The sequence below is a fragment of the Dermacentor albipictus genome, chromosome 7 (assembly GCF_038994185.2).
Source record: "Dermacentor albipictus isolate Rhodes 1998 colony chromosome 7, USDA_Dalb.pri_finalv2, whole genome shotgun sequence".
Lineage (NCBI taxonomy): Eukaryota > Metazoa > Arthropoda > Arachnida > Ixodida > Ixodidae > Dermacentor > Dermacentor albipictus.
The window spans coordinates 59157992-59387025 of record NC_091827.1 but is presented as its reverse complement, the minus strand read 5'-3'; the positions used below and the strand labels follow the sequence as shown (position 1 = coordinate 59387025).

At 46.3% G+C, this 229034-nt stretch overlaps 3 protein-coding genes and 4 long non-coding RNA genes across 12 annotated transcripts; 2 read left to right on the top strand and 5 right to left on the bottom strand.

Moving 5' to 3' along the window:
• The first annotated feature begins 2172 nt into the window (after positions 1–2172).
• Positions 2173–171847, top strand: LOC135912682 (uncharacterized). 2 transcript variants are annotated; one of them, XM_070522279.1, is made up of 16 exons: positions 2173–2192; positions 118799–118889; positions 121131–121237; positions 127077–127154; positions 130769–130786; positions 132786–132801; positions 138238–138335; positions 139067–139302; positions 140479–140725; positions 145661–145880; positions 148758–148917; positions 158590–158711; positions 159662–159779; positions 163506–163679; positions 167308–167418; positions 171637–171847. In XM_070522279.1, the coding sequence occupies exons 3-16, from the start codon at positions 121204–121206 to the stop codon at positions 171778–171780; spliced, it is 1776 nt and encodes a 591-aa protein (XP_070378380.1). In that variant the 5' UTR covers positions 2173–2192; positions 118799–118889; positions 121131–121203; the 3' UTR covers positions 171781–171847. The 2 variants fall into 2 exon arrangements, with proteins under 2 accessions (XP_070378380.1, XP_065301267.2); XM_065445195.2 differs by lacking the exon at positions 2173–2192 and having other exon boundaries at positions 118740–118889.
• Positions 6360–38569, bottom strand: LOC135912685 (uncharacterized). The gene is made up of 9 exons (XM_065445199.2): positions 37656–38569; positions 35354–35536; positions 28598–28811; positions 24198–24345; positions 20312–20430; positions 14766–14913; positions 9853–10023; positions 8451–8567; positions 6360–6646 (listed from the first exon to the last, which is right to left on the bottom strand). Exons 1-9 carry the CDS (start codon positions 37732–37734, stop codon positions 6497–6499), a joined length of 1329 nt encoding a protein of 442 aa, XP_065301271.1. The 5' UTR covers positions 37735–38569; the 3' UTR covers positions 6360–6496.
• Positions 42973–47879, bottom strand: LOC135912684 (uncharacterized). Of its 2 annotated transcripts, none has more exons than XR_010567749.2 (6): positions 47706–47879; positions 47526–47592; positions 45330–45430; positions 45199–45222; positions 44293–44331; positions 42973–42988 (listed from the first exon to the last, which is right to left on the bottom strand). It is a non-coding gene; the product is annotated as an uncharacterized lncRNA (long non-coding RNA). The 2 variants fall into 2 exon arrangements; XR_010567748.2 differs by having other exon boundaries at positions 45330–45427.
• On the bottom strand, positions 60860–114076 carry LOC135912683 (uncharacterized). Of its 2 annotated transcripts, XM_065445197.2 has the most exons (15): positions 113922–114076; positions 113737–113808; positions 111552–111660; positions 111416–111442; positions 109113–109136; positions 107482–107529; positions 101770–101867; positions 98655–99095; positions 87141–87354; positions 79286–79439; positions 75593–75708; positions 73509–73656; positions 64386–64556; positions 62977–63093; positions 60860–61146 (listed from the first exon to the last, which is right to left on the bottom strand). In XM_065445197.2, exons 7-15 carry the CDS (start codon positions 101837–101839, stop codon positions 60997–60999), a joined length of 1581 nt encoding a protein of 526 aa, XP_065301269.2. In that variant the 5' UTR covers positions 101840–101867; positions 107482–107529; positions 109113–109136; positions 111416–111442; positions 111552–111660; positions 113737–113808; positions 113922–114076; the 3' UTR covers positions 60860–60996. The 2 variants fall into 2 exon arrangements, with proteins under 2 accessions (XP_065301269.2, XP_065301270.2); XM_065445198.2 differs by lacking the exon at positions 109113–109136.
• LOC139048000 (uncharacterized) lies at positions 127052–155497 on the bottom strand. The gene is made up of 3 exons (XR_011507423.1): positions 155245–155497; positions 128672–128817; positions 127052–127178 (listed from the first exon to the last, which is right to left on the bottom strand). It is a non-coding gene; the product is annotated as an uncharacterized lncRNA (long non-coding RNA).
• A 10053-nt stretch (positions 171848–181900) lies between the features above and the next one.
• On the bottom strand, positions 181901–197872 carry LOC135912623 (uncharacterized). Of its 2 annotated transcripts, XR_011507166.1 has the most exons (7): positions 197722–197872; positions 195761–195879; positions 193522–193675; positions 192773–192961; positions 183748–183927; positions 182599–182795; positions 181901–182046 (listed from the first exon to the last, which is right to left on the bottom strand). It is a non-coding gene; the product is annotated as an uncharacterized lncRNA (long non-coding RNA). The 2 variants fall into 2 exon arrangements; XR_011507165.1 differs by lacking the exon at positions 182599–182795.
• A 309-nt stretch (positions 197873–198181) lies between these two features.
• Positions 198182–203465, top strand: LOC139047468 (uncharacterized). 2 transcript variants are annotated; one of them, XR_011507163.1, is made up of 4 exons: positions 198182–198294; positions 199318–199500; positions 201621–201800; positions 203276–203465. It is a non-coding gene; the product is annotated as an uncharacterized lncRNA (long non-coding RNA). The 2 variants fall into 2 exon arrangements; XR_011507164.1 differs by lacking the exon at positions 198182–198294 and adding an exon at positions 198321–198384.
• The last annotated feature ends 25569 nt before the right edge of the window (positions 203466–229034 follow it).

Sequence of the window (229034 nt, the reverse complement as noted above, 5' to 3'; positions counted from 1 at the left end):
TTTGAGCCACAGGCTCTAGAAATGCCTGTTTGTTGGCATTTTATGATATGGTGGAAGGTACGTTTCAGTCATTTGGCTTTAATGCGACCAATCTATTTGGCTGAAGCCGGACACTACTAATCATCACGCTGGAAGGTGACTGACATCATTACAGTGGGAAATTCAACTTTGTAAAGCCACCTGAAGAGTGTGAAGTGTGTGTGTCCAACTCACCAGCTGCTTAGCTGCAAGAAATTGCACTTAGATATTTCTTTTCCCGTGAATGTGCACGATTAAGGCTTGTTCCCACTTCTTGGAATATTGTTTGTTGCATGCTTGGAAACCTTTTAATTGTCCTTGAATTTTGGGTCGATGGTTCTGCATGAACCTTGCAGTCCTTTGGTAATCATTTCTGTTTTGTCTGTTCTGGAGAGCATGTGCAGACATGTTCTGTATAAAGCAAGCAGCGTGTGTAATTTCAAATGGAGAATATTTGTTATCAGCTATAAGCCTTCAGATATGACAGCAAAGACAAAATTGACACCTGTTCTATGCTAGCTTCTCTGCATAAATATCAATGTCCTGACTGCTATTGTAACCTCTGGTTTTGCTTTGAAAGCCGAACGTCGTAACGATTTTCATGATGGCTTTCAATGTCAAGCAAGTACAGAGTTTCAGAGGTAGTGGCACTCTGTGTACACTCGGGGAGGTGAGCAAAAGGGACCTGTAATGCATAAAAGCACCGGTAGCAGAACCGCTTGAGGGGTGGGCATCTTATAACAAGGAAGGGAAGGGGTACATATTTTATGATAATTTTTTACAGCAAAGCTGTATACCTCTACTGTCCAAGGAAATCTTTTTGTCGTAATTATCCTATGAAACTATGGCCGGGACGACGAAACGAGCAGCTTGCCATCAAATGTACACTAAACACGGGCCAATGATTCAAATCTCAGTCAACAGTAGCACTTCCTGCACATAAGTGGCAGCAGTTACAAATTGTGATGCTAGTCTTCCCGCTTCTAACTTGCTTCTTTTGCTTTTACTTTTGCACAGCGAAATGTGGTGGTGTGGCTATCTGAAACTGTAATCTCCTTTTTAAGACTGTACAAAAAGGGCGTCATTGCTTTAACGGAAAGCCGTGCAATTCATGTTGCGATGGCACCTCCCAAATCGGGATTTGCTACCAAATTTTTGCCCACAGCACACTAAAAAGTACGATTTGCTCATCTGCTATTATTATTTAGAAAGAAATGTAGTAAAGTACTTTACATTTCTTTCTAAATAATACAGAGCTGGTTTTTACGTATGCTCACTACACGACTGTAGCTACTGTGGGAAGTCGCTATTTTGAATACCAGAGAAGTGTAACATAAAAAGGTGTTCGACGATTACAATACTCCCTAATGCGAAATTTCAACGCAGCTCGATCCACGTTTTAAATAATTTTAATCCGAAATCACTGAACCAACTGGCAGTGTGCCAGTGCTGTCAGTGCCTCTAGCATGATGAGCGTCAGTGCCTCTAGCATGGGAACTCTAGCATGATGAGCGGCATCGGAGCCAGCTGTGAAAGAACAACGTACGAGCAGTGGCACAAGCGTGTTCGCGCAGTTGCGCCAAGGGATGACGACGTTCAACCCAGGAACAGGTGCCTAAAAGATCTGCGGTTCAAAGCTGCACTTTATACACCACAGTTTCTACTGGGTCTCTTCGATTTTTAGAGTCAGCAGCCACATTCTTTACTTTGTTATTGTGCTGTCGTAGCCTATTATCTATACATATCCCAGTTTGACCGACGTAGGACATTCCACACGTGAGAGAAGTGCGGTATACAGCACATGCGTTACATTCAGTGAATTTGTTTTAGAGCGCAGCTCTTGGCGCCGATATCTGCTTTGGGCGTTTGCGTAAACAAGGTAACGAGCAGAGCGAAGGATGAGATAGGGAATGTGAAGCGCTGCGGGGGGTAAAAAAAGTAACTTCTTGCGATAGCGAAGACGACGGGAGGAGGAAAGCAAAGGAGGAGGCTACAGTGAAAGCATGTGACAGGAAGTGGAGGAGGAGTGGAGGGGAGACTGCCCTGCACATGCGCCGAGTTACCTGCGGTAACAGCATCTGCAGCTGCGTGGGCGATCTCGTCTGCACTTCCGAGGGGAGCAGGGTGGCGTGAAGTGGGGACGGCTGCGCTCGTTCACGGCGTCAGCTGCTGAGGTCAGTCCGTTGTACCAGAGTGTGTGATAGGATCACTGCTCCTGCAAGGGGCAATGGCGAGTGGCTACGAGTAAGGCTTGACGTGATGCTCCCTTGAGTGTTGTTGCCTCTGGCTCTGGTGGCACGACTTGCCCATGACAAAGGGCCGCTAGCTCTCTTCTTTGGTGGAACGAAAACATGAAAAGTGTAGTGCCGTGCAAGATGGGCTGTGCGGAGATGATGGTTACAATGGGTGCCAGATAGCACGCATCCTCTGTATGGAAACGAAGCGCTGCATGAGTGGAGGTCTGTCCGCAGCGGCTGCTGTGAATCGTGCCCACGCATCACCCACGCGTTGCCTCTCGCGACCCCCTGATTAGCAAGGCAGTGACCGCACTTAGCTCCATTTGCAATGTGCCACACAAGACATTGCGATATGCCGCATGCCAACTATGTTACTCGTAGCGTTCTCTTTCTAATATAAACCGTGTACCTATATAATCATAACACAAAATATTGACATGCGAAATGAAAACGCATATAGAGCCGTGCTAAATTTTGCATAAGGAAGTATTGTAATCGCCAATGAATTTTTTTATGATTCTTTTCACAGGTACAACCAGTGATTCCTGTGATACCAAAGATACAACTGCAAAGCCACGTTTAAAGAAACTGTTATCACGAGTAGAAGCAAGTGAGAAATGGCGCACCTGATAATGGAAGCTAGAAACATATCAACATTTGTTGGTACATGCGTCATTAAGAACATCAATTTATTTACAAAAGAACTCGATTATCTTTATACGCGTTGAACGTACACCGGCTGTCTATCAATCGGTGTGTCCAAAAAAGATGTTTGCATGTGGTTTCCTGTTTTTGTGCATGTTCACTGAGCTATCAACACGTGTCCTATGACGTTTTGAGGGTAAAGCAGCAAAGAGAACTGGGAATAACTCTGTTGTTGAAAGTTAGCATTGTGTGTTTGTCAAATGTGCCCTTCTGCGTCTCTGTCATTCAGCCTAATCTGTCGTGAAACCATGGCGCTACATGTAGTTGTACAGTCGCCCAAATCTTTAACTGGTGTGCGGGAGCGGCGACTTTTCCGTGCGTCAGCGCCGTTTGACGCGGCTAAGCTGGAAACAGCCTAGTAGACGATGGGCCCAGCTGAGCGCGCTTTGTCCGCATGCGCTTAGCCTCAGACTGTTTCCAGCCTCGCCCCGTCAAACGGCGCTGACGCACGGAAAAGTCGCCGCTCCCGCACACCAGTTAAAGATTTGGGCGACTGTACCTGCAAATGTTACTGGCAAAAAACATTCAAAACGTCAAATTCCAGTAGATATTACAATACTTTATGATAAGGAGCCCTGGTTGCACAGAACACTAGAAAATTTGCACATTTGTAAACGCCACTGTGCTGAAAGTTTAACTATAATCAGGGCCGCCATGTGAGGGCGCTGCCTTCATCCTCCCTCAAACATTCATTCCCTGTGTTTCAAAACGTCCCTCCACTCGACGCTTGACCAATGATGCTATGTAAAGCATGTAACCTAAAGTCGCTAGATATTTTTGCTGAAACAGAAAATCTAGGCACTTTAGTATAACCAATCTCCTTGACATCGACTCAAGGAACTGGGTGGTAGCGCCACCCCTCAACAGAAGTGGTCACTGCATTTCCTTCATCATGGCCTCCGAGATTGCGTGCGCTGACAGGTTTTACTCCGGCCCTCCCATTCGCGCCCGGCCGTCCCCTGGAAGGTGCTGTTAGCCAAGGGCCCTGGCGCACTCTGAGACGGCCGTGAAAGGCAAACCGCCGAGATATCTACGTGTGCATCGCTTTTCTTGTCAAGGGTTGCGGAAAATTTCCGCAGTATACATCCCAGGCAATTTTTCGGCTCTGCCTCGTGCGTGTTGCCGTGCCAACCATCTAGTTCTCTAGTGCCTTTGCTTTAAATAGTGAAGCTTTGCAAAACTCGCCAGGTTTCGTGACCGTGTGTGTTGCGGCCTGACTGTTGCAAGGAACCCACGTGCGCCGCTGGGTTCTTTGAACCACCGCCATATGGCGCTCGCTTACGCACACGATAGTGTGCGTAAGCGAGCCATTCACGGCGACGTCAACGGTATAGTAGGGAACGCTTATCCCTGGCTCTGTGCGCAATATGTGCTGCATTGCGGAACCGAACAAAATCTCACCATGGTAAATGAAGCATTTTCTGCGGGCACGGAGCAGAGAATCGCGAAATGAAAACAGTAGCCCCGTAACACTTCCACACATCGCACGGGCGACGCATCCACACTTACGGGGCGATGGTGCTGCCACCTACAGGCCGACCTCGCGGCCAATAACCTCTGCCTTACGGGGGTAGGAGCCATTGCATTTGCGGGTACGAACAATTGATGATGATAGTTTTTTGTCAACGTTAAGCCATGACATTTCTGGATCCAGGCTTCGCTGTAAACGATAGCGTGTCGAGGTACGGTCATAGTTCCGATTCATACCCGCCATAGTTGCTTAGCGACTTTGGTGCTGCGCTGCTATGCACGAGGTCGCGAGATCAAATCACGAACACGCCGGCCGCATTTCCATGGGGGCTAAATGCAAAAATACGCGTGGTACTTGGATTTAGGTGCACGTTAATGAACCCCAGGTGGTCAAAATTGATCCGGAGTCCCCCACTGCGACGTGCCTCATAATCAAATTGTGTTTTTGCACGTAAAAAACCCCTAATTCAATTCAATTGCCGACCCATTCCGTACAGCTTCAACATTTTCCGTGCATGGCTTAATTCCACTGGCGCTAATACGACCTACACATGTGACTGAGTCTTTGAAGAACTTACATTTTTCTTGCTTAAGGTGAACGCCGTGCTCCCAAACCGAGTAAGTACGGCTTCAACACGTTCGAAATATTCCCTTTCCGAAATGATGAGGACATCATCAAGATCGCAGGCAACACCCTTCACGCCTTTTAATACTTGATCCATCACCGACTGGAATATGGCTGGAGGTGAAAGTATGCGAGGGGAGCCGACGATCGGAGCTCATCTCGCGCTTGCACGGGAGGAAAGCGGAGGGGGAAGCGCGTCGTCTTTCGTCGCGCGCAAGCCACGGCTGGGAGGGAGGGGCGGCGGCGTTGTACTCCGACAGCAATTGTGTGTTGCGCGGCGGCACGCGCCCTATGTTGAAAGTGATGTGTGTTGGGGGTAGAGTCTAGGCAATCTAGGTGCGCCTACGTCTTTGTGTGTGCTGCGTTCTAGCCGCTCAGTATAAGTTGAAGCTACAGACAGGGCGTAGTAGTAGTATTAGTAGTAGTAGTAGTAGTAGTAGTAGTAGTAGTAGTAGTAGTAGTTGTTGTAGTAGCAGTTGTAAACTACTTAGAGAACGAAGGTTCGCTCGCTGCTGCTGCCACGATTCCTCACGTCAGCGTTTCGACAGCGAGTGTCCGCGGCTATAGAGCCTGATGTGTTCATATTTGCTTGTGCGCGCTGATACCATGCTTGTTAATTTAGTAAGCGAATGGTTGCAAGTTCACACGGCCTATAAAACTACTATTTTTACTTCGTGTAGCTGTCTACTAATTTGTTATCGCAACCGATGCTTCACCTTTCGGGCGAAACTGCGACTTTTTTTACTGTTTCAGGAAACAAAACCAACTTGAACATGTCATAGTATACTTGACCCGAACAGCTAAGTGGCGTCAATATGGTATTAGAAATTTGCATTACCAACGTTTTTCCATCCACGCGTCCGCGACCAACAACGTTCACGATTTCTCGTCTTGTGTGTCTTACCACTCGACAACGGAAGAAGCGTTCGCCGGCCTCGTCACATCAAGATAGCATAGGGACTCGCGCCAGCAGCTATTGGGAAAAGTAAAATGCTTGACTCTATTTGTCGGCCATGTTAGACAGGCAAGAATAAGGCTTGAACCGTGAGCTGTCTGACGAAGTCGGACGGCCGCAGATGCGGCTACATATCGTGATAAACACGTGGGCGACCAGACGACATGGGGAACAGGGGAAGCAAGCGAACAGGTGCTCGCTTGCTTCCTGTATAGGTCTGATACATCGCTGCCACCCTGAGCGCCGAGGATAACAGCGTCACGAATTCGGCGACATTTTGCTGTCCTCTGCCGGGTGAGCGGGTGGCTATTTTCGCTTACAAAGCAAGTAAAAAAAAAAGTGCGCTTCGTTTCAGTAACAACATGTATCTAGCACATCACAGACGACTCAAAGCTTCTTTCGCCGGCACGGTCTGTATTGTTCCACAAGCGAACAGATGGAAACCGTCCACGCCAAAAACAAGTCCAACCATCACGCTCCGAAGACTCAGCCAGACGCATTCAGACGTTGCTTGAAGAACCGGACCCGCTCGAAAGGGTCCGCCGTGCAGTTCCCGGTGAAGTCCCCGAGGTGAACGTTGTAAAGAAGCCACGACCAGCCTGCGCGAAGCTTGCCGGACTTCCTGAGGGCGTCCAACTGCACAGAAGGTGAACACAGTGCGCGGCCTTTGTTAACGATAAGTTGATGGGTCCACGCGTTTTTTTTTCTCTTACGATTATTCTAAGCATTGCTATGCCTAAAATACGGCAACAGTCGGTCACTGTGTTGAGCAGAAGTATTGCGATTGGGCTATGTAACATACGTCATGGTAGTTTAGAGGCCATGGTTTAGCGCTTCTGTGCTTCGATGTCACAGGTGCGATCCCGGGGGGGGGGGGGGGGGGTTTCGAAATGCAAACGAATAAAGGGGAAACGCACGTGTACTTGGACTTGGGAACAAGTTAAGGCGGATTCTAGGAACGATTAAGGCGGATTCTTGCACTACAGCGCAAATAATAATCACATCGCAGTTTAGGAACTAAAACAGCCGCATCCACTTTTTGTGGTAATAGAATGACGTCAGTGCTCAAGGCGTCTTAGGAACGCCGAGACTCCCAACCACATTTGAGACATTCTAATTCAAAATTAGAAAGTTAGATTAATGCTGGTACATGATAATACCAGTAGTTTTCCACGTAGTGTCGCCCCACGCTGTATGAGAAAGGCTTTGTGCAAGTCTGCGAGTATGTTTCTAGTCTGGGATTCAATCGAAATGCGCATACCTTCAGCGCTGAGTGATACTAATTCTGCAACCTCGACTTGAGCGTTAACGTATTTGCAGAAACAATAACGAATTAAGGAACCTATTGGCTATCACAGAGCCTTTGATGGTGTCCCATCGCATCTATAGTTTTTGTCCAGAAAAACAAACAAACGAATACCCTATTTTCTGGAGCGTGCGCGCATGCCTCGTTCAGTCACATATGTCCAAAGTGCTCATATGTGCAAACGCAGATATACACAGTAGGCACAGCCTGGTATTTGGATTTCCAGTCTGCCCCAGTGTATGCGAATACCGCCTACTGCTCTATGCTTTCATCAACTATGCTGCAACAAACTGCGGAGAAGGTCCACGTTTTTTCATATACCGTGCCTCGTAAAGTTCTGGCGCTGGTTACACCTCCGACAGAACCAGACCGCTCGTGTAAAAAAAAAAAAGCCATACCTTATTGTTTTGCAACTGAAGAGCTTCGTTTACTGCAATACACTTTGGCACAGTTGTCGGCGACGTGATAAAGTTGCGCGTTTGCAGTGGACAATAAGGAGCGCCTGGAACTGCTCCAACGCTGCTCTCTTGAGGGTTTGTGGAGGATTGGGGAATTCATTCGGGGTGTGCAGCGAGCGAACATTCCTGCGGTGCTCGTGCAGTGAACGAACACGAGGAGCACAGAAAGCTACGTGCAAAGCGTTTTGACGGTGGCCAGTGCCTGTAACGGCAGTTTACGAGCAGTTCTAGGTGTGTCTGTTTTCTCGCTAAAAACACTTTGTTAGAGCAGTACTGAGTGCTTTCTCACGGCTACACAGACACGGCAGAGCAGTTAAGAGGCGCGGTGGCTGCCCAATGGCAAGCCCTTTCCTTACGTTCCCCGAAACATTGTCAACAGGATTCTAACCACCGCATTCTAGAACGTCCATCAACACTGCTGATGCTCGACTCAAGAAAGTTGGTGGCAACGCCGCCCCTCGACATTAAGTGTCACTGGGCTTCAGTGAAACTCCACGTCATTCTTCAGAAGCGCAGAGTCTTCTTCAGTTGAGGGATGACGCAGTGCTCAACTCGGTATATTGGAGGAAGAACTTCGGAGTCGAGGACGGTTTGAGAATGCGGGGGTTAACATTCGGGTGGGCAGTCTGTTGCACGGGATTATGCAAGTGAAATTCCTAAATGTAGCAGGGCTTACCTTATCTTTGAAAGACTCATCGTCCTCCCAGCTAAACAGTATTTTCTCGTCAGTAAATGGGGAGGCTATTTTTATGCCACCTGGCAGCAAGGTGCTGGTTGTCGAATGTCGACAGCCCTGCGGTGAAGCACATGGAAAAGATTCATCGTTGCAGTGCCACTCACAGCTTTAAGAAGGAGAACATTTTGAAACAATTCTTTTCACATTTTTTTTTCTATTCCTTCTGGTTCTGTTAATTTGCCTGCATGGCGTGGCTTCCCGCTTCTGGGCGGACGGATGATCAGAATTAATCGGAATTGGAGGAACACAACCTTTCCAACATAGAAGCCCTTGGTGATCTTAAATCGTGCTGGCAGAGCACACGCTGACAAAGACCCAGTAATTGACGAATCCACTCAAAGGAGCGCACCTAATTTCCGCAAGAATAAGTTAGGTTTATTTGACGGAACACGGCGGCTTCGCCCAGAATGCAAATTTTCTATGTGGTGTCCTGCCGCTTGTTCGAAGGCAGTCATCACCGTCATTGACATTTACACTACGCAGATGGGTCTTCACAAATCTTGCTGGCACGACAACTTTTTAAGGTTTATTGGATCGAGAGAATGAACCGAACATTTTGCCAGGCTGCCCCAAGCCACGCCGACGCTCCTTCGGCCTGATCCACTAGGGTTCACTGAGCAGTAAACCTGTTCTGCGCTGAGTGGACGCCACAAATGGAAAGACGGACAACAATTTTGTGCCGCCGATTTCGCGCACCACATGGTTATTTCTGAAGATCGCCAAATAACCCCATGCCACGTCGTCTACACTAACCCGACGAGCCCGAGAAGCCAACCGGCTCCGATTTATGGTCGGGCTCATCAAAACGTACCCTGTAGTCTGGCACACCTGAAGAAGGGCAAGCGATGGTGATTAAAAGGTCACCGTTGCCTTAGTAAAAAAAAAAATGCAATGCATGGCGGTCTGTCCGTTGAGCGCATCACCCAATTATGATACGTGCCATTGAATGACATGGCAACTGGTTGTTGCAGGGTATCAGGATCGTGCGTTGAACAGGAGTCAGCCTGCCGTGCAATGTAAGACCTGCCCGGGCAGTACGCTAAACGTGTGTACTAGCTACTAGCTTCAAGCATGCCGCCAAGCGTGTCACGCGTGAACGGAAAGTCTCGTCCCTGAGGTTTCGCAGTTTAAAGCATGTTTGTATTGGCAGTGATCCACCCGTTCCAAGACCATAACTCCTGTTTGCAATAGGTTACGCACACGTACACGTGCACGCACGCATGCATGCATACACACAGAGGCGATCAATTTGTACATCATATCCCGTGTCGTTAGCATTACTATGGCCGAACTTCGGGCGAAAAACATTGAATGCAACTAAAAAAGAAAGGTAAGTACTCACCATTACGTCTGATTGTGCGAGGTAGAAGTTTTTGCACGGTTGGTACGCCCTGTTGTCGAGATCTGTCTCGTATGCATTCAGCACGTACACCAGCGTGCCCATCTCGAGAGAGAGACCCAGCTTAGTGGTTCTCTTGGAGTACCTGGAGTCGACCAGGTCTGCGTGGGTGTTCTGCAAGTGTTTTTTAAAGCGAATATCATTATTGGCATTCTCACACCAATTTTCTTTCCGGTTATCTGTCGATTGCACCAAAAATGTTGCCAGATTCCGGAGGCAGCGCAGCATAAAAATGCAGACCATTTGCTTGGCTATGTGCCACCGGGTATTGTTACGTCTCAAGACGGCAGCGGGTATTTTTTGGGTACTCCCCACGAAGCTACTCCGTCATCAGCTCTCAACTAGATGACAGAGGCCGGCGCTGATAACTGACTTGCAAATAAGGAAACTCTCTTTGAAGTACCATCAACCAACGCATTCTGTGGAAGCTAAAACAATCGACAAGGCCAGGCTTGTGAAATCGCTGCAAGCTGACCGTCATGGAGAGTGCACAAACAAATTGATGCAAGGGGCCCACGTCGACGACCTCCGTGAGAACAGTTGCGTTGTGGTTGCGCCGTATGCGGGAGCGATTGAAAATCACCAAAGGGGGAGCCCAGAATGTTGGTGCGACATGAAGGGCGGAGAGCTGCGGCCATTTCGACCCTTCTGGTTGGTCTGGACAGAGTAATGGAATTCTCTCGTCTAATGACCTAGGAGAAGCGATGGCTTAAGAAAATGCGTCAGACCCCAATTCACGATTGCTGTCTGTGGTAATGCGTTAGCACTGAATCAATATAGCACCAGAATGTATTAACGCGACCGCTTAAAGGAGCTCTTGTCGCAGAAAAGGCGGTGTCGTCAGCGTTGGCGTCGGCGGCGTTGGCCGTGAGCGAGAAATCCCCGAAGCCAATTCATACATAAAAACTTGCAAAATGGGCTGGGTGGGAATCGAACCAGGGTTTCCGGAGTGCCGAACGGAGACGCTACAACCCAGCCATGAGTTCGATTGTTCAAAGCGGCACATAAGCGCCTGTAGTGAATGCGGTGTTACCTTATAAACGTGCCGTAGCAAGTTATACTGTGGTGTATATCGGTGATTATGAGCATGTAAATTACAGATGTCGCAGTTAAACGAGTAGCGAATTACGTTTCCGCAACATTTCTTCTGCGCTTCACGCACACGCAGAGCCACCTTGCCGCAAACACAGAAAACCACCTCCTCGCAATGTACGGCGCTGCCCCGACAGATGGCGCACCACTCGCCCGCTTCTCTGTCTCGTTTGAGGGCATTGGGGCCGTGCGGGGACCGGTGCGAGGATGCATGCCCCAATATCCTTGCGTTCGATAAGTTTTCTCGCTCTCTCCCCTTCCAACTTCCAGCGCGCGTCACACGAACTGTCGTGTTTAGGCGACGCGGCTCCTCTTTCCGCTCACAGAGCGATTCCTAGGTGCAGCGTCCGATGCGGGACGCCTCTGACGTGATCGATGTGCCGTAGCGCGTCTGGTGGAAAAGCGTCCCCTGCCATGTGTGCCGTGCTGCTGGCGAGGAGTCATGCGTCTGCGTGGTGCTCCCAAGCGACACAGAGGACAATCCCATCGAGGCGTCAAACCCATGATCGCCTCCGCCTTCATAGCGCGTCACGGCCTGGCTGTCCGTGCCGATCACGACGTTTGGCTCGCGTAGATCGTTTCTCCCTCCGAAACACCGAGTTCTTTGGTTCGTTCCGCTTGCTCAGGCGCACGTGTCGTCTTTGTGCGACTCAAAAGCATGCCGGGTGAATAAGTGGGCGGTGCGAACGGGGTGCGATAACGCTATCGCGTTCCACTCTTGAAGGTGAAGCTTAGGCGTCCTCCAATGTTCTGACACTGTCGAAACAAATTACGCATGAGGTATCTACTGCAGCGGGACTCTTCTTTAGCGTTTCCCTGAGAACACTTTATTTATTTGATATTTATTTTATAAACACTGCCAGCCTTCGGAGAAGGCCGTGGGCAGGAGTGGGCACTACATATGAAGAAATGATAAAAATAAGAAGACACACATTACAAAAGGCTCGCACCACGCACTGAAAAGCAGCGAAAGACCGATAGCTTGCACGTTACTTGCATACAAACCCGTGTTACAGATATAAAACTGTGCACTGATATATTGACACAGTGCTTGACAAGGAAACATTAGATAAAAGCACGGACCATTCAAGGTGCCCATGCGCGTCGCACGATATGACAAACTGCTGTAATTCATCACCTAACGAAGCATCTTGCGAGAGAACCATAGCATATGTCCCGAGATGATAAGTGTTGCTGAAAATTGAAGGCTGATGGAAGAATTGTAAAGCACTTAAGAAGGTCTGTATGGTGGGTTTCTCGACAATGTGTGCACTGAGCCGGTTCTATTCTCGAATAGTTAGCGGAAAAAAATAATTACTGAAGCAATCGGTTCTGCAGGCGAATTCTTTAACTTTTTTTCGAGTGAATTCCTCGTGTGGAACGACGAGTCACCTGTTGAATTTGCAATTCCTTATTGATACGCAGATTATCATGATATATTAAATACATACATTTCAACCTATCACGAGGACGTCTTAGTTGAAGTGTTTCTAAATTAGCTTCTTCTAGCAGCTGAGTCGGAGATGTGTGCCAGCTGTAGGAATTAAAGACGAACCTTATGGATTTTCTTTGAACACTTTCGAGCTTTCTTATATTAACTTCAGTAAATGGGTCCACCTAGCGCCGCCACTGCGATTCTTGGGCGTGGCCTTCGAAATCCATGGCGCGCCGGTGCATGCCAACGCTGAGAAACGTGCCATGCTGCAACTGGGCTCCTCTCGTGCGCTTCTTTCTCCACGCGCTGTGCCATTCAGTGCCACTTGTGAGATGTGCACACGCGGCCTCCGAGACTACAAGCTTGGCGTGCCGATGCCTTCGAACGCTGATAATTGTTCCCTCTCTTTCCGCGCTCGCTCAGTGGCACATTCTCGGAGAGCAGAGTTGGCAGAAGGTACGTTGAAGAGTGCTACACACCCAATGCGTTCATGGCGCAGCTTGCTAAAGCGTTGGCGTGAAAGGCGTTCATAGAAAAAATTGGAGGACGCTTAAGCTTCGCCTTCAAGAGTGGAACGCGACAGCGTTCCCGTCGACCCGCCTAGCGGTGTAAGACAATGGGCTACGGCGCAGCGACTACGCACCCCGCATCGGACGCGGTGAGCGTCGAGCAACGCAGCGTTCGGCGCGGCAAAGAAATGTGCGCCTGAGCAAGCGACGCACGCCTGAGCCATAGAAACAGCTCGTTTCTAAGGCAACACCGCATTCACTAGAGACGCTTTGTACCGCTTTGAAGCATCCAACTCGTGGCTCAGTGGTAGAGTCTCCATCTCACACTCCGGAGACCCTGGTTCGATTCCCACCCAGCCCATCTTGCAAGTTGTTTTTTATTCATGAAGTGCCTGCTGGGATTTATCGCTCACGGCCAACGCTGCCGACACCGACGCCGACACCGACGACACCGGCTTTTCTGCGACACGAGCTCCTTAACGCTGTCGTGTTAAAACGGCACCTGCCCAGTGGGGAAGCCTGTTCATGCGTCGGGTCACTTTCCTTGATGAACCCCTGTGACGTGGGTTTTGATTCTGCTCAGCATCGCGGAAACCAAAGGAATCTTTGTACTCCATTGGAACGCGGCACTTTCACAGTAGCACATTTTGAGTTACACAAGTTGGCGCCGAAGAGGTTCATTGGAGACAAGCACATGCCGAGTTACCCAAGTTGGCGTCAAAGACTTTCATTCAAGAGCAGTACGCACCTACTGGCACAAAGCTAATGGCCCGAGTTGGCATCAGATGTGTTCATTGGGGATAAGTATAGAGCGAGTAGGCCGTACCCGGTACTCCAAGTCGGCGTCGAAGAGTTCCTTCGAAGAACGGTACCTACTCTGTCCCGCGTCTAGAGTGACACATGTCGGCGTGAAGGAGGATCGTTGAAGATCGGCACGTATGTACACATTACCACGTACTCGGGGTTGGTTGGCCCGATGGTTGGTTTCGCACCCTGTTACATCAGTACGGCAGCCTTATGCGCTACCCAATAGACTACTGACTGCCTAGTGAGACTGCGAAACTGCGACTTTTTATATTGGATTTTCTACAGTCATTCTCACTGTCGCTTCTGTGTCGTGACGTAATGACTCAGGAGGTCGTCTGATGGGAGCAAAACATTGCGGCGTTTTGACACTCACTCCAGCATGCTCGGTCGTTCGCCATGCTGCTACATCGGCTCTCGAGACGAGCAGCAGCATAGGAGCCGACCGAGCGAGCGGGATCACAACCTCGCAATGATCTGCTCCCACGTGACCACGTTGGTTGAGGCGCTCCGAGTGTGGCCAGTATAGCTTCTAATCTTAAGAGGTCTACGACTCTCACTTGACGAAGAAAAACTGTACAGTCAGAAATACAATGTCAGTACTCCATTAATTGGCCAGCGCACGCTACGCGCGATCCCCCCGGCCCTGCGCAACTGCGCCTGGGCGTCGTCGTGTTGCAACACTAAACAAACAAGGGTGTGGTGATATCTGCTTATGGCCGTATCGCACGGAGCGAATCCGGAGCTCATAAATAAATAAATAAATAAATAAATAAATAAATAAATAAATAAATAAATAAATAAATAAATAAATAAATAGATAAATAAATAAGTTCATCCGCATGCGTGTGGCATCCGCACTCGGATTTCACGTGGAGTCGACCGCCTCGACTTCTGTTTTCATATTTACGACATATCACAGCTGATGCTTGAGTTACCGTTGGCTTGAGGTTTTTAAGCATGCTTCTTGGGCACTACAAACACTCAAGCAAGCTAGGGCCTGTTGCAGTGCTCACGAGGTCGGGGTAGGACTTTGCAGCTGTTCTCTGGGGATCGGTGAGTCTCTTGCTGTCGAACACCGAGGTTGGAGCGGAGAGGCACGTCTGTAGGTTCTCTATCCAGCCAGTGGAACTGATCGCGATGACCGTGTCAGCCTCCGTCTTTCTGCGTCCAGATAAGCGCAACGTGATTGATTTCAATTAATTTCAGTTTTATTTGACAAAGAGCGGACAACGCCATCAGAACATCTGCAACAATACCTCTTGGTTTGGGCGAGTTCGTTCATGTTCGCAGTTTTCATAAAAACGCTCTAAAGACGAGGACAAAAGGAACACATACGACAGGACTGGCGCTACTTCTTGCTTCCGACTTCCAAGTTGAAAGGCTCCCCTTAGAGTAGAAAGGGAAGCGGTGCCATTTCTGCAATGCTTTTGAAGGTAAGGGTTCACGGATAATTACAGCTGGCAAGAGAGTATTGTGGCGACGCCTAGGGAGCTCCAGATGGCATTGTCCACGTGCGACGGGTTTAGCGACGCGATGGAAAGATCCAGGCGAGTTTCTCTTGTCTCCTCTCCTTTCTGCGACGCTCCTGCCATGTATATGCACGCTGTGAACAGCCTCCAGACGTGGCGCTCAAGACAGCGATAGGAGCTGCAGCAGCAGTGGAAAAGTCCAATGAAGAGAGAAGGAAAGCCTGGCATTTATAGGCCCCTCACCAGGCCGCATAGCAAAGTTTGGTGATACGCTGAAACTTATGTGCCCTCCAGGGAACGTTCTACCGCAAGGATATGTCAAATTGACCCGCCGTCATTGCGCAGTGGCTATGGTGTTGGGCTGCTGAGCACGAGGTCGCGGGATCTGATCCAGGCCATGGCGGCCGCATTTCGATGGAGGCGAAATGCGAAAACACTCATGTGCTACGTGTGTTTCGATTTAGGTGCACGTTAAAGAACCTCAGGTGGTCGAAATTCCCGGAGTCTTCCACCACGGCGTACCTCATAATCAGAAAGTGGTTTTGGCACGTAAAACCCCATAATTTATTTTTTTAATATGTCAAATTGGTTCAATAATAGGTAATATAATGATAGCGCTGTTTTCTTCTGTGATAACGAACCAACGAGCCTGTGAGTCAATCCGTGCTAGCCGAGATGGAAATATTTCAAGTGCGCGCGAACTCACGATTTCAGGACGCCAGCGTCATAGACATTCTTTCCACTTGGCCCCGTCTAGCCTCTGTAATGCTATGTTCAGACTACGTTCGTAAGGCGCCGATTTTTCGTAACATACGTAAGCGGAAGCGCAACACGCGTATGCGTCTAGTTCAGACTGCGAACGTAAAGGTACCAACGTGCGCAATTCTCGCAAAAATCGTGGGTGAGAGTGTTAAAGGGTCGGCAACATTTACGACTGTTATGTTACGACCGTTGCGACACAGCCAATGACCGATAAGCTTTCGGCTTTCAACAACCGGTGACGACACTTCCATCCTCCCGTCTGCAGACAGCTCCGGGCGCGGGAAGTGCCATTCCGCCAATCCGTGCGCACGATTGGCTGTGTTCGTGAACATTTTTGCAGTGCGCCTTGCGAGACTGTTTTCAGTTCATCTGGTTTATCCGCCGAGGAAATCGATGGCCGCAGATGCGTGCTCCGAACTTCGATGGGTGGTCTCACTAGGTTTTCAAAGAAGCGGAACTGCTGACATGCGCATGATGTTATGAAACATCGCAGCGTCACCAACTCGGAGCTTGGCGAAAAGGTTGTGAAAATCGCCGTCCACGGCCCTGTCGAGAAATACTTGCCGCACTCAAACCCTTCTGCGTCGCCTTCGTCGTCTTTGGGCGATTGAATACATGACTATAAGTTTGTTTTGAGCGTGAATTTCTTCGATCTCGGCCAGCGCTCGCATGTTGGCAGGAGCCATATTGGACCGCTGGTGACGTCGATTCTGCAGTACCAAATTTGATTAGCCTGTTGTAAAAGCCGTAATTTAAGCAGCAGTAAATGTGAACAAAGGTGCCGGCTTAACCGCCGTAACGTTTTTTACAGCCGTTACGTTCGATACGCCAAAAGAGCCGTTACGCGCGTTACGACCGTAGTGTGAACATAGCATAAGCGAAATTCGTTCTCCAATATACCGGAGCTTGAGGATCGCGTTACGTTTACGTCTCAGGCGCCGCCTTCTTTTTTCCCCTCGTATATTTTGTTTCTTGCTGCGTAGAGCACTTTTGATTACGGTTTTGGGCGCGAGCTGTTGCGTTTGTCTCGTTTCACGCAGCGCACAATTTGGCGCGCTTTGCAGGGGAACACCTGACTAGCTATACTAGTCAATGTCACACGAACGCCGAAGCAGACGCAAGCGCATCACAGAGCAGGATCGTGGGCTGTAACACGGCAGAAAACGAGACTTTTGTTCTATGCGTGCGCGACTGCCTAGCACGGGAACCGTACTTGGACCTTTATTTTTTTTACTCTATATAAATGACCTGCCTTCGCAGCTTGTGTGTGCTACCCCTGTACTCTATGCAGACGATACTAACCTTATTATAGCAGATTATGAAGAATGCAACCTAATTAATAAACTTAACTCTGAATTACAAATTTTGCACCGTTGGTGTACAATGAATGCCCTTCACCTTAACCCAACTAAGACAGTTTTTATCTTATTTCACTCTGAAAAAAGGAAAACGGCTATTCATTCAGATGTCGTTTACAATAACCATCCGATAAAACAATCTAATGAGACAAAATTTCTTGGTGTTATTATTGATAACCATTTAAAATTCCGCCTTCATGTGCGTTCCGTAGTTCAAAAGGCTTCATATGGCTTGCATGTGCTGTCGAAATGTCGAAACTATTTCCCTCCCCACATACTTATCAATCTTTACTATGCATTTGTTCACTCTCACATTAATTACTGCTTAGCGAGCTGGGGTTGCACATACAAAACTCATCTGTCACCAGTGTTTACACTTCAAAAGAGAGCTCTTCGCATTATAGCACCCAACAGTATGCATATTAAGAGTGAAGATTTATTTAAAACCCTTAACATTCTCAACATTTACGATTTGACAACATACAACATCGCCTCCGTCATGCATCAAATAGTTCATGAAAAACTGGCCTTGACAACAGTCTCGCTCCATCCCTCACTTCGCAATGTTGAAAACACACCTCGCTGTCGTTTTTTTATTGCCTAAGGTAAATACTAATTACGGTCGCTCTACACTACAGTTTACAGGTACCTCAGTTTGGAATAAGCTTGATAGTGAGCTAAGCACTCTAAGAACATTGCATACATTTCTTAAACGATTAAAACTCTCACTTATTAACAATGCGTAACACTGCGGATGCTTGCACATGTCCTCACTTTTCTTCTTTTTATTTTCCTGTGCCGATGTTTTCGATGACGTAACAAAGAAAATTGTTAGAAAAATGTATCTCATTTGTGAAATGTTCCCTACTACTGTATTTTCTTGTTTTACTTATTCAGCTATTTAGGTTTTGTGTGATTTTGCAGTATAAAAAAAAACAGCTGCCATAGAAGTGTTTTTTCCCTGATAACAATCGGTAGGGACCCTTTAACAAATTTGTTGGGTCCCAAAAGTGTGTACTTTGCAATTGTATACATTCATTATGTTAAATAAACTTTCAACTTTCAACTTTCAAACGGAGAGAGAGAGAGAGAGAGAGAGAAACATTTATTGGCTTAAACGATTTACGTGCAGTGGTCGGAGACCCTTTAGTCCAAGACCCCGCTGGCCTCGGCCGCCAGCTTCACCTGTCTTATGAAGGACTGTTGTCCCGCCAGGTCTGAGCTCGTTAGCTGTGCCTCCCATTGCTCCATTGTGTGGTGTGTTTTATCAAACGGGTGTGATTCACAATCCCAATTAGGGTGTTGTAATGTTGGTATGCCTCCGCACCACGGGCAGTCGGGCCTGTAGCGAGTGGGGAACATGGTATTCTGTAATTTAAGGTGGGGGAATACCCCACTCTGAATTTTGCGCCAGCTGGCGGCTTCTTCTCCACTGATTTGTGGGGGAGGGGTAGGGTATTTTTTCCTGGTCGCACGCTGATGAGCGAGAATCGCCCGGGCATCCGTTGGATTGGGGTCATTACAGTGGCTACTTGGGACAGTCCCAGTCGAGTCTGCCCGGTTAATAATACCTCGGGCTAGCGAATCGGCCAGTTCGTTCCCCTCAAGGCCTGTATGACCTGGACGCCATAGGATCCGGTGATGATGGGCGAATTTCGTCGGTATTATTGAGTGACATGTTTTGGTCCGCAAAAGAGTACGCATTTGGGCTGGTTGGTTCATGATTACGAGCAATAAAAACAGCGCTAAACGACGGGACGAGTGAAGGGACACAAACAACGGCGCTGCAGCGCCGTTGTCTGTGTCCCTTCACTCGTCCCGTCGTTTAGCGCTGTTTTTATTGCTCGTAATGTTTTGGTCACGTGGCCCCTGAGAAAAAGGCGACATGCTTCTTGTGAGTCTGTTATTATGGTGACGCTCTTGTGCGTGCGTTCCGCGTGAGCGAGGGCCATTGCCACGGCGAAAGTTTCGGCAGCCGCCGGAGTACCTGCCTTGCTTGACGGATGCCGTAAATTGTTGCTGTGCTTTCGTGTCGACGATTGCCACTGCGAACCTCCTGATGTTCTTTTGGGCATCACTGGCGTTCGACTGTACGTTCGAATACGCGGCTGCATCCGTGTATATTGTGTTGTACGTGGGATTATTTTCATACAATGCCCTAATATGTTGTGCGTGTGCGTTTCGCCTTGCTTTATTGTATTCAGGGTGCATAATAAAACAAAGACGCACAGCAATTCGGTTTGTAGGTTTTGTTGTTTCTTTATGGTTTATTTCGTCTATTGAAACAAGAGATCAAACAAATAACTGTTGCTGTTGCCTCAACTAATTCTCAGTCACGTGTCAGTGCCAGTGACGTCACAGTGCTGCGAACTACGTAAGCGCAGTTGTGCTATTGACGTCGGCTCTCCCGGTGGAAGCGCGGTGCCCGCGAGGAGGACGCCGCATGACGTTTGGTTTGAAATGACAGCTTTTTTTTTTTCATGGGGCGTAGCAGTGTAATACTCTGTAGGCACCGTCGCTAGCGCGCGTTGGGTGCATTGCACGTGCCAGTTCAAAATGGCCAGACCTGGTGAGGGGCCCTTTAAGGGGATCGATCGAGTGACCTGCCCGACGGTGGGATGGAACCTCGGTACCCGGAACCCAATGCTCGAACCACGCATTGGACCACAATAACACGTACACTACGCTATCGTACAGACGCTACCTAGCTCCGAGGTGATCGTCACGTGTATCGTACTGCGTAGCGCTGGATCGCGAGAGCCGAGGCGTGACGCAGCAGCTTCCTTGGGGCCAAAGACGCACGAATGAAATGGGCCAAACTTATAGCATTTGAACAGCCGCTTCGCGAAGGCTCCGCTTCCCCATGGATACCAACACGTGCGCTTGATTTGCATAACTTCCTTGCGACACGAACGAGCGTGAACCACACGGGGAATACTGGCTGCGGCGTCAGCGACGCGGGATACTTACTCGACGGCTTCTTTGATCGCGGAGCCGTAGCGCTCCCAGGCGTTCGGCTCGTTGTAATCGTAAAAACCGATTGCCAGCACAAGCCTTCTGCTGGCGTCGGAGGCTTGAGTCTTCAATTTCTGTAAGCACGTGGTGAAAAATAGCAAAACAATAAATCGCAAGAACTATGGGTGCGGAAATGAGGGCAATCAACAAACATGTTTTTTCGTCCACTTCTATACTTATGCGTTTCAATAAGCCGTAACAGTTCAGTTTCCCAACTGCTTTCCTGGGTTCATTTCTTGCTTCATGCGGTTGCTGCTATATTACTTGGTGCAAAGTAGCAATGACGAGGCCAACAAATTTCGAGACGATAAAAGTTAATAAAACCGGTACTGCGTAAGCGTAATTCCGGCTAATGGCAGAAAAGACGACGGATGACTCGAGAACGCAGCAAAATAGCCGAGTTGTGTTAATCTTTTTTTTTTATGTTTGGCTCTCTGCCACAGCACGGAGCTCTTTCATTTGGTTAACGGTTCCATTTGGTGTTCTCTCTCTCTGGTCTGATACTAAGTCATCGTCCTTTTTTTGCCAGAACCATCGATTTGCAAGTAACAGCATTCGGAAAGGGGATACTAACTACAACAGGTATTCTGTGAAAAAGGAGATATGCGCGGGAAAACTCAAACCAACAACGGAGAAAATTTAGGTTCCACGAAAGTGTAATTTGCTAAATGGCCTAGCGTCGAGTTGAGAAGGGGAAGAACAAAAAGTGGCTACTCGTTATTCCACTGCGGGGTCTATATAGCAGATGATCGGTAAACGGTTAAGGACAGCACTCCACGATGCTTCTGCAAGTTGTCTTTGTTGACGCCAGAATCGTTTGCGCCGTGAGTGCATACTGCGCGACCGAACAAACGATTGGCGCCTCGCAGGTTTAAAGCATTCGCCTTGTCAGCTGAATCTGCTGCCGCCTCTCATTCTGGTGTGGCTATGGCGCGTAACACGCAAGTGCGTATATTTGGTGGCCCGAGAGGAGGTAGCCTTCAAGTTCTGCCCCATGGTCCAGATCTACGTTGGTGGCGCTCTGAGCCAATCACAGAGGTCGGGGCAGCCCCGCTGGCCAATCAGAGCTGACGGGATGGCGAGTGAGTTCGACGCTATTGTCACGGTGCAGTGACGGCGTCGGTGTATTGTGGAACTTCATATTATCCCCGGCAGAAAAGGGCTATTACCGCACATTAGGGGGGCGTCAAAGTAAAAAAAAAAACTACCTTCAGTTTGAAGAAATTAGGCTCAACCCCTTCACTGGCAGTACAAGTAGGATTACTTAGAGGGGAAAAAACTCCGTGAGAAAGAAAGAAACGTTTCACTGGAATACGCCATGTCGAAACGAAACATTGATAGCCAATGTACAAAGGAAGGTTTCCGTTTACATAACAATTTCACAGCTTTTTCAGACTGTGCAAGCTACAATACAATTTACAAAAAATATGTGACCGATCCTCTTCCCTGAAATACAGGCCACTATGGATTAAGAGCACTTGCACAAATATTACGTAGCATATTGCATACTCTCATATTACAACCTTTCTATACTTTTCTAAATCGCAACGAACATGGCGCCAGGAAAGAGATATCTCGTCACACTCAGCTTGCTCTTATCCTTCGTGACTTACACCAGCCTTTGGTTTTAGTTCTCCACTGATGCTATCTTTCTTGTCTGCTTTTGACCAAATGCCCCTCCTTTCGTCTAATACTTAAGCTTTCACGCCTTAATCTCCACCGGACGGTCCCACACTGCATTCATGGGTCCCTAACCCATGAATGCAACAATCCGTTTATCATACCTCTCACTCTTCCGGTTTTGCTTACGTTTGTTCTCGTGAACCTCAAGGTAAAGTCCAAGGTCCCTTTCTCTTTGTAATATATAGTAATGTCCTGCCCCGCAATTTATCCTTTTAAACACGCCTCTTTGTCGATGGCTGTGTAATTTACTGCCCCATCACCACATCAAACGGTGCCGCTATTCTTCAGTATGACGTTAAACTAATCCAAGAAGGGTGCACTAAATGGTTAATGTCACCTAACGTAAACAAAGTGATGCTAATATCGCTTAACCGTGGACGTAACTATACACCAAATACTCACGTTCTTAACGATACGGCAGTTTTCATGGCTACTGCTGTTAATTATTTAGGTCTGCACATTTCTCCAGATGTGACTTCAAATTACCAACGTCCTTAATTCCGCTAATCGGGTTCCTGCCTTTTTTTTCTGACGACCTACACAGCCTTAGCACCACGTGATCCAAGATTTCTCGCCTGCGAAACCCTGGTTGCAATACTCGTGTTTCTGCGTTCGACCTTCCCCAGTATCGTTTAACGTACGCCCTCGAAATCAGTCCACAGCCGAGCCGCACGATTCGTAGTCTGTGGTTACTTTTTTCCCCGCCAGCGTTTCTGCTTTCAAATCCTAGTTTGATTTACCCCCGCTAACTCGTCGCCGCAAAAGAACCCGCCCATACTTTTACCACAGGCTTTTTTTACATCAATCGCGTTTTCTCCTGAGAACACGTTCATCACACCTGCCCACCGAATTCCCGCAACCAGCCACATGAACACGGCCTACCCACCATGGGCCCGTACGACTACGTATACGAGCAATCTTTCTTTCTTTGGCACACTGCGTGAAACTGGAATGCTCTTCGCAGTTCCATTGCTACTATAAAAAACTTTGCCTTCTTGAAATCTATTTTTGACGACCTGCAGAAATCGTCACAATCATAATTCACCGTCAAATCGCCCAGCCTTTATGTAATGTCCCACATTGCCTTACCCCCCTCCCCTCCCTCCCGCCGCCCCTTTGAGGTAACAATAAATAAATATGAAATATATGAAAGTACATAAACTACTTCGCCGTCAACTTTAGGTACGAAAATTCACGAAAAGTGCTGAAGGACGTTTGGAAACAATTTGCGGATTTTTTGTACTCGGGTAACGGTGCAGTCACATTTAAGACTCCATTGCACGACTGCTCATATGGCTCCTAAATAGAGACAGCATTAGAAGAAATGTATTTTGCGCAAATATATTCAGTAAAAAATAAATGAAGGCGCTGAACTAAATCGAAATATGTAAGCACTAGTGCGGGAAATGGTTGACACCAAAGAAAACGTATCATCATGAATGTCTTATGCGTAGCGACCTTAAACGTGTCGCGAGTGCAATGCGTCGTTGTTATACTTCTGTACCACTTCTGCTCGCCGTGAGTTCTGCATACGCTACTGACATATTGAGCGTACAGAAGAGTTGCACGAAATACGTACTTGTAACATGTAGCTCACGTATCGGTGTTAGGTGGCTGTCATTCTGACAGCACGTAATATGTTAAGGGTAAAAGCATGCTATAAGACGTTAACGACGCGGATAACAGGTCGCAGCGACAATGAAGCGCACACGCACGATTAGCGACTCTCTTTTCTCTGTGCGTCCGTTTTCCGTCGCAGTTGCACGTTGCCGACCTGACTATAAACTGGTTCACGCGGGACCGGCTGGTGCAGCTTACTTTAAGCAAGCTGCTCATGGAGGCATCAAGTCCCGTGCCAAACAAAGATTGCTGCTCTTTAAACTCTTCATAGTTAAGATCTGAAGCAATATATATTTCCACGCCAACTATTCTGTTCGCGCAACTCTGCGAAACATAAGTGCACAGTTGGAGACCAACGTGACCTGAACATGACCGGTACACTGTAAAATAATTTGCAGCCTTAAAAGCGAAAAAGCGTGTCAATCGGGCTATAACCCACGCCCCTATGCCCAAAACCGGGCGTAAGGATGCGTGTTATTGGCCGATTTACACCCTTAAGTAAATTATTTAGCAGTGCATATGGAAGGAGTGTACTCACTTTAAGCGCAAGTATGGCGGTAAGCAGGTACACATCGATCCTGTTAAGTCGTCCTAATACTTTGAGAAAGCCGTAGTGTTTGATGTTGTCCGCTGCGAGATTGGCGAGTTCCTGTTGCACGTGCTGCAGCATGTGCGGGTCCAAGTAGCTGCATAGAAACAAAAAGGGTATGCTTCACCCATCGTTTTTATGCGAAGCATATTACGAGGGCTCAACCCAGCTCCTCAGGCGCGGCGGTGACCATGAAATCACGTGACACCGTGACGTCACGACAGAGGAGAAGTGGCTTTGGCTCAACTCTTGCAAGACGGGCTGGGTGGGAATCGAACCAGGGTCTCCGGAGTGTGGGACGGAGACGCTACCACTGAGCCACGAGTACAACGCTTCAAAGCGGTACAAAAGCGCCTCTAGTGAATGCGTTGTTGCCTTAGAAACGCGCTGTTTCTAAGGCGTGCGTCTCTTGCTCAGGCGCACATTTCGTTGCCGCGCCGAACGCTGCTTTGCTCGACGCTCACCGCGTCCAATGCGGGGCGCGTAGTCGCTGCCCTGTAGCCCATTGTCTTACACCCCTTGGCGGGTCGACGGGAACGCTGTCGCGTTCCACTCTTGAAGGCGAAGAAGTAATGCATGAGTTGTTTCTTCGTCTAGCCGAACCAAATATAGCCAAGCAACAGCAGTTCACCAGGCTAAACAGTGGTTCAACAACTAAAATAAAGGCTAGTATGCTTCGCATCCTGGGCTTAACCTTACCTAAGCCACAGCCATTTTTTCCAAACAAATTGGTGTCAACTTGAGTGGGGAGTTCAATATACGTTCATTACACCGGAGAAAAAAAAAGAGCTCGACAGATCTTTCTTTTCATAAGAATGAAAGATTCATATCACGATCTAGATAATAAAAATGGTAGGCGACCCTAATCTTTGACTTAGGCGTTTCTTAGTGGCACTCGCACCTCGAAGTTGGTGTTCGTTAGGTTAAGCGTGCGAACGCCTGTCCCCCGGCACGACATGCGGACGAGGAGCGAGAGAGGGTGAGGAGGAAGCGCAGCGCCTGCCAACTGTCGGGGTGTAGCCCCCTAGCGAGTGGCGCACGAAGCGCATCTTACCCTCTCCGCACCTCTGACGTCAGCACCTCTCCGGTGCTGACGTCAGAGCGTGTCGCTAGCGCGCAGGTGCGCGCCGGAAAAGGAGAAGCGAGAGAGGAGGAAAAGGCGTCACATCCGCTCAGCTGGCCAGATGTTCAGTCTATGCCCGGCAACTGATTTCTATTAACTAGCCGGCTAAATATCATGCCACCTTGTGCGTGACGTCATTAGGGATGTCATTAATTCCGCTTTCTACTTCCGGGTTTCCAGGAATTTCCCCAATGTCGCGCTAACGTAGTGAGTCTCTGAAGTCTACGATTCTGTGCTTTGGTGTTTGGTAGTCAGTGATATCTAATTCTAGTTATTGTATAGACCAGTATCTCAACTTGATACTAAACTTATGCTCCGACATCATGTCTATTGCAACGGGGGTGTTCGCCTAGCAGCACTAGTTATAGGTTGTAGCGGCAGGCTTAAACAGGTCGGCGCTATATCGTAACGGGGAAGCCAGCACTTCTCGTTGTCTTCTCTTTCCCCAGCACACCAGCACCATGCCCACTGACCAGTGCCTTCAGTAAAGTATAATCAAACCCATCAATTTTGTACTGCATGCACTATTTCTTTTTCGATTTACTTTTCTGATTTATTTTGCATTTCGTCCCCGGTCGTCTCAGAAGGTGAACCGCAAGTGCTGCGCAAGAAAAAAGTGCAACTCGATGCTCGTGCCACTATGAAAATCGCGATCTACACATTACTTTTTGACGTAATGTGCTTTCCAAAGACTACGAATGGAATAGTCAATGCACTAATCATTTCATTCGCGAATCGAACATGTGCTATCCAGTTTCTTTAAATATATATAAGTGCAGTGTGCGCATGACCCATGTCACCTTGGCTATGCGCGGAGCATGGACGCTGAGTCAGGTGAGGTGTATTGCGTGTTTCATTTGTAAAACTTTTCTAAAGGACCAAAGCGGGGCTAAGTGTATTACGCCAGCGAATACGGCAAGTTACAGGTGACAGCGAGTAGTCCGCCTGAGTTTGACGGGGCTTTTGGTTGCTCGGAACAGACGCTGAATCGATGCAGCTTCCACATGCCACGGTTTCGCGTTTCCTCAGACATCATCATCATCATCAGCCTGGTTACGCCCACTGCAGGGCAAAGGCCTCTCCCATACTTCTCCAACAACCCCGGTAATGTACTAATTGTGGCGATGTCGTCCCTGCAAACTTCTTAAACTCATCCGCCCACCTAACCTTCGGCCGTCACCTGCTACGCTTCTCTTCCCTTGGAATCCAGTCCGTAACCTTTAATGACCATCGGTTATCTTCCCTTCCCATTACATGTCCGGCCCATGCCCATTTCTTGTTGTTGATTTCAACTAAGATGTCATTAACTCGCGTTTGTTCCCTCACCCAATCTGCTCTTTTCTTATCCCTTAACGTTACACCCATCATTCTTCTTTCCATAACTCGTTGCGTCGTCCTCAATTTAAATAGAACCCTTTTCGTAAGCCTCCATGTTTCTGCCCCGTAGGTCAGTACTGGTAAGACACAGCTATTATACACTTTTCTCTTGAGGGATAATGGCAACCTGCTGTTCATGATCTGAGAATGCCTCCCAAACGCACCCCAGCCGATTCTTATTCTGATTATTTCCGTCTCATGATCCGGATCCGCCGTCACTACCTGCCCTAAGTAGATGTATTCCCTTGCCACCTCCAGTGCCTCACTACCTATTGTGAATTGCTGTTCTCTTCCGAGACTGTTAAGCATTACTTTAGTTTTCTGCAGATTAATTTTCAGACCCACTTTTCTGTTTTGCCTCTCCAGGTCAGTGAGCATGCATTGCAATTGGTCCCCTGAGTTACTAAGCAAGGCAATATCATCAGCGAATCTCAAGTTACTAAGGTATTCTCCATTAACTTTTATCCCCAATTCTTCCCAATCCTCGTCTCTGAATACCTCCTGTAAACACGCTGTGAATAGCATTGGAGAGATCGTATCTCCCTGCCTGACGCCTTTCTTTATTGGGATTTTGTTACTTTCTTTATGGAGGACTACGGTGGCTCTGGAGCCGCTATAGATATCTTTCAGTATTTTTACATACGGCTCGTCTACACCCTGATTCCGTAATGCCTCCATGACTGCTGAGGTTTCGGCAGAACCAAACGCTTTCTCGTAATCAATGAAAGCTATATATAAGGGTTGGTTATATTCCGCACATTTCTCTATCACTTGATTGATAGTGTGAATATGGTCTATTGTTGAGTAGCCTTTACGGAATCCTGCCTGGTCCTTTGCTTGACAGAAGTCTAAGGTGTTCCTGATTCTATTTGCGATTACCTTAGTAAATAGTTTGTAGGCAACTGACAGTAAGCTGATTGGTGTATAATTTTTCAAGTCTTTGGCGTCCTCTTTCTTATGGGTTAGGATTATGTTAGCGTTCTTCCAAGGTTCCGGTACGCTCGAGGTCATGAGGCATTGCGTATACGGGGTGGCCAGTTTCTCTAGAACATTCTGCCCACCATCCTTCAACAAATCTGCTGTTACCTGATCCTCCCCAGCTGCCTTCCCCCTTTGTATATCTCCCAAGGGGTTCTTTACTTCTTCCGGCATTACCTGTGGGATTTCGAATTCCTCTAGACTATTTTCTCTTCCATTATCGTCCTGGGTGGCACTGGTACTGTATAAATCTCTATAGAACTCTTCAGCCACTTGAACTATTTCATCCATATTAGTAATGATATTGCCGGCTTTGTCTCTTAACGCATACATCTGATTCTTTCCAATTCCTAGTTTTTTCTTCACTGATTTTAGGCTTCCTCCGCTCCTGAGAGCATGTTCAATTCTATCCATATTATACTTCCTTATGTCAGCTGTCTCACACTTGTTGATTAACTTCGAAAGTTCTGCCAGTTCTATTCTAGTTCCAGTTCTATACCGAAGGGAAAAGCCGAAAAATAAGCAAAGCTTTACACTCCGTGGTCTGTTCTATGTTATTTAACTGCTGCTTATTAGGTGTTTATGTTTTCTCTTCCCCAGCCTAAACTAACGTGGATTAAACAGCGGGAAATCATTTCATAGGCGCTCCCACTTCTGCGCGCTCTGCCTGCGTAGCTCTCTTCCTTCATAGCCACAGAAAGTTGTCCGCAAGTATAGGTAACGCGCAGCTATTCAACGTCTTCGTTGAACCCAAATATGGCAGCCGTTATGACGTCGGCGCCTACTCCCTTTGTACACGGAGAATTAGTCACCGATAAGCCTAGATGAATCGGGAGTATAGCTCGGGACACGCGGTTCAATGTTCACTGACCGGGCGTCGAAGCTAATCCCGCCTTCCGTCATGGTGTAGGTCTTCATGTGCGCCTTGAACTGCTTCCAGCTGGCGTCTCCCTCGACGCCGTGCAGCGAGCCATTGACCACGGTGGCGTCGGTGTAGAACAGGTAGTTGCAGAGCTTGTCCGGCGGGTACATGTAGTCGAAGAGCGCGAAGCTGCCCACCGTGCAGATCACCTCGGCGCCTGATGCTGCAGCGTGGCGGCCAATTATTATTATTATTATTATTATTATTATTATTATTATTATTATTATTATTATTATTATTATTATTTCTTTCGAACACGCATATACAATTAACAGGAAAGGGAAAGCGCGGAGCAGGCTGGCAATTGCCACCGTGGCGGCAAATTAAATGCAGGAAACACGCGCTGCAGGCTCAGCTTGCCGGTCGTTATTTGCAAGTGAGCCGAGAACACCACAACACCCGAAACGCCATTGCGCGTCAACGAAACAAGTTGTTGACATTTATTGCCGGCCATGGAGAGTATATTCTTGCGATGAAGACAGTGAAATGATAACTGACTAAAAGTAGAGTAAGTACATTAATAAATTGAGTAGTAAATGATATGCTAAACTATCCACATCCGGGAACTCCCTCCATCATATAAAAACAAAACGCTAATATAAGCTTTACATTGTGTTTCCAGCGCCTAAATCACTTTCTAGGCGTCAGATTAGGCGTATCCAAACAGAAACGTGGACCTGTGTGGAATTAAGGACCTTTCCTTCACAATTCCCTTAAGTTCCTCTTTAAGATCGCGCGCACCAACGCGTGTGCGTTGCAAGTGTGCGTGCGTTTTCCAAGAACTGAAAGCCGGGTTGGTATTCACGTAGAGACGATGTTGTGCGCAACAGATCAGTTGTCTAACAAAACACAGGAGGCGCTACACTTCGCACAAAACTGCAGTAGTGCACTAGGCGACCTAAACCTGCGGCAAGTCGCACGTTGACCAAAGCGGCAGGTGTGTGATCAATGGGCCCAGCGAACAAGATTTGTCCCAGTCTAGCGAGGAACGCTCCCAATACGTAGGTCATTGGCGTAAGTGTGCTTGCAGACCGACATTCACGGCCAACCACATTTCATGAAGAGACAAAGACAACATTAATAGAGAGATCGTGGAGGCGTTGTACATAAAAAAAATAAAACAGATCGTGTATGTGCTGTATCTGAGACTCAGCCGCAGTGGGGTGCATGAAACGTCTGTTGCGTGCAGCAGGTGGTCTATGAGAACTAAAAGCGGTAGGAGCTTGATGTGGGCGAGTTGGTGCAACATACCTGAGGAAAGACAGCGCACGAGAGACGAGGACGAAATTAAGACAGCTACTTCAACGGACGCACGCAGGCATCCAACGAAATCTTTGTTTGAAGAAACAACATTTATATACTATAAAAAAAGGAATTGCATTACCGTGATGTCGTGAACTCTCTGTCGCACCAGAAACGCAATCTCTTTCTAGGCAAATGCTACTGGCGGGCAGCTAATGCACGAGACCTCGGCCCTCGCAATGTAAAAGCCTTCCAGTCTCTCCCTTTCTAGTCTTTCTCCGGAACGTGCCAGAAACTTGGTGCGATTGAGGTTTGGAGGGCACTTTCAACGCTTGCAATGCTCAGCCAAATGCCCGCCCGCATTGTTATTTGCGGCGCCGTTTTGCCCAATATGTACATGGTTGCAGCTTATGGGGATTTCATTGACGACATTTCTTGTGCAGTGCGTGTAGTGCACTGCATGTTTCATACAGCAAGGGCCTCGTTTTGCTTTCTCCATAGGGCATGTCTTGGACAATTTACACTGCGAACTTAACATTAACATTGTACCTTTGCGCAACCTTCTTGATGTTGTGAAACACATTGTGCCAATGTGGGACCACCTGTACCTTCCTCCTATCACCTTTGCTTGTTTGATCTATCGAAGAAGATACAAACTCTATAAGCTAAATATGACGGAAAGCAGGCTTGGCTCAGCCGTGTGACCTGTTTACTAAAGCTGCTATCTACTTTGTGAACGCAACATTTATTTAGTGCTTCATTTGGACTCGTCATATATCCACTCCTCCGTTACTAATTTGGAGTGGGCACTGCCATAAGAAATCAGCTGCTTGGTCAACCGTGTCTGGTACACCCGACACACATGCGTGTTCAACAACGGAAGCTCCAAATCAAAGGAACGAATGTAATTGTCGCACGTGAAGTTTATAGATAGCCTTCGACCTGTTTGTAAAGGTGTTAATTACAGTTTCTGTGGTGTCTCCTAGCCTCGACTGCGGTACTTCGTTAGCGATCACTACGCAGTCGTCGACGTACCTCAGTACGGCAGGAGCACACGACTTATCCAGAATTGTATTTACACGCTTGTCAAAGGTGCTAAGAAATATATTCCATCGAATGGCGGTGAGTGACGACCCAGTGCGAATGCCTTTGCGTTGCACATAATGCTGGTTTTCGAAAATAACAAAGGCGGACCGAAGGTAAAAGTTCAATAGTTCTAGAAACTGGTCGCCATTTATGCCAGTCGCACAAATGAACTTAAATTCATTTAAGTCTTCGATCTTGTCCCTAATGACAGGGATGAATCCTTCATGAGGAGTCGCATAAGTCTTCCACGTCTGGTTAAAACGGACGAAAAGAGCCGGTCCGTTGCAGCTGACTTCTTTCTTGTGGTGGCCTGTTTTGCACTGTTTTGCTTCGAGCACTGTAATGTGCATGAATTACGGAACCGAATGCGCAAGTCACATTTATTCACGCATTAGAAAGCTTACGTGCCTGACTTGCAGTCGAATTTTGCAATCATGCTTGCTCCCAATTCGTTGTCGGCCCGTTTGTTTTGCCAAGTTTGTTTGAACACTAGGGTAATGTAATCAGCTCCCGGCTGGTGGCGCCCGGAATGGCTCGGCGCCGCGCAAGCCCACCGCTCTCGTAAATGGTTGGGCTTCCAGCGCTTGCCTCAGTTCTCGTGCGCTTGCTCTCCCTATGGAGACGGGACACGTTCCGCCGTGGCCAATGGCGTTACATATCCATCTCGCCTGGCGCGCGAGTCTCTCCACGCTATTTCTGGACCGTGCGTGTCGAACGAAGGGTTGCCAAAGCCGAACAAGCGTTAATTTGCTTTATTACTCCGGATGGGTGCCAGTTTGAGTTTAAATAAATTATACCTTTCATGGCATAGCAAGCTCTCTCAATCGCGACAATTCCTGCTCATATGGGCAAACGTACTCGCCAGTTCGCCATAGTTTAAGATGATTCTTTGCTGGTTGCACGTTGCTATCGCCACCCTGTGGCCCTTGGAAGAGTTATTTTCTTGTGTAAATTTGCTGTTCCTTCAAAATAAAAAGAGTCGTTGCCATGTTGTGGTCATGTCGGCCGTTCCTTCCCCTCTCCCCATGTGTTTTGCGCACAATGTGTGCTTGCTTAGTTTAAGCCAAATAAACAAGGAAATTTAAAGGGAGCCAATAGGGCGATTCGGACTTTCGGGAAATTTTCCAGAAGGGGCAAAACATTAGAGCTCAAAATTGTCCTATTGCGCGTCGCAGAATGGCGAGCCATCGTCGAAGATGACCTGAACAGCAGCGCTGGTGGCGGACTCTCATGGCGCATAGTTTACCCAGAATGGGCACAAAGCTGTTATTACAGCGACGAACCATATTGTCTACGGAACCCTTTCAATCTAAGGTTTTCTGGGAGCGAACGCAGTCCGATTCTCGGGTTGCTGTCTCAGATATCATAAAACGAACACAGCGGTTTGTTTTCGGTTATTCATAAGGAAACAAGATGACACAGATGACGGCAAATGCAGTTTAGTATTGTTGCCCTCAACAGAACGTCGAGAACGTACGAGTACGCCAGGGACATGGTGTGACCGAAATGGCGGAAATGTACGTGTACGTCAGTGACACGGAAAGTTATATATGCTAGCGTAAAGTATCGACAGTGACATAATCATGAGCATTGCCTTTTCTTTCCTTCAGAAGGAAGACCTGCGCAGCGCAAGACCTTTTCTTGCGTGTTGTGGTTGAACAAGGCATCATGAGGCGTCTCTACCACCGTCGGTTTTACATACAGGGTGTCCCAACTACCATGCGCCAAGATTTAAAAGTTTGCAGGTACCACGTAGCTGGACAGAACCAAGGTAATATCGTTTCCCGTCGCTTGGAGATACTCAGGTAATTTATTTCATTCGCTTAAGTAGATAATTAGTCTTAATTATTCATCTTTTCAAACATTATAATTGGATCAAAAGGGTCAGTTAGAAAATTGTAGGGCAAAACGAACCACTCCCGATACAGCTTTCTGTTGCTCAATATTTGCTATAGAAAAGTGTACTTCCGAGCGCGAAAGAAGCCCGCGAATACACGCAAAGTGCCTCGAGCGGCCAGTCGCGCCGCAATTTTTCGGACATTGCGTGGCATCACATGGACATGGCATTCCGTGTTACTTGCAGTTTGAGTGAATTTCGTGAGCCAGCAACACCAGCGCTGCCGTGCACGATAGCGAAAACTACTGAAACGTGAAAGCAGTAATGCCAACCTCCGAAACCTGCTTTCCCTTAACTCGTATGAAAAGGTTCCCTAAGATTTCCCTAACTCGTATGAGAAGGTTCCCTAAGATTTCCCTAGTAGTTCGCTAGAAATGGGTTTGTTCACATTTCGTGAATTTGATTTCTGTAATGATAAGTGTTTTTTTGTGTTATGGAAATTACTGCAAATTTTGTAGTTTGACTTTATTTCTATGATCGTTTTAAAAGCTTCGAATAATGAAGTGCACTGAAGTCAAGCTGTAAGGATGTCGCAGTGCAAGTAGTGCTGACAACACGGCCTCTTATTGGAAGCCATATTAACAGAAGAAGACGTCAGCACATGTATACTTTGTTGTCGCTCAAAAGTGCATTGCGCCTAGAGTGACGTGCCATAATTACACGGAACCTTGTTTGAAATTGTGATATTTGCTCTGGACCTCCCTTACGAATGTAAGAGCGTAGAAACAGTGCGCCACTGCACGAAAGCAATGCAATAGATATGAATATTTGTTTTGCATGCTGTGTACGACCTGGCACAACCCCATTTGCGCACTTGCACGTCATTTTCAGCGAGGGAACAAATACACAAATAATTTCTATTTCTTCTATAAAACAACATTAGCCCGATCACATGAACAAGGGGACTCTATCGACAGTTGCCCTGCCTATGGGTGGTTCCAGGTCAAATTTTAATATACGCGTGAATATATAGTTGGCTGTACAGTGCCATGACCAAATTTTCGTGCTAAGTATGTGTTCGGTTAAGCCTAGAGGCGTCCGTCATGCCTTTTCTAATGTTCTCGCATATGCATGTATCGCCGTTTACAGATAAATATTTAATTCAGAGTGAACAGACAGTACGAACACTGCTAAAGGTAAGAACTGCGCAAATGTACTTGCAGAACTTCGTTAAAGGACCCAGGACATCCACACCTTTTCGTTTGCTTGGCGAAATTTGTTCACTGCACTGCTGTACGATGAAGTAGTACTGCACATGCTAATGGGAAGGTAACCTGAGGTATTCGAAATAAAAACATTGCCATCACGTCAGCAGTTTAGCCGCTTCAATGTCCTAGCGAGAAATTTACCTTTATCAGAAAAAATTTCCTTATTTGCCTAAGCAAGGCTTGAAATCAGTAGATCCAGGGAATTGTTTTCCAGAGTTGGTAGCACTGCGGGAAAGGGAGCTGTAGGAGTTGGGGTCTCATCCACGCTGAGGACGTTGTTGAAGAGAGGGACTTGTTCTCATCGAGAACGAGGAATATGGGATTTATTTTCAATATCTACATGAAGGGTGAAGAACGCTAAATTTCACCAGTCTAGCGTGACTGAAAACGAAAGCACACCAACAAGGCGCTAACGGCTGCTGAAAATCCCCCTGTCCTCCCTACATCCATCGGTGAGGGAAAACTGCCGTTCAACCTTCGTCCAATGGGAGCGTCCAAAGTCATCGTAGTCAACCCGTCATTGAGGGGGAGGGTTTACACACTCACTTCCGCACTTTGGTATCACTGAACACACCGTGTGGAGTCGGTCGTCGTAGACAGGCTTTGATACGCTTGAGCCGAGCAGGCGCCTCTTGATTCCGGAGCTGACCCCGCAGCTAGTCGCCTCGTCTGTCAATTGCCTGTGACAACTTCTGGGGCCCGTGAGAAAGCACCGCAGAACCCCCTTTTCCCGGAGTTCCCTTGCTCCAAGTAGACCGTGAAGGCGAGAGCGAATCAACCAACAATACACGGTACATACTTTCTAGTACCGTAGAGTAGAAAGTATAGTAGAATATACTTTCTAGTACCGTAGAAAGTATAGTAGAATATACTTTCTAGTACCGGCGTTCGTGTTGTCTTTCTCTCCTCGTCCTTGTTCAATTGTGCGCTGGAACTCTGTTTCATAAGACAGGGTCCACCGGACTTCTTCCGATTCCTCTACAAGGTCACAGAACCACCATGGTGGCTGAGGGACGCGTTCAACATTGAACTTTCCGGCGCATCTCTTGTCGTGATGCGCCATTTTGCCTTGCTGGCTCAGTTAAGTTTCACGCAGACCAACACCCACAGCGCATTTAATCTCAGTATTACGTTCCCCTCAATATCAATAGTTACGGTCGAGCTAGTTCCACAGCGCAGTAGCCTCGCGTATTCTCACAATAGCGTGTAAAAAAAAAAAGAAAAAACTACGTGTTCGACAGTAACCAGCACAAGCGCGATAGCCCGACTTACGCCTTGGTCTCGGCGTCACCAGCACGACGGAGACTGGAGGAGGATCGAGAACGCCTCCAGGCTGGCGGTTGCCACCGGTTCCGCCTACTCTACTCGGTACTTGTACGCTTGCTCCACTTCCGCTTGTGCTGCCACCTGCTTCACCTCCGAAATCGACCTCCGTGTCTTGACTGGAATCCGACACTACGTACGGAAAGTCATAATAGGTTAATAAAACGGCACTAGGATCACAAAGACGATGAAAATATTGCATTGCATGAACCATATTAAGTAAGAATTCCTTTAATTTCTAAGATATTTTTTCCTTCGTCACTGGTTCTACAGTGGTATATATATATATATATATATATATATATATATATATATATGTTCTATATATGGTATACATATGGTATATATTCTACAGTCGGTATATTTGAGCTTTCTCATCTTTGTGCAACAAAATTAAATTCAGTTCGCTTGCAGGGAATGCCAAGAAAAAATAAACAACTTTTTTCTGTTCCCACGTATTTACAGAAACTATAGCCGTAAAGCTTGTCCTCAAGATCGAGTGGCCCGTTTTCTTCACAGCGGTGAAACTTTACACTGAGAGAATGATAATTGCGACAAAGTGATCTATACCGCGAAGCGGTTGTTGCTCTCATGGTTTTTGTCCGCAACGCGCCATTGACGTCGCTGCCTCCGAGTGACCACAACATGTTTTAAACACACCAGCAATCATTGTTTTAATTACATAGAGCATTTCAAATATATTAAGCATAAAATGTTGTGGGTCCCCGTTGCTCGTGCAGAGGCTGTTAAGAAAAGGGGACGTGGTAGCTGAGAGATGCACGCACGCACGCACGCACGCACGCACGCACGCACACACACACACACACACACACACACACACACACACACGCGCACGCACACACACACACACACACGCACGCACACACACAGACACACACACACACACACACACACACACACGCTCACACACACGCACACGCACACACACACACACACACACACACACACACACACACACACACACACACACACACACACACACACACACACACACACACACACACACACACACACACACACACACACACACACACACACACACACACACACACATGTTAAGAGCCTGTAGTTGGAAACGTGTGGCGAAATCTATAACGGAAGCGTTCATGCCTCTCTCCGCCATAGAAATGGGGGTCGCCGTGGCCTGAATTGAACCCGCGACCTTGTGCTGTACCTCCGAATGGTCTAACCATTGAGCTACTGCAGCGAATATCTAAAGGGACAGTTAAGAGAAACGAGGCGCAAAAAGAAAGACGTTTACAGTCGCAGACTACCAATGTTTAAGAAACATTCGGGAATGTGTAGCCTCAGAGAGTGGCGCTTACTCGCCGTGCTCGCTCACGCTGTCACAGCGTAAAGCACAATGTCGCTGTCATCGCAATTACCCGCCGTGGTTGCTCAGTGGCTATGGTGTTGGGCTGCTGAGCACGAGGTCGCGGGATCGAATCGCGGCCACGGCGGCCGTATTTCGATGGGGGCGAAATGCGAAAACACCCGTGTACTTAGATTTAGGTGCACGTTGAAGAACCCCAGGTGGTCAAAATTTCTGGAGTCCCCCACTACGGCGTGCCTCATAATCAGAAAGTTGTTTTGGCACGTAAAACCCATATATTAATTAATAATCGCAATTAGCTTCAAGGAAGACAAAAAAACAAGTATGGCAGCTTCTTTCGCAAAGGTGACCACGGGTTGCACTCTACACCGGGTGTTCCACGAAATTGGTATGCAATGCCTAGGAAAGCTGATACAATTAAACGATTTCCTCTAGATCGCTTTTACCATAGAGTGGCATCTTTGAAAATCACTCACTCAAGTAAATAAACAGAAATCTATGCAAACTACACTGAGTAACCTATTAAGCAAAAGAAACCACGCGATTGATCTCAACGTAAGTGCGTCATCCGAAGAGCTTGGAACCGTTTCCAGAAATGCAAAAAAAAATGTAACACTGCTTAATATCGACAGCCTACTGAACTGCGGCGAATTTAACATGGGAAAGCGAAACTATCCACGTGAGTAGTGCAACGCCCTTTGTAGACACTCTTGAGTGACGTGACTTTTTGCGTCTCATCGTCGGGCGAGCAGGAAGCAGCCGAGACAGCAGCGTGATAAGAACGCTCGACTGTTGTTGTTCGCCCCACCTGTGAGGCACAATCAACAGCGTCACTCACTCTTGGTCCATGCGTGTGTTGTGGCCCTTCTCAGAGTATGGGGACATCCGCATACTCACCGTCCTCAACGAGGAGTAGGAGGGTGACTACTGCAATAATTCCGAAGAGTAGGATGACCCCGATGATCATGATCACCATCGTGTTCGAAGTCGCGTCCCTGCGTGCACAAACACGCGCAGTGAGAATAGGGCAACTGAGCAAAGAGGGCTACTCGGAAGCATTTACCACTTAGGCCTGGCCTTCACTGCTAACCTTCGTCCACGAGGTTTACAGGGACGAGGATTTTGTAGCTCTGGTTTCTTCGCGGAGCTGTGACTCAACGTAAGTCCAGCGTGCTTTAAAGAAAAGAAGCTAAAGGCTGCCTGTGTCGATCGGTATCAGTGATTTCTGCTGAATATTTTCTTTTGTTCCACCAAAAAACAAAACAAAAAAAAGAACAGTTCGCATTCACCACAGCTTAGCAATCGCTCCATTTCACAGCAAGATCGCGTTTCATGGCCCGAACCTTTCAATATAACCCTCGGCGCTGTCATGCTCCTCCTTTGCGAAGATAAAAAAAAAAGAGAAGCGAAGTTGGTCTTCATTTTCGCTCGTCGCTACAAGTTATCGCGGCCATGACATTACGGTCTTGCTTCTGGCGCTTGTAGTACGTAAGGTAAAACGGGACTTTGGAAACTGGCTTTAATTACTCTGCGAAAGTTGTTGCTCAGCTGCTTTGCTGGGTGGCCCGATGTAGCAACCACAAGGAAGCGCAGATGAAGGTAGGGAAGTAAAAATTCCAAGCATTATACTAGACTATGCTGTCCATAAAATATGTCCTTGATGTGAAATTAGAGTGAAAGGAAAGCGTTTGCAAAATCTTATTTGTAAGTTTTTGATGATAAACAATATGCCATAAACAACAACAGTTGTGACAGAATACGAAAAATTTCAAGGTTTACGATTCAGTCATCGGTTGGGCATAATTCTGACAAAGAGGGAAATATGATTAGGTCGTGTGGCAGTAAAATGATAGGTACTTCCTTTTTCAACTGTCCACTATAGATTTCACCTACCCAAATTTAAAGGACAGTTGTGCTTCAAACAGTTCCTAAAAACCAACCAATTCTCTCAATTGCGACAAATTTATCTCAAATCAGTTCAGTGCTCAGTGGCTATGGTGTTGGGCTGCTGAGCACGAGGTCGCGGGATCGAATCCCGGCCACGGCGGCCGCATTTCGATGGGGGCGAAATGCGAAAACACCCGTGTGCTTAGATTTAGGTGCACGTTAAAGAACCCCAGGTGGTCAAAATTTCCGGAGTCCTCCACTACGACGTGCCTCATAATCAGAAAGTGGTTTTGGCACGTAAAACCCCAAATATTATTATTATTAAATCAGTTCAGGGCTATGTCTGATAGGACATATCTTAATCTCGGTGTGAATGGGAGTTAGCGCCGAGACAGTGCGGCTTATGACTGGAAACACTGTTCTCACATGATTTGAAGCTTCCTTAAATATATTTTACGTGAAGGGTATCTTAAAGTAAACTATCTTTTGTTTGTTTCTATATATGTTTATCAAGCCTTTAAAGCTATAGTGGTTGGCTATATTGTATGATTTCCCGCACCGTGCAACATGCTTCCTTAAAATTTGGTGGAGTAGATGCTACGCTTTCGACAGCCTTCATTTACAGAAAAGCGAACTAACGCCAAAACATGAAACACGACCCAAATTACAAGGAAGTTTTGCGTAGTGAGGCGTCTTTCTACTAAAACACGTAGGAACGCTGAAGTAGTTTTACTCGATAGGCACTGCACCGATTTTATGCTGTAGCGTCACGATTTCTCGCTAAGGCCATTGTGCTTATTATGATTTCTCTTGATTGTCTCAAATTTGAGAAAGAAGCGTTTAAAACCCTCCAGCACAGCAATAAGGGGTACGTCCACTAAGTAGACGCCATTTGCCGAGACTTATAAAATGAATAACATCGATATAATGCATAGCTCTAAAACGTACAATTAATTTTTTAGTCTGGTTTTCCCAAAACATCTGTCAAAACTTGAACAGTATTATACAAGCTGTAAACCAAAAATATTGAATTTCACTTCTTTAGATGCCATTGACTTTAACAGATGCAATTTACGGGACTGTGATGTATGTTTAAGTGGCGAATTACAGACTTGTAAAATTCATGCCTCCATAGCATAAAACCTTGGTGCTTGACACCTTATTAATATAAGAAAGCCCAAACAATTCTGCGTCGTGCAGTCTGTGATATTAGAGTTTTATTAAATGTAACAAAGTTCATTCCAATCGTTTCAGCAGTTGTCCGAAGAGAGCATTTCTACATTTATAAGTATTTGAATTGTAAAATAAGGGTAGGCCACGAGGGAGAGCTTCCTCTTACCGTTCCCCGCGAGCTTTAATTGTAAGCACAGGTCTCAGAAGAGTACTGTTACCTTCCTGTCAATTAAGTATCAACTAATCACATACTGAGCATCTACTTACTTTTCATCAGCTGGATCGAGTGAAAAAAAAAGAAACGTGATTAAGAATTGTGGAACAGAATAATTTCGGTAGGCAGTCCAACAACGCTCTCAATGCAATGTTCCGTTCTTTCGCAATCTGAACAAGACAGTTCGGGTTCTACAAAAGTAGTTCGGCACCATTTCCCACTAAAGGCGTAAAATAACGTAACACTAAAAACAATGTAAATTCCATATGCAGCGCGAAAAATTCTCATACACATAAAGAAGACACGAAAAACACGGACAAGCGCTTGTCCGCGTCTTTCGTATCTTCTTTAGGTGTATGTGTATTTTTTAGCTATATTTGGAATTTAGAATGTTAGACAAACTAGCCCAACAGAACTGAAATAAAGAGAAACATGCCGAAAAGCAGGGATAAAAATTACTTGCCCGTGGCAAGCCAAGGTTCAGACATTGAAACACAAACGCCAGCGCATATAAGTATTGATGAAAATTATAGCAGCAGTCGTAATCTGCTTTGTCCACAAAGCTCTGCCAACTTACTGAAAAGTAATTTTTGTAGCCACCATTTTTACTCGCTAGAAGAAATGCAGCACACTACTCGTTTCTAGTATTCTTATTATAAAAGTTACATCACTGTATGTTTAGTTCTTAAGGAGATATGCGTTTGTACTTTAATGCCACCGTAATCACCCAACAGTTGTTCATTATTCTGATACGCAATCTCGAATGTGATTTTTCAACAGACTGCGTTCCCTCCGCAGCGTCTTTTCGACAGTCAAACTTTAATATTGTGAATTCCTTTTTTCCAAGACGTTCGGTTTAACAAATTGCGTCGGATTCCTTAGTGCAGTCATAGAATTTAGAGCGTTGGAAAGCCCGAAGTCCGCAAAATCGACTCGACATCTCGCACGATTGAACGAAGTGGTGATTTGGAAAAAAAAAATACGGTGGAAATATTTACGAGTGGGATTTCAGTTCAGAAAATACCCGAACAAGAAAGAGAACAAGAACAAGGTCCGTGATGTCCACAAGGAGTGTGGAGGCTCGTAATAATTAGCTCTATGTCGTTGGATTTTAAAATTATTTTTCATTTAACGAAGTTCCCGATTTAATAACAAAACTCTCTGCCTCGTCCAATTCAAGATTACGTTTCAATAATATTATGATGAAGTTCTTTACGTTGTCCATGGAAAGTTCTGCCGCAGGCCGGCCGAGCCGCATCCAGATATTTACTTAATTATGTAATCTTACTGTTTGTGCTCGCGCTTGTAAGGGCGATTCTTTGCCAGCTGCCCAAAAACATTGCCTAACTCAGAGCCTCAACTCCACTTGCTTAGGGCCTTCTTTTTGTCTTCTTTGAAGCAGTGCGTTAGCTGTCCCATTAGAACGGTTCGAATGAATTTCTGTCTTCTGGTCTTTGGTCCCAAGTGCTTAAGGTCAACTGCAACAACGTTTTACTTAGGGTAAAGAAATATTCGAGTAATACATGTACTGTTCAAGGAATCTTGGCAAAGCTATGTAGCGGCCGATTATCTAATGGTCTCATTGTTATCCTTCGAGTACACAGACTTTTGGGATATGTTTACAAGCGGGAACTCCGGCACTGCAATCGTTCAGCCACCATGGGAACTATGGTTAGTGCACGAATTTTGTCTTAACTTCGTGCTTGTGGCTTCAGACGTTCTTGTGACTTTGTTTATTACGCCTTACTTGCTTTCATTGGCGTAAATTTCAAAGCAGCTTATATGCAGGAGGAAATAAAACTGAACACGCATAACCTCTGGTAATTGCAGCGGCTTCGCTTGTTCACGTGTTCGTGGCGTAGTGCTTTGAAATACTGGGCTTCGGTGCTCAAGAGATCCTGTGTTAAAATTTTTCCGTAGGACAACTTTAATGATATTTATTAAGCTAATTACAACGCAGCCGCCTCTTGAAAATGGTTAGTTTGAAAAGTTAAGAAACTGCTTAAAGGATGAAGAAGGACGAAGTTTAGCCAAACCTGTGTATTAACCATCACTCCTCATGCTGGCCGAACCTGCCGTGGTTGCTCAGTGGCTATGGTGTTGGGCTGCTGAGCACGAGGTCGCGGGATCGAATCCCGGCCACGGCGGCCGCATTTCGATAGCGGCGAAATGCGAAAACACCCATGTGCTTAGATTTAGGTGCAGGTTGAAGAACCCCAGGTGGTCGAAATTTCCGGAGTCCTCCACTACGGCGTGCCTCATTATCAGACAGTGGTTTTGGCATGTAAAACCCCAGATATTATTATTATTATTATCATGCTGGCCGAACCACCCTGCTTGCAGCTCCCGCGGACACTGACGCCACGATTCCCTCTAGTAATTGTTTGAAAGTATGTTGAAATTGGATCAAGCAGGCAATACCGGTTCCCGATGGCCTCCGAGATGTTCAGGGCGCAGCGGGCGTCGCCGGATCTCGGAGGTCTTGCCGGGTCATATAAGTCGGGCGACAACGGCGGATATTTATATTTGGCTGTGTTCCGGTACGAAAAACGCCAAATTTGGCATGTTTTCCGTGGCACACTCAGTAGTATTCAAGCGCTGAACATTTCAGAGAGGCTGGGTTACGTGTTCCCCATCTGAAACTATGGCCGTCCAAGTTCTCTTGAAGTTATGTTAGTTTATAGCTGTCATAAATGTCTACATGGCCGCGAGGCGCTGGAGCGATTCAGTATTAGCGAATCGTTTTTATTGCAATACGGACATACGCTAATAAATCTGCCCGATGAAACAGTTCGATTGTCAGCAACGGTGACGCCTATGACTGCATTTTAAATCATTGAATGTTATAGACCAGGGAGCTAGAGCTCCGGGTAACTTTACGTGGGCGCTTTGATAAAAAAAGTGCAACTGTGGACACTTCGCAGATACTTATCTGAGATACCTGATTCGAAGCCACCTGAAAGTCAAGAGAAAAGACATCGTAACTGCTGCATACTTCGGCAGTTTAAGTGACTAGTTGTTCCGTCGAGATTTCAAATGGTACACTGACGTGCAATTTTTTCACTGTTTATGTTTTTTAGTGAGTGACATTGAATCGAAACACTATAAAGAGCTAGTACGCCTCAGAACGCCCCAACTGATTTACTATAGCTACGTTCTAAGTTTAATTTCATTAGAACTAGCTCGACCTTTACCAGGCGTTTAAGCTCCTGCTCAGACAGTTCCACTGCGCGCTCAGCTTAGTTACCGAGGCAGCGAAACAGAGGGCAACGTCGCGTAGACTGGCCTTTGATGTTAAAGACCTGGGCCAGTATTCACCAATGTTCTTACTTTAGAACTGTTCGTAAAAGCAAATGCGAGCCATTCCTGATTAGCGAAGACCACCAGCTAGTGGCAAAGAGAACTTACGATAAGCTTCGCCAATTTGGTCCAAGGAGCTGAAGCGACAAACCTTTTAATTCGAAAGTGCTCTTTGCGATTGGGCAGTCTTCATCGATAGTAATATGTGCAGCGTAAGGCCTTGCTCAAGATTTTCTCTTTCGAAGAAATCTAGCATAAGGAGCTTTCGGGAATGTGGGCCGCGCTTTCTATATTTTTTTTCTAGTGTTTTATTCATAGATGATGTATAACGTAACCATGATGTATTAGCGGACTGTGGCATGTTTATTATATTTAGCAGAATCTCCGTGTGAGTGAAAGACAGCTTCGGGCTGAAGCGAAATAGATCAAGATGACAATCGTTGATGTCTGAAAAGATCAAATCTGTGTCTTTTAACGGTGACCTCACGACGAAGCACTCTGTTGTAATAATAATATAGTGACGTTCGCCGCAGAAATCACTGTGGTGGCGGGAGAGATTAATTTGTTGTGGCCTGAACAGGTCTGTCACCTTTAGCTCTGCAAATATTTGTGCCTGTGACAGGCTTCTTGCTGCGACGTTTGCTCGAGGCGTGACACCGATGGCCAATTTAGAAAGGGTCTGTCCCACATTACGACTAAACGACACGAGTGAGATATTGTAAGGGCGCAGCGCAGTGCCCATTGATGTTGAGATTCATAATGGAAATTTTACAATAGGTGCATTGGCACAGAAAAAAAAGTTATCGTGGGCTTTACTCAAATGAAAAAGGAAAATAACGACGAATACTTAATAACTACACCAACTTTATAAACAAAAATGACCTCAAATCGTTTCCTTCCTTCTGATATGTGGAAGCAAAAAAAAAAAGAATGTGATGGGCAATAACCAGAAACACTTACTTGATTGCATCTGAGACATCCCAGACATCAGTGAAGTGGCTGCAAAAAAAATTAATACAACAACAAAAAAGAGACGAAATACGCGTAAGGAATGGATTATTACACACAAGGAACTTATCGAAATGCGAACAATAACATTTATTTCACTGTGGTTACAGTTCTTTTTGTTTTTGTCGAGTCTCCTTCTGTTTTCATTTTTAAATATTACATCAATGAATCCCACAATTCATTTGATTACTCAAAGCGCTTAAAAATAATTAGGCTCCAGAACGAAGTCGAATTAAAACGTTCAAGAGGGGGGAACTTTGGGCCAATTGGTCCGACATGTTTAAAGAGGAAAAGAGCCACGACTTCAGACGGGAGGTGACGAAGGAGTGGACAGGACGAGTGGACCAGCGGACGAGCGGCCCCATCTTTTGAATGAAAACCTGCGCCACATATCATACTAGCACTGTGCTTTTCTCTTTTACTTGTTTCAGGTTATGATATATATATATATATATATATATATATATATCATAACCGTCTGCTGCGTCTGTTGTCTGTTGGCGAGCAAGCGAAGATCTTGAAGATCTTGAACAACTTGATCGGTCCCGGTGTTGTAATATATATATATATATATATATATATATATATATATATATATATATATATATATATATATATATATAATATCATATGTTATTCATGGTCACAGAAGTAGCCGTTAATAAATCAAAAGGAAATACAGCTAAGATAGTCAGGTATTAATCGAGCTCGCTACTGCGCATTTTCGGTAGGTTTTGTAGTCGACGTATGTTAGGGAGAAATTAGGGAAGACTTATGGAGAAAATGGGCAAGCAACGACTACAAATTCTTCTGCTATAGTTGCAAGGGAAGCATGAATATAATGCCATCGGCGCTTACCACTGCTGAACTGCGATGGGTCCCCTGAAAAAAAAATAACAGCGCATTTTGTGTGAACTGCTGCTCCAGCTGATATCCTATATGTATAACAAAAACGAGTCGGCGAGTCGAAAAGTTCTATCTCAACTCACCCATGATTGCTACTGGGACGCGGCTTGCCTTTCGAGACTCGCTTAGGAACTCGGGGTCACGTGGTGGCCGGTGCCTAGGGTGCGCCCTTCAGAGAAGTCTGCTGGCGAACAAGAAACAGAAATCAGAAAAACAAACAAAGTCAGGTGGCGCGTGATTTGCACGTGTCTGCAGAAGTAGTAAGCGCGACAGAAGGTCACCCCGAGTTAATCGATGCGACTGGTGACTATTGACGCATGCCACATCAATCACAGTGGTGTCGCCGCGACAGTGACGACGTTCTTCTGCCGGGGCACAAGGGACGCGTTGCGATTCCGGAAAAAATGAGAAACGCCCGCCTACATAGACGCAGGTGGACGTTGAAGAATTCCAGAGGATCCAAAATAATCCGGAGCTCCCCCCAGCAGGGCCTCTCATGGCCTCAACAGTTTATTGACACCTCGAACTCCGTCAGTCCACCGCACTTAGAGCACGCAACGCGACGGCAACGAGACCTGCTTTCAGTTGACGTGGCTACGTTCAATGCTTGCATGTTTTTGGATGCAAGTCAACCCCTTTCGGAGCCAAAAAAGGCAAGCGAAAAACAGGATGCGACGGCGGAGGAGACACTGGACGAAGAGGAACATGACAATCCTACGTCGCAGTGTTCTTTACTCGGTATTTTCTGAGCTGTTGCGTCATGCTTTCGTAACCAATTAGCTTAGGTTTCGATGTCGCGAGAAGACATCGGGATTTAAGCAGCAGCCCATACACGGCTAATGCGGAGAATGTTGGAGGAGGCTTGGCGATTGATAGGCAAGCGAACAACCATCTAGGGCGAGAATAGAATGTACGGGGCACGAGCATTCTAACCTGAAAAACACTTATACGTTATTTCATTTTCTTTTCACAAAGGACTAGATGGGCATTACATACGTGAGGCTTGCACAGGACACGAAAAAGAAAAGAACTGACGCACAATTGAAGCATCTAAATATACGAGTGCCCAAATGTAACAAGCATATTAAACACACGGAACGTAGAACGTGTTCCTCACAACATGCGTTATGTGGATATCTATTAATGCGACGTTAGCTTGCAGGATTTCATGCCCAACGTAAGATGCTACGATCGCTTTTTGTCACTCTCGTGCTAAGCGTAAATCCTCTATCATGGAAAATCGATGGGAGCGGTTATAGAAGGATTGATGTCAAACCTTCGGAATTGATCGGTGAAGATAGAAAAATACGCCGCCATTGAGTGCACCGCACCGTGCACAAAATAAACCGAACTGAAAAAAAAATTCTGAACTTGGTGTTTCAATGACACCAAACGAAGCGACCGATGGCAAAAGGCGAGACATCGGAAAACACGACGCCGGTCCGCCGAGCGACGCGAGTATAAAAGGCAAGCGACTGCACGTACGACAAGACTATAGTAACGAGAGTGAACTTTTCTACGTGCGCCAAATATAGTAAGCTTGCTGACATCATAGTAGCACGCGCTAATGTTAGATGTACAATTTGCAGAATTCAGTAACATGAATTCGGGACCGAAGCCGGCCATAGAGCAGCCTAGATTCTCTAGAAACTTCAACAAAGTGTTTGCACGTCGCAATACTGCTACTTCCCAAACGTATCCAAATAGGCACCGGCGCGACCTTTCTACTCCCGACTGGGACGGAGAGCCGCAGAGTAGGCGTAGTTTTATCTAGGGTTCAATAGTACCCACAGAGGTTATCTTCGCAACAGGCTCCATGCTATGTTTTATGCTACGCTATAGGCTACAGAACGAAAGATGAAATTGGTGGTGTGATAATTGCATACAGGAAAGCATTAAAGCACACACGCACGAAAATGCACCAGCACGAAAGTTCCTTACCATGTCTCAATGAAGTGTGCATACCGCAAGAATGCTATGAGCGTCTTGGTGGGGCACATTTCAGAGCCCGACCGGTGTCGCAGTTCGCCCCACCCCTCCGCCCCCCACTTAGACACACGCCTTGCAACTGAAGTCGTGTATTTAGCGGATTGCCAAAGGTAGCATTATGTAACCTGAATAAGTTCTCACGTGGATATTTCCTTAACCGCGACGGAAGAGCGTCGCAATGTTAGACCGCAGAAAATAATGACGTTTCATTCGTTTGGGAACCATCCACGCTTTCGCGTGCCCATCGTTGGAGCGTGCATTAAGTGCGTAGCGTTTGAAGTTGTGCTTACCTGGTGTCGAAATCGCCGACGTGAATCGAAGCGCAGTCTCGGAACTCGACCGTCGAGCAAGGGCGTCCTGGAAGTACACATAAAAGGAAGAGTCGGATGGAGCCCGAATCGCGCAGTTGTGAGCCGGAACAGCAGCAGATTTGTCGCGACGAGGCCAACGACGGTTCACTAGCCCCCTACCTGCACGGACGAGTCACAGAAGACAGGCTGCGCAAGAGAGGGGCTCGAAGCACGGGGCTCGGGACTAAGCTCGGGGTTGCTGCTCGCCACAGCAAGACTACCCTTCAGCGATCAGGGCATGGAATGTCCGTTGCCGGGGTCAAGCGCGAGAGCTGCGAGAGCTGTAACCGTGAGTCACGCTGATGAGGATAATGATTCCTTCAACAACGGGACGAACCCACTGCGAGGGTAGGCCAAGAAGAGGGGGGTATTATAGCAAGAAAAATATAGTAAAAATATGAAATAGACCGATGATATGAATAGACCGATGAATATACCGATAAATAGACCGATAAATAGACCGATGAATATGAATAGGCGGCTGAGTCAAGCTGTTTACGACATCTTTTTCTGCAGCTCCCCCTGTCTGCATTTTTTGAGGCAGAAATAATAATAATAATATTATTATTATTATAAAGGAAACGAAGTACCCTATGTTACGGTGTAGTACGCTTTGAATAAACAACAAGCGTTGTGCCTGTCCTTCTTTTTTTTTTTTGGGGGGGGGGGGGGTGAGATAAGATCTGTTGCGTACCCACTACGTAAACTGGGTGAAGAAGGGGCGACATAAATAACCTTAATAATCACATAAGTAGAAAAGAGTTTCAATGAAAAACGAACACTGGAATTTCAATATTTAGAAGTATGTAGTGCCACAATGCGATCTCCTTAGTATGCCAATTTGGGACACTAGTGCAGCCCAAGCAAGACGAGGACACGGATGAGAAGATAAACACAGACAGAAAGGTAGTATAATTTCATACCCTTGCACCACACAGTTCACGGCCGATCCCCCACAGCGGGTTGCGTCACGACCACGAGGAAAAACAACGACAACAGCAAGAACAACAACAAATTGAGGTGAAGCACAGTGTCCGTGTTTTCAAGTTCCCTTTGTCGTCATCTTGATAGCGGTGCACTAGTACCCCAAATTGAAGGGAATGTTGTATGAGATTCATTCGTCAGAAAGGGTGAACTGCACCAGTAATTAAACGAAGTAAAAACAGAAGTTTCCCAGAATGGTTCGGAGCAGAAATTATTTGGTAGTGGCATAATTCAGACCGTTTTGTTTTAACGTACGTATCAGGCCTGCGTCCGCAAGCCATTTGACGTAGCAACACTGCAAAGGCATAGAACGTAACCGCAAAGTCTGCTGCTACGTACACACGCACCCATCTGTTCTTTGCACGAGGACCTTGCTGCTGCTTGCGGTGGGCTCTTTCGAGATCCTGTTGCTGGAGACAGTACTAAGAACTGCGTACTCCCCACTTCAAATGCGATCGTCGCCCTCTTGCCAACCATGCGTCCATTAAATTGTGACCATCGTTGTCTTCCGCAAACAGGAACGTAAGTGTAAACTAATGCCATCTTCGGCTGGTCGTTTCTGAGCACTCTGGAGCGCTCTGGCGAGCGGCGTTGTCTTCGGCTGGTTGAAAGAGGTTGCGCGCCCTGCGTTCGGCTAGTTCTTCTCGATTGCTCTCCTCTATCTTGGAGCACTCTAAGGCGCTCCGAGCCCTGTCGTCGGAGCAGTCATCGAGATTGAAACGTCATCGCAGCGCCGCGTCGCTGCTGTTGGCGACGGCCCACCGTAACCTTGGCAACCTAGGCTACTGCATGCTGGCGCTTCGACGAACGTTCGGCCCGCCGGCACGTCCGCCGGTTTTAACGCGATAGCGTTAAGGAGCTCGTGTCGCAGAAAAGCCGGTGTCGTCGGCGTCGGCGTCCGCGGCGTTGACCGTGAGCGATAAATCACGGCAGGCACTTCATAAATAAAAAGCAACTTCCAAGATGGGCTAGGTGGGAATCGAACCAGGGTCTCCGGAGTGTGAGACGGAGACGCTACCACTCAGCCACGAGTTCGATGCTTGAAAGCGGTACAAACGCGCTTCTAGTGAACGCGGTGTTGCCTTAAAAACGTGCCGTAGAAAGTTATACTGCGGTGTATATTGGTAATTATGAGCATGTAACTTACAGAAGTCGCATTTACACGAGTAGCGAAGTACGTTTCTGCTACATTTCTTCTGCGCTTACCGCACACGCAGAGCCATCTTGCGGCAAACACAGAAGACCCCCTCCTCTCAATGTACGGCGCTGCCCCGACAGGGGGCGCACTGTGTGCGGACCGGTGCCAGGCGCGTTGTTGCCCCGACTCCCTCTCCCCTGACGACGCTTCGCCATGCTCCCACGCGGGTTGCACAATCAAGCGCCGTTCCTTTCTTTAGATTATTATCTATCTATCTCTCTGCCCGTGCCGATCACGACGTTTGGCTGGCGTAGATCGTTTCCCCCTCCGAGACACCGAGTTCTTTGGTTCGTACCGTTTGCTCAGGCGCACGTTTCGTTGCCGCGCCGAACGCTGCGTTGCTCGACGCTCTCCGTGTGATAGGTGGCCGCAAAGTCCGATGCGGGTCGCCTCTAAGTGATCCCTGCGCCGTAGCGCATTGTCTTACACCCCTTGGCGGGTCGATGGGAACGCTGTCGCGTTCCACTCTTGAAGGCGAAGCTTAAGCGTCCTCCAATTTTTTTCCGGCAGCGCCGGGAGCTTTGGATAGGCGAAACATCGGACGTTGGCAGTAGTCACGTGGTTTCGCAACAGCAATTTCCTCCTCCGAGAGCGAGTCGCACGTTCGGCTTGCGCGCTTGTCCTCTACCTTTGAGCTCGGGAAACGACCGATCTACCCGACTCTGCTTCGGGGCATACAGGCGACCAGTCGAAGATACCATAAGTGTAGCGTGTAACTGGCAAGCGAGCGCGTGGAAACGTTCGACCGCGGTGGTGCGTTTTGATATGGCCTAACTGAAGCGCAGAACGCAGGCAAGAGCTTGCGCGGACGAGGAGTGGGCGTATAATACAGGCTTCTGAGAGGGAAGGAGACGTGCTGTCACTGGGATGCTCTCTGTCCTCACGCAACACCTGGTGCGCCAGCGCGAAGGCAGGCTTGCCTTTTCACCCGCTATGCTCCGTCGAGGCGCACTCGTAACGTGACGTCACAGCTAGTGAAAATGAAATGTTTGCAGTTGGCAGTTGTGCGGTGCGGACGCTTGTTTCGGTGCTCTTCGGATTGAGCGTGGTGACCGGGACCGGACGGGCGAACGACTGCGAGAGCGCCGTGACTACGACAAATAGATGAGTTCTTTCCTATAATACTGTGAGAATTTAGATTATGCCAGTTAGGTGAAGAGCTCGCGAAAGAGCAGGTCAGTTACCTAACGGCCGGGTCTTTTACGGCCGGCAGTTATAGATTTGTAGGGCTCATTTGTGAGTTAACTAGTTTAGACATGTAGCTAGCTAGTATTTCTTTTCTAGTTGATGGGCGTTTTGCGGTAGGCAGAATTTTATTTGAGCACGTGGTTGCAAGTGTTCTTTTTCTAGCTTTCATGGTAGCGGTAATAAAGTGCAGATAAGATGGTCAAGCAACAGAAGGTTAAATGCAAGGAGTGTGGGGCGTCGGTGAATTGGAAGGAAACACGGTTCGAATATGTAGAAGGAGGCCGAAGGCGCGGATTTTATGTGCAAATGCTGCGTATTAAGTGCACGCCTGGACAGGGCTGACGAAACGAACACAAGCCGAGCGTTATGTATGGATGCTCTGGGAAAGAAGCTAGAGGTAGAGAGGGCAGAGAAGCGCAAACTCCAAGAACAGCTTAGTGAATTGTTGGACGAAAAAAAAAATGGCTGACACGACCGTGCGAAGTCACATTGGCGGACTTTCCAGCGCCAGCCCCGTGGATGGGGCCTGCATGGACAGCGATAGGAAAGACGGTCAGGCAGGTTCAGACAGGAATAGTTACGCACACGAGGCCACTAGGAAGTCAGGAGTCAGGATGGAGAGGAGGGGAACAAGCTAACCCCAAGGAATGAAGTCACAGTCAATGATAAGAGGCAGCATAATCTGGAAGTTAGGAGGGAGGAAAGGAATACCCTAGTGCTTATCGGTGGTGCCTCAAATATGAGTAGGTGCAAAAGAACTATAATGGAGCGTGTAAAGAGTGATAAGCGGGTAGCAGTCGGGGCGTTCCCAGGTAGGGTAATAGACGCAGTAATGAGAGAGACAAAAAACGAACTTTCTAAGAATGTTGCAGAGCGCAATATGGTAGGGGTAGCGGCGGGGCTAAATGATGTCGTGAATGGTGAAGCCGCAAAAATTGTGAGAAGATTAGCGGAAAGAGTTGACGATTTAAGGACGATAGCACAGCAACTCCAGATCGTGGTGTGCACGATGCCGGAGCTGTAAGGACGGAACGGAAAAATTACCAAGGACGTTGTGGCAGTTAATCGGGAGATAAGAAAGCTAAATCAGGAGAAAGGCCTTGAAGTGGTAAACATAAACAGAGAAGTGCATAGAGCAGGCTTTGGCGGAAATGGCATCCACTTTAATGGAATGTTAGGAGCCGAGATTGGTTGGCGCCTGGCAGGCCGGGCAGTAGCTTTTTTGGGGTTCCACTGTGGTTTAGGACGTAATGGTAAGTAGAAACACTGTAGAAAGTGCAACAATAGAGGCTGAGGCCAATAAAATGGCCACTCTGAGGTCCAGGAAGAAAACTTCAAAAAAAAATTAACACTAGGATGAGGTGCATAAACATGCAGGGTGGTAGAAAGAGTGCGAAGCGGTTAGAAATAGAACAGCAGTGAAAGGGCGAAGAAGTATGTGTATACGCGCTATGCGAAACACATCTCAGGGATCTAGAAGACCCACCGTTTATCTACGTCTACGTCTGGAAAGGGAGCAATAGAACAACAATGGAGAGGAAAGGAGGAGCAAAAGAGGAAAGGAGGTATGCTGATACATCTGGGAACAATATGGTAAATAATAAAGTCAACTTTCAAAGAACATGTCTGGGTATCAGGTACAACTGCCGGTAAAAAGGCATGGCTAGGAGTAGTTTATTTAGGGACAGGGGACAAATGCACGCAAGAGAACAAGGATCTAGAGAAGTGTCTCAATGACGATGTAAAGCAGTTTGGAGAAGGTGCCGATATTATTCTGCTGGGTGACATGAATGGCCGAATCAAGGATCTGGATGGATACACAGATTGTAACAGGAAGTTGATGCTAGACTTCTGTGAGCGGCACAACCTAGTTACAGTAAACGGAGAAACTAAGTGTGAGGGACAAATCACGTGGGAATCCCGTAACAGGCAAACGACCATTGACTTCTGCTTAATGTCGCAGGGGATGTATAGCAAGCTCGCAATAATGGAAATAGACGAAGAGGGGAAGTACAGCCTCGGAAGTAGTCATAAGCGTATTAACGCGATAGCGTTAAGGAGCTCGTGTCGCAGAAAAGCCGGTGTCGTCGGTGTCAGCGTGTGCGGCGTTGACCGTGAGCGATAAATCACGGCAGGCACTCCATAAATAAAAAGCAACTTCCAAGATGGGCTGGGTGGGAATCGAACCAGGGTCTCCGGAGTGTGAGACGGAGACGCTACCACTCAGCCACGAGTTCGATGCTTCCAAGAGGTACAAACGCGCCTCTAGTGAATGCCGTGTTGCCTTCGAAACGAGCCGTGGAATGTTATACTGCGGTGTATATCGGTAATTATGAACATGTAACTTACAGAAGTCGCAATTACACGAGTAGCGAAGTGCGTTTCGCTGCATTTCTTCTGCGCTTTCCGCACACGCAGAGCCATCTTGCGGCAAACACAGAAGACCCTCTCCTCTCCATGTACGGCGCTGCCCCGACAGATAGCGCCACGCGCGCATTGGAGCTGTCGCGGCTCGGACTCTCTCCCCTGACAACGCTTCGCCTTGCTCCTTCTGCAGAATCAAGCGTCCTTCCTTTCTTTAGATCACTATCTGTCTATCTCTCTGCCCGTGCCGATCACGACGTTTGGCTGGCGTTCATCATTTCCCCCTCCGGGATACCGAGTTCTTTGGTTCGCTCCGCTTGCTCAGGCGCACGTTTCGTTGCTGCGCCGAACGCCGCGTTGCTTGACCATATGGCTCGACGCTCACCGCGTCCGATGCGGGGCGCCTCGTAAGTGATGGCTGCCCTGTAGCCCATTGTCTTACACCCCTTGGCGGGTCGACGGGAACGCTGTCGCGTTCCACTCTTGAAGGCGAAGCTTAAGCGTCCTCCAATTTTTTGGTCTACAGCTGGGAGCCCTGCTCAAAAGAGAAATGCAGGGAAGTCAAAAAGAGTAAGCAAAATTAAATGACGAACATATAGCGCAAATAGCAGCCGGCATAGAGGAAGCAATAGAGAAACATCCCATGAAAAAGTGGCATTAAAATCATTTGGAACTACTAAACAGTAGAGAAATAAAAGAAGTAAAAGGAGTAAGCCACTGGAGAGGAAACAGGAGGCCACAAAGTTGGTGGAATAAGGAAATTAGTGAGGCCATCGAACAACGACGGTTGGCGTCACTGGAACACAAAGAAGCAAAGAGGACGCAGTTATCTGAAGAAGAAATAGGCCGAAAATGGGAATCTTATCGACAAAGAAACAAAAAGTGCAGATCCTCGTCCAGGCTAAAATAAAGCAGTCCTCTGATCGTTGGCTGGCTAAAGTTTGCGATGCCACTAAAGAGGGGTGAAGAAAATCCTGGAACCATGCAAGCTGGCTGGGTAAAGCGAAACATAGAAAGAAGGAACAGATTCACGATTCATGAATTCATGGCCATGGTGCTGGCATTACGCAAATTAGGACCATCAATTACGTCAGCCATGATAGTCACTGATTCGTTATCATTGTGCTCATCCCTTACTGCTTCTAGTGATGCTCGCGTGATGAAGACATTTTATTCATTGCTACCTGGGTACTTGAGAACCGTGCGTTTGATTTGGATGCCTGGCCATAAAGGACTAATCATAAATGAAATTGCAGACTCTCTGGCCAAGGCATCGATAAGTGGCCCGATTCTCCCTTGCAGCCCTTTGACTGCTTATGTTATTGCTGCTAGATTTCGTAGGAGTGTCATTATGCAGGCAGTTTCAGGCTTCGCAATTACAAACTCTGTGGATTACGGACATCTCCTACACACTTACACACTTGGCACAGAGATCTTTGCCGAACACGGAAAATTGAAGTGTCCATCACGAGGCTGCGCTGCCGTATACCTGCATTGAACTTCTACCCTCCACAGGTCTGGTCTGATGTCCTCATCATTATGCTCATTCTGTGGCGAAGCGGAGACAATAGACCATTTCTTGTTGTCTTGCAGACGTTTTTCTACTATAAGAAAACGAATACTCGAAATCCCGCTCCGCTCTATTGGTCTAACTTTATCAGTGCCTGTGATCCTATCTTTTGGAGCCTCCATTATTGGGTTCAGCCACAGAAATGTTTGCTTGGCAATCCAACATTACCTCATTGAAACCAATCGATTTCCATGTTAGACTGATCGTTCTCCCTCCCAACCATAGCTTTCTTTTATTTCTTATCTATTACTAATTCTTGTTCTTCTTCTTATTTATATTTTATACCTGGTTTTCGCCTGATTATTTCCTTTTTCTCCAAACACAAAACGTCTACTTTTAAAATGCAACGCTCAAGTTGTTTACTCCCTTGTTATTGTTATTATTTTTATGCGCCTAATTGAACAACCCGATTCTTGGCCAATCCCCCACAGTGGGTATGTGCCATGGCCACTCAGGACAACAACAACAACAACGACTGCCAGGTATTTCTTCACGACCGCAGTGACATTTACTTGTCACTGTGGGCACACGTTCGCCCTTAATAAATATCGTAGTTTTATTAACGCCGTTACATTTCTGGTGGAGGTGCTGGGTATCAGTCGAAGCCCCATGAACGAAAGTTATCGTAGTCCCGACAACCAGCGAGTGCATTCCGTGGAACTGACAACTGTACACCAGTGGACCAGCCGCCGTCTTCGAGGTGACTCGCCCGAATTCGGCCCTTCTCTTTCCATGCCAAGAGAAACTCAGGCAACGGACGCCGCCACAATGGTTAGCCATGTAACACCGGCATAGCTAGTCGTAAGCCAACCTCGCAAGCCGCCAACATTCCATGGGGACTCGTTCGAAGACTGGTTGGAACTGTTCGAGAGAGTGGCGAGCTTCAATGAATGGAATGACAGACAGAAGCTCCGTAACGTATATTTCGCTTTGGAGGACTTCGCAAAAACGTGGTATGAAAACCACGAACCCTCTTTGTCCTCTTGGCAGGAATTTCGACGACAACTGCTAGCAACGTACGCCAGCACGGATCGTAAAGAAAAGGCGGAAATTGCACTTCAAGCCAGGAACCAGCTCACAAAAGAGAATGTGGTGATGTACATCGGGGACATGTGCCGCCTGTTCAAGCGTGCTGATCCAACAATGAGGGAAGAAGCTGCGCGATCTGATGCGTAGAGTGAAGCCGGAACTCTTCGCAGTTTTCGTCCTCAACCCAGCGCGCACGGTCACCGAGTTCAGATACGAAACAAGGACCATCGAAAAGACCCTGGAACAGCGAGCTCGGCAATACAGCCGTGAGGCAAGCTGTGCACCTGCCCTTGTCTTGCCTGGAGGCGTGCCAAACGACCTTTGGAGCCCTGCGGGAGCTCGTCCGGTCAGTGATCAGGGAAGAGCTCAACAAGTGGCAGACACCTCAGGCTCCAACTGCACTATCTATCGTCGACGTTGTCCGGGACGAACTGAGGAACGTCATACGGTATCCAGAGCGTGAGCCACAGCCTATGCGGCGCACCCCAACGTACGCCCACGTACTCAGGCAACCCGCGGTACACGTAGTGGAGAAGTTGCGATGACTGTTCCCTACCCGCCGACAGTATGCAGTGCACCTCGTCTGCTGGAACCACCGGCTGCCTATCCGCCTTCAGCACGTCGTGCACCTCGTTTTGTGGAACAAAGGCCCCGAAAAAGTGACGTCTGGCGTGACCACGAGCGCAGGCCTCTGTGTTTTTACAGCGGAGAAGCGGCTCACCTGCGTAAGTTCTGCCCGTACCGTCAAGCTGGATTAAGGGGTTTTCCCTTAAGTGCACCGTGCCTTCGAAATGGTAAACGACCAGCAGAGATCGAAGAATATTTGTCCACGCGCCAAAGCCCCACTACTACTCACCAACGTCATCCATGGTCACCGTTGCCCATGCGCTACCGATCGCCTAGTCCACACTCGTCTTCAAGATTGCCTAGGCATCGTTCACCAATCCCACACCACGAAAACTGAAGCAAGCGACTTGTGGAGGTTGACCGATGATAAACAGAATTACGAAGATTCTCAAAGCGGTTCCAGTGTGATGACGAGTTAATTCCAGTAAGCAGGTGCAGGAACGAAACGATTACATGAGATTTACGGTTGACAAGTCGTTAGTTGTAAGTCGCTAGCCATATTACCAATCTTGTGGAGCAATACTCAGCATTGCCATATTTACAGCACAGTTTCTCGAAGAGTAATTCGGAAAGCTCGCAGTTTGTAACAGTCGTTGAAAATTGCTAAGCCGCCAAGCCACAATGGCCAGACTGACACCGTATTCAGGACCTTCAGCAAGACATTTGATCGAGTTAGTCACCAAAAGCCTATGCTCAAGCTTACACATAATAATATTCCGGATATAACTTTTTTATCAAGAACTACCTCCATAAGCAGGCTTAGTGTGTGTGAGTAGGAACAACTCCATTTCTCTTCCTGTGACGACGGGGGTACCTCAGGGTAGTGTTATTGGGCAGCAACGCTTCTTGTACGTCAACAACTCCGTTAGAGTAGTTACCTCCTTCCCCCTATACGCAGTAATAAAAAAAGGTTTTAGATTGTTTTTTTGATATTTCGCAAAATGAAGCATCTGCATGATCAAGACAAACTGTATCCTGATATAGGTAACGTCCTCCGCTGGTTCAATGAACGCGCCACGTATATTAACGCTGAAAAACTGGTCGTTTTGAATAACACGCAAAAAAGAGTCTTATGGAGCTTGAGTACAGATTTGGAATATTGCCACTGAAGGAGGTCAGTAGCTGCAAGTACGCAGGTGTAAGAATCACCGTCAATCGCTCCTAGAATCTACACATAAATAACTTTGTCTCCTCCACATTCCACTCATCTTATTTTTTGAAGGCTAGGCTTAGAGATTATCCCCTAAACGTGAAACGGCTACCATATTTTACAAGATACATCAGGGTAAAACTTGAATATTTTTCTTTAAAGTGGAACCTTTATACTAAACAGAACATTAGAAAACCGCAATGTGTTCAACGGAATGTAGCAAGGCTGATTTACTATATATTTTAGACAACTGATTCCCCTGCAAAGCACTAAAACTAATAGCATTCAAATAGTTAAATTCTGACAGGAAAATTGTAGCCTCGAGCTTCAATTAGTCCTAAATTAGCACTCAACCGGACTTCATACTTAACCCTTTTATCTTCAAGGTGCACACAGCCCCATCACAGGGCTCACTGTATAAAACGTTGCTTTGCGCGTATGATACCTACATGTATTATTTGTTTTTGCGTAAAATAATTGTAAGGACTCATGCCAAATAATCCTATTTGAAGCACACACAGTAGTATTTCTGTGTACATTCTTTGAGTAGATCTCAAAGTTTCTGCTCTCTTTTGTATTTTTGTTGCTAATTGCATCATTTTGTTATTGTTAATTGTATTTTTCTAGAACATGACGCTATGTGCATTGAATTGATGATTGCGATATTTCACATCATCATGTTTTGTATTTTTTATGTCTCTATTGCTTGTTTGATAAGTTCACTGTTGTTACGGTACTATTTCAATTAGTACTGTAATTCTTTCTATCCTTGTATCTTCTGCATTTACGTTGTTAATAGCACCACTCTAATGCAACATTAATCGTATCTTTTGCTATGAGGTGTATCTCAAAAAACTGTGTTGATTAGCGTAATACATTTAATACGATGAGCCTGTATTGCCTTCAATATGCGGTGGTCTGCAGTCAGCTCGAAGTAAATTACTAAAATTCTAACAACTGTCCGCGAAATTCTGACGATTTATGAACTCTACTCGCCGTGAGTCTAAATCTCACGACAAAGAGAATGAACCGCATTGAGTATGCTGAAATTATTCTACAGCCGTGACGAGTACCTCTGACCTTTCAAAGATTTATTCACAAAGTGAAGCGTGGGCTCGTGAAGCTGCTCTCCTGCTATTTCTCGCGCCTCCTCTGCATGGATATGTGGAATAAAATGGTCTAAATAGAAGTATCCGAATTTGTTTGACCTTTCAAAGATTAATCCAGAACCTAGGGGTAAATCTAAAAACTGCCTTCAAGACAATGTTGTCAGCAACGTTCACGAGCTTTGTCTGAAAAGAATTAGGTCAGACTATGCTGCGACTAGGCCAACAGGTCTTGACCATGTCAGTCCCCGTTTTCGTGGAAAAAATGCAGGGAGTTTTCCAGTAGGTCAAAGTGATCATGAGCAAGGAAAATAAATTGCGGTATCTCTCGGTCCAAGACGAGCAGGACTAACTTTTCACCAGCCTTAAAGATGAACCCACCGTTGACAGTCGTATACGTGGTAAACAGAGCAGATACATCTGCGCAGAACGTTTGACTTACGAGCAAGGCTATTACTGCCGCTAGCTGCAAGCACTTCATACTAGTTATTTTGACTACGTCGAAAGTTACCGCTAGTTACTATGTGCCGGGTTTTGACGCATGTTTGCGGAGCCATCTGGAGCCTAGCCTACAGAATTCTGTGTGTCCAAACAGGTACTGCGACTGTCGGGGAGAAAACGTTTGGGCAGAACCCATCTAACGATGACTGTCGGCGTTAATGCAATTCGCAGTTAACGGGCCCCTGAAACGGTTTGTACAAATTTTGTAGACGCGTAAGGTACAACTAAAGTTAATCATTCGCACCACAATTTGTGTGTAACGTCTCATATTAAAAGAGCTGCGGACGATTACAAGTTACCCACCTCCATATTCATGAATTTTCTCCTCAACTCGTTCGCCGAGTGATCGGGGCTAAGCTCCGCCTTCACTGGCTCTGCGTCATGATGGCACGTCGTGTCGTCGACTTCCGGTTCTCTAGGAGCGAGTGTGCGAAGCCTCTACAATCGCTTCGCCAGCTGCTTGGAACTCGACCCCAAACGAGAGCTATCGAAGTAGCGTGCGTTGCGAGCATTCTGTTGCAGCGCGGAACGTGTCTAGTATTCCGGTAACCACAGGCGAGCTGTGCGTTTCGACGGAACGGTCGAGACAAATTCAAGCTGATGAAGGAACTTTACCGTAGACGTACGTGAGCTGGCTGATCGCTCTCCAGTTTCCAGCTACCAATTGGCGCAAAGCTTAACGAGCCAAACAAAGAGCTAATATTACTCCAACCAAGTGGAAAACATTTTTAAACATTTACAAAAACAACGCGTTAACGATTACGCTCCTGCGAAAAATTTGCGCCAGCGGCAAAGAAGAATACACTTCGTTGATGCTACTGTGTGTGGTTGAGCTCTGTGCCACCAGGTGGCTGCACCGTGCAGACCATTCACATTTGAGCTTCTGCCCATCCCGTGAAACCCCCCGACGCCATAACGGTTTCTCGTGTTGTGTGTCTTTCTGGTCGACGAAGGAAGAAGCATTCGCCGGCCTCGTCACATCAAGACTCGAGTCCCTATGCTCTTAAGCAAAATTACACCTTTTGCCGCACAACAATAAACATCGTTTGTCTTGTCCGCATTTCCTTTCTTTAACGCGGCGAGCCCGGTACTTGCCAGTAACGAACGGCATTCGCGTTACCAGCATGACGTAGCATTCCCGACAGGAAAGTAGCAAGCGCGGCGTTTTCAAGAAAGCAAGCGCAAGCAAGGCAGATGACGATTATTGTTGTGTGGCAGAGATACACCCCAAAGGGTGTAACTTTGCACAAGAGTGTATTTATCGAGCATGTAGGAAAGGCAAGTATAAGGCTTGAACCGTGAGCTGTCTGACGAAATCGGACGACCCCAGATGCGGCTACATATCGTGATAAACACGTGGGCGACTAGAGGGCATGGGAAACAGGGGAAGCAAGCGAACAGGTGTTCCCTTGCTTCCTGTATGGGTCTGATACTTCGCTGTCACCATGAGCGCCGAGGCTAACAGCGTCACGAATTCGGCGACATTTCGCCATTGCCTCCCGGGGTAGCGGGTGGCTATTTTCTCTTACAAAACAAGTAAAAAGAAAATGCGCTTCGTTTCAGTAACAACATGTATCTAGCACATCACAGACGACTCAAAGCTTCTTTCGCTGGCACGGTCTGTATTGTTCTACAAGCGATCAGGTGGAAACCGTCCACCCCGAAAACAACTCCAACCATCACGCTCCGAAGACTCAGCCAGACGCAATCAGACGACCTTTGAGGAACTTGACCCGCTGGAAAGGGTCCTCGGTGCAGTGCTTGTAGATGTCCTCGAGGTGAACGTTGTAAAGAAGCCACGACCAGCCTGTGCGAAGCTTGTTGGACTTCTTGAGGGCGTCCAGCTGCACAGAAGGTGAATACAGTGCGCGGTCTTTGTTAACGATAAGGTGATGGGTCCACGCGTTTTTTTTTTTTCGCTTACGAATATTCGAAGCATTGCTATGCCTAAAACACGGTGACAGTCGGTCCCTGTGTTTAACACAATTATTGCGATTGTGCAATGTAATATCCGTCATGGTAGTTTAGAGGCCATGATTTAGCGCTTCTGTGCTTCGAGGTCACAGGTTCGATTCCAGGGGGGGGGGGTCGAAATGCAAACGAATAAAGGGGAAACGCACGTGTACTTGGACTTGGGAACAAGTTAAGGCGGATTCTAGGAACGATTAAGGCGGATTCTTGCACTACAGCGCGAATAATAATCACATCGTAGTTTAGGTACTAAAACAGCCGAATTCACTTTCTTTGTGATAATAGAATGGCGTCAGTGCTCAAGACATGACCTGTTAGGACCCCCTAGACTACGAACTACATTTGAGACATTCTAACCCAAAAAACAGGGTTAGAACACTACTCGTACAAGATAATACGAGTAGTGTTCCACGTAGTGTCGCCCCACGCCGTATGAGAAAGGCTTTGTGGGAAATTGGTACGTCGAATACAGGTGTGCTTTCCCGGAAGTCTGCGAGTATATTTCTAGTCTCGGCATTCGTACAAAATGCGCATGCCTTCAGCAATGAGTGATACTAATTTTCAACCTTGAACTGAGCGTTAACATATTTGAAGACAGAATCACTTCAAAGAATTAACGAACCTATCGGCTATCATAGAGCCTTTGACGGTGTTCCATCGCATCTATAGTTTTTGTCCAGAAAAACAAAGAAACGAATACCCTATTTTCTGGAGCGTGCGCGCATGCCTCGTTCAGCCACATATGTCCAAAGTGCTCATATGTGCAAACGCAGATATACACAGTAGGCACAGCCTGGTATTTGGATTTCCAGTCTGCACCAGTGTATGCGAATACTGCCCAATGCTCTATGCTTTCATCAACTATGCTGCGACAAACTGCGGAGAAGGTCCACGTTTCTTCAGATACGGCGCCTCGTAAAGTTCTGGTGCTGGATGTACCTCCAACAGAACCAGTCCGCTCGTGTAAAAAAAAAAAGCAATACCTTATTGTATTGCAACTGAAGAGCTTCGTTTTATTATGTCACCGTTGTCGGCGGCGTGATAAAGTTGCGCGTTTGCAGTGGACAATAAGGAGCGCCTGGAACGGCTCCAACGCTGCTCTCTTGCGGGTTTGTGGAGGATTGGGGAATTCATTCGGGGTGTGCAGCGAGCGAACATTCCTGCGGTGTTCGTGCAGTGAAGGAACACGAGGAGCACAGAAAGCCACGTGCAAAGCGTTTTGACGGTGGCCAGCGCCTGTAACGGCAGTTTACGAGCAGTTCTAGGTGCGTCTGTTTTCTCGCTAAAACACTTTGTTAGAGCAGTACTGAGTGCTTTCTCACGGCTACACAGAGACGGCTGAGCAGTTAAGAGTCGATGGCTACCCAATGGCAAGCCCTTTCCTTACGTTCCCCGAAACATTCTCAACAGGATTCGAACCGCCGCATTCTAGACCGTCCCTCCACACTGCTCTTCCTCGACACGAGTAGATCGCAACGCCGCACCTCGACATTACGTGTCACTGGGCTTCAGTGAAACTCCACGTCATTCTTCAGAAGCGCAGAGTCTTCTTCAGTTGAGGGATGGCGCAGTGCTCAACTCGGTGTATTGGAGGAAGAACTTCGGAGTCGAGGACGGTTTGAGAATGCGGGGGTTAAGGTTCGGGGGGGCAGTCTGTTGCACGGGATTATGCAAGTGAAATTCCTAAATGTAGCAGGGCTTACCTTATCTTCGAGAGACTCATCGTCCTCCCAACTGAGAAGTATGTCGCTACTAGATCGCGGCGAGCCTATTTTCATGCCACCAGGCAGCAAGGAGATGTCTGTATGACCTTGACAGTCCTGCGTTGAAAGACATGGGAGGGATTCATCGTTGCATTGCCACTCACGGCTTTAAGAACGAGCACATTCTCGAACAATTCCTTTCACCTTTTTCTATTCCTTCTGGCTCTGCTAATTTGCCTGCATGGCATGGCTTCCCACCTCTAGGCGAGGTGGATGACCATAACTAATCGAAATTGGATGAGCACAATCTTTTCAACATAGAAGATCTTGGTGATCTTAAATCGTGCTGGTGGAGCGGACGCTGACAAAGACCCGGCATTCGACGAATCCACTCAAAGGGGCGCACCTAATTTCCGCAAGAATACCTTAGGTTTAACTGACGGAACACGGCGGCTTCGCCCAGAATGCAAATTTTGCAAGTGGTGTCCTACCACTTGTTCGAAGGAAGTCATCACCGCCGTTGACATTTACTCGACGTGGGCGGGTCTTCACAAATCCGGCTGACACGACCGCGTTTTAAGGTATATTGGGTCGTGAGAACCAACCGATCATATTGTCAGGCTGCCCCAAACCACGCCGACGCTCCTTCCGGCTGATCCACTTGGGTTCACAGAACAGTAAACCTGTTATGCGTGGAATGAACACAACAAAGGAGAAAGCGGTCCAACAATCTTGTGCTGTCGATTCCGCGCTCCTCTTGGTTACTTCTGAAGGTTGCCAAATAGCCCCACGCCACGTCGTCTACACTAACCCTATGAGCCCGAGAAGCAAACCGGCTCCGATTTATGGTCGGGCTCATCAAAACGTACCATATGGTCTTGGCATACCTGAAGAAGCGCCAGCGATGGTGATTAAATGTTCACGCTTGCCTTAGTAAAAAAAATTCAATGTACGGCGGTCTGTCTGTTGCGCGCATCCCCAAATTATGGTACATGGAATCGAATGACATCACAAGTGGTTGTTGCAGGGTATGAGGATCGTGCGTTGAACAGGAGCGAGCCTGCCATACAAAGTACGACCTGCCTGAGAAGTAGGCTAAACGTGTGTACTAGCTACTCGCTTCAAGCATGCCGCCAAACATGTTACGTATGAACGAGCATTGTCGTCCCTGCGATTTCCTAATTTAAACCATGTTTGTATTTGCACTGATCCTCCCGTTCCAAGGCCATACCTCCTGTTTGCAATATATTACGCACACGTACACGCGCACACACGCATGCACGCACGCACGCACGCACACAGACCGGCGCAATCATTTCGCATATCATATACCGTGTCGTGAGCATTACGATGGCGGAACTGGGGCCGAACAACATTGAATGCAACTAATACGAAAGGTAAGTACTCACCACGATGTCTATTTGTGTGAGGTAGAAGTTCTTGCACTGGCGGTACGCCCTTTTATCGATATCTCTTGTGGTTCCGTTCAGCACGTACAGCAGCGTGCCCATCTCCAGAGAGAGACCCAACCTGGTGATGTTCTTGGTGTACTTCAAGGTGGCCAGGTACGCTTGGGTGCTCTGCAAGTATTTTTAATGCGAATATCATTTTCGGCATTGTCACAGCAGCTTTATTTCTCGCTATGTGTCCATTGCACCAAAAATGTTGCTGGATTCCGGAGGCAGTGCAGCCTAAAAAATGTAGACCGTTTGCGTGGCTATGTGCCACTGGGTATTGTTACGTCTCAAGACGGCAGCGGGTGTTTTTTGGGCGCTCCCCACGGAGAGTCTCCGTCATCAGCTCTCATCTAGATGACGACATGGGCCGGCACTGATTACTGACGGGCAAATATGAGCAAACTCTCTTTGAAGTGACATCAACCAACGCATTTCTGTGGGAGCTGAAACAATCGACAAGTCTAGGCTTCTCAAATCGCTACAAGCTGACCGTCATGGAGAGTGCACAAATTGACGCAAGGGGCCAACGGCGACGACTTCCGCGGGAACATCGCCGACTTGTGGTTGCGTCGTGGTTGCGACGTATACGCGGAGCGATTGCAAATCACCAGAGGGGGAGGCCAGAAAGTTGGTGCGACATCAACGGGGAGAGGTGCGAACACTGCGACCCTTCTGGTTGGCCTGGACAGAGTAATCGAATCATCTCGTCTAATGACCTAGGAGAAGCGATGGCTTAAAAATGCGGCAGAACCAAATTCACGATTACTGTCGATGGTAATGCGTGAGCAACGAATCAATATAGCGACATAGCGTATGGCCACTGTCGAAGCGTATTACGCATGATGTGTCTATTGCAGCGGCACTCTTATTTCGCGTTTCCCTGCGAACACTTGGCGCCACCTAGCGCCGCCACTGCGGAGCTTGGGCGTGGCCTCCGAAACGCATGTCTCACCGGTGCTTTGCGAACGCTGAGAAACGTGCCATGTGGCAACTGGGCTCGTCCCGTGCGCTAGGATGGATGGATGTTATGAGCGTCCCCTTCGGAACGGGGCGGTGGGTTGCGCCACCAAGCTCTCGCTACTATACTGCCTAATATCCTACCTCGGTTAAACAATGAAAAAAAACCTATATCAACTACCACGCCCAAATTTTCTGATCCCCTATCGCGAACTGTGATTTTGTACGTCTGCGCCTTTTGTCGTTTACCTACTTTTCTTCCACAAATCTTCCAATCGCCTCTTATTAATGTCTATTGCGGACATGTTTGCTTTACTAATGTTCCCGCTGAACCCAAGGGCTTCAAGGAGGCCAGTGGTGCATAAATCGACCGCTGGGTAGACGTCTTCACAATCTAATAAAACATGCTCCGTCGTTTCCCTAGCTTTACCGCAGCAAGCACGTGCTTCTTCTTCCTTCTTATATCTCGCTTTATACGTGCGCGTTCTAAGGCATCCCGATCTCGATTTGAAAAGTAATGAGGTTCCCTTTGAGCCATCATAAATGGTTTCTTTCCTGATTTCGTTTTTTCCTCTTAAGTAGATGCTCATGGCAGGTTTCTTTTCCTGCGCCGCCACCCATGAGATTATTTCAACCACTCTGACTTTCCACTTGACCTTTTTTGTTGCTGTGTTGCCCACCCTACAGGCCGCATACTGGCTGGTAAGCTTCCTAGTTTTTTTCCTCTACTGTGAATCAATATTTTTCCTGTACAGATACTTGAACACTCTCCCAGCCCATTTACTTTCTTCCATATTCCTCAGGCGTTCTTCATACTCAATTTTACTGCGAACTTCCCTCGCTTCAAAACTAGTCCAGCCCATATCACCCTGCAGAGCTTCATTTGTCGTCTTTCCGTGAGCGCCCAATGCGAGGCGACCTACTGACCTTTGGTTCCCATCGAGTCCTGATTGTACCCCTGATTTAAAGCAAAGAACCGCATTTCCAAAAGTAAGTCCTGGAACCATTACACTTTTCCACATACCTCGGAGGACTTCGTACCTATTTTATCGCTATGTGCTTCATTATGGCTGCATTCCTCTTCCCCTTCACTGTTATTGTTTTTTCCTGTGTTTCCATATATCTATTGCCCTCGTTTATCCATATACCAAAGTATTTATATTCTGTTACCCGAGGTATTTCCTGGCCCTGTATCTCCAATGTTTGTTCACTGTTTTCATTGAATGCCATACCACCTGATTTTCTAACACTAAATTTCAAACCTAAACTATTGCCTTCCTGTCCACAGATATTAGCCAGATGTTGCAAATCACTTTGCTTGTTAGGTAGCAACACAATGTCGTCCGCATGAAATAAACCTGGGAGTTGCTGCTCTATTACTGTACCCGCCTGTTTGTATAAGAGATTAAACCCGATATTACTTTCTTCTAGCACCCTCTCCATCCTCACCATGTACATCATAAACAGCAGCGGGGATAAAGGGCACCCCTGCCTCAGTGCCTTGTTGATATGAACTTTCTCCTCGCTCCTCACCCCTTCCCATTCAACGCAAACGGTATTTTCTAGGTAAGTCTCTCTCAAAAGCTGTAGACAATCGTTACCTAAGCCTTCCTCTTCCAGAATATCCCACAAAATGTTGCGGTCTACGTTGTCGTAGGCTCCTGTGATGTCCAAAAAGGCCACATACAACGGTCTGCTTTCTGCTTTTGATATTTTAATACACTGAGTAAGAACAGGCAAGACATCATCCAAACGCCTACCTATTCTGAAGCCATTCTGAAGCTCTCCTTAAATGCCATTAATCTCTGCCCATGCTTGAAGCTTTAATTTGATTGCGTGCATTGCTAGCCTGTATGTTACCGATGTAATGGTGAACGGTCTAAACGAGTGAATTCTGTCTTTCTCCCCCTTACCTTCATAAATTAAATTCATTCTACTTTGTGGTCCACTGTATGGTATTCGTCTATCTTTTAAAGTTTTTGCCACTGCTTTCACCAGAGTTTCCTTACTTTTTGGTCCCAGTTCATTTATCAGCCTAACGGGAACCTCGTCTAGCCTTGTGGCTGTGCGCTTAGAAATTTTCTCTTCCCCTTTCTTCCAGTTTAAATTTGTCAGCACCAGCTGCTTTTTGACTTGGGTCTCTTTCATACTCTTTTTTTTCTTCAAATACAACTTCGTCATTGCCTTGAAAATATTTGGCTGTTACTTTTTTGATGTAATTTATTGCTGCTTCTCCTTCCAGTCTGTTTTCATCTTCGTCTAGGTTATGTTGTTGTATTGATGTTGACTTCCTGCCTAATATTTATATGTGATTCCAAAATATTCTAGGTGCGGCCTTTTTCTCACGTATTTCTGACAACGAACGTCCGCTTTCACCTTTTAATTTTGCTTGCACCAGTATTTGAACCATAGACTTTTTCCCCGGTATATTTCCCGTTTACTGGTTACTTCATCCTGCGGCAACTGCGCCTTCTTTGCCAGCCTGTGCTCTCGAGATGCTATCTGTCGTTCGGTGATCGCTTCTGGTATCCCCCTGTTCCACGAGTTTTTCAGTTTCTTTTTTCCTTTCCAACAAACACGTTATTTCTCTTTCCGCATTTCTGTCGTTATTACACTTAGAAGTTCACCATAATCCCACTCCTTACTTGGCCTTTGCCAAGTTCTTCAACTCTAGTGACTATATTTGCTTTTTGTTCAGAGTTCAAATTTGGACTGGCCATTTTGCTCTCCTTGCTCTCTTTCCCAACTACATATGCCATTTTCAAAATGATGTGTTTATGGTCACTCCCTATGCTGCTAAACCCTTCCTAATCGACGATCATTTCTCTCAACCTATGATGAATTCCTTCTGTCATCAGACAGTAATCAATGGTCGATTCCGGTTTCCCACTTCCTACGTGATCTGTCCTTCACACTTGGGCCCTGTATTCACGATCACGAGGTCAAAGGTCTAGCATTGACTTCCCGTTATTGTCGCTATAGCCATTTAAATCCTGTATGTGGCATTCATGCCACCTAATAGGACAATTTCAGCACCATTCCCGAAACCCCTATTATCAGCGCTTATGCGTTCCACTAACTCTTTATTCTTCTCTGTGCAATTTTTCCCGGTCCACAAATACGTAACTCCCAGCCAAGTTTCCTCCCACTCATTGTACCCGATAACCAAACATGCTCTTGGCATTGTGAATTTACTCTTTTCCATTTGGCTCCCTGATGGATGAGCGTTCCGACTTCCCCTCCCTTTCTTTCCGACTTGGTTCTTTTGCAGCCTTCCCAAACATGATTCTCAATAACTGGCGGCTCTTCTGAGTCTATAAGGTGTGTTTCTGTAACCGCATAACCCCTATTCGTTCTCTATTTAACTGCCCCTCAATATCTGCCCACTTTTCCTTTCTTCTGCTGCCCTGCATGTTTAAGTAGCCTATTGCATGGCGAGCTCTCTTTCTTGCTTTCCTGCTTTTTCTGTTATCGACGGCGATGCTCTTCTGATGTTCCCCTAGGGGACCTTCTTCATTACTATCTACTCTGACCCCCTGAGCGCCCGCGAGCCCCCTAAAGAAGGAACAGCGCGACCACCAAGTCGCCAGCCCACTTCTCGTGCTAGCCTGTAATTGAAGTGGATCCCGTCTCGTTTAAAACCACCACAACTTCTCACTTGTCTGTTTACTTCGACAACCTCGAAGCCTTTCTCTCGGCTCATTTTCCATATTGCCTCATTAGCAGCCACTACGGCTCTTTGTACGTGACTGTCACGCACAGGCACCTCCGGCACCGTGCACACCACGATCTGCGCCTGAGAGGATAGCTCGCGCAAGTCGTCCACCCCCTTCGCCAAGCGCTGGGCGAGTCCTGGCCCATTCCTCTTTAGGACGTCATTTAGCCCACCTGCTACTATGACAAGGCCACCCACCTGCTCCTTTGTGAACATGCAGCGCCATCTAGCGGCACCGCCGAGAAATTCGCGCGTGCCCTCCGTGAATAGAAGCGTGGCGCGCGGGTGCCTGCGAATGCTGAGAATTGTTTCCTCGCTTGCCGCAGACTTAGTGACACATACTCAGTGACCCACTTTGGCTGTAGGTTCATTGAAGAGCGGCACCGGCCCAGGGCTTTCAAAGCGCAGCTCGCTAAATCGTTGGCGCGAAATGCGTTCATTAAAAATTGGTACATGGGCATATGCGGTTTTTATATGTTTAGACAAACATTGCGGCAGAGCCCATCTTACAATGACTGAAGACGGTAGTGCGTTAGCATGGAATCAATAAAGCGGCACATATTTACACCGCCGAAACAAGCTATGTATGAGGCATGTGCTGCAGCGGTACTCCTCTTTCGCACTTCCTTAAGAATACTCGGCGCCACATAGCGCCGCCGCCGCAAAGCCTGCGCGTGGCCTCCGAAATCCATGGCGCGACCGCGGGTGCCAACGCTGAGAAACGTGCCATGCGGCAACCAGACTCCTCTCTAGCTCTTCTTTATGTACGCGCTGTGCCATTCAGTGCCACTTGCGAGATGTGCACAGGCGGCCTCCGAGACTACAAGCCTGGCGCGCCGGTGCCTTAATTGGAACGCTGAGAATTGTTCCCTCTCTTTCCGCATGCCCAGTGGCACATTTTCGGAGAGCAGAGTTGGCAAGAGGTAGGTTGAAGATTGGTATATAGCCAATGCGTGCATGACGCAGCTTGCTAAAGCGTTGGTGTGAAATGTGTTCATTGAAAAACGGCACCTACCCAGCGCATTTGTGCGGAAGCCTGCTAATGATCGGGTCACTGTCCTCGGTAACACTTGTGACGTTGGTACGATTCGGCTCAGCGCTGGGGAAACTTAAGGGACCTTTGTCGTGGGTGGTGTGCGGCACATTCATAGTAGCACATACCCAGTGACGCAAGTTGGCATCAAATGTGTTCATTGGAGACAAGCACAGATTGAGTGGCCCGTACCCGGTACCCCAAGTCGGCGTCAAAATGTTTCTTAGAACAACGGTAGCTACTCAGTCTCGCGTCTACAGTGACCCTTGCCGGCGTGAAGGAGGTTCGTTGAAGATCGGCACGTATGTACACGTTACCACCCAATCAGGGATCCAAGTTGGCCCGATGGTCGGTTTCGAACCTTGTTACACCAGTGCAGCAGCTGTATGCGCTACCTAATAGACTACTGACTACCTAGCGACAAAGGTAGGCGGGAAGACGGTCAGAGACAAACATGCAGAAATAGACACATAGACAAAAACACAGATTCATAGCCCCGGAAAGTGCGTAAAGTATCATAAGAATACTAACGCACTAAAAGTGCATATTTCATGTAGCGCAGATTATGCTCAGACATGTACGCTGGCATGTGGTGTCATGACAGAGTTATCGACGTGCAAAGTGCCCTGAGATGGAGTGTTGTCCTGTATACATTGGACCAGTGGTGAGTTGTAGAAATGTACATAAAGCAGTGCGTCTCCTTCGACCTCCCGAGCTCATTTCCTCACCAATACGCAACTCACGGCGAGAGAGCCGGACGATGGCGTGGGTCCACTAAGTGAGTTTGGTGCAACGTCCATGTATAGAGCAGGCCAGTTATCGTGTTAGCCGCTCCGTGGTGGAGTAGGCAAGCGTCCCTCTGTGCGACGCACGAGTCCAAAACACAAACCCCAGAAACGGGTCGCAACAGTATGTGCCGCTTTTCAATTAATTTTGTTTACTCCAACTTTGCTCACTGTTTATGTGCCACTGCATACGCACGGGCTTCATGGCATTGCCGCCAGAAGGCGCGTTGTGCCCAGAAAGCAGCGTGAGAGAACAGCCCCGCATGCCTCATACATGATGCGTATCGGTCATCAGCATACTCGTATAATCATGATGAGTTGTGCCCGAATTCCTTAGCTTGAGGTCGTGGCATATTACCCAAGGTCATGGCGACGAATGTCTGGGGTCAGTTCCAAATGGAACGACAGCACAAACGCCGGGATAAACAGTTTAACCGCCAAATCTGGTGTAACAAGCAAGCTGAAGAAAATAATGGCCTAGCTGAATAAAGTTAGGTGAAAACAAAAAAGAAGAACACGATGCCTCTTAGTGGGCCACTTGCCACGTACCCTTCAAAACCTATTTGAAGTAAATTTCCTCGCCAAAATTTAGTTATATGCAGTTGCGTATAGGGATGACTAGGTATATTGGCAGTTCGATTACTGTTTACGGAATTCAGAAGCGCCTGAGACAATTGAGAGCAGCAGCGAGAGTAGCGACAGCTTTTGGCGTTTTTTTTCAACCCATAGCGTTAGACCAGCTTTTTTTTGTTGAATTCTGTTAATACAGGAAGCAAGAGCCACTAGGTAAGTGGCAAAAACGCACGATAACAGGCTGAAATTTTGTTTCCGGTGGTGTTTTTGACGTACTTAGAGCAAAAGACAAGTAAGGGACGGTCTACAGGGACTTTGGCAGCCTACAAAGCGGCCGATTTTACACATCTCGAATGCTCAATCAAACACTCGCAACTCTTAACTGAGGGCATTGTACATATACTTGTTGGCTTGGCGCGCTCCTGACGGCCGCTCTTCAGCTTTAAGGAAGCACCACCGTCCAAGGGCGATAACGTCGTCACCGCGCGCCGTATGCGGTATGAGCGAGTGAAATCATGTGACGATGAGCAGGCGATGGTGGCTAAAACTCGCGCGCGCACGACAGTGAAGCGGAGAGGAAGCGCGCCGTCTTGAGCCGCGCGCAAGGCGCCGGGAGGAGACGATGGAGGGGCGTTGTACTCCGGCGGCTGCTGCGTATGGAGCGGTCGCGTGGGCTTTATTTTGAAAGCGATCTACGATGAAGAACTTGAGTTTGGCCAAGTTGGGGCTTAACGCGTATCATATTGACCGCTATGAAAGACGAAGATGGGTGAACAGGACACAAAACGACGACATGAGCGGGTCACTCTGATATGGAGATCTGCGATGAGTTCAGAGTCGAGGTTCGCCTGGCGCTCATAGCTTCGTCTGTGCTGTGTTATCGTCGCTTAGTTTGCGTTGACGCGAGAGGCGCACCAAGGTCAATTAGCTTGCAGGTGCTGCCGTTCTTCCCCACGCCAGCGATCTGACAGCGAGTGTCCGCGCCCATCGAGTGAGATATGTTTACGTTTGCCTGTGCGTGCTTGACACTGTACTTTTCAATTTCCTTAGTAGCCGAATGTTTCACCAATTTATAAGGACAATAAAGCTACTATCTTTACTTCGTGTAGGTGTCTACTAATTTGCTATCGTAATCGATGCCTCACCTTTCGGGCGAAACTGCGACTTTTTATATTGGATTTTCTAGTCATTTCCACTGTCGTTTCCGTGTCGTGGTGTAATGACTCAGGAGGTCGTGTGATGGGAGCAAAACATTGCAGTGTTTCGACACTCGCTCCAGCATGCTCGGTCATTCACTATGCTGGCGCATCGGCTCTCGAGACGAGCAGCAGCATAGGAGGCCACCGAGCGAGCGGGATCAAAACCTCGCAATGATCTGCTCCCACGTGACCACGTTAGTTGAGGAGCTGCGAGGCTTGCCAGTATTGGTTCAAATCTTAAGAGGTCTACGACTCTCACTTGACGAAAAAAACTGTACAGTCAGAAATACAATGTCAGTACTCCATTAATTGGCCAGCGCACGCTACGCGCGATCTCCCCGGCCCTGCGCAACTGCGCCTGGGCGTCGTCGTGTTGCAACACTAAACAAACAAGGGTGTGGTGGTATCTGCTTATGGCCGTTGCACCCGGAGCGATTTTGCAGCTCAGCGTCCTTCCGAGCCGTATCAATCAATCAATCAATCAATCAATCAATCAATCAATCAATCAATCAATCAATCAATCAATCAATCAATCAATCAATCAATAAATCAATCAATCAATCAATCAATCAATCAATCAATCAATCAATCAATCAATCAATCAATCAATCAATCCGCATGCGTGCGGAATCCGCATTCGGATTGGACGTGGAGTCGATCGCCTCGACTGTTGTTTTCACATGTATGCCCTCTCGCATCTGAAGCTTGAGTTACCGTTGGGTTGAGATTGTTCAGCACGCTTCTTGGGCACCAGAAACACTGAAGCAAAGTCGAGACTGTTGTAGGGCTCAGCTACACCGAGGCGGCACTCACAAGGTCGGGGTAGGACATCGCAGCTGTTCTCTGCGGATCGGCGAGTCTCTTGTAGTCGAACATCGAAGTCGGAGCGGCGCGGCACGTCTGTAGGCTCTCTACCCAGCCCGTGGAACTGATGGCTATGACCGTGTCAGCCACCGTATTTCTGCGTCCAGTTAAGCGCAACGTGATTCAATTGATCTCAGTTTTGTTTGACAAACAGCGGAGAACGCCATTAGAACATCTGCAACAATGCCTTTGTTTGGGCGAGTTCGTTCATCTTGACAGTTTTCATAAAAACGCTCTAAAGACGAAGGCAAACAGAACACATACAAGTAGACTGGCGCTACTTCCAACTTCCGACTCCCAAGTTGAAAGGCTCGCCTTAGAGTAGAAAGCTAAGCGCAGCCGTTTCTGCAATGCTTTTGAATGTAAGGGGTCACGGATAATTACAGCTGACAAGAGAGCATTGTGGCGACGCCTAGTGAGCTCCAGATGGCATTGTCCACATGCGACATGTTTAGCCACGCGATGGGAAGAACCAGGCGAGTTTCCCTCATCTCCTTTCCTTTCTGCCGCGCTCCTGCCTTGTATGTACACTCTGCGAACAACCTCCCGACGCTGGGCTCAAGACAGCGACAGCAGCAGCAGCAGCAGTGTAGAAGTCCAAGGAAAAGAGAAAGCAAGCTCGGCTTTCAAAGGCCCCTCACTAGGCCACAGAGCAAATTTTGGTTATGCGCTGGAAGTTATGTGCCCTCTAGGGAACGTTCTACGGCAAGGATAAGGTAAATTGGCACAATAATAGCCAATATAATGATGGCGCTGTTTTTTCTGTGATAACGAACCAATGAGCCCGTGAGTCAATCCGTGCTAGCCGAGATGGAAATATTTCAAGTGCGCGCGAACTCATGATTTCAGGACGCCAGCGTCATAGACATTCTTTCCACTTGGTGCCGTCTAGCCTCTGTAAGCGAAATTCCTTTTCCAATACCGGAGCTGGAGGATCGTTTTACGCGTACGTCAAAGACCCCGCTTTCTTTTTTTTTGCCACGGTTTTTTTTCTTTCTTGCTGCGCGGCGCACTTGCTATTACGGTCTTGCGCGCGAGCTGTTGCGTTTGTCTCGTTTCACGCAGCGCAGAATTTGGCGCGCTTTGCAGGGAAACACCTGACTAGCTATACAAGTCAATGCTACACGAATGCTGAAGCAGACGCAAGCGGATCACAGAGCATGATCGCGCGCTGGAACATGGCACAAAACGACACTTTTGTTCTATGCGTGCACGACTGCCTAGCACGGGAACAAGCAGACGAAACGGAAGTACATCTCTCTTGCTACACTTACGAAATAAAACAAAGACGCGCAGCCATTCGGTTTGTAGGTTTTCTTGTATCTCTGTGGTTTATTTCGTCTATTGAAACAAGAGATCAAACAAATAACTGTTGCTGTCGCCTCAACTAATTCTCAGTCACGTGTCAGCGTCAGTGACGTCACAGAACTTCGAACTACGTAAGCGCAGTTGTGCTATTGACGTCGGCTCTCCCGGTGGAAGCGCCGTGCCCGCGAGGAGGACGGCGCATGACGTCTGGTTTGAAATGACAGCTTTTTTTTCATGGGACGTAGCAGTGTAATACTCTGTAGGCACCATCGTTAGCGCGCGTTGGGTGCATTGCACGTGCCAGTTCAAAATGGCCAGACCTGGTGAGGGTTCCTTTAAGAGGATCGATCGAACGACCTGACCGACGGTGGGATGGAACCTCGGTACCCGGAACCCGATGCTCGAACCACGCATTGGACCACAATAACACGTACGCTACGCTGTCGTACAAACGCTACCTAGCTCTGAGGTGATCGTCACGTGTATCGTACTGCGTAGCGCCGGAGCGCGAGAGTCGAAGCGTGACGCAGCAGCTTCCTTGGGGCCAAAGACGCACGAATGAAATGGGCCAAACTTATAGCATTTGAACAGCCGCTTCGCGAAGGCTCCGCTTCCCCATGGATACCAACACGTGCGCTTGATTTGCATAACTTCCTTGCGGCACCGAACGAGCGCGAGCCACAAGGGCCACACTGGCTGCGGCGTCAGCGACGCGGGATACTTACTCGACGGCTTTTTTGATCACGGCGCGGTAGCGCTCCCAGGCGTTCGGCTCGGCGTAATCGTACAAGCCGATTGCCATTACGATCCTGGTGTAGGTGGCTTGAGTCGCTCTTAATAGCTGTAAGCACGTGGAAAAAAAAAGCAAAACAATAAATCTCAAAAACTATGGGCGCGGAAATAAGGGCAACGAACGCGAACATGTTTTTTCTTGCGCCTCTATACTTCTTTGTTTCAATAAAGCACAACCGTTCAGTTCCATACTGCTTTCCTGGGTTTATTATTTGCTTCATGCGGTTGCTGCCATATTAATGGGTGCAAAGTAGCAATGCTGAGGCCAGGAAATTTCGAGACAATAAAAGTTAATAAAACCGGTACTGCGTGAGCGTAATTCCGGCTAATGGCAGGAAAGACGACGAATGACTCGAGAACGCAGCAAGATTGCGGAACTGTGTTAATATTTATTCAAACGTTTTGATCTTTGCCAGCACACGGAGCTCTTTCCTGATGTTAGAGGTTATGTTAGGTGTTCTCTCTCTCTGGTCTGATACTAAGTCACCGTCCTTTTTTTGCCAGAACCATCGATTTGCAAGTAACAGCATTCGGAATGAGCATACTAACTACAACAGGTATTCTGTGAAAAAGGAGATTTGCGCGGGAAAACTCAAACCAACAACGGAGAAAACTTAGGTTCCACGAAAGTGTAATTTGCTATATGGCCTAGCGTCGAGTTGAGAAGGGGAAGAACAAAAAGTGGCTACTCGTTATTTCACTGCGGGGTCTATATAATAAATGATCGGTAAACGCAGAGCATTCCACACACACTCCACGATGCTTCTGCAAGATGTCTTTGTTGACGCCAGAATCGTTTGCGCCGTGAGTGCGTACTGCGCGACCGAACAAACGATGGGCGCCTTGCAGGTTTAAAGCATTCGCCTTGTCAGCTGAATCTGCTGCCGCCACTCATTCTGGTGTGGCCCTGGCGCCTAGCTCGTAACACGCAAGTGCGTATATTTGGTGGCCCGAGAGGAGGTAGCCTTCAAGTTCTGCCCCATGGTCCAGATCTACGTTGGTGGCGCTCTGAGCCAATCACAGAGGTCGGGGCAGCCCCGCTGGCCAATCAGAGCTGACAAGATGGCGAGCGAGTTCGACAGTATTGTCACGTTGCAGTGACGGCGTCGGTATATCGCGGAACTTCATATTATCCCCGGCAGAAAAGGGCTATTACCGCACAATAGGGGGGTGTCAAAGTAAAAAAAAAAACTACCTTCAGTTTGAAGGAATTAGGCCCAACCCCTTCGCTGGCAGTACAAGTAGGATTACTTAGAGGGGAAAAAACTCAGTGAGAAACAAAGAAACGTTTCACTGGAATACGTCGCTTCGAAACGAAACATTGATAGCTAATGTACAAAAGAAGGTTTCCGTCTACATAATAATTTCACAGCTTTTTCAGACTGTGCACGCTACAATACAATTTACAAAAAAAATATGTGACCGATCCTCTTCACTGAAATAACGGCCACTATGGATTGCAAACAATTGCACTAATGTTATGAAGCACATTGTATACTCTCATGCTGCCACCTTTCTCTAATTTTCCGAATACCAACGAACATGGTTTCAGGAAAGCGATCTCTCGTCACACTCAGCTTGCTCTTATCCTTCGTGACTTACACCAGCCTTTGATTCCAGTTCTCCACTGATGATATCTTTCTTGGCTGCTTTTGACCAAGTGCCCCTCCTTTTGTCTAAAACTTAAGCTTTCACGCCTTAATCTCCATCGGACGGTCCCACACTGCATTCATAGGTCTCTAACAAATAAGCAACAATCCGCTTCTCATACCTCATACTCTTCCGGTTTTTCTTACGTTCGTTCTGGTGCACCAAATGGTAACCGCCCAAATTCCTTCCCTCTTTCTAATATACATTAATGACCTGCTCCGCAATCTCTATTTTAATATACGCCTTTTTTCCGATGGCTCTATAGTTTACTGCGCTATCACCACATCAAACGATGCCTCTATTCTTAAGCATGACATTAAACTAAACCAAGAATGGTGCAGTAAGTGGCTAATGTCACCTAATGTAGAAAAAAAACAATGCGAATATCATTTAACCGTCGACGTAACTATACAGCAAATGCTCACGTTCTTAGCGAAACGGCAGTTTCCACGACTTGTGCGGTAAATAGTTAGGTGCGCACATTTCTCCAGGTCTTACTGTTCAAATTATTTACGTCATTAATTCCGCAATTCTTGTTCTGTTTTTTTTTTTCTGACGACCTACACAGCCTTAGCACCACGTGATCCAAGATTTCTCGCCTGCGAAACCCTGGTTGGAATACGCGTGTTTCTGCGTTCGACCTTCCCCAGTATCGTTTAACGTACGCCCTCGAAATCAGTCCAAAGCCATGCCGCGCGATTCGTAGTCTGTGGTTACTTTCTTCGCCACCAGCATTTCGACTTTCAAATCCTAGTTTGATTTACCCCTGCTAGCCTCTCGCCGCAATAGAACCCGCCCATACTTTTATCACCGGTTTTTTTTACCAATCGCATTTCCTCGTGATAACACGTTCATCCTCCTGTACTCCTCCTTCTTTAAGGAAATAAATTGATTGATTGATTGATTGATTGATTGATTGATTGAATGATTGATTGATTGAACACATCAGCCCACCGCATCGCCACAACCAGCGACATGAACACGGCCTACCCACCATGGGCCCGTACGACTACGTATACGAGCAATCTTTCTTTCTTTGGCACACTGCGTGAAACTGAAATGATTTTCGAAGTTCCCTTGTTACTATAAAGAACTTTGCGTTTTTCAAATCTATTTTTGAAAACCTGCAGAAATCGTCACTATCACAATTCAAAGTCAAATCGCCCACCCTTCATGTAATGTCCCACATTGCCTTAGCCCCCACCCCTTGGAGGTAACAATAAATAAGCATGAAATATATGAAGTACTTCGCTGTCAGCTTTAGGTACAAACATTCACGAAAAGCGCTGAAGGGCTTTTCGAAACAATTTGCGGATTTTTTGTACTCGGGTAACGGTGCAGTCACCTTTAAGACTCCATAGCACGACTGCTCATATGGCTCCTAAATAGAGACAGCATTAGAAGAAATATATTTTGCGCGATTGTATTCAGTATAAAGAGATATGAAGGCACCGAACTAAATCCAAATCTGTAAGCAGTAGTGTGGGAAATGGCTGGCACCAAAGAAAAAGTTTCATCATGGATGTTTTATGCGTAGCGGTCTTAAGTATGCCGCGAGAGCAATGCGTCGTTGTTATACTTCTGTACCACTTCTTCCCGCCGTCAGTTCTGCATACCCTACTGACATATTGAGCGTATAGAAGAGTTGCACAAAATACGTACTTGTAACTTGTAGCTCACGTGTCGGTGTTAGGTGGGTGTCATTCTGACAACACGTAATATGTTAAGGGTAAAGGCGTGCTATAAGACGTTAACGACTTGGATAACAGGTCGCAGCGACAATGGACTGCACACGCACGATTAGCAACTCTCTTTTCTCGGGTGCGTCAGTTTTCCGTCGAAAACGCGAAAAAGCGCGTGAATTGGTCTGTAACTCACGCCTCTATGCCCTAAATGGGCGCAAGGGTGTGGGTTATTTGCCGATTTACACCCTTAAGTGTATTATTGAGCAGTGCATATGGAAGGAGCGTACTCACTTCGAGCGCAGCTATGGCATTACGCATGTAATTATCCATATTGGCAAGTCGTCCTAATAGTTTGAGTACGCCGTAGTTCTTTATGTTGACCGCTGCCAGATTGGTGAGTTCCTGTTGCAGAACCTCGTCGTCAATCTGCCGCCGTGTCAAATATCTGGATAGAGACAAAAAAGGGTACACTTCACCCACCGTTTCTCCCAAACAAATTGGTGTAAATTTGGGGGGAGAGATCAGTATGCGTTCATTATACGTTCATTATACGCGAAAAAAAAGAAGTTTCAAAAGATCTTTCATTCTGTAAGAGTGAAAGTCATATCACCAGGTGGATAATAAGAATGGCAGGCGACCCTAATATTTCACTTCATCATCATCATCATCATCATCATCATCAGCCTAGTTACGCCCACTGCAGGGCAAAGGCCTCTGCCATACTTCTCCAACTACCCCGGTCATGTACTAATTGTGGCCATGTTGTCCCTGCAAACGTCTTAATGTCATCCGCCCACCTAACTTTCTGCCGCCCCCTGCTACGCTTCCCTTCCCTTGGAATCCAGTCCGTAACCCTTAATGACCATTGGTTATCTCCCCTCCTCATTACATGTCCAGCCCATGTCCATTTCTTTTTCTTTATTTCAACTAAGATGTCATTAACTCGCGTTTGTTCCAACAAGGCAACAACATCAACAAGGCAATCGGCATCGAAAGTCGCCAGAATTACCACGGTGAGTGGATTTGTTTACCTTGACGCACCGAGCAACGAGCACCTCGGCATATTCGAACACCGTTCTCCGAACGCCGCACGCGCCCCAGGAGCGGGCCCGCGTGGCCTCGCGAGCACCGAGAATGGCAGGGGAAACGAACGGCAGTGCTCACGAAATGGACATAGAGAACAATAGCCAAGACTCCACAGCGGTCCAGAGCAACATGGAATTCGATGAGAACAGCGGCAAGACGCTGAGTCAAGCTGGCCCATGGTTCCAAGCAATCAAGGCAAGAAAAAACAAGAAGGCGCCGAACGAGGACCGCATACAAGAGAGAGGAAAGCAAGGAAACCCCCAGAACCAGCAAGGAAGACTGAGCGCGAGGAGCAACCCGAGAGTAGAAGCAAGCATGCAAGCCACCAGCAACCACCAACGGCAGCAAGATCAGGGAAGCCGAACCAACGGCAAGCCACCGCCACGACGCGTGACGCCGCCGCTGCCAGAGAATGATTACAAGGTGGTATACCGACCAAGAACCGGCATGAAACTGTCAAGCTGGCCGGACGAGAAGATCACCGAAGGACTTGCAAGGGCAAGTGGTTCCCCTTTCAAAGAATTTTGCGCGAACGTAACCATCCAAACGCAGTGGAAGCAGAACCTGATAATTGCCAGCACCGCAGACGAGGACTACGCACTGAAACTCGGTTCCATCAACGGCATCGAACTTGGGGCGGCCACATACGAGATGACGCCGTACATCAAACCGCTCCCAGGAACAGTACGTGGAGTCGTGCACGGCATCACTGCGTGTACGACGGAGAAACGACTTGCGGAACTGCTGGCAGCCAACAACTGTGGCATCCTGCATGCGAGGATGCTCGGCAAATCCACCTCAGCAGTTATCACCTTCGAAGGTCCGCACATCCCTTTCTATGTGAAGGTGGCCGGCTCGTACACACGTTGCCGCCCATACCGCAGATCGGTACAGTATTGCAAGGCCTGCGGAGAAATCGGCCACCGGCAGGACGTATGCCCCAACCCAGACAAACACATTTGCAACAGGTGCGGGGTGCAGAACCCACAAACAGATCATGATTGCCAGTTGCAGTGCAAACTATGTGGGCTACCTCACGAGACGGCAAGCAAGGAGTGCGAGAAAAGGCTCAAGCCAAGACCCCCACCCCTGTACGTGAGGGAGAGAAGTAAATCAAGAGGCCGACAACCACCTATAACAAGGGAGACAAGTTCAAGCTCCTCGGAATATCGAACAAGTAAGCCACAGCAAGAACAGCAGAAGATCAGCTGGGCGGAAGTGATAGCCAGTTCCAAGTCGACAACCGACCAGTTTCCCTCACTGCCGACACAAGAGCGAAATTCGAGATACGAGGAAACCATCGCCTCCCTCAGAAGGCAAAACGCCGACCTGATGAAGCGGAATGAACTGCTCATGAAGCGTCTAGAAGAGCAAGAAGGACGTCAGGAGGAACGGGACAAAAGAGCTCAGGCCAGGGAACAAGCGCTGGAGGGGAAGCTCCAACATCTCATTGAGCAACTGCAAAAACAGCAGACACCGACCATAACGCCAACGCCGCCGAGGGAACATACTCACCCGATAGAGGACCTAGAATCGGGAATAGAGTACAAGGTGAACAAGGCCCGAACCGAAGACAAGACCGAACTGAGAAATGAATTCCGAGCCGAACTGGCTCAGGCCGTCGACACCATAAGCAAGTCTGTGGCAGCCACCGTCCAAGCAGCCTTACAAACGCTCCGCCAGGAGATCACCCAGATGGGCAACGAGCTCAACCAACGCATCTCCATCCTAGAAAGGGAAAAAGAGCAGGCAAGGAAAAAGCCAAAATACCCCATCAGAGAAGCCCAGATGAACGAGACTCTGGGAAGCCAAGATGGCGAATAAAATAGCAAAGAAGAAAGAAGCGACCGAAACCCTCAAAATTTGGCAGTGGAATTGCAGAGGAATAAATCGGAAACGGCAAAATTTACTTCACCTATGCACCCTACACCAACCTGACGTCATCGCGTTACAGGAAACAGAGACAAATAATATTACGATGCGTGGCTACAAAACGCACATTGCCCAAGGAAGGACCAGGACCGCCGTCCTCATCAAGAAGCACTACACGACGCAGCAGCACGAAATCAACCACAGAATCGAGCACACTCTGATTGAGCTGGTTCCTCCCAAGAAAACCCTGCAGAGCCTCTACATCCTGAATGTATACAGTCCTCCGCGCGACACACTAAAGGACTTGGACAAGTTACTGAGAGAAGTGAAGAAAGTCACCGACGGTCAGAAACTTCTCGTGGTGGGCGACTTTAACGCTCCACACGTGGCTTGGGGCTACCGATCAACCAACAAGAAGGGTATGGACGTGCACAACGCGGCACAACACCACCAGCTGACGTTGTGGACCGATCCTCTAATACCAACTAGAATCGGCAACAGTGTCTCCAGAGACACCAGCCCAGACCTGACCTTCTCCACTGGCTTCAGGCAAGTCGAGTGGTCGAGACTGGACGAGACTCTGGGCAGCGACCATCATATCATCCAGACCGAAATCATGCACCACAAAACCCCTGTGAGATTAGGTCAAGCCAAAATTACAGACTGGCCTGCTTTCCGCAAAGATGAACACCCCAGCAGCCTAGAGAACATCGAGGAGTGGACCAAGAACGTGATGGACTTGGTTACCAAGTACACAAAGACCATCCAACTCACTGCGGACAATCCCGAAGTCGACCCACACCTACTTCACCTCTGGGAGGCCAGGCGAGGACTTTTGAAGAGATGGAAGAAGCAGAAGAGAAACCGCAAACTCAAGATCCGCATTGCCGCAATCTCGCGGCAGGCGGAGGAGTATGCTGAAAAACTCGGACGTCAGAACTGGAATCAAGTGTGCGACCAGTTACAGGGAACCCTCAGCAACCGAAAGACCTGGGCCATTTTAAAGACCCTTCTGGCGAAGACGGAATCAAAAACTGTCACGGGGCAACACATACAAAAACTTATACACAACTTCCAGGGAACCGAAGAAGAAGCGCTCGAAGCCATCACTGCGAAATACATCGGAGACGAGCAACAACGGAAGACGCAGCCAGTCATTCACCCGGAGTACGAGGGGGAACCCAATCCGGATTTAGACCAACCTTTCACCAAGTCGGAGATCGTGGCAGCCATAAAAAATCTCACAAGAAACACGACGCCCGGCAGGGATAAAATTAACAACAAGACCCTCCGTAACCTGGACGACGGGGCGACGGAGAGTTTGCTAAAGTATATCAATGAAAGCTGGGAGACGGGCAGTATACCGGCTTCCTGGAAGCACGCAGACGTAACGATGATCCCGAAACCCGGCAAGCCCATCAACCTACAGAACCTGCGTCCGATCTCTCTTACGTCATGCGCGGGAAAACTCTTCGAGCACATGGTCCACAATCGTCTCTCGCCCTACCTGGAAGAAGGTGGGCACCTGCCGAACACTATGTTCGGTTTCCGGCCTAACCTCTCCACCCAGAACATTCTACTTCAGCTTAAAGAAGAAGTCATCGACGGCCTCAGCACATGCCACAAGAGTGCCATCCTGGCACTCGACGTGAAGGGAGCCTTCGACAACGTCTCACACGAAGCAGTGCTAAACAGCCTACAACATACCAACTGCGGACGGCGGACATACAACTACGTCCGGAACTTCCTGACGGGTAGAACGGCGACCATAGGCCTGGGGAATCTCAGGACCGAGAAGTTCCCAGTACCGCAGAAAGGAACCCCCCAGGGGTCGGTGATCTCCCCGTTGCTGTTCAATATAGCGATGAGGGGATTGCCGAACCTCTTGGAGAACATCAGGGGTATCCGTCACGCAATGTATGCAGACGACCTGACCATGTGGACGTGCACGGGATCGGCGGGCGAACAACAAGACGCCCTGCAGGAAGCCATCGACAGGACCGAGCATTATCTACACCACTGCGGTCTTTCATGCGCGCCGGAAAAGTCGGAGCTCCTGATCCTCAAAAAGAGGACAAGAGGGCGGCCTCCGCAGGACACACCTGACCCAACGTTGACACTAAATGGAGTCAACATACCCAAGGTGGACACACTTCGTATTCTGGGCCTCACTTTCCAGAAGGACGGTGCCGGTCTCGCCGCCATTAAAAAACTGCAAGCGACAGTTATCCAAGTCGCGCACTTGGTGCGAAGAGTGACAAACAAAAAGCACGGCCTGAAAGAGCAGGACACAATCAGATTAATACAAGCCCTGATAATCAGCAGAGTCACTTACGGCACCCCGTACCTGGGTCTCAAGAACAGCGAGAGAGACAAATTGAACACCCTAATACGAAAAACCTACAAGCTGGCACTGGGGCTTCCACCGACGACGTCGACGGAGAAGCTGCTCAGCCTGGGCATACACAATACTTGGGAGGAACTTGTAGAGGCCCACAAGACCAGCCAGATAGAGCGACTCAAGCTCACCAGCACGGGTAGGGACATGCTAATAAGACTGGGCTACCCAGTCGAATATGAGTCTACAAAACAGCGGGTTCCTCTACCCCTGAGGGAGAAGATCACGGTGGCCAGCATCCCGAGAAACATGCACCCTGAATACCACAGAGAAAGGAGGCGAGCGAGAGTGAAAGCTCTACGTAAGGCCTACGAAGGACCAAAACAAGGAGAAGTCCGATACACCGACGCGGCAAAGTACAAGAACAGAGCGGCCCACGCTATCAGCGTGATCAACGGCCAAGGACAAGAGGTAGCTGCGGCCTCGGTAAACACTACAGACATCGACTGCGCGGAAGAAACAGCGATAGCCCTGGCGGCCACTACGGGCCAGCGAGAGGAAGATCTAATCACAATCATCACCGACTCGCAAACAGCATGTAGAAATTACCAAAAGGGCCGCATTTCCAAACAAGCCCTGAGCATCCTCGAAAAACGAGACAATTTTCCTGAACTGTACATTGTCTGGGCCCCGGGACACGAGTCCCTGGCGGGTAATGTAGCGGCTAATGCTGCTGCCCGAGATCACATTCTCCGGGCTATCCCACCAGGTTCACGAGCACCGGTAGACCAACAAGATAGCGTCCCGAAAAGATATGCCGATATCCTGAGCCACTACAGGCTGAGTAGGAGGATCTATCCACCCCCGCATCCCCAGCTGACAAGAGAAGAGGCGGTGATGTTCCGAAAACTACAGACCGGCACATTCCCGCACGGCACCCTGCTACACGCGATGTACCCTACGAGCTATACCCACAAATGCGCTTTCTGCTCTAGGCCCAATACCCTCTACCACATGGTATGGGAATGTCAGCAAAACCCATCGACACCGCCCATCACCGGACCAACCGTCGAGCAGTGGGAGGCCCAGCTGACAAGCTCGAGCCCTGAAGACCAGCATCGCCTGGTGAGCAGGGCCAAGTTATCAGCTCAGGCCCACGGCATCCTGGACTAGGGAAGCCGCCCACCTCGGACGATTTTACCGTCGGCTCATTTCTACTAATAAAGTTTATTCCTCCTCCTCCTCAACTAAGATGTCATTTACCCGCGTTTGTTGCCTCACCCAATCTGCTCTTTTCTTATCCCTTAACGTTACACCGATCATCATCATCATCATCATCATCATCATCATCAATATTTCACTTAGGTGTCTTTTAATGGCACTCGCACCTCGGCGTTGGTGTTCTTTAGGTTAAGCGAGCGAACGTCTTTCCCCCGGCATGATATGCGGGTGAGGAGTGAGGGAGGGCGAGGAGGCAGTGCAGCGCGTGTCAAATGGCGGGGCGTAGCCCCCTAGCGAGCGGCGCACGCAGCGCACCTCACCCTTCCGGCACCTCTGACGTCACCACCTCTCCGGTGCTGACGTCAGAGCATGTAACGAGCGCGCAAGTGCGCGCCGGAAAAGGAGATGCGAGAGAGGAGGAAGTGGCGTCACATTCGCTCTTCCGGTCTGATGTTCAGTCTATGCCAGGCAACTGCTTTCCATTATTTAGCCGGTTAAGTATGATGCCACCTCCTTGTGCGTGACGGCACTAGTGACACCATTACTTCCGCTTTCTGCTGCTGGGTTTCCAGGAATTTCGCCAATGTCGCGCTCCAGTGGTGAGTCTCTGAAGTCTACGATTCTGTGATTTGGTGTTTGGTAGTCAGTGACATCTAATTAATTCTAGTTATTGCATAGACCGGTATCTCAACTTGAAACTAAACTTATGCTCCGATATCATATCTATAATCGAACCCATGAATGTTGTACTGCATTATTTTTTTCGATATTATTTCTGATTTATTTTTCATTTCATCCCCGATGGTCCCAGAAGGTGAACCGCAAGTGCTGCGCAAGAAAGAAGTGCCACTCGATGCTCGTGTCAATATAGAAGTCGCAATCAAAACATTAGGTTTTGACATTATGTGCTTTCGAAACAATACGAATCGAATATTGAATTGTCTAATCATTTCACTCGTGAATGGAATATGTGCTATCCAGTTTTTAAAAATATATGTAAGTGCAGTTTGCGCGCGACCCACGTCACCTTGGCTACGCGCGGAGCAGGGACGTTGAGTCAGGTGAGGTGTGTTCCGCGCTTTCATTTGTAAAACTTTTCTAAAGGACCAGAGTAGGGCTAATCACAACAGCGAAAACGGAACGTTACAGGTAACAGTGAGTATAGTCCGCCAGAGTTTGACGGTGCTTTTGGTTTCTCGGAAGAGACACTGAATCGACGCGGCTTCGACCTGCCACGGTTTCGCGTTTCCTCAGGCGCGGAAGGGAAAAGCCGCAAAATAAGCAATCCTTTGCAATCGGTGGTGTGTTCTATGTTATTGAACTGCTGCCAATAATGTGTTTATGTTTTAGCTTTTCCCGGACTAAAGTGAGGTTGACTAAAGCGAGGGACTCTTTCCAGAAGAGCTCTCAGTGTTGCGCGCTTTGCTTCCGTAGCTTTCCTTTCATAGCCACGGAAAGTTGTCCGCAAGTATAGGTAACGCGCAGCTATTCAAACGTGTTCGTTGTACCCAAATATGGCAGCCGGTGTGACGTCGGCGCCTACTCCCTTTGCACATGGAGAATCAGTCACCGATAAGCCTAGATGAATCGGGAGTATAGCACGGGACACGCGGTGCAGTGTTCACTGACCGGGTGTCGAAGCTAATCCCGCCTTTCGTCGTGGTGTAGTTCTTCAAGACCTTCTTGAACTGCTTCCAGCTGGCGTCTCCCTCGACGCCGTGCAGCGAGCTCTTGACCACCACGACGTCGGTGTAGAACAGGAAGTTGCAGAGGTTGTCCGGCGGGTACATGTTGTCGTAGAGCGCGAAGGTGCCCACCGTGCAGATCAACTCGGTGGGTCGAGCTGCAGGGTGGCGGCCGATTATTATTGGTATTTTTGTTATTTATATTTGTTTCGAACACGTGCATACAAATAACAGGAAAGGGAAAGCGCGGAGCAGGCTGGCAGTTGCCCCCGTGGCGGCAAATTAAATGCAGGAAACACGCGCTGCAGGCTCAGCTTGCCGGTCGTTACTTGCAAGTAAGCCGAGAACACCACAACAACCGAAACGCCATTGCGCGTCAACGAAACAAGTTGTTGACATTTATTGCCGGCCATGGAGAGTATATTCTTGCGATGAAGACAGTGAATTGATAGCTGACTAAAAGTATAGTAAGTACAGTAATAAATTGAGTAGTAAATGATATGCTAAACTATCCACATCCGGGAACTCTTTTCATCATATAAAAACAAAACGCTAATATAGGCTTTACATTGTGTTTCCAGCGCTTAAATCACTTTCTAGGTGTCAGATTAGGCGTATCCAAACAGAAATGTTGACCTGTGTGGGATTTAAGGACCTTTCCTTCAGGATTCCTTTAAATTCCTCTTTAAGATCGCACGCATCCACGCGTGTGCGTTGCAAGTGTGCGTGCGTTTTCCAAGAACTGAAAGCTGGGTTGGTATTCACGTTGAGACGATGTTGTGCGCAACAGGTCGGTCGTCTAACAAAACACAGGAAGCGCTGCACTTCGCACAAAACTGCAGTAGTGCACTAGGCGACCTAAACCTGCGGCAAGTCGCACATTGACCAAAGCGGCAGGTGTATGATCAATGGGCTCAGCGAACAAGATTTGTCCCAGTGTAGCTAGGAACGCTCCCAATTCGTAGGTCATTGGCGTTAGTGTGCTTGCAGACCGGCATTCACGGCCAACCACATTTCATGAAGAGACAAACACAACATTAACAGAGAGACCATAGAGGCGTTGTACATAAAAAAAAAGATCGGGTACGTGGTGTATTTGGGACGGAGCCGCAGTGGGGTACATGAAGCGTCTATTGTCTGCAGCAGGTGGTCTGTGAGAACTATAAGCAGTAGGAGCTTGATGTGGGTGAGTTGGTGCTACATTCCCCAGGAAACACAGCGCAAAAGAGACGAGGACGAAAGGAAGACAGCTTCTTCAACAGACGTGCGCCAAAATCCAACAAAATTTTTTTTTAAGCAACAAAGTTTATAAACTGTGGGGATGCGCGACTCTCGTGTGTCCCCTGGTATGTTTTTCCCACATAGCTCCCTATTCCTGCAATCCGGCTTCGCCGTGTGGCCTGCGTGATGCCTGCGGCAGTCGGTCTGGTTGAGGCACAGTACGAGAGATGGCGCGAGTGTCGCACTGCTAACGCTGCCTCCTGCGGGGTTAGGCGCGGGAACGAAAGGCTCTTCCTCTTTGGTGTGGGCCGGCGAGCAGCGCGGACGTGCCGCGCGTGCGCCGATCCATGCCTCTGCGAGACCGTCTCGCGCGGTCGCCTTCGAACGCGCCACCGTTCGCGTGACCGTACACGCGAACGACCAGGTGTTGGGATCCAGCATGGGGCGAACATATTCGCTCGTTATCCGGTCGCGGCGAGTCGGACTTCTAGATTTGTCGCGTGCCCATCGGCATGTTTTGTTGATAGCAACTCGGCTAGCGGGCATTGATCTATGAAAGGTGCAATAAATTCCCTTTCAATTGTTTGCACTACTGTGTTGTCGTTCCTTTGTCCCAAGAGCATGGGTGTAAGAACCCCACAATACATGAAAAAGGAATTGCATCACCATGACGCCATGAACACTCTGTCGCACCAGAAACGCAATCTCTTTCCAGGCAAATGCTACTGGCGGGCAGCTATATAATGCACGAGCCTCAGCCCTCGCAATGTAAAAGCCTTCCAGTCTCTCCCTTTCTAGTCTGTCTCCGGAACGTGCCAGAATCTTGCTGTGATTGATATATAGACTTCACTTGCAACGCTTGCAATGTTCAGTCAGATGTCCGCCCGCTTTGTTATTTATGACCCCGTTTTGCCCAATATGTACCTGCTAGCAGCTTATGGGGATTTCATAGGCGACATTTCTTGTCCATTGCCTTTTGTGCACTTCCATGTTTCTTAGAGGGAGAGTCTGGTTTTGCTTTCCTGTCCTGTTGTCCTATTTGTCCTATTGCGCGTCGCAGAATTGCGAGCCATCATTGACGATGACGTGAACACCAGCGTTGGTGGCGGACTCTCATGGCGCATAGTTTAATCAGAGTGGGCACAGAGCCGTTATTATAGCGACGAACCATATTGTCTACTAATCCTCAATGTGGGCTTTCTGATTGGAAGCGCACTGCCATTCCTGGGTTGCTTTCGCAGATGTTATAATACGAACACAACTGTTTATTTTCGGTTATTCAGAAGGAAACAAGATGACACAGATGACGGCACATACAGTTTAGTATTGTTGCCCTCACTAGAACGTAGAGAACGTTCGAGTCAGGGACATGGTGCGAACGAAATGGCGAAAACGTACGTGTCACTGACGTGTACGTCAGTGACATGGAAATGGTTACATATGCTAGTGTAAAGCATCGACAGTGACATAATCATGAGCATTGCTTCTTTTTCCTTAAGAATGAAGACCTGCGCAGGGCAAGAGCTTTTCTTGCGTGTTGTGGTTGAACAAGGCATCATGAGGCGTTGCTACCATTGTCGGTTCTAATATACAGGGTGTCCCAACTGCCATGCACAAAGGTTGCAAAGTTTGCAAATGTCATGTAGCTTGACAGAACCAAGGTAATATTGTTTCCCGTCGCTTGGAGATACTCAGGTAATTTTTTTCGTCCTGCCAAATGAGATAATCAACTTTTCAAACGCAATAATTAGACTAAAAAGGCCAATGAGAAAATTGTAGGGCAACATGAATAGCTCCAATACAGCTTACATATTAACAGGAGAAGACGTCAGCACGTGTACACTTCGTGATCACTCAAAACTGTTTTGCGCCTATAGCGCCGTGCCAAGATTACACGGAACCTTGTTTGAAATTGTAAGATTGGCACCCCACCTCTCTTACGAATGTAAGAGCGGAGAAACAGTGCACCACTGCACGAAAGCAATGAAATAGATATGAATATTTATTTTGCATGTTGTGTACGACCTGGCACCATCGCATTTACGCACTTGGACGTCATTTTCAACCAAGCAAAAGAAATACACAAATAATTTTTATCTGTAAAGCAAACCTAGCCCAATATGATGAACACTGGGACTCTGTCCAAAGTTGCGCTGCCTATGGGCGGTTTCAGGTCCAATTTTAATGTACGCGTGAATATATAGTCTGCTGTACAGCGCCGTGACCATATTTTCGTGCTAGGTCTGTGTTCAGTTAAGCCTAGACGTGCCCGTGATGCCTTTTCTAATGTTCTCGCATACGCATGTATCGGCGTTTACAGATAAATATTTAATTCAGAGTGAACAGACATCGCCAGTACTATTAGAGGTAAGTTCTGCACAAATGCACTAGCAGCATTTCGTTATAGGACCCTGGGCGTCCACACCTTTTAATTTGCCTGGCGAGATTTGTCCACTGCACTGCTGTACAATGAAGTAGTACTGCACATGCTAATGGGAAGGTAACCTGAGGTATTCGAAATAAAAACTTGGCCGTCACGTAAGGAGTTTAGCCGCCTGAGTGTCCTTAAGAGAAATTTCCCTTTATCAGAAGAAGTTTTCTTATTGCCTAACCAACGCTTGAAATCCCTAGATCCTGGGAATTGTTTTCTAGAGTTAGTAACACTGCGCGAAAGGCGGTGTAAGAGTTGGGTTCGGGCATAAAATATGTGGTAGCTGGCCCATGCCGTCACCCGACTCATCCACGTTGAGGAAACTGTTGAAGGGAGGGACTTGTTCTCATCGAGAACGAGGAATATGGGATTTATTTACCATATCTACATGAAGGGTGCAGAAGGCTACATTCCTTCAGTCTGACATGAGTGAAAACGAAAGCATACGAAGCAGCCCGAAACGGCTTCTTAAAAACCCTCTGTCCTCCCTTAATCCCTAGGTGAGGAAAAACTGCCCTTCAACATTCGTCCAATGGGAGCGTCGAAAGTCATAGAAGTCGATCCGCCTTTGAGGGGGAGGGTTCAAAAACTCCCTTCCGCACATTGGTTTCACTGAACACCCCGAGGGGAGTGGGTCGTCGTAGACAGGGGTTGATACGCTTCACGCGAGCAGGCACCTCTTCATTCGAGAGCTCACCCCGCAGCTAGCCGCCGCGTCTATCAATTGACTGTGAAGACTTCTGGGGCCCGTGAGAAAGCACCGCAAAACCCCCTTTTCCTGGAGTTCCCTTGCTCCAAGTAGACCGTGAAGGGGACAGTGAATCAACCAACAATACATGGTGCGCCGGACGTGGCTAGACTCGCTGGCGCCGGTAAAGGTTCGAAGGTTGCATTCCCGAAGATCGCTACTCCCGCAGGTCGATCGAAACGATTGCAGCGGGCCGTGAAAGGTTTGCATTTCGGTAACCCTGCAGGCCGATCGTAACAGCTCCTCCATGGCCCGGAAAATCTCGACTGGCCAGTGCTGATAAATGCTGGGCAGGAAGAGAATGGCTGGTTGCAGGGGGGGAGGGGGGGGATGAGTGCATTGGCTTGCAGCGACCAGCTGTGAAATGATGACGCCACCCCAAAACATCCAACAAGGACAGGGAATGCAAAGCGAACCCCATAAAACGGCTCTGCGCCGAGATGACGTTTCTTGGATCTCACTCTTGACCCGCCAGGCCTCAAAGAAAACGTAAGTGCAGAAACAACAAATGCTGCATTTCACTACTCCAATTTTTGAAGGAATTTCGCGCTGACAAATTTAGCAATCATGGATGGAGTCCTGGTAAATGAGAGGGAATCTTCTTGGCTTAACAATATTACCAATAACCCCAAAATTTAGGCGGGATCCCTTAACGCAGAATTCAATGTAGCCTGCCTCAACCATTCGCATTGCTATGATACTTTCCCTTCTTATATATAACGGAGAAGTTGTTCTCTTGAAGAGTGAGGCTCCATTGGAGCAAGCGGCCATTTTTGTGTGACGTTTGATTGAGCCACCTCAGAGGACAGTGGTCGGTCTCGAAGATGAACCGCGGTCCATTTAAGTAACATGACAACTTCTGAGCTGCCCAAACTAGACAAGAACATTCCTTCTGTGAAACCCTCTAGGCTTCCTCTCTTACAGTTAGTTTATGGCTGACATAGAGTATACGATATTCCTTATTATCGTTGCCGAACAAAGTACCACGTCCATACCCCTGTCGCTTGCGTCGCACTGAACTATGAATTCATTCGTGTAGTCTGGCGCGCGAAGCACAGGACCAGAAGGCCATAGGGTTTTCAAACCTTGGAAAGCATTCTCTTCGTCCTTATCCTAGTGCACGCTATTCGGTGCTCCCTTTCAGAGGGCGTCCGTTAAAAGACTTGCTATTTTCGAGTAATTCAGAATGTACCTTTGATAGTACCCCACAAGTCTCAAAAACGAACGAATGTCCGTTTGCGTGTGCGGCTGTGAAAAATCTCTAATCGCAGCTATTTTGAGCTTGGCCGGCCGTCTCGTACCCTGGCCGGCAACATGGCCCAGATAAGTAACTTGCGAGCAGCCAAATCTACACTCTTCCGCCTTGATCGTTAAGCCTGCTCCCCCCCCCCCCCCCTCAACCGTGAGAACACCTGTTGGATGTGCGATACGTGCTGCTTCAAGCAGTGCGAGTAAATTGCTGCATCATCAAGATATGGCAAGGTGAACTCCTGCAAGTCTTTGAGACAATATTCATTAACTTAGAGAAGCTAAACGGCGCGTTCTTCAGCCCGAAGCTGAGGGCGAGAGGGTGAAAAGGGCCTACAGTGAGATAAATGCGGCTTAGCGGATGGCATTTACTGAAAGGGGAGCTTGCCAGTATCCCCACTCGAGATCTATAGTTAAAATGTATTTAGCAGCGCTAACTCTTTCGATTCGTTCCTCAACGCTGAGTATCGGGTACAGCTGATCCCTCGGGATGGCATTTAACTTAATTACTGTAATCAACACACGGACGAGGGTCCTTATTAGGGTTTTCTACAAGTATTAGCGCTGACGTGTGGTCACTCTCAGCGGGCTAAATTACTCCCAACTCTAGCATGTGCTGAATCTCTGCCACCATAATTTCTCTCTGTCCTGAAGACACATGGTATGGCTTTGGTCTTACGGGTTCGGTTGATTTCAGCTCTGTTTCATGCGTTATTAGTGCGGTTCTACCTGGCCGATCGCTGAATGTGTCGAGATATTCCCCTAACAGCCCTCTTAGCTCATCTAGCTGCTCGGGTCTAAGAGTGTGCGAGCTTACCGAATGTTTTACCGCTTCTTCCAGGCTGATTTCAGAGTTGGAGGTCGCCTTATACTCATTATATTCGGTGCTAGTGTTATTCTGCTACTTGATGGTGAAGTTAACAACTCCGCGCTGCTCCATGTACGGCTTCATCAAATTGCAGTGGTATATCCTCACCTCCTTCCAGCGACCGGGCAACTTCATACCATAGTTAGTATCGGAAAGCTTGCGCAACACTTTAACGGGTCCATCCCAGTGAACTTCAAGCTTGTTCTTTCTTGAAGGTTTGAGGACCTTTACCTCATCTCCGGCGTTAAACGTACGAAGCCTCGCATTCTTGTAGTAAAGAACGTGGCGTTCTTTTGAGATACTCCCATGTTCTTTTCGGCTAGTTATTGGATTGCACTTAGCCTTTCCAGCAGATTTAGCACGTATTCTACCACTGTTGGTCTCTCTCCATTTTCCTCCCACATCTCTCTTAACATTCTCAGTGGAGAACGGAGTGTCCTCCCAATAGACTAGTTCTGCTGGCGAGAACCCTGTAGCCTCATGAGGAACCGTTCGCAAAGCAAACAAAGTGGCCGGAAGACAATTCTCCCAGTCCTCCTCCTGCTCGTAACAGAGCGCCCGCAAAACTCGTTTAAGCACTGAATGCCACCTCTCTAAACTACTTGACTGAGGGTGAAAAACGGAGCTGTGTATCAACTTTACCCCGCACTTTGTAAGAATGTAGAAGTCAGTGAGCTGGTGAATACTCACCCTTGACCCGCCTGAATTGCGGCTGGAAACCCAACTCATGCGAATACTGACAAAAGCACGTCTACAACTTCGGTGGAGCTGAGTTCTTTCAGAGCGATTGCTTCCGGAACTTTGTAGCCAGACGCAGCATAGTAAACAAGTACGTGTCACCCGAGTTTGTCTTCGGTAGAGGCCCTACCGTGTCAATCACAAATCGTCTGAAAGGTTCTGAAATTAAGGGCACTACATTTAGTGGAGCTTTCCATGTTTCTTCTGGTTTAGCCGAGCGCTGGCAGGCGTCACATGATCTTGCAAAGTTTTCTACGTCTTTGAAACAGCCAGGCCAGTACTATTCTATAAGCAATCTTTCCTTCTTTTTGTTTATGGCTAGGTGGCGAGAACACCCATTTCCATGACAGAGACTCAAAAGCTCCTCCCTGTCCTTAGTAGGTACGACTAACTGATCTAGAATCATGCCTTTTCGCTCTCTGTAGTGCGGATAGAACAATCCTCCTCTCTCTTGTATCGTCACGTTGCGCCTAGCAATGCCTTCTTTAGCTGTGTTATGCAATTTAGCTAACGTATCATGCTTTTGCTCGGCTGCCAGTGACCCTCTGTCCACACGTAATAGCCGATCGAAGTTCTTTGAGGCCGGTGACAGTAACGACCCTGTCTCGCTTGCGAGTGGGTCAGCTGGCGCAGCCTGCAGGCGTGAACTTTGACGCCCTAGTGATCCGCTCTCATTGAGCTGGTTAGTTGGCAGGGTTTCTTCAACTGTTTTCTCGTCCCTCGAGCCTAGCTGGGATTCGGCTACTGAGCTTGGCCTCGCGTCAACGCCTGTACTACGCGCTCTCCCAGTTTAAGCCGATTGTCCCGCAGTAACTTACCCTACCGGTTAAAAAAAATTGTAAGTGTACTGCAGCGACAAGGATTTGGAAACTGTAGCCTCGTTCACGAGCTCCCCGAACGGTCCACTGATTTTGACTTTGGCCATGGGTAGCCACACGCTGTGTTCTTGTACATCCTGTTTGATCCATGCTACTTCTCCCGTGAAGTCATCTACCGTCACGTAAGACGGATGGACAATATCCACAGTGGCCGCACTGCCTCGCAGCACCGGACATGGTTTGCCATTAACTTGCAGGTCGCGAAGTTATAGGCTTAAAAGATCCATATTCTTGTCTTGTTCATCCACGTAGGAGAAACCTACGCTAGGCTTCCCGCAATTTACTGCGATATGCCCGTAATTGCGTCGCTTATAGCAGCGGATCGGTTTAAAAGATTCGAACTTTCTTGTTTGCTGTTTCTGTACGGGAGTGGGGGGAGGGTTTCCCCGTTTGACTTCTTCTCGCTCTTATGTGTGAGCTTTTCCTCCACGTCTACAGGCTCCGGTATTCTAGTCTGCGAACCCTTTTTGAACCGAAGCGGTTTCCGCTGTCCATTTTGACCGTCCCAATTTCCGTCCTCGACATTGAGCTTTCTACGCGTTGCGTACTCTTCAGCTAATTCAGCCGCCCTTTCCACAGTGCTCACATTTCCTCTGTCTTGCACCCACAGCTTCTCAAAGTGTGGGATGCTTTTGTAAACGTACACAAGACACACGCATTCCATAATTAAGTCTCTCCTCTCGTACATTTCCGCGCTTTTCAACCACACGACTAGGTTGGCCTTTAAGCCGTATGCAAACTCCGCATACGCCTCGCTATCCTTCTTTCCCTTGCTTCTAAACCTTTGCCGAAAAGCTTTCGGCTGAAAGGCGGTAATTCTTCAAAAGACTAGCCTTAACCTTCGCATAATCATGTATATCTTGTGCACTGAATGTGGCGATTACTTCCGCAACATCATACGGACAGCAACCCCTGTGGCCATCCATGTACGTGGACCGAAGTTCATCCGTCTCGCAAGTGGTTTCAAAATTTCCTAGGAACAAGCCTATGTCGTTCCCGACCTCAAATGGCTTTAACAGCCTGTTCGTGCGGTATGGTTCTGCCTCACGTGATCCTCCCAAAGCCCCTTCACTTCCTTGAGACTACTCCAAACGTTTGCTTTGAAGCATTTTTCTTAACTCGCGCTCCTCTCTGTCCCGTTTCTCTCTTTTCCTAATAAGTTCTAACCCGATTTCAATGTCCTCCTCACTGGCCTGTTTGGAAATCAGCTCCTATACTTCAAATTTTAGCATTTTTTTGCGTACCTCTAGGCGCAGTTCCTCACCAACAATCAACAATTCGTCTCTCAGAAGTGCCCTTAACTCAATGATTGCTACTTTACTGCATTGGTCCTGGCCGCTAAACATACCTAGTTAAACGCAACTTAGCTAACAATCAGCAATCCAGCTTCGCTACTGTTCTAAACTGGACGAACACAAAATGAAGCCTAGGGAGTCAAAGCCAAAACCAAGCGCTCACCGCAGACACAGCACCACGTTGCAAAGTCCGTCTCACCGCTGCCAGCCAGTTGTAAGGGTTGGGGTAGGGCATGAAACAAGTGGTAGCTGGCCTATGACATCGTTCGACTCATCCACGCTGAGGACATTGTTGAAGGGAGGGACTTATTCTCATCGAAACCGAGGAATATGGGATTTATTTACAATATCTATATGAAGCGTGGAGAAAGTTAAATTTCATCAATCTAGCATGACTGACAACGAAAGCACACCAAGCAGCCCGAAACGGCTGCTTAGAAAACCTCAGTCCTCCCTAGGTCCCCAGGTGAGGGAAAAGTGTCGTTCAACCTTCGTCCAATAGGACCGTCCGAAGTCATCGTAGTCGACCCGCCTTCGAGGGAGAGTGTTCACACACTCACTTCCGCACTTTGGTTTCACTGAATACACAGAGGGGAGTGGGTCGTCGCAGACAGGGGTTGATACGCTTGTCCCGAGCAGGCGCCTTTCGATTCCAGAGGTGACACCGCAGCTAGCCGCCGCGTCTGTCAATTGACTTTGTCGACTTCTGGGGCCCGTGAGAAAGCACCGCAAAACACCCTTTTCCCGGAATTCTCTTGCTCCAAGTAGACCGTGAAAGCGACAGCTAATCAACCAACAATTCACGGCCCGCAGGACGTTGCTAGACTCGCTGGTGCCGAGAAAGGTTCGAAGGTGGGTTCTCCGAAGATCGCTACTCCCGCCGGTCGATCGAAACAATTGTGCTGGGAGGTGAAAGCTTTGCGGTTCACTACCCGTGCAGGCCGCGCGTAACAGCTCGTGGTGGCGTGAAGGCGAGCGAAAGCGAAATTTTTTGACCTCTGCCATCGGTGTACGGGGTAACGCGAATCAGTCCTTTGAATTGAATAGAAGTGGACAAGTAGCATTTTCTTCCATCTTATAATGCTACGCAATGACCTTTTAATTACTTGTGTCTGGAGTACAGTGACAGAATTATAATGAGGAGTGGCCACGCAACCGTGCTATAGTACTCTAAAGTCACGGGTGAGTCTCAAATCGTATCCTGCGTTTACCTCTGTTTCTCGATTTGTAAAGCTGTCTTCGCAATAACACTAAGGCCTTAGAGGCTCTTGAGAATTCATCGGTTCCTTCAGCTTCATCTGACATTTGCCTTCAGCGCCCGTTTAGACGTGAGCGCGCGCATATTCTAGCTGGCTGTAAAGATAGAAACTACCGGACTACCTTCGCCGCCGAAAATTGCTGCGCGTCTTTCATCCTATCAGTAAGATCTTGATGAGGGCTAGTTGGTTCATACTTAAAACTGAGGTGAAACAGCGTGAAAAAGACGAGGACACAAGGAAACAAATACCACAGACAAGCGCTGACTGCCAACTGGATCCACTTCCAGTTGGCAGTCAGCGCTTGTCTGTGGTATTTGTTTCCTTGTGTCCTCGTCTTTTTCGCGCTGTTTCACCCCAGTTCTTTCATCCTACTTTGGCTCTTTGTCACGTTTTGACAAGGTCGAGCATGTCGTGTCATGGGAGCCCCAACACGTTTTAGAGCTGAACTTCCGATTTCTCTACAAGGTCACTGAAGCGCCATGGTGGCTGAGGGACGCGTTCAACATTGAACTTTCCGGCGCATCTCTTGTCGTGATGCGCCATTTCGCCTTGCTGGCTCACAAAAGTTTCCCGTACACCAACACCCACATCGCATTTATTCTCAGTAATGCATTCCCCTCAATATCAATATTTATCACCAAGCTAGTTCCATACATCCGGTGCGCAGTAGCCTCGCGTATTGTCAGAATAGTGTGTAAAAAAAAAACCACGTGTTCTACAGTAACCATCACAAGCGCGATAGACCGAAGACCTAACTGTGCCCATGACTTACGCTTTGGTGTCCGCGTCACCAACACGACGGAGACTGGAGGAGGAACGAGAACGGGAAGAGGGGCGGGGCCAGGAACACGGGCGGGGTCAGGAACACGGGCGGGGTCAGGAACACGAGCGGGGTCAGGAACACGGACGGGGTCGGGAACACGGGAAGGGGGTACAGAACCACCTGTCCCGGTTCCGGACCCACCGGTTCCGCCTCCTCCGCTCGGTCCACTTCCACTCGGTCCACGTTCACTCGGTCCTTTTCCCCTCGGTCTGCTTCCGCTTGGTCCCCCTCCGCTAGGCCCCTTTCCGCTAGGCCCCTTTCCGCTAGGCCCCCCTCCGCTTGGTCCGCCATCACTGGATCCACCTCCACTGCCTCCGCCACCCCCTCCGCCGCCTCCGCCGCCAACTCCTCCTCGGGAATCGATCTCGGAGTCTACACCGGTATCCGACACTACGTACGGAAAGTGATGAGACGTTAGTAACGCGAGACTAGGAGAACAAAGACGACGAAAATATTGCATTGCATGACGCATGTTATGTAAGAATTCCTTTCATATTTATAATATTTTCCCCTTCATCATTGCTTCTCACGACGCCCCCACCCCTCTATTGCTCTTATCGGCCACTCTGTGGGGTAGATGACAAGAAGTAAATAGGATTCGAAGGCAAAGAATCGCTACGCAATATGGCTCTAGATAAAATAATCCTTGTGCATTCAAATCGCATTCGAATGTATTCGCAAATCGCATTCGAATGTACGGACTGGGATTTTCGAAATTTGCAAAGTTCCCTGTCTGTCCTGATTACGCGGGACGTAATGGTCATGGCAGCGCACGGGAGCAAAGCTGCTCTTAAAACTCTTCCTTCAAATGGCTGTACTCGAAGTCACCCTTAAGAGGAAAGAGCTCAGGATGAAAGAGCAGTGATGATGCTACCTGGAAGTTGCCGCGTCTGCTCGGTGTGACGTCAGCTATTTTTAGCGGTTCTGCTCAGGCCTAGGTAATTTATATCGGTAAGGATTTTAAACGAGGAGACAGGACACGTTTCAGAAAAGCTTTCATCGCTACAATGGCTAAAATATGGGTAAAATAGTTTATTATAAGTGACGTCACACTGGTGTACCGTATCTGGGGTTACGACTCCAAATAAAAAAAAAGTTGAAATTTGTCCTTTCCTTTATTGACCTTTTCATGTGAAAGTAATGATCTCAGAGGCCAATTAACTAATTTCGCAGGCAATGCTGAGAAGTGGCGCACTTAAAGGCTAAGCTTAAGTTTATTGACGGCCACAAGCGGGCTGATTTAGGATATTATTATTCTTACAAACATTTTTTGAAAATTGACAATCAGAAATAGAAACTAAAGTAGAAAGTTTACAAATTGATAACGAATTATACTAATAGCAGATATCACTCGTTGTATCCATTACACCCTTTACAGCAGCTAAAGTGGACAAACGTGATAAACGAGTTTATTGTTTCCGTGAAATTACCATTCTTACTGGTGTTGTGCTAAAGTTACACTAAGTAGTATATAGGAACACAATGGTAATTAGGTTACCAGTGCATTGCGTATGCTACTATTTCCTTCATTTGAGAAGTCTTACCAGTAGCAGTTATGAGAAATGCGATATCGCATCCTATAGTGCTGAGATAACAGAGTTCTCCACTTATTGTTTAGGTTTTGTGAAAAATTCGCTATTCCAACTAACATTTCCAAGAAATTGGTAGCCTACAGTTAATATTTACGATCTACAGTCGGTATATTTTAGCTTTTTCAGCTTTATCCAACAAACTTAAATTCAGTTCGCTTGCAGGGAATGCCTACAAAACAAAAACTACTTTTTTCCGTTCCCACGTATTCACAGAAGCTATAGCCGTGTAGCTTCTCCTCAAGCTCGAGTGGCTGGTTTTCTTCACAGCGGTGAAACATTACACTGAGAGAACGATAATTGCGACAAAGTGATCTATACCGCGAAGCAGTTGTTGCTCTCATGGTTTTTGTTCGCAACGCGCCACTGACATCGCTGCCTCCGAGCGACCACAACATGTTCTAAACAAACCAGCAATCATTGTTTTAATTACGTGGAGCATTTCAAATATATTAAGCATGAAATGTTGCGGGTCCCCGTAGGTCGTGCAGAGGCTGTTAAAAAAAGGGGACGCGGTAGCTGAGAGATGCCCGCGCACGCACGCACACACGCACGTTAAGAGCCTGTAGTTGCTAAACTTGTGCCGAAATCTATTACGCAAGCGTTTATGCCTCTAGAAATGGGGGCCGCCGTGGCCTGAATTGAACCCGCAACCTTGTACTGAGCCCGCGAATGCTATACCTATTGAGCTATTTCGGCGAATACATAAAGGAACAGTTAAGATAAACAAGGCGTAAAAAGAAAGACGTTTATAGTCGTAGGCTGCCAATGTTTAAGAGACATTCGGGAATGTGTAGCCTCAGAGAGTGGCGCTTACTCGCTGTGCTCGCTCACGCTGTCACACCGCGAATCACAATGTCGCTGTCATCGCAATTAGCTTCAGGGAAGAAAGAAAAAGAGTATGCCAGCTTCTTTCGCGAAGGTGGCCACGGGTCCCACTCTACACCGGGTGTTCCACGAAATGTGTACGCAATACCTAGGAAAGTTGATACAGTTAAACGATTTCCTTTAGATCGCTTCTGCCATAGAGTGACACATTTATAAATGACTCGCTCAAGTAATTAAACAAACATATACGCAAACCACACTGAGTAACATTTCAAGAAACCACGCCATTGATCTCAACGTAAGTGAGCCATCCGAGGGTCTTGGAACCACTTCGAGAAATGCAAAAAAAAGCAAAACAAAAAAACTAACACTGCTTATTTTCGACAGCCTACTGAACTGCGTCGAATTTAACATGGGAAAGCGAAACTATCCACGTGAGGAGTGCAACGCCCTTTGTAGACACTCTTGAGTGACGTGACTTTTTGCGTCTCGCCGTCGGGTGAGCACGAAGCAGCCGAGACAGCAGCGTGATAAGAACGCTCGACTGTTGTTGCTCGCCCCACCTGTCAGACACAATCAACACGTCACTCTTTGTCCATGCGTGTGTTCTGGCCCTTCTCAGAGTATGGGAACTTCCGCATACTCACTGTCATCACCGAGGAGAAGGAAGGCGAGTACTGCAGCAGTCCCGAAGATTATGGTGATCGCGATGACCATGATCACCAATGTGTTCGAAGTCGAGTCCCTGCGGGAACAGTCACGCGTGGCGAAAATAGGGCAACTGAGCAAAGAAGGCTCTACTCGGAAGCATTTACCACTTAGGCCTGGCCTTGACTGCTAACCTTCGTCCACGAGGTTTACAGGGACGAGGATTTTGTAGCCCTGGTTTCTTCGCGAAGCTGTGACTCAACGTAAGTTCAGCGTGCTTTAAAGAAGCTAAAGGCTGCCTGTGGCGATCGTTATCAGTGATTTCTGCTGAACATTTTTTTTGTTCCAGCAAAAAACAAAACAAAAAAGAACAGTTCGCATTCACCGCAGCTTTGCAATCGCTCCATTTCACAGCAAGATCGCGTTTCACGGCCCGGACCTTTCAATATAACACTGTGCGCTGCCACGCCCCTCCTTTGCTGAGAAAAAAAAAGAGAGGCGAAAATTTTCACTCTTCGCTACCAATGATCGTGGCCATGACGTTACGGGCTTGCTTCTGGCGCTTGTAGTAAGGTAAAGCGGTACTTTGGAAACTGGTTTCAGTAACTCTGAGAAAGTTGTTACTCAGCTGCTTTGCTGGGTGGCCCGCAGTAGAAATCATAAGGAAGCGCAGATGAAGGCAGGGAAGTAAAATTGCCAAGAGTTATACTAGACTACGCTGTCCGCAAAATATGTCCTTGATGCGAAATTAGAGTGAAAGGAAAGCGTTTGCAAAATCTTATTTGTAAGTTTTTAATTATAAACAACATTCCACAAACAACGGTAGTTGTGACCGAATACGAAAAAATTCAAGGTTCACAATTCGTCATCACTTTTGTATAATTCTGACAAACAGGGAAATATGATTAGGTCGTTTGGCAGTAAAAATGATTGGTACTTCCTTTTATAACTGTCCATTATAGATTTCACCAGCCCAAATTTAAAGGACAATTGTATTTCAAACAGTTCCTAGAGTCCAAGCAATTCTCTCAATTGCTACAAATTTCTCTCAAATCAGTTCAGGGGATGTCTAATGGGACATATTATTTATATCTCGTTGTGAATAGAGGTTGGCACCGAGACTGTGCGGCTTAATTATCACCGAAAAAAACAATGAAAGTTCCTTAAATATATTTTAGATGAGGGGTATGTTATTGTAAATTATTTTTTGTTTGTTTCTATAAATCTTTATCAAGCCTTTAAAGCTATAGTGGTTGGCTATATTGTATGATTTCCCGCACCGTGCAACATGCTTCCTTAAAATGTGGCGCAGTAGAAGCTACGCTTTCAACAGCCTGCATTTACAGCAAACCAAACTAACGCCAAAGCATGAAACACGACCCAAATTATAAGGAAGTTTTCCGTAGTGAGGCGCCTATCTACTTAAACACGTAGGAACGCTGAAGTAGTTTTACTCGGTAGGCACTGCACCGATTTTATGCTGCAGCGTCACGATTTCTCACTTTGGCAATAGTTCTTTTTCTGAATCCTGTTGAATGTCCCAAAGTTGATAAAGAAGCTTTTAAAACTCTCCAGCACAACAATAAAGGGTACGTCCACTAAGCAGACGCCATTAGTCGAGACCTATAAAATGAATAACATCGAGAATATACATAGCTATAAAACGTACCACTAACTTGCGTGTCGGGTTTTCGCAAAAGCTCTGTCAAAATTCTCTCAGTTTCATGCAAGCTGCAAGCTAAACATATTGAATTTGTGTTATTTAGAGGCCATTGACTTTAACAGATGCAGTTTACGGGACTGCGATCTACGTTTAAGTGGCGAATTACAGACTTGTAAAATTCGTGCCTCCATATTATAAAACCTTGGTGCTTGGCACCTTTTTTTTTAATATTAGAAAGCCCAACAATTCTGCGTCGTGCTGTCTGTGATATTAGAGTTTTATTAAATGTATTAAAGTTCATTCCAATGGTTTCAGCAGTTGTCTGAAGAGAGCATTTCTACATTCAAAAGTATTTTAATTGTAAAATAAGGGATTGGCCACGAGGGAGAGCTTCCTTGTACGGTTCCCCGCGAGCTTTAATTGTAAACACTGGCCTCAGAAGAGTACTTTCCCCTTCCTATCAGTTATGTATCAACTCATCATATACTGAGCATCTACTTACTGTTCACCAGCTGGATCGAATAAGAAAAAAAAAAGAAACGTGATTAAGGACTGTGGAACAGAATAAGTTTGGTACGCAGTCCGACAAGGCTGTCAATGCAATGTTTCGTTCTTTCGCAATCTGAACAAGAGAGTTCGGATTCAACAAAAACAGTTCGGCACCATTTCTCACTGAAGGCGTAAAATAACGTAACACTAAAAACAATGTAAATTCCAAATCCAGCGCAAAAATACACATGCACAAAAAGAAGACATGAAAGACGCGGACAAGTGCTTGTCCGCGTCCTCCGTGTCTTGTTTATGTGTATGTGTATTTTTTGCGCTGTATTTAGAATTTATGTTGTTTAGTGGGCCTGCTTGGCCTTCTCCGCCCAGCCCACCAGTTCACGCTGTCGGTCGACGTCCCCGGAACTCAGCCAGGCTCTCCAGTAAGTTTCGCTGCTGATGGGGGGATGAGAAAACGAGAGCGATGTGCATTCCAACATTATGTGTGTGAGTGTCCCTGCTTGTGAACAGAGCCTACATAGGTGGCATTCCTTGCTCTTTGTGATTTTGTTAATGTACTTTGGGTGTGGGTGTGTGTTTGTCTAATTGCAGCAGCTTCGCTTGTTCACGCGGCTGTGGCGTATTAGTTTGAAATATTGGGAGTGTGTGCTGAAGAGGTCCTGTGTTCAAATTTTTCCGTAGGACAATTTTATTATTGTGTTTTTAGTTAATCACAACGCAGCTGCTTCTTGAAAATGTTTAGTGTGAAAAGTTACGAAACTGCCTAAAGCATGAAGAAGGACGAAGTTTAGCCAAGCCTGTTTAGCCAAACCAAACCACCCTGCTTGCAGCTCCCGTACACACTGGCGCCACAGTTCCCTCTAGTAATTGTATGAAACTTTGTTAAAATAGGATCAAACAGGTGACACGGGTAGCCCATGGCTTCCGAGATGTTCAGCGAGCAGCGGGCGTCACCAGATCTCGGAGTTCTTGCGGGGTTATATTAGTCGGGAGATAACGGCGGATATTTATAGGTCTCAATTTGGCTGCACCTTTTGCACTGGTTCAGGAAAGTGTCGTGCCAGTGCAGCGCCAGTTCATGAAGTGTGAGTGTAGTGCGACACTAGCGCTGTCGGTGCAGCGGTCAAATCGAGGACAAAAGTGCAGAAACGTACAGGCCTTCGTCTGCTGCGACTGCAGCGGCTGAGGCTTTTCTTTTGTTGGTGTGTCATTATTCAGAAAGCATGACCAAGCATGGTTTCCACACCTTTCTGACTCATACATGACATAACGTTTCAAACGAATGACTTAACGTCGCGGTAGCGGTAAGCTCGTGAAAATTAATACAAACGACTGTGACCTGATGGAAAATCCCGGCCATCAGTGCACTTAGCAGCAGTTGAACCTGGAAAGCGCCCTTAACAAGATGCAGCGTACACATCCTGAAGAAAACTGGCGTCCGTGCTGCGTTACTAATAGCAGGCGCCGTCGATGCCGTCTACCAACTCCCGCACTGCCACGGAGACGCATGTGTCGTCTGCTATCAAAAGCCTTGCACTACGTGCACGAGAAAAGAACTTGCGGAGAGTCTAGTGCCGAAGTGTACATGAACTCGTGCAGCACGACGTCAAATCAAGTGCCGAAGTGCAGGTGGCGCTAGCTGCAATGGCAAATCGAGTGCTAGAGTGCTGCACCCCCTGAACTAGTGCAGTAAGTGCAGCCAAATCGAGGAGACCTTATATTTGGTTGAGTTCCGTGTTTTCCGTGGCACACTCAGTCGTATTGAAACGAACGTTTCAGAGAGCCTGCGTTACGTGGTCACGATCTGAAACTATGGCCACCCAAGTTTCCTTGATGTTATGTTCTTAGCTGTCATAAATGACTATATGGCCGTAAGGCGCTGGAGTGATTCGTTATTAGCGAATCGTTTTTGTTGCACTATGCACGTACGCTAATACGTTTGTGCGATGAAACAGTTCGATTGTCTGCAACGTTGATGCCTATGAATGCATCTTAAATCATTACATGTTATACACCAGGGAGCTATAGCCCCGGATAATTTCACGTGGGCTCTTTGATCAATGAAACTTTACAGCTGTGTACGCTTCGCAGATACTTAATTGAGGTACCTGAGGCGAAGGCACCTGAAGGTCAAGACAAAAGACATAGTAGCTGCTGCATACTTCGGCAGCATGTGTTCCCACCACGTGTCTGTTGCAATCTTTAAGTGTCTCGTTGTTCTGTGGAGACAGTTCCACTGCGCGCTCAGCTTAGTTACCGAGGAAGCGAAACACAGAGTAACGTCGCGTAGGCTGATCTTTGATGTTGAAGACCTAGGTCCGTATTCACCAATGTTCGTACTCAAGAACTATTCGTAACAGCAAATGCGAGCCACTCCTGATCAGCGAAGCCCGCCAGCTAGTGGCAAAGTGAACTTACAAACGATGAGCTTCGCGAATTCGGCCCCCGGAGCTGAAGCGACAAAGCCTTTCCTTCGAGAGTTTTTTTTTTTTTTGCGATTGGACAGACTTTATCTGTAATGATATGTGTAGTGTCAGGCCTGGCTCAAAATTATTTTTCTTTTTTTTTGCGAAGAAATCTAGTATAAGGAGCTTTTGTGAATGTGGGCCCCACTTTCTATATTTTTGCCTATTGTTTTATCCTTAGATGATGTATAACGTAACCATGGTGTATTAGCGGACTGTGGCATGTTTATAATGTTTAGCAGAATCTCCGTGTGAGTAAAACACAGCATCGGGCTCAAGCGAAATATATCACGATGACAATCCCCGATAACCCGCCGTGGTTGCTCAGTGGCTATGGTGTTGGGCTGCTGAGCACGAGGTCGCGGGATCGAATCCCGGCCACGGCGGCCGCATTTCGATGGGGGCGAAATGCGAAAACACCCGTGTGCTTAGATTTAGGTGCACGTTGAAGAACCCCAGGTGGTCAAAATTTCCGGAGTCCTCCACTACGGCGTGCCTCATAATCAGAAAGTGGTTTTGGCACGTAAAACCCCAAATATTATTATCTTATTACAATCGCCGATGTTTGAAAAGACAAAATCTGTGACTTTTAAGGGTGACCTCATCTGAAACACTATGTCGTAATAACAAGTAAGGTTTGCGGCAGAAATCATTGTGGTGGCGGGAGAGAATAATTTGTTGTGGCCTCAACAGGTCGGTCACATTTGGCTCTGCAGATCTCTGCGCCTGTGACAGGCCTCTTGCTGCAACATTTGTTCGAGGCGTGACACCAATGACCCAATTTAGAATGATCTGTCCCATTTTATGACTACACAATACGAGTGAGATATTCTGAGGGCGCAGCAAAGTGCCTACTGATGCTAACTGAGATCCATAATGGAAAATCTTACAATAGGTGCATTGGCAGAGAAAAAAAAAGTTATTGTGGGCTCTAATAAAGTGAAAAAAAAATAACGACGAATACCTAATATATACTCCAACTTTATGAACAAAAATGACCTCAAATCGTTTCCTTCCTTCTAATATACGGCAGAAAAACAAAAAGAGTGTCATGGGAATTAACCAGAAATACTTACGTGCTGGCATCGGAGACATCCCGGACACCATAGGTATCTGTGAAGCGGCTACAAAAAAAAATAACAATAATAAAACATAAGAAGAGACGAAATACACGTTAAGGAATGGATCATTAGTCACAAGGGCCTTAGTGAAATGCGAATAACATTTATTTCACTGTGGTTACAGTAGTATATATTTTTGTAGAGTATTCTTTTTAATTTTTAAATATTACATCAATGAATCGTATAATTCATTTGATTACTCAGAGCGCTTAAAAATAATTAGGACCCAGAATGGAATCAAATAAAACGTTCAAGAGGGGGGAACTTTGGGCTAGTTGGCCCGACATGTTTAAAGAGGCAAATAACCGCGACTTCAGACGAGAGGTGACGGAGGAGTGGACAGGACGAGCAAACGAGCGGTCCTGTTTGAATCAAAACCTGCGCCACATGTCGTACTAGCACTGTGCTTTTCATCTTTGTTTCAGGTTGTTATATATATATATATATATATATATATATATATATATATATATATATATATATATATATATATATATATATATATATACATAGTCACATCATAAGAAGCCAACAAACACTGATACCAAGGAGAACATAGGGGAGATTACTTCTGCTTAATAAATGAAATAAAGAAACCATAAGTTAATGGAAATTAAAGTGGATGAAACACCAACTTGCTGCAGGTGGGAACCAAACCCACAGCCTTCGCATTTCGCGTGCGATGCTCTACCAATTGAGCTACCACGGCGCTGTTTCCCCATCTACTTTCTTGGGTATTTATGTGTCCTAGTAGAACCCTGGGAGTGTTAGCCAGCGCCACCACTCAGATATTGGCGGCGGACGTGGAACGTCCTTTTTGCTGCAGGCGTCACGAGAACGTGATCTTTTTAGGTGGAGGCAACTGGTGAATAAACGCTCATATGCTACATGAAGGCATCAATGTAGCCTGATTCGAGACCTTCGTTATGTAATAAATGAGAAGAAAGTGGGTTAGCAGAGGGTCCCGATCTTTATTAGTCACATCATAAAAAGCCAACAAACACTGATACCAAGGACAGCATAGGGAAACTTACTTGTGCTCAATAAATGAAATAAAGAAACGATAAATTAATGGAAATTAATGTAGATGAAAAAACAACTTGCCGCAGGCGGGAACCGAAATACGAAGGCTGCGGGTTCGGTTCCCACCTGCGGCAAGTTGCTTTTCCATCCACTTTTTTCCCAATAATTTATCGTTTCCTTATTTCCTTTATTAAGCACAAGTCATTTCTCCTATGTTGTAGTTAGTATCAGTGTTTGTTGGCTTCTTATGATGTGACTAATAAAAATCGGGACCCTTTGCGAACCCCCTTTCTTCTCGTTTATATATATATATATATATATATATATATATATATATATATATATAATCGCTGTGACACATGTCACCGTTATTAGAATAATGGGAAAGACAGCTAGGTTAGCCAGATATGGATCCAGTTCGCTGCTTCACATTTGGGTAGGTATAGCAGTCGTCGTATGCTAAGGACAAATTAAGGAGGAATTGTGGAGAAAATGGGCAGGCAACGATTAAAACTTTATCTGGTACTAGTTGCAAGGGAAACGAGAATGACATTGGTGCTTACGAGGGCTGATGCGCGATGCTTCAGCTGAAAAAAAGAAAAAAAAACAGCGCATTCTGTGTCAACTGCCATGCCAGGCGACGTCTCACGGCGGAACCGCATGGCACGATTTCAGGCGCGATTGACGCGCGCGTCATTTTGACGCGTGCCCCGGATGATCCGTCACGAAATCGCGCCGCCGCGTGCAGCTGCTCAGAGTGAAAAAAAAAAAAAATGTGTCGTGCGGCGCGGGAGCCAATGAGAGTTCAGGTAAGTCACGTGACATTTGGTCACGTGACATTTTGGTTTTGGGTTTTGCCACCAGATGGCCCTGCTCTCTGCGCATCTCTAAGGTCCCTCTATAATATTCAAGGTAGGATGGATGGAGGGAAGGTAGGAGCGTCCCCTTTGAAACGGGGCGATGGCAGTTGCCGCCATGCTCAGATTTTTATTTTGCCTTTTATTTTTATCTGTGTTGTGTGTTATCGAATTTCTCGATTTTCTTTAAGCACGTCTTCCTACCCTTTTAACCTTGTGCCACCTCTCTGCTTTTGAGCCACCAATCCTCCAATCGCCTTTTGCTAATTTCCACCGCACATATATTTACTTGGCAGGAACGAGCTCGCAGCTTTATGTAATCTACTTTGATATATTGTATTACACTTTATTATTTGATGGATGATAGCAGTGGCTATGCAGAATTTGTTCTCAAAAGCAGAGTAATGCAGGCACTTAGGAATATATTCATTCACATATGCAATGCACCAAATACGATTAGGATATGCAGAGTTGGATGACGTTTTTGGACACATTGTGAAGCGCAGTTAATAACGCGCGCACAAACACGGGAAAATATAAAAGTAGAATTCGCTGCTGCAATTTGCTGAAATTGCGCACGTAACGCAATGCGGATATTTGTCAGCGAGTTAATGCACTTCTGCCACCCTATTTACTGGCATGCTAGGTCATGCTGCCCTTGCTAAGTCAACGGGCTCATAATGCACTAAAATCAACAATCGCCACAAACTTCGGCCGTCAATATTCATGCGCACGAATAAAATACTATCGCAGCTCTGCACAACCACGTGTATAGTTTCTCTCGCACCTTCGTATCGGTCTACGTTACTTTCCTAGCATAGTCGTGCAGTTACCGACGGTTCAGTCTCTCCGTCCAATTCTATGCGACCACATTTATCTTCCGGTTAGGTTTTGTTTGTCGCGCGGGATGCAAAATAACTTGTTGCCGTCCTCCGTCTGATCTCGGCACCCACCCGCACAGCAATAAGGCATTTCGCTCCTTCGCATCCTATAGGTCATACTGAGCTATGCAGCGGGCTCCATAACAAGCTAAAATAAATATTCACCACAAACTTCGGCCATCAACGTTCATGCACGCGAGTGAAATACTATTACAGCTCGACACACGCACGTGTATACTTTCTATCGCACCTTCGTATCGCTCTACGTTACTTGCCTCGCATAGTCGTGCAGTTAGCGACGGTTCAAAGTCCTTCCGTTAAATTCTGTGCAACCATGCTTTTCTTCTGGTTAGGTTCTGGTTGCAGCGCGGGACGCAAAATAACTTCTTGCCATCCTTCGTCTGGTTTCGGCACCCAGCCGCACAGCAACAAGGCATTTCGGCCCTCCCGGAACGAAATTATGGCAGCAATGTGCATAGCACAACAGGCAAAACGCGCGCACTTCGCCCGGCGCGCAGGAACTTTCATGGCGGCAAAGGGGCGGAGCAAGGTCACATGTCACCGTTTAGCCTATCACTGGCGTCGTCGGCTGGATCAAAGCCTGTCAATACTTTGAAATTATTGAGGGATTTTACGCATCTCGACGGAACCTCTCTGGCGCAATTTTTTTTTTCTCGGCAGACCTGGCGCGTGCGTGAAAGAAAGCACGTGCTACCGTAATTCCGTTCGCGCATCGTGTTCACCTAAAATGCACAAAGCAACTTTCAACGAGGCCCTAATAACTGAAGTGGAAAAGCGTCGCGTCCTGTGGGACGTAGGGCACCGCAATTACAAGAACAACATCAAACGTGACCAGGCTTGGCAAGCTATAGCAGATGCCCTCATCGTAGCCGGTATAGCAGATGCCCTCAGCCTTAAGGGGGATCCCTTAATAGCAGTAATCGGCTCTTCTGCTCGGTAGTAGGCGGCCGACACTCTATTTTCTATGTGAAGCTGTAAACAAGCAATGTCCTCTCAGCATGCGGAAGGTACATAGTCGCAGTTTCGCACACAATCTTGCTGCTTGAAATTTAAGTAACGTTCTCTGCTACTAGTTGCAAGGCAAGCGAGAATGCTATTGGCGCTTACGTTGTGCAACGATGAGCGGTTCTTCACCTGAAAAAAAAAAAGAACAGCGCATCTCGTGTCAACTGCCGTGCCAGGCGACACCCTATATGTATAAAAAAAATGAATGCGCGTGTCGAAAAGTTCTATCTCTGCTCACCCATGATTGCAATTGGGAGGCGGCTCGCCTTTCGATACTCGCTTACGAACTCTGGGTCACGTGGTGCTCGGTGCCTCGGGTGCGCCCTTCAGAGAAATCTGTTGGCGAGCTAGTGAAGAAACAGAAGGCAGAAAAAAAAAAAACCAAGTCAGGTGGCGCGCGATTTGCACGTGTCTGCAGAAGTAGTAAGCACGACAGAGGGTCACCGCGAGTTAATCAATGTGACTGGTGACTATTCACGCAGGCTACATCAATCACAGCGGTATCGCCGCGGCAGTGACAACGCTCTTCTGCCGGGGCACAAGGGACGCGTTCCGATTCCGGCAAAAATGAGAAACGCCCGCGTACTTAGACGCAGGTGGACGTTGAAGAATTCCAGAGGATCCAAAATAATCCGGAGCTCCCCCCAACAGGGTCTCTCATGGCCCCAACAGTTTATTGACACCGCGAACTCCGTCAGTCAACCGCACTTAGAGCACGCAACGCCACGGCAACGAGACCTGTTTTCAGTTGACGTGGCTACGTTCAATGCTTGCATGTTTTCGGATGCAAGTCAACCCCTTTCGGAGCCAAAAAAGGAAAGCGAAAAACAGGATGCGACGGCGGACGAGACACTGGACAAAGAGCAACGTGACAATCCTACGTCGCAGTGTTCTTTACTCGGTACTTTCTGAGCTGTTGCGTCATGCCTTCGTAACCAATTAGCTTAGCTTTCTATGTCGCGAGGAGACATAGGGATTTAAGCAGCAGCCCATAAACGGCTAATGTGGAGAATGTTGGAGGAGGCTTGACGATTGGCAGGCAAGCGAACAACCATCTAGGGCGAGAATAGAATGTATGGGGAAGAACATTCCAGCCTGAAAAGCATTTACAGGTTATATCATTTCATTTCATTTATTTTTTCACAAAGGTCTAGATAGGCATTACATACGTGAGGCACGCGACCTGAAAAAGAAAAGAACTGACGTACAATTAAAGCATCTAAAAATAGCAGTGCCCAACTGTAACAAGCACATAATATGCACGCAATGTAGAACATATTGCCTAATGTGCATATGAATAATGCCACGTTTGCTTGCCGCATTTCACGCTCAACGCAAGATCCTACGATCGCTTTTGGTCACTCTCGTGCTGAGCGTGAAGCCTCTAGCTATCACGGAAAATCGATGGGAGTGGTTACAGAATGACGGCTGTCCAACCTTAGGATGTCATCGGTGAAGCTAGGAAAGAACGTCGCCATAGAGTGCACCGCACCGTGCGAAAAAAACAAACTCAGCTCAGTGTTCCGATTGCACTAAACGAAGCGACCGATGGCGAAAGGCGCGACGTCGGAAAACACGACGCCTGACCACCGAGCGACGTGAATATTAAAGGCGAGCGACTCCGCGTACCACGAGACTAGAGTAACGAGAGTGAGCTTTTGTATGAGCGCCAAATTTAATAAGGTTGCTGACATCATAGTAGCACGCGCTAATGATACCTGTACAATTCTCAGAGTACTGATAACATGAATTCGGGACCGAAGCCGGGCATAGAGCAGCCTAGATTCTCAAGAATCTTCAACAAAGTGTTTGCACGTCGCAATACTGCTACTTCCCAAACGTATCCCAATGGGCACCGGCGTGACCTTTCTACTCCCGACTGGGACTGAGAGCCGCAGTTTAGGCCTAGTTGTATCTAGGGTTCAATGGTACCCAGAGAAGTTATCGTCGCGACAGGCTTCCATGCTGCCCTATAGGTCACAGAACGAAAGATGAAATTAATGGAGTGGGAATTGCATGCAGACAAGCGTTAAAGCATATGCGCACCAAAATGAACCAGCACGAAAGTTCCTGACGATGTGTCCTTGAGGTGTGTATACCGCAAGAGTGCTATGAGCGACTTGGTGGGGCGCATTTCAGAGCCAGTGCAATGCCGCTGCCACCTCCCCCACCCCCCCCCCCCCCACCCCACCCCACCCCGCACGTCTCGAAATTGAAGTCGCGTATTTAGAGGATTGCCAGAGGCAACACTGTATAACCTGAATAAGCCCTCACGTGGACGCTCCCTTAACGGTGACGTAAGAGCCTCGCAACGTTAGACCGCAGAAAACAGTGACGTTTCATTCGTTTGGGGAACTTCCACGCTGTCGCGTGCCCATCGCTGGAGCATGCATTAGGTGCGTAGCGTTTGAAGTTGTGCTTACCTGGGGCCGAAATCGCCGACGGGAATCGAAGGCAAGCGCAGTCTCGGAACTCGACCGTCGAGCAAGGGCGTCCTGTAAGTACACATAAAAGGAAGAGTCGCATGGAGCCCGAATCGCGCAGTTGTGAGCCGGAACAGCAGCAGATTTCTCGCGACAAGGAGAACGAAGGTTCACTAGCCCCCTACCTGCACGGACGAGTCACACAAGACAGGCTGCGAAAGAGAAGGGCTCGAAGCACGGGCTCGGGTCTAAGCTCGGGGTTGCTGCTAGCCACAGGAACACTGCTCTTCAGCGATCAGGGCACCGAACGTCCGTTGCCCGGGTCAAGTGCGCGAGCTGCTCGAGCTCTAACCGCGAGTCACGCTGATGAGGATAATGATTCCTTCTTCTTCTTCTCTTCTTCGTGATTTGATGAGAGGGAAAATACTCTCAGTTCTGCAGCCCATACGCAGATATGCCATGTGACATGTTTATGGCAATATGTTTACATAGCCTGTGGAAAACAAGAATGGATGAGCGCCATGAGAGGCTTGTTATTCATCCTGCGAGAGAGCATTTCATTGAAAGCGTGCTATATCTGCGTGAAGCTTATAGAACGAGAACAGAACCACCCGAATGGATGCATATATTGGATGAACTAGCGGTAATCAAGTGTTTTTAACTATTCGCAAGGGCCCAAGACGGTCATTGCTTTTACCATTATGAAGTGTATCTGTTTATGCCGTATGTGTACGTCGAAGACCGGCAATAAAGAAAAAAAAAAGCAGCGTAATGGAGAATGGGGGCGGGGAAAGAAAGATGAGGGGATAGAGGTGGAAAGGTAGAGTAGGCTTCAGGCAGCAGACGTCAGCATCATCCAGGGGCGATGGCCGGCGCTCGGGCAGAGGCCGTGCGAGGCCGAAGTCTATTGGCGATCTAGGAGCCCGTTTGTGTACACATATTCAAGCAGGCTTGCCAGTGCTGGGAGGTGATAGCGGGCCGGGAATAGCAGGGGTGTCTTCAGCAACGGAACGAACCTACTTCGGGGGATAGGCTAAGAAGAGGGTGGTAATATACCAAACAAAATATATCAGTAAAACTATGTAATACACCGATAATAAATGAAACAAAGTATCCTATATTACGGTGTAGTTAGCCTTGAAAAAACAACAAGCGTTGTCTCTGTCTTTTTTTTTTATTTGGGGGGGGGGACGAGATAAAATATGTGGCGTACCCACTACGTAAAATGTGCCAAGAGTGGGCGGCATAAATGACCTTAATAATCACCTAACTACAATAGCGTCTAAATGAAAAATAAACGCTGGAAGTTCAATACTTAGAAGCATGTAGTGCCAGAATGCGATCTTCTTAGTATGCCAATTTGGCGTACTAGTGCAGCCGAAGCAAGACGAAGACACAGATGAGAACATAAGCTCTATTCGATAAGCTTCACTCTACGAATTTCCCAAAATGTACAACCGCTTGGATCTATGAATTTATAAGGGATAGAGAGTTTTATTGATGCCAACACGGTATTTCGACGTCTAAACACAAGCAGACAAGATGTGTACAACAGGGTTCTGTTTTTTCCCCTATATTACTGAACATTTTGCTAAGCACCATTCCTTTGTCTCCGGAAGTACATGTTTATGTTTATGCGGACGATATCGCATTTTTTTCCTCCGCAAGCAATATAAAGTCTCTTCAACAGTCGTAGCAAAATTACTTAAGAATGCTGGAGACATGGTTAGAGAGATTAAGTATGTCATTACTTATTAGCAAAAATGCGGTCTTAGTATTCCCATCAACTGCACAGGTACATATATCTTTGCAATACCGACAGGAAATCATTCCTCAAGTTGACGAAGTCAAGTACCTTGGTGTTATTTACGATGGCAAACTCACCTGGCGCAGTCACATTGAACATATTAAAACAAAGGCAGAACGAGCTGTAGCTATGCTTCGCCGGCTCGGCCACCGCAGCTCCGGACTACACAGGGATACCTTGCTTATTATTTATAAAATGTATGTTCAGCCCATAATAGAATTTGGTTGCGTAATATATTCCGGTGGCCCCGCCTACAAAGTTAAACCTCTCATACTTTTAGGAGGAGAAGCTCTATGGGCATGTCTTGGGCTACCTAGATTTGTTGCCAATGCTGTTTTATATCAGGAAGCTCATATACCCACCCTAGATTGCAGATTCCGCATGCTTACGGTTCAGACATTTTTAAAAATGTACAACTTTTTAAAGAGACGTACGCAATATGAATTTACCACTGAACCATCTGAGTTTTTTCTGGTATCGTGGTCAAGATTGCACGGTCCTCAGATATTATTTGTGCAAGCACAGTTACAACAATTGGATTTGTCCATACGCCAAGTTTGTCATTCAAATGATGCTTTAACAGACCTCAAAATTGAGTTCGAGGACATGTTTCCGAATCATGCTAAACTTTTATCAAGGCGAGATTTAATTAATATCTTACACGACCACCTACACCAACTGACCACTGAAAATGTAATAGCTACTGACGCTTCTGTGTGCAATGAGAAGGCATGAGTGGACATCTTCTCTGAATCTCTACAATGGTCTTACTCCCTTCGCCTTCCCGATTTCACACCTATATTTCAAGCAGCATTATTAGCGATTATTTTAGCGTTGCGAAAACTCTCCCAAAACGACCCATTAGCTGTTATTGTGACCGACTCGCTATCTGCATGTACAGCACTAACTGCATATTTAGATACAAGAATTCAAAGAACCTTTCGTTCGATGGTAAGTCCGCACTTACAGAAAGTATGTTATCTTTGGGTACCGGGACATCATGGGTTACACTTGAATGAAATGGCCGATTCACTCGCACGAGCATCCCATAACGGCCCTATCATATCTGTTTTGCGGACATGAGCTTATGTCACCGCGGCTAGGCACAGAAATTTCGCTATATATCAAAGCTCTGCAACATCCATGCTAACATCGTGTTCTGAATTCCACCATCTTGGCTTCCCATAGAATATTAATTAGTGTCCTTCAAGGCAATTGGAAGTATCTTTTACAAAATTGAGATGTCGTATACCTATGCTAAATTTTTACTTACACAGGTCTGGTCCCGCTATGTCCCTCTCTATGTTCTTTTTGCGGTGCACCTGAAACTATCGAACATTATTTTCTCTCCTGCCGCCGCTTTCTAAGACAAAGAAAACTACTAGTATACTCATTCACCAAACTTGGGCTGTCGCTAACCTCGCCAACCATTCTTTCTTTTTGTGCAACCTCATTGGGATCCGACCACAGGGATGCATTTCGTGCAATTTACAATTTTATTAGAGAGACAAAAAAGTACATTGCTGAATTTCTAAAATTATCGATATTTTTTATTATTTCATTTATTTACGCTAACTTATTTTATCGAAATTCTTAACAATATTTGCATCGCACGTCTAAATTACAGTTCTAGTCCCACGCTCCACTATTTAAATCTAGTTTGGCTTTACTTTTAAGTGTACGAAAAACCGCCTGCTTCTTGACCAATCCACCATAGTTGGTATGCGCCACTGCCTGGGACACAAGACAGGACAAGTTCTCTTCGGCTGCCAGATTTCATACCGATCTTTTTAGCCGAAGTCATGGCCGTGATGCTGGCATTACGCAAATTAAGACGATCAAATACGTCAGCTGTGATAGTCACTGATTTGTTATCATTGTGCTCATCCCTTACAGCTTCTAGTGATTCTCGCGTGATGAGGACGTTTCAGTCATTGGTACCTCGGTACTTCAGAAGTGTGCGTTTGATTGGGGTGCCTGGCTATAAAGGACTAATCATAAATGAAATTGCAGACTCTCTAGCCAAGGCATCGATAAGTGGCCCCATTGTTCCTTGCTGCCCTTTGACTGCTCATGTTACGGCTGCTAGATTTCGCGGGAGTGTCATTATGCAAGCCGGATTATCAGGCTCCGCAAATACCAGCTCTGTGGATTATCGACATCTCCTATACTCTTGGAACAGAGATTTTTGCCGAACACGGAAAATTGAAGTGCCCATCACGAGGCTGCGCTGCCGTATACCTGTATTGAACTTCTACCTCCACAGGTCTGGTCTGGTCCCCTCACCATTATGCTCATTCTGTGGCGAAGCGGAGACAATAGACCATTTCTTGTTGTCTTGCGCACGTTTTTCTATTATAAGGAAACGACTACTCGAAATCCCGCTTCGCTCTATTGATCTAACTTTATCAGTGCCTGTGATCCTATCTTTTGGAGCCTCCATTATTGGGTTCAGCCACAGAAATGTTTGCTTGGCAATCCAAAACTACCTCATTGAAACCGATCGATTTCCATGTTAGATTGATCGTTCTCCCTCCCAACCATAGGTTTCTTTTATGTATTATTATTATTATTATTATTATTATTATTATTATTATTATTTTATATCCGGTTTTCATCTGATTATTTCCTTTTTTCTTCCAACACAAAACCTTTACTTTTAAACTCCAACGCTCAAATTGTTAACTCCCTTATTATTATTATTATTTTTATGCACATAATTGAACCACCCGATTCTTGGCCAGTCCCCCGCTGTGGGTATGTGCCACGGCCACTCGGGACAACAACAACAACAACAACAACAACAACAACAACAACAACAACAACAACAACAACAACAACAACAACAACAACAACAACAACAACAACAACAACAACAACAACATATTTTGAGAAGTCTTAAGTTTTAATTAGTTCCACCAAACACTGAGAAAAAGGTGGAAAAGTGGTTATTGACATAGTGAGTAAGACAGGCGTGAGTGAAAACCTCTAACCGAAGAAAATTAAATGCGAAACAAGACGAAACAACATACCCATGAGGAAGTGTGCATCTTCGTTTTATTCCTGTTTTGACATCTCTTACGACATTTTGTAGCTCTAGCTCAGCCACAGTGATTGGCATTGTCATCCTTGGCCATCTACGGTTGCCCGTTGTCCCCCGCAGCAGGATAACCTTTGATGAGAAGCCGCGCAATATTCACAGTGTCTTCGGCATAGCGAGTTCAAGAAGCTCAATCGTCACTGTCATTATCACAGGCTCATTCCAACGGCCCCAGCAACGTGTTACCGTGTCCCAGACTGCACCCAGGATCTGTACTCTCGCCTTTCCACTGGCTCACTGCATCCGGTGAGTTCTCTCGTACTTGTCTCTCGTGATGCGCGTAATAGCGCCAGGAGTTTACGTCATAATTGACATGCATGTTTGGCTGATGCCTGCTTTATGCATGAAAAAAAAGACATCAAATGTAACTATGGTGCTGATGATGTGTACTTGTACCTGCGATGTGCACCTGCGAGAGCATTACTTGTCACTGTGTGTGTCAGCGAGTTATGCTACTAAGTTTAGTGTTGCAGCGAAATGTTGCTGTGTTTAAAGCGGCTGCGTTATGTTTCCGAGGTAATGCCGCTGCCTACGAGGTCGCAACAATGCAAGACGACAAACCGGCCATATTGTGATCTCTGAGCTTACGTTTATTTGCGGATTCCTCCTTAAAGTAGTGTTTCACGGACATTGCGTTGAGTGTTCCTTATCGATGAGACCACTTTTCAGCACGATGACGCCACTTTGCCGAGCAATGACAGTACGTTTCCGAGCGGTACCATGGTGTTGGCGCTCGCTCTACCTTTCGCGTTGTCGGAGACATGGTTGGTGAACGTTTCGTTGCAGCAGCTCACTTAGCACGTTTCACTGCGTTGCGATTGTCTCGTACTTCATCGGCAGTGAACTGGCGCATCCGGACAGGCTTTGCTGACTCGCCTGATGATGTAGACGCAAGTGATTCAATTTGGACATGGACGCCGCAGCGCTAACAATGGCGCCGCTGCTATCATGCGCCATCTAGTGAATTTCCCGCCAGGCAGAGCCCAACCACGTGCACCGCCTCGCAGACATTCATCACTGCGACTTGTAGCAACGGCTGGCGTGGTGCACGGTGGCGCAGTGGTTAGCGTGCGCGGCTACGCAGAGGTAGCAGCGGCGGTTGAGCAGATGATCGAATCGTAACCGCGGCCACTTTCTTTTTGTTAGCTAAAGATAACGTAAATTGTCGGCCATTTTTTCTGCCATGGCTTTTTGATGACGGCGGGGTCACACAATGAGCCAAGTAATGTTGATCTATCGCATTGAAATATTTCGGAGTATTCACTATGGTTTCAATTTATAATTGAAAGTGCCCTTCACCACGTTTCTGTTTTAGAAACAGACAAGCGCGGCATGTGAAGGAGGCAGTGACAAGCGTGCCTGCAAAGTGTCACACTGATAGACACCAGGAGACAATGAGATTAGATTCGCCTACCACCAACCGTACTCGTTGCTCTCGTTGTCAATTAATTGTTTCCTCTGTTTTTCAGGTATTATTTCGTTTAATGAAACGCTGAATTTCTTAAAATAACTATTGTATTAAGCGTCTCTGCCGCAGCGCCACGCAATCTCTAAGAAAAAAAAAAAGACTGTCTATCGGTACGACGCCATGCGAGTCGCCCAGAAGCGCCTATCTGTACAACTCTACGGCCGCGCCATGAACAGCGCGCTTGAGTGGCGTGCGAAAGCTTTACCTTGATTAAGATTAGGCCAGGTTAGGCTATAGGTTAGTTAGATTAGGTTAGGTTAGGTCTCCTACCCGGTGTGTTTCGGTCGGCTTAAACAAGGGCTTCAATTGCCTCGGCCACGTCAATAACACCCCTACAGACCTGAAAATATGGTTCTTAAACATCTGAGTGTTCATCTAAGTAGCGGTCGGTAACGCTTTCTGTCACTTCGTGACAGAATTCAGCACGCTTTAGAAGCGCGGCTTTTCGCAACTGCGCTAACATTGGCGTGGCCGTCGCGTTGTACAGATTCCCAACCAATGCCGCACGATACCATAGAGATTGACGGTCATCTAGAAACAAACGTCCCTCAACGCGGAACAGTCATCGCCAAGAAGACATATACAAAAGCCGTTACAGCGGGCTTTTAAGTGCATTACCTTGCCTCCATTTTTACTTGCAAGGGGAATTTGCATGAGTGGTGCGAGATATTTTGACAAGCTGCTTTATGGTTAAAATGCTTGGTCTGTCGCCTTGTTGTCAATTATAGACGACGTTGACTGATATAGCCATAGAACTCCAGCATTCGTAGTTCGGAGGCTTATGTACCTGTCGCGTTGTTTGCATTACTTCTATGATGTCGTGTTTAGTCACTAGTATGTAGGCAAAATACTCATGTGTTTAAAAAATCACCGTATTTCAATCCATTGGAACGCGTAACCGGACCGCGTGTTCATCAGCGGAAAACCATAGCCAACAGGCATCTAGGCTGCTTGACGAAATATACTCTTTTCTGCGTTCTGCTGTAGCTTACGCCTTCTCTTGGAAACTCTTTGTCCAGCTATTTCGTCTGACCCAAGGCTACACGAGTTCACAGTGGTGATCGGATTTCCTGACTCTGGACCATTAAGAAGATGTTGACGGGGGATTCAAACTACCGTGAGTCGTGTGAGTGCCGTGTTCTTTTTTTTTTACAAGTACAAAGGCAAACAAAGCAACAATAACGTACATCCTAAAATTCAAACGAAAGAAATTGCGCCTGCTTTCGCGCTACTTTGCTAGAACATCGGGTGCAATCCTCTAAGCTACGACATCCATACGCAACTTCTTCGCTAGAAAACTCTTCCTCTATTACAAGGGTGCAAGCGAAGTAGCAGCGCGCTTAACTTACGGCGTCGTGTGCGAGCGAGAAGGAATCAAAGTTCGGAATAAGCGACAACGAACGAAGGAAGTATGGCCAACTGGAAGTATAATCGAACATCGTGCATCTGTAGTTGAGGCTATGTTATCCCGGCAAACTACTGCACAACACTTTTCGAAAGCTTCCACAGTGCGTACAAACGCAGCGGCGCTCTCCCGTTCACAGCACCGTCGTCAAAAAAGTGGCAATGCAAGTGTCACGCATTTTTCTCCCATTTCTGAGAGAAACACGACTGGTGGGCACATCGGGAAATATTTGGCAGAGAAAAGGACGCTGCGGACGACCAATCGCCGGCAAGGTCTGCCAGGTTAGCCGCGGCTGTAGTAACATTGCCACACTATATTACAAAGGTTACACAGCGACTGAATGTCTTTCTATCGGTAACAATTAAGCAAAGTAAAAAAAAAACATTGATAATAAATAGTTTGTATGGAATCGTGGCATCGAGGCGAGGCCAGTAGCACCCGCACGTCCATTTCCTTGGTATGCAATCGCACTGCAGACGGTTGCAGGTGTGGTTCGAATGTCGCGCATAGGCAGAATATCTGTTTCCTCGGTAGCACGCACCGTCTCAGCTGCGGGTTGACAATATCGTCGAGCGCCAAGCGGCGACAAAATGTCCGCTCCCTTTGCATAGGATCTCTGTAGAGCGTAGGGAGAGCTAGGAGAGTAGCCATGAAAGAAAAATGCAGAATTTAGCCCCTGCTACCGGTGCTGCCAACTTTATTACAGAAACGTTCGCTACGCAACATGTGTACGTGCACGTTTCGCTGCATATCGCATTTTGACGTTGTATCAGCGGTCACCGCTTTTCCTCGGTTTCCTCTCAGCTGATAAAGGAAGAAGTTGCATCGCACCAAGTCAAGAGTTAGTCTTGAAGGTTCTAGAGGCGGCATTCGGACAAAGGCGGAATGCCCAAAGGAGCATTAACTGCAGTTTTGGAGCCCGGTAATAAATCATATGTTGGTGACATTAAGGCCTGGAGCCCCTAATTACGGTGTCTGTCATAGCTCGAGTGGTGCCTCACAAGAGTTAAGGCTAATCGGTCAACCCCACCACCGTGATCAGCGCCAAGGTTCGCATAAATTTACCAGCTTCGTAAGGAAACATGTTCAAGTACACGTCGTAAAAGTGCGTAGCATCGCACGCAATGGTCATAATGGTTCAACATTAAAGCTTGGTTCGGACTGAATCGAAGTCGCCTATTTTTCTACACTGACGCACATCCTTCGGAGCCGTCGCTGCACGTATGGTGCGAGGCTACGTTGGTAGTGGTGGTGGTGGTGATCCTATCGGTGGCAGCGCTGTTGTGTAAGCATACGAGCGCGGTCTTGCAGTACGAAGTGAACTGCGGCTCAAAAGCAACACTGCGGTAAAATTCCGCGCAAGATTTGCATGTTGTCAAATGAGCATGACACTCCGCTGAATGGAGTGTCATTGCGAATATAAAGAACCAAGCTATTGCGCGCATAAAGATGCTCAGCCTGTCAAACATTAGACACAAGCTTGCAGCACAGAATTATGTTATAGCCTTCAGCAGCAGCGCATGCCTATTGCAATTACGAGCTGAACATTTTAATGTACTTTGAGCTGACCAATCCCAGTGCGTCACAACGATGGAAGCGCGCACCATGCTTGGCTATATATTGGTGCCTGTGGCCGAGTAGCCCCAACAGCGGGTTCCAACACTTACCCACATCAGCTCTAGCGGAGCAGGTAGACACTGTAATGCGAGTAAGACTGCTACTCGCCTAGCGTAGAACTGTCTTCTTTGCAGAGTACCGTGCACCTATGCGTGGTGTTTCAGCTAGGTTTAGCTAAAGTTCATAAGCATACCGAAGCTGTCTAGGTGCACGTAAACGAATGCATGTTGTTGACCACAACATGGAAAAAGTCTAACAATTTTTGTACTCTGCGTAATTGCCTAACTAAGGAAGAATAATTTACCAACTTCGGAAGTAGCGAGTATAGAAGTGACTTTCAATCAGAAACTTCTCTAGCGCTCTCGCAAACTTCCAATTGAGGGGCGCCTAACTGACTGTCACTGACTGACTGTAACTGACTGCCTGACTGTCATATTTTTGCTGCGTCCTGAAGCCCGCAAAATACATTGAACAAAGGAAGACTCTGACATTCCGACTTTTGCGCAGCCATCGTAGTGCCTTCAAACGTATCGGGTATGGGCGAACATCTCATTTCGCCTGGTGCGCTGCCTCGCCTGCAAATCGCTATCAGGAACCACCACGAGGGAAGCACGTAGGCGCGTTACTCGTGTAAACACGCGCAGCCAGCGGTTGCGTCAAGGCGCTGTCCCTTTAGGAAGCTAGAAGTTGCTGAACAAGATGTTTACTAATGGGCTCTACAAGTTTCTCTTTGGAAGTATTTTGCGACTGCTGTTACTTGCGATGTTTGCTAAGTATTTGTAACTAACCACGCCATTAGGCAGAATGCAAAAGAAGAAGTTGTGCAACTTCCAAAGCTTTTATAGGTTCCAAAGTTTTTAAAGTGTTTATTTAGTATTTACAGTACGGGGTGCATAGTATACTTACAGCGGTATGCTGAAAATTCGAAACTGCAAATAGGAGCTCCTATTCGCAGTTGCAGTTGGCCTTCTAATTGCTCCGTAACTGACTATGCATTTAGTCACGTCCTCCTAGGGTGCTTCTGCATATCTTTAAACCTTAGCTAATGTTAGCCAAGAGACCCTGTAGAGAAGGCTATACATATACTGCCATTACAAAAACGATGCCCAACAACTGATTTCACTATACGAGGAGTTGCAGTAGGCGAGCAATCGCACTGATTTTATTTCCTGCCACAGTCTCTGTCACGTCCTGCATACGTAAGAGAGAAATGCCCCTCGCACACTCCACCCCCCCCTCCCCTAGAAAAAAATGGCTGTGGCTTAGCTAAGGTTAAGCCCAGGATTCGAAGCATACTAGCGTTTATTTTAACGCGACAGCGTTAAGGAGCTCGTGTCGCAGAAAAGTCGGAGTCGTCGGCGTCGGCTCAGGTGTGCGGCGCTTGCTCAGGCGCACATTTCGTTGTCGCGCCGAACGCTGCGTTGCTCGACGCTCACCGCGTCCGATGCGGGGCGCGTAGTCGCTGCGCCGTAGCAAAGCCACCTTGAAACAGTCTGTAGCACGCCACAACCTTCGCTTCTCATTCCAACGAGCAGCTCTGTCTCCAGGAGGCATCTTACCTCGTGAGTGTCTAGCAGAGGCAAGCGCAGCTGCTTATATACCGCCGCGACGCCGCGAGCGACGGCGCCCCGTTTCTCCTCTGTCGTGACGTCATGGTGTCACGTGGTATTGAAGGCGACACCGCCGCGCCTGAGGAGCTGGGTTGAGCTCTAGTAATATGCTTCGCATAAAAAAAAAATAGACATTGGTGAGAAAGCCTCATGTGCAAGTGCAGCTGTCAAGGACACCGTTGGAAAGTGAGGGTACTAATACTCTGGGCAATGCAAGTATTTTTAACTGCCATCTCATGCCACGACCACACTGAAAACTCCGAATTTACTTGCTGCGCCGATCGAAGGGTTTAAGGGGAGGCGACGAGAAACGAACTTGTGCTATGACTCATGTCCAGAGCAAAAAATAGACCGATTCCTCATAACCAGTGAAGTTTTGTCTCGCTCCTTCATTTTTATTTGGAATGCAGCCACCACTTCATGTGGGTGCCGTATCTGGTAGTTGCAAGAAATAGAAGGTCGGTGGTTGAATTTTGTTTTTAGCGCAATAACGATGTATTTTTCCATAGTATGGTGTTGACGAAAGTTTCGTGCTTCAACTACGTCCACTTCATTTGTCATTTCGTGAACTTCAACATTGCTTGTACTCTGGGAGTGGTCTACGTGAAGTTACCATTGTGGTCTCAATGAGAACACCTTTCTAATGAAAGAGGTACGCCGGATATCAGAAAAAAAATCCCTACGCTACATTTTACTAGTGAACCAGTGTTTGAACCTAGCTCTATCAGCTGTCATCTTTGAATTTTCCTATTACAGCTCATGTGAAACACACAATTTGTGGGACTAAACAGGGGCTTAATCAACTTCCACGAGATCTGTTGATATCGAAAACAAATTTCACAGATTGGGCCTTGTGGAGAATTCCAGTGTTGGAGGACACATTGCCTGTTAAATCTCTCAAAAACACTGAGTATCATGAGAAATAAAGAAACGAGCATGAAATGTGTACCACTAAAATGACGCAATATAAGAAAGAAAATATAAATTAGCAATATATTGTGAGAGCGCATAACACTAATAATACTGAGGCACCTACCGGGATTTTATTGTGTACACTCTGACAACGTGTGAAGGTGGTGGACAGTACAACGCCCGTGGACTCTTAAAAGCATTTGTTACATGCGCCAGGAGATTACATTCGTATTTTCGCTGACGTCCATGGACGGACACTTTTTCTTGAAGGTTGGCGCCACTCGTTACATAGGTTTTGGAGCCAAGAAGAACAAAAGAGAAGGTGCAGTGTGGTACTGTGAGCGGAGCTTCTATGGTCACTGGTTATAGTTGGTACTATGCTGCAAACAGGCGCGTAGCCAGGATATTATTACATTATTGATCCATTATTCTCTGTTGGGTTTCCCCTGCTTGGCGAATAATACTACAACTATTACCGTGAGTGGACCCTTGGTATACATGAAGGCGAGTACCATCCGGTACCTGCCTGGGGCGGGCCTTTGAAGGATATGCGCCTTTGTTAATACGTGGCGTACCAGGCTTAAAAGGGAGCATGGCGCCTGGCGAAAAATTTTCGGGGAGGGGCGGAAGACAGGTCAGCCCCCCCCTCCTTGCTGGCTACGCCACTAGCTGCACGTAAAAGCAAAACAAAAAACAAAAATTAGTGCAAGGGAGAGAGATAAGAGTGAACTTGGCATTTTCCTGCTGTGTTTTATTTTTGCATTCTATTTTTACCATGGTATGAAAAAACGTTCAGTTATCTTTAGGAGAAAAAGGATACAAAAAGGGTATAAAGAAATTATGAAGAAAAATGAAAAAGTTGTGACGAAAAAGATGAAGAACCACTACTGGCCTAGTGTAGACATAAGATGAGGTGCGTTGAGTTTCCGCATTCTAAATAATGGTTTAATAAAAAAAGAACTAATTATAAATAGCGGTCTTGCTAGCTTCACAAACTCTATGAGGCACACTTGACACGACCAGTTTGTTGCGGTTTTATCAAATTTTTCTTAACAAGCCTGAAGTGCTTAGATATTTCGCCGATTATTTAAAATTGCGATAACTGATACACAAAGTGCCGCACTTACTTTAGATCAATCCAGCGGCAGCTTGAAGCGAGCCTGCTTAGGTTTTATGTATATTCGAGGAGGAAATACGAATTGACTTCAGCTTAGATGCATTATTCCTAGAGTTTTATTTTCATGATATATAGCAGGTTGACTTGTTTCTCGACTGCAAAAGCATTTAGTTTGGTTCCAAGGTTTTGTTTTCGTTTGACCTCTATTTTATTGGGAATAGCAGTAGCCATTGCTTAACCTCAAGTTTCGCCCCGATTTATATGCCCGAACAAGCACACTGTTCTGCTTTCCCTATAATTGCAGCGTCCAAAACGCCTACTGCTTCTTCGTCGGTGGGAAGCTCCGCCTCTTCTACTAGACGTCAATCGGACGCTGGATCCGGTAACTATGCCAAAGGACATTGCTCTGAAAAAAAAAAGCATTTTTTTGCTCCTCAGGACAGAATTCGAAAGTGATTCAGTACAGGTGCTACACGCCACTAAATTTGCTTCAGAAGAGACACGAACATTTAGCCATATTGTAAACCGCTCAGAATGGTTTGTACACCTAGTGGACATCATGACGTATGTTCTGTGCAGATCGGCGGCTTCTTTATAGGTCTGCACAAAGTGAAATTTTGTTTGGACTGGCACCTGTCCTGCGTGTATGTCCCTATCTGTACCGTGTCAAAGTTTGTACTATCTAGTTCTTTTCTCAATAGTAAAAATTTAGATGCACGATTTATTAGATAAATTAGATAACTGGTTGGATTATGAACTGATAGATAGGTGAAGGAAATGTACTTATTAGGTTCGATTGAATAGCATGCATTTACGGATATTATGAGCTTCACCTTTGAAGCGAGATGGTGGCCGATGCCGCCAAGCTTCACTTTTGTTGGCATTTATAAACTGCCTCTGAGAACTGTTGCCGTGTTCCCCAGTTGCGGAATATTAAAAAAAAAAAGATATGTGCCCTAACATCAATGTTTTTGATTCCGCATTTTACTTACATGTACGCCGCAATGGACTTTTTCTATTCGTAAAAATAGGCAGCCCACACGCAAGCGCTACAAGACCTGCGTGAAATCTGCTTTCTTAACAGAAACAATAATCGAATAGCCAGCATAAGAAGTCTCTGGAAAGCCGTCTCTCGAATATTTGTACTTACAGAGACAATAAACTTTCCGGTGTTAGTGTATATAAAAGCATTCTACATGCCTATAAGAGAGTGCGTTACGCGTAAAGCAAGCCCTTTCTGCTGCGCAATATTATTCTGGACATACGCGTGAGAAAACCTGGTCTATAGTAGTCTGTGCAAAAGTACCCTATTAAAAAGACAAAATTTTGAAGAAAGCTATGCAGCAGTTGAGGGGGGGGGGAATGTAACTACTGCTGCATAATTAAAGCGGTGAGCTGTCATTCGTTCAAAGAGGGCGTTTCAAAAGTGCACAAGAGGGTTTATGGGTTGCATTTTCAACTGCATGCTAAACAAATACAGCAAATGCCTGTACATATGATGCATATCGGCGCCAAGAAGCGCTTGCTAGCAATCTGGCTGTAACAAGAGTTATCCGATTCCCAGATAGCATAGGCAGTCTCATTTTTTTTTGTCGCACAATTTACGACGTATATAACCGGATGCATTGATTCAAGACACTGGTTGGGACGTCACTATAAGAAATAGCTTGCAATCATAACAGCATATATGTATATATATGCGGTTATAATTGCAAGTGGTTATATCTATAACATTTCGTGCTGTTCATGTCGTAGTCGTATGTTCACGTCAGAAATTGTCCTCACCGCAACCACAATATCTGTACCACGGCGGAACGTTATGCGGTCTCTCTAAGTAAATTTTGTTGTCGTGACATAGTTTTTGTCGGGTCGTGTTTGACAGCAAAAGGAAGCTCTCACCTTACGGCAGAAAGCTTTGTGATATCAAGAGCCCTCCAGGCTGGCGGTATTAGATTGTTGGCGTACTTTGTGTGGCAGCCATTTGTCACCGTCTAGTGGCTGTGCAAATGACACGTGGCTGGAGCGGCCAACAGCACGGGGCACTTCTGTGGAGGAACAAAAAAAAAGAAAGCTAGAGCGCTGGGCTCTTATGCTACGTCAGCACAAACGTAGGAAAAATTTTTCCACTTCTAACGCACCCATTCGTAAGCCCCCCCCCCCCCCTTTTTTTTTTAAAAAACTGTGCTAACGACAGCGCACGGGGGTCGTTTACCATTACATTATTGTTTTTGCTTTGCTGTGAATACAATCTGCGGTAGCCTAGTGATTGAAGCTTCCAATGCTGGCCACCATGGCCGTATTACGACGGTGGCGGAATTCAAAAAACGCTCTTGTCCTATGTTTGGGTGCACATGAAAAACCGCAGTTGCTCCAAATTATTTCGCAGTCTCCCACTGCAGCCAGCTTCATAATTAGATCATGGGTTCTGCACTTACAATCACCCAAAACGTTTTTCGCCTGGAGCAGCATGTGGCTGATTTTAGGACGTTGAACAGACCCAACGAACTGGGGTGGCACAAAATCAAGATGAAATTTTTCTTGTCTACTCCAGCATTAGTTACAAGCCACGAGTTGTCAATGTATGGTTTGTTTCGGTACGTTATTTCGACGGATAGCCAATTGCACCAGCAGAGCTTTTGTTCAAACATTGCTAGCCTTTCTATAAAGTGAAAACCGTGTGCACTGCAAACACAGGTATTTAAGATGGCGTCAATGCGAGGTAGTTGGCACAATTCATAGTTGAAAACAGCGCAAAATGCGCTATTTTCACCCGTGGGCAGTTATTTAAGCCAGCCATGTGAATCGAACAGAAAATAATGACCACAGAGAAATCGTAAGAAATAATTTGTTGCTTCAGTTAAGTGTTGAAACTGTAAGCTAAAAGAAAATAGAGGGTAAAAATAAATACTCGGTTCCCATCGCATAGGCAGGGTCTCGACTCCGACACAGCTTTGATGTCTTTAGTTAGCATAGGCAGCTTTAAAATAAATTATGGAGTTTTACGTGCCGAAACCACATTGATTATGAGGCGCGCCGTGGTGAAGGACTTCGGAAATTTCGAACACCAGGGGTTCTTTAACGTACTGCTAAATCTAGGTACACGGGTGTTTTCGCCCCATCGAAATGCGGCCGCCGTGGTCGGGATTCGATCCCGCGACCTCCGCGCTCAGCAGTCCGACACCATAGCCACTGAGCAAGCACGGCGGGTCATACGAAGATTTGTTGGTCAGCTGTCAGCTGCCAGCATTAGGTCACCTCCTAATGCTGGCAAACTACGTGATGCTAAAGGTAAAAAGAATGTTCCACATCCAGTGACATAACCTTGAGCGGCGCTGATTTATATTCTCCGATTTACATATTGAAATGATGAATAAATTACCAAAGAATATTGATGTAGAAACACCCACTCTAATTTGGTAGCGCAACACACGCTTAAAGTTGAGTTGAGGCAAAGTATATTCTTTGTACACTTTAATACGCTTCATGCTTGTCATTTCTACATTTCAATTAATTACTAATTCCCTCTACGCATTTCTTGGCTTCTCGTGATCTGTATGATTCATGTGGCTGAGACTGAGAAAAAGTTTTGTCCCTTCGTTCCCCGTCTCCGAGTTAAATAAAACAACGTTCGAGCGACTGTAAATCTACGTCAGAAGTTTACCACGTCGCATTCTAGATCTCGCCAGCAGTCGACGCGAAGCAAAAACGAAAACGAGAACTGTTCCCGAGCGTAACTGCCCACTTAAATACAAACTTCAAGTTACAATAACGTGCAATAACACCGGGAACCAGTATAATCCATTACGCATGATTATGTGTGCAAATCGGCTGTTACGCCGGGTATCGGTATTTCGGTGCTCCGATCGCCGGTCCCCTATGCAAATGTTTTTCCGTTCACGACTGTGCACGTGTTCGTCCACGCAGTTTACGAACACCAAGCGATAAACAAAGCTTGAACCACTAATCTTTTGTTCTTTTTCTGCGTTCATGTGACAGAAAAAAGCGGACATTCTGGTAAGCTAATCACGTGTCACACGGTTCTGGTCATTATACGTGTCATATATGTAACGTTATGCAAGTTTCACATGAGTGCTCAGTTTCTTATTAGAATCTGACCTCCTTTTGTATTGTGAGATCCAAAGTGTGCCTTAGTATACACAGTGTTCATCGCAACACTTTAAACAAACACTTGTGATTAGACATTACATGTTTTCTTTGACTTATTGTTGGTATTTTTTTAGACGCCAACGCTGATTTGCGAGAATAATAAATACTGAAGCCAGCGTTTACGTTCCTAAAAGTTATCTTAACTGAGAATTTTTGTACACTTCAGTGTGTGTATAACAGAAACAATCTGCACTACGTACCTTGATATGCGACTTTATTTTCGGTACACATATGCATGTATCGAGGGCACTGAGAAACAAACCTGGAGGACGCTTAAGCGTCGCCCATAAAAGCGGAACGCGATAGCATTCAAAAAGCGCTGACTGCTTCTCATGCTTCTCTGTAACTGTGGCATACCTAACAGTCATGAGCATTCTGGTAGAAACACAGCGTCTGGCATGGGCCTATCCCGGAGGTAGTGCACAGGCACACACACACACACAAAAAAAGAAATACGTCATTTGTCACGTTTGTGTTATTGTTTCGCACTTTTTATTAAGGTCTCAGAAATTTTAGCGTAGAAGAGAGGCGATGTCGGTGTTTTGTTGCATGACAATTGTTTGTGGGCTGTAATTATCAAAATTCGGAGGAATAGTTTTGTCAAGAATGTAGGACAAGGTGGGAGCGAGTTTAGTGACAGAATTTCGCGGGGATATAACCGGCATACACCGCATGTCAGGTCGCAAGGCGTGCCTAAATAGATACGGCAATTTTCGCTCACGGACGACTCCGCCGGCGCCGGAGTTTCTGCGACATGGGCTTCTTGATGCTATCGCTTAAAGAGACCTGCCTTCAGCAATGTGAAACATATGGCTATGGAATGGTTATGGCCTTCGACTGTTCAGCAAGCGACCATGGTTGGATTCCCGGTCGCGACGGCCACATTACGATGCGGCTGGAATGCATGGAGGCAAACTTGCTGCGCCTTGAGTGAACGTTAAGAAACTCAGTAAGGTAAATATTGGACATCCCTCCGATATGACCTCCATCGTAGCCGCCTACGCAGTTTTGGTGTGTTAAATGCCAGTGAAGGGTTTTACGGGTACGCCTGTGTATTGTAACTATAGGTGGGCGAATATCAGCATTCTCGAATGCGAGAAGCAAGTATCAAATCTAATATTCAATATTCACATGCAGACTGACATACTACAGAAGGAATATCTGACAAAATTAGCTACCGCTACCGTAATGGCTAGTGAAAAAAGAGAGCTAAATATGATGGTCGAAGGTTCAGTTTCTACCACTTAATGTCTCAAAAACTGCACTAATTGCTTTTGGGCATCTGTAGAGCTCAATATTTTCATTACCTAAAGAATGCTGTATGGAATGGCCATACCCAAGAAGGCTAAACAAATTATGGCGCAAAATAGTGAGTGGCACTGAAAATAACATGTTAAAAAAAGTTGCTGGGTGACTTTTGTGCCATAAACAGACGTGAAAGGACCCGTTGCAAGGAACATATCATCGATCATAGCCTAAAAGCTAGACATCCTACATGGTCAGACTGTAAAACAAACTCTACACGACCGCATACGAGGAGAATTCGCAGGTTGTCATGACAGTTTCCACCGCAAACAACAAAAAAGTTTAGTTATCTGTGTATTATTTATTGCTGTAAAGCTTTTGCGGTTGTTTCACTTCTGTGAATGTACGGTGCCTTGCTTAGCTGCCACTTTACCCGCCGGTTATTGCGAAATAATGGGTTAGTTTCGATATTCGAAAATACGAAATAGTTCTTTTTCGACTGCAAATACTAATAGGTATTCTGTAAGATTCGATTATTATTTGAAAATTCAAATATTCGCCCAGCCATATGAATAATGTGAAAGTTTTCCCTCCATTTCAGAAACGTCTGCTCTGGGGTAAGCTTGTGCAAGTCTTTTTTATCATGTTCTGTTTTACCATGTCTTGCTTTATTTTTTACTGCGCCATGCAAAGAGTCAGTGAGTGGTAGACGCAACACTGGACAAGATAAATGGAAGTGCCGTGAAGCGGACCCTTAGGGATCTGATCAATCAGGCACCTACACGGGGCGGGCAACCTCAAAGAGGGCTGTAGTGCAAGGTCGTCGTAGTCACCGTGCGTACTGGTTAGGATTGTGTATATAGAATAAATATATAGTTCCAGCTAAAATGACCACTGTACATGACATAAAAATGCGTAATATAGCCAAGGCCGAAATACTAACTAAAGCTACAAATGTGGCCTTAGTGGTACTACAGTCAAACTTAGATTTTGCAATGCTTACGAATGAATGCATTGCTTCGGATCTCAGGGCAGAACTCCGTAGAGCCTCACACGTTGAAAAACTTGAAGGAACTAAGTCAAAGGAACGTTCCGCATGAGCCAGTTTTGGGGAGAAATAAGGGACAAATATGGGTGTGCAGGGTTTTGGATCAGGTAAAAGGTAAACTTTGAGGTTTTACGTGCAGAAACAAGGATATGACTATAGGACATGCCGTACTGTGGGCTCCAGACATTTTGACCCTCCAGGAGGCTTTTAACGTGTGTCTAATTCCTTGTAGGTCTCGGACACAATTACACGGGTAACAAGGGATGCTGATGTCACGAAGGAACATAAAACACACTTAACAAACTCGTTAGCAATGATTATAGCGAATGCAGAATAAACTTGCATAATTTGTCCGCTGTTGATTATCTGTAACGTTAATTGCATGGCTGTTTCATCGGTCCTATTGTAAGCTCTCATCTACTTTCTTAAATCAAGCGGTAACGTCCTTGCGCTCTGGGAACACCGCGCCACCCAAATCATCCTCAAGGCTGCCGAAGTCCAGGCTCTAAACGTTCACTGCCGACGAACCACATTGTATGGCATTGACGTATTGGGGAATTTTCAGTGCAGTTGGCAATATAACTACGACTTGCACTTTTCTTTGTCTAATCATTTTAAATGCATGGGTGTGGTATAAAAATGCTCAAATCTAGTCTCGCTCAAGTGAATAATAATACGAGTAAAGGATAATGGAATAAGCATGTCTAATACCGCTGTCACACGGGGCCCCGCGAACTCCATTTAATTCCTCCGTTATTACGTCAAGAGAGTTGCGCTCCATATCACACGGTCTCTCATGCGCCAAGAAAGTTAACTGGAGGTTTTGCCGAAGGGAGTTCGGCAGTGACATTTACGGTTGGATGGAGAACTCTCGTTCCCACGTTGCTGCAGCGGCGAAGCAAACAACACTAATAAAATCGTCGTGACTGGCTCACTTACAAATTTTAACATTATTGTTGTTTTTGCTGGGGTTATGCACCACACATTGGGAGTTATTAATCTGCTTTTAAAGGGCAACTCCGGCGTTTTTTTAACCACGCTAAGGTACTGTCATTTTCAAATGGTATTGACGGTCCTGTCACCTGTTGGGTGGTTTACTTTGCTTAGAACTTACAAATAATTTTAAATAACCAATAAACGAGACACCAAAACCGAAACGAGTAGGTGCTTCGTGTGACGTCACGATGAGTGAATGACGTCAGGTCCTGCACTACCATAATGTAAACACGCAGAACATGTGCTAAACACGCAGTACACGTGGCGTTAACTCCAAAGAAGCGAAACTGATGGTGTCTCTTGATGACATAGGGGGCTTTTACAAAGCTTCCGAACTAGACAGCGGCAATTTAAGCGACCACTTCAGCGAGAGTGGGGTGTAGACTCTGACGTCGCAAAAACAGGGTGGCCAGTAGAAAACCATGAGTCCGGAACGCAACCAATTTTTACAGTTCATTTTCATGAAAACTAAATGACTTGCAGCCATATAGTTTCGCACAAAGAATCAGAATGTAAAGCAAGAACATATATGCACATATCTATATGTCTCTTAACATTATGCCTAACATTCTTCGTTCCATCGCTCTTTGTGCGTTGTTTAACTTGTTTTCGAGCTTCTTTGCCTGTTTCCAAGTTTCTGCCCCATATGTCAGCACCGGTAGAAGGCATCGATTGTACACCTTTCCTTTTAATGATAATGGTAAGCTTCCAATCAGGATCCAGTCAGGATCTGACACTATTTGCCGAATGCGGTCCAACTCATTTTTGTTCTTTAAATTTCCTTCTCGAAATAAGGGTCCCCTGTGAGTAATTGAACTAGGTAAACGTACTCTGTCACAGACTCTACAGCCTGACTGGTGATGTTGAACTCTTGTTCCCTTGCCCGGCTATTGATCACTATATTTGTCTTCTGCATATTAATCTTCAACCCTACTCTTATACTATCTCTGTTAAGGTCCTCAATCATTTGTTGTAACTCGTCCCCACTGTTGCTGGACAAGACAATGTCATCTGCAAATTGAACATTGCTGAGATGTTCGCCGTTGATCCTTACTCCTAGGCTTTCCCACTTTATAGCTTGAATATTTCTTCCAAGCACGCAGTGAATAGCATTGGAAAGTTTGTGTCTCCTTGTCTGACCCCCTTTTTTATAGGTACCTTCCTACTTTTCTTTTGTAGAATTAAGGTAGCTGTGAATTCTCTGTAGATACTTTCCGATATATTTACGTAAGCGTCCTGTACTCCTTGATTAGGTATTGCCTATATGACTGCTGGTATTGCTAATGAATCAAATGCCTTTTCGTAATCTATGAAAGCCATATAGAGAGGCTGATTGTACTCCGCAAATTTCTCGATTGCCTGATTACCTACATGAATGCAATCCGTTGTAGAGTATCCCTTCCTGAAAGCTGCCTGTTCCCTTGGTTGAATAAAATCCAGTGTTGCCCTCTTTTTGTTACAGATTACCTTGGTGAATATTTTATATAATACTGGAAGTGAGCTAACGCGTATATAATTTTTCAATTCCTTAACGTCTCCCTTTTTGTGGACTAGCGTAATGTTCATGAGAAGGAAATTTACAGAAGAATAAAAATGAGTTGGATCGCATTCGGCAGACATTGTCAGATCCTGATTGGAAGCTTACCGTTATCACTGAAAAGAAAGGTGTACAATCGATTCATTCTGCCGGTGCTGACATATGGAGCAGAAACTTGGAGACTCACAAAGAAGCTTGAAAACAAGTTCAGGAGTGCGCAAAGAGCAATGGAACGAAGAATGTTAGGCATAAATTTAAGAGACTGGAAGAGAGCGGTGGTGGATCAGAGAGCAAACAGGGATAGCCGATATTCTAATTGGCATTAAGAGAAAGAAATGGAGCTGGGCGGGGCACGTAATGCGTTGGTTAGACAACCGGTGGACCATTAGGGTTACAGAATGGGTGCCAAGAAAAGGAAAGTGCAGTCAATGACGGCAGAAGACTAGGTGGGGTGATGGAACTAATAATTTCGCAGGCGCTAACTGAAATCGCTTGGCGCAGAAGAGGGTAATTGGATATCGCAGAGTGAGGCCTTCGTCCTGCAGTGGACATCAAATAGGCTCATGATGATGTTATGACGGCCACCGCGAAAGAGATTTCGGTATGGTTGGTGCACGTTCGCACAAACCAACAAAGTCGAAACCTCATTTACCAAAGTAAATTCAACTAAAAAAAAAAACCTGGAATGCTCATGTCAATACCAGGGGATACTAGGTAAACTAAATAGTATCCGCCAGGCTTTGAAACGCCTCAGTTTAGGTCGCTGTGTGTTTGGCGCTTTCCTGCTCACTGGGAACACCTTCAACCTTGAAAAATTGCCATTAGATGGCATCATAACACGCAAATAACACGAAACTAACGTTTCATCCAGTGAATCGTTCGTGTTTTCTTTATGTATTCTACCCTCATGTAGTTGTCATTGGTCTTCCAAAAATCTAACAATAACACCAATCTACTACCGGAATGTAGATCTTGGCGTGTTAAAGTTGAGCTTAAACCATATGGGAATGTGGGCTTGCAATATTTCGCATGCATGTATGAGTGCATTCAAAGGCGTTGATATAGATTGGTTTCTTCCAGCATAATTTCGCGTTTAATTAAACCGTTCAATGGCCAGCTCATTGCGAAGGTACTTTGGAATATTTCTTTATTCTCCATATTTAGCCCTGATAATAACCTTTGCGAATTTAAAATGGCTCCACAACAGGTTTTGCCATTAGAAACACGCTAGTATAGGCGTAGATCACGCGGTGTCAATTGCTCTCAGAAAAGTGTGAAACGGCTGCCATCTCGGGAAAACACCTGAATTCTCCAACAGAAGCCCATATGCGCTTTTTCTCAAGGGAGCCCCTGTTCATTCCAGTGCCAACGTCACATGAAAAAAAAAATGCTTCTACGTAAGGTACAGTGCCTTCGATGCCACCATTGTGATCTCGATAAATTGTCTAATCAAGGACTCGCAGTACCGCCCTTGGATGCTCGATGCGGAGTGGAAAACGCGGAACGGAATAAAAATAAAGGAGGCAGGGCTCGTGACTTTGGCATAGCTTTGTCACTCCCCTCTCCAGCATGTCAGAAAACTGAGGAGAAATGCACCTTATTGGACTCTAGTCGAGAGAGGAGAAGACAGCTTCTGCGCTGATAGCGAAGCTCGCTTCCTGGCTGCATGACAACGCGACACATCAATTTCTCCTGTCTCTTCTAATAACGAACGAATTTGACAAATTCTTGTGGTTAAGTATTCCTTAAACTGTCCAGTGTAAATTGCAGTGCATAAGCAAAATTCGCTCTGGTACCTGGCGAGGGGCTTTTTAACCACTATTACACTGACATATTGTGGTACCAGTTAAAAAAAAAAAAACTTTTCAAAGGGACTGTGCAGAGGCAGCCGAAAGTGGCTAGCATTGACTGCGAAGTCAGGCGCGGAAGTGGTTAACCAAATAGCGGTACTTCACGATGTGGCGCGAACACTCGCTTGGTGGCCGCGGCAGCAAGGTGGTGGGGAAATTGTATTTCCTGTAATTGACACCATACGCAGTGCAGGCAATTCCGAATACTCCGAATCGTTCGCCGAAATATTATGTTACTGTAAAATTGCTGGTAAAATTTATCATTCGGAGTGTTCTTCTGGAAGGCTGCACATAAATACGAAAGAGGACACAAGAAAAAGAGACACAGAACACGGGTTCTCAACTGTGCTCATGAAGATTGCGCACACGCAGAAGCATAAAATGGCCTAGAAATTGGCAACCCGAATAGTTCTAAGCTTCTGTGGTGTGTCTTCTTCTGCGATGAGAACAGCGCAGTCGCGAAATTATTTGCTGCTCCGGAATATTGACAAGAAGGAGAATGTGGGAAATTTCATATTACGCCCTAGCTTGTACGTTGGGTAGGTAAGCGCACCAATCGGAAAATATACCGCAGCACTTGTCCTATTTCGGACACGGCTTGAGCTGTACGCGTACTTTGCAGGCGTGGTGAGAGGCCACAGAGCTACTTCTGGACGGTGACCACCATCTTGATCATTTTCATGCTCCTCGGCGTCATTGTGGTTCTTCTAGTTAACCGTGGTGAGTGCAGTTCTGTGGCCGCGCACGCGAGGTTATGGTGCATGGTTGAGTAGTCACTGTTACTGATATTGCCTGCAGGGCGAAGTGCAGATGGCAAGATAGCGCTGCGTCCTATGAATGTTCTGCGTTCTATCTTTATTGGACCGGCCATGCTGCGCGTTTTGCTTATGAAGACAGAAATGCCAGGAGGTGAACGACAGGAAGGTTAACGCGAATAAGTATCCCAGTGCCGACAACGTCCGGGAGTAAAGAACTCTAGACCCGCGGAGCACACTGCAAAGTCAGTCGGTTCACATTTAGAAATTTGTGACTTGCTAAAGAAGTAGCCACTAGAGCAAAAATTTTCTTTGCGGTGTCTTTTGTTTGCGCGCCACAAACATCCAGAAGTGGTTCTTGAGGGGAAGGAGAAAAGGCTAGCGCTATTTTCTGCAACCCATGCGGGAGCACGGCTCAGAAATACGAAACTCCAGATATGACTAATCCTCAACACCGATAGCTCAGTGAGTAGGGCGTTCTGCACGATTTCGCGTACTTTATTCCAGGATGCAGTCAATGCATCTAAGTTGGAGCGAAATTTGCGTACGCTCGCCTTTTTTGTTTCTTGCGTTGAGTGCGTGGAGAGAAAAGACTCGGATGGCTGAAATTAATTCCGCATCTGCCACTACGGACGTCTACTTTAGCTTGTGCGTTGGAATGGGACGCCAACTCGTCGAACGCGCGTCGCTTCGCAGGTCGTGCCAACGCGGGAGCTTTGGTGGCGGGCGCCGCCGGCTATGACGATCGTTGTGACAACACCACCCGACCAGCACGTTTCGTGCACACGACATCGGGCAAAAGGAAGCCCCGCACTAGGCGCGTGCCGCGCACGTCGGCCCGCACCGCCCCCTGGTGCGACGAAGTGGGACGCCGCTCGACCGTCCGGAGGCGCTGCCGAACCAGGCCCGGACGCAGCACGCAACCCATGACGGTATAACCGCTGCGGCGTATGCGCGAAACCTTGATGCTTCGTCGCCCCATGCGAACGCAATTGAAGGCACGCAGTAAGGTCGAAATGCGCGCTTTCAATGCAACTTTCAATGTAAGGTGGCTCCAAAGTATTATTACGCCAATATAGGTGATCGTTATTGGTTTGTTATTAGGCCTTTTTAAGGTTGTTTGCAAACAGGTTTTTTTTTGTATGTGTGGGAAATGAATATGGCGGTTCCGTGCTAAAGTTGAATTCCTTTATAAGGAAACGCTTTGGGCCCCATTCGTTATATCGGTCGCTTCGTTGTAAAGAACGCACACCGCAGACATCACAATGGAACCGTGGCAATCATTCATTCGTTGTACAGGTAATTTCCTTATAAAGGCGTTCACTATAGACGCGCTTGACTGTAGTTCTTAAAACCGGTTTGGTGTGTGCGAGAGCTGTAGACGACGGCCCACGACGATTGTTTTCGTTGGCCTTAGTTTATCCTAAACCTATCGAAGGCCTCCTGGAATCATGTTGCAGTGAATCATATGTGCAGTAAATATAAGCCCGTGATCTCCAAATAAGTGAAAACACATTCGCAACCATCAGAGCACCCTAAATAAATTCACATGTGGCAAACAGAGGGCATTAACCGGGAAAGGAGCTGCTATCGCGTATCCAGTCATTTCGCGCAGCGCGATTAATTTGTTTCCTCCACTGCTGTGAAACAGGACGTCTTTACCAGTTCCTACGGCATTATGCTGCCTAAGCGCAACATAGTTTATTGACTCTCCATTGCACCGCGGAGACAGAATATTACTGCTTTAATAGGTGAGACAGCGTCTGCGCCTACTTATGTGGACATCAATGGTAGGAACCTCGTGTTGCTTGTTAAGCACACAAGAGCGTACGAAAGCCACAGAGTGACACAAGCACAAGTACTTAAAGGACAAAGCCCACATTGTCCTTTAGTCACTTTTTCTTGGTTGCTCTTCTCTGTTCCCTAAGTTCCCCTTGTAGCTTGCACGACAATAACGGGAATCTGCCGGCCATAATATTCTTTATCGCCTTTTTACCACGCATGTTTGCACGAACTCAGAGCCATCAACAATGGTCTCTCGAAGACCAGATGGGATAGCTTTGTCTAGTAAAACACCAACAACCAATCTACTTTAACCCGGCGTGCAGACCTCTACTCATTCTGTGACGTCGTCTGCGGCTATGACGACGACTGCGGCTATGACGACGACTGCGGCTATGAGGCCGACTGCGGCTATGAGGCCGACTGCGGCTATGAGGACGACTGCGGCGGCAGAACCGAGTTCTGAGACGAGCAAGCGACCAGAACCAGTGAGGCCCCGGAGGAGGCCCACACGGCATGTTTCCAACACGACGACTGGCGGTCGAAGAAGAAGCACCAGCCACGCTACTACCAGTGAGCGCCTTGCTTTGGTCCTCTAAATTGCAGTGCTCTGCTTCGGACCGGAGAGACGGACAGCGTACTAAGGGGAAAGAAAGGATGCCGCATATTATTTACGAGGAGAACAAAGATTAGTATGAAAACCAAATTCAAAAACCAGGGGTGCTGGGTAAGAAAAACATTTAAAAAAAAGAAAACCGCGCACTTCGGGCTGGAAACAAGAGAAATCATGGACACTTTTCAAAGTAAAGCTAAGTAAGAAATATGGACTTTTCATATTAAAGCGAAGAGCGCTATACGAGGGGGCTGGCATGGAGCAATGGACGCACAACGCATTTAGCGCTTTTTCGGCGTGAGCGTATCCTCGACAGTTCCGGCCTTCGGTGGGGTCCCCTGTTACCATGAGGCCTAACCAACTATAGCTCTCCTCGAAGCCCTTGCGCAAGAAATATTGAACACGCGATTCTACTGGATGCCGAACAGGGAAAGAAATAAATGAAAACGTATAAGTAAACGTTTTTGCAACTGCTGATAGCTCCGTAGTAAGAATTCTTGACGCACTGTCTGCCGAGGTAGTATTCGTAACTCCAGAATCTGCTACTTGTGCTGTGAACACTGTCCAATCAAACAAAGATGGCTACGACATCGAGGTTTACGGCGGCTCTTTTGCTTGTGCAGTGTTCTCGTTCGTGACGCAGAATCTGGATGCTTCGTCGAGGCCTCAAAGGTCCTGGTGGCCTATTAGCCTGTATAGATTGGCCTCAAAGATTCCAGTGACGAAAAGGCGGAAATCGTTGCGCTGTGCTTCCAAACGTGCGGCCTATCTAGCCAACCGCATCATTCTTTGCTAAAGACAAAGACACTTTCAAACGAGCCGGAGGTTAAAACAGGGAAGTGCTTGTGCGTATAGCTTGCTTCCCTGAAAATTGCAAACACTTGTTCGCGGCTTTACTCCACTGCTACAGGTACGATACCTGACTGTTTTCGGCCTTTATCAGCGACTCCGCACTGCAACTCCTGTGGTAGTATGTCAAATATAACGTCTCAGAATATACAGGCAGTAACGTCTGTCGTGCTTTCAGTAGGTAAATACGCGTATTGTGCAAGGATCGAACGAGTCTAAAAACTGTTCAATCACCCGGTCAGTGCGTCTTCTCATAAAAAAACAAATGCGAGTTCCGTTTCTGAGTCGGGGTGCACCTTTCTCTTTGTGGGAAGCTTACCCGGGTGATAAAGTAGTCTGCATCTTATCATTGGCACTTATTAATGCTCGCAGTAAGCAGTGTACGAGGTAGGGCATACAGGCTCGGGAACACGGCAGACACCAGCCGCCGTTAGGAATCCTGAAACTAAGGTGAAACCTGAGAAGTAAACGATAACAAATCGGACCAAGTTACGTTTATTCCCGTGGGTTTCCGAAATTTAGCGAGGGTTTTATTTCGAGCAGTGTCCCTTGTATTAGTCTGAACGCATGACTAGGAAACGAATACAACGTGTTCTAGTGGAATTTATCTGTATGCGCAGTGTCCAATAGAAAACTAGTGGTGATGTGGCCAGACTTATTGCCCCAAATCTGGAACGACAGCTGTTTTTGGTTGCTTCTAAATATATTGCGAGCGAACAAACTGAAAACTCAGCGCTCTGAAGGAGAATCTTCTGCTTGCAGCGTTAAACTGAAATATTGCTATCAATACGATATGCGGCCTCGCGTCATAATGGTTGCACCGCTCATGTCTGTCGTCTCATTCCTTCTGTCCTTGTGTCTATCTGCGCTGCAATTCAAGAACACTGTGCCAAGAAGCCCAAACAGCTACTTTACTCGCGGCATAAAATCTATCAAGGTCAGCTTGAAACTTTCAGAGCTACCATTCCTGCTCCCAGTGCATGCGGATAAAAGCATATCAGTGGGAATATTCTTGCTGCTTGAGGCATTGGTAAGACTAATGCGGGGCAGAAAACAAAACTAGCCAAACGAAATTAGGCTTAAGCGTAAATCGCTTATTTAATAAAGCGCCTACCTAAACGAAGTAGAGTGCACGATTTCAAATGGCAGCAACATGTATTTTAATATACCGGGTGCTTTTGTTTAGAAGGTCCAAAATTGAAAAAAACGCTTGCCTGTAACACATAGCGCAATCGTAATTCTTGATCTAAATTACTCGGTGAGGCTCCCATTACGTCTACGAGACATCGGTTGAGTGAATAATTAAAGAATTAATTAAATAACTAACACAATTACTTTTTAGGCTAGGTACATCACGCGCATGTAATATGTACGAATTACAGCCGGTGAGCTTGCAAGGCGTATTCATTTGGAATGTATTTTCTCGACTGCACCAGATTTGAAATAATTTTGATAGTGTCGGGCGAAATGCATTGGCGTTCCAGTTACTTATGTTCAACAAAGCACGCCCATTATATGCGGCTTGTGCCAGATGTAAATTCAACTTTCTCAAATGTTCTCTTCTTCACGTGATTTCCTGATGAACTTCCTAATTTACGCATATCGCAGTAAGTATTTGCACCCGGTATAAGAAGCAACCTGTGTGGGGCCCAGTCTAGAGTTCGGCACCTAACCGCATTTGATCCCTCAGCGATATTCCAACGGAATGTGCCTACATTTAATGAGAGTCTGTGCGCAAAAAATACGTTTCTTTCAAGAATCATAATGACATTTGATTTTCACGGAATTGCTACATTCAGGGAGATAGCCTTTGAATAAGTAATAAGTGAAATATTCTGCCAAAAATACCAACACTAAGTTTGATGCATTTTCAGCTCTGATCTTTGCAAACCTTTTCAGCTCTGATCTTGATCATTGCAAACCATAAAAAAATAACCAAACAAATAAATAAATAAATAAAAAACGAACGAACGAGCGAAAGAACGAGCGACCGAACGAACGAACGAACGAACGAACGAACGAACGAACGAACGAACGAACGAACGAACGAACGAACGAACGAACGAACGAACGAACGAACGAACGAACGAACGAACGAATGAACGAACGAACGAACGAACGAACGAACGAACGAACGAATGAACGAGCGAGCGAGCGAGCGAACGAACGAACGAACGAACGTACGTACGTACGTACAGCCGCCCTGATTTTTAATAATATAGCGCGAGCGTTGACTGAACTGCTGGTGAGCGCCTTATAACGGCGATAAGCGTGCAACAAGGCGGAACAGCGTAGCAGACGACGCCCTTTCTTCTTGCTCGTGCGCGAACTCTCGCCTTGTTGCACGCTTATCGCCGTTATAAGGCGCTCACCAGCAGTTCAGTCGACGCTCGCGCTATATTATTAAAAATCAGGGCGGCTGTACGTACATACGTACGTTTTCCTTGGTAAATTTGAGCATCATGCGTCGAACAATTATCAATCACGAGAAGAGGCTAAACAGGCAAAGAAAGCTATCCGTTTTAGAAAACAAAGGAAGAGCTCGGCCCCGACACACGTACGACCTTGCAGAATCACACTTCAATTTGCCGTGAAGCTGCTTCTTTCGAGCAGCTGTAGTTGTGATTTTTTTTTACGTTAACAAGTAGATAAAACGGTACAGACGTTCGTAGTGTGATGGAGACTTGCAACATAAAAAAAAGCATGAAAACATGCGCTATGGCACGTTCGAGTATAACGGTTAGGTTTCAGCGAACAAGCTTTAAACGACCTATCCCACGTAGGCCACCGTGAATTGTTCAGTAGGGCGGCTGACTGGGCTAGTTAGTGATTCATTACCATGTACCTTTCGTGTAATATGAAACTATTCTTTGCGCGCCCAGCCTTAGGGTCTTTAAGAACTCGCTTCGCAGCACATCACAGTGGCTGTCCTGCTCAAGCTCATCCCTGACAGGGACTCCTGTGACGTAGCACAAATCGAGGCTGCTGAGATGAGAGATCGAAGCAGAGGCTTTTGTTATAAGCCGTTAGAGAAACCGTTGTTGCGTTACCTTAAAGACAGTTAGATAAGGTTGTAGTTTAAATTTTGCTTATTGCAATATCTTAACAGGGGTTAGCGAAAAAACACTGCAATACTGTAAGCATAATTAAAGACCTTGTGTTTGCGTTGCCCACCAGCCAAATCTCGTCAGCCTGGTGAAAGTTGCGAAGCTTGGGGACAGCTCACCGTGTTGCGAGTTTTCGGCAAGTTCAGTCATAGCCATACCCATACATGACGATCAAGTTTTCCACGGCTGTAAACATCAGCAAAATCAAGAAAAATAGAGAAAAAAAACTATAAACAGAAAAGAAATGAAACGCATGCGTGCGCGCGTACGCATAGAAACAACGATTGTAAAAGTCGAGTATTATATATGAAGTGCTTATGGCAAACAGAAACGCAGAGTAAGTCTTTAGAGTTTAATATGCTAGTATACGAAGACCTACTAGGTTTGGCAAGGGATTAACCGCGTTAAATGTCCCAGACTCGCTGTAGGTATAGGCCAATGGGGCTATATAATGATAAGCGTACTAATTCTGTGTCGCTAAGGTACCGTAGCGACGTAACTACTCTGCCTGGAAAAAAAGCGCAGAGATTGATGCAGCTTTCTATTTTTTTTTTTGGAATTAGGGTGTGTTTATTTGTTAGGCTCCCAAAAAAGCTCCGCATGCCGATGGCATTGTACCCTTCAACAAGAGTCAGTGCGTGCAGCTCCAGGCCTCGGCTACCGCATTCCAATGTTGGCGGAACGCAATACCTACGTTACTCTGCCCTCCTTGTGGTTGAAGTTTTTTCAGAACCCTCTTGCTTAAGCACCTTTCTGAGCAACAGTGTTCATCTGGTATGGTAAACGTGATCATTCGGTATTAGGGAATAAATGAGACACTCACTCGGTCAATCCTTTATTTACTTCATAATCAGTCAACTTGTCGATCCACCGGATACGCCAGTAGTTGGAGGTGGACATTGCAAAACTGCGTTTCTCCGCCTCTGCTACCCCGTGCAGCGACTAGGATGCCCCTGTTGTGCACCGTGGGCAGCAAGGGCGTCGCGTTCAGCACGTTCCCTCCGGCGGGGTTGTGCAGCTACGTGTTCTTCACGCACGTCTTGGTCTCGGACGGTGTCCTGCACGCCTCAGACGGCCCTGGCGCCTGGACGGACTTTGTACGCACCATGAAAGAGGAGGAGTTCGCGGACTACCCGGCTGGCATCTCCTTCGACATGCTGTTAGTCGCCATTCTCTATATTTAGACGTTGCGCAGACGGGCATGTTTTACCTTCCCGTTGTCGAGTATGTTGCCTCACTGAATGAGAACCCGCGACTTGGCGTGATCAGGAGTAACGCTGGACTCCCCGGTGGGTATCCTGGTCCACTCTGCAGGGACCCGAACTTTGTTAGGAAGGACATGATCCCATAGATTCCCTTGTGTTTTGCAGGATCGAGATGGAAAGCGGGGCGCAGTACAGCATCCGAAGCTTGTAGTCAGTTTTAGTGCCACGCTATGTGGACGGCCCATTGTATGGCACAAAATCTCCACTGAGTCTGACACTGGCTACGCATGATTACCGCACGCTCATGTGGCACATATGCGCTTACGTATTGCTCTGCACCAATAAACGCGTCCTTGATTCTATGAACAAGAGCACGTGCCGCTTTGGTAAAGTGGCTAGGACATCATGATGCAGAACTCGATGTTAACTGCTTTATTGTGGGCTGCGGTGGCCGTATTTAGGGGAGAACGGAATTCACAAAACAGTCGTATTCTTATAGTACCGTGAATGTTAAGCCAAAATGACCTAAATCAGGCAAGAACCATCCACCGGGGTTTTCCATGTTGCTGTAGTGTCGCTTTAGAGATTAATTCTGACGAACGAGCAAATTAATCAATTAATCGATTAACTACTTAAATAACTAATTAATTAACTAAACAAATAATTATTATATAACTAGTTATTCAATTAATTAATTATATAGGATCATCATAACACAACTATCACGCTTGCGGATGAGCAGTAAAAGGTGTCCTGCGTACTTTCCACAAAACGCAGAAAAGTTTGAGAGAACATTATTCGTTGGCTTCGAAAAATGTTACTGCATAAATACGCCTAGACTGACTAAAAATCTGGTATCAGGTACCAGGTGATGACACGCCGTTTGTGACATGCAAAGGCACGCAAAACTTAGTGGCGCCGTGGTTGGGCGGACATCTGCGAAAAGACGTATGCGGACGCAGTTGATGTGCTGTACTTATTCTTGGGGCATGCATGTGACTTAGGATAGATTAGTCGCTTTTCATCTTTTGACACATGAGGGACAGTCTACCGAACGGGTAGCAGCAAATCGCAAGAAGGAAGCGCAAATGCCTATGATCGCAAGAAGCGGGACAGGTGGGAATTCTAAGCAAGGAGTGACCACGTCGTCTTTGATTGCTGAAAGAGTGTGCTGGGCATGGACGTAATATACTTGCCTATGCTGCTATAAATATATTTACGGACCATTGAATGACTGCAGACCACTGCGCTATCTGGTCGAAGTACGCACGCTTCGAGAGGACTTGTAACTGCATTCTGCTGAGTGGGCATAACCTATACGAACGAACTAGCCCAGAAGCAGCCGCGTTTGCAGTATACTCCTGTATTTCCTGCCGCGGTTGCCGGTCACTCTACACGGCAGCAAAAACAAGGCAGACAACAGAAAGGACTTTATTATCGTTACCGCCATGGGCCTAGCAGTGTGGGCTGCAAAATGAAGGCCTTTTTCTGTGATCTTGAGCTAATATTTTCCCTCGCCTCTTCCCTTGCTCCCACGCCTGCATTTTCTCATAACTCTATGTACCCAATTAGTAACCTCGATGATGTTTGCGTTACCAGGTGCGAATATTGGTACATTGGTACCATTGGTACATAGGTACATTTGAACTTTATACATATGCGACCTACTTCCCTGCTCCTACTTACCTGTATAATTTTAACCGCAAGTACTTGCTGTCCTCCATACAGCAGTCTCCACATGTGTTAATGTCACGAGAAACTCTTATCTCGTTTCCTCCTCTTTCCAAGATGCTTACCTTCCTTTCGCGTATGGTCGTGATACTGCACGTTCTGCAGCGTATGTTATTACTCAAGGAATGCATTTACATTTGACATTCATAAAGGCATGCATTGAAGCTGAAGTTGAAGCTTAAGGTGGATTGGGGAATAGGCATTATATATGTTTTTCCTTCGAGGTCAGGAAGCACAAATATTACTTTAATGTGCTCGCCATCATGGGGCGGGAATCGAAGACTGCTGTAGTTCCTAGCAGTGATGACAGACCTTGCCGTCTTCAGTTCCCTGATATGTGACCATATTCGGCAGTTTTTGTGAATGATCAATGTCCATAAATACATAAATACAGTGACTTTTCATCCACATAAGGATAACCAGTTGCTTTCAGCAATGGTTCGCACAAAGGCCTATTATGTTGTTTAGAATGAGGAGGCGGGATGGGCGGGAGCGTTCTCGGCAAAACCCAAGGGCAAGTCCAGAATGACCCTCTCGGAGTCTACTGATTTGGTCGCTAGGATGAAGTTATCATTGCATGGTGACCCTTTCACCATCTTCCATTCGAGGTCCCTGTGCTGAGCGTCGCGCTGGCACCCCCAAAAGAAATAGCCTGTAGTCAGTAACGTGACCAGGTCACAAGGATACGCTGCTTTGGCGCTTCTTTGTCTATGCAGACATTTAGAAGGGCCGGTTTCATGCCATGAAAGGAACTCTATTTAGAAGAAAATGGAGCTCTCCCTCTTAATGGCCAGTCCTGTCGCCAACCCTCGAACACTTGCGTTGTGACTGCGTATCTGGAGTTGAGCCTCTGCCGCAGCACCCGCCCTGCCCGGGGCAAACCCGGCGAATTGTGTCTGCGTCAGGTGGAACACTCCCACGAAGCTTCCTGTTGTATGGCTTGCGCTATGTACAAACTTAATGGAGATCTATTACGTGATGATGGCGTGTAGGACGAGTATTTCGATGTTCTGCGCCTATATCAATAGGGAAGTCGCAGCAGGCCCTGACTTCGAGCTTTGAATATTTGAATGTGAACTTTATTTTTATTACCGCCTCAGGTACGCCTATAATATGACCTTCCTGGACAGTCCTATGGTACGCAAGGAACTCAGAGAGCTGGCCACTGGCACCAGCATCAAACACTACGGCATCCTGAATGTCATGACACGTGCCGCCTATCTGCACTACCTGGTTACAGCGGTACGAAGTGCAATTCCGGTAAGGATAACGACTATGCATCACCGGGCCCGGAAAAAACTTCGATATTTAAGTGCTTTAAGCCGGTTTCTAGGGTGTCAGATTTTAAAGCGGGCAGTCAACAGAATCGTTCCGATTGCAATGCAAAGGTTTTGCCCCATCGATGTAACTTCATTACGGCACAACTATAGAGTTATGTTGTAAACTTTTTACAACGTATTACGGCTTCAGGTGTTTATACCTTGTGGTGGCAAATTAAATATGCGGAAACGCGTGCGCTGAACTATCTACTGAAATGGGCAATGTAATGGAATGCATTCGAAATTAATTCTTTTACAGATATACATAAGCGCAAAGCGTTTACCTAGTGGCAACATTTGTGGTAAATTGTCGCTCATGATCGCTGATTGTTATTCGAGGAAGCTTATGCCGGATAATGACGCAAGTTACTTAGAAAAGGCCAACTCCTTTTGCTGTGGCCGATGGCAGCGCTGCCGTCTCACAATAACGGGTCAGGTGATCTACACACACAATAATCCAACGATTGCCGCTCGACGATTGTGGGAAGGGGCCCCGGAGATCTGTACCAACTTTTTCAAAAGGGGTGCAAGAAGGTGGAACTAGGCCGAAGAAGACCATGCGGTGTGTTTGGAGGTTGCTTGAAACGCTGGAATTCGGTGCATCTGGCGACGTAACGCTCAGTATCGTGACGTATCTCTGGCCAGTAAGAGCGGCCTTGTTCACGGTAGAATGTTAAATTATGGGGTTTTACGTGCCAAAACCACTTTCTGATTATGAGGCACGCCGTAGTGGAGGACTCCGGAACTTTCGACCACCTGGGGTTTTTTAACGTGCACCTAAATCTAAGTACACGGGCGTTTTCGCATTTCGCCCCCATCGAAATGCGGCCGCCGTGGCCGGGATTTGATCCCGCGACCTCGTGCTCAGCAGCCTAACACCATAGCCACTGAGCAACCACGGCTGGTCACGGTAGAGTGTTCGCGTGGACTCGAGATGGCCTGAATTTTGGACCGTCGTGCATGGTGCACAGTACTGAAAACGGAGGCTCTTGGAGACAACTAAAAGGTAGCGCGCGGTCGAGTAGCGCTCTTTTATTCGACGCGACCACGTAGGCAAAAACTGCTATATTTTAAAGGCTTGCGAGCGGCCGCGAATAGTGGCTGGTAGCTGTCGGCCTTCTGTTGCTTAAATATTAAATATCAGATATAAATATAGGTAGCAGGAAATCCTGCCGATAAAGAAGCGATGTATGGATCGAAGTTACGAGTTTCACGTTCAGTCGACGGAAGTGGCATCCGAGTAAGAGAATCAGTATCAGCGTGTCGTCGAGCGCTCATGTAGGAAACATAACAGTACTCCTGTAGACGGGGGGGGGGGGGAGCAATGGGCGAGTTCACCAAGAGGATCCCGAAGATTCTCGAGCCGGCACAGTGACGCCTAGTGTGTGACCACCGTGCAGGGACGCCCATAGAACTATGCAGGAAATCATTGCAGCGTGATGGCCGCCAAGCACTCTGGCTCAGGGCCACTGAAACTGCGTTCAGAGTCAATGACGCAGCGGCTGGCGTGCGAGATGACCAGCTCACTTTCGCGGATATCTTGAACGAGCACCGCGCCGATGCCAACACCACTCGCGTCGGTGTCAACTTCTGTTAGGGCTGATGGATCGAAGCGGGGAAGAATAGGCTGCGACGTCAAGAGGGACTTTAATGGGCGAAAGAAGTAGTCACGCTCTGTGGTTCACTAAAGCATAACGCCTTTCTGGGGAAGGCGCGTAAGAGGATGGGTCGCATTAGCAAGTTTTGGAATGAATTGGTGAAAGTATGAGCATAAGTCTAACAAATTTCTTAACTACTGGCTACCACGAGGTTGCTTAAATGCTTTTACAGCCGCAGTCTTTCGCGGATCTGGTCGTATGTCTCTTTCATCGACCTGATGTCCCGGCACAAGAGCTTGTCGTTCACTAAAATGGCAGCTCTTAGAATTGAGGACAAGGCCAGCTTTCCCCAAGCAGTTCAGCACCAACTCCATATGCTTGTTACGCTCATTAAATGTCCGCCCAAAGATAACAACGTTGTCCAGGTAGTGCGTGCAAACTTCCCATTTCGAGCCCCGCGCATAGTGTCTATGAACTTTTCTAACGTTGCGGGCACGTTACATACCCCAAAAGGCATGACATTGGATTAAAATAACTGCGGTGCGTTGCAAATTGTTTTTTTTTTCTATCGGCAATGTGCATAGAATTTCCCAGTTACCTGACCGTGGACCAACAGAGGACAAGCTAAGGGTGGCAAAACGGCAAGCGATTGCGTTGTCAGTTCGCGGAAGCGGGTAAACGTCTTGTTTATTAATGGCGTTTATGGAGCGGTAATCAACACAGAATCACCACGTACCGTCTATCTCTTTTGCCGATATCACTGGTGCTGCCCAAGCGCTAAGTGATTCTGGAACGAGTCTTTTGCTTAGCATTTCTTCAATTTGATCGCTGATGATCTTGCGCTTTGAGGAAGATACAGAATAGGCTTCTTGTCGAACCGGTTGGCCAGATCCTGTGTTGATGCGATGACCAGTTCTCAAAGCAGGGATCGATGGCAGGCAGTTGTACGGCGCAAAGTCGAATACCGAGCAATGTTTCGCTAGGAGGACCACCAATGTCTGACGCTCTGGGTGACCGAGTGATTTAGCGACCATGGAAAGGATCTTCGATTCCACAACGCATGTTATTGGCTTCTGGGCCTGGAAGTTCTGTAAGCACTGCCACGGGTACCGACCAGTGGTCTTGATATGTGGCAAACCTAAAGCCTTGATACAGCAGCGCAACTTCAGTGGAATAACTTATAGCCCACAATCCTCAGCTACCATTCAATACCGATAACATTCAATGAGAGAGCGTAAACTTTTATTTCAAATCAGAAAGATTTGAGTCCGGCGTCTTTTAGTGGGTCTGGGCACCCGCCGCGGACGCGGTTCCGAGACCTTGTCTCGAAGCGGCTTCCTCGGCTCGCTGGACGGCCCAGAGTTGTGCTGTGAGGTCAGAGCTGAGCAGTGCGGTCATCCGGCGGGACTGGAGGCTGGCGGTGGAAGGGTCGGCACTGCCCGACTTGTTTGTTAGGTCCTGACAGTCCCATAGCATGTGATTTAGTGTGGCAACCTCGCCACGCGATGTGCATCTGTTTGTAGTGTACATGTCTGGATACCATTCAATGAGCAACCAACACATTTTTCTTTAGGCAGTTCACATGTACAGTCGGCGTCCCCCTTGTGTAGAGCGCGCGAACGGCGGCCGCCGGGGCACTCCGGAGCCAGCCAGTGACCTCTAACGGTAATGGCTGGTCCCAAGATTAGATGCGTCGGTCACGCGCGCCCAGACACTTGTTATATAGAGCCCAGCAGCTACGTTAGATGTCGCTGAGTGTCGCCAGAGCGCCCCGGCGGCGGCCGTTCGCACGCTCCACACAAGGGTGATGCCGACTGTGCAGCATCAGCTGCAGCATCAAACGGGTTGCGACCAGAACAGACAACAGAAATACGCCTCGCGGATAAAGTGAGCACTGCTGGAACTTCGGAAGCACAAGGCACATTCACTTGACAGGGCGAGTCTTACGACATCACAGATGAAACACTTCGATCCACGCTGAGTTCTCCCGCTGGGCAGTCAACATTGGCGCTGCACAATTGTAAAAAGTCGATCTCTAGAATCACATCGTGGGTGGAACAACGAAGAACAGTAAACTGCGTATAAAAAACTCGACCACCCAGGGAAACATTCACATTGCAAACACCAGTGGCGCTATAACCTAAAACTATTCCTAACTTTTCTAATTCCAATTCTGCAATCAGCCCTCCGTGATTGGTCAAACACTTTTTTGGACCACGCCCACTTCACCTGTTTGTCATGCAACGTCAAGAAAACCGCGGTACCTCCCCATCTTATAGGATGTGAACCCACTGATTATGCAATACTGCAAAGAAGAAAAGAAAAATAGGTATTTCTGATTCGGTGCCTTCGCGCCATTAGACCTCGGCTATTGGTCAAAAGTTTTCGGGCTGCGCCCACTTCACCTGCCTTTCACGCGACGCCACAAAACCGCGAAAGTTCACTGCGTCAAAGTGACGTGTACGCGTTAAAGAGGCGTTAATATGCCAAAAAAACTGAATGTTTATCTGAATAGCCGCAGGCTGTCCCGTTCTGAAAGGAATAAAAGATGGCTGCCACCAATCGCTCAGGCACTGACTACTCGCACCTGCCGGAGAGCATGGGTTTATTTTGGTGTAATAAAACTTTTTGCGTGGCCATGTAACACTTTCAAGCACTTTTCGCACGTTTACGAACTCGTTCTGCCAACCCTTCTTTGCTGACGATCCGTTTTAGCGTCATTCTCAAGCTTCCGTTGCATGCCGCCGTGATTGTCGACGAACCACCGCAAGCTAAGTAAGGGAAAGCGGACCAATCGCAGACGCCGGTACCACCCTCTTCATCCGGTTGTCGATATTCAGTGCAGTGGCTCGGCCCCAACGAATCCCTCTACACTTGAGCGTGCTTCTCGCCTCTTGTGAGCCAATAAGATAAGACAAGCCGCTCAGTGTAGCCAATGTTACTCGTTTTTCAAACAAACAAAAGTGACCTCCCATGAACGAGGAGAGCGTTTGATAGGTTTGTTGAGACAACTCTGCGGGTGACCACCCGATGCTTGCGTCGGCGGTTACGCGAATTTGACCACAGGAGATTGGAATAAAAACATATTGGAGTAGTTTTGCGTTATAGGGCCCCAGTCCGATATAATGAGTGAGCAATAACTCCATCAGAACTTTTGCGCTGGTACCAACGGAACATGACCTTGCGTCCCAGAAGATTTTCAATCACGACACTCATGACGGAAACATTTGCGCCCGTGTCGAATAAAGCCATGGTAGGCACACTGTGACAAAACACATGCGCTCTATTCTTCAGCGTAAAATAGTCGGAGGTATCTCAGTCGGCTGCAAGAATTTTCCAGTGACCAAACCGTTATCGACCACTCTGGCTAGTTTTCCGGCAGGGGTGACGCCAAGCGGCGCCGTTTAGATGACGATGTGATGCGCCGCCGGGGAGAGGGTAATCGGTGCACTCGGAAAGCTGCGTCAGAGTGCGACCGAAATCAGCTGAACGGTTGCGGGTCCTTTCATCTCCAAAGTAGCTTGGTAAGGTACAGTTACGTGGCCTTTCTTCTAGGAAGGGACCGCCTAGTGCGGAGTTCTCTGGCTGTTCAGTGCATAAGATACGACCACGGTGCCCTATACGTCGCGTCGATTACACAAAGCCCGAAGGTCGACGTTGGTTACAGTATCTAGATATGCGACCTAGTGTGGGAGAGCTGTAGCATACGGGCAGAGGGGGAACTTAGGGATATTGATGAGAATGCTCAGCCGCTCCGTACGTTCATACTAACGAAATTCGTTCCTTACAAGTCAGAGACAGTGGCTGTTCTACGAGAACGAACGTTGCGCGTGTGCTGATGAATTCGTCGGTCCAAATCACCGTGATAGATTGGTTTGGCAGCTTATAAATGCAGCAGTCAGTCTCTACAACAGTTAAAGCCTGCAGTGTCTACCGAGTGCTGCCAAGGAATCGATGGGGTCGCACAAAAGGCATCTGGGAAAGCGCAACAGCTGTAATGTGTCACCGTATAACGCGCTTATTATTCGCGCTAAAGGAGCTCCTAACGGACAACCTGCCAAATGGCGAATGACACATATGTTGGGGAAATCGTGTCGACACTAGCCGCAGTCGCCACGTTAGGCAGCCGTCTGAATTTCGGTGTAATTCGACAAAATCATCAGCGTTTCAAAGATACGGCAGAGCCATTCACATCTGATACGGTGTTCAGGTTGTCTTTTGCAATGACTAAGCTATGCACACCTTCTGCGATTCCCTTTAGAAGGTACCCCGATTCATCGTCTTCCGACATTGAAGGGGTTACTGTCTTGTACAGTTTGAGAACTTCCTGAATGTAGGTGGTGCAAGTGCTTCCGGAGATCTGAGGCCTCTAAGCTGTCGTTAATTCCACTCGTCCCTTCTTACCATCGCAATCGACAAACCGCTTTTTGAGCTGCTGAACGGAGCAGGTCCGCGTAGTTAGCCCGTTCGCATGGCTGATAACGGCTGTGATAACGAACGGCTTAGTCTGCCGTTCGCATGGCTGTGATACCAAACTATCGCCGTATCGACCGAAAAGGAAACAACGTTTCTCAGGTGGAAGGCAACATTCCAATGGTTGTACTGGCTTACTCATTTATAATAGGTGAGCCACTCACTGACATCTTCTCCCGCCTTTGCGAAGAACATACCTGGCTCTCGGTAGTGCTTAATAGGAGCTGGTCCTGCCGTATCTCAGTCTTTCGGCATGGTGGTGGGCGACGACAAAAGTCCGGCGAGGCGGTGGCTTCTGCGAAGCTCTTGAACTGACGTCACTGTCGCAGGTTCGGGAAAGGTGTCCCGCCCCGTTCTACCAATGGCTACACATAACACGTTTATTTAGAAATGGTAGGCAGATCTATCGGGATGATTCGCGATTTCCCGAATCAGTACAGGCGCAGCCAGCCGAACGTCATCTTCTTTCTCTACTCTCTGTCTCCATGGTGTCATTCGCGTTCTTCTTGAACTTTGTTACGAGAGCCCTTGACAATATTGCTTTCCGTGCTCTTTGATTGGCTGAGCCTGCTGAACTGGATGAGACGTGAAACCAATGAAATACCTTCCATAAGCGTATTTTTTATATCAAAAGAATCTGCATGGAATTTACTGCAGGCCCATGACTGGGGGCGTTGATCGTGAAGCTAGACAGGTACCAAAATGGATGGTATGTGATGTAAATGCGAATATGCTTTGGAATGGGAGATCCTTCTAAAAATGCAGCCCCGGGACTCAAGGTGCAACCACCACGTAGCATGAAGTGAACGTTGGGACGCAATATCCAGAATACATTCCACGTAACATGCGCCAAGCAGATGAAAACTTGGCCCTCTCGACGAAATGCGCCTGTATTCGAGATGGGTAGGGCCAAGAATGGTAAGAGCGAATGGTGTTGCATACGGCCACAACCGCCACAGTGAGAACAGAAGTTAAAATCCTATTGGTCGGGCTCAATTATTCAGTTCAGTGTTACCGCTCAGAACACACAAAACAGCGTAAGTGCATTAAATACTCTCTGTTGTAAAAGTATACAAGTAGAAGTAAGGCACTAAAAAGCTCTGGTTAAGGAAAGTTACAATGCATATGTTCAATGAAAGAGCATAACGACATGGATTCGAGGCTATGGTGTTTAGCTGCTGAGCGCGATGGTCAAAGGCTCAATACCCCGCGGAAGCGGTCGCATTTTGATGAGGGGTCAGCTGCAAAAGCACAGGTTTATTTAATTGTAGGCTCACGATTAAGAAGCTCAGGTGGGCAAAATCGGTCCGGAGTTTCCCATTGACGCATGCCTCATAATGATATTGTTACTTTCGCCAGGAAAAAAAAAAACTCAGAATCTATCTTTTTTTTACCACCGAGTCGAATCAACTTAAATATGTTATACTCGAATCCTTACTAATGGGGCAGCTTTGTAACCTGTTCATTCATGCACAAAATTTTACAGACCGCACGTTCCTATATGATAAACTACCTCATTCAATATCAACATTTCATATCATCCATGTGTGAAGAACTTATTAAGCTGAACCGCAGTCATAATCTGAATACAATGTCCAGACAAAGGCCTCCAAGACTTCACGAAATCATTCACATTGTATGCTAGACCAAACATAGCATAAGAATGGGGCGCAAGAACTGCGCAGCAATTGCTGTCCCCTGCGCGGTATTACTGAACTTTTATTTTATTTAAAGAAATAGGTTATTGGGCTTTAGGTGCCAGAACCACGATATGATTATGAGGCATAGGGCAGCGGGGCAGGGGGGATAGCCGCAGAATAATTTTGAGAAGCTGGGGTGCTTTAACGTGCGCGCAATGCACGGTACACGGTCGTGGTTGCACATCGCCTTCATTGAAATGCATCCGACATGCTTCGAATTCGATCCCCTGCCCTCGGGCTTAGCAATGCAACGCCAAAGCCACTGCCTCACCAAGACGGGTAGTCTTTAATATAACGTGCTTATGCAGTACGCATGACCCCGCAAAATGCTGTACCTAAAGAAGAGAAGACATTGGAAATAAGAAGACAAAGTTCCATTGATTATTTCCTGGATTATTTAACTTATGTAGCAGTGCCAACACAATCTCATCAAAGCTGCATATATATATATATATATATATATATAATTTTTTGTTTAATAATACATCAAGGGTGCAAATACGACATTACATGCGGGGTGGACACGCAAAAGGCTGGAATGACGATGATGAAATTAGACATGAGTCAGAACACTGGATGGCAGATCTAAAGTGCGCTGTATCGCGTACGAGTGCAGTTTGTCTGGGAAGGCCATTCCAGTTTCGGGCAGTTCGGACGAAGAATAACTGCAGGAACGTAGTGGTGCGGGCTTGTGGCGGGATTACTGAGTTTGGGGCGCCTGTTCGACGAACACGATATATATATATATATATATATATATATATATATATATATATATATATATATATATATATATATATATATATATATATATATATAGATGGATAGATATCTAACGAAGTTACATTACTCTTCGGCCAGAATAGCCTTACAATAAGTTTGCATGGGCACTGTAGCTCATGCGAAATGCGTAATAAAAGTCATAAGGTTACCTAGAGAACGAAACTAAAGCATTTTGAATTCTTTAAAATTTCTTACGGGTAAACTATCACATACGGTACTGTGATGGAGGTGAGATGTGGGGAAGGATGTTTCTACAGAATATTTACAAATAAATCTAGAGCAAGAGAAGATGTCTGATCCGGCTCACGTGCAAGCGTGCTCCTCATCGTCTTCATCGCTCTGCTAATCCTCGCGTTTATCCATCTATGAATCGCTCCGCAACATATTCCTCCGGCGGCGGAAGCTCTGTCCTGGCGCTTGCTATAAAGGGGAATAGATAGAAGGGCAATATGGCTTCAGCCGGGAAACATGGACAAAATTCGGTGCTAGCGAGGAGGTCAAAGAAGCAGTGCCGAGGGGTACAATCTCGTAATTGACGTTGCCTGGTTGAGGCAGGACTTCGTAGGGCCCGTAACAATATCAACGTTTCATACCGTCCATGTATGACGGATTCCTGAAATAGGCTGAACCGGAGACATAAGCTGAATCTGTGTAGAGACAAAAGCTGTGCATCTTCCTGCAGCGTTCGGGGGGAGAGTGTTTCGTCACAACAGGTGACGCGGACTCCATCAGGGTGCAGCTTCCACACGACATCAAGGCGGCAGGACGCCTGCCGTAATAGAAGCAATAAGATTATCGGAAGAAAGACAATGGGGCATCTTGAATTGGTCAACGGGGTGGTGGTGGAAGGATCGCATATGTTCTTCGTTATTGCCCATCATCTTCACGCGCAAAAAACGAAACATTATAGCACCAGGACGTCAGGTAACCGTGATCAGGGGCATGTGATCTCACATCACGTTCTGCTTTGTCTGCCACGAGGAACTCGCAGAACTCACCGTCAACAACTTGGAAACCAGGGATGATCTGAGTGTTCCTTGTCGTGCATTCCGTACGCAGAAAATGAGGGAGCTGCAGGGAGGAGACCGGAGCCGGCACATCGTGATGGCAGCGGGCGTATCTACCTTCACTGAGGCTACTGCCTGGTCCACCTATGAGGCCCAGTTCAAGGTGCTTGCCGGGTGAGGGGAGCGCACACGTGCGCTTTTATGCTTTGAATGCTGTGCAGACGCGTGGCGAAAGCACGCTTGGTGGTAGTTCGTGGTCTTGTAGTTGCATTCTGCTGTATAGGCTTAGCAGGTATGAACATAGCGCCTGATCCTAGTTGGCTATATTCGGTTTTATAGAATGCGTGTATCACTTTGGAGACTAGACAAACAGTTGATAGTAAATTTATCAGCCAAGAATGCTTTTTTTTTACACCAGCAATGACGATAAGGTTATTGTTATTTAGCCTGAGTAAGAAAAAAAATATCGTTGTTTGGGTACCTGAAGCTTATTTTAGGCCACTGTTAAGCCCTCCAGTGCAGCCTCACATCAGCCTATGCGCGCGAATGTTTAGAGACATCGCGACAGTAAAATGTGCGATATAGCTTCTCAGTAGTACGTCTCCGTAAACGAAGCCGTAGTGTTTAGGTGAAGTGTCTAGTGCAAAAAAACCACCAGTATTCGCCCGCCGTAGTTGATTTACAGCCTAAAAACAGCAACTTTCTGCGGAATATTTTAAACAGAAAGAAAATGTGAGAGACTGCAGCTTCCTAAAGCAGAATCTGTATCCGAGCTAAATAGCAACACATCTTAAGGCAGTTAAAGTGCAGATAAACACGTCTTTGCACCTGCTTCAGCTGCCTTAAGGATGGACTGCACGAGGGCAAGTGGCAATCAAATCGGCGGAAAGGTGAGCAGAGTATCATGGGATACACACACAAAAGTGAATGAGGATTTAGCGCTGCTTCTACTTCAAAATGAGATATGGCGAGCGCTTCTACGCCACAGTTCATGCGATCGGATTCCTTGGCGAGCCGGTTATAAATTGCGACGCAGCACGACCACAATAGATGTCTACTATGATTTTACTCACAGACGGTTCTTTTTCTCTCCCGTACCTCTCGGCTCATGGCCAACCAAACAGGCTTGACGTAGACATCCTGATAAGCATAAGCAGCGTGAACACTATGGAGTTGGACACGATCTGCTATGCGGCGCCACCGGCCGTCTGGAACTCAAGAAACTCTCTCTTCCTCGGCTTCGTGAGTACACGTGAATGATCCACGTCGCGCCGGTACAAGGTAGTGTAAGCCCGTGTATAGTCGGATACAACTTTAGAAAAAAGGGGGCGTTTACTCCTCCAAGGCGGATGCACACGAGCATCCACCAATGGGCGTGCACTTTGGACCGACGTCATGCGCCGGATGGCCAGTGACTTCGCCGCTTCGGTCATCTGGGCGGGGCCTCCCCTTTTTTCTAAAGTTGTATCCGACTACAGATTGCTGTGCTGCGCGGCGGTGTGCGCGCGCCGATATTGCATTACAGGGGCGCACCACCACGTGTTGCTTTAGGACTCGAAGGAGAAACCACAAAACCACTAGGACCGCAGGCAGAGCAGTGCGCCTAAGAGGCACAGAGTGAATGAGCGTCGAATCCATAAGTATGAGTAAAACGGAAAACTCACCCTAGTTGTAAATTAGCAACCGCGTGTTTTGTTGTATTCTTTCGGTGTTACCCGCCGCCTTGGCATTGCGTCTATGGTGCACGAGGTCGCGGGATGAGATCCCGGCCGAGGCGGCTGGATTTCGATGGAGGAAAAATGCGAGAGCGCCTGGTCCCACGCATTGGGGCACGAACAAAGACTGCCCTGGTGATGCTTCACAACGAAATCGTGGTTTTCAATGTTCGCAAATTTCAAAGTTCAGTTTATTAGATCCTTCAAGTCGTGTGTATCGCGCTATTTCGACTTTTCAACAGTGTATACCAACACGCTCAAGCATCTACCCTTCTCGAGAAGAAGCGCGTTGTCAGCTTAGCCAGGCCCAAAATTTCGGTTCTTTTTCAGCAAAACTAATTACCCGAAGTTAGTCCCTTCGTGCGCCATGTGTTCACATTGCCATAATCGTGTAAATACGCTGCATGTGTATTCCTAAAGTAGTAACAAGATAAACATGAGAAGTCCACAGATTAGTTGCTGGAAGCGATGACGCCATTAGGCCCCGACATAAGGCGTGACAGGGGAGCGTGATGCACCAGCGCGCTGTCAGTGGCCGCGGCGGAGTTTACGTGTACTGATGATCATTCGCACGGTTCCTGGGATTAGATGATATGTTTCGTAATTCTAGGCACAATGCATTCATCAGGACTAAAGAAGAACTGCGCACGCAATGAGGCGTAAGGTGTACGAGAAGAAAGGGAATGTGTTATTGTTGAAACCGGCTCAGGGAGGCTCAGCAGGCTGTACCTAATCTGGTAGCACGGCTCCATATTTAGAGATCAGCATCATTATTGATTCTCACCCGCCATGGTTGCTTAGCAGATATGGTGTTGGGCTGCTAAGCACGAGGTCGCGGGATCGAAGCGCGGCCGCGGCGGCCGCGTTTCGATGGCGGCAAAATGCGAAAACACCTGTGTACTTAAATTTAGGTAATTTAGGTGCACGTTAAAGAACCCCAGGTGGTCCAAATTGCCGGAGTCCCTCACTACGGCGTGCCTTGTAATCAGAAAGTGGTTTTGGCGCGTAAAGCTCCATATTTCTTTAATATACTGATTTGCGCAGACGCCTGAGATTCGGACTGTCGGGAGATGTTCCGCGTGCATACAAGCTCGGAACGACTATTTCAAATGTGCAACACAAATTTTTACAAAGTGGCTGTTTGCCACCTGTTGGTAGTGTGCAATGCGGAGCAGCTACCTGCTGGCTGTACTGAAATTCATTGGACAGTTGCACCAGAATAATCTTGCACGTGGTTTTCGCTGTGCTCGCAAAAATATTCTTATGGTAGAATTGTTCGCACCAGCTAGCAGGTGAAAGACTGGCGGTTTGACAGAAGCAAGCAGCCCTCGGGAATAAAAAATAGTGTGAATTTGTCCCAGACACAAACGTGTTTTTCAGCTAGACTTTTTTGTTAGAGCAGTTCCTAGTCAGTCGTGATGTTGCACGAATGTATTAACGAAGTCTTATTAAGGCATGATTTTAAATTATTTCGAGGTTATTTTCTTCATAAGCACGGCTTCAGATATGTGAATTGATATTTGGTGCACTTTCGTCTACATAAAGAAAATTATTCCAGACATGTTATGGTGGTTATGTTAATGGTCAAAGGAAGTGCGCATGTTCTGTTGTATGCTGGCATTGCAGTAAACTCTACGATTTTCTTTTCACCTTCTCTTTTTGTGACACTGCCCACATGCCTGTATTCTTGCTTGTGAATTTGGTTTTGAAATTTCTGGCTTATGTGTCACAAATTATGAACAACTTATGGAACTGATCCTCGAGTGCGTTTTGTATCCTTGTAATCCTTGAGTGCGCTTAGTTGGGCGTCGCAGCCTTTGCGGCGCCCAACGTAGTTTTTCGCACATGGGAGAATGATGGCCAAAGAATTGGAAACAGCTTCTATGAGAACAAAGTTTCAGCTTTAGGGTCTTGGGAAGCTAGTAATTACGTAACTGACTGGGAATATTCTTTCTTGGCAGTCGGCTCTCTCTTGCGATATGCTGAGAAAGTTGCCCTGAGGTGGTGCGCTTCAAGCGCGTATACTGTCCACAAATCTTTTCGCCTCACGCATGTGACAAAACTGGGATAACATGTGTCGCTGATCCGAGTCGGTTGTGAAATAAAAAGTCACGGGCCTGCGTGGTACACGCAGCACAGTCGCAGCGTAAGCTATAGGAGCTACACCACAGGGGCTCCTTTTTCGGCAGCACGCACTACAGTTTCTTCGTGGCGTAGTCTTTTCCCATCGTTTTCACAAGAAGGATCTGAGATCTCAGCCCAGCGTCGACGGCAAAGTGCGGCTTCTCCTGCTCGCTGCACAGCGATTTGCTGAGCACGATGTTGCCTGGTTACAGCCGCGTTCTTAGCTCTACGATTCATTTCTTCAGCAGCGGTTAGTACCTTGCGAGGAGGCGCCGTAACGTGTACCGTAGAGTAAACACAGGTATTCAGACTACGTGGCGCACATATCGCATCCCTTGACCTGTGGCAAAGTAATTTACTGTTGATGGCGATGATAATGAGTATTCATTGGCATCCCTTTTGAAACGCAGTGGTGAAAAATAGACACCCAGCCTGCTTGAGTTAACCATGTCCAGCTACGTGGTGCATGTCACTGCTATATGCAACTGCGACATGTGGTGCCTGCTCGTGCAATAATATGCAACTGCGATGCAAAGGGTGCACGTATAGACGCTACGAGGAGCGCGTCTCACATCGTTAGGCAAATTGCACGATACGATGGTAATGATAACGATGACTTATTATCATCCCCCTTGAAATGCAGCGGTGACATAGTCACCTAGCCAGCTTTATTTAATCAGGATTTTCTTCCATTCTTGTTTACCTCTCCTTAAACTTCTTTCTCTTCCCCAAACCTTCCTGGCAGCCTTTTACCGCTATACTGTGCATCTTCTACATGGCATTCTACCTGGTGTAATAGTATGCAACTGCAATGCAAAACATGCATGCATCGATGCTGCGGCGCGCATATGACATGGCGTGTCTCCACCTGCCCTAGGACGCGTTTATAGGGCATTTTCCCGCGGAATGATAGCATGCGTTGGCGCAGCTCAGTGACAGAGTAGCCGGCTCTTATGGAGCGGGCGCGTTTTCAATGCCAGAGGGAACTGGGTATTTTTTTTTACTCATTCCCGGTGATAGCTGCTACAGACACTGGTGGCGGAGGCGGCAGTGGCGGCGGTTGCCATCGCCAACCAAACGGCTATACGAATGAGCCCATATAGATTGAGCTCCCTTGCCACTTCTACAGGAGAAACACTCCACGCTGCTGCTCACTTCGGAGTCCTACCTACGGACGCAGCTCTACGTGGGCCTCTCGTTTGAGATGGGAGTCACCATGTACAAGCTCAAGAATGCAACTACACTCCCAGAGAAGGCGCTGTACGCACCGTGCACTGACTTCGCTCTCGTTGGGTACGAGCAGGTAGGTGTAAACTGTTCCCTTTTTTTTCAATGTTACACTGGAAGCCCAGCCACTGTTGTATGAGAAGCGCAGAGGTTCGGAACGGTGAACACAGCACGTCTTCGAGGATCTTTGATAGCTGAGCCAGTTGGCGATTAAGCAAGGTGGAGGATGTAGCACAACACGGGCCACAGGAAGATTCGTAATGGCCAAAGCAGCCACTGTGTCTCCGCGTCTGGTCGTGAATGAGTCTTGTCTTAGTTAGGCTTGGACTTGACGCCAAAGCCGACGAAATATACGCAAGGTGCCAAGCTTTTTGTGACTGGTTGTTATTTTTTCCACATGCCCTTTTCGCCGCTAACAATGACAGCGGGACACCAACTAGACCAACACGGGGTGTTGCTAGTAGACAAGAGGAGGCTGTTGAAGAGCAGGTGACGTTTACTGCAGGATGTACACATAGCGCCCGGTATTTTTGCAATGACTGTTCAGTCCGGCGCGGATATGCGGGAGCCCGTAGTTCGCTGCCTCGGTGCCACGTTCTCAGTTATTATATACCCGTCGTTGCTAAAGTATGAACCATGTTCGTCGGGTGCTGCTGCGACTCCGTGCTCGCGTTGTTGCTTTTGCATGAAATGCAATGACAGCTGACATGACCCTAACCATTTCCTATAAGCTATGACTAGCTGATAGGAAAGTTGCTTGCTATGGGTGAGCACTGGTGTCGCGTGGAATATATAGAGGATGTTACAGCGCATATAGGGAAACCTACCTCTTCCATTCAGAGCTAGCTAACTCGCGCAACCCGCGCCGCCTTAGGTTGGTGAACTAAGTAACGATCTTGCATGTCTTCGTCCTCACGCTTGCCTACACTGTGCCGGCACCCTCATGAATGCTTCGCGCTGTGACCTGGGCGCGAGATTCCCTACGTGCAGCTCCTCGAACGTATTAAGCGTGAAATACTTTCAGTTCGCGTTAACGTCAACGTTCGAGTAACCTTGAGCCAAAAGCCAGAGCCGTTATACGGTCACTCAAACGAGAACATGCGCAAAAGTTGACAAGGAAATGTATTCACCCGTAGGCACGCTTACAACTGTGGTATGAGCCGAAAGTACAATATAACGTATAGCGCATGCAATACATCATGCTTGATGTAAACACAACATATTAGCAAATGAAATAATAAATGGTGTCTGCTTGACATTGGCTTTGCCACAATACAGCAACAACAACGAAACCTCATTACAACGTCCACGCAAAATCTTTAGTGTCAGCGTCGAATTTATGAAAAACACCCGGGGCACATACAAATACAAAGTGTCAACTCAGACAAACAAAATTGAGCATTATTCTGGCTGTAGACAGACTTTGCTTCGGGAGACGGTTAGGTACCGCGCAGACGAGCGGCTAAGAAACTCGGCGAACAACTGTTCTTCAAGATGACCCATACTCTCACCCGTAGTTTTCGCATTATGGGGTAGATTGCTCTATTTGACTGACGAGATCAATCTGCAATGTTGCGGAAGCACCACAAAACGTAGCTAACGCTGCAGTAAAGTTGCGATAACAATATTAGATCAGCTTGGCAACAGCCAAATATACAAGTGTCCAATTTGTGTACTGGTTTGCTGGTCGCATTTGGGGAGGTATTCCTTAGTAGTCCGCCTAGTGGACAGGTCATTTCCTCTACTGTTGAAGCTCTCATTAGCTGGGCTTGGCTGCGTATCCGCAGCAACCAGGTGGCACAGCGAATCGGCACTTCAGTAGTAGACGGAATGAACATGTCCACTAGTGAACTCTTACAGAATACCTGCCTTGCTACACATCGTCGTAGGATTGTCGCAGGAAAACTAAGGGCAGCCATTGCCCTCAATGTGGTTATTATGATTTTGTATAGCACTGCAATGGATAGAAAAGATAACGTGACCAGCCACCTAGTTGTCTGCGAACTGCTGTGTTCACCTTTGACACCTGAACTGTTACTGACAGTTACACTAAATCGATATACTTTCGTAAGTGGTTCTGAGCTCTTCGGTTTCTTGGGCACTGTAGTGTCATGACACAGCGCAACTGTGTGCCTGCTTTCAACGGTGCCAAAAAAGCCATGCTGGTGAGACGAAATAACAAAGCACACGCGGCACTTAGTTATCCTTACGTGGATGAAGGCGAAAGCATTGCGGCCATGCCAGCAGAAGCGCGACGACATGACCAACGGTGTTTGTCGCAAGGTTAGCGCAACGCAAGCTCATGGGTTAGACTGCGTTAGACATGGGTTAGACATGGTTAGCCGTAATTAACTCTATCTTACGTAAGTGTACATGAATTAATTTCGCTTTCAGTAACGCCAATGTTTATGGGTTCGGTTCCCACTAAAGGTCGTGGGTTCGTAGCCTTTTTGCACCATGTTTTGATCACGCCACCAACGCCGTATGTTCGGTTCCATTTAATGTTTTCGCATTAAAAGAGCGGCTAGAAGCACGTGATGCAAGCAAACGCGTCCGTGGTCAGTATGGCTTATGAAACATTTCTCCGCCAGAGCTGTGGGCGGTGGAAGCGTCACACAGCGAAATTTCACGTTCTCCTCCACAAACAGCATAAACGTTTTCGCACTTGTTGGCAGATATGGGCAATGATAGGGTTGTATAAAAAGGGGCCGCTACAATATATCTTAAGAAGACGGGTGATGGGAACGGTACTAGCAGAAAAATGCACCTAAGTCATATTTTTTTTATACGAAAGCTACCTCGTGCACATCGCGTGACCAGTGCAATCTACACCATTGTGGTCTGCTGCACTGAAATTGGCAAAAACATAGCACCTTTTCGTATTGCGCCTCTGCGAAAGGTGCGCAAGTAAATTTTGTTACAATGCTTCAATTATAAGACCGTTGAGAAAGCCTCGTTAAAGTTATCCGCAATCAAATGCAGCCCTTGCAACGTCTTCACAGCGTTCTCGATCTAATTGTCGCTATATTATTGAATTAGCGTATTACTGCGTTAGAACTTGCAGCGCTGTACCGATGCGAGATGGTGCCATCGTTACTATGCCCACAACTTGCGAACTTAGCCAAACTGCATAGTGACACAGCCTCCGAGATCAGTGCCTAGAGCTGAAGAACGCTAGATGCCTTAGTAGAAGCACATCAGTGTTGATCTCCTCCACTGATGGAGTCAACATTTCATGAATGAATCTGCAAGGGAGGCTAGTAAAATAGGGCTGAAGTATAAGTGGTGTAAAAACAACTAAAAATTTAAATTTCAAAGAAAATGTGCATAGTCGGAAATTGAGGGCAGCAAGATACGTCTATAATTCGCGTGAAGAAGAAATCTAGAAAACAAAGTTTTTTTCCACCCTACTACTTAGTCCTGCAGATGGGACGCTGATAAATTAAGCATAATTTAACCATTTATCCCTTCGCCCTCCGTCAGGACATTTCTGGCCGTGCCTAATCCACGAGTTCGATTTGTGGGGGAAGCTACTAGTTAGTAAAATAGCAGTTGTTTTCTGGGCACTGTTTCGTAGTGAGACGTTTGGATACACAGTGCGTTTTATGTTTAAAAGTGGTGTAGGTCCTGCGGATGGAACACCTTTTCCAAGCTTTTCTGTTCCGTGCTGCCTTGATTGCCATGACCACTCCCTTTGGACGCAGGTGTGTGACCCACACGTGAAGCTCACGAAAATGGAGGACCTTCCCGTACACTTTGGAGCCACTTCAACATCCGTCTTCTTCTACGATACCTGGGAGACAATGAAGAAAAAGGTAAGTCCTGGAATTATTAGTTATTATTGTTTCGCATTGCATCAAAGAACGTCGGACAGAACTCACTAAGCTCCGCCCTTCGTAAGCAATGTCTAAGCTAAAATGACCGTAGGCTACGTTAAGAGTGCAACTAAAGCGACAGCGCACTTTATTTGCGTCGTCGTATCGGAGCGAAGCGGAATCAAAGGCTCAGAATAAACGACGAAGAAGCAAAGACGGGCTGTCAACTCAGCGCATTACTGCACATCGTGCATCTTTAGTTGAGGTGCCGTGTGAAGTCGCCGCGCAGGTCAACAACAGACAGCGACACGTGGTTGCAGTTGTGCTTCAGCGAAACTTTTCGCAGTGGTGCTGAAAACAACTTAGACGCAGTGGAGGCGCCCCATGCGCGTCTCTGTATAGACACCTGAACGCTTTTATCTATGCGCCAGACCATCATCATCATCATCATCATCATCATCATCATCATCATCATCATCATCATCATCATCATCATCACCATCATCTTCTTCTTCTTCTTCTTCGTCTTCTTCTTCTTCTTCTTCTTCTTCTTCTTCTTCTTCGTCTTCGTCTTCGTCTTCTTCTTCATCATCATCATCATCAGCAGCAGCAGCAGCAGCCTAATTTAAAGTCCACTATAGGACGAAGGCCTCTTCCTGCCATCTCCTTACCCGTGCCTTGCGCTAGGTGGTTCCAAAGTGCGCCTGAGGATTTCCCAATTTGCACTGCGCTTACTTTATCTTGACACCCATTCTGTAACTCTAATGGTCCACCAGTTATCTACCCTGCGCATTAGGTGGCCTGCCCAATTTCATTTTTTTTTAGTGTCAAATAGAATATCAACTATCCACGATTGCTCTATTACGCGCATCGCTCTTTTTGTGACACCTTAAGTAACGCTTAATGTTTTTCTTTCCGTCCCTGCTTGCGCGGTCGTTAACTCGTTGTCGTAGGTGTTGCATAGCTGCCGCGAGGAGGCTTAGCGGCGAAGAAAAAAACATGATGCCAATTTTGAGACCAGAGAGGCCAACACCATTTTTTCCTCGCTTAAAAGTAAAATTAATTCCGCAAAGCCGCCCCGCTCCGCTTTCTTTGATCAGAAGCAACGCAATATGCAATTCAGATGTGCAATTCGCGTTATTTTACTTGGACCCATTGCGTGTTCAATCGGTGATTAATCATAGCTAACAAGTGAGTTTTTTGCATATTTATCCCGCCTCTACGCGCTGCTGCACTTATCTAGCATCAAATTTATGTCATTGTAGAAGTCAATTGAAACATGCCAATTTGGGTCATTTCGCCAGTATTTAACGGGCCATAAAGATAGACGAAATAACTATATACATCTGTGCATGGAAGTTTGTTTGCAAATACTGTTTTCATTTTCGCGAGAAATGTCTTTATTTCGGAAGAAAGGCACAGTATTTAGCAATGCACTTTATGAAATATATGATTCTGTGTCCTAGGAAAAAGCACCGGCGGAGACTGAGCTGGAGAAAAAGGTTTCCTTTTTCGGTAAAATATTTAGGACAGTGCATTTTGTTATAAAAAATGCGTAAAATACAGAATGAAATCGCAGATGGCTGAGCGCCATGGTTGCAATAGCTTGAGTTGATGAGCCCGTAAAACCTTCTGGCTCGAACGTAAATAGCACAAGAGCTTTATATGGTTACATGCCGTAGGTTCGTGCCCACAAAACCTCTTCTGCTAGAGTGGTTCGAAAGCGAAAATTGAATGGATCTTGGTGCTAGACATAGCATCAACGAAGGTGGCTGGCCAAAACCAAACAGAGTTTACGAAAGAAAAGCGTTGCGAATTCGGTTGCATTCACAAAACTGTTTGTGCGTGTGTGCAAATTGCCATTGGCCACCCTTATTCTCTAATATAATGCCCCAAATTATGACTGGCTAGCATTCGATCTTACGAATAACTTTAGCATGACAAGTTTTTTTTTCTGAATACGAATGTCCTGTAGCGGAATTCAGAAAACCATTCTTTCGTCAGTGCCGTTTTCCATTGGCTGGCATCCTTCGCCAATAATATGTCCTGCATAAGGACTGCCCGCATTTGCTCTCCCGAACAATTCTAGCGCAAGGGTATTCTCTGAATATGGGCCCTGGTACCGAATTGATAAGTGTTTTCTTCCGACCGTCTTCGCTTGCACATATCTGTGTTCAAGATTAGCTGCAGTTTGCCCTTATGAACAATTATGGTGGAAGAGCTTTTTGTTTTCATGAACGTCAGCGCTGACGTGAAATTTACAAACACTTCTGTCATAAGTGCAGTTTGCCATTTGCCGGCCGCTTTTGCTTATGAAATGTACAGAATGAGAAATACATACGTAAGGCCAGGTGGGAGGGCGGCCAGGCAAGGTTAGGGTAGGCCAGTACGGAGTGAGGCAAGGCTGCGAAGACTATGGCAGGACCGGCAGGTTACAATAGCAAGAGAGTGGGGGGACTCGCAACACAGTGCATTGCAGCACAGGTGCGTAGAATTTCAGGAGGCAGGTAGAATTAAATGTCAGTTCAATGCTAAACCAACTCAAGTTCTTCAGAGTTATAATATCAGCATTCTTCAGCTTTTTACAACTTACATCACCCATTTTTCATATTGATCTCACCGTAGGTGTTTTTAATGCGAATAGAGTTCTTTCTTTCTTTCTTTCTTTCTTTCTTTCTTTCTTTCTTTCTTTCTTTCTTTCTTTCTTTCTTTCTTTCTTTCTTTCTTTCTTTCTTTCTTTCTTTCTTTCTTTCTTTCTTTCTTTCTTTCTGCCTTCTTACGCTGACCCAATGGCCCATTCTGTCTATATTGATCTCTACGGTCGTCACGGTGTCCGTTTATCATTGTCATCGCTTCAGTAACGTTACCCATTCCCGTCATGCCACCATCTTGTTCCATCGACGTCAGTCTTTCTTTTTCATTCTATTGGTGTCATGTTGTCGTCATTAAATACTAGGTGACTATCCCATATGATTCATGACGTCACCGTCAGACAGTCGCCATCATGTCTCCACTGTTAGACCACCGTCGTAACGTTCTCGTAGTACTGACGTAATCGTTACTACAGATTCATTATCAGATTCTCATCATGCCACCGTCTTCACGCCATTGTACTATGCAGGTTTCTTGTTCGGGTAATCATCAAGTCCATGTAATCATACTCTTCATCCCATTGGCTTCATGCCGTTAACATGCCATCCTCTTCTCTGCATCGTCGTCATGCGTTCGCTGTCATACTGTCCTCGAGGTTCCGTTGCGGTCAATCCATCATTGTGACTGCTACTTCGTCATCCGTCTCTCGCCATGCGGTCGTTGTCAAACCGTTGTGGTCATGTCATCGCCGTCACGCTGTCCTTTCGCCATGGCCGTCAATTCAGTGTCCTCGTCCCATTATCGTCATACCATCATTGTCATACCACCTTCATCAAGTCGTCGACGTTATTCCTTGTTCTTCATTCTATCGTAATCACGCTGTGGTCATTCAGTCGTGATTATGCCGCCGTTATTACGCTACCGATATCATCGCACCGTCCTCACGCAAACGCTGTCATACATCCGCTGAAGGTGTGACAGCGGATGTATGGCAGCGTCTGCGTCCTCGTGTCACCTCGCTCCTGCGACCGTCAGAATTCCCGCTTCTAAATTCAGTTCTGATCATACCGTAATCGTCGCGCCATCGTTGTTGTGCAGTCGTGACCTCATTGTCGTTGTATGGTTGTCTTCCCGTTGTTTTGAGGTCGTCGTCGTCGTTATACAATCATTCTAATTCAGGAATCCAAATCTAATTGTCATCATTTCATCATCATTATACGCGTTTGTCCTTCAATCAGCGTCATTCTTACTTTGTCGTTCTGTCGTCACTGCGTCGGCATCATAAAGTCGCCGTCATGCCTACAAGCTCATCGGCGAGCTTGAAACGCGAGTGCCCCAGCAAAATGAGACAATATCGGAGTATGAGGCATATAGCCGAAGCAACGAGTCTCCGAATTCCACTACAGGTATTAAATAAGCCCAACTTCATTAATATGGCCTGTCACAATAGTGCTCGATGGCTATTCGCATTACAGTCGACAGTGATCGGGCAACGAGGTCTGCGTACGTTTTCGTAATTGTAGCGTTTTTTTTTGTGTGGATTTGGTGCTTACCTCGGAGCTCGAGGGTAATGGACTGCATGTAAATATGTGGACCAACAAACGTTTGCTTAACCTCTGGCGGCAGGTGGACCGAGTGATGCGTCGCCCCGTGCGCCGCAAGATCGCTTGGCTCCTGTTCGACACGCACCTCTCTGACTCCACCTGGGAATGCAGCGGAAGCTTCGAACGGGAGCAGAAGCTGCGAGAGTACCTGGACACGTTCGCCTGAAGCCATTGTGGCCATCCACGCTGCGCAAGTGCACGCACAACCTGGCGTAAATAACAAAGGAAACCAATTTCGTAGCAAGTGCCTGATTCTACAGCGATTACACGCATCACTGCGGCTGACGTTTCAAAAAGAAAGATGATGCATCGTTCAGAGCACCGCTGTTGCTTACATTGCTATTCAGAATGCAAGGCCAGAATTTTAGCAACATCTTTTATAGTAATGGGGAATACTCCTTGGATGCAAGAGACACAATATAGGACACCGGATTAATTTTTATCAATTTCAATTTACAAATATCAAAATACGCATTGGTGTTATAAATTTCATCGCCATATTGTGACTGTTAAAATGCTACGTCGACAAGTATGCGATAATCTTACCTCCATTTAACAAATGCTCCGAATGGCCTAAACAACGATCGCCCACCACCTACACTAAAAATGTTTTCTCCCTTAAAGGTATGTTCTTGTCGTGTTGGTAACTCCTTTAACGTTAGGACCTTGTAAAATTTATAGAGGCCGACAAGGGAGCTCTAATTAGATGTGTGATGACAAAAGGCGAAATTGAAAACTACGTAATCAATTATTTATTTATTTATGTATTCATCTATTTTCCTATTTATTTATTTATTTATTTATTCTGACAGCATTGCGCGCACAGAAATATCCGACAAGGGAATTTCACAGGGAGGGATATGAACGTCTCCTTCGCCGCTGTTCGCTGCTGCCGTTTTTTTTTTCAGTGTAGCCTGTTCTTTTTTTATGTGTGTGAAGAAGTTCGCCCAGTAAAAGTTAGTTTCGCCATTCACAGTTTTTCTACTGTGTACTTGATGGTCACTACAATGGGATAATATTAGGAAGTGAACGCTGTGAGTAGCGTAGCTAGCAAGGACAATCTGTCTCGTGCGGCACATTGCAAACGGAGCGAAGTTTGCCGGGAGTGCTTCGCTAATCAGGAGATCGCGAAAGGCGGACCGTGGGTTGTGCGTGGTCGCGATTCACAGCAGCTGCCGCCGACAGACCTCCGCTCATGCAGCGCTGTGTTCCCAGACACACGACGCGCGCTACTCTGGCGCCGTATCGTAACCATCGTCGCCGCACAGCCCGTCTTGCACACCACTACGCTTTTCTTCTCACGCGTTCGTTCCATCAACGAGAGGAACCCTTTGCCGTGGGGAAATCGGGCCACCAGTGTGAGCGGTGACACCACCCGAGGGAGTGTCACAGTTAGCCTTACTCGCAGCCGCTAGTAATCGCCACTTGCAAAAGGAGTTGGCCCGTCACACATGCTAGTACCGCAGACTAACCTCTGCAGCTGACGCTGCCTATGACCCTACCTTTCCCCCCTTCACGCCGCCGTGGTCCCCTCTCGGAAGCACACATGAGAACGCCAACGCAGCTGCGGATGCCGTGGCCGTCGGTAAGTGAGCGCATGCGCTGGCCGCTTCTCCTCCGCTCCTCTTCCGCTTTCCGCCTCATGATTTCGACATAGCCTCCTCCTTCGCCTTCCTCCTCGTTTTGCCTTCCCTCTCGTGGCAGCGAGAGGTTACTTTTTTCAGCTCGCGTTACGTTCCGCACTCGCTTTCATCTTTCGCTGTGCTCGTTTGCTCGGTTACGAGGCGCGACGCCCAGGCACGCCGACGTTCAACGAAGCAACGGGCGCCCAACAGCTGCGCTCCAGAAGATCGTGGTTCGTGTGTTGGACCTGCTGCTACCGAATACACGGTAGTTGCTTCATCGCGTGAGACACTTGGGGAATGCGGTACATAACATGAATGAATTGAATCCGCATATTCAGTGCTACAGCATTATTACAGAACATCCGTATGACTTCTGCTCATATATCATATGTACTCATATATAAAATTGGCATAAAAAGAATGCTGCGCAAATAACTCCTCCGGCATGCTGGTGCCGCTAGGCGATGTCAGAGTTACTTGATCAGCACTTAAACCAATTAAATTGTGAAATGCTTGATCTCGTATGGGTCACTGTTCAGGAAAGAGGGATGCGACAAAGACCACTGTGGTCTGTGGCACGCAGGACCCGACGTAACACATGCAGGAAAGATACAACGAACCTCTTGCAAGACATAGTGAACGTTTACGGCTGGTGGACCAGCGATCCTCAAAGCACACACGAACACACGCTTATATATATATATATATATATATATATATAATTATATATATATATATATATATATATATATATATATATATATATATATTGTCGAACCGATATGATTGGGTCGCCGTCAATAAGCCACCCCTATTCCGAAAACAAATATTTCTCGTTTGCGCTTATTTCATCGCTTGGAATGTAACGCTACTCTACTACAGCGTGCGAAGGCATGATTAGGAGAGGCTAATGCGATAGAGAACAGGTTGTCAAACCTAGTATCAATGGCGGTGTGGTTGCTAATGAGTGTACATCAGCTTTGTTGCGCTTTAATTCAACCTCTTAGCAATGAAGCAATAAAATCGTTCGCGAAATGGTTTGGCACATTTCAATTTGTGCTAGGGCTTCTGTTCACTGAAAAAAATCACACATTTGACGCAGGCCACCAGCACATGAACGTGCGGAATAGCTCTTGGGAAAAGGCAGATATGACCTCCATGGCACGTCGAAGACAACAGTTGATTTTTCAATGAGTGTAACGGAAATACATTTGACACCGAAGCATGCCTCAGGCATGTACATATACTGGGAAGATTTCAATGTGGCACCAATGAAGGGGGCTACAGCTGGCGTGCCACTTCGTCACGTGTGCTATAGCGCTTCTTTTTCCCAAGTCAGCTTTTACCATCATACATACTGTAGCTACATACATGCTGTAGAAGGTGATGTTTAGCCTAAACTGACACGTATGAGCTCACGAAATTGTGTCATTCTAAACATTAATATGTTTAAGCGGGTAAATGTACAGTCACTTTTATGTTGACTTGAGCAGGGCATTGAAATTTCTGACAAAAAAGCACGGACATTGAACTACGTTTCTTTCTACTTTGTAAGAAGAGTTATGAAGACGTATTTCACATATAAGGAACCACCGCACTTTTATGCATCACACTATCTGACAGCAACTGATTATTGTGCAGCGTGATCACCCGTAACAGAGCTTCATATTCTCCAGTAAATAAATATTGCCTCAATGTCTAACACAAAAGAGCTAAGCTGTCTCCTGATTTGGCATGTTGGTAGTCAAGGGTTCTGTATATATAACCCCATCTCTGCCACCGTTGTGTACAGACCCACAGACTATGTCGTATGATCACTGCCTCTAATAAACATGAAGGCAGCCTTTTTCGGAAACGAAGAATGAACGGGTACAGAACAAAAAAGAAGCCTTACTATTCATTCTATATACTGTGGCATTGTATAACGAAGTTTTCAACAAACTAATTACACTACATTACAAGCTTGTTTTGACCATGCGCACTTTTGATTTATGTAATCGCGATCTCTTGAAGACACTAACAGTTAAAGATCTTAAAAGCTGTAAAGACGGCTTTTTACTTCATTGAAAAAGTATCTGATACTCTAGGTGCATTTATGTTTCATCAAGACGTCCGGCCAAGCAGCAAAAAGATCCAAAAGGCGGGCGGTGCACGTTTGCATAATGCACGCTTACCCGTGTGCATCACTACTTGTGACGTGTTGTCGCTTCTTGGTGACGTCTGTCACTTGCAGTTCCCGATTTCTTGGGAAAACATTAAGGTGCCGTTGTGGCTGGTCCCGCAGTGGCCACATTAAAAATGAGCCAGTGGGCACCCAATGGTCGTGGCCACTGGGTAGTGGGCACTCAACGAGATTATCTGAACAATGTCACAACGTAGCCTACGTAAGTAGCAGACGTCAGCTTATATTGCTGGCGAAGTACCTGTCTAGATCACGTCAGCTCTGGCATTGGATGAAGCTTAGGCTTGGTTCTGCTCGTGTAACGTCTACTAATATCAGCTAGTCCGAGACCTGCGCACGTTAGAAAACGCTACCACTTTTGCAGCATACCTGTCTCGGCTTGCAATTCTGGACGCCGCAGGCTATGACGACTGAATTCACTGTCGCGAACACTACTATAGAGGCTGCCTAGCGACATCTAAGTGGACAGTACACAGCTTGGCGTGAGCTTTAAGTTTTTTACCGGCATTAGGTTCGTAAGGCATCAAAATTGAAGTCTTCAGGCAGTGCCAATGCGAAGCTTTGTTTGCCACTTCCGCTGGCTTTGCCACGAGTTGTCCTTTGCTCGCCGGGTATACTTCTGCGTACACAAAAATATTGTTATCCGCTGGGTCCCTGTAACGTAAAGCTATTCCAATATGTCTGTTCTGTTCTTCTGACGTGAAATTTACATAAACGCCGACACACGCATCGGGTGGTGCCCACTGCGTTGTCTCAGCAGCTCAATCAAAGGGCGTTCCCCTAAATGTGCCGTTAATTCCTCCGAAAAGCTTACGCAAAGTCATTTTAATGTTTGTTAAACTTTTGCTGAACCTGTAAATTTATATAACAAACATCTTGGCTTTATATGCTAGAAATAATGCTGCTTGTATAGTTGCGATCTCTCATTCACAGAAAAATAAAAGTGGGTTGGATTGCATACGGCAGACATTGTCAGCTCCAGACTAGAAGCTTACCATTATCATTGAAAAGGAAGGTGTACAATCAGTGCGTTTTACCAGTGCTGGCTTATGGGGCAGAGGCTTGGAGACTGACAAAGAAGCTTGAGAACAAGTTAAGGTCCGCGCAGAGAGCGATGAAACGAAGATTGCTAAGCATAACGTTAAGAGACAGTGCTGGCATATGGGGCAGAGACTTAGAGACTGACAAAGAAGCTTGAGAACTAGTTAAGGTCCGCGTAGAGAGCGATGGAACGAAGGTTGCTAGGCATAACGTTAAGAGACAGAAAGAGAGCGGTTTGGATCAGAGGGCAAACGGGTATAGACGATATTCTAATTGGCATCAAGGGAAAAACTGGAGCTCAGTAGGTTCATGTAATGCGCCGGTTACATAACCGTTGGACCATTAGGGTTACAGAATGGGTACCAAGAGAAGGGAAACGCAGTCTAGGACTACAAAAGACTAGGTGGAGCTATCTAATTAGGAAATTTGAGGGCGATAGTTGGAATCGGTTGGCGTAGGACAGGTGTAAGTGGAGATCACATGGAGAGGTCTTCGTGCTGCAGTAGAGATAAAACATGGTGATGATGATGATAACATTTGAGGAAGTGGTACACATTTGTAAGTCTCACGCTTTAATTTTTCGTGAATGTGACAATTTTCGACCTTTCTTTTTAAAAAGACCTTAAATTGTATTTCCGTTTGCAAGAATCACTATAACTATACCGTACCTCTTGAATGCGACCTACTTCATTGAAATTTGTCGAGTGTTTGCATCGTTAAAGTATTCACAGGTTTTACAGATCTCTCAATATTAAAATGGGATTTCACTTAAAGCAAAAGCTGTCTTCTAAGGACCCTTATTATGCTCCACTGCAGTTTATTTGTAGCTCTACTACGTCACTGAACACTACATAACATATATCGAATGCATAAATGTTTTATTGATATCGCAAGAAGTCTGACAAATGCAAAGAGCATCAATATGTAATTGCTCTGATGACACAAAACAGGGTTCCTGGCAACAAATAACGCAAGCCACCTTAGCTAAAATAAGCTTTTGGTTTTCTTCTTGCTTATGTTTCACTGCTGTTCAAAGTGTCGTTTGAAATATCTTACTTTTTTGTGAACAGTATTGCTGGAATCGTTTCGATAGACCGGCTTTCGTTGACCAGACCTTTATTAGCAGAAGGGTTGACATCGGGGCCCCCCAGTTGGTCCATAGTTGAAGAAAAAAAACAATCACAAGTGACAAAGGACAAGAAGAGATATTCTAATAAAGTTCAATTGATAGACCAGTCGTGGTGCGAACATCTCTTCATGTCCTTTGTCGCTGGTCACTGGTTTTTTTCCGTCAACCTTTATTAGTGACGTGGAATCATGCGCCTTTGAAAATGTTCATCATGCCAGGAAACTTAGCAGTACGTGTTGCTAGGGCAGTCGGTACGTACAGAAATATTCCAGACCTTAATACCTGTGGTCCTCACTTTGACACCTCCCCTTCTTTATTTATATTTTGCTCTAAGTGGCTACATGCTTCGTGGTCTCAAATTGTTCAGGAAACTTCCACAAATGTTTCATGCAAGGACATGCATGCAGAGGTTTCATGCAAGTTTCGCAGCGCGAAACACAGCACAGAAAGTCGCGAGGCGCTCAATGTGGGTTTTAAAGGTTGTAGCAAAAACGATTATGTCATTGGCATAACAAAGTCAGATGGTCCGCTACAAATCTCGGAGAAGGGTGTCCATCATTCTCTCGAGTGTTTGTGATTTCAACTTTCACAATTTGTATGTGAAAACATGTACATTCTGGTTGGACGTGCATATAGTACTTCCTCTCTGTAAGGGAACTGCCGAGAAATATCACGGGCCATTACGAATGCATCGATCAATATACCACCTGAAAATCAGGCAAGCTATTCATTTAGTGGGCCCTTTTTCTATGCACTCATGGCCAAATGGTTGCTTGTTGGCAACTGTACGCTGAGGATATCATCATGATACTATAATTTTTTGGAGGGGGAGATGCAAAGGCTTCATCGACAGTGGATGCGGCGGCAACACGAACTGATTGGCTACGGGAGGCTAATGCCAAACTGATTGCAAACGTAAATAGATTATTATACGGGCCAAATGATTCGTCTCAAGTTCAGAATTTCACCTTTTGAATAAGTGGCGCACAATTTTGTTTTGTTATTTAGAAAAAAAGCAATGATGATAGGAATGGTGACATTATCATTTGGTTACGTATGGAATCAAGATACAGATATAAAAAATCTATGGTGCAATACTCCAAACTTTACGATTTGCCTTTTTTGCTTAAAAAGCACATCTTCTAGCTTACTAAAACGCTTCACATGCATTACACAATGTTGCACACAACTAAATATTTCAAGTTCTGTCGACGACCCACCATATTCATTTTCGGGCGCTGTGACCAGTTCCGTTTCCGAGTCATTCTTGCCTATATCATCACGTGCGAAAGGCACAGTGCTTCCTGTTGGACAGATGTGTGGTACAACGAACGTGCCTTCTACAGTACAATCAACACTGCGCACACTGGCAAGCGCAGCGCGCAACGCAATATGATGTCTGCTTTCATCTTTGCCAATAAGCGAACCTTTAGCTTGATGGCAGAAGAAAATTTGCTGTGACTAGGTTTCTGTGTCATCGAGCCCACTAACGAAATTTCTACCCTTATGGGCACGGGAATCTTTTCGATTCTGCATGAGGTGGCTTGCAAATGTTTCTTAAGAGTGCTGAGTCTTCACACTTGTGCTCGCTTTCCGCAGTCAGACTGATGACTAATGACCCTTTGTGGAAACAGCTGCGCCCCGAGGTTGCGGCTGTGGTGTGTTCTTTTGAACAATCGTCATGCGCATGCTGTTTAAAGTCCAAATAGCAAACCTTTCTATACCTAAGACTTGTTCTTGATTTACTGCCGGCGAAGACTTGTTAAGAACAGTTAAAGAACAAATCAAGCAGGCTATGCGACCATTGGTCACCATGCCGTTCTAAAGGGGATGCCAAAGATTATTAGCATACATCAAAGCGGGTAAATATGAGAAGTTGTCCTCCGTTAGCCAGAATGGCCTCTCTTAATGTTTAAAAAGTTTTCTGCTTCTAGATGTCCTTTGGTTTCATCGGTTTTCTGATGATGAACACTACGATAAGAGGTGTTGCAGTTTTGCGACGCATAAGGATTTACAGAATGTTCATCAGATGAAGACAGTAATATTTATGCCTGCACTTTATTTCGCAAGTGTCTGTCACATATGTGTGATGCTTGGTGTAGAGGCCTGGGTGGCGAGTATAATCCTGATAAATATTTCCTTCCGTTGGCGCAGTATCAGGTGCCTAACGAGGTGTTTACAGGTGCGTAGGAGTCTATCGCTCTTGATGTATTCTACGTAGCTGCGTACTCTGGACAAGTGAAGTCGGATGTTTAGTGAGATATTATCGTAGGGCTGCGTTGCCTGATATCAGCGACCTTTTCAGGGTAGGCTTTAGGTGTTCGCGCAATTCTCCAGCTGAGGGCAACGTTGCAGACAACCTCCTTTACTCCGGCCTTCCCCCCTTACGGAGCCTTACATGTGCGTGTGTCCATGCAGGGAACCCTATCTTTAATATCGTGCTGTTGTGTATTGCTGGCACGAGCATGGAGTGACACTCGTTTATTGCGGAGCCCTTCCGACTCAGCTCCTGAGACGACCGCAGAGAGAATTCAAAATAAATGAAGACATTATAGAAGTCCAGTGCTTATAATCTAAAACGGAGCATTCAAGCGTCTTTCGTGGTATGGCGTGTAGTTTCGCTGAATACATTTGGAACGGAAAATAAAAAAAAATGTTAAGGAATCTTGAGAAACACGATTAAAACATTTTGCAGTTGTTCTTTTTGCTGTGCATCAATCTTTCTTATAGTCGATAGAGTATAGGTGATCTTAGGGTAATTGACAATATCACTAGACAACAACAGTAGAACATACCATCATTATAATTTGGTAGTGACGTCACGCGGAGTCGATCACAATCACAGAACAATTGTGTACCTTTACTTGAGGACTTGCCTTTATTGTTTTGCACTAGAAACTGACGTCAAGGACCAGATATATTGCGCTTTAACGTATTAAACATAACAGCTTTGCAAGAACAAGAATCCACCGCATCTTTCTATTGTGGTAGCAATTACAAGGACAGTACAGACGCTTTTTGGCCGTCGCTGTCACCCGTGATGTTCGGTATAAAGTCTCAAGGAGATAACGCAGTCGTCGTGAGTGAAAGCGCGCATGTCGAGCCAAGGATCACGGCTCCATCACGTGCACGCATGTGAGGAAAGCAGGGAGGAAACGCACCGTCTTCGATCGCGCGAAAGGACCCCGCGTGTGGAGGGGCGGTGCTGTACTCTGGCAACAACTCCGCGATGCGTGGGCGCGCAAGCTCTATCTTCAAAGGAAGCTGCGTCCATAGGCGAGTATAGGTGCAGCGGTGGCTCACACCTTTGTGCATACTGTGGCCACTGAAAGCCTGGACTAAGGACCCACCCTGCGGCCCCCCTAACCATATTTTGCCTCAGTAAAGTTCTTTTTTTCCCCCGGGTGATCATCGCTTCGAAACAAAACTTTCCCTACGAAACTTGTGGGAAAGATAACTCCCGTTTGTGTAGGTTCGTGCATGTGACAGCTAGACGCGCTAAACACTAAGCGACAGTGTGAAAGTAACGTTTCATCATTAGTGCAATGTTTGCGGCACATGATATTCCATAAGATGCGTGGTGAGAACTGCAGATTGCTAGTTAGTATGGGGATAAAGGATGTATGCATACTTCTATAACTTTCATTTTTATGACATCATATGTTGTTCTGTACTTACTATGCTTAATCTTTTCTATGGGACTCCCGCAATATCATTCTCAAGAGCCTGCACCCTCAACGCTCGTATGCCGTTTGTAACGTAGATTACAGATTACGTAGGTAGATTAGTCCAGTCGACTGAAATCCTAGGAAGGAATGATTGTGAGCACGCGATGGTGTTATGACGGGGTACGTTAACTTTAGGTAAGTGGTAACGACGACCCGAATAATAAGGCGCAGGGTAAATCTAAAGAGGCCGAAGAGATGCGTTGTGGTAGTAGATTTTATGAAAAAAGGAAATGAGTGATTTTTTTCTGCGAGGAGATAACACTGGGATGTGGAGGGTACTCTGCATTAATGTAACACTAGCAGTGCGATGGTAGTTAGCTAAGATGAAACGAACAGAGCGATCTTGCACTGTTTAAATTTCGTTAATTCATGTGATCTGATGAGGATCCCAAACGGATGAGGCACAATCTAATTGGGGGCGCACGTATGTAGTGTACAACAGGCGTTTTAATTTGTTGCAATACTGTAGCAAAACTGTAGCAAAACGGCAACAACTTCTTCTGTGGATGTTCTGCATAAACTGGAATATATTTCTGCACTTGGCCTTATTAGATCATGCCATACTTTAATATATGAACCTCTCCAATTTCTATAGATCTTTATTTGGCCGAAATACAACCTCACGCTGTTCATTTAATTCCAGGGAAGCTGAATTGAAGTCCTTTGTAGGAGTAAACCATAATGTTATAATTCAGAATACGGCAGATTTGCGCAGCGTGTTCATTACCTGAAAAAGAAAGAAACAGCGAGGGCAGACAGGTGAAACTTTTTTTTGCCATAATGAACATCTGGTGACAGATTCAAGTGCTTCCTTTCGCGCACGCGTTGCATACCAAGATCCACAAAGAAATAATTTCACTGTGCTTTCAATAATGCCCCCTAATCAGGACCAGGCGGAAAATTCATTTGGTACTGCAAATAGTAAATTGCTTTCCAGGGAGCATTGTGCTCCGGTATTTGCCGAAAGCGTAGGTGGATGAAGAAGCAAAGTCAAAATGCGAGTCCTTCGCAAGCATTCGCAAGCGCGTTGCAGCAGTTCTTCTCCACTGCTTCATACTTTACGGGAGCCCTATTCGAATTGACCGTTGGCGTAATGAGCCTTGCGTGTTTATCTTGCCGGTATACCTTTTCTAGGTGCACGGACACATAACGGTGGCAGCCCTACACGTCTTCTGATTGAGGGTAACCCCACGTTTTACGCGTCGCTCCACTGATTTAATGTGTTTCACCGACTATCGTCGTGTGCTGCTCATGGCTGGACGTGCTGCGAGATACTTACAGTATCTTACGTCATCTTCCTTGGCTGATTTCGGAATAAACAGGCATAGTATTTACTCAAACATCTCATTTGTTGTCTTGTGTTTGGCGATTTACCATACGACAGATCTAATCTTCACAGAAATGGGCTTGATGTATTTTGAATTGCCAACTCTAATAAAAGGCACAGAACCCTTGGGATATGATGCGCTGCAAAAACTGTAATGTTTCAAAAAATTTGGTGGGCATATTTTAATCAAGAAATATGATATACGCATAACTTTTTCAATGCATTGCGCAATACGTACGAGTTCTGCCGTCTCTTGTAACGCATACAAGTCATGAACAAACTGTGTCAGATGCTTGCGAAAAGAACTGACTGAACTATACGCTTCATGCAACTCTTAGAACGTAGAATATTGCATAAATTGTCTCTGAAATTCATAAATATTGCCAAAGAACAAAAGTAAAACCTAAAATGTAAGAGTTGCCGGGGTTCGCCAATATGGGAATATTGGTACTCAGAGCCGTACAGTTTTGATTGCTGCACAATATCTCTGCTACGGTCTCTCTGACTGGCTCAATATGGTCACAGTGGCAGAATTTGACAACAAATAAGTTGAACAAAAAGAGAGAGCATGGTTGCTATTCCATTAGAAATAGCAACCATGCTCTCTCTTTCAACGCTCAATATAATTTTACTGATGATGTCAGTAATGACATCGGTTTATCATTAAATTTCGGCTGTCATTGCGCGCGTCAGCCTGTCGCTACACAGCAGCGAGAGAGCTTAGTTGTCTTCGAGTATTCGACAGCCGAACACATACGACGATACGTTGATGAGCATTTCGTGCATACTTCTATTGTAAAAATTTCACAAAGCTTTTCACCACTGAGCTCGCTTACCGTCGGCTATTAGCGGTTGTGTGCGGTCTTTTTTACCCCGAATACCGCTAACCTGTCTCCAATTTCTACATAGAACATTCGCGCTCAATTCACGGTTGCTGTTTTCCGCAGCCCGCCGCCCTTCGCGACCTCATGTGTCCCCGCCTCGTGGTATGATATTTGTGCAATAGCGTCGTATGTATTGCTCAAGTTTACGAAACCCTATAGTAATTACATCGCCATAAGGTGAAAAGGAGAGAAGAAGATTTCGCAGCTGAATACGTACCGCTGCATCTGTTCATGCACTCAAAACAACTTCCAAAGTTGTTAGAATTGCCGCCCCATCCACTGTACATAAATACACGACAATAGTCTGCTTTGGGGTCATATGACCAGGCGAAAAAGCTGCCTGTGCCGTGTCCTTGAACTTGATTCAAGCTACACACCGGGTTCTCTGGAATTCCAGCTGAAAAGAAGCAGTAACCGGTTAAAAAAAGCCAATAAGCAATATTTGTTAACCCTTATGTAGACATATTTAAAAAATGTCGCAAAAACATCGATTATTGTATAAGTAAATAAAGAGCTTTTGTGAACAGCTGAAGTGGACGCACTAATAAATCTACCAAACGTTACTACTCACGTTGGTATGGTGATTGTTTACGGCAACAGAAATTAGTAGGCATGGTTTGGTAGACGTCTCGACAGCATAAATACTAGGACATAAGAATGCCAACAAAAATGGCAGGGTGACGAAGGCTGCATGAACAAGACCGCATGACAAGAATATCACCGCAGTGTAACACACTATGCTCAGACAGCAATGGTGCAAATGGTCGGGAACTTGCGTCCTCTTTTCCCACGACCTATTGTTGTGATTGGGTATTCGGGTAGTTTTAGTAGATTGGCCTGGGAAAGAGTCAGACAGTGCCAGACATCCCTACCTGGGTTAGACCTAGCCGACGCACACACACAAACACACACACGCATATATATATATATATATATATATATATATATATATATATATATATATATATATATATATATATATATATATATATATATATATATATATTTCTGTCCAGTCTCAATTTCTCATACCTGTTATTTCTAGAATTCTAACATAGAAGAACTATAACGGGTAACTCCTACATTTTTATTGACGTCATTATGAATTTGGCGGTATATTTTGATTCAGTACTCCAAGTACGAATCTCAACACTGAGGTAAGTGATGCTGCAGTCCAAGCACCTAAGCGTCATGCATTTAGGATAGCTAATCTCTGCAGCATTCACGGAACTCTAATGCTAGAACGTAATTTTGGGCCAGGAGTCATGTTAAGATGGTTTTTGCATTCCCTTACCTCTCTTACTTCCCTGTTGTCGTCATTATCAATGAAAAGAACCTACGAGATGCCGACGTTATATTTTTCTCTGAACGGGCGTTTCTCTTTTCTCTGAAAGTGTTTATCTGAGATCAAACACTTTCGTTGATTTTCGCCAGCACCAGCATAGCATTGTTCAGTCGCCTTGTTACCACCACAACTGGCAAGGCACGAACACAAAGAATATGCGTTACCACAGAGATGAACTCGTCATTGGATATTAAAACACTGATCGAGGGCTTCTCCGCCCACTTACACGAACAGCGCGATCGCAAGACGGCAATGCCGGCAAAAACCTTCCAACATATGTGTGGTAACCGTAATGTCTGGTTTCGGTTTTGGGTCTTTACATCAGGACGTCACTCAGCGCCAAACGCTGTAAGTGCCTCCTGTAAGTTGCCTCCTCAGAAATAAACATTCGTTCTTTGTCTGGTCCCCGACTGGAGCAGTCCGGCTCTTTTCTTGCGGTGCTGCCCGCCCCGGCCGTTTAGGCCTCATGCCGTAACCCTTTCGTCCGGCCGCCCCGTCGAAGCCACAACAATATGTCCCCTCTATCGCCACAAATACGTCATTCATTATCTACTGTGCTGTAATTTTTTTCTGTAATGCGTCTGCCTCGTGGATCTCGGACAATATGCGACAAACTACCTATTCAACCTCTTTTGTAGCTACTTTCGTGCTTTCTTAGGAAAAGCTACCATCGCAGCTAGAACTTATTCTGCAGCGCCAGCTGAAGTATGTTAGGAGTTTGCACCTGTTTCTACATCCCTTCCTCATTCAAACACTGTGGCGCGCAGAATTAGTAGCGCCTGTACCGAGCATGTTTTTCTCGAACGGGATGGCCTAAAAAATAACACGTGCCTTTAACGAAGGGCTCTACCATCGCGCGCAAGACAGCACGTTGTCACCAACCACGTTCAATGACCGGGTTCGCGTCATTTTTGTTTATCAGTTGAATTCTACCTTACATATAAGTGCCAAATTATGTTCGCTTGCTTTACAGTGGGGTAATGTTGGCATCCTTCTGAACACTGACCACCCAACTCCTTGAAGCTAGATAAATGTCGACCTGACGCAATGGCGTAGCACCTTAGTAGCTCCCTTGAGAAGAGGCTTACATAGGTTAATGACAGATTAAAAGAATCGTCACAATGTACAGTGCAAGGCACGCGTCATTTGGCTGCTTCGTACATCTTGTGTTCTCGCGGCGAATACAGGTATCCAGAGTATTGCAACCATGTATCCCGCCTTTTGGTCAGGATATATGTAGAGTGGCTTAAGGAAATGAAGCAAGAGATTAGACAACAGATAGCACACGCACTTTAAACAGGCAAGCTTATTATGCATTCTTCAACGTTTTTCAAGTAAACAGCATACGCTTCATTTGATGCCTCCGTTTTTGTAATTATGGGTCGGAAATCTATGTGTATTAGCTTTCTACCTCACGAAATATTGCCAAAGGAGGCTTCGTGCTCTTACATTTAAACAGCTGGCGATCTGATAACAGGGATTTTATCATGAATGCTATACGTAAAGCACGTGCTTGTCTTCGTCTTCCTTCACTCCTTATTTATCATCAAAAGAATGCAAATAATGATGGAGTCGCTTAAGCTAACGCAAGGATAAAGCAGAAAATAATTACAGCATGAAATAAAAGGATGCGTAGTAATCACCTGCACTGTACACCGCGCAAAATGTAATGTGCCACTGACAAGTCACCCCTGCCTTCACCACCAGGTGAGGGAGGATGTTTATCACCTCTTCGTGTATGGCGTATACGATATGATAATGGCGCACAAACATAGAGTGATGCTTTCACCTTGTTATATAGCGGGCCATTCACGCAGAAAAAAAAGACGTTTCTTATGGCTAATAGAGAGAGAGAGAGGGCTCTTTATTAGAAGAACAGAGAATTTTGCCGGCGCGTATATAACCGCTGGCATGCTACTCTGTACAGGGATGGGGAATGGGATTAAAAGATTCCAGAAAAGAGTGGGAGAAAAAAAAAGGATAAAAATAAATATGAAATGTCCGAGTGGACCTGATACTAATTTTTACACGTGACATGGCGGGTTAATTTAGGCTTTTCTATGGGAAGGATGCAATTTTTAAAGTTTTCCTATTTGACCAATTTCTGTCAGGTATTTGAACAATAAATCCAAAACCCGTCGCTGTTTTGAAGGGCCGGGCATCGGACCTAAGATGCTCGGTAATGTTAACGGTTCGTGGCGAATCATGTCCATTTGGTGCTCAAAAGATTGTCTCTCGTTGCGGTACGCGGGGCATTCTAGTAATATGTGCTCAACTGTCTCTAAGTTGCGACAGTTGTCACAATATGGGTTAGTGGTAAGTCCTATGCGGTACAGATAATTGTTCGTATATGCCACGTTCAGTCGAAGACGATGGTACAATGTCTCTAAGTGTCGAGGAAGTGGTCGTGGAATTTTCGGTCTCATTTCTGGGTCAATGTAACGTAGGAAGTTATCTTGGTGAAGCGGCATATTCAAGATGCGGTTTTTTTCTTGATAGGCATATTTTTTTGTCATGGTTGAAGCGTCGGCTTTTGTAAAATATGTTCTTCTGAACTTGCGGTATTGGAGTCCATTTCTGGCAGCTTCGTCCGCTCTTTCATTTCCCGAAATGCCGGCATGGCCAGGTATCCACTGGAACTTTATGCAATGCCCAGCAATCTTAGCCCGGTGGTGAAGATAAGCAATGTCAAATGCTGCTGGTTGATTATTGCAACGCTTGTGTCTGTTCCATATACTTTGTAGGGCTGCTTTTGAGTCTGTGAATATCACCCATGTCTTTGGCGGCTGCTGTCGAAGTATATACACAAGGGCCTCCTTAATGCCATAGAGCTCCGCTGAAGTAGATGATGTCGCTCGCTCAAGACGAAACGAGAATCGTTGTCCTGTAGAGGGAACGAAAAGTCCGCATGATGAACTATGTGGAGTTGTAGAGCCATCTGTGAAAATGTGCGTTGCGGCTGCATATTCTTTGTGCATATATTCTAAAGCTATCTGATAAGTCGCTGCTTGAGGCATTTTCTTTTTCGCACTGATTCCAGGTATGTATGGCACGATTTCCAGTGGGGACAGTGTCCATGGTGAAATGTTTCGCGGCATAATTTGTGACGCCTGAGCAGGAATCGAAATAGATATGCTTCCGACGGCCTGCCCAAAGCTAGATGTAGCACGGGTTCTGGAAATATTCTTTAAAAGTGAGTCTTCGTATGAATGACGTGGCGGAGGTGTATCCGAAGTGTCTCCTGCGAACATAGCACTTTCAGAGGCAGGCATCCAGCTTCTGCTACAGTCCCTGAGCGGGACGACCCCTTCGGAAGGCCAAGACATACGGGAAGGCAGTTGTTTCGTGCTGCCTCAAGTTTTCTCTTGCTTGTGGGAGATATTTTGTGCAAGATCCGGAGGTAATATCGGAGTGTTCCATCGACGTAGGCCTTATGGAGGAGCACCATTGATCGACAGGTGCTGCCCCACTGTGATCCGGCTAGAAATCGGAATACGTGGGACGCCGAGGAAATCTTCTCAGTCAGTTTTTTCACTTGGGGCGACCATGTGAGGTTCCTGTCGATCGTCACTCCAAGAAACCTTTGCGTCTTGACGTATGGAAGGGCGCGACCACCCAACACTAGTGGGTATTTTTCCATACACCTCCGCGTGAAAGCCATGGCAACGCTTTTGTCGGGAGACAATTTCAGACCCCTTGGATTTAGGTAGGCCGATATATTTGCTAGCGCTCTCTGGAGGCGTTGTTGGGTGGTACTGCGGGAACGCGCCGCACTCCAAATGCAGATGTCGTCCGCATACAGTGTGATTTTGACGCCAGGGGGCAGGTTTCTTTTCAGATGGATGAGGACTAAATTAAATAATACCGGGCTTAACACAGCTCCTTGTGGCAGTCCCTTCTCGACGGCATAAAGCGCCGTGGGGCCATCCGGGGTACACATGAAAAATTGGCGTCTTTGAAGATAGTCTGCAATCCATGCGTAGAGCCGTCCTCCAAGACCAAGGGTTTCCAAAGCGTCAAGTATTGCTGTATGATAGACCGAATCATATGCTGCCTTAATGTCTAAAAATAATGCAGTAGGTGTGTTGCCAGAGACCAATTCCTCTTCAATTGATGAGACCAAGGCAATGACATTATCAATTGCGGATCTATTTTGCCGGAAGCCATTCATTTCCTCCGGGTAAACTTTTGCAGTTTCCAGGAACCAATTTAGTCGTTTGTAGATCATTTTTTTCGAATAGCTTCCCTACGCAGCTAAGCAGAGATATGGGTCTGAGGGAGGCGTAATTTGTTGGCTGCTTCGATGGTTTCAATATAGGAATGACTTTCGCAAGCTTCCATTCCGTAGGAACCTCCCCAGTTATCCATGAGGCGTTGTAGTACTCCAGAAGGCGTAGGCGAGATGTGTGACATAGATTTGCGAGTGCTTCATAACTCACGCCGTCATGGCCAGGTGATGATCGCTTGTTTACGTCGCTGATTGCTGCCGTGAGCTCTTCGATGGTGAATGGTAATTCTAAGTCAGGAAGGGTAGCTCGAGGTGGACTAGGCTGACGACTTGCAATTTGCCGCAAAGGTTGTGCCCTGTTGGAAAGGAGCCTGCAGTACTGCTCTGCCACCTCTTTCAGGGATGTGCGCTCATGTAATGAGAGGGCGATGAAAGGATAAAGCTGTTGCGGCTCTTTGCGAATGCCTCTGATGACTCGCCAGATTTTGCTCAGCGGTTGTCGTATGTCCGGTGTCCCACTAAAGTCCTTCCACCTTTTTCGGTCCAGTTTTGTGAGGTAACGTCGTATATGTCTTTGTGCCCGTAGACAAGTTCTGAGGTCTTCGATATTCTTAGTACGTAGAGCCTTCCTTTCGGCACGCCTTCGAATTGCACATAACCTTTCAAATTCCTCGTCATTTGTTGGTACATTACAATGCTTAGTGGCAGAGCGGGTACTTTGCTTGAGGCAATGAGCTATTGTCGGTATTATTTCTGTATTCGTAGTCGAGGCTGTGATTCCTTTGTCTACGGCTGCTGTGTAAGCTTCCCAGTCTACCGACTTCAGTTTCACTTTTCTGGGCGACATCCGAAAATGAAGGGCAGAGATTAGGATCGGGTAGTGATCACTACCTCGAGTCTCGAAATCTGTACACCATCCGAACATAGGGGCCACTTGACTTGATACGAATGTGACGTCAATGCAGCTAACAGTCGTCGGATTTTTCAGGTACGTTATGCTGCCATCGTTCAAGGGCTCTATATTGTATTTTGCAAAAAGCTTCGCCAGCTTGGCACCCCGAGCACATGTATGTGAACTGCCCCAGATCTCGTTATGTGCGTTGAAATCGCCACAAATAATATGTGGAGACTGAGTGTTTGCCAACAAGTTTTTCAATCTTGTCACGTCGAAAGGTGAACCTGGTTCCAAGTAGACGCCGGTCAGGGTAAACACTTTGGATGCAATCACTGTGGTTGCGCAAATATATTCGTTCTCGTCATGTGGAGTTACGTCAATCGCAGAGGCAGGTATGTCGTTGCGAAATCCAACGAGCAGTCGGCTAATTCCATTTTGTCGCCTTGAATGATGAAAAGAATACCCCTTTATCTTAAAGTGCTCGTCGACGCGAGACTCGGAAATGACTAAAAAAGGGAATCGGTACACTCGCGTAAGATGCTTAAAGTCTGCTAACTTCGAGCGCAATCCGCGAGCGTTCCACTTGAATATAGTACATGTGCGGAAGTGTTTGTTGGTGGACACCGCTTGTGAGACGATTGTTGGCGAAGCCATCGTTGCTACTGCGAAGAATCACGGCTTTGCGCCGTGAAAGAAGACGACACTAGCGGTTCCAAAGCCAGGACGGCCTCTACTTCAGGGATGCTCTTAAACGATGGGCTGGCGCGGAGAATAGCCTTGATTGCGGCGAACATCATGGGAATCAGCGTACTTGATATCTCATTTGCAGTGCTACCATCTAACAACCTTTCTTGGTTCTTCCTGTTCTTCTGCTGCGACCTTGAGGACACTTGTTGCTGTCGTAGGGTTGAGGTTATATCACTTGAGGGCTTTGATGGATTCGTTGCAGTTGAAGGCATTTGCTGGTTTTCTTTCACGACTGAGGCGTAGGACTTTTTCAAAGCCGTGTCGCTGCGCTGCACCGTGTCGTGTTGATTTTGGTTTGTAGATGTATACATCACATCCGGATTCGGTGGTGGTTCTCGTCGTTTCCGTGCTTTTTCTTGGATTTGCTCCATCGTCCGTGCAAGAGTGGCTGATTTCTTTTTATGACACCCTCCGTATGACGCAGCATGCTCAGCTCCACAGTTGGCACACCGAGGCTGGGAACGTGACGTACACTCCTTATGCGTATGTGGACCAGCGCATATCTTGCAGCGGATGGGGCCTTTACAATATTTCCCTATATGTCCGTGTCTTTGACATCTGAAACATTGAGTAGCAGACCCCATGTATTCCGTCACGGGATAACTGCAGAATCCAAGCGACACTCGGTTTGGTAAAGGGGCGTCCTTAGAGAACTCCAGGATGACCGAGCGTCTTCGGATTTCCGTTACTACGCCATCTTCGTTAGGGACGTAGAAAACTTGCTTTTTAGCAGATATGACTCCTTGTTCGCTCAAATACTCCTTGAGGTCGTCATCTGAGTATTCGATAGGAACGTCCTGTATCCTCCCGTACGTGGCAGAGTAGGAGTATGGAACTCGAGCTTCTACAGGAATACCCGTAAGATCTGTGACTGTGAGGAGACGATTGGCTGCGGGAAGTGTAGACACTGTCACCAAGAGGCTTCCATCCTTGTTGAGACGATGGCTGAGTAGCTTTTCCTGGGCTGTTGTCACGACCGCTGAAGCCAGAAGATTTGGGTTTATTCTCCATAAGCTGCTGTCAGGCTGAGTTGGCTTGAATATGACAGGAACACCTGCGGCTCTTTTCTTTTTGTAAGAGACAACAGTGAAGGCTGTCTGATCCATCTCTTCGTTGTCTCCTGCAGATTCTCTTGTGTCGATGTCATCTTCACGTAGCCTTTTCCTTGCCTGCTCTTCTTCTCCGTGGTCTACAGAAGCAACGTGCTGACCTGATTGCTGATTGCTTGCGACGGATGCCATCAGAGCATCACGAAGGGCGGCCGACGGCGGAGGCTCGCCTCGCTGCTTCGGTCCGGGGCGCTTCGGGAGCCGCTTGCTGTGCTTCTCTCGCAGGACGGTGACCCCCAGACCGGCGTTCGGTGACAGAGAGGCACAAAGAGTAAAAATGAGCTCTACACTGGCTAAAAAAGACTTAAAATTACAGACGGGCGTTCGGAAGCGAGCCTATCACTCGTCGTCTTCGTCTTCCTTCGGCTAATAGAGCCTTTAATAAACAGCGCTTCGTGCTTCACAAATCTTGAATGTTACAGGATCTTACGTGGCTGATAAAACACCACCATCGAGCACATAGCCTTTATATTTCATTTACGAGATGTTATATATGTAGAAATGCAGAGGCTTCATAGGAACATCGAAAATTGATGTGATAAACAATGGAAAAGGGAGAGAAACATAAGGTGTAGCAATTACAAGTGTTTAAAACAATTCACTATTACTGAGGTAAGGATGAAGTGCATGCTGTAGAAATTTACAGTAATGGTGGATCATTACAAACAAAAAAAATTACTTAGAAACACACAGATGAACACATAATGTATATTTTGTTTGCTGATTGGCAGATAGGTATTTATTTAGGTATCGACAAAACAACAACTAACCCGTACCGAAAGTTCCAGATGAGGGATATCTCAATACACACCTGTCACTTAAAAGTAATCCCGTATTTTATTTTTCAAGGTTATCCAAAAAGGATTCCATGTGTATGAAAATACCATGAGGGAAGAATGCGAGGCATTTTGCACTTACGTAAGCACCACCGCTGACACTGTCTCTCGGAAGAAAACCTGTTCAGGTTCCCGTTGCATCCACCGAAGATGAAAGCCTTGCATGCACGGGTGTTGGAATCGAAATACCACGATGTAAACGGGCCTCCCCCACATGTGCTGCCAGGCGCTTTCGGCCTCAAGCAGTATTTGGGCGCTGTGTTATTTGCCGCTAGTGAAGTAAATAGAATCGAAAACAGATGAAGTGGCCAGTTAGGAAACTTACCATACAGACAGAAAAATGTGTTTGCCTGTCTCGCCCTGTCTGTTTCACCTTGAGATTTCCGAATTGCACTAACAGAGCGAACATTGGATAGAATGTCCTATTGGCTGCAGCACGCGCAGTGAATTCCAATTTAAGAGCACTTTAAAGCAAAACAAAAACATAGAATCTGTATTTAAAATTGTATCTCTATGATGTACCTATACTCAAGTTTACGCTCTCCGTCTCCATCTATCAATATCGTAAATGAGTGTAGTAGTAATAACAATATTTGTAAGAAAATGCTGACATCATTGTGAGAGAAGTCACTCTGAGAAATTCTTTATCTCCCATTCCGACACTCTCAGCCTTCACAACATTTTGTGTGGTTCATTGTAGGCACATCCGTACCGTGAAGCATTGTGATTATCACGCGTCATAAATTTGTGAGAGTGTATTCATCTTTATTACCAGCTAATAAACAAAATCTGTAATGCAATATATAAGTTTTGTGTATTGGATGAACTTACCGAAGACGTTGAAGACAGTGGCGGCGAAAACTCATAATTCGAATGCATCTTTCATGTTCAATATCTCACTTGATATAATGGTAGCATCGAGTTTCCGATATATCTTCTGAGGTTCTTTCGGAATCACTCAAACCAGGTTGTGTCAATGCAGCATCTACAAAACCCCCAGGAAATGACATTCTGTATGGTTGTTTAAGGCATCTGTGTACATGAAAATGAATAAACACAATCGGTAGATCACTTCCGCTTCTCGTGAAAAGAATCCCTAACTTACAACTTCTTAACAAGTCCCTGCTGCGTCAGCAGCACGACTCCCACGTTGCTTGTTCTGATCTATTATCTCGTAACGACATCCATGGCATGAAACAAATAAATTATACTTTAAAGTACGTGATATTTTCCTTTCGCAGCCCACGATACCTGTTTCTGCACTCTTGAATTCAAGAGAATTGCCAGTTAGTGAATTTATGTACAGGACAGAGTGGCGAAGCCTGAGTATTGGTATTTTCTCTTCTCTAATTGCGGTTGTTTACCTAATTATGTCAGTTTGTGCCTACCTGCCTTTTCCGCTGCTCTCCAATTAAATAAAACAACTGAGAATTCGCCCTGGTTATCGGCGGAATCGCACCTACGTCACACGGGACGCTCCAAGACGGCTGAAGAAGTTGCGATAGCGCTCGCTTGCGTGGGAACGGAAGCAAATTTCATAATTAGCGATAGCAAAACGGCCATCTTGAATTTTGGAAAGGGTAGGATCTCACCGGAAGCGGCAAGGGTTCTGGCCAGTAAACGGCTGAACAGAAAAATTAGCCTAATTTGGACCCCTGCACACACGTCCGTTCCTGGCAACGTGGCTGCCCACGAGTTAACCCGAGCTCTCTACTTCCGGGTGGCAAAATTATACGGAGATTTTCGAAAATTATCGGCTACGCAGGAGACTGGTTCCACTCCCGGATAAACGTCTAAACAACAGAGAGGCAGTCGCATGGCGGCGCCTGCAAGCTGGGAAGTTCGTAAACCCGGTCTGGGCATACCATGTTATGCATGATAGAGAAAACGATGAGTGCAAACACTGTGGGGCGAGAGGGACCCTCGATCACATAATCTGGGAATGCGCTAGCTCACCAGGGGCTAAAGCAAACATAAATTGTAGAGAGGCCTGGGAAGCCCTGCTGCGGAGCGCGGACCCTACTCCACAGCAACACGCCATCCGCCTGGTGGAAGAAGCCGCGAAGAGTCAAGACCTCTTTGCTTGCTTCTAATCGCGGAGGTTTCGGCCCCCGTCCCCAAGGCCTGAGTGCCGGGAACGGGGAGTAGGGGCCTCCTTATCCGGTGGTACAATAAAGTTGCCATCATCATCATCATCATCATCATCATCATCATCATCATCATCATCATCATCATCATCATCACCATCATCATCATCATCATCATCATCCAAGACGGCAGACAGATGCTTTCCAATGGTGCCTTGAAGGATTGTGCTAACATAGGGAATAAATCTCAGCGTTCGCACACAACAGCTTTTCCATAGGCAGCAACGTCAGAGGATCATTAAATGGAGAACTTCACGCGGTACCTCATGCACGCCACTAGATGGAACAGGCTATAAACACAACAGCCCGACGCTTTAACGCTGCGTTACCAGTGCAGTGTCGGACGGTACTTCACCAGCGCCCCGCTAGGGGATGCAACGTGCCTAGATGAAGAGAAGATAAAGGACCGCTGCTGCAGGACACGGCTCATGAATAATGTGTTTCGGAGGTGGATTTACGGCATGTTGCTAGATTGTATGAATGCCACGCATAATACCGGTCGATAGACATCGTCAGATGGTCTTTCTTGAGTAAAGGCTTTTTGTGTAAGCGTCTCACTATTTTGCTTATTGCCGCATCAATATCGGCGGATATTTGTGCTGGTCACGCCACTGCTACATCAATAAAATAGAAAGAAAGCAATCTGCATGTGGTAAGACTACGGTAGGTTTCTTTGATTATTTGGGTAGCAATATGTTTATGGCTGCCGGAAACGCCTGTTGCACCTCGGCTACAACTTGTGAGAACGAATACACAAAGCAAAGCGCGAGTAGCATGTGAAAAAACGTGCCCGGCGCAGCTCACGTCAGTTTTTTTGGAACATGGGAACACGTTGAGTGATAAACTGAAAGGTGTGTATTTATTTCTGTATTATATTGTTACGTGAAAGCACTGCAGGGAAACTATTTACACAGTGTACTTACAAAGGGTAAGTTCCGACACGGAAGCCAGGCAACATCAAGCAAGGCACATCGTCGTCCTCGGATCAGGCAGAGGTCGCTTATGGGTACGTTCCACTAAATTCAAGTGTCCCCATCATCTTCTGCGAATAACACATAGCATGAGGCGTGTTAGCATAAGACAGCCCGCAACCACTAAAGATAAACAGCAGAGAAAGCGTGGTAAGGCTTAAGCCTCGAAGCGTGAACGACGTCGGTGGACAACGGAACAAAAGAGGTTGTGGGACTGGCAGACACAATCTCCTGCGTGGCGTCAGTCACTTGTCGAAGGACGCGATATGGGCCTGTGTAGCGAGTAAAGAGCTTTTCAGACAGGCCCACAAGCCGCGAGGGGGGTCCAAGTAACACGAGTGCACTTGGAGCAAAACGTTTGTTTTGCTTCAGGTGTAAGAGCAAAATGCATTTCTGATTGTCTTGGGGAGCGGCAAGTCTAGTACGGGCTATTTGCCCCGAGTAATCACCCTGTACAATGGCGTCGCGCGCAAATTCTCTAGTCGAACTTGTAGAGGATGAAAGAAATGTGTCCAACGGCTAAGCTGGTTCCCGTTAGTTATTTCTGATTCGACCCCTTTTCGCCATTAGCCCTCTGTTATTGTTCAAAAGATTCCGGGCTACACCCACTTCACCTGCCTGTCACGCGACGTCACAAAACCGCTAAACTCACGCGTCAAAGTGACGTGTGTGCGATGAAGATGCCTTAATATGCCGAACAAAACTGCATTTTCTTCTGAATAGCCACAGGCTGCCCCGTTCTGAAAGGAATAAAAGATGGCTGCCACCGATCGTTCAGGCACTGGCGACTCGCACCTGCCGGAGAGCATGGGTTTATTTGCGTACAATAAAACCTTTTGCGTTGCCGTGTAACGTTCTCGAGCACTTTCGGCGCGTTTACGACCTCATTCTGCCAACTTTTCTTTGCTGAGAATCAGTTTTAGCGTCATTTTTAGGCTTCAGCTGCATACCGCCCCGATTTCCGACCAGCCACCTCAAGCCAAGTAAGGGAAAGCGGACCAATCGCACACACCGGCACCACCCTCTCCATCCAGTTACCGATTTACAGTGCAGTGGCTCGGCCCCATCGAATCCCTCTCCACTTGAGCGTGCTCCTCGCCTCTTGTCAGCCAATTAGATAAGACAAGCCGCTCAGCGTAGGCAATGTTATTCGTCTTTCAAGCAAACTAAGTGACCTCCTGCGAGCGAGGACAGCGTTTGATTGGTCTGTTCAGACATCCCTGCAGGTGACCGCCCGATCCTTGCGTCAGCGGTTACACAAATTTGACGTCAGGAGATTGGAATAAAAACATATTTGAATAGTTTTATGTTATACGGCCCTAGTTTTACGTAACAGCGCCCGGGGTCCCAATTGTAAAAGAAATCCTGCCAAACGTGGCACTGCATTTCGTGTGCGCTAAATGAGCACACGCCGGTGGCGCACGGTTTTACAGGTCTTACGTAGTTCTGTTCAACAACACAATTTTTGACATCGACACTGAACTTGTGCATATATTCTTTGCATATTCATCAAATGACTTCCTCTTGTTCCTGTTAAATGCTTCCACGTTCGGCGCGACGGGAAACAATCAGTGCTGTCCTGGTGCGCTTTGCACAACGTGCGTGTGTCATTGGTCCTCGGAAAGGTTCCTTCGCATGTGCTTAATAAAAAAAATATCGACGTTATTGTGCAGTCCTGCCTATAAGAATGTTTTCTTGGCTGCTGTCACACTGAAGTTCATGCGATTCGTCAGACGTTGCTACATTGGCTACCGCAAAAAACACAATACGAACAATTGGGCACTAACACAAGCATAGACGCATCACCACTGCATCGGCCAAAATAAATCTACTATTAATAATTAGTGTACTATTATTATTATTAGGTCTAATAATAATCAAGTCTACTATAATTAAAAAGGCAATGTACTTACGTGTAGTCACCATGAACAGAAGATTGGTAAAGTTCTGTTCCTATTGTATTTTCGTATCTCGATGACGATTTTGTTACGTCGGGACTTCAGTTGCCATGGGGAGATTCTGTGGCAACGCTGTGAGCTGTGTCTGAGTGCAACTTCTTGTCGCAAATGCCTACGTGGCACTGTATTCAAAAGAAACAAACGCCGGCAAAGACAAATTCGGCGATAATATATTGCCTACGTTGTGAAAAATACTGCATGTACTGCGCGGACAATGAAAAAGGAGGTTCCGCTAGAACCCGTCATGCGGCGCCCACAAATTGTCCTCTTGGATTACAATGCCAATGTTACAGAAGATAAAGAATTGTTCTAGAGCTGAAAGCGATCGGCAAATCTTTCTCGGAGAAGACGGAAAATAAAGAAAAGAAGAAAAATCGTTTGGAGACAAGTCTGCTTGACTCCCTGTATTCAGACAAGCCGGCCCCTAACAATAGTTTTGCCGCGTCTTCTGTGTTTCTAAGCCCGGTACACGTAAGATGAAACCCCTATTATTTTATGCTTTATTGGCATGCTTGGTTTGCGTGGAAGGTAAGGTTTACCGCTTCAGATTTCTTCCGTTAGCCGTCTTGCCTTAATAATTTCCCGACGTATCTTGACCGCCACAACTGTTGTTATACAGTAAGGAGGAAGCCGCTCAATCGCCGAAATTGTGTGCCGCGCTTCGTTTGTTTAGTGTGCGACGCTCCATCTCATAACTGATTTTCGGACGCAATATGTTATTAAGTTTACTTACTAAGTTTAACCATGCCGATATTCCAGTTGCTATGACTTTCTCGTATCGAAAATGATGTCATCGGCCTAATTCCTGAACGTAACAGCGATCCCATGAGGGCAAAATTCAATAACTGTCATATAGTGCGCTTTAATATAGGTGGGAAAACCCCCATAGCCTAACTTCAAGTCAAAAGACATAACTACATTTGCTTCCATAGCCCACTGGTTGCTTGTAGATTATTAGCATCGTCAATAACAAGAGCTCTCATCAGTGCACTGCCACCTGATAGTGTTATGGATGCCTTGCTTTATGTGTAGAGTGTAGTATATTGTCTTAGCGATGATAGTATACTACTTGGACTTCGCGAACGATATTCACCAGGTTATGATGTAGGTAAAGCGTAAGCCAGAGAGTACACAGAGCTTTTTTGCTTAATGGTTCTTGTGTAAAGAATGCGCGTGGGTGACTTCTTCCGTTGCAAAGCTCAAATAAGGAGTGACCGGCTTTAGACGAAATTAAAGTGCGCTCTTCCGATAAAGTGCAAGGTCTGCATTAAGCACAATGTTGCCATGGTATATCATTGCGTGCCGTCATGACTTCGACTTTCACAATTTGTAAGTGAAAACATGTGCAGTCTGGTTTCACGTGTATATATTGGCTCTATAGCGGGAGGTACTTCCTCTTTGTAAGTGAACTGCGGAGAAATATTACTGACAATTACAAATGCATCGCTCAATACACGAGCTGAAAATGAGGCAACCTATCCATTTAGTGGGCCCTTTTTCTATGCACCCATGGCAAAATGGTTGCTTCTATCCAAGATTACATTATTGCAGGGTCTTGGTGGGACATATTGCCAACCTGCTGGCACCGCAAACTTGTTGGTAACTGTACTCAGAAGATACCATCATGGTACTATAATTACTGGAGTGGGAGATGCAAAGGCTTCCTCTACAGTGGATGCGGCGGCAACACGAACCGATTCCCTACGGAAGGGGAATGCCAAACTGCTTGCACAAGTAAGTAGATTATTATATGTGCCAAACGATTCGTGCAAAGTTCAGAATTTTATCCTTTGAACAGGCGGCACATCATTTTGTTTTCATACATATAAAAACAAATAAGGAAGAAGGACATAAATGTGTGCCATTATTTTTGGTTATGTATGGAATCAAGACACAGATATAAAATACCTGCGGAACAACATTCGAAGCTTTAAGATTTGTTTTTTTTTATTTGTTTAAAAAGCACATCTTCTAGCTTACTAAAACGCTTCAGGCACACTACACTACGCTGCACACCACTAAATAACTCAAGATATTTCATGTTCTGTCGATGACCCACCATATTCATTTTCGGGCACTCTGAGCAGTTCCGTTTGCGAGTCATTCTTGCCTATATCATCATGTGCGAAAGGCACAGTGCTTCCAGTTGGGCAGATGTGTGGCAGAATGAATGTGCCTTCTACACTATTGGAATCCATCATGTAACCGCACAAAAACAAGGGACAAAGAAGGAACACACAGGACAGGCGCGGATGTGTGTTGCTTCTTTGTCCGTTGTTTTTGTGCGGTTACATGATGCATTCCAATAACGACCACCAACTAGCCCGCTTATCCCTGTTAAATATGCTACCTTCTACACTACAATTAGGACCGCGCACACGTGCGAGCGCAGCCTGCAACGCGACATTATGTGTGCTTTCACCTTTGCAAATAAGTGAACATTTAGCTGATTTGCTAGGTGGCTATGGTGTTATGCTGCTGAGCACGAGGTCGCGGGATCGAATCCCGGCCACGGCGGCCGCATTTCGATGGGGGCGAAATACGAAAACACCCGCGTACTTAGATTTAGGTGCACGTTAAAGAACCCCACGTGGTCGAAATTTCCGGAGTCCCCCACTACGGCGTGCCTCATAATCAGAAGGTGGTTTTGGCACGTTAAACCCCATAATTAAAGAAAAAACACATTTAGCTGATGGCAGAAGAAAATTTGCTGAGAGTAGGGGGGGGGGGGGCTGTGTCATCGAGCCTACTAACAAAATTTCTACACATATCGGCACGGGAATATTTTCGATCAAAGATGATGTGGCTTGCAAATGTTTCTTAACAGTGCGGAGTCACCGCACTTGTGCTGGCTTTCTGCAGTCAGACTGATCACTGATGACCCTTTGTGGCAACAGCTGCGCTCCGCAGTTGCGGCAGCTGCGTTTTCGTCTTTTGAGCGTTCGTCATGCACATGCTGTTCAAAGTCGAAATAACAAAACTTTCTATTCCTAAGATTTGTTCTTGATTTCTTGCCGACGAAGAACTGTTAAAAATACTTTTTCTATAACCTACTTGTGGCACCGTTTGCACCCTAACAATATATATATATATATATATATATATATATATATATATATATATATATATATATATATATATATATATATATATATATATATATATATATATATATATATATATATTCGCGCCCGTTACCTCACAAAGCGGTGAGATTATTTGGAGGCACACCACCGCATGAGGTCCCCGTGGAGTAAGTTGTACCAACCCTCCGTCCTTTCATGTACAGTACACAAGTGTCTATGCACTACGCCGCCCATCGAAATGCGGCCCTCGCGGCCGGTATTAGATAGTGCGGCCTCATGCATGGCCGCGCGACGCTAAAGCCGAGAAGCCGGCACTGCAGGTGAAGCTGTAGCACCCACTGTCGCCACTATGCGCGGACAATAAAGGGCGGTGCTCTCGGTCGGCAATGCAAAAAAAAAATATGTGACGAAAATAAAGTTGGCTGGAGCGTGTTCGTGGCCCAAGCACGGCACGCGCCACGCTGGTCCTCTGGTCATGGTCATCGCGCGCTCTTCAACCGCAGGATGTGCGAAAAGTGCCCCAGATGGCCAATCTTATGTTTGCTAAATATATTTTCTGTTGTGTACAATGTGCAGAGGATTGAGCCTTCGCCATCTCTCTTCTGTTTTCGTTTTTTTTTTCCGCCGAGAGCCACTCCAAGAATTGCCGCGTTCATTAGGGAAGTGTATAGTATGGCGATAGTTATCGACAAGGCAATATATGAACACCTCATAATTAGCCTGCAACTTACTATATAAATTTGTTGTTGGTCATCCTGTCTGTCACAGGCCGCGTTCGACCTAGAGAAGTTTGTAGCTTGAAGCCGAAAGCTGGACTTTGCCATGGCTTTCATCCATCATGGTATTATGACGTCGAGCATGACCGATGCCGTGGTTTCGTATACAGCGGTTGTGATGGGAATTTCAACAGATTTCCAAGTTGTGAGAAGTGTATGAAACGGTGCAGCGGTAAGTCATTGAAATATTCGATACCTCATTCACCTAACTTGAGTGAAAGTTGAATAATGTCTTAAGAATATAACCATAATTGAACAAAATATATGCAAATTAAATGACGTGACTGACTCACCTGAAATCGTTTTATTTTTCTCTCTTTGTTTGTTCTAGAGACATAGCACACGTCGCTTAGAAAGGTGCTCGCTTTGTAAATAATGCGTCCCATTGTATCCGTATTGTCAACTGGGGCGTCTGGTATATTAATTATTCAGGGACTAGGCAATGACAAATGCCAACACGATATATTAGGGTGAAGAGGGCTCTTCGAAATAAAGGCCTAACATTCGCCAAACGCACTGATCGAACACACCGCTAAACGCTGCTTTATCAAACAACCTACTTGGAATAATGAATAATGCTGAACTTTTTAAGTGAGTTGTCGATTGCAGTTTTTATGATGACTTGGAATCGAAGACATTGGAAGGAAATGTTTCTAGAAAATTTGCTTAACGAAAGCAGGCCCTTGAGGCTTCTTTTAATGCGAGAAGCCACGGAAACTTCATTTTACATAATTAGGCTGCTAAAACTAAGAGCTGCAAGTTTGAGTATGCGAAGGAATACGTTTACCTAGGACAATTACTCCCAGGGGACCCTGATCATGAGAAGAAAATTTACAGATGAATAAAATTGGGTTGGAGCGCATACGGCTGGCATTATCAGATCCTGAGTGGAAGCTTACCATTATCATTAAAAAGAAACGTGCACAACCAATGTATTCTGCCAGTGTTAATATATATATGGGGCAGTGACTTGGAGACTGACAAAGAAGCCCGAAAACAAGTTAAGGACCGCACAAAAAGCAATGGAACGAAGAAAGATAGGCTTAACCTTAAGAGACAGGAATAGAGCGGTGTGGATCAGAGAGCAAACGGGCATAGCCGATATTGTAATCGACATTAAGAGAAGGGAATGCATCTGGGCATGTCATGTAATGCCTACGTTAGATAAGAGGTGGACCATTAGGATTACAGAATGGGTGCCAAGAGAAGGGAAACGCGATCGAGGACGGCAAAAGACTAGGAGGGGTGACGAAGTGAGGAAATTTGCAGGCGGAAGTTGTAATCGGCTGGCGCTGGCGCAGTGGTAATTGGAGATGCGAGGGAGAGGCTTTCGTCCCACCGTGGACTTAGAATGCGTTGATGGCGATCAGATGAGCTTTCAAACGAGAATGGTGACACACTTACTCTTCAAACGTTACGCGCGTTTCCTTGTAGCTGCCAGCCTCCTTTGAATGTAACAGTGTGGATAGCTGCAATGCTAATATTTTCTAGAAGCGTGAGGTGATTTTGCTTGAGAAAGTTTATTTTCCATCTTATGCTACATATTTAGAAAAATTCTGTGTTTGACACTTGCGTACTTGCGATAATTAAGGGTGCATGTTCGTCAATATGGCAAACTGTTACTCGTATTTTGCTTCTCATTTCTAGGCAACAACAACTCAACGGAGATATGTCGCAGACGTACAGCTGCATTTCGCAAGAGATACAATTTGGGGCTTCAAGCAAACGCCAACACTTCATTTGGAAGATTAGACACAATATTTCTAGGATAAAGCAATAAATTAGGCAATAAACTTCAAAAGGCATTTCTATGACCACCAAGGGCAATGTAACCAAATTATTGTTTGAAACACCTTGCTCGCTGTACATGAGGTATACACCTCTATTCACTGACAATGATGAGGTGACAGAAAATAATTTGCAAAATAACCACCATAGTTGATGCGATCTTCTACGTTCTTTTCAGCGTCCGGTGCTTGCCCTCTTTCTACAAAACGATACGTTAACTTTTGTTTGCGCAAAAAAACGTTTTGATGAACGCATCTGCAATGATGCAACTACATTTGTTAGACTGTGAAATAAGCAGGCAAATACAGGGTCATGTGCTGGACATTAGATCCATGACAGCCACTCATCCGATGAGATATTGAGAAATCCCTTCCACACACATCTTTACGCTTCAATGAGGAGCCGAAATTAGGGCTGACAGTGCGCAGCAATACCATTGGCCAGGAGCTGGCACAGCCAGTTACGGTCATTTCTATAGCTTTCGGTCTGCCGCTATATGAGACATTTTTTGACAGATAAGGAAAATGTCGCCTATTGAAGTCGTACTTCATACCTTCACGTGTGAGCCCACAGTTATGGACTAAATTTTGCGTAATAAAAAAACAATGATTTTTTGAAGAACATGACCATGTAACACAAGTTGACTAAAATATTGCAGAGTCCCTCTTGTGGAAATATAAACGACGCGACGTTTTCGAAGAAAAAGAGGAAATATGCGATGCTACTACATGGGACAATTAGAAAATGTCAGTATTGATGCGGCATGCAGTATATAACTTGACGCAAATGGTTATGTTTCTTTAAGCATGTGGTATACACACACAGCCGCATGTGACAACACAGGTTACAAAGGTACTGTGATACTGTGTTTACGTTTATATATTACAGCGCACACAACTATGCTCATACGCAAACACCAGGTAATGCGGCAGGACAGTATGGGACGTTGGCGCAGCAGTGACATAAAAGTAACGGAGATGTTTCTTGCTTGCAGAGGCAGTATTTGCGAAGGGTTGTACAGAGAGACACCAAAATACATTTTGGTGTCTGTAGCCATTGTGTCAGAGTGGCGCATACTCTGTGGCACATACCCACTGTAATAAAACCGCGGTCGGTGAAGTAATAAACAGAACTTAAGAAAACAGAACAAGCCATTCGTCATCATGGGCTTTTTGATTACATCGTTAGCGACAAGCACGGTGATGCATTATGAAATTACAAATGTTACCACAACATTCCATGCAATGTGTGTTTTAGATAAACCTAGAAGATGGCATTGCATGGGCATCTTCTATGTCATGTCATGAGTGACCAATTTTTTGGGTTGAATATAAGTGCGCCTGCTTCCATGAATTTAGGTGCTAGCATGCAATGATAGTATACCGTGGTTTTCTGGAGATTCGATAAAGCCTGCGTATAACGATGCCACACATTATAAAAGCGTTGGCTCAGCGAAAACAGGAACCACTAGCGTACAACTTCCTTGGGATATGAAGGGAGAGCTATGGGCGCGTGGCTGCGGCACATGTGTTACCGCGCCAGGTATAGTCGGCAGCGTTTGACAATGCTTTTGGTCACTCGGAGCAGACGCTGAATCGACGCAGCTTCCACGTGCAGCGGTTTCGCTTTTGCCCCGATGCGGAAGGGAAAAGCCGCAAAATAAGTAAACTTTTACACTCAGTGGTGCGTTCTGTATTACTTAGCTGCTGCTAATAAGGTGTCTAAATTTTCTGCTCCGTGGATTAAAACGCGGGAATCTCTTCAGAAGCGCTCTCATCGTAACTTTGCCTTCATTGCCACGGAAACTTGTACGCGAGTATAGCAAGATCAGCAGCCACGCAATGACACGGCCGTATTGGCCATGAATGAGTCGCTTTAAGATTGACTAAAACAACACTTGCATAAGATCGAACGCATTTGCTGCATTGTACATGAATAGTCACGGTTGGATAAAGCGTAGTGAATTCTGCGTGTAGAGACTCAAGCAACGCATATAGGTTATTTTACTTGCAACCAAGTGAAAAGACTCTTTATGTTCGTCTCCGATTTCTGGACCGTTGTGTATTTATAGTTTGATTCTGCCCTATCGTACTTTAAGGGTGGGCACAGAAATTCAAGAACAGCCTTTTGCAACAAGCTTCAGCTTCGCCTGAGCAAGCGCCGCACGCCTGAGCCGACGCCGACGACACCGGCTTTTCTGCGACACGAGCTCCTTAACGCTGTCGCGTTAAAATAAAGGCTAGTATGCTTCGCATCCTGGGTTTAACCTTAGCTAAGCCACAGCCATTTTTTTTATTTCAATATTCAAATATGCATTCTATACGCGTGATGTTCTCATGGCTAAGCTTCACAATAGGATTCAGTGAGGTGCCTGACAACCTTACATATAGAACAAGGGCTGCATCCGCGGCAAATAATTCTGCGGAGCATGGTGTATTTCACTTCGAGAGGCAGTGACGACCCTCTAGGACCTTCCAAATGAGCGACAATTGGTTGAACCGGGCTAGTGGCTCAAACTATGCAGATCCGCCCTACACGCCAATACACATTTCATTGTCACATCTATATCAACCTACGTGTGATTATTTTCACTGTTGCCACGGCGTCCATAGGCCGCTGCTTCTGCAGTAAGGTACTTTCGTTCATAAACTAAATAGGCCTACTTTTTGTGAAACCAAGTGCGCGTAGTACGTGTCTTAAATCTTTCAAGCAGCTTGGTTTAGTATGCTTCCCCATTCCACCACAAAGGATTGTGGATGAGGCCCCGAATTCGGTGCTCAAACTACATTTCATTAATTTTCTTCGAAGCGTACATACACAGCGCCGAGAAAACTGTTGGGCCTATTGCCTAAACTAGTTTAGGCCCATATTCATATGAAATTTGGAGCAGTAGAAAAGAGCAAAACAATGAAGGTATTGTAACCAATAACACATACAGTCATTGTGCATATAGGTGAAAATAGTTCTAAACTCACATGAAACATACAGCACACTATTCTCGCACAATGCCATCTAGCGCAAATATTGAAAACAAAGAAAGTGATGTGCATAAAAACGGTAAATTCAGACCAGAAACAAATGATTCAGGTATATGCCCATTGTCGGTTTTTGCAATGTTAGTTAGATCCTTCAATATTCATAGAATAATATCGTTTAATGGTGTATACAAGGTTCTCCATATTTAGCCCCCAGTGGCACCAAATTCCATATCTTCGCTCCATTGTGCTAAAAAAAGCATTGCCTGTAGGCATTCTGTGTTGTTGGTAAACTAAAGTTGACGGTAGTGCTTCTAGTGTTCCTGTGTGGGAATAAGAACAGGGCAATCGGAAGTCTGTGATTGTGTCGAACAATTTTGATAACTGTGATAAATATTTTCATTTCACACACAAACAATGAGGGTAAGTTATCTGAGGTAAGTTGTAAGTGAAGTGATTTGAACAGCTGTACAAATGGTGTATAGACGCTCTTGAACGTCATTAGGCGCATAGCTCTTTTACGAAGGCGAATAACAGGGTCTAAATATGCTTTAATGTCGACGTCGGTGATTCACAGCAGTCGGTCCAGTGGTATTGACGTAAGTAACAATACATAATTTAAAAAAAGAAATGCCCAAGCATGTACTTGTTCTAAGCAATTCAAAGCAAGCCGATGCAACCTTAGAACAAGACTTAGTGTTCGTTATACATGTGGCTTCCAATTCAAGTGACATAGAAGTGTAACATCTAGGTACTCAATACAATCGACCTGTTCGACTTCATAAGTGTTTAAATTATGTGTAATCGAGGCTGTGTGGAAGCATTTGTACCGAGATCTAAAAACAAGGCATTTTGTTTTGGTGCTGTTAAGATTAATTTGTTTCTCAGGAAGAACAAAATTATGCGTGCTAGCACCGGTTCTGCAGCCCCATTTATGTCGCAGATTGATTACGCGCGAGAAAATAGTACCATATCATCTGCAATAGTACATGCTTTTCGGTTTTTAGGCAGACAGGAAGATCAATAATATAAACCTAGAATAGAAGAGCACCCAAAAGTGATCCCTGAGGAACCCCTGTTTGTAATGGTAAATGTGAAGATACAATGTTACCTAAAGCTTCGGTTATCTAGATAAGCAGAAACTAAGTCCAAAGTGCATCTAGTCAAGCCATGTTATTCTAGCTTTTGTAATAAACTGAATATCTTAAGGTGTCAATTGCTTCGAAGTCCAAAAACAAAGCTTGAGTCTCTCTTTGTGCGCAGAAAGTAAATGCCGCAATACAGCCTTAGCTCGCAGCCTTTTTCATTTCCTTGTTTCCTCGCTCGATTTCCTTCATATGAAGGAAATAGGCTGTATAATACAGTTAGCCCGAAAATCTAAAGTATTGTGATGATGATGACAAGATGTATTTATTGAGAGATGACGCGAAGGCCTATAATGGGGAATAGGAAGAGGAGGGGGGAGGCGTGTTCAGTGCCGCCTTAGGAGTTGCGCGTCCTTGGCGAAAGCCAAGAGCGAGTCCAGAATGACCCTGTCGGGATCCATCGAGCCAGTTGCCGGTCTGATGCACTCCTGGTAGGACGACACTCGCACCGCCCTCAGGTGGTGGTCCCGCTGCTGATCGTGTCGCTGGCACTCCCAAAGCAGATGGGCTGCGGATGACCGCGTGGCCATGTCACAATCAGGGCACCTGTGTGGCGCATGGGGTGCTTCTTGGCCCGAGGAGGCTGTGGGGAGACCGGGTTCCTGCGATGGAGGGAATGTGGGACACGGAGATGGAGGGTGTCTTTCCCGGCGTGGGCGGTACTGCCGCCACTGCTCCAGCACATCCCGTGTGAAGACGTCTATGCAGTAGCACCTGCCCCGTCCTGGGAAGAACCACGGGAAATGGGTCTGGGTCTGAGGGCACACTCGTAGGGAGTTCCCTCTCGTGTTGGTTGGTTGCTGCTCTCACAGCTCTGTCTGGGTCATACGGGGCTCCATTTGCCGTGCTGCTTGTGCTGGTTGTGAGGGTTTCTGAAGAATCCCAGGAGACGACATGGTTAGAAAGGAGGGCGGGTGCAGCCTCGAGGGCTCTCTCATTTCCCTCCATGCCCTGGTGACCAGGGATCAAATGAACTGTTCCAGTGACACCGTGGGCCTGCGCCCGCCTGAAGGCCTGCTTGACTATGAATACTTCCGATTATGCTGTGTGGCGCGACTACCAGGCATGGAGCTCATATTAAAAGTTGGTGTATATATCAATGTGTTTTTCTTGCGTGGAGCTTGAGACTCTTTCTAATGCCCCCAGACTATTGCACGGAGTTGAAGTTCCGTTGACTTGTCGGCATCAGCAGTTGTAAAGGTAGAATGTGTCGCACATGAACCCACTACGTGGTAGGCGACTGCTCCCTCGCTGCTGCGTGGGTCTAAAGCTGCGTCAGTGTACACTTTTTCATGTCTTGGCGGTGCGTCTGCCAATTTCTGCACATGACGCGTAGTGAATGTTGCCCGGCGGTGCGCATGTTTGGCGCCCATGTTTCAGGGCGTTGGCATAGTGTCGACGACAGCAATGTCATGCCACAGCGAAATGTCGAATGGCAGTTGTGGCTAAGTTGATATATCCTTTCCCATGTAGGCCAGTAGAGTCCTACCTTGTCAAATATGCTTCAGGCGTACCTCTTGTCCTGCCTTCGATGCTTCAATGGTTGCATGAGGGTAGGCAACTTCGCATAGCGCTGTAGCTCCTCAATGCGTGTGTGCTTCGGAAGCCCTGTGATAACATGGAGAACTGATCGATGGAGTACTTTTGGCTGTGTCCAGTGCCGAGCAAGCAGGTCATAACAGCGTGCTCCGTATATCGCTCGGGATGTCAACAAAGTTCTAACAAGCTTTCGCATACGTCGGTACCAGGAAGTATCATAAAAACTTTCGCAGGTGTATGCGAATCTGAGACGTGATACTACAAGGCATAAAATCTCTATAAGGAAGTCCTCACACTCTCTTTAAGCGTCAGGGTTTTGTTTGCACACTCATAGCTTCGCTCGAACGCAACAGAAACTCCACGCTGGTAGTCAGCTAGATGTGTCTGCAGCTGTGGCGACGAATGCTGACGCCGAGGTCCTGCAACGCAGCCGCAGTGGGAGCCGTCACTAACTACGGAAGTACGGCGAACCACGAATGGGCTCGAACGCTGTAGTTTACGTTGAAGCGATCGACAGCACGAAGCCATTTCACTCGCTCCTGCTGCCGCGCTTCCTCACGCCATCGTTTTGTAGTGCTATCCTTACTTCATATGGTTGCCTACTGAATTGCTATCGCAATCCATGCTCTGCCTTTCGAGCAAAACTGCTACTTTTTTCGCGTACTCATGCGAGATGAAGGATAAGGGCACACATATCATGATAAAATATATAGATGAGGAAGAAGGAAAGATTAAACGCCCGAGAACACTCTAAAACTTCATCGAGGCTTGAAAACGTACTTTCCTACAGAACTTTACGTAATGTCTCACAGGAGAACCAAAATACCTTCGCAAAAGAAGGTATTTTGCTTTGTGAATTCAAGGCGTGGAATTTTTTTGGAATGTTTTCACCATTTTGTATACGCAGTTGTGTAGAAAATTATCTTGCCTAAAGCTACATTCGCTTCAGAAGTAACTCCAAATTTTTAGGAAGACAGTCTTGCAGCTAAAAAGATCGAATGATGCCTCACCAGATAGAGAAGATTTCAAATTTATGTATACCTGTCTGGAGCTGGACATAGTAATATCATCGACGAATAAATGGTTGTGTCAGCCGGGAAGTCTTCCCTTACACCACCATGAAACTTGTCAGCGGCAACGGCTTATCAAATATTCTAATTATTATTTCTTTGCTTCTCAACGGCTGAAGACTAATCGTGAGAGGTATAGTATTGTACACTATGGTATTGAAAAGGAATTCAAAGAGCCGAAGCACCATATTCATTTATTTCTTTATTTGTTCATACTGAAGACCTACTGGGCTATTGAGGGAGGGGGGGGAGGGTTAGAAGCAGAATGAGAAATATTAGTGGCAATGTCAACAAGACAAGCCAAATTAACATACCAACTGCATATTGGATAGTCACTAAAAATAAGTTTACGGGAAGAGAACGAGTGCGACCATGCAATGAAATCAAATATTCAACTTCACAGCCAAAAAACTGCATTTAAAATTGTCCGTATGCATTATCAAAATTGGGGAGAAAGCTTTTGAGCATTCGACTGAAATAGAAGAACGAGACATGGAGAGAGCGTTCAGTATTAAAGTGCCAATAACTTATACCACAACCTAGCGGCGGTATTAGATTCCTCGTTGACCTGAACCATCCGTCAGGAAGAGCCTCTGACCTTTTCTCGAAATGTTCACAAGTTTCACAATTTCGAAAGGTTCACAAGGTTCCAAAGGTTCACAATTTTATGACGTACACCGAAACATTTAAATACTATCATATGAACTTTATCACTCCGATCCATGCCTGTCTTAACTAGTCATCATAGGTTGGAGTGGCGAGGTTACTTGAAGTTCCCATCACTTAGAGAAGAAGGCATGAGACATTATTCGAGATCATGTCACTCTAACGATTATGTGTGCGTGCAGTACGTTTAGCGTCACGAGACATTTTAAGGTTAATATAAATATAGTTAGAACTACTTTTTCAGTGTAATCAAGTCAGACTAGGAGACCTGTTCACGAATAAATGGGCAACTGTACATAAGTATGCCGATAAAGGCGTGCCTCGAAGCTGGGCAAACAGAATGAAATTGAAGCTGATTTGCAACAAAAGTATACCTATTTGGAAAAGCAGTATTACAGTACGACGTTTCAACTCGCGACACTTTGAGGCCCTAAATTGCCGTCAATAAGAAGTACGGAGGATAGGTGAAAGAAAGGTATCAACGAGCTCTGCTATATTTGCCGCGAACATTTCGAAATGAACTCAACAGAAAAAGAACTAATCGCTGGAAAACAAAAGAGCGTTGAGCACATAAAGCAATACTTTTGTCAGGATGATGTAATTATGGTAAACAATTTTCACCATTTTACGTGCCAAAACCACGATATGATCAAGAGGCACGCTATAATACGCGACGCTTTATATGTTTCGGAAAGCTGGGGTATTTACTTTCACCTATGAACACAAGCGTTTTGGCAGTTTGCCACTTTCAAAATGTGACTGCTACGAACAGCAATTGAAACCCTGAAATTGTACTTATATGTGCAACGGTATTAGGATAAGCCAGCTTGGCGGCAATTCTATTGGTTACACGACAATTAGGTTCTCTTCCTAGATACGTCAGATATCCGAGCGGCGCTCCACCTGCATCAGTTCCTGATGAGCCTTTCGTCAAGGGTGGTTTACACGAAGCGGAAAAATAGGCCAGGTGAAATCAGTGCGTCGTGCTCCCTCAAAATAAACACGACACTCAGATTAAAAGAAGTCATCAAATGCCGACTCTTCCCGAGCATCCTTCCTTACTAATTGTCTATGTGACTGTATGTCAAGCTCACCTTCTATATAAATAGTCCTGTAACCACTTCCTTTCCAGAATTACAGGTCCGAGTAACATTCAAAGTCCTGAAAATAGGGATGCCAGAAAATATATTATTGGAACATCAAAAATATGCGGATCTCACATGCTGTGAGCATCGGTTGAAGCGATTCATTCATTGGTGTTCGGGAATAGCGCTCTTCCTATTTATCAACCATTGCAAAGATAGAGCACACGTTCATGGTGGAAACATTTTTGCTGGAAAACGCCTCTTGGAATAAAAAAATTGTGAGACTCTACTGTGGCGCGCGGTCAATGACTGCTAAGAATTCGGAGGTTCATATCTGGACAGTGTATCATTTGGGTGCACGGCCTGGTACTGCACCGGGTGCGGGATGAATAAGGAGTAGAAGGCTTGCTTACGGTTCCCCTTCTCTGGGCATGCCATCGTGTTCGGCCATCGTGTGCTGCATTTCTGAACAGTGAAAAACTTTCCTAAAACGCGGCGCTCTGGCGGAGCAGTTTATAACGTCTTCTAAGGCTATATCTGCCTACAGCTTACAACATATTGCACCTCCACCTTGTTGCACTCGAACATGCGTATTCAATACAAATAGACAAAGGAATGACAACGTGCTATCAACGACATCATGATGAGAATGGGATCACGGAACTACAAAAACGATGACGGAAGGTCAATGACGGAGCGACCAAAATGGTGTGAAAAGGACAAATTACGACGCAGTGATGACGATGTGATGACGTAGCCGTCCAAGTCCTGCATGGTCCCGCTTTCAGAGTCAGATGTCGGGGGCATTCTTGCAGCGTGACAGGACATTATGAATGGTGGAAAAATGCATAGAAGCCAACACATTCGGTGGCCGAAGTCGTCCAAGTCCTGTATGGTCCCACTTCCAGAGTCAAATGTCGGGGTATTCTTGAAGCGCGACAGGACATTATGGTTGACGAGAAAGTGAACAGAAGCCGACAAATTCTGCGACTAATGTCGTCCAAGTCCTGCATTGTCCCGCTTCCAGAGTGAGGTGTCGGGGGTATTCTCACAGCGCGACAGGACATTATGGTCGACGGGAAGAACAAATCGTGTAATATATTGCGCTGAAAAAGCTTAGTAGCACTCTGCAGGTCTCTGATTTTCCAGAAAAGCAAAAACCAATTGGGAAACGTATCTCTCAGTGCGCTCTTATTTCTCACGCATGTGTAAAGTAAAATAAAGACAAAGAACAAGAAATCAAACACCATTTACGCTAAAAGGAGCCTCCTCTCTTGTGAACGCCCTCTTTAAAATTGTGTTAAATAATGGCGCTCCCTCCTTCCTTCGTCCTCATTTCGCGAGAGAGCAAACCGGAGAAAGCTGAACATTTCTACGCCACTGTTTGGGAGTCTCAATAGAGGTCGCTGCATTTATTATAACATTTAAGCCTTATTTGCGTTTACAATGTAGGTTCAAAAACCTAATAGCACAATATTTTACCACACCGGAACTCGAGTGGAGCGTATTTTCAATGCAATCGTTCAACCCCTTTCGCCTACTATGGTTCCTTATTCCGTCACTTGAGTTGTGTGGATCAGGCCACATATGTATTTCGAGAACTTCTGCCCCTTTTTGTGTGCAGAAAGTAGAAGGACCGTGCAGCCTTAGCTCGCAGCCTCTTGCACTTTCTTTTTCCCCGGCTGAATTTTCTTCACACGACTAAGGGCGCTATAATGTAAAACGATTGCAAACTTTTCTATTCCGATTCGGCAATCAGCCCTGCGCGATTGGTCAAAATCTTTTTGGACCACCTCCACTTCACCTGCCTGTCTCACGACAACAGCTCCCCCTCTGATAGATGGGGAACTTTCATGCATAATCAGTGCTTGTACGCACTGATTATGCATGAAAAACCGCAGTATCTCACAGCGTCAAAGTGACGTGCTGCGTTAAAGATGGACAATTATGCCGAACAAAATGGAAATTTCTTCCGAATAACCACAGGCTGCCCCGTTCTGAAAGGAATAAAAGATGGCTGCCGCCGATTGCTGAGGCACTGGCTAATCGCACCTGCCGAGGACCATTGGTTTAGTTGCATATAGTAAATGTTTTTGCGCAGCCGTGTAACGTTTTAGAATACTTTCGGCACGTTTACGACCTCGTTCTGCCAACTCTTCTTTGCTGAGGATCTTTTATAGCGTCATTCTGAAGCTTCCTTTGCATGCCGCCTCAATTTTCAGCCAGCCACCACACGCTTAATAAGGGAAAGCGGACCAATTGCAGACGCTGGCAGCATCCTCTTCGTCCGGTTATCGATTGTCAGTGCAGTGGCTCGGCCCCATCGAATCCATCTCCACTTGAGCATGCTCCTTGCCTGTTGTTAGCCAATTAAATAAAACAAGCCGCTCAGTGTAGGCAATGCTATTCGTTTTTCGAGCAAACAAGAATTACCTCCTACGAACGAGGGGAGCGTTTTCTTGGTCTGTTTAGAGAACCCTGCAGGTGACCTCCCAATGCTTGCGTCGGCGGTTACGCAATTTGACGTCAGGAGATTTTATATACACATATTGGAATAGTTTTACGTTGTAGAGCCCTAAGTTGTACCATGCAATGTGCGCATCAATTAAAAGGGCGACATTATCAGATTCTCAGATTCACATATGTGTGCGAACCTGATAAGTGATAAAGCAAGGCTTATAATCTGTATAAAACAGTTGCCACACCCTTTGGAAGTATTGGGCGTCCGTTCTATATCGCATGGCCCCAGTCGAACGCTGAACAGCGCTCCACGTTGGTGTTCAGGTTTCTGTTCCTGTGGCTGCGGCGGGGAATGCTGAAGCCGTGGTGCTGAGACGAAGTCAGCGTGGGAGCAGTAAGATCAGCTAGCGACGACCCCGCTCGAGCGCAATAGCAGCCTGCATGGGAGCACCTTGGCACCCCGTTTCACTGTCGCAACCGCGGAGACAACTAGCTGACTTCCAATATGTTCTAGTTGACTCCCCTGTACGTAAGAAAATATTGATTTTATAGTTAGGATTCATTACGTTTGAGGAGAAATTGAGGGATGCGTCAAACCTCACGCTGCATTTAGGTTTTGCATTTAGAGTTTGCGTGGACATTTATATTTCACAGCAACTATGCCAGCCATCAACGTGCGAGAGCTGTTGCCGAACTCACTTCACCAGCTTAATTTTAAAGTTAGAGCTTGGACACATAAGACCATTTACGTAGCTCATAACTGTTGTGCTAAGCATGATTCTGATACCTATGAAAAGCACAGCTGTTATGAACAACCTTTTATTCCCCTGCGCGCACCCGTTCTGCGCCCCTCGATTGAGACAATTGGTTTACGCCACACTGATGGGTCAGTCAGGCAGTTAGCTTAGCAATATCATATCAACAAGATAGTGAAAATATGCGCGATCAAAACGCAAACTCTTACGCTGTTCAGCAGTTCGTGGAAAAACAAACACTTTTTGCAAGCTGTTGACGCAGATAACGACGAGCCATTCATTTCGCTTGGTGAGATCGGCGTGTTGATCCATCAGCTTATGCACAGCATGTAATTTGCTACCATTACTCATTCTTAATAGCGGTTTCCCGCTGCTGTGAATGGCAACGCCATGTGACTTCGAAGGAGGCAGCTTGAAGAAGTGGCTTCCCGACAAGAGTGACACAATGAACAATACTCCGTGTCCTCTTGTCTTTCCAACTTGTCGCAAGAGAACCTGTGTTCCATATAGATTCACATGTTCAAGTAAGATAATTCATAGTGTCGAGCGCACCACAATTCAATTTTATTCATCAATAGGAAAACAAGAAAAAGGCGTTTATAAGCCTTCCTGAAAGCGACAACGAACGAGATTGAAAAGCTCACGGCTATCCGGTTTCGTGCCGCAAACTTGTTTTCCCAGAACTGCAAATCACCGTATATTTTAAGCTCCTATAGTGATATGTTCAACCTGTAGAAATGTCGCACTCTAAAAAGGCATTAGTATTTTAAAGCACCGAAATGTTTTCACTGAGGCATACTGCTGACAACATGAGCTTCCCAAGGGTCCTCAACCTTGTTTGGTATTCTCCGACGTTTAACGAGAGTTCATCGCAATGTGAAAATTTAGGTACAATAAAAATAAGACCGTTCTTGAAGATTTGAAATAAAAACTTAAATTATCACCTCTCGGTTCAGTGAATAAACGCAATTTGAATGCAGTGAATAAACGAATAAACGCATCTGTTCGCTAAAGACCGCCCATACACACTGTCGCGGTTATCAATACATGTATTAGTGCTGCTAGTTGCTGAAAGAAATTACCGTCAATAGCCCGTTCTTTGAGCGTTCAGCTTACCGGCGATTTCAGTCATAGATCCATTAAAATATCTACTGAAACGCAAACTACGATTACTGGAATGCAAGAATGCTGCAAGTGCTGTTCACGTCTCTCTACACAATAAACTAATAATTATGCATGACGTGTGACCTAGCAGTTAAGACCGCCATTATATTTAGCCGTAGCCTTATAAACATAGTAAAGGAACCCAGGGGTAGCAACCGTTGAGAGTGCGTATACACCGGCGCTAAGGAAGAAAGCCGCACGCAAGTTTATGATAATATGCAAGTATAGAAGAAGTGCATAATGAGTGGCCCCAATAATTCCGCGCGTGTGAGAGCAGTCATTCTGGCCACAGCCACTATGACCGACCGGGGTATGCCACTGAAACGATAATGCTTCATGCGAACAACGTGGATAACTTCGGCAAGAAAGAAGCGATGGTCAGTTGGGGCAATAACCGCAGTCGCACAATAATTGATGGGATATGTCTTCACCTGGTGCATCTAGGGGCCTATGAACCTGTACCAAAATTTTCACTCGAGCCAAGAGTGTTACTCAGTAGATTTTCATCACAAGGCCGGGAAGAAAAACGACGCAATCAGAAGCACCCTAATGATTCTTGCTGTCGTTTCAAGTGGCTTCGGTGTTGAAAAGGGCCCGCTAGCGAGAATTGCCGATGCGAGAAACATATTCTTCGCAGGAGGCTGAAGATGAATTCACCGATGCAGAGACGGAAAAGAGCATCGACAAAAAATAAAGCCAACGGCCTCATACAAGGTAGAATGGCGAGTAACCGGTCATGCTTTGAATGCCGGAGTTATACGCGAAAGTGTCGAATAGAAAAACGGGGCACACTAGATTTCCATGGCGCACTTTGCTCTGCCGTTTCAAGTTGACCGACTAGAGCGCAGCCAAGGTTAACGCCTTTCTCCACACCGTGTGGCTGCAAACCAAATGTCATCGCACTGTCACCGGGGGCTCGGAGGCACTGTCACTGGGGGCAAAGCTGCGTGCGCTCTGAAAATGTCTTGCATCAGTCACATCAGGCTGTAACACAATCATGGTGTCACGTTAATTAATGCTGACCGTTTCTGCTGAGGATTGTTATTTGCGCTGAATTACCTTGCTGGCGCCCTACATCAATTAATTTTGTTTTTTTTTGTTTAGCCGAGCCAGCAGGCAATATTTTCAAGCTGTAAAGAGCAGGGACAACTAATGAGCCCCGTATCAGAAGGCTGGTCCAAATGTACGCCATTTAGTCAGAGGCCACGCTCAAAATTTTGTCCCACTCTATGTGATATGCCTGAATATCCATGGTTGTCATTGTTAGGGAACGTGCTAATATGGTCAGGGGACCGTAACAATAAGTTGTTTCATGGGTGGTGGCGGGGGTGCGAAGCGTTTCGTCCACCATTGGAGCGCTTCATCAACATTCCTCTGCATGAATTTTGTCTATAAGGATATGCCATTCCATGGTGCCAAAGCAGCACTCGAATGGCACTGTGACAAGATTATCGTTTCAAGGACGAAGTCAACTTCCAAAGCAAAGTCAAAACGATCAGGTACTGGTTTCGTGTAGTGCATCATGTGGTTGACGGCTGTCACTTTCTACCCTTCACTAAGGAGAGCCATGGGAACCGACTCATACGGATCCATGTCACCTTCCCCAATGGTTACGTGAGACTCTGGAATGCCTGCAGCTGTCCTATCAGCGCTGATGTTCGACGCCTGAGACGGGGACAAAATGCGCAAGAAGTGTCGTAACAGGTGGCACTGGTAGGCACGGCCGGACAGTAGAGCGAAATCTGATGCAATAGCACGTAATTTATAAACCAACGTAGCCAACAGAAAAATTGCCATGAAAGGCCTGAAGGACACAAGCACGAAGGCAGCGTGTTACCACTTGGATACAACGGCGCGTTTAAGTGCGGGCCACAGAAAGAATGTACATTTGATCGGCCTCTGTGCCTTGAGTGTCCCACCCTAAAAGACGCCGTTATAATCATCTTTTATCCAGCCACCAGCCAACTAGCACATTTATGTCTTCTAAGACCTAGATGGAACAGCCACCCAGCGTTGACCTTCAGGACGACAGATATGTCAGTGCATCACCAAATATTCCACCTTGAATTGCTTAAGCTGTTGAGAAGCTGGGAATTAGGTGGCCCCAAAAACGGGTTGCACTACACCGACAGTAGGAATCAGTCACTTCCTAGGGACAGATAGAGTCAGGGTTCTCTGAAGGGAGCTGGTCAAGAGCGGTGACTACAAAAGTAATGTAGAAGAGAGATCGGAGATGGTTGTGAAACCATTGAGAGGGCATACAGAAATTGGCATCTCAGAAAGAGCAGCTATGACTTTGTGATTTTACCAGATCTGTAGAAGATCTCAAAGTTACAAGATTTAAGATAATGAATGGAGCAATGAATACTTCCTGGTAATTTCTTGCCACGAAGCCAGCATTAGGTGTGATAGAGCGTAATCGTGCAAAAGTGGTACCAGCGATGATAAGGACGAAACTTCCGTGCGACCCAAATGTCAGCTAAAAACTTCTTTGTGATGATATAGTTCTGCTCGAGTGAGGTGAGTAACGCGGCTGATATGTGCAACGACTTTTTTCTCGTGCCTCGCTGCAAGAGGAGAACAACAATGCCATGGCCACTCGCGTCTGTGTACGATGGCCAAGGTGCAGGCTCGTCAAAACGACGAAACGCTGGTTCAGATGTGAATGTGCCCTTCACTTGATTCAGCGCAGTCCATCATTCTGGCGACCACACAGAGCGAGCATGACAATCAACTAACTACTTGAAAGGAACAGCTATGGAGGTAAAGTCCCGCATAAATTGGCGAAAAAACGAAGTGAGGCTTCGTATTAGGTTGTGCAAAAACTTGCACGAGGAAGTGCTAAAACGAGGTTGTGCAAAAACATGCACAACACTTGGGACGTTTTAGTACGAGGAAACCGAAGTGCCGCATGAATCTTGCCGAGGTCAAGACGAATTCCATCTTTGCTCACAATATGAGCGAATCCCTGCATTGTCTTGCTTGGGAATTGCAACAAGTGAAGAGCAACATTTAAGATGCATGAGAGTGCTCTGTGCAGGCGTGGCAGTTGCTGCGCAAATATCAATGAGAAAAGCCCTGTATTGGGTAGGTAGCTCAAAATAGCCTTCCCCTTCTGGCCGAAATGACTGGTGTCAATCATACGATCAAACGTTACGGGACGAGTGCCGAGACCAAAAGGCATGGCATAAACACATGAAGGAAATATTGGGTTTCAAACATCAATTTTCTTTCTCGTATTCTTCCACATGTGATGAAGAAGGGCACAGTTATGATAACTAAACATATGGTTTGCGCAAGAATAGCATTATACATGTCCACGAATGTTCTGAACTGTATAGAGGCATGAACAGGCACTTTCCTGCATAACATTGCATAACTTCTCAAAGGACAACCCTGCGGTAGAGGGGCACTCCTTCGAAAACAAGGAATTTTGCTTTGTGAGTTCGAGACGTGAGCATTTTGCTAAGGGAAATCTACCATCTTGAATGCGCAGGTGTGCAAAAAATTATTTTGCGTAAAGCTAAACTCCCTCAACAAGTTATTCCCAGGTCCCATGAAGACACTTCTGTAGCTAAACAGAGCTGATGACGTGCAATCATAAAGAGCAGTTCTGCAATTTGTGTCGGCCTATGTAGGACCCAATGTTATATAATCGACTAATAAATTGTTCTGCCTGCCGGTGGTCTTGCCTAACGTCGTCTTGAAACTTGTCAGCCACTAGTACTTAATAAACATTCTCTTATTATACTTCCTCATCTTCCGTATAGCGAAAGGTTAATTGAAATCGATGCATTGTACACTGATATTATGGTGATATTCAAAAGGCATCCATGGAGGCATAGTACCACATTAATAATCGAAATTGGGGAGAAGACGTTTGCACGTTAACCCCGAATGTTAGACCGACAGAAAGAGTCTTCAGTATTAAAGTGCAAATTCTTTACACCTCAAGGCTAGCTGCGGTATTTGAGTTGCCATTGACCTGAACTATCTGTCTCGAAGTGCCTCTCACCTTTCCTGAGAGTGTTCCGAAGATTCGGACCAAGTAGCCGGCTATTGTATGCCCAACACCGCACCATCAAATATTGTCATACGAATTCTAGCACTCCCCATCCTAGATGTCTTAATAAGGGGTAATCGTAAGTTGGAATGGAGAGGGGCTTTGAAACCCCAACCACTAATAGAAGAAAGCAGCAGGCTTTACTCGACGGAGTGTCACGGTAATGAATATGTGCGCTTGGAGGACGTTAAGCTTCATTGCATATTTTATAGGTAATAGTGTTCAAATTACAATTACTTTTTATTTGCAACGTCCATCGGACTAGAGAGCAATTCATAAACAAATCGGCAACGTTGCCCTAATATGCCCGATGCGCACGTTCCTGGAGGCTGGGCAAACGGACAAAATTGAAGCTGACTTGGAACCAAAGTACTTATTCTCAAAGCAATACTACAGTGCCACGTTTAAACTAGTGACATCTAGAGGCGCAAAACTGCCGTCAATGTAAACTACTAAATATTGGCGAAAAGAAATGATCAACGAAAAGCACTGAACAGATGAAAAAACATCGAATCGCTCAAAAACCAAGCAACGTTAGGCACAGAACGCAGAACCTTAGCCAGGATGAGGTATTGATGGTATTACGGCGTGTTACCCGCTAAAATCTACGATGCGATTGGAACCCTGTCTATAGGGCGGGACGCTTCATATATTTTGAAGGATAGTGTGCTTATGTTCACCTCAGAACATGATCATTTTAGCAGTTGGCCCCCCGGTAAAAATGCAGCTGCTCTAAGCACGAATGGAAACCCTGAAATTGTGCGTATAGATGTAGCCATATGGCGTTAAGCTACCATGGCGGCTATATTAAAGTTTATACTGCAATGATTTTCCTTTCCGGGCGTCATCAGAGGCGCGAGTGGTACTTCACCAGAAACGAATAAAATGGGCCGAAAGGGACTAGTATGCCCCATTCTCTCAAAATAAACTTAATGAATAAACATATAATCAAACACACACACAGAAACACACACACACACACACACACACACATATATATATATATATATATATATATATATATATATATATATATATAAAGTTCTTCATACCATACCATACCAAACTATACGCACAAACATGTATAAACAAACAAACATCACAAGAAAACATAAAATGGCGATTTTTTTCATAGACGTCCAATCCTAGTTGTACTCTTGTCTACTTCCCTGGATCTCAGGATGGGCTTGTAAATTTCCAAACTATAGTGATGGGGAACAAACGCAGCAGCAAAACTGTGAATAGGTTACGCAACTTTATATGGCGCGAACTTGTGCCCACAACAGCAAGTTACACTCAAACCACAAGGACAGCGGCGAACACAGTCGGCAAGCGTGATATATATGATGTGCTGACCAAGCGCGTCGGTTTTAAAGCGATGCTTTTTATGCGGTACCTATGCCGTCGTTGTCGGGCTTTGCGAAAAAGGATCTACGTGTCCTAGCGGGAGGGGAAAAGAAGAGTTAAGCAGGGGGAAATGGGTTGGAGTGACCCATTTCCCTCTCTGAGACTGCTATCTTATACACAAATCTTGTACGGTAGTCACAAGGTGCATTTTCAGCAATCGAGCGAGATCAGCATCGAATTTATCGGCTATTGGTTCCACCCTGCCGCGAAAGAAACAAATGTTATGCTGGCGGTTTGCAGCCAACGAACAGTACCCAGCGATAGAAACGCGATACTAGTAGTGCGTGGCAGCCGGTACTGTTTGCGCCAGCAATAAGTGTTGGTAGCTACGTGAGTTGACATATAAATACGACCATTCGTTGAAACAATTACGGTGCCCGCATCTCCAGTGGTGCGCCTTGCGCCCAATGTAGGGAGCATTGGATTACAGGTTCCGGATATTCCATCCCAGATACCAGTGTCGAGAAGCATGTCGAGGCCCGTGGTTCTTTGTCTTGCGTAGCATTAAGGACTTGGCCTCGGCTCAAGTCTGCGCGGTGTTTACCTTTGGCTGGAACGTCGCGTCGTCAACTCTTCTTTTGTCGGCGTATTCTTTGCTTCTAGGGTTCGTCGGTATGGCGAAATTTCGTTAAAATGTCGTTGAGTTAGTCTTTTTGGCGTCTTCATCGGTGGTGGAGGACCTTCGTCAGGTCGACGAACAACAACCGCACCTCCATCGGTTGCTGCTTTTAGTTTTGCTGATATGATCTCCGAGATGGTCCCCGGGTCGCCCAGTGTATGGTTGGCGTTGCGCAAATAAGTAGCGGCCTGGAAACGGTGAATGGCACAGTCGTCGAGAGCTCCACTGACTGGCCGCGAGCTAGTCGGCGATGTCACAAGGCCGCTCCTCAAGCTGTGGGCGCAGCACACTGACGGCGAATCCTCTTAGGCCCATCTCACGGTGTGGGCATCGGCGGTAGACGTGCCACGCTTCTCCGTAGTGATAGCAATGCGGGCGTTGGTCGGGGACGCGCCAAACATCAGTCTTCCTTGGCGCGCTGTGGGGTGGGACGGGTTGGCTTGCTGGCGGAGGCAGCGGTGGACGACGTAGCTGCGGAGTTACCGGGCCCTGGCGCGGACATGAAGGGGGAACGAGGCGACGGGTGATGGCAGCGTAGGTCATCGCTTCGGGCTGAGTCTGTGGCGATTCCGGCTCTACTTCGGAAACTACCACTGAATGCTGGATTTCATCCCGAACTACGTGAGCAATCAAATTAACTTGGGACTGCAATGCTAAGGACATTTTCCGGAGCTCTGCGCGCACAACATGTCTGATTGTCTATCGCCAGACGTTGGGGCTGAGGGCTTGAACTTCTGCATAGCCTCACATTAAGGAGCGATGGAATTGCCTCGCGCGCAACCCTAACGTCTTCTCAAACGACGTTGCTTCTGACAAGTTCTCACACAGTGTTGGGCGGGTTGTGCATCAGTTCAGCGAAGGGTTCTTGTTTTGCAGCGCGCATGAGAAGGCGTACAATCTTTTCCTGACTTTTTGGGTCGGCATGACGGAAAAGATTAGTAATCTCTTTGAATACCATGACGTTCTCGCTCAGGTTTGTAGTACAAGTTCGGCCCTTTTTTTTTCTGACGACGCTTGTGAAAATCTTTAGGAACTCGCTCCAAAGCAGGTGTCATACCGTTAACGAAGACTCTCGACTTAGAACCAAGTCCTGGCGGTGGCTTCGAATGAGAAACACACGTGTCTTCAGCGTTCCACTTGTTGTAGGCTGACACCATCTCGAGTGTCTCGAGCCAGGTCTACAGGTCTTCCTATGAAGCTCCGTGGAAGGCAGGGGGCTTCCTGGGTTGCTGTAAAAGTTTCTGATGACTTTGTGCTAATTGTTCTAGTCTGCTCCGCTTGAGGAGCGTGCTCCAGGTGCAAGTTTTGTAGTCTGCGGCTTACTCGTTGGTCCGGAGCGACGTTGATGCTGTCTTCCGGTTCCGGAATTTGATGATAGCTTTTGCAGTTGTTGGGTGCATGAGCGTAAACACCTGCACGATATGACAGATAGCAGTGTCCGAGAAGAAAGCAGCTAAAATGTGAATGACCGAACCAACATTTCATTGAGCGGACCTGCGCTCGAACAGGATACACTCAAAAATCAACGTTGGCGGCGAAAAAAGTCAACGATCGTCGAAAATTTGATCAGTGGGTCAAGCGCATTGTCTTTTTTATATAAGTCATCGACGCTTCCAGAGTAATCAATGGTGCTTCCAGAAATCACTTCGAGAAGTTAATACACAATTCGCGTCGCGCACACAGGCAATCGGATTACACAAGGTTACGTGAGAACAGACAGCGGATAGAACCATCGATAACATTCGACAAACTTCTGATACATGCAGCCATGTCCGCGTACGCGATAACATTTGTTAGACGGTGAAACGCGGTAACCCGATCAAAATAAATTAGTGCACGTGTCAGTATGTTTCTCACGCAGTATAGCCGTATTTCTTTAAGGAAACCAAAGTAAAAAAAAATAAATTATGGGGTTTAACGTGCCAAAACCACTTTCTGATTATGAGGCACGCCGTAGTGGAGGACTCCGGAAATTTCGACCACCTGGGGAACTAAAGTAAGAAACAACTTCAGAAAGAAACATAATTACGAATTTTCGCGCACTGCGATGTAAAATTCGAAATATGTGTACTAACAACCATAAAGGCAAACTTTTTCACGTCAGAAGACGTTTATATAACAAAAAGAACTATGTCGTGCAAGACTGCAAGTAATGCACGAACTGGCGAGTAATGATAGAGTCTGGCGAGGATTTCAGTACGACTCGCGAGATTGAAAGGAGCTTCTGACAGGCTATAGTCGCACTGTTTTTTTCCACCTTGTACATTCATAACCTTATGCTTTTCCGGTTCCCTTTATCCCAGCGATGAAAATGCTCAGTAAAGAGTGTTAACCTCAGTTTAACCTACTCCTCGTTTCATAAGTTTATTGCTTCTAAAATAGTGTTTATAACATTTGTAATTTGCTACCACAATATTAGAATATACATAGAATGCTCATTCATGCAACTATATGACAAGTCATCATCATGTTGGTTCTCCTCCCAGTTTATGTTAGATGAAGCACAAAAGGCTTCTCCTGGCTGGATATAGTTATCCCTGTCTTACTTAAATCGGCTCCGATCTACGAGTCTAATTCTGCGAATCTCATCACAGCACCTAATCCTTTGTCACGTAAAGCAATGTGCTTACCGATCCTACAAGGAGCAAAAGAGCACATGATAACCTACCGCGAAATTACGCAATACTATAAAAACGAAAGACTCGAATACCCACCCCCTGACAATTCCTTAACCAAAAGCCAGCAGGCGACGTGGAGGCAACTCCAAACACACACCTTCCCCAACCCGTACAAACTATCCATAGTCTACCCAGGGACACACTCCCCCGAATGTACGCTATGCGAGGCCGACAACGATTTAGCGCACATCTTGCACGGATGCCCTGAGCTCAAACCTAGAGGCGAATGGCAGCTATCCAACCGAGAGCAGTGGGAGGCTGCGGTGACTAGCTCGGAACACGCGGTTCAACTGCAGGCCGTGACCTGGGCTTTAGAAGTCGCCGTAAGACATGGTCTGACGGCCACCTCACGAAGCCATCATGACTTCCCACATCTAATCTCATAAATGATTTTCTGTTGATGAATTAAAGTTTTTACCACCACCACCACCTGCCAGTCGCATCGGTATAAGACATGCTATAGCTACGCATCTCTTTGCCTTGCTAAACTAACAATAGCACACGTGACTGATTTACAACAGACCCCTCCTGTACATGAAGTCAGCACATACTAAATACCTTGAAGAAGTAAAACCAAGGACACCGACCAACATAGAAGTGCTAAAAAATGAAAAAATCTAAAAGACGTTTCGGCTTCGCTACGGAAGCCTTGTTCACAATGGGATGACGGAAGGTTCATGGAAGCTAAATCTCTAAATACTCTAAATACCTCATGCTTACAAACGTTTGTAACTTTATTTTTTTTTGAGCTGTGTTAGTAGCCCTAAAGTGCATCAGAAAGTTTTGTCTTAGCGATCTTTAATGGAATAATGATATTCTAATCAGAACACGGATACCTGCTTGACAACGATCTATGATATACATACCTTGAAATACCAAATCACCTTCCAAGAGCAGGTAATGAAATTAAATACAACGCATAGAGTACAGTATAAATTATCATACGACATCTTTCTTGCTCGTTTTTTATGGTCTTGCCACTACAGGTAGGTCTATCTTATATTCTGTCGACAATGGCAACGTTTTGTCGCATGACATTGCAATGCAACACTTCAAGAACATTTCTTTCGCAAGCCAGGTTGTACTTTTTGTAACAGGGACAATGATTTGTGGAATATGACCCAGGGGATGGAATACATCCTTAAAGCATCAAAATTCTACCTGTAGTGAGAGGGCAGTTAGGGAATGAAACCACGCAGTCAGCTCGCATATCGTGACCTTCTATTGTAGCTGCAGTTTGCAGACATATTTTCCAAATATGCCCCTTTTTTGTATTATACGGAAATAGGCATTATGTGAGTCGGTTGTTCTGCAAGGTTACAGTGGTAGGAGAGATATAAAGCTTTTATAAACGGCGCGGCAAATAAGGAACACTTCTCTCAAACAACCGAATGTTCTTTAAATTTAATGCACGCTCGCCCTAATAGCAAAAAATATATGTAGTAGGAATATAAAACCTGTTGCAAAAAGAAAACTTTGAAAATACCTGTCTTTACATTCTCCCTACATTGCGACACAATTCTAACGGGCTATGCACGCCAGTGACATTCTTCAATAAGACGTCTGACACTGAGAATTGAAAAAAAATTACAAAAAGGCCTCAATGCCAAAACAGCAAAACAGTGACGTGCGGGACGGCCTCTAGAATATCATCTGCAAGTGAAGATTAAAAGAAAGGTATCAAAAAAATACATGCGAGTATAAATCGAAATGTGGGTAGATGCGACGGGCTTCAATTTCAGACAGCACAGAAGCAATGCGTTTAGATTTAGTGTTTTCGGTGCTTAATTGGTCACTATCAGTGACAACGGAGGGCGGCGATAAGGCAGACTTGGAAGGCTACAGGACAGATTATGACTATTACGATAGTACAGAGACTGTAAGTACAAAGGCATCGACGGGAATGGTAAAGAGACCTCCTATAACGAAACCGAAAAAGGAAGAATATAGGGACATATATAAGGTAAAAATTATTTCTGTTTTTCCTGTATGTATGGTGCCATGGCGTCAGGTAAATTTTGCTTTACAGTAATAGAACAGCCAGTCCAATAAGGGCCATATTAAGGAGCGCTTCCAAGTTAACAACCGCCTATTGCAAAACCTGCAATACGTTATAATGATAGCATTATTTACGAACCCTCTTACAATTTCACGATAGTTTGGCTTATTTCCATTAGCAAATTGCTTGTTTAGAAAGTGATGTTCCTTTAGTCGCGAGAATGAGCTTACTCATCTATGACAGAGGCAACACTTCCGATTAATATGCTTGATATTGCGCTGGGCCTTTCTCAAGTTTAGAAATCACATAACGTTTACTTTGTGATTGTCCATAATATAAATATTTTCATTACGTCATTGTAGACATTATTCTCATTTTCCACACTGTTTGTTCTAAAGAGATTGTTACAATAATTGATATCTCCGGTGTTACATATGCCCTAGGAACTTCTGTTGCAAAGTGGATGAAAATTTGTATGGGGCTCTAGTTGCAGAGTTGATGAAAGGATGAAAAACAGGTGATATTTACGGTGCAATATTTCGTTATTCTTTTGATAGGTCCAATATTATTATTTGCATATTTTTTTCCATTTGTACACCTCCCCTACTCTTTTCAGCTCAAAACATTATTTTACAGAAATGTACTTCAGTTATAGTTCGCGGAGCCCATGAACCTGCAATGTCAATTTATTTATTTGTTTATTTGTTTATTTATTTATTTACTCATGTACACTCAGAGCCATCGCGGCGATACACGGAGGAGTGGTGTCACAAGTTCAAAATGGGAGTCTTGAATGATGCATGCTCAGTGTTGCTGGCGATGGAGGCATGGAGGTGATTCCATTCGGATGATGTTTTTGGCATATAGGACCAGAAGTACATGTTGGTCTGGCAGAACGGCGCCCGCACTTTGAAATTATGGTCGACGAGGGATGAAAAGTAACAAGGTGTCGAAACAATGTGCGTTTCTCTTCAGGATTCATAAATATTTTATGAAAGAGACATAGGCGGGCCTGCTTCCTTCAGATAGAAAGGTTAGGAAGGTCTATAGAAATTTTTACTGAAATGATTGGGGCGGTGCGAGAATAATTAGGAACAATGAACTGAGCTGAACGATTTTGGATGGCTTCTAGTGCATTTACAAGTGTAGAGGAGTGAAGATCCCATACTGAAGAAGCGTACTCGAGTCTCGACCTGCCTAAAGTTTCATAAAGAAGTTTTGTTAAGAAATATGAACCAAAGAAATGATAAGTGACAAAAAAAACAAAAACAAAAGTGCGATTTACCTGGTATTGACGTAGTTATTATTAGTATACCATGAAAAATATTTATCAATGAGGGCACCTGTGTATATATAAATATTGACCGATGACAACTGAAATTAGTTATGGAATACACAGCGATAGTAGTCTGCAGTTCTTCGGGATGCATTTAATAACATTCAATTTCATGCACCAGAGTGAACACCAAGAAGTAAGCCTGTCAAGATCAGATGGATGTTGAGAAGAATCATAAGGGTTAGGTATTACGCGATAGAGGGCACAATTATCGGCTAATAACCTGAATGTTGATATAATGTAGGTGGGAAAGTCATTAATGTAAATTACAAACAATAGGGTTCCGAGGATGGTGCCTTGCGGTACATGGGATGTGGCAGAACAATTGCGCAAGCTATGGCCGTTAGCAGTTACATGAGGGGTTGTTTTGGACAAGAAGCATTTAATCCACTGCGTTAGATTCGAGTGAATATTTAGCATGCTTTTAGCAAGAACAAGTGGTGAGAAACGGTGGCGTAGGCTTTGTGGAAATCAAGGAAAATACAGTCGGTAATAGAACCATTGTCAGATGCCGAAAATAGGCCGTTATTAAAGAGAAGTAGTTGAGTTTCGCATGAGTAGTGTTTCATAAAAGCGTGCTGGCTTTTGTGAAAGAAGTTATATTGTTCGAGAAATGCGTTTAGATTAAAAAAGATAACGTGTTCGAGAAGCTTACGC

Excerpts from the sequence above, each read along its gene's own strand:
- LOC135912685 (XM_065445199.2), bottom strand. The coding sequence starts at position 37,734 with ATGGTGATCATGATCATCGGGGTCATCCTACTCTTCGGAATTATTGCA. Across the intron at positions 35,537-37,655 it reads CCTACTCCTCGTTGAGGACG|TGTCGGATTCCAGTCAAGAC; the intron begins GTGAGTATGCGG and ends TTCCGTACGTAG. Across the intron at positions 20,431-24,197 it reads CCGCCATACTTGCGCTTAAA|AAATTGAAGACTCAAGCCTC; the intron begins GTGAGTACACTC and ends ACGTGCTTACAG.
- LOC135912682 (XM_070522279.1), top strand. The coding sequence starts at position 121,204 with ATGTTGACGGGGGATTCAAACTACCGTGAGTCGT. Across the intron at positions 121,238-127,076 it reads TTCAAACTACCGTGAGTCGT|CGTCCAAAACGCCTACTGCT; the intron begins GTGAGTGCCGTG and ends CTATAATTGCAG. Across the intron at positions 163,680-167,307 it reads CTCTCGTTGGGTACGAGCAG|GTGTGTGACCCACACGTGAA; the intron begins GTAGGTGTAAAC and ends CTTTGGACGCAG.
- LOC135912683 (XM_065445197.2), bottom strand. The coding sequence starts at position 101,839 with ATGGTCATCGCGATCACCATAATCTTCGGGACTGCTGCAGTACTCGCC. Across the intron at positions 75,709-79,285 it reads ATGCCATAGCTGCGCTCGAA|CTATTAAGAGCGACTCAAGC; the intron begins GTGAGTACGCTC and ends ACGTGCTTACAG. Across the intron at positions 73,657-75,592 it reads GTGATCAAAAAAGCCGTCGA|AAATACGGTGGCTGACACGG; the intron begins GTAAGTATCCCG and ends AACTGGACGCAG.